The sequence below is a fragment of the Manacus vitellinus genome, unplaced genomic scaffold (genome assembly GCF_001715985.3).
Source record: "Manacus vitellinus isolate BGI_N305 unplaced genomic scaffold, ASM171598v3 scaffold_19_pilon, whole genome shotgun sequence".
Classification (NCBI taxonomy): domain Eukaryota; kingdom Metazoa; phylum Chordata; class Aves; order Passeriformes; family Pipridae; genus Manacus; species Manacus vitellinus.
This window is the reverse complement of record NW_021939395.1, coordinates 13,201,121-13,452,087: the sequence shown is the minus strand read 5'-3', so window position 1 is coordinate 13,452,087 and position 250,967 is coordinate 13,201,121. Positions and strand designations below refer to the sequence as shown.

The following is a 250,967-nucleotide window of genomic DNA, read 5'->3' as shown; positions in this document are numbered from 1 at the left end:
GCTCCACTGTGCTCTTATCAGTATGGTTTAACGTGTGAAATCTCATTAACGGAGAACAACATGCTTCCCAGGGAGAAAGAAGCACATTTAGTATTTACTACGGAGGACTAAAAAGAACACAAACAAGAACATTCCATTGCTGATATATCTTAACTTGCCTAACTGAAGAAAACAGGTACAAAAATGGTTGATGGAGCTATCATCAGGAGGCAGATGTTACCTTATTAGCAAATACAGAGTGGCATCTTAGCTCTCAGTTTCCAAGGCAGGTCAAGACCACAGAGCTGGGATTGGGCACCCTGAGCAGAACTAGGAAAGTAAATAGAAGCATAGATAAAGAGGAATGTGCTTATTGGTATGTTTTGTTCCTTTAAATCCGAGGAAATTATCTACATATATAGTAAGGACATAAACCAAAGAACATGTTCTCAGCAGAAGATTTAAATGTCTGTATTAAAGTAGTATTAAGCTGCATTTATGACCAACTCACTTTCATATATCTCCACATGATCCATTAAGAAACATTCTTTCAACAGAAAAAGTAAGTCACCACATACCAAGCCAAACACCAACAAAACAACTAGTAAGTACATGAAGTTGATTCATTGGAGTGATTCCTGAAATGTGATCATGTGGACAAAACCACACTGCAGGGCTGATGAAACACTGCTTGGTTAAGCAAGACCACTTCAGGAAGAGACTTTGCCTGTAACACTTTTATCAAAACATACGTACCCCTAGTAGATGATGCTTTTACTTGAACTGTTGAGGCAGCAGGTGCTGTATCTAAGAAATCCAAATAGACAACATGCAGTGTTAAGTTACTCATGTTATTGTCAGATTCAAACTAGTACAACCTGAACAACGGCATTTACCACCCATGACTCTCTCCATGGAAAAAGGTGTCTAATATATCAAGTTCACAGGAGTGACAACTGTACCTCCTGACCGTTTCCACCAGTGGACACACACTGTTTCACATCTTAAAATAATTAAAGTACACTACTCTGGATTCATTTTGGATGAAACTAAAGCAGGGGATGTGCTCAAGTAACACACCTGACATATCCTAATTACTATACTGTTTTTGAACCTATGGGACCAAATCAAAACTAGTTTTAAGTCAGTGTTGCCTTCCCACCCTAAATGCAGAGATGTCATCTGCAGTGTCTTTCTGCACAGAGCTGCTCCTACTTCACCACAATAGCTGCTAATGGTCACAGTCAAAGTTTGATTGTCTTCTGGAACATCTCCAGAATTGATCTTGGCACAATTTCTGCAAAAAAAGCAAGCCTGTTTCAGCAGGCACTAAGCACAGGCTTCAGCCATCTGGATGGACTTCATCAGTATATTGACAATAGATGCTAATATAGTTAAAAGTAATGAAAATGCTTGTGATTATTCGGCTTCATTCACTAATCTTGTGTTGCTAAGATTACTGTATTGTTCAATTGTTACTGCATTGTTCAACACTTACTGCATAGAAATGGCACTTGGATGAAAGGTCATCCCAAGAAGAGGAACTGGTTTGCACTTTGGTGCTAATATAGACTGCCTTTACAGCTGCACCTTTTCACATTTAACTGTCTCACAATATCATGAAAATTCAGGCCTTGGAATGACAAACACACCTTTGGTATTTCTGAAACAAGTAGCCACTGACTTGTCCCAGTGCTTTCAGTTGATTACATCATTTTCTTGACTTTAATTAGGTTAAATAAGCAGAGTAAGTTTCTTGTCCATTGTGACTAAAACAATTCAACATTTAAGTTTTAACCAAATTTGAAACTAGTCGTTTATTTCATCTGAGACTGAGCAGATCAACAAGTAAACAATTTGGGGTTTACAGTTGACTAAAGTACAAATCCTGAAAATTCACAGTTATCAACTGACCCTTTCATCCAAATAGACAACAATTAAGCAACCCTTATATTGCCATAAGAAAAAATGCACAGTCTTAAAAAATGCTTTCAATTTGAAAGCATTTTTATCAGTTCAGTGAACGTTAGTTACAGAGTTCTTGATATTTTTCTGGACCTTTATTTTGCACTGTTACTTCCTTAGCAAAACATGGCTGCTTCTTGTCACTTGAAAAAAAAGTTAGCTATCTCTTATCAGTAATGCAGGATTATTCATTCCTCTGGATTCAGTGTATTTGTTATGAGTTTCATCAAATGAACTTTTCGAAGATTCATCATAAGGATTTTTATTATGTTTACAGTTGCTGAAATAGTTCAGTTTATTACTAGTGCTTGCTGTTGAAAGGCTGATATTTCAGTTTAACAGGTCTATCAGTTCTCAAGTTTGTAACAAATATCAGAATATAATTTTAAGATTCATATTTTACTACTTATTGGCTTTGCATAGGATTGTACAGCTTAAAAGCAAGTGTGATATTTAAATCATAGATTGTGTATTCAGAATACACTCATAAAATATGAAAATGAAATAAAATGAATGGGACTGTAACACTGGGGTTTTTTCAGTGTGAATAATATACCTCTCTTTTACCCTAACCTCATTTATTATCTTGGGTAATATTACTTTACTCATGGGCAAAAAGATTTTCCACTTGACTCTGGTCACATACGCAAGTTTCACTGTCAGTCCTGTTGAAGATAGTTTTAAAAAAAAAATTAATCAAGATTTTTTGACACCAGAACTTAGAGGGAAACTAGACTATAACTGGAATTGTGAGTGCAGTAATCTACGTGATTACCATTCATGTTGTAGACTACTGCACACAGCTTGAACGCCTGTGTCCCCATTCCCCCCCTACTCCTACCTGACAAATTGGTTTTCTCTCTCCTTGTGTTAGTTCTTGTCCCCTCAGCCTGTTCTTGCTCACCTACCTATAAGGAAAAGAAAGATAACTGCAAAATATTACTGTATTTGCAGGTCTGGATATTGAATCGTAGAAAAATTTGGTTTGGAAGGGGCCTAAAAAATCATCATGTTCCACCCTCCTGCCATGGACATGGACAAATTCCACTATATCACATTGTTCAAAGTGCCATCCTATCTGTCCTTGAACACTTCCAGGGATGGGGAGCCTACAGCCTCTCTGGGCAACCTGTTCCAGTGCCTCATCACCCTTACAGTAAAGAATTTCTTCCTAATATGTAATCTAAATGTATCCTCCTTCAGCTTAAGGCCATTCCCCCTTGTCCTATCACTACGTGCCCTTGTCACAAGTCCCTCTCCAGCTGAACAGCCCCAACTCTCTCCATTTGCTTGATAAATCTGAAGTACTGTGCACACAATCGTACACATCATTTCTTTTAAATATATACACAGATATTTACATATTTTTTTTACTTGATCGTGACAGAGGTCTACACCTACAGCATTCTTAGACAGCACTTATCTAAACACAAACTCTCCCTTCCCCAAACCCCACTGCACAGGATTAGAATCAGAAAAAACCATACCCTACTTCAAAAATATTTCATCCCACACCTCTCCTGCCACCCACCTCTCCCGCCTCACTCCTTCCGACTGCTGGAAGCGCTGTTGTCACCGGGAGTGACGCTCTGCTATTCCCCAGGAGCAGTCCTCCAGCAGCTCCTGTCAGTCAGATGATAACTTAAAAGCCCCATTATGTTAGAAGAAGCAAATGCTTGAAGCTTCATTTTCTCAGAAGGAAACTTCTACAGGGTAAGAAAAACAAAGAGACATGTCAACTGAGCCTGTATTAATAACCATTTGTGTATAATTTTGATTCCTCTTGATTGCCCAATAATAGCAAGCACTGAAAAATACCTGCAAACAAATGACAGGAACTATGAGTTTCTATGAAGAAGAAAGAAGTGGCAATGTCTTAGTGGAACTAACATGTTCTAATGCTCCTGATGGTAAATTTTTTTTGGGGGGGAAGTCTGTTTCCAGTGGTAAAAAAATAAATAAATCTCTGTACACTGACATAAATGTCTTTATGTCTCAACAGTCCAATACTTTATTACTCTGGCTCTTAGTACTTTTTAAAAAAGTTTCCTCAAACATTGTATTCAAACTGAAGCATCTTCCTATAAAGTCTAACATTACCTGCCTGATGATAATGTATAATTTTATATCTTTCTAGTTTTACAACTCCACTGCTTAAATGCAGATAAGTTAATGGTTTCTATTTTACACAGCTTTTGAAAACAACATCCAATCTCAGCCAATACAGAACTTTTGTACTGCAGTTTTATTTCATTCTTCTCTATGTGGAGCATTGCTTAGTATTTTTCAAGGTAGTTTAGTATCTTGCCTCTGTCAACTTCTATTTTGTGGTTTAGAAAAAATTACGACAAAACTCAAGAAATGTGTAGGCTTTAAGAATGTTTAAAGTTTTGTGTTTCTGAATCACTCTCTCTTTGCACTAATCTTAAATCCTTTCAATGTCTTTAGCAGAGAAAAACAGAGAAACCATTTCCTTTATTTTGCTGGTTTTCCCGGCATAAAATTTTTATTATTGTATTTAAGATCTCCCTTACACCTAAATTAAACTCAAGGAAGACAATAATACTAATTATTCACACGTTATTTTTATAATACTTCTAGCATCAGTTGCTTTCTGATCTATGTTTGCTGAATTTAAATAATCAGACTGATTCCAAGCATTTTTTCTCTTCTCACATTGGTGCAGCTTTGTATCCCCTATAATACATGAAAAAATGCCCAGACTGCAGAACTTTGTAATTCAATCTCATGCATATAATGAATAAAACCATTAAACAAACCTACCCAAATATGTTGACCTCTTACACTGTTCCCCCTTAACAATATCCTCAGCAGGCTCCCACTGATGTTGCCTTCTCTCATTTTTGTTCAATTAATCTCCAACTCAAAGGGGTTGTTCCTCTCTCCTGATGTGCCCCACAAACTTAGTACTACCTTGTTCCATTTTGACATTCAATACTCTTATGCAAGTAGCCGCTTAAAAATCTCTTAATCCTACTTTCATAATCACACAAGAGGTGCCTCAAGGAGGCTGTAAGCATTTTAAATGTATTGAATCTTTCAGTGCGTGCTAGAACAAGTCTCTAGTTTACCAAACACCACTGCAGCCAGACAAGCATCAAGCAACATGTGAACTATTCTTGAGCATTTCTCCTGCAAAAATGCTGAGAAGACAAATCTAACCACTGATTTGTAATTTGGATTATTTCCTGACAGAGAGAGAGATTAATAAAAGGAAGTATATGATAACCTGCCTAACTACATAACTTTCTGCAAAAAGGAAACATGTGAATTTTTGACATTATAGAGAGCACTGGGTTAAACAGCAGCAGGGGATGTTCTCTGGAGACACTGGGAAATAGCTTCCAAGGTTAAGGATAATCCTTAAGGATTATCCTTAGAATAGTCCTACAAGCATGAAACTTGCATCAGATGTCTGCTTAGCCCCTAAAAAGAAAGGCTGACATTTGGGGGATTGTTCATTGAAATTCACTTTTGGATATATTTAACATGGTTCTAGGAACAGCAGCCCAAAATTTAGCCGTGAGCCCATAATCAGCAATGGAAATGTATTTTTAGAGGAATAGAAAAATGTAAGACACAGTAAAAAAAAAAAAAAAAAGAAAAAAAAGTGTAATGGTGTAAATACCTCATCTCAGTATAATAATAAAAACGAGAATACCAATTAACTTTCAATCCAAGCACAACTGGTTGTCCAGTTATGAGTCCTTCATCATTAAGAAAAGCACTGTTTCCTGAGTAAACAGCTTCAGTAATTTGCAAGGAATGGTTTAATTATGATATCTTGCTTGTCATGTATACTCTCAAATCACATTAATTATAATAAACACCACTCATGATGGTTCTCACTTTACTAAACTTGCTTTCTAACTCTGACGCTTTATTCCCACCAAAAACACTAAGTGCCACCAATCAGGACCAAAGGCACCAATGGAATTTACAGTAAGAACACTTAGGTAAAAATGCACTTAAGATAGAGTGAAGGCAATTTCCCAAGCTCACTGGAAGTCATTAACATCCAGAGCTGTATGCCTGAGAAGTCATTTGAAAAGCTTCTTTTTGGTAAATGCATTTTGAAGAGTATATATTTCATAATTTGTTGAAAAAACTGGAAAGGGGGGTGAGATTCTGTAGCTTATTTATTGGCTACACTCACTGACTTTTATTTTTTTTCTTTAACTGTATGAGTAATTCTTTGGCAATAAGCCTTCTAAGTTAAAAGGCTTATTCAATTATGCACAGAACAATTTAGCAAAGACTGCTCAAGCTGCACACAGGAATAAGAATCCACATTTAGAATTTTATTTGGTCTCAGGATTTTAAATTGTAGCAGATAACAATCTATTAGCTCCCAAATTTGTAGGTACTCTGCTGCTAAGTGTTTCATTTAATGCCTCTTCCACAGACACTCCCCATGTTCAGATTTCCATTTAACAGTTTAAATTAAATGCAGCTCTACAGGTTCTTGTCAGATGATTTTAAATTCTAGACAAAACCAGCTTCCCTATCAAGTACGTGGTGGTTTATTAAAAGTCCACAGAGGAAAAAACAAGTCTGGGTAGTTTTCTACTGCTGCCCCCATTCTATCACTGAAATACAAATCCACTTCAGGGCTTGCACTGAACAGGAATACCAATTAAACAGGAGGAAACATCTTAACAAAAAAGATACAGCATTATAAAACACAATCCTGGGTTTATATGTACTGGGTGACTGCAGGTTTTCTACATGATATCATGAGGCTCCTCAAAAATACTGAAATAAAGCCACCATCTAACTTGTGTTGTGTGCCTCAGCAAGATCTAAGTCACAGTAAATGACAGAGGGTTGGTCTTGGACAGGGGTTTGAGCAGCTGCTCACTCACAAAACACAGAACTGTGTTGCTTCAACACCACTACAGGAAAGCTGTGACAGGGCCAACATCAAACACAACCTTAACTGGACACACAGAACGATCTGATCACTGCCAGCCACAAAGGGTGAATTGGTTGAATAAGAAATAGACTTCTCACTAAGTTAAAAAGCCTGGAAAGGTATGCTAGGTCTCCCAACAGAGGTATAAGAGACAACGGCAGCTCTCAGGGACAGTCTCAGCAAAATTATTAAAAGAGAGGAAAAAAATAAGACTATATATTGAATAAGGAAAAGATTTTCCATTTTAAATCTTTGCAGAAAAGGCTGAGGAAAATGTACAATCATTTGAAGACCTGTTAAAAAAAAAAAGTGGAAAATTACAGTTTTACATATTTAGAGGCATGTCATTGATTATTAAACACTGTTTTAAGTGCCCAGATCTTGATGATCTTCAGACAGTAGAAGTCTTTTTGATTCAAACTTGGTCAGGGGTCATTATAATAATGTTCTAATGAGTCATCTGCAAACTTTCTGAAACTTTTCCTTTTCTAGAGATACTTACGAACCTATTAACTCCAAGGAACAAAAGAGCTGGAAAATTCAAGAAGATACCAGAATCACAGGGCTTTCCACTTCTATAAAACCAGTTGTACAGTCACACCATCACTACAAGTGACAGGAGGTCACTGCAAAGTCAGGATATTTCACTGATCTACACAGAACCCTTTGGTGGGCTCAGTTTAGTTGCTTGTACCATCTGTAGCACTAATTGGCACCTAACTTGGCAGATTCAAATGAAAAAAGGTAATGGAGACATTTTCTTCGTTTTGGAGGTAGAACATTTAAGCTTTTACAGCCGGCCTTGAAAATTCTTTTACGGTCCCCAATTTGAAGAATAAATCTGAAAAATCTAATGTTGATGAGTCATACAAGTTCATCTTATTAGTTCTTGCCTAAATTGATATCCACAGAGAAGAAAAATCCAAGCAAAATTTGGGTTTTTTTTCCTTTATTAGAGAAGTTATTGGAAGACTAAGTGGGATTCACCAAACTACCCTTGTGCCTGCAGAGCGAGGATGGGGTTGGGTGCTACAAGAGCAGCCAGAAAAGGGGCTACGTTCATACTCAGAGAACACACAAAACCAAGAGAGGCTTTGTGCTTTGAGAGAAAACAAGAGGAAGTCCACAGCAGTCCAAAGACACAAGGTACATCAGGACCTTGGCAACAGGTGAGGACAAGAGCTCCATCAGAGAAGGCATTCAGGTCAGTTCATCATCATGATTATGTCATTCTGTCACAAATAACCTAATTTACAGCAGTTTCACCCAAAGTTTAGGAACAAACCATTGCAAATGTCCTTGCAAGGAGCTTTGATGAGTAATCTGAGCAATATCTGAGTTTCAACTTCATTAGCTTTAGAAGGACAGCTGTGACAGTGACAATATGTACCAATACAAAAAATACTAAAAAATCCACACTTGCTTTAATGTATTTTTTTGCAAAACGTTCAGCTTTTGAGACCTGGAATTCTTCCATGTACAAGAGCACTAAAACAAATATATTAAACAGCAGATCTTCAAAGCAAACATTATGCAAAATAAAATTAAATAACACACTTACTGGCAGCATTTTGTGAGGTTCTTTCAATAGGAGAACACAGCAAACACTTTTGGATCATCAGAATAATCATGATGAAGACTTAAAATCTTCACAAGTTGACAAATTTAAGCCACTACATTCTAACAACTGACACAAAGAGACATTGAAGTTCCCTGCTCATCTCTTTTGCCATACAGCAATATGGAAAATTTTACTTGTGGCAAAATTCCAGTTTTTGTAGGGAGGAAATAAAATTAAAAAAAAAAATTAAACCAATCAAAGAAAGACTAATCATTTGATCAAGTTTGTTCCTTAGGCAGTAGGCTTAAAAGTATCTGAAAATCTATTACAACAGATCTAACAGTCACTTGAACTGCCATAAAAACTTCAACACAATTATAAATACAACTACTACCTCCAGAATTTCCTTAATTGTATGACAATCCAACACATTTTAAAAACCACAACAGTATTATAAGAGTGGTTGATGTTCATTAACTGCACTTTTCACTAAGCATAACTTTAAACCATTTCACTTGGAAGTTTTCAAAGAATTGATCCCGTTCTACACCTTTCCACAAGTCATTCACCTCATTCTCTGCACACTCGCTGTGACTTTTCCTCAACTGCTCCCTTTAAAGTGATCAACTTCTCACTGATTAAACACTTGTACATTTAACAGGATAAGCACCATTATTCCTTAATTTAAATTGCCTTTTCTGTTGAACACCTTGCCATTTAGCTACAGGGCATGATCTGTGACAGAATTACAGAGTCTTTTCATTTAACAGAAGTCACATTCAGAGACTGGATCCAAAAAATTATGTGTCCCTTCATTCAGGTCAACTGGGAGGAAATATTTGTTTCACCAGTGTATACATTGGAAGCAGAGGTGGGAAAACAGGAAAGAAATAAAAAAAAAAAGTAGGAGGTACCAGAGGCAAGAGTACATTACCACCTAACTGGGGGTTTGCAGCTAACCTAGCCAGTCCTAAATTGTTCCACATTGTCTGCATTTCCCAGAGGTTCATACTGTGCAGAATAACAGCTCCCACCTTCTCTAACACCCACTAAAGTTTGAAAATGAAAGAGAATGAATTTTTAAGAACTTGCTATTTTGATGTGTCATACTGTGCATCTACCTACTGTCAAGAAACAAATTTACTTTGTGATTGTGGTGGTTTAACCCGGCAGGGATCTAAACATCACAGAGCCACTCGCTCACTCACACCCCTCCCACAGTGAGAGGGGACAGACTTGCGGGAGAAAAAGCAGAATTCGTGGGTTGAGACAAAGACAGTTTAATACGACAGAAACAGAAGGGAAAATAATAATAATAACGATAAAATAATTACAAAACAAGTGATGCACCCTGCAATTGCACACCACACACTGGCAATGCCCAGCCAGTTTCCCAGCATCATTCCCCAGCCAGTTCTCCCCCCAGTTAATACACTGAGCATGATGCCAGAGGGTATGGAATATCCCTCTGGCCAGTGTGGATCAGTGTGTCTCTTGTGCACTCCCAGCCCACTTGCTGGTGGAGTGGGGGGAGAAGCTGAAAAGTCCTTGACTTAGTGTAAATACAGCTTATCAATACTCATTCCCAGTCAGGCTCACTCCAGCCTCCAGTGTTGTTACCTGCTGGGATAACTCTGTCACTCCAGAAGTCCAGGTGGGTTCTGCCCCTCTCTAGCTTGATGGCATTAGTGTGCACTGTTGAATCCACACAGCTCAGGAGACCCAGTTGTCCCCTTTTCCTTGACCTGGCTAGAGCCAGGGCCCCTCTAGTCCTCATCACAGTACTCTCTACTCACTCCTTGTAAATACAAACCAGAAGTTCCTTCATCAATAACAAAACTAGCCCTTCTACTCCATCTGCGGAACTGCCACTGGAACAGTGGTTTTCGTAGAACTCCCTATTTTGATTGTCTTTGCTTGCAACTCACATAACCATGCCCCCAGGATTGGTGTAGACTTCCATCCACATTCCTCCTGTTCTCATGAACATTTTTTCCTTGTGTATAGGGGTGACTGATACTGGCACGAGTCATCTCTTTGGTCAGCTGCAGTGCCTGTTGCCAGGGCTGGAGAAGCCACTGTGCCTGTCATTTTGTTGGCAGACTCAGAGCACTTCTCTCCCCTTTTGGAGTACTGAATAGTGTTGAACAAGGCTCAGTAGCCACAGGACAAGCCCCAGCACACTGCAGTCATCATTTGTCTCTCCCTGGAATTGTCAGAGCAAGAGCATATTTTTCAAAATATTTTACCAGGTTTTCGGGATTCTTCACTTGTTCAGGGCTGAAATTCCAAAACGTTGGAGGTGATCACTGTCCTAGACACTTGCCCATACTATCCCCCACACCCTGCCTCTCATAACTATCCAGCCTTGGGCAGATCTTTGGGTGGTATCCCTAAATAGCTGCTTCGCCCTAAAAAAAAAAAAGAACCAAAACACATTCAGGAATCATAGCAAGAGCGAGATGCTGGTTCGAACACCCAGAGGATATTGAACATTCTCAGGAGCTGTCGCAGTCAGCCTAGCGGAGGGGAAGAAGGCGGAGGAGGGTGTGTGTCCCCCCGGAGCGGCTCCGCGGGGAAGGCAAAGGCGCAGTTCCCGAGAGCTGCCCGCAGATGGCTCCCGCAGCCCGGGCACCGCCGAGAGCGGGCGAGCCTCGGGACCGGGGATTTTATCATCTCACAATCCAGGGTACAAAGTACAGCAAAACCATAACCTCCACCCAGCCCCCGGTGACGATCAGCAGCACAACAGGGAACGCGAACTGTGAGGTGTTACATACCGCACCTCTGAGGAGGTTGAGCAGTGACTAATAAATTAATACAATGAATGCTTATTAAAAACTTGGCCAACAGAAAGGACTGTCGTGGTTTAACCCCTTAGAGTGTTCAAGGTTGAATGGGGCCCTGAGCAACCTGGTCTAGTAAAAGATGCCCCTGCCTATGGCAGGGGGGCGGAATGACATCGTCTTGAAGGTCCTTTCCAACCCAAACAATTCTATCATTCCATGAGAAGTCTACCAATAAATATTAATCAAAACTGCTTTAAAGATGAAAGAAAATACCTAGTCAACTCCACCTTTTATCACAACTACTTCAAATAATGAGTTTAGCAGACCTATCTTAAAAAAAAATACCTGCCATCCTATGTACTTGTATACTCTTTTTTAAAAACTACGTTAAGCCTTTAAGGTTTTAGGGATTTAGGTTGAATTATGCCTCTAATGAAGAAAAGAAAGCAACATACCAGGTGTCCCAGATACCACTGAGGTATTTTTTTTGCCTCTCCCTACAAAAAAATCACAGAATTGTTTCTTTTGGAAGATGACCTCAGAAAGTCACCGGCTGATTTCCAGCCCCTTCCTACAGCATGCCTCAAAACTTGTCTGACTTCAATTTTGAAGCAGGTTAATCAGAAAAAGTCAGCCAGGTTCTGACTATCCCCAAACACACAGAATTCACATTGTGGACCCCTGTTCCGTTACCGATAGCCTTCATTGCAAAATTTCTTTTCTTAGCATCCTACTGGAATTTTGCTTTATGCAATCTGTATTCATTGTCCCTCATCTGTATCAGCTTAAATATTAGCAGTGGTATATGGGTTTAGACTTGAAGTAAATTAGTAGATGAACACATTTCTTTGGCTTGCTGGTTAATATCAACCAGAGGCTGTCTAACCAAAGGCCTTTGTTTTTTATCCAGGATGATTTTTGCACCTTAATAACTACATCCCAAAAATCCCTGACTGTTCCTGCACATGCTAGGTGCTGCAACAATTATTCCAAATTCTATCAAAATCATGATGTTGAGTATTGATGTCATTCATTTGACCTCAATTCTTTATTTAAATGCCAAGACGCCTGCTCTATATCTTAGGACAACATTTAGTTCTCAACATGGCAGAAATTTGATTTACGTTTCCATACAAGGAATTTTACCATTCAGATGAGAAAGTCGTTTTCAATTCTTAAGGCTTTCATTCCTCAAGGCAATATATACTGTTAAACAAAGAAACTAATTCCAATATATTTTGTCAGAGAGTGAGTGATTAACAAAATGAGTCATCAACATTGTTTGAATTATGGGACTTGTAACATCAGCTGTCTAAACTCAGATAAGTATCACTGCTGATGAATCAACATTTGTTTCCACTTATAGCCTCAAAACATACTATTTAAAGAAAATGTTTAGCTACAGCACAGCCCCCATGATACGTGATGTTATCAAAAAAAGTCAGATAACAGGAAATTTCAGTAAAGTACTCACCCTGAAAATTTATTTTTCTGCCCTTGTAATTTGTGCGATTCCATTGGTCCCAAAATAAACATATAAATAATATTCCACACGTTACATCAGAGGAACCTGATTCCATTAAGTACCTTGGAAAAAATGCAGCCATAGATAAATGCAGAAGGTAAGGATTCAGTAGAGTTTCACAGCTCTGTTTTTCAGTAATCAGTGTTTTCAGATTTACCTCATATTTAAGCACTTGCTTGTTTGATGCTTCTGATGTTCTCTGGAAGCTAGAGATACAAGGAGTCATATTATTACAAGATAAGTTTCTACAGGAAGGGGTGTATCTAAAAACATCTCTAACTGCAGTGACGGAAGGTGCATCACAAAGTTCTTACACTGGGAAGGAACAAGACTGGAAGTAGAATCACTACAACTCCAACTATGCAAAAATTAACTCAGCTTTTCAAATATGAGCACAACAGATCAACATAAAGCATTAATAATAAACAGACACCTTCTCATATTATAAGAATGTAAAAGACTGAAAACAAAAAAATAGTGAAATGTGTCATAATATGTTAGATCAAATAATTTCTTCTTTGATATCTATTGGAAATACAACAGCAAACTTGTTCCACCATAGGTTCCAGAGGATATTGTTTCTAGCTCCCCATAGAGTTTTTCATCATATTGAAACACAGTTAAAAATGTTTAATTATTAGGATATTTTTGCAGCCACTTTGTCTGATGCTCTAGTAACTGTAATAAGGAAAGTCGTTTATTGCTGGGCATTCCTAATTTTTACAGAAAAACAAGAGGCTGCCAAGTCCATCAGATACATTCAAGTGACCAAGCAAAAATTTACAAAAGGCAATTACCACAGAGAATTTTTCTGAGCAAGGAATAATATAGGAGTATATATATATTATACACATGGATTCAATACAACTTGTTGTTATATAGCTTATAACTTTGAGCAGTTTTATAAAGAGGATGAACAAAATTGCCAGAAACTTGCTGGAAAGGCATAAATTGAGGTCTGGCATCATTAGCCAGGAGCACAGAATTAAAATAAAATCAGGGTTGATAAATACCAAAGGCAACCAGGTAATCATGAGTATGGGAAATTGATTGCTGGGCTATAGCTCTGAGTTTACAGATTGTTTTTTACATTACATGCATCAGCCTCATTAAGCAAAGCTGGGGAAAGCAAGGAGTAACAACTTATAATTTGAAGTTTTAACTGTTCTCATTATGGCAGAACTTCTTACATCATCCCAAAAAAATGCAGTTATTCTTCACCAGTTCTAAATCCATAGGTTTCTTTGCCTCAGCTTAGCAGATCCATCACCTCTGGTTCAGTATTAGCTCTAATAGCATGGACCACATATCAGCCAGTGAAAAGCTGAGAAATTAATTTGGTGTTTAAAAAAATTATTTATTTTTTACCTGGACCACATTTTGTTTACCATACACAATTTTTTTTTTTAGTTTATTTAGTTCCATTTATCTGCAGTCTTTGATCATTTTGGAGGCATCCCTAGATGCAAAATTAATTGTTGCACAATATTATTTGTTATTTCATGAAGACCTTGGCATTCCTGTCTTGTTTTGCTTCCCTTGTTTCTTTGGATATGATTAAGTATCTAGAAAAATGGTTAACCCCAGGGTTGAAGTATTTAGTTCTGAGAAACTTTAATACAATCAATTATGTTTTGAACATAGGGAAGCAAGCAAAGGAGAAAGTTTTAATTACCATCAGTTAGCAAAACAGTCCTGATGCACAATTTGATTACCTTTTGCCTAACAGTCCCTTGATATTTCGAGTTCATTACAAAGATATTTGACTTGAAGTTTTTCTGCACAAGGATATTAACTATTTCAGAATGGCATTTCATTACAAGCCTTTAAAACTAATTTTGTTGTGTTTTCCATGAGAAAAGCAGGTAGAGAAGCAGACAGAGAAGCTGTCTGTTCTAAAACCATTAGATACAAAAACCTGATATTTTTATAATTAAAAGCTAAAGCTAATAAGTCTATATTTCATAGGCAAACCAGTTGGGTTAGAGCTGCCAAGAAAAATACAATCCTGAAACAAAGATTTCAGTAAATCAGTTCTGTTCTATAATGAACAGAAAAAAAGAAAAGTCTTGTTGTCCATTAGTGTTTAAAACAGAGAAACAAGAAAATGCCCCAGAAACCCAGAACCCAACAGAAGTCCTAAAAATCCTAAAATTCAAACCTCTTTAAAAATACCCTGGCTAAAGCATTCAAGTGAATTACAGCTGAGTTTCTCACAGTCCAAGACCTGTCCTCAGCACTCAGTTATTCTCCTGCTCACAAATTACCTTTCTGATCTAAAAGAAATTCCATCCCACATATTCAAAATATATATTTGCAACATTCAGCCAACTCCTACATATACAAAAGGCTACCATGACAACGTGGATGCTGCCAGTGAGTTAAGGAGATCATATTCTGCAGTGAGATGCACTGTTCTGACATGCAAGTTTGAGTATTTACACTCCTATCTGGTTACAAATTATAACTTTGAGCAGTTAAAGAAACCTATCAGCATAAGGATGTTCTCCTTGTTGCACATCAGACCTAGTCCTTGGCATGCCCATTATGTCACTTACTGGATTAACACTGACTCTACATTTCTTGGATATATGCATCTCTTCTTCATTAGCTCAATTCCCAACAACCTCAAAACATGTAACAATAAAACTTACCACTTGGTCTCTTGCAGGCAAGACTTGCACTTATGGATCAAATTTCATCCAAATTTATCTTAATTTCTGATCCAGTTTTGAAGCCAGAGTTTTCCAGTTCAAGAAATTAGATAAAAACCCAACACACTAAAGAGATTAACTCCTTGGACATTCTCTTTTAAGCTTTTCTAACATGAAATGTTAGATTTAAATATATTTAACAAAGTAAATAATGAATTGTTACAAGCAAAAGTAAACAGCCTGTATGTTAGAAAGACAACCCAGTTAGTTAACTCTTGGGAGTTGCATTGACAGTAACAAAAAAAGAAGGAGAAAAAAAAAAAACCTCAGTGGTATTTTCCAGTTTATGTACCTGCTATTTCCAAACATTACCATTATGAATAGAAAAAACAGTAAAAGTGGAAGTTGGAATACCATTCTTTTTCAGGACCTGGGGGCAGATTTGAGTAACAACTAAGCATATGAAGGACTTAGGGTTCCCTGACTCCCTGACTACTGATCAGCTACATTATCTCCCCATTGAAAAGTCAGTTTTTGGGGAGGGAGGATCTTGAACACAGCTGTCACTTTGATGGCTAAAGCCATCAGATTTCTCACATCCATACATTGATGGCCTTAATCTCTTTTTTCTAATATGGGTCAATCAAGAGAAGCTAAGTCCCTGTCCAAATTAATTTATAAACATAAGGTAAGTCAACCTTTAAGGGTAAAACTTTAATTTTGATTTACTGTAGCTCAATAAGGACTAACACTCAGATGAAGTTTACTTGGCTAACTAATAATTGCATCATTAAGCCATAAATGTGAACAGTTTGTGATTGCAAATAATTTCAACCAATTGGAAACCCATATTTAAGAGCATAGAACATAATTAATTCACATTTCTAAAAGTCTTTGCCATCTTAATCTGCAATATCAAAGTATCTGTTATGCTGGATTTCCAGAAAAGTTCAGTAGCTATTCTGGTAGCTGCTACCCAACAGAGATCAGTCAGGTTTTCAGAGATCACAGATGTGGAAGGCACCCTAAGGGGAAAGTTTAGTCCCATCTCTTTGCCTACAGGGGAGCTTTTCTGAGAGATAATTGTGTAACATTTTGAATTCCAGTGAGAGTGCTTTGGAATTTTTTAGGCCCTCATTGCAAAGAAACATTCTCTTGGCTACACTATGTAAAATATTTAGAATTATTTCCGATTCTCCAAAGAAAACCACCTACCCCCCTTTAATTATCCCTCATTAACTGTTGTTATTAAGCAAAGATCAGTCTTAACATCTGTGAAACCTGACTGACAGTGCCAACTATCACTGGGGCATTCTAGGACAAACTAAGTAATCATTTTAGTTTTTCTACAATCAGTGGGTTCCCATTTCTCCCAGACTGGCACTGTCACCAGCACAAAGGCTGCACTTGCCATCTCACAGCAAATGGCCCCAAACAATCATTGAGCAATGGTAAATAAGTGTAACCAACCCTCTATAAATTTCTCAAGTGCCTTGGGATTGCTGGATGAGTAACTGCAACAGTGAGGCAGTAATATGATTAAAATCTGAGCTACAAGGCCATCTGACTATGCTTTAGATCCTTATCAGTGTACACCCAGATTAACAGTAAGCATTATATCCATAACAAGGTCATGGTCCACAGCATGTAGGTATTAGAAATCTAAAAATGTAAGATTGGTCCCAGGTGTCAAAGGGGAAAAATAAAAAGAAAAAAAAGGCAAAAAAGCACAGCATTTTAACCAGTTTTGTTACATAGACTATCGATATGTAATAATACACATTTTCCTATTTATTACCAATTCAGAGAATAATAAGAGTAAGAACCTTTTGCTATTCAATTCTACAACAATTGGGAAACCACAAGATGCTTCAGTGAAATCTTGATAAATTTACAAGATCCTTTATTTTTACCTCTTTCAAAACTGATTAAGTTCCTTGATAACAATAACATGCAAGTAAGGAACTACAGCACCATATAGCATGTTAGTTCTTTTTAGTATAGCCTAATTCCTGTCAAAAGGAAGTGTTAAATTTGAAGAAACTTCAGTGTAGAGATGGCCAAAGCAGGAGGTTATCTTAAAAACCAGTGTTCCCTTCAGTTAGGGAAAATACAGCTACATAGAAAAAGCAAGCAAAGCATAAAATAAGTTAAAAGTCCACCTCTATGTTATCATCTTGTCTTTTGTGTATTCCACATATTCTGTTACTAGTTCAGAAAGTCACTTCAGTGCTTACTGCCTCTCTTCTTAGTTTGGATTAGCACATACACCGTATTCTGAAGCCATGGCTGGTAGTGAAATGAAGCACCACTGCAACACTTGCCATTTATCCTTAGAAAACATTTTTACCTCCTTGCCACTCCTGATTTCCATTGGAATGAGAAAAGCTGGACCCTCAGATATCATGCAGTATATTAAAATTTTCTTTGACACTATTGATGAAATGGGAGAATAAGCTCCATCCCGCTCAGAGACAGCCATTGATAATCAGCAGCTCTCATTTCAGCTTCTTGTTTGAGTACAACATGGGTGTAGTCAAAGAGTTAACAACCATAACACAACAGCCTTTGAACTTCATTCCATATGGCTACTCCCACCACAGCAGATGGTGCAGCTAGTTGTTTTCTGTTTACTTTTGATGTACTGTTTTCTGTCTTCTGACAAAATCACTGTGGCTAAACAGTAAAACTGACAGCTGCCCATTTCTGTTGTCCTTTCCTTGCAGCTTGCTGCCTTCAAGCTCAGGAGCAGTGGCGAAGGAGGAGATTGCTCATACACTGCAGCTTCCCAATTGCTGTTCCTCCTCCTTCCCACTCCTCCACATTGCAGCAGCTCCGCTTGGCTGAACAGACTCACTGCTAGGGAAGGAAAGGAGGAGATTCCAGAGAGGAGCCAGGGACTGACTTACAGCAGGGCCAGGGGCAGACCCAAAACCGAGCTGCAGAAGTGATAGGGATGAGATAAATACGTAAGTCAGCCTGAAGATTTTTGCACAGTTGTTCTTCTGCCAGAGAAAACTCCATGTATGTGAATGTGTACAGAGCTTTGGTGACTTTTCATCCTGTCATTCTTCTTCTCTCCATTGCCAAGGACACAACTTCTCTTTTTAGCATATAAAAAGTTCAGTTGCCATTTTTTAATAACACAGTTTTTTAAAAAAATCCAGTTAGGTTTGTTACACATAGTTTTCAAAACTTATCCACATATTTAAACTATTTAATTTTAACATTATTCAACGTAAGTGTTAATTTTGCTGCACTTCTCCATTATGTTTCTGTGCATGTGTCTGACTGAAGGACCACTAACTGAGATTGTCTTTTAAAACACCTGCATTTTGAGCTCTGTGTTGGGTAAGTCATGATTGTGAATGTTCATCTCAGTTACACCTGTCAGTAAATGCAAGAAAAACAAAACAAAACAAAAAAACCCCAAGTACAGGAATACCAATAACCACATTTTCCAAGAATGGCTTTTTTCCAAACTCTTTGAGGTTATTTGAGTTTGTTCTTTATCCACAAATCATATAAAAATACCTTTCACAACAATAATATATGGCTTAATACTATTGTATGTTTCACTTGGACTCTTCATATTACTTTCTCTATTAATTAGCTCATAAATAAAAAGCCAAAAATGATGATAGCTTTTAATTCTACACACAATGATGTGCTTGTCTTATCCTTCCTCATCCAGCTGCTTGTATTAGAGATTTCTTTAAGTATGAACAATAGAAAACAAAACAAGAAGTCTTAGCTTTCTGCTCACTCCACACAAAGATAAATGAAGATGCTGGTGCTAAAGAATTTATGACAATTATTCAAGGACTGACTTGTAATCATTTATCTGCATAGTTATCATGTTTTTTAATGTTTCCATCACCAAGATATCAATGCCCAGACCATAAGCACTGGTTAAAAGTAAAATGTTATTATGAAGCATCTTAAAACCCTCAGTTAAAAGTCCCAAATTATAGTATATTTTATCTTATATGCCAGTATAAAAACATCAAACCCCATATTGTTGCTTGACTGAAGTTAAACCCACTTGCATTCCATAACCTCAGAAAAGTCAGGGCTTTCCAAATAATTTAGTTCTAGATGGATTGTGTGCCTCAGGAAAGGCTTCAGACTATTCCAATCTCTTCCTGACTCCTCCTCCATAAAGATGAGGTTTATATTTAATTCAAGCTTTTCTCAGTCACTTCCTTCTCCATCTTAGAGAAGACATTGTGGCTGCCAAATATCCCAGTAAAATGGCAGTGAGCAAGAGCTGGGATCAATTGCCAAATTGTGCTTGGATAATGGATGCAGGCATATTCATGCAGATTACAGAACAGGGAGGTCTTCACTGAACTATCACTATGATTTATTTTGTAAAACAGAGATAAGCTTAGAAAGTGGGGCAACACCCCACAATCATCTATAAGATAATTACAACACACATTCATTTACAGTGTAAAAAGACATTTTTGGGGGTTATTTCAGCCACTGTTCAATTAAGTAATTAGCTTTCATTTCTTACTAAGACCCACTGAAAAATCATCAAAATGCCAACATCAAAATGAAATAAGAATTATGTACTGCTAAATTATAAAACAATCTCCTTAATGTAGAAAAATCAATTCTGCAGGCAAGGTGAAATTTGTGCAAATGCCTATTTGGCAAGAAATAGTCTTTTAAATATTTCTCAGGAGAGCTTAAATTTATATATTTACTTGAATTCATGTAATTCAGCCTGCAGACAAGTGACTTCTATAGCAGTGGACTACACATAGATTGATAACACCTGCTTAGCAGTAAGAGTGTCTTTCCTACTTAGAAGTAGCAACAAGGGCTCACCCTCACAGATCCCAAGATCCTGTGCAAATGCTCCACTCAAGCACTTCAAACAATGAATTTCACACCATATCAATGAGAATTTTTCTATCTTTCACTTCTTTTAGAGTTAAAATTACAGCAGCTTCACTGTGAAATTCAAGTTTTCGAAGACAAGTCTTCCTCAACTGTAACCTGTGTTCCAAACTGTTCATTGTCTCAACATGAGTCTCCTTAAAGAAGATTCAAGTATGTTGTGACTATTTATAAAAGTTTCTAATATCAGTCTGAGTCTAAAGCATTCATTTTGTCTAACAGATTTATGAGCAGATGAGATCACCTTTAATCATTTACAGTACTAAAAAAGATGTATTGTTGGGAATTCTTGTCTTTCTGATATTATTTTTTCCCCTTCTTTTAGACCTTACTTAAGCATTTCTAGGACCCAGGTCACTTATTTTGGCAGCTATGCTTAGACAGCTCTTAAATCTTCCATTATCACCTTGGCTACCGTTTATAACGTATAAATTCTTTATATTTCAAATGGATTGTGGTTATTCCCCAAGTTGATCACTAGACTTGTGCTATATCTGAACAGGGAATTCCTTCCTCTCAACAATTCCATTTCACCTACGGCAGGAAAAATAAATAAACAAGCGTAGCATTTGCTGCAGGACTTCAGAGAGTTCTGTCTGCCTAAGCTAAAGGACACTGAGCACTACAAAGTTTTCTACTGCTATTCTAGGTAGAATACAGTGTTTCTGTATTACATCAATTTGTACCATAAGCATAATCCTATTTTTGAATCTGTATTAACCTCTACGTTCTCCCATGGTTAATCCAGCCTGGCCAGCCAAGCACACACTCACTGTCTGCTTCACTGAGAAACAACACTTATTCAAATCAGGAAAACCTGATATCCTGCTTTTGTTTTCAATCTACTGGCAAAATCAAACGTGAAGTGCTAATGGTCCAGCTTGTGTAGTGAATATTAATGCAGCTGGATGCAGAGGCATTTGCAATTCTCGCAGAGGCAGGAGGAACAGGTACACTGAAGTGGATCAGTCATTGTCAGAATTACTTCAGTTACTTATTATGTGCAATGCATACTGTCACTGGGAAGGCTACGTTTCCATGGCAACTATCAAATACATTGTTAATGTCCCTGAAGGATTTCTAGTCAATAATGATTTCAGTCCTTTCAAGCTTATTTTTTAAACTAACTTTTTGGTTAGTTTAATCCTACCTCCAGTCTGTGCATTTAGTTTATTATTGTCAGGTAGCTGAACACTACTAAGGAGGAAAGGTTTTAACCTTGTTTGTCCGTAGACATTCAGTGCAGCACATCTCAAATTTCTTCAGATACCAATAAGAAATAAAAACATGCAAGGAACCTACTCCATCTTTCACAGTAGAAGTCTAGAATCAAACTGAATAAAGGTGAATGCTGAAATTACACGACAAACACCAACTCCCATTTGTGTGTTTCTCTGTCAGGAAACTACACTGAGAACATGAACAGCATATGCAGTTTTATTACAGAAGTAAGGACAAGGATTGCAAATGCTAAAGTAGGATGATAAAAACCAGCTTTAAATTGATCTGACCCCCAAGAAATTTTGAACCTCCCTAGGGCTACTATAGATGACATCCAACTGCAAATTAGGATGGACATGGGACACAGAATTTAAGAAGGAAGTTATTCTTAAATTCTGTGTCCCATGTTTAACTTAACAAAGTAAGAATAGGAAGGCAAACTATGTAATGGGTTTAATTTAATTAATTAATGATGTTTCTCAAGCATGAAACCCACAATCACACATGAGAAAGAAAAACATCGTTTCAGAAACATACAAATTTCCCTTGGAGCAGAACTGACTTTTTTTTTTCCATTTCCCATTTTCCTTATATGCTCATAAAGATGTATAAAACTTTATAAAAAGTCCCTAAACAACTGGGCTGCTAGTCATGTGGGCTACTGGCCAAGGTCTTAGTTTACATGTCTTTTCTTAAGATTAAAAACAAACAATGAAAAACATATGTGAATGGTACAGTCTGCCCTGTGGTTCTTAAAATGGAACTACCATAGAAGTGCACATATAATTGTTGAATATTAAGAAATATCTTGGGGGATATATTGAATTTGGAACGATATGATTCCCTTCAAGAGACAAGGGCTTTTTTTGAAGTAACAGGAATGATAACTAAAACCACTAGAAGGCAGCCCAGTTATTTTCTCCAGAGCTGGTATTTTTCCTCACAATTGAAGCTCTGCTGTTAACAATCTCAGCCAAAAAATAGTTTATGGGAGAGGAAAGTCAATTGGTTTTGTAAGCTATAAAGGTCAAAATACTTCTGAGAAATATTCCCTTTGGAAAGCTTAGAAGCAACCTTTTTCTCCAAAAGTTTATGACAGCTGGCAAAGCAAGAAGACATATGCTTTTTTGTATTGCCTAAATAAAAATGACTGATCTGACTTATTAACACTGATTCTCTCAAGATGCAAACAAGAGTTTCCATCAGCTTTATGCAGTTCTTATTATTCATTAGCAATATCTGCTTTTCAATGAGCAATATTTATCCTAAACATCTGTTCGCAGGATCAGTTAAAGAATTTAGAAGATATGCTTCAGATTTATTAGCTTTCATTGAAACTGTTTTTCAGTCTATTGAGAATGATTAACTGAGGCTTTTAAGGCTATGGAAACGAAAACAAGCAGTAAGGTCTGATAAAAGTCATGCTTGTAATTATCTGATTCATAAACCAGAGAAGTTCAGCTACTTATATTTTGAAAAAACATATCAGAGTTTTCTTTTCCATACACGTTAAAAAAAAAAGGGAAGAGGCTATACTATAGTCTGAAAACAGAATAATAAATTAATTGAAATAGATAAAATAAAAAAAATTAAGTAACAGACATTTAAAAACAATAATCTGGTAAAAATATCTAGCATAAAAGGGCATAGAGATTCCAGAATAGACAACAGGTAAGCACAGCTCTCCCTACAAAGACAGGCTGAGAGAGTTGGGGTTGCTCAGCCTGGAGAAGAGAAGGCTTCAGAGAGACCTTATAAGCTCATAAGAAAGGAAGGAGAAACCACTTACACAGACAGTGACTGGGCTAAGGGCAACAATTTTAAATTGAAAAAGGGCAGGTTTATATTAGAGATTAATAAGCAATGCTTTACTGTGAGGGTGGTGAGGCCCTGGCACAGGTTACCCAGAGAAGCTGTGGCTGCCCCATCCCTGGAAGTGTCCAAGGCCAGGTTGGATGGGGCTTGGAGCAACCTGGGATAGTGGAAGGTGTCCCTGCCCATGGTAGTGGGTTGGAACTGAATGGTCTTTAAGGTCCCTTCCAACCCAAACCATTTTATTATTCTATGATTTAAAAAAAACCAACCAAGAAAAATCTATGATTAGCTGTAAATCTTTTAAGAGAATGAGTCTAATAAATCCCACCCAGCTTCTCTAAAATAAAAGAATTCATAATATCTACATCTTCCCACGGGTAGAGTAATTATTGTGCTAGGCAGCAATTGAAAGCAGCACTAAAGAAGCAGAATTCCACCACATGACATTTGTTTATGGTGTAAATTTTCACTAATAAAAACGAGAACAAGAGTTACATGCTGGTTACATACAACAGTCTTTCTAAAGAGATACACATATGCAAGAGTATTGACCTGGAATATAGAAAGGTGTTCAGGAGCTCAACTATGTCACAGAGGGGGGTTTTTGCCATCAGCTTTACTCCTTGCTGAGCACAGACTTGCAAAAGAGTCCTGAGAAAATGCACTGGGCAGACACATTTTAACCAACACTTGCAAACTCCCTGTCAACATTCACAGAAAGTACTAAAATTTTGTGCATATAAAGGCTGCTTTGGCTTAAAACCTACAGTAAACAGGAACTGGAATGTTATCAATAGCTTCAAAAATAGAAGCTGTTGGACAGTCACGCTGTTTGTGTTCCTCATACAGACTGCCCCACTTTCTCATCGTTCTATGGAATGACTCTAATACACTATTCTCATTTACGTGGTTAAGCACATGATTTATTTTTTCATCCTCCAGGGAGATTTTTCTACTTCTTTAATATAATGCAGCTGCATAACACTGGGATGGCTGTCCTCATTGTGAAGCAGCACAACAGCACATTTCCAAGCTTATCCAATAAACTAACACTTTCATGCAACACAAATTTTATCCAGTTAATCTTAACCAAGGTGTGATATGCCTTTCTGTGTCAGCAGGCTCAGAGCCCACACACAACACAACGTAAACCAGAAGGTTTCAATTTTTTTACATTACAACAGTCCTTTGAAAGATTGCAAGTAACCACCAGCAAGTTCAGCAGCTTTAGCACTCAAGCTCCAATATTTATAAACTCTTCCAGCTACTCTCAAGGCAAAAATCGTGCTCTCAAAGGATCTGTTCTGTGTTAACAGTTGAACAGCCACTTTCCTATGTTACTTTTAGGTATCCCTTACTTCTTACTAAGGAATTTTCTGCCCTCCAAATGCTAACAGAGATCAAGTATTAAATTAAAATCAATGTTACTTTTCCACAGTTGCTCTGCTCTCCTTAGAGAGAGTGTCAAGCATCACAGCACAAGCTGCGTGAAACTGATAATTTTACACTTAGGCAGTTGGTAGAACTCTGTGCACAGCTTAATGTTAAATGGGACTAATGACCTAGGAGATTGTAGCATTCATGATACAGGAGAGAAATTAGGGTAGGTTAGAAGCGAAGGAACTGATTTACCAGCTTCAAAATTTAAGGGCACGTTTACTTGAGCAACACTGGTGAGTGTATTCACGACTGCAGGCTACTCCAAAACTCTCATTATTTATTTCAAAAATTCTGCCCAGAGCACAGTCTCATTGCTGCTTCCACTGCCCAGGCCTATAAAAAGCCCAGAAAAACCAATGGGACTTCAAGAAATGCATATCTGGTTTTCACATTGCACAGGAAGAAGGGAGTAACTGTTTTGCAGATTTTTGCTAGAAGTAGCAAAGTTAGGATTCCACTTCTGATGTTTTGGGATGGGATGAAAAATAAAGCTCCAGAAAACCAAGAGAACTGGATGGCCTGGACCAAAGGTGTCTGAACAGAACAATTAAGTCTCCAATATAATATCATCTGTTGGCATGTATTTTTACTTGGGAGGGGAAAAGGACAGTAGACAATGATTTAATCTTAAAAAGAGCTCTAAAGGAACTGAAGTTTTTAGCAGGAATTACCAATTGTACAACAAATAATCCCTCAATTTAATAGTTCCACAGCATAGAGCATTAGACAACCTGTATATGGTCAATACTGGTAGATTTCTGAATACTGGACAGGGGGAAGTGAAAGTAAACCATAATGCTTTATTTTCTAAAAAGATTCAGCATTGCAAACACCAAAATGTCACTGAACAAAAGAGAACACGACATTTTGAAGACAAGCCTTATTAGAGATTTTCAAGCAAAACTGTGAAGAGAACTAAACCTTTGCTGAACTCTCATCACACACTAAACAAAGAAATTTTCTAACCGTAGTAGGAAATAAAACAAAAACTCCCTTCCCTAATGGAACTGCTAGTTCACCACCAGCCACTGAGTGCCCCTCTACTTCAGAGGAACACAACAAGTGATTTTCCTCTTCTATCTTTATGAAAACAGGTTCTCATAAGTATTACAGGGCTACTAAATGAAGTCAGTCAAGTTAGGGGGTTGAGTTGACTTTGGTTTTACTTTACCTAATACATCTAAGCAATAAACTGATGAATTCATCTTGCAATGTTTGGGGTTTTTTTTCCCCAAATGCAAAATATTACAGCCACTGTGTTTTCATCACACTAGACATTACATCCTTCTTTCCTGAAGCCTTACAAAGCTTTGTGATAGCAAACATGACTTGCAGATGTCCTACAATCAACAGAGAGTTGCAGTGCAATGTTGGTCAGCCCAGCATTAGAAATTACCTACTCCAGACACTTTACCATCTGAATTTTGAAATCTGCTGTTGAGCATGCTGTTGCGCATGCTAATTTGTACAAAAGCACCCAAACAACCAATTTGGGGATATGCTTCTCAAATTACTCCAATAACCACATACATGAGAATTTAGAGCCAAGCCAAGAGATAGAAAAGGGATAATGATAGAACAAAAGGATAAAAGGAAAGCACTGAAGAAAATCAAGACAAAATACAGTCATTTAACCCACATTATAGTGTGATATCTAAGGTATAAAACTCCCTAGAAAAAAATCTTTATGACAGAAAGGCAGTTGAGGCTGCTGGTCTTTGAATTGTAACATGCCAAGGCAGCTCTTTAATCTCACAGCCTATCTATAGTAACATCCTGCAGTTCTTCAGAGTCAAGCTATTTTTTACTTTCCTCTCACTGTTCTTCCCATGCTATCCAATGCTAATGTGTAAAGTGAGTAATAGACTTTCAGCAAAAACCAAGTTTTCCAGCTATTCTTATTCCAATGCCTTTCTGGGGATCTCAGTAAGGGATGTCAGTGAAGGGTCAGACACTTTTTGCACCATCCAGCCTCCTATCCTCAGAGTCCTCCAAAAAGGAGAGGAAAGTTTAAAGATGACTTGAGCTGTATCTTCACACACACACTAATTGTAGCCAATGTTTTGTGTTTGAACAGATGCTTTCCCAGCCTCAGCAAAAACTGTATTAGAAAATACAGTGTATTATTGATATGGATTTATTCATTCACTAACCACATTCTGCACTAACTGCTATTTAATGCAGCTAACCAGGGAAGAGTTACATCAAACCAGAAAAACTTCAGTACAGTCAGAGTAAAAGCAAATTACTGTACTAAAAATTTACCCAAATAGAAGAAAAATCTTTAGGTTACCTGATACTACCAAATAAATTTGTGCAGCAACTCATTCAGTTACTAGAACTGAACTGATCAATACAATTCCCCTTTTTGGACCCTTTCCCATGAACAGAATGTAAACACAATGCCAGCTCAAGTCCCCACGGTCTTTAGCTCTAATATATTGTTTCACTGTTCTTTTTCATGAAATTCTGGATATTTCTCTGAAAAACCACGAGACCCCCAGTCCCGCAGAATTCTAGTAGACTACACTGACATTGAATATGGGCTTGTTGGTACCAAGCAGAAGAGTTACAGACCTTAAAATTATGTCTCACTGACATTTTACTTACAGGCACATCTCATGATTATTTGTAGCTGGACTAATCTGACAAGAACTTGGACAAAAAAAAAATATTTCCCCCACCATTAAAAAGGCCAATTAATGATCTGTATTTTCACAACTGGAAGTAATTTTTTCTTCTTTTGATTATTGCTAAACACAGGTCAAACTTCCTTTTGGACATGGTAATTTCACTTTTTTACTGGAAATTTATACAGAGAAGTTCAGCATTAATTTAGAAAGTGCAGGGACTATGTGCAATCTTACAGGCAGTCATAAAATTGATTAAAGAGACAGGAAAAAGTAGTATTCAGCACTTTTAAACTCAGACAAAGAGGAATTCTGAAGAATGGTTAAACAGGCACTTGTGAGGAGTCCCAGAAGCAACCCTGTATGGACAAAGAGTAAAGTAGAAACAGAAATTCCAGTTTCCTTATAAAAGTGTAACAGCTATTATAGATGCGGGTTTTCCTGCTTCACAGGTGCTACTACATTAAACTCTTGATCTTTTGATGAGAACAGTTATCCCTACCCTTATGACAGGCATTTCAGCAATTCCTCAGCACACTGAGCAGAATGAGTCTGCAATGCAGAGTTACACCTCCATGGATTGTCTTGCAGTAAGGAACTAAATCTAGTTTATAAAAAATCGGCAGAAATATCTAGAGTAAATTTAGGCTGGGATGTTCTGTTCTGCATTAGAAAGAGAAAATACAATAGAGTTAGACTGAATAAATTACTTTCAACATTTATTCACATAATAGTTTTTGTTAACATTTGTTTCCCTAAACTTCACTTCATTAGTTCAAGTACACAGTTTGAAGCCTAATTATTTTCCAGATTTACGGTAGCTGAACACCAGAACACCACACCATAACCCCATCTGCAAGACAAAAGAGTGTTTACCTCAGAAGTTCCAGAAAATTAAAAAGGACAGCTTGGAATGCAGTAAACAGACACACATATACACACATACATGTGAGCTCTAGCAGTACATACTCATATAGTTCCTTCCAAATCATCACATTTTGCTGCAAAAATCAGTCCTAGTGTAAGGCTGCTACTGCATCAAGCAGCCATATAAATGTAGAAAGCAAAGTCTTGCTCCAAGCCATGCAATTATAAGTAAATAAATAATCACAAAAGTATCTTTTCCTCTAATGCCTTCCCTCTCTTATGGAGATCTTTATTTAAAATTAAAGCATAATCAAGTCTCAATATTTAAAACCAAGTGCACTTTAGTAAAATTTCATAACCAAAACTGTTAGAAATAAGATGTATCATTACACACGAACTCACAGAGCTCTTATCACTCATTTTTAGACTCAAAATTCAGGGGGTTGGGGGGAATTTCCATTGCACAAGTCACTTCGAAGCGGTCACCAGCATCATTTTCAAACTCAACTATGTCACACCACCAATAATGTTATACTGTGCCTTACTCGTTGCCTCAGTAGTGATATAAACATCAGTTAAAATATATTCCCAACAGCCAATGCTTTTTCAGGTTGGAAAGCATTTAAAATTCACATGCCTACATTACTCTTTCCTTCTATTCATTATTGTCCTATTCCCAAGATCTTATTTCCATAACTATTCTTCACACACCTTGCTGACTTGCCCCCCATTTCCATCTTCCTTACTGATGGCACAGCTAGGAATTGATGCATAGAGCTTGTCATCCAGATGATGACAGAATCATTTCTTCAAAAATAAACAAAAGAACTCCGCCTTCTAAGGTTATTACTTTTATTGGATCTTATTTCAGAGAAAATCGGCAGAAAAGGGGAAGGTAAAGAAAAATCACCATGTGCTGGTGAGAGCTATAGCATTAAAATGTACTGAGTAGAAGGTAAATTGAGACAGGCTATTTAAAAAGAGGCACCTGTACAACAACCATCTTTTACAACATTAACCTATTTTGAGAGTGTGGGTGAGGACAGTGAATGTTTCCTCTATGGCTTTAAAACTCAAGCTCAGAAGAAGGAGGAATCTTTATTGAAAAAAATCTACAGAGAGTTTAAAATATATCCACATAAAAGGATTTATAATCAGGTAATTCCTCTGTATAAACAGTTCTGATAGGGCAAGTTATCTTCAGTGCATCAACTGATTATCCTTGTGTCTCATGGGCTGGCTTTCTTAAAATGAAAATTTGATACAATTCCCTGTCGAGAGACTGATCCATATCCAACAAATGCCATCCCTTTGTATGAATTTAAATCATCAAGCACACAATTTTTCCAAGTTCATGTCCTAACTACAGAAATTATTTGTTTCTTTAGGGAGCACACCTCTATACATTCAGGATGACGCATTTAATCTTTCTTACATAATGCTTATTTACACCCCATAAACTGTTTAAGTGATTATGTTCTTCTTTCTTTTTGATCTCTGTATCAGTAATTAATACCGAACTGTAAAATCACCTTTTGGGACCTTAATCTGTTGCCAAGGATACTAGGTATATAATTATGATTTCATTGTAGACTAATTGAAAGACTTCTCTTTGTTGAGAGTGCAATTCAGCCTCATCTAGTGCTAATTGCACCTACACACCCCCTTTCATCCTGCTATTGTGGAGTACTATGAAAATTATATACCAACACTCCTGAGACTCAAATTCTGTTTCTATTACATGGACAGGGAAGCTGCAGCACAAAGGCTCTGAATGACTTGTCGCAAGTCAAAACTTACCTGGAAATGAAATTCGAGTGTCACTCGAATTCAGGCTGGTAAAGTCCATATGTGCCTGGCCAAAGGCTGCTCCCGTTAAAATTCTGGCTTTGTCTGAGTTCAGGGATACAGCTGTGAAAGCTCATTGTATCCCTCAATGCTATCAACTGTTGCATCTGACCAGGCAAAACTACCACTCTAACACAAGTGTTGTCACTCCCCATCACCATGGTGCAGCTGTTACCTCTCTTACTAAAACTGCCAGCTCTCAAGAGGAAACATCAATTAACTAGGTTACACTTCTAAAAGCACAGAACTTTAAAGAAAACTAAAGGTAATGAATTGTTGCAATTGTAGTGATAAAAAATTTATATGGAGACCCAACACTGAGGGGAGGTAGGTGTCCCCCCTTGTTTTTTGGGGTTTTTTTGGTCTTTTTTTAAATAATGGATTTCACTATATTTCTATGAAATAATAGACTATTCCCATTCAAAAAGCTCTGAAGCTTGATATGAGTCCTATGGATTCACTCTTCTTCCCACTCTCATCTTTAAAGCAAAAGAAGGAAAATGGGAAAGGGGGGAAACAATTTAAAAAGCACCACTTACCAAAAGTGGAATTCAGCTCAAATTCATCCATCAAAAAGATTAAAACTATCATGTTACAAAGGGAGGAAAAAAAATACCAAAGGGTTAAAACTTGTTGAAGAATTTCAAACACATATTTGCAATTCAGAACTTAAATTTACTACTGCAGGAATTCTATGTCACAGTTCAGGAGCACACCTTCTGTAACTGCCCTTGCGTGTGTTTCCAGCCCACCAAGTTTCAGCAGTTCATTAGAACCAGGACAGTTTCTTTCCCATATTTCAATCTGTGCACATCCTGTTTTCTGTAGTTTGACATGTCTTGGTAGTCCCAAGATTGATTTGTATCAAGCAGGACTATAACATGTATTATGAAATAGCTTTAACCTCTTATGAACTGCTTCTAAAAAAACATCACAGCCAGCCATGTTTTCCACATGGAACTCAGAAAAAAAAATCAGTACTTTCAGATAATATCCACACATAATATCAACCGAACCTTCACAAACATCCACATTTTTCTTTTTTTTAACATATTACTTCTGAAACTGATCCATCTTCTCCTTCATGCCTTGAAAGGTTCGAGGAGTCATCAGTGCAGCACTCTCACATAAGAGCAAAAAAAACCCCCAAACTAGCCTGCTAATTCTGGGCAACAAAACCACCTCAATGCAGCATCATTTTCATTCCTGTTTAGGCCTTAGCACGGATTATTCCAAAGTTTCTCTAATTATCATTCAAGTGCAAAGTTTCTGCATCATCACAAATTTCAAATTCAGTATTACCAGCCTCCTGCTCCAAATTTTTTAATCTGAATGTTACTAGCACCTTTTATATATATGCAACTTTTTATGGGAAAGAGTTTAAATAGCAAAAAAACCTGTTGAATCAGACTTCTTAAAAATATTTGTTTCTTAGCAGTTGCCAGAGTAGAGCCTCAGGTCTAGATTCAAGAAGAGTTGCATGGCTAATGCCCAGTACCCAAAATAACACACCAGGGAAACACCTATATCTATTTTGCAGCCATATAGAACTGGGTTATCGAGTCCCAGAACATTCAGCAGACAATCAAATCAGAAGTTCATTTAATCATCAATTGTTAAAAATCTAACTCAGCAGGAAATATCATTCAGATCTTCCATGTGAAAACCAACATGAGGAATTTAAACTCAGCTGTTTAATCTGTCAATTTGCTGTTGGGAGTGGCAAAACCAGTGTCTTCAGAAGACACTGTATATCTTTGCCTATACCTTGTCCCAGCTAGTAACAAAGTGCAATTCCATGCACTTAAAAACAAGTCAAAACCCACCACACAGTCCTGAGTGAAGATGTGCAGCATCTGTGTCTCAGGAAAGCCAACCTGAGCAGCCCCTCAGTAGCTACAGCCAATTTAACATAAAGAACTTACATTTTAAAGGGAAGAAAAGGTCTCTCAGTTCATCTCTAGCTACAAAGGGGAAGAATCTGAAACATTACACAGTATAGAGGTAAAATGGCATCATTTAAGGAAGGCAGAAATTGTGGTACAGACATAGAAGTCTCTTGATCACTAAAAAGGGTGCCCTGTGAGATGCAAGTGCTCTGGCAGTGCCTCATACTATGAACTCTCAATACACTGAACAAAGTGTTTTGAATGCTTATGTTAATTAGAAAATTACCATCACTGGCAACTCATTTCACGGACAATACACTACCATCACAAGCTAAGCTTTTCTTCTTGTTATCTTAGAAACTGTGATTGACCATGAAATCTGTATGGGTTTTGCATCAACTCACAGACTGAGATTTATGCACAAATTCTCATCTGAAATTAAAGGAGCATTTAAACTCTTGAAATTAAAGTCAAAGATAAGCCCATTTTAAATATCAGTCAGAGGCTATATCATTCATGGGTTCCATTCTAGAGAAAAGTCTTGCAACACTCAAATACTTAATTGCATGCTCTTTGTAATGTACTGCAAAGACTTAGTGTTAGTGTTACTAGTAGACATGAAGTGGCTTAAAATATTAGTGTACTTATTCTTTCCCCAAATTGACAGATGTTAGTCACTTTACAACATAAAACTGTTTTGTAGCAGGTAAGGGATTTAATTTGCTATGTGTAAGAGACTTCAATGACAATCCTCTTACCTCAGTCCTAAGCACAGGCTGCTCTTTGTAAAATATTTTTGTTGCTTGTTTCACGAGACTATAAAATTTCCTGTCTGTGGGTCGACCAGCAGAGGGAAGCATCACATTCCCAAAGCTAACACAGCATGACGGTACCGCAACGCACCAGCACAAGTCTGAAGGTTTCGTGTTTAAGCTCAAAACAAGCGCTTTCCACCAAAAAGCTTTGTAAAGCTCTAACTGACTTGCACAGGACAGCAGAGGCGCTGAAACTACAAAGCAAGCTGCAGTTCTCTCATCAGATGACATTTCAAGTACAGCCATGTGAAGAAGGACACATATTAGGCAACATTCTGTGAGGGGCAGTTTAATTCTGGCTTGACTATTCTATTGGGATTCAGATTGGTTTGTGGGTTTTTTGTTGTTTTTCTTTTAAGATGTTATAAAACTTAGTTCTTCCTTGATCATAGTGGCAATTAGAAACCCTCAGTGAAGAAAATCTATAACTATTCCATGCTTCCCTGCTTTCATCTTAATTTTATTCCAAGTTGAAGATATCTAAATTCTTTTTACATTAAATGTAAGCAGGGAATTCTAAGGTAAGAACTACTAGAACGTGCCCTAGTGACACACTTGTTTTCATAACAACACCTGATATTTAACACTGAATTGACTACTATGATAGTACTTTTCTCAGATTTGTGAAAATCCTGTCTGTTCTGGGCATACTGATTTTTAGCTCCTTCCTGAGGCCAAACTTTTAAGGGTGGGTCCCCACAGGAAAAAAAAAAAAAAAAACAACCAACGAACCAAACAAAAAAAACCAAAACAAAAACCCATACCAAAACACCCAAACAAACCAACCAAAAAAAACCCCACACACCAAAACAGATTTCAGCCATCACAACTTGAAATTTTTGTTTTGTATTCGTTCCTCTCACTAACATCAGTACTCTCTGCAGTGTCTTGTTTGGGAACACTGGAAAAACCTGTGCCAATTTTAGCAATAACCTTTCTTCTCTTCAACCTACTCCTCTGTTCCAGTTCTTTTCCCTTCAAATAAAACAGTGCCTGCACAATCTACCATTTGGAATAAACACTTATGTGCCCTCCTTTATCAGGGCTCAAAAACACCAAAGGGAGATCAAGTTATCTGCAATTTTCTCTAAACTTATTTCTCACAAACTTCACCCATCAGACAGGTGAGTCCTTCTTTATTACTTCTTTATTACTCTGCTAATAGACAGTCTACAAACAGTATCTTTAGGGGTCATAGTGCCAACAACTTGCTGCAAACCTTCAATAACAAACAAGACCTGGATAAGTGAATCACATTTCAGTGACATTACAAGTTCAAATGCAATTCTGTGACAGGCATTCTCTGCTGAGCATGACCACTCAAGCTTGAATTGCTTCTGGTATATATGGAAGCTTAAACGGTTATTAATTGCTCCCTATATCTTTTGAAATACTTTGTCCCAGTGATTTCTCCTCCTACAGTTATTGCTGACAGTCCACAGTCATTTGTTAGCTTATATCAGACAGAAAGAAAAAAATGGGTTTAAATTAATAAAGCCCTAGTCTTCAATATGAAGAATTTATTACTAGTTTATAAAATAGTATATCTGAGTTAATCTCAAAAGTATTCTTCAGAAAACTTTCCTTAACAGAAGTTCCAAGAGGCAGTAAGACAGAGAAAGCCCTAAAAGTTCTTTCTCTGAAGCTACTCAAACAAGTTCCTGGACTCTTCCCTCCATATCTATCCGTTTATCTATTAAATAAGGGTTGCTGTAGTGCTCACTTACTTTTAGTTCATTGTACCTGTTCTTTAACCCTTTCAGTCTGTAAAGCAAACATTTATTTTCAGACAGCCTTAATGATTTTTGGTAAGGTCTAACCACTATTTCTCACTGCAAAAGTTTTCTTGGTGTATTTTTTCTGCCTAATTTCCCAAGGAAGAAAAAGCTATATATCAAAAATCAAAGTGGATATACATACCTGAGGACTTACTATGTCCCAGTGATCTCATTTAAACAGCAACTTTTCAACTCTTCACCCCCTTCTTTGGCCCTGATTACACCAAAACATTGCTATTTGTCAGTATCTGCAAACTCATTTTCTTCCTCCCCTGAGTCCCTACGTTCAATTAATAAGTCAGGTTTACATCTAGTTTCTTGCATAAATATCAACAATTACAATATCCAGCTGTGCACAATAATAAATATAATTTTATACAGAACATAAAGCAATATCTTCCATAAATTATTTTTGCAGCCTTTTCCTTTAGTTACATACTTATGGATGTTTTTATACAATGCCTGGTTTCCTGTTTCACCATCACTTCCTATCCAACAAAGCTCTAGAGGACACAGATCACAATGCAACCTGTGAATCAGTGTTAACACCAACGTCCTCTCTGTAGATTCAGGAAACAGAGGGGTAGTTTGATCCTACTAATATCCATTATAGAACATGGAGACTTGCAAAAATATACGCTGGATTTACACATGTAGAAGTAAAAACAACCATCCCATTTGTTGTATAATTTTATATTCCTGGAAAGTCTGGACAGTTTTTAAAACTGTGGAAAACTAAGGTCAGACATGAAACGATCATAAAACACATCATTTTATGCAAAATTCCTAATTCCTGCTGTTCTTTCTTTCTTTATGCAGTTCTGTGCTACAGAGGGCTCAGCTGCCTTGCAGGAACACCAGTATCACTTTCACAAGTCTGGTTCTAAGCCAGACTTTTACCATGGTCATGACACTATCCACTGTTCTGACCATGGTGTTTCCCTATCTAGGATTCACTGTCACCCTGATAACCAGCATTTCTATGATCTTAGTCTAAGTTACCTCTGCTAAGACCTTCTTTCATGCACTCCCATTTGAGACCTTTTCAGAACAGACTGTCTAAGCACACACCAAGACCTTTATTTTGCCCTCTAGGCACTCCACAACTTGAAGAAGCATCCATAATTAAGAGGAATTATGGAATCATGCAACTAGGATGGACTCAACAGATCTACTTCCAATTCCAAGTTTGGCCTCAGCAGTCTTGCTTCTACTCCCAGCCTAAATTATACTTTCAAACACATCAACAGCTCTATGCTGTGGCAGAGTTTGTAAAGAACTTGTAACACAAAGGAAGAGGAACTGTATGAAAAGAAGTTCAGCTGATGACTATAAAACTGTCTGCCTCTGTCACTTGGAAAAGTTGTTAGAGTGTATAGTACTGAATCCACATAGTCTGTACTGCCAGCTGATTTCAGCACCACAGACATTCTTCCTACTCACTGTGCCTATTTCCAAAACCTGCTACTTAGCAGTGTGTAGAAACTGGACTGCAGCTTTGTACTGATAAAAGTCAAAACCTCAATTTCTTCAGCAGAAGAAATTTCTCTGCATAGAGGATAAATGCATGTGGATAAACCATGAACACACTCCTGCTTCTTCAATACAAAGATGTTTTGATTATCCATATGTACCTCCCTTCAGAGACACACAGACTCTCCAAAATTGTACATTCTGTGTTTACTGAAGGTTAGTGACGTATATGTTACCTGTAATGACTTGATGGTCTTCAAGTGCCAAAAAAATAACCTATAGAAAGCTTTTATTGCAGTCTCAGCTCCATCTTCAGTTACCTTGGACTTACCTGCAGTTGACTTTTCAAATACCTAAAGAAGCAATATTGTCCCATACTATTAATTTGTGACTCCTTTCTACCATGGCCTTCAAGAAAAAAAAAGTGTCTTCACCTAATTACATGATGGCTCTATTACAGGCTGGAAGACAGGATTTCCTTACTACAGCAGTTTCTAGTAGAGCTTCAAAGTGAAGTCTCACAGAACAAAATAGAGCCCAAAATACAATTAGTACAAGAGCATTCAAGTAGAAGAGCAAATTTGTAAAACATTACCCATTGAAGTCCACATCTAAGTGTAGATCAGAGATTTTGGAGCTTCTGTGTAAAAAACTGAGGACCAAAATGATCTTCCATCACTAGCAAGAGTTTGACATGATAAAGCAACAGACTACTTAAACTGATGACAAAATAGTGTTTATCACATTTAATATTTAGGTAATTTCCTTATTTCTAGTGCAAAGTACTGTAAGAGTCTGGAAGCATTTGGTACTTTTCGGTATGGTTATGAAAAGGCAAGTTTATTTAAAATTGTATTTCACAGAATTACTAATGTACAGAACATTTCGTTTTAACGATTATTTCCAGAGCAACAAGTAACAATACTAAACACAACTGAAAATTCTGGCATGCAACAACGCTGAATGGAAATAATTAGCAAACACTAAACTGTGAATAGAATAAAATTATAATGACAGGGCTGTAGCCTCTAACTCCTGTTAAATCTTCAGGTAGCAACAGGTAACTTTAGAGAGCAGAGAAACTGAGGTATTTGAAAGCTTAAGAACATTATTTGGTTTGCTTTTCAGGAGCCACTTGAGTGGCCTTTTTAGAAGTCAGCCTTTTTCTGTGCTAAAATGAGCTTTCTGCACTGTTTTCTCCTTCCATTCCTGAAGGATTACCCTGTATGCAGTGGTCACAACTGTGGCCCTTGTTCCAGCCTGGAATGGGTGGGGAAGTGTTTCTTTCCCCATATCAGCCAAAAAAAAGCTTAGAAGCAAAGCTGGTTTATATCTAAGATAATGATTATGTTGACTAACACTGTTTCTGAGTCCTGGTTGTCTTCCCCTGGCAACAGCCATGGATGTTATCTCACATCGTCATTGTCCTAGGGAAACATAACAAAAACCTGTGTATATCAACAAGCTGGTCAGTAATCCACAGTTCATAAATGCAGAATTGTTTTTACTTGAAGTTAGTTATAAAGCTGTTTGGTCAGAAATTTAAGCATATTTAATCGTGGTTGCTCAATGTAATTGGTTGCTCTGTACCAGGGGATTACTTGGCTGGGCACTGAATATGCAATTCACATTTCCATATGTCTGAGAGATCTGTCTTGGAAAATTACAGCACCCGAGACTCTTTTTTCCTGTGCAGATTCTAAATGCATGATACATAAATATAAATCATCCACTTTATCTTCTTCAAGGTACTGAGCCAATGAGTGAGTACAATCGTAATGTTATTTTTTTTTTCAATTTTCCCCTCTGTCCATGTCATTAAAGTAATTTTATTCTATAAATCTACATGCAAATACCACCTAGCAGTAGAAATTATTTAATCAGCAGGCGAGGAAGAGAAATTGTTCCAAACAAAATGAGTGAGGCCACAAGTGCAACAAATCATTTAAGCAGAATCACATTACCCAGGTACTGCCACTGGGAAAGACTCACACTTGGAGTAGCCAACTGAGAAAGCAACTGCATCCAGTGTGCCTTGAAACACCTCAGAAACTACTACCCACAAGTGAGATATTAATCACTGCTACAGAAATCACATGAGGAACCCTGCAATAACTGGATGAGTTGGGCATTCACCACTTACAACATAAAGGAAGGATCTACACACAGCATCTGGCCTGCAAAATATATTTTTCCCCAGAATTAACTGTCTAGGTATACACTATTTTTTAGTAGCAAGATCTATCCTTGTTTCTTTACATCTCATTCTAACAGGCAATGGATGAGCAATCTTATTTTGGGGTGCAGTATAAAAGGCATCACAAACCAACCTTGCTCTTCAGAACATAATTATGTTCTTATCTGTATAACTTGCTTTCAGTAAGCAGATTTTAGTTTTTATCATGTGACTACTTGGCAGTTTAAAAGAACTAGATATAGTCCACTGGTGACTTGTATTCAGACCCAGAGCAAATAAGAAATACCTCTATTATTTTCAGGCATAATTACCGATATTTTTATTGCCAGGCAAATTAGTTATTCTAAATAAAAAGGATGTAATCAATATTGTTCAGGGATTTATTCAGTGTAGCAATTCTCATGTCTATGTATTAGACCCATGCAGTTCCCTCTTTTCTCCTTTTTAAAAAGCAGTGCACTGCACCCAGTGGGACAGTACCTCATGGCAACACTGTCGTACTTGAGGGCAAACAGAGTTGATTCCCTTTTTCTTTGGGTGATATGGTTTAGGACCCTGCCATATAAATTCTCTGAAAAGGTACCAAGTTATTTTGGGACTCTATCCCTAACTTTTCCCTTCCAAATCATAAGCAAAGGGCAGGAGGCAGGAAAGGAAAGATACTCCAAAGTTCGGAAAAGAGATTCAAAACAACTCTTACTGATGACTTGGTACATTCAGTCATGTTCATGAAAGATAACCAGAGAAAACAGAGTTCTTGGATCACTACAAGAAAAATAATTTTATGTAGAAAATCTGCTTCCAAGAGCAGCATGGAGAATGAAGAAGATCAGATGACTTTCATCACTCATTGTGACATGAGCTACACTGTTCCCACTGCTCATTTGCTGGTTCACCAGACACTTGGCAAAGTTATCCTTAATTATTTAGACAACATGGATATAAGCAGATGACAGAGGACAGTTAAAACCTTATCTGAGTCATGTTACAAACCCTTTGCTGTTTCTGACAAATCAGAAAGCCTTCAGATTACTATCAGAACATTCTTCCCAAAGTTTCTGAACTACCAGTGTTATAAATAAAGAACTTCTGTTATTTCTTTTTCCATCCCCATTCTAACTCAGTTTCACAAACAGATCTCAAAAGACAGTCTTTAAAACATGTTTGAAGACAGGTAGCAATACAGAGAAGAGATGTGTAGTACATTATGTATTGAAAGGAAAAAGCAACGACATATATTCATCCCTTATACACCTGTGTGGGAAAGAGGTAAGCGCCTCATCTGCTGGAAAAATATCAGAGATTATACTTTAGATATGAGAATTTGAGCAAGACAGTTAAGGAAGTCAGGCTTCATGAACTCTGCTGCTCATCAGATTAATTACTCTTTTACAGCCTCAGTTTTGTTTTTATTTTTATGATCTTTCATAATTCATAAACCATGAACTATTTGAATCTGAACTTGCTTATATTTGGATACCTGCAGTCCAAGACTGGAGAACTCAAGGCAAGTTTTGCAATATTATCTAAGCATTGTAACGACAACCTGGAATGGTATGGAATGGAAATCAAAATAAGAACTTAGAATGTGTGTAAATTAGATTGACATAACACAACCTGATTTTCACAAACACATTTTGCTGGAAGCTTTCTGCCTACTCATATTCTATTGAGGGTTAAATATCTTGAAATGGGGCACTTATTTTCACAAAAGGCTCAGATCCACTTAGATGGGGGGAATGGAAGATACAAAACCCAAAGTAGAAAACAAAACCCCTTATCTAATAACCCAGATCAACTCCATTAACAGGTAGGATATCACATCGCTATCATAAACATCTGAGTTATTTAATGCATTCAGTTGTAATATAAATAATACTGTGCAGTTAAGTACTCAGCATTCCAGTATCTCATAATCTTGTTGTACTTACATGGAGTAAGTATCCATTACCACTTGGAACACTCATTTAGCCTGCTCAACTGACTGCTTAATGAGGTCTGGAAAGTAAAAACCTTATCTGCAAAAAAAAAACCAGTGTAGAAGGAAGCATGCACGCAGTCCTTACTCCAAAGCAAAGTATTTGTTCAGACTTAATGTGAAAAGGAATTAGATTAAGGAGAGCATTCAGAAAAATGGAAATTAAATAAAAAATTAAATAGATATAAGTAGTATTTTCTAAGAATGAAAGCAATGCTTTTTCCCCATTCATTGAATAGTGTTTTGTGAGAATTTTGCCTTTATAAACACCATTAGGCTTTCCAAATCTCTCCCTCATCCCCACCAAACAAGTTCTCTAGGAATTCCATGCAGCAACAGGTCTAGTGCAGCTCCCTTTAACTGGACTGTGTTTCAGCTTCAGAAACACAGAGAGGGACATCATTAGCTGCATTCACTCAGGTTTTAACTAACATACTAGCCATCATTAAATGTTTAAAGGATACTGTCAGTAAATGCTGGGTACTTCCCCTTTCACTCACACCCCTTTGTAGCTACATGCAAGACACACAAAACAAACGTGTTACAGTTAATTACGGCTGTGCCACCGCTGCCAACGCGGCTTAAAACAAGATCCATCACTTTAGAGATGCTCAAATTGGATCAAATAGCAATTAAAAATTACTATTGAGATCACACAGACTGCTTCTCATCCTCTGCAGCATGACTCAGATACAAGTGCTGAGTCAAAGGACCTCAGCCACAAGTATTTGCTATTTAAAACATTTCAATTTGAAACTCAGACCCTACACAGCAAAAAATGTGTTGACTGAGTGCAGAAACCTACATTTCTTTTAAGAAGCATTCCATGAACTTTTTTCTGTCAACAGGAAAACACTGCTTTAAGCAGAGTTTAAGAGTCATTTCAATGCTTTAAATAAAGTTTATGCCTGTTTTGCTGCTTAAAAGCCCACATTTTTAAAATGTGTTTTATTTATATTTACTTTTTCATTAAATCAATAACCTCTTCACTGATCTTGCAGCAAATGGAGCATTTGAGCTTTGGTTATGAGACATCATTATTCAAAGATCTGCCACATAGCAACTCTTAATGTCTGTGGAAAGATCACTGGCACCACCAAAAGCTTCCTTTTAGCTCCTGTACATGCACAAGGAGAAACTGAATAATTGGTCAAAAAGCATTATTAGTTATTTTAACAACCCTGACTTGCTTGTACCCCCTTTCTCCAGGGTACAACACTGGGCGTGTCCCAGAGCTGCCAAATTACCGTTCCCTTCTGAGCAGTGCCGTGATGAAGCATCGCCCAAAGGAAGTATGACAAGAAGCTGTTTCCTGGTTTCTGCTCACTGTGTGGTCACATTAGTCATCCTGTAACTAACAACAGCTTAACTTTGTCTACAGACAAAGTATTTGTTTCCACATACTGATATTTCCCTGGGGTACATACTGACATATCTCACAAAAAAAAAAGAAAAAAAAAAACTTATGTAAAATCCATATGCCTTCTCTTTCTATAAATACTTGTTCATTATTGTTCCCATAGGTCTCTCCTATGCTGATGACATTTGTCATTCAAGGTAGTTTTTCCAAGATAACTCCCCTAAAAGTGATGTTATTATTGTGACACTACTCATAGGAACTGGTGTGACAGTTGTATGAAGTCTCCAAACCACCGTTGCCATTTCATGAAAAAACTGGTCTCATGAAAGACAGAAAACAGTGAATTCTTAATTAACTGTGCATGGGGAAAGGTAGGAGCAGCCAAAAACTGAAGAAGCTCTGAGGCAGTAAAACTGAACTGCAGCCAGGTTGTAAAGTGTAGGAGTGGGTGGGAAGTGCACATGTTCCCAGGATCCCGAATTCTCCAAAGATTAGGTTTTTCCCTTTCTCCTGTTATCCCTTCTCTCATCTTTCATCACTGTTCTCAAAGCTATGCAGCCACTGGGAACCAGGCACATGGTAGAACAGATCTGAAGGGCAAAGCAGTGCTGCCCCACAATGAGTCAGCACACACCTATTTCTGATGTGAAATAAGCTTTTACTTCACACTGGAGAAATAGAAATAGCCCATGAAAGAAACAGGTCAGTCTGTGTCAGGTGCAAATTCCAGCATAAACCCACCTCTGAAACAACATACCAACAGGATGGTAAAATGTTTGTTATCACTTATGACTCAGGCTAAATTCAGCTTATTCATGGCTACTGGCCACGTAGTACACAGGAAAAATAAGCACTAGAACATTCACTAGAACAGTCAGTGCTGCAATAGTATGTTAAAGTCAAGAACCACTAAGTTTATCCTTAGAAGTGTCTCTGCCCTAGCAACTCCTTATAGTTCCAACATAATCTGAGGATTTAGCAGCAATGCACCATTACTTAAGAGATTCCTAAATGAATTACTCAGGACATCTTAAATTGCATTTTTAAACAAAAAGTTGTCATTCTTTAGAACTCTCAAATTCATTAACAAAACCTACAGAGCTACAAAAGTAAGCTGATGCAGACAAATGATACTGCAAATTCAATACCTAAATATTGACATTTATAATAATTTATTTATTAAAATGCAACTACTTATAAATATTAAACAAAAAAAATTCCAATACAGTTTGGGCATCTGATTGAGAGTTTCATTAAATGGCATATTGTAGTACATAATCAGATGCATCTCACATAAATAAAGCATTGTCTCTTCTACTCAAAAGACATAGAATCATTAAGGTTGGAAAAGACCTCCAAGGCCATCAAGTCCAACTTTCCACTGAATACCACCATGTTCACTAAATCACATTTCAAAATGCCATGTCCACCTGTTTTTTGAACACTTAATGAACTTAGCAACTCCACTGATTTTCTTTCTGCAACCTACAAGCGGTTACTGCCACAAAAGTAAAATTCCTGAGGGTATGACTTACTTTGCCACAAGGTACACAACATTATGAAGTGGATTCAAAACAACCTAACATCTGCAACATATGATACCAACTTCCCAACAACTGTTACTGCTTTGGAATCACACCTTAACTTCCAAAGAGGACAACATACAAATACAATATAGTTGTTTATGAAGACACTTCTATAGGAAAAGGAAAAAAAAAAGTCCAAAGATGCTATGTGTGCTAACTGTCTGGACCAATTTTTTCTTCAAAATGATTCCATAATCAAAAAGCTTTTACATTTTTAATAATGTCTATGTTTTAGAAGCAGATGTTTCATTTCAAGCAATGCATATATTTTCTAAACAATCTTGTTATGAAAAAAAGGAACTGCCATATAGTAATGTGTTATAGGCAACTACTACTGCTCTTCATATATTTCATTTTAGAGAATCAAACCCCTCTATTCCTTTGTTCAGTTGTTGGAACAGGATACTTGAATTTTAAAAAGAAGCTCAAAATTCTCCTGTTCACATCCCTAAAACCAGATTAGCATAATCTCGGTTGCTGTGTATCACTTTAACACTTCATTAGCTTCAGTTCTAAATAAGTATATTAGCCCGGGACCTAATATTAAATTACTGCATTCTACTAGTTCCCATAGTTATTTAATTATGTTTCCTACATCTAATTAGTAAATAAATATTCAGGAACCGACAGCAAAATGCATTGAGTTCTGTATTTGAACTACAGATGTGGAACTAAACAGAGCAAATAATGAATTATCAACGAACAAGATTATTTACATCCTGCTTTATTGCTTTACAGTGGAAAGAAGTGTGGACACACTGAACTGTCTGTAGCTGGAGCAGGGCAGAGTGCAGGAAGTGCTCTGCTGAGTGCTCGTGTCTTCGTGCCAGGGTCTAATCAGGGGTGCTGACAGAGTGTCAACAGCAGCCTGAACTGGGAAGAGCTGCAGCCACAGCTCAGCCACACACACAGCCTGGAGCAGCAGGGGATGTGAGCAAGGGCTGACATGCTCTGGAGAGGATGTCTCAGTGTCAGAAAAACCTTCCCCATCTTCAGAATGAGGCATCTAGTACCTGCCACCCCTGTGATAGGAGCATCTTGTGCTGAAAGGCCTGTTCTGGAATTCTGCTTACTGGAACTGAACTGGGCATTCACTCTCTCACATAGTGCTCTGCACTAGAAATTTTTTATTTTTTGAAATATCCAAATCACTTCTGATTTTCTGGTTGTTTCTGTGAAAAGATTTGGTTAATATAACCCATCTGCCAGGGCAGTCACATTGTAAAAGCAGAGGTTCAAGTAACCGGTCAAGAACGAGCAAAGATTGTTTCCTCATCTCAGTCAAGTGTCCAGCTGCTTAGTCACTGAGTACTCTTGGTCTGCTAATCTGAGATAAACTTCTTATTATGCTACCTTATTTTAAATATAAAACTATTTATACAGAAATAAGTGTAAGCATTGGACATACTTGAGCAATTACTTGTCTTTCAAAGCTGGTATTAAATTTAGGAAATTCTAACAAGCTGCTAGCCAGTTAAGTTTTCACTGATATGCAGTAGAATTATCTGCCAGTCCTGACTCATAAACAGCTTGTTGCTATATTTAGCAACAGAGGAATGTACACTTGATTACCTCTCCTATAACAATAAATATTATTGAAGTCTGTGGACGTATTGCTGAGGATTTAAGAGTGTGACATAATGAATGTAAAGCCCAAGACCCCTAATTAACCAATTAACCATAATCATTATGAAAACTGAAATAATGTCTCAGTTGTTAAAAACTGGGAGTTGTTCACAATGACGTCATCTCCCTTATCTAAACATTCTTATGATCAAAATATTTTCCAGTCTACACAACCACAATGAAGTGACCATGTAATTACATTAAGTGATTAAGTGACTTACCTCACTTAAATGACTGGTCTCTCAAACACTACTCAAAAACCAGGAACTGAACTGTGAAGACCAGTTTTACCGAATTGTTTTTCGGTCATGAAGCTAATCTAGACAACAAGCTTTAAAAATAAATAAATAAATTATGTAGTAGAAGAAGTCCTCCAAAGGCAGCATTGCAAAAGGCCCTACACTGAACCAGGGCCGTGTTTGGTTGTTTAGGTGTGCCTGGATACCAAGGAGAGCCATGAAAACTCAGACTAATCAGTTCAGAGCCTGAGCCACACAGTGTCATGTGCTGATTAATGCTTTCCTCAGTTAACACAAAGGTAACACTGGACGCTGCTCTGCAGCAAGACGCTTATTCTGCCTTAGCCTGTTTGAGCACATTACAGCCAGTGCTTGTTTAACCAGCTTCCAAATAGAAATAAATATAGTTTTGTGCTGTTAGGAAAAAATCCAAGGAACATTGTCATTTACACAACCCAGAAAAGCCATGATGTTCTAGGATCCACCTACAGAATAAGCTTTAAGTAGATTTTTAACTATAGATACTGTCTTGGGACAGGCATTTGTTTATTAGAGATAGAGCTCTGTTAAAGGGCAGATTTACTTTGGAGAAGTAATTTCAAGAGTCAATTTAACAGGTTGAAATCATACTAAGATTAAATTAGTAGAGCACAAAGGATGAAAAGGAAAATTTGATTCATATTAAGACTGTAATATTTTATGAATTACTTAAAAGTTTCAAAAAATTAAGCATCTAACAGCTGCATTAGGTTCATTAAACAAGGGTAAAAAAAATAACTGACAAAACCACAAAAGCCATTTTGAACTCACAAGATGACCTGAAAACATCAGAATATTATTAAGTAAATATTTAAAGTATTACATTAAGATGCAAAAAGGACCAGAAACAAACAAATACATTTCTCTTTATTTAAACTGATTTGGCTAAAAGGAACTAATCCAGAAAAGCTCTTCTCTTGTCATGAAACTAGAAAAACTGCATCTTGATACTTCCAATATCAAGTCAAAGGAGTCAAAACACATCCCTCTCTATAATTAAATAGCTCAAACCAATAATAATACTAAAATACACCCACTGCTTGCGTCATATTTTTAGACATCTTCAGCTTTGAGGACACACTGCACAAACAAGATATGTAAGCACCTAGAAAACATAAAACAGTAACTGAAAAGGTAACACTCATAAAGCATAACTTGGGTTTAACAAGTTATTTCATTAAGAACAGCACACTCACCAGGCTAATAAAAGACACGAAAAATCCTCGCTAGCCACACAAGCAAACTCCTGGGAGACAAAAATGAGCTTTCCCTGGCTAGAGCTATACAACATTACAACTCCTGGGTGGATATCTTTCATTAACTTCCTAATATTTTCATTTAGGATTTCATGTTTCCGTGTTAATATTTTCCCTTTTTAATCCTTAAACTACCAAAAAGCCTATCTCAGCCTGTAAATTCATTTTTTCACCCCACACAGCTCTGTTTTACAGGCTCTCTCACAGCTGTTCCTCAAAATTTGGCAATTTCCTCAGCAGCCTGAGCCAAGATGACACAGCTGGGCCAGATCAGAGCAGGGAGATGGATTCCTGAAAAGGATTGTTGAATGATAAAGGGGCCTTCCACTGCTCTCTTACCTACCTTCCCTCTTGTACCAGTGCAGGCATTTCTGAGACCACATGATAGGCAAAATCAAGGAACTGAGCTAAAATCAGCCATTTAAAAAAATAAGGTAAATTTGAAGCCAGATCACTTTTGCAATCCACCTAACACCAGTCACAAGAACTTGTGGTGTACCAAGTAAGAGTAACAGGCAGAAGCAAAAAAAAATATTCCTTTTACAGCAGCCCTAATGTTTTGAAGTAATACCAAAGTTCAAATAAATTTTGAAGCAACTTCCCACTTACAACTTTCCACTAGTCAAACTAGAAGAATTACACATAGAAAAGGAAAACAGGAACTTTGCAGCAAAGACTTCAGAACTAACTGAATTGTTACCTGCACACAAGCAATCCCTCAACTGCTTCCCCAGGGGAACTCCCCGTGCCCTCAGGTTGCTTAAACTGCTTCCTTAATGAGGGGGTGGGAGGTTCAAATGCCCTTGGAAGAATTTAAAGAGACAAATCCCCCCAAGCAATCAACATGATTTAGACCACAGAACCCCAAATTTCAGCAGACAGACACCACAGAGCCTCATGCCAGTCCCACCCCTCCCTTAGACTGCAGTAAAACTGCTCTCAGTGAAGTCTGGAATGACCTTCTAACCAAACTAGGAAACCCTGACCTTTCTTGTGCTATTAGCCACCTTCCTACTGGAACTGTGCTAGATGACAAGGCTGCATATTAGCCTATGTTTTTCTCTCAGTAAAGCTAGACATACAGTTTATTTCAGTGGTAGTTATTATACATTCTTTTAAGTTAAACACAAATACCAAGTGAACCAAAAGTGAAATAGGGAGTACACCAAATACATTCCTGTTCAGGGTAATTTTTCTCATTCCTCAAAGTTGCAATGCCTGCTTTTCAAGATATTTAACCAAGTCAATCCTTTAAATAACAAGAAGAAATTATATAAGAAACGTAGTTTGCATATTAAATAAATGCATCATATAACTAGCTGTTAAATTAGCAGCTTTAAAGAAGCTGTTAAAAGAATTGTACTGTTAGTTCATGTAAAAGGACACAATTGTAAAATGTGTCACACCATTCTCCCCAAAAATGGGCTTTAGTGGAGTGAGCTTAACTATGGAAAAAACCTTGATGTAGACCTGGTGATGGGAGTCCCTCCATACACCACCAATAAATGATATGTGCTGCACACAAGGACAAGAACAGTTAAAAAACAATCCATCTCTTTCTAGCAAGGGAAACTATTATTAATATACTGGACAGGCAATTACCACGGGTGAAAACTCTACTAACAATTTGAACAAGGATTTCTTAACATGATCTTTAGCTTTAATCAGGCCTTTTTATGTCCATCTGTCTGGAAGCTCTTCATTAGCATTACTAATGCCTTAAACTATGTGTATTATTTCCATCAAAATGAACTTTATTTCCACCCAGAAATCTGCTTGTTGAAGTATGGGCTGTGGTGAGATACATTTAAAACTACTCCACTAAGTATTCATTCTCTGCACGGTAGAATTCTTATTTGCTGGGCTTTGTATCAAGCACAGAAATTATAAACACTATTTGCCCATGATACAGATTTAATTGTAGTCAAAATAAACAAAGTAGGAAAGTTCCCATGTAGAGCGATGTGGCCATTACACACCCAGTTCTGTTGTGTCCTGCTCCAACCAGCCCTGGGCATTTACAGGCCGGTGTGAGTGGTTTGTTCAGAGAATGCTTGTGGTATTTAGTTTTGTGAAAAGCTGTGAAGATGTAGAAAAACAAGATAGAAAAGTCTCTAGTGCGGAATGTGGTCAAGGGAACCCATGCGGTAAATACAAGGACCTTATATTGAACTACTTAATTATGTTTGAAAAGCGAATTGTACTATGAGACAGGAACATCAAAAGACATTTCCTAAACAATTTGGGGAAGAAACCACAGCGTGATAAGCGATGCAACTCAGCCATGGGGCTGTAGGGAGATGTGCAGAACACACAACAAAACACCAGTAGCCTTAGATGGGAAAAAATGGCACATTCTGAAGAAATATCTTTTCTGTTGCCTTCTGCAGTACCACAGAACATGCTCTCTGAATTACATCAAGTACAGATAATACAGAGGTGCTTGATGTCTAAAACACTAGAGATGACAGAAAAAGTGTAAAAAATTAGTAGCTTTTGCTGGCACCTTGAATACTCTATTTAAATCCACAATAACTATAGGGAGTGACTTTAAATAAAGAAAGATGTACTGTGTTGTTAAAAATTGTAAGGTAGATTAGCACATATGAGTAATAATAATTGCATGTTTGAAAACAGAGACATGGTATTTAGTGGCAATATTAACCTTTTTTTCTCTCTCAGTATAGATTATCTTCAGTTCTTTCGCTGGGAAGTAAACTTGTATTATGAGATGTAACTGTCTTTTATTCACATAGAGCAGCTGAAGAGTAGCAATTATTAACTAATTACCCTTACTTCCTATATCAGCTGTTTGTTTTGGTTAGTTTTTCCTATGGGAAAACCCAAAATCAAGGAAAATAATTTCTACTTATTTTTTTACATTGTCCTCTGAAGTAATTCTGTGCAAATTTTTCATGCATGCCTTGTTTCTAGAAAACATGAATGTGGCAAGAATTATGTTCTGCTTTCATGTTAAAACCTGAAAGCAGAAAATCTTTTGGAGAATATAAACATAGTTGTGATCTAGAATTACAGACTAAGTGGTCAAAATAGAAAAAAACACTGACAACAGAGTTCCACTAAATTAGATAATTGCTTCAAGAAGGGGAAATGCTTGTAACAAAGAAGCAATACTTAGGAAAATATAAACATAAAAAGCATATTGATGTTTTGCTTCCTAAGTACTAGGGGAGCCTAGACTGGAGTGAATTAAAATCACTAAAGATTTGTTCAGATTTAAACAATTATTCACTTTATTTCTGGATTATATAAGTCACTTTAATAAAGGAAGTGTCTTGACACAAGTAAATTTCATACTTTTAGCGTATCATTTAATAGTGGTATAACTCATCCAGCTCCAGTACTTTATGTTTTAAATTAGAGCTAGACTTAGTAAGTACAGCTGAACTGCAGGTCTGCTGTGAGCACAGAGATAACGACCTTGGTAACATATGCAGCATGAAAACTTTTCTAAACAATAGGTGGGAAGCTGGAAACTTCCTCTTCCTATTGACGAGTACAGGCAAAATGTGTAAGTTAACTTGGAACTGAAAAGTTTATAGCCCAATAAATGAATGGTTGTGCAGCCATCTCACAGCTGCTTAAAAACAAACTGGAGCTGTAGCTGGAAAATTAGCCTTGCTGCAGCTGTAATCCTTACCCATGTTCAGAATCAGATGTGGTTTTAATTAACATTTGTGATACTGTTCATGATTGTAATGTGAAACATCTCTTTGTTTTAGTGGTTAATACAGGATGTTTTAATGTACCTTCAAATCACTAACACATTTTATATAAATATGGTGGTAACTTCTTGTGACTTAATTTAGAGAAACATTATAGGATGTTCAATTATTGCCTCTGGCAGACCAGGAAATGATTGTTTTAGATTAAATAAAGCTTTAGCAAACAAGTATTTCTTAGAATTATCTTACTGGTGAGTGGATTTTTTTTTTTTTTGGATTTAGATTTGCAAATAAATAATATTTATTAAGTAGTCAGTATTTTTTAGAAAGTGAGGTTATTTTGTCAAAAGGGACTATCTATTCATATATATATAATGCACTTCATTTTTTAATTGCTTAGTAGTTAATACTTCTAATCCTATTTTCTATGTGTTACAGTAAGATATAGGCCCAGTGATTTTGTTATTTATCACATTCTCATGCACTCTAAACCATTTTAAACTAACTTCTTTCTAAAGATAAATATGGGAATTTTTTTAAAAATTCCTAAATGTAAATAGATTCCAACTAAAACTGCAGAAAGGAGGAGGAGGCAGGAGAGTAAAAATTGACTGCAGTGATGACACTGATCAGGAAGAGGGAAAAAAGCTTGAGGAAAGTTTACGGCTCAACAGGAGTAGTGGAAGGATTGTGGTATGTTTTCTGTGGTAGAATGGTTTTGCTAATGACATAGAATTTTTGGATGAAAAGCTGGGGAATGTACTACTGGTTGACTTAGCAACATGTTTCCTGCTTGTGGTTAAGTTAAATACCGTGTGTTTTCTCTTGTGGTAGTATACAGAGCAATTACTTTTCCATTTTTTTCCCTCCAGTGCAGTTAGGGCAAAGACATGGACAATGTTAACTTTCTTCTTTAATTCTAGAAACCTGGAGATTTGAACATTTCCCCAGGACTGAAATCTGAATAGCTGTTTGGTGACCTGTCAGCTACAGCTGGTTGAACAGCAGTTATTAAGTAGAAGCCTACGCTTTCTCTGGTAAATGGAAATTCTATCACTGAATTTATAAATTCTCATAAACCCAGAGTCCTTTTCCTTTTTAGATACATTTGGAGTGCATGTCTCCTGCAACCTTGCATGATTGTACTTTTGATCTGTTTAGAGAAAGGATGTTAGAGCTGTGAGGTCTTATATTGCTGGGTCAGTCAGTCATCTTCAAAGGCCTATTTTGTTCCAAGTCAGATATAAAATAACACATGTTTTGGAGAGGCTCAAAATATCATATGTTTATCAGTCTATGATCATTTTTCTTTAAGATAATTGTGTGACCTCTGTCTCTGTGAGCTGCTGTGGCTGTGTGACTAAATGGGACTGAGATTAGACACAAAACCACAAGGAGAAATGTCAGCATCTCCACAGCAGTGGCCTTTTGCAGTTACATGTTTTCAATGTTGTGAAATGATATTTGTAAAAGGCATAGTTTTAAAATCCATTTGCTTCAGAGATGAAGCCAAGTTAAGAACAGTTTGTACAACTACTCGTTTCCACCCTCAGGCCACACTATGTTTCTTTCGGAGTTGAGCCAAAATACTACACAGCAAAGTGTCTGCCAGAATGATCTGAGATTTGTTTGGTTGCCTTAAGCAGAGTTGTGGTTTTCTGGTTTTTTTTGTTTGTTTGTTTGTTTTCTTTTGGTGTTAGGGGCTTTTCCGTTTAAATTTTCCTAAGTGTGATAGCTACATTATTTCCCCTCACTCCTTTTGCTTAAAATTGCCTGCAGAGTTTATGTGCTCACATAAGTCCTTGATTCAGACACAAAATATTTGTTTCTTGGTCCTGAAAACTGGGTACGGGTGGAGGAAACAAAATACTGAAATAGAAGAGTATGACAAAAAACATTCTCAAAAAGAACACAGGAGGCTTTAAGTTCTGCTGAGAGGCTGTGAAGTAGATCTAATGACACTTGATTTATAGCAAGCTTTTCAAAAGCTGGTCTCCAGCAAATCCTGTAGCAATGCTCTGTACAATTCAAACAACAATTTTAAGCCACAGGTGAAAACTCTGTGTGGAGACTTGCAAAGTATTTGTAAATAAGAGTTTAAAAAAATGGCATAACTATGCTTAACCAAGCAGCCATCTGTCCCAGGAGAGCAGGCAAACAGCAAGAAGAGGAACTAAGAGCAGCTGTGGGGTGGCTCTTTCATCACATGGTGCAGCTACAGCCTCATGGTTTCACATCTTTTCTCCATCACTTAGACAAAGGTAGAGTTTTTACTGTATACCAGCACTAAAGATATGCATAGTCCCTCCACCTGACTTCTGTGTTTAAGTGCTTTTCCTTTTAAGATCATGAACATGATCTGAGTTTTACTCCATAAAAAACTAAATTAACTCAAGGCCTCAATTTTCTTGATTTCTGCCACGTGAACTTGTTTTCACTCATGCCACAAAGTATTTCTGTTATGTTGTGCTTGCTGCTCTTGAATCTTGGAGGTCAGTCTTAGATGTCAGTCCAACGTCCAGCAGTATGAGTGGTATTGTGGCAAATCTGAGGACAAAAAGTTCTTGAGCATTTAAGAGTTATGCTGAATAACCTGTGCTACAGGGTTTGGATTAAAAACTCTTAAATTTGTGCACAGAGATGTCAGGCAGTTGGAAATTATTCTCTATTTTCTCTGACTCTGGAATACTGAGGTTTGTGCTCCAGTTATAGGTGTTGCTTCATACAGACAGATAGAGGCAGCACAGAAAAAACCCCAAGATGTTCACTAAGGCTGACTGAAGAGAAGGGAAAAAACCAGACTTGAGCATTTCTTTTTTATTGAAATTGGGAAGCCATTGTTAAACTGTTGCTGCAGAATGATGTCCTGTAAATTACAAATAGATGCAGTTGAAAATAACATTACATTGACTGACACTGCAAACAAGTGATCAATTTTGTGATTAATTAATTAATTTCATAATTCCAAGTTGTATATGGCTATGATGGTATCATAAACTATGCCCAAATATTTACGGTTAAAGTCAACAAAATGAAACAAATGAAAACTAGTACTAAAAACAAGAGGTGCATCCCAAAGGAAAGTTTAGAACAGAACAGTCAGGCAGGGTTGGCCTATTTTATAACCTACTAACTTCTGCTGTGAAAACTGTACTTTGATTTTAAGACCTCTGCAAGTTTAAGAGCTGTCATTTTATTTGAAAGCTGGTATTGTCAGATTTTATCAGCTGGTTTTCATTGCTGGATTTAAAAGAGAAATATTTCATCCAGTACTCAGGTAAACCTCAGACAGTCCCAAGAAATGCAGAAAGCTACTTGAATCCCAGGCCTTATTTAACTTCATGTGTATTACACAGAGATTTGAAAATTTATTGTGCTGGTCTCACTTGCCTTTTTAACAGAACAAGCCCACTGTGGAAGCAGTGCTGAGTCAGGACCCTCTTCTAGAGGGCAATCAACTAATACATTTGTATCTAAATGTGAACTCTCAAGTTGTGGATTGCCCTTGTCCCACTGAAAAAACAAACCATGACCTTTTCCAGTTTTCTGTTTCTGTTTACTGTTTTCTCGGTATAATTTAGCAAGCACAGATTCAGTTATACCAACAAAATTTGTGTATTTTGCTTTTAAAAATGACAATTATATTAATATGAGGACATCTGTCAACATGATGCCTTGAATAACCAGACTTGTGATCCATGTTTCCACTTCCTGCACTGACACAGGCCATCCTGATAGACCTTCAGTTTACCCAGCGAGACTCAGCCAAAGGGATTCTGGAATCCACAGAAACAGTTTAAGCAATTTTTCATTGTTGTGAACCATGAGCACATGTACATGACTCAGATATTACGGACTGGAGTTCTCAATTTTGAGAGGAAAAAATAACTAACTTTTTTATTTTGTGGTAACAATAGTCAAAATTTAGTTAAAATACCACATTATCTAACCAAGGCTAGGCTGGATGGGGCCCTGAGAACCTGGTCTAGGTGAGGCTGGGAGGAGCCCTGGGAAGGAACAGGCTGGAAGCAGCCCTGCCCAGAAGGACGTGGGGGTGCTGGTGAGTGAGAGGCTGGACATGTCCCAGCCCTGAAACCCCCTGTCTGGGCTGATCTCACAGCCTGGGCAGCAGGAGAGGGGGGGAATTCTGCCCAGGTGAGACCCCACCTGCAGAGCTGCCTCCAGCTCCAGGGTCCCAGCACAGGGAGGACATGGAGCTGCTGGAGCGAGTCCAGAGGAGGCACCAAGGTGATCAGAGGGATGGAGCAGCTCTGCTGGGAGGAAAGGCTGGGAGAGTTGGGATTGTTCAGCCTGGAGAAGAGAAGGCTTCCACAGGCTGACTGAATTGTGGCCTTCCAGTACGCTGAAAGAGCGACAAGAAAAGGTGGAGAGAGAGACTATTTACAAGGCTGGAGTGCAGCACAAGTGGCAATGCTTCAAAACTGACAGAGTGGTTTTGTATATTAGCAAAAAATTGCTTCCCTGTGAGCAAGTGGTGAGGCCCTGGCACAGGTTGCCCAGAGAAGCTGTGGCTGCCCTGTCCCTGAAGTGTCCAAGACCAGGTTGGAGCAACCTCGCCTAGCGCAAGGTGTCCCTGCCCGCGGCAGCGGAGTGAAACGAGACGATCTGCAAGGTTCCAATGATCCTACTCAAACCCACTCTATCATTCCATGACAAACCCACCCACACGCCGCCCCAGGCCCTGCCCAGCTCTCCCTCTCGCTCCGCCTTCCCGGGGGTGGTATTTAGGTGGGACCCCCCCGCCCCGCGGAGCCTTTCGCCATTCACTCCCCTCCTCACCCCCCCCCGCCCTCCCAGTTGCTCCGCACGCGCCGGCCCGCTCACGCGCGGTGGCGCCGGGCGCCCCTCGCGCGTTGCGCGTCACCGCTCACAGCGGCCCGGCGGCGGTCGGGGGAGGCGCCGGGAGCGCGGGCGGGCGGGGGAGCGGGCGGGGGGGAATGGGCCGTGAGAGCGCGGGGCGGCGGCAGCGGCGGGCGAGCGCGCACCATGACGGCAGGCGGTCCGGGGCGGGCGCGTGGCGGCGAGGAGCCGCTGGCTCCCCAGACCCGAAAGGGGCGGGCGCGAGACCGCGAGGAAGACGCCGGGGGGCGGGAGGAGGAGGAGGCTCGAACCGCTCGGTGCCGCGCGTGCTTCCCGTGGGAATGCGGGGCGCGCGGAAGGATGGGGGTGCCCGCTCTGACCGAACCGCCGAATGTTCCGCGGGCGTTCAGGGGGCTCTTTGTGGAGGCAGGTGGCAGCCCCCGGGAGGGGCGGCGGCTGGAGCCGGGAATTCCCGTGTTCCCGGCGATGGCGGAGACGGGGGACAGCCCTGCGCTGCCCGGCGTAACCTCTGCTCTGCCCCAGTGAAAGATCACAGGGTGGGGTTGGCTCTGTGTGAACAATCCAGAACGCTTCTGATCGGGATGCCAACCACGTGCTTCCCAGTGGAACTTATCGGCTAACGCGAGCGTAATGTAAGGATTCGTGTGTTTCCCAGCCTATTTTTGGGAAGATCTTACGCAGGTTGGAGCACAAACCCTCTTTAGGACTGTAGAGTTTGTGGGTTATGCCTGTGCTTTTTAATTTTTAAGAAGATATTTTTACCTACAGACACAATAAGTTTAAGCACAGGTAGATTTCAAAGCCAACAGCAGTGGATTATATCACGCTTTATAAATTCCCCAGCAGCAAAAATAGTTAACGTGAAAGTGTTACCTTCGATTGTTTACTTCTGTTACTTCTTCTAACACCGAACCAGCCCATTTTAGCTCAGTTCTCTATTACGTTTCCAATTGCAACAGTGTAGCAGACACTTAAAACTTTGCTTCCCCTTTGTCCTGACTAGAGTACTAGTTACAAACTTTATTTAATCTGTTGCAAGCGTTTTTACAGCTACTGGTAAAACTTAAGTATCAAAGTGCTCTCATCTTGTGTTCCTTCTGTCGAGTGTAGAGCTTTGCGCTGATCAGCCTGGCAACTGCGGTGTGGGATATTTTTTGCCACTGAAAACGAAGTTAGAAACTGTGTGGGAAAGTTGTTAAATTTGTAACGAATGAGGCATAGAAAAGTTACTGAAAGTTACAATCGTTTCAGAGGAACTCCAATTGAAGTGGGCTTCGATTGAAAGTGACAATAAATATTTTGGCATAAGATACCTTAATGTGGTGTCTTGTTTTGTTCCACGGTGTTATTGGAAACAAACTCACGTTTCCTTGCATAGGGTAAACGTAAGTCAATTTCATATAAACATTCATTTTTGTTTCTATTCATATAAACAAACCTTTACTAGTTCCTGGCTAGAGCAGCTAAGAAGGCTTCTTGAAGGTTCCTGCAGGGAACTGATTTAAAAATCGCACAGGAAAGTGTTTCTTTTGGAAGCCGTGGACATGAATTTGAATTTTGCTGTAGCAGAAGAGAACACTCTGTTCTGAAAAAATTATATGATTTGAAAAGTCGAGGTAAAATGAGCTCAAAATTGGACTGAACAGGGCAAGTATTTCCATTGCATGCTCTATTCAGTTATTCTAGAGTCATTATAGTAGACTTTTATTATTACACTTAGGGGGAAAAAGGAACATTATGTTAATATTTGACTTCATTCGCAGTAGTATGATTTTGTTTCTTGAGAGGGTAGATTATTGCAGTCCAGCAGCCCATGGATCAGAGCAGTGATATGTTGCTTAAATCAGATCATTCTGAAAGATAGTTTAGCCCTGAGATAAGTGACTGGCCTCTGATGAGATAAATGAGTGAGTGGGTTGAATGGGAAAGCAGATTTTTGTCACTCTGGACAAGATGTGCACAAATGGGGCATGAAGCTGATGTGAAGAGTCATTCACTCCTGAGGAAAGGAAGGGGTGGGATGGAGCGTGTTTTAAATTGAGCAGGTGTGAGTGGACAGCCAGATTTAGCAATTATTGCCATGGGTTTGCAAGGGAAGAATAGGACTGTAATCAGGGAAAGGCTTCATACATTATATAGGAGAATAATCTTACCATATTTTGCTGGCTTTAATTTTGGATGAGGAATTGGCTCTACTGAGGCTGGTGATAACTTCAAGTACTCAGAGAGCAGCCTTACTGGTACCTCATCTCTGTTCTCTTCACTGAGCAAATAAGAAGAAGGTGTATTTGGGACTTTTGGTAGAGAAGCCACACTGTGCAAGTGCTGAGTGTCATTGGTTTCATATACAAAGTTCTCAGAGGTAGGTGTGGACATTTTCTTGGTTCATCTTCGTAACTTACAATTCATCAAGTTTCAGTAGAGTTATAGAGATGAATCAACCTGCACTCTGTCATGTGTTGTGTGTAATTCAAGGAGCTCCAAGTGCGCTGACAGGAGCGTGTCTCCTTCCCAGAACTTATTTCACACATCCAGGGGAGTGCTGAACAGGGGCTTGGTGGGAGAGGGTGTGCAGCTACATATAGCTGTACATATACATATATTTTTGGTTCCTGGCATAGGAGCTGAAATTAGGTAAAGCATTGGGAAGAAGTCTAGGGAAATGATTTTTACATGATAGACTAAAAATGGCTCTGGTTGACAGGGAGCTAGGAAGCTGAAGGCATTATGCTGAGGGAAGGGAAACTAAACTAGTAAGGTGGAAGTTTTTTGTGTTCCCCTGATCTTCATAAGAAACTAAGAGGTGGGCAGTGGTGCTTGGCCTGCAAAAATGTAGTGATTTGTTTGGTTGGGTGTTTTTAAGGACTGAAGCCTGATCGATGGCATTTATTCCTGATTGACAGGAAGTAAGGCTGGGCTATCAAGAGAAGATCATAGAATCCTAGAATCAACTGGGTTGGAAGGGACCTCTGAGATCATCAAGTCCAACCCTTGATCCACTACCACCGTGGTTACTAGACCATGGCACTAAGTGCCACATCCAGTCTCATCTTAAAAACCTCCAGGGATGGAGAATCCACCACTTCCCTGGGCAGCCCATTCCAATGCCTGATTGCCCTCTCTGTAAAGAATTTCTTCCTAATATCTAACCTAAACCTCCCCTGGCACAGCTTAAGACCATGCCCTCTTGTCTTACTGATAATTGCCTGGGAGAAGAGAACAACCTCCACCTGGCTACAATCTCCTTTCAGGGAGTTGTAGAGAGTGAGGAGGTCTCCCCTGAGCCTCCTCTTCTCCAGGCTGAAAAACTTCAGCTCCGTCAACCTCTCCTCACAGGACTTGTGTTCAAGTCCCTTCATCATCCTCATTCCTCTTCTCTGGACCTGCTCCAGCACCTCAATGTCCTTCCTGAACTGAGGGCCCCAGAACTGGACACAGCACTCCAGGTGTGGCCTCACCAGCACTGAGTACAGGGGAAGATCTGTGCTAGAGAAGAAAATAATAATTTCAAGTATTTCTCTGTAAGATAATTGATGGTTATACACATATGCAAGTAATTAAAGATGAGCTAAATCAGAACTACTAATTCAGTTATTTGCTGCTTTATGTCGGGAGGGACACTGAGGTTTCATACAATTTGTTGAACTTGTACAGGTATTCAGGTTTCATAAAATTTGTGACAGAACTGCACCATGAGAATTTAGTTCCAGTTTTTATCCTAGCAGTGTGTAAACTGGAGTATTTTAACCAAAGTTTAATCTCTGTCTAATGTTGTGGGGTTTTTGTTTTTTTCCCTCATTTTTAGCTGGCTCAAGGTCTGGAGGTGGGAATGAGAGCCTGGGTTATTTTGTCATTATCTTTGTTTACAATGAAATGGGCAGAAAATATGTAAATTGTTTTGGCAAACAGTCATCTGGTCTCGTGCCAGCCCTGGGAATAGGCTGGCATGAGGTGGCAGTGAGCAGTTACATGGGTTTGGCAATATGCTTGTTTTGCTTGTTTAAAAGTATGCTTGTTCTGTGAGGGGAAACAGACTAAATTAAGGTTGTCAGGGAGATTGCTGGGATTCCTGTGTTTGTTAATGCTTAACTTAGATGTTGTTTGCTTGCCTCAGTGTTTCACTGTCAGGTGTTTCAGTAATTCTGTTGGGTACCTGGGAAACGGGAAGTGTTTGAAAGCATCAGTTCTGATGTGATGTAGCTGCCATAGCTCACCAAGACCAAGGGCTTGGCAAGTTGATTGTTTTTTTGGTTGAGGAGTTGAAGTCAGAGTTTTTCAGAAGTTCCTGGGAGAAGAATGGGAGACAGAGACGATAAAAAGGAGCAGGAGAGGTCACTGGAGAGGAAACCAAGTATAAGGGGAAAAAATAATTTGAAGGATGGTTATGTATTTGTTGGCCAGAGATGTTGGAATCGCTGTTCTTGGAGGTTTGCAAGTCCTGAAAGTCTTTAGCAGGCTGGTTTGAATTCAGTGTTTTTTAGGCAGGACTTTGGCCTATGCTGAGAAAAGAATGAGGTCCTTACAAACATCTGTGATTCTGTGAGTCAGCACTTGAACAGAGGTGTTATAACAGGATTTGTGGTGCTTCAGGAGCATTAGAACACTGACTAACTAGAAATTACATGACCAATGGTTTTTGGTGGTGTATTTTAATTAAAGTTAATAATATATTGTGTCAGTTGATTATCAACAGAAGTGCATGTAGTACCAAGTGCCATGCTAAAGCTCCATTACCCCCAAGTTCCCTTCAGGTCTATGTGGTATCTGTTCAGTGATAGATACTACACTTAGCTACAACTTAAATATCTGAAGGGAGCTCTCTTTATGCGATATTGTGATCCTGTCTTTAAAAGTAGATTAGGAGAAAGATGTTGTGTAACATGAAAAACAAATTGTTAGGGGGAAAAAAGAGCTTGTTTAATTGCAGAACAAGTGGATTTGGTCATTCACCCAACAAGGAGCAACTCATATTTTGTTTTAAAAGCAAAACTTGTTTGTGCTTAATACTGAAGTCTTTTAAACCCTGTGAGCTTTGAGATTAATCAAAAGCTATGAAGATTCTGACTAATGTGCCATAACCTGGTGTCAAAACTGTAATAAAAGCTTTTATGAATTAGCTTCTAAACAGAATTTAGCTTGAGAAGAGATTTTCTATCTGTGTTGCTCCACCCATATGAGTGCAGGAGTTAAGGAGTGATTTGTGTGTATCAGTCCCTGTCAGACTGGGTGCTGCAGGTCCTGCAAAGAAAGCTGTGTGCTTTTTACACATGACTCAGATATCTTCACACTGCATATATGACCTATGAGTCAGGTTGAGCAGAGATTTTTGGCAAACAAGTCACATGTATAATGTTTGAGGTCATAGTGTCTCTGAGTGAAATCAGTACATGCCTGCAGAGGATTCTTGCTTCAAGTGTATGTTTGAAGAAAAAGTGCACTGAAATGCTTGTGTTTGAGGCGACTCTTGGTCTCATTAGATCAAAGTCAAGATATCTCAGCAAATGAAGTTAGTTAAGGTGCAAACAGTACTGAAAAATAAATTAGTGTCTTGGGAAACTCCTCTTGCTGAGAAGTGTTCTGACATGGTACAGTAGGGCATGCTTGGTGCTGATATTTAGGTGAATGCTTTAGATTTTAATGAGAATTGATATTGACACTGTTTAAATAAGGTGATAGAGACAGTGATAAGCCTATCTGCCTGTGGTAATTAAACTTCCTGAACTACTACTTGTAAAACAAAACTGTAGAGCTCTTCTGTACAATACAGGAAGCTTTGCAAACAAAGCAGATCCCACCTAGGCTGAGAGGCAATTGTGAGAACTGACAGTGTGCATATCAAATGGAAGTGATGATTTCTGAGATATTTAAGCAGTGTGGTGCTGAATATCCAAGTTTTGGAGGATGAACTTTTGTTTTTGTATCACAAAATAGCCTGTAAAGCTTGCCTATGACACTGGGATTCCTGATGACATGGTAGAAGGAAAAGCAAGGTTTAAAAACTTTGTGTGGGTTACAAGACTTCATATTTTCTGCATCAGTTGCAGTTCTTTGAGGTAATCAATAATGGCTGATAAGTTCCCTCTAATTCTTTTCATCCCTGTCCAAATTTAGGGTAGAACAAGCGGTGGTGGTTGCTGCTGAAGCAACTGGCAATTTCAGTTGGTTATTCATCAGTTTACTTGTTCAACCTTAAAACCACAAGAAGTTAGAAAATTACTAAAATGAATGTTTTTACAGAGTTCCTTACAACAATTCCTTTCAATTCAGGTTTTGGAGTTTTTTAATAATTTAGTAACTTTGTTTTGGAGGAAATAATTTTTTTTTGTTGGAAAGGGCTATGTTGGTAGAGCAGATAATTTTGGGAGATTAACAGGTAAAAGACTTTCTTTAGTATTTGTGTAACAGTTGATAAAGTTCCAGGTAAACAAAGCTGACTTGTCTTAAACTTGTGTATTATTTTTGTATCAAACCAATCTTTTACTTCAGGTCTTGTGAATCAAGTGACTTTTTTGCTACAGTATTAGTGGAGTGAGCACCTCAAGGATTCCCACTTTCAAGTGGAATTTCCTAACAAGTAGATAAATGAAATGTTTCATGACAAAAGTAGTACTAACACAATCTGAAAGGCACATATATTATACTTGTTAACTGTTAATTAATTGTATGGGAGAAAGGGGTGACAGTTAAAGAATTGGCTTTTTTGATGGAGCAATGTGGGTTTAAGGACTCTCCATACCCTCCTTGGTGCTCCACTGACAAAAGTTTTGTGTGGCAGTGGGACAGACACGATCATGAAAATGAACCAGTCAAAACCACTACTATTTGCTCTTCCTCGGTTACTTACTAGAACTAATAAGACCAGAGTTGTGGTACATTAAAACTCCTCCTTTTGTATTGATTTGTCTAAAGTTCATCCACCACTACTATGAAATTGTCTACTTTTCAGCCTTCTTCTCATGACAGCTGTTTAGCTGGACATGGTGTGAAAGGATCTGCTGTGGCAATTAAATGATATTGTAACATACATAGTGATACAAATCATGGACTCATCTGATTTATAGAAACTGAGAAATCCCTTGGAAGTTCAATTCTGGAACAGGTCACACATGGGAATTTTATGGTTTGATACAGCTCCTGAAGGTCTTCAGTCCAGCTGGGTGTGGTAATATTTGGCCTTAAGGTGTACTGCATTCTGTAATGTCACCACACCTTCTCTGTTATATAAGACAAAAATATTCTCAACAGTTTCTGATAGATATGGGTTCTTCCTGGGTAAACAGAAAACAATCTCCTGGGGAGAGTTGTGAGAAGAGGAATTTCAAGGTGATGCATGTGGCAGGTAGCATTTTTGTGAGGTTCCCTTCTTGGCCCTTTAAGTGATCCTCAGAGTAAAGCATTGGAGACAAGATAGTATTGGAGAAAGTATTAGGTGTGGTCAATGTGTGGTGCATGTTTGCTGACTGCCAGTGTTCTTTGCATGGTGTTACTGAAAATATTTTCAGTTTCTGCTTTATAACAGTTAAGTGCATTTAAACTTGTTTTGAACATATAAAAGACACTGATTAAAAAGATGTAATTGGAAAGAATCCTGCCTTCTATTCTTCAGTAATTTATGTATGTGGACAGATAGATAGATATTAACACACATACTCTTACTTCTCTGCTGCTTATAGTGGAGATATTAAGTTTTCCTTTTATAGCAAGACCCCATTAAAATATTTAGTTTGTCCTTTTATGTGAGAATAAATACAGGAGGACTTGCTTGAGGAATGTGAAACTTTGAGCACTACCTTGTAGTTTAGGACAAATTTCTAAATAAAGCAGTTTCAGTCAGCTGGGAATAGTGCTGTAGAATCCCAACACCTGGAGCTGTGGGACTGCAGCTCTGCAGGCAGTAAAGCTGCAGCAGTAGTTTTAGGTTTGTAGGCCCAGGGAACTGCAGCACTGCTCGGTGCAGGTTGGCTTGGAGGTGCCCAGGCCTCTTCTCTCCTCTTTCTTAGCTCAGGGGTTAGCGAGTCAAACATTAAAAACTTTGTCCTGGATGGAATCACATCAACAAAACTGCATCCAGCGATGTGTTTAGGCATGAAGAGAGGAAGTAACCAGAGACCTTCAATGTTCTTGCAGACACCTCTTTGTTGCAACTGGTTGGTTGCACGTTCACCAGTGACTTTGTATCAGTTCGTGTGGGTCTCAGGGGTAGTTGAACAAGATAAAATAAGTACTTTGGTCAGGAAAAATGTTAGTTCTGCAGTTCATTATTATTTCTTACTATGGTAAGAGCAAATGATGGTTTTTGTAATGACCTTTAAGATACCTGTGGGCTTATGTTTTTTAATGAGTGTGGCTTTGTGAGGAACAAACGTGAAGCCAACATGAGATTCATTAGATTCTAGACTCCTAATAACAGAATAACAGAAGTAGGTAGTTCTTATACAGTATAGATCCTGCTTTCCCATCTGCATTTTGGTTCTTCTTGTTCCTTCTCTTGCTCTGAATTATTTTTATATCTATTAAATATAAGTAACTTCTGAAATACTTCAGTTTCATAATGGAATTGTGCAGGGTGTTTGCATTTGTAATTGTGTGAGTGCATGAGTAGATGAGAACTTGACAGTTATTAGTTGTTGAAGTGGTTACATGTTCCAGTTGCATTAGAACAGGAAAATATTTACATAAAGAAGAAAAAAGATGACAGCATACCAGGCTAAGCATGTACACAGATGCCATATACATTTCATTTATTGTACCAGCCACATTTAAAGGGTAAATTAAGAAGAAAATGCTTGAGTGCAAAAAAACTCAAAGGGTAAACCTATGCTAGATGGCCCAATTCCAAAGCTGGCACATGAACATTAACTGAGATCCCTCAGTCTGTGCCTGTCCCTATTTGTAAGCTACGCAGTAGCATTGCTATCTGATTTTGTATACACTGAAATAAAAATATATATAGTAATGAATTCACAGTAGTGAATTTTTATTTTCATTCTTGAACTTGCTGGAGACATTCCCAAATTAGAAAGGTAAAGAGTACAGGAGAAGGCTTTGGTAAAATTTCTACCTGTAAACTAGATAAGCAATTTTCATATCTTACAAATATTCATTCACATTTTACTTCAGACAAAGGTTGGGTGGATAGGGCGGGCTTCCTAAATCCATTAAGGTTAGTTTATAGTTTGAATCACAGAACACTAATTCCTGAATGACTTATAAGATAAGCAATAATCCCATCAGTTAACATTTGATATTTCAAAACAATTGTTTTGGGAATTTATGGGAAAACCTTTATAAAATTCATGTGTGTGTTCTGCTGTAATCAAAGCACATATGACACTTAAGATAAACCATTTTTTTTCTTATCTCCTTTAACAGAATATAAGAGATTCTCCATAACCTATTACAAGATTCTGTAATCGTCCCGAATTCATCTTACTTCTTAACAGGGAATCTCACCTGTACTGAAGTCAAATGATACCATGGACTTCCTCAGTATTATGTACAATATAGTTCCTCTCTATTCACTTGCTGCTTCATTTCCTACTTCCCTGAAGGACAAATAATCTTTTCAGGAATCTGTTATAAACAGGAAAGAATAGGAAAGGAACAAAAAGCCTTTGTATGTAACACAGTAGCTATAAATTCAGTTTAACCCAGTATTCTTTGACTGTTGAGTTACATTATGGTCCATGCCTGTGGAAATTATTTAATCTTTAGTTTCTGTTCTTCGAGAAGAAGCCAAAGTTTCCCACTATGATAGCTGCACTGCTCATTTTTCCAAGTTTTAGTTTCACATCTATTATTATTAAGGGACAAAAAAGTGACTTTATCATCAACTTTTTGTAATGTAGGGATTAAATACTGCTCTGATAAAGTACTTGCTCTTTGCTTGTAAGTCTGTGTCTTGGAAGACAGACAATATTATTCTAAGAGGTTGTTGACATGATCCCTGTGACCATGTTCCAAGTCTGCTGGGTACAGACAAAATGAATAGTCTTCACAAGTAATTCCAGCTCCTTTGGCTCCCTGCATCCCTTCTGCTGCCAGTTTGTTTGTGTGCTGTGTTTTGGTTGGTTGGATTTTTGTGGGGGTTTTCTTACTACTTGCAAAACAACCCAAACAAAGCAAATACACGTTCTCACTTTCTCCAACTCTATCAGAAGTAAAATACTCTATTTTCGAGGAACTGCCCAGTGTCCAATGAAGCTCTGTGGCAACTTGCTGTGGGTGTCCTGCTTTATCTTCAGGTATATCAGGTCTCTCCCAACAGATATGTTCTGCCAGTTTTAACTTCTCAAATGGTAGCAGAGGAGAGTCCAAATGTGACACTTATTTCAGTGTTTACTGTACCCACAAGATCAAGAGGTGTTCTACAGAACTATCAGCATGTAGTTAAGAATCTTCCCAAAGCTATCTCCTCAAATAACAGCAGGAAAAGTGTACAGCAACTGAGCCTGTCCCTGGGCAGGGATATTAGGCTATACTTGCATTGTCATAGGGGAAGCAAGTAAAGCAGGAATAAAAACATATTGTGCACAAGTATTAAAGTGAAGAAATTCCTCAAAGCAGTTTGTGCTTCATTTTATCAGAATGATTTCAAACCATCTCTCTCACTCTCAAGTCAACTGGTCATTGCTTCTCTCGAGAGGAAAAAAAATTTAGGTTCCAATAAAAGATTAATCCCAGATTGAAAGCGTATAATTGTAGTTAAAAGGGTAAAAACTAAGATTGCACTTGAGTAAGAATGAAGGTGAATCTTATCACAGTAAAAAAAGTGTCTCTTGAGGAAGTGAGGTGTAAAAGGAGGAGGCCTATTCTCACTACTCTTAATTGACCAAACTCAGGAGCTTTGGAACAGCTGTCTCTTAGTCTCAGCAACTCCACAATGTGTCTGAATGAAAAGATCAGCCACTTGCGCTCAGGAGAGCCCAGAACAAGGGAGGCATGAACAGCAGTTTGGTGCACATCAAGTATTGCCATCCAGCCAAACTGGCTTTGTGCTGCTGCTACAATGAAAGCAAAGAGCTCAAACCCACTGCTTGTATCTGAGCATAAAATTGAGATAAAGTCTTCACTTACTATGTTAAGAATTGTTTTGACATCGTTTTTCCAGTTTAACTGTTCCAGAATGTTTCAAATGTACTTCTCAATAGTATTATACAAAAAAAAAAAAAAACGCTCAGAAGTTAAACAATTGGATTTTTGAAAAATAAGCAGCAGAGGTATAGGGCTGAATGTGGCACTGACAAGCACACTTGGCTAAAGAGCACCGGGCATGGAGGGAACAGTCAGCGTCCAACACTTCCACTGACTGCCCTGGGAGCTGCTCAGACTTCATTTTTAATTAAGTCCCAAAAGTTGATCCAATGACTGTTCAACTGACTAGCAAGTGGTCTCAGTCTATTTTCCTAGGAAAACCACTTTCTAATTTTCTTCCAAACCCACTGATTTGCTTGCTGTAGGTGCAGGAAACAGAATATGCTGACACTGCCAAGCAGTCCTGCCCAGTGCCAGTGCAGTAGCAGCCACTTGGACAGATGGCTCCTTCTCTGATAAAGTATATCTGACACTTTTTAAAGGCACCAAATATATGCACAGAAAGCTACAAAGGATTTTTGAAATTATTCCAATGCACTCCTAATCTAGCATTTTACTAAAGGAAGCTTAGGAGGTGCAGCTTTTGAAATAAGCTTTCTTATCAAATGAAGCATAAAACGTAATTGGCACTCAACTATCTGAATCCTATGGGTTTTTTTTTAAATACAGTGTTCTTCAAGAAAGACCATTAAGGGCTCCATTACTAAGATTATGAGGTTTAAGAGTGAAATTATTTAAGCTCAAAGTAAATGCAATGCTAGTCTGCAGATGACCCAAAATGTGTATGCCAACAGTGTATATGCTTAACCTGATGTTTCAAGTACATGAGGAAGTGTAGTTGCTGTCCTTATTTCCCCATTTACACTGACAGCTGGTGCAGTCCCATATGCTGTCTTCCTACTGTCAAATATAATTTTCTTTTTCTTGTGTCTTTATGCAAATCCTTACCTGTTCTAGTGCAGCTGAGACAGAGCCTGTAACACGTGAGGTCTCGGTGGAGGTACATGTTCTTATGGAGAAACTGTATCAATTTCTATTGCTACACTTATTTTATAGAGATTTGCTAGAATGTTTAAAGTGGAAGTTTCTTAATAAGACTCGTTTAGGCTGCTGTGGAGTTTTGTACCTACTTATTTTTGTGAGTTGTGGTTGGTGGGGTTGTTTTGATTTTGGTTTTTTTTTGAAGGGAGGGTGCAGAGTCTTGTTTGTTTTGGTTTATTTTGAAGATAGGTCCTGTAAAACCTTGTGTTGGTTAATGCCTATGCAATGCCACACACACTTCTGAGTTAAGTACTAAAATCCACAGGTAGAATTTCTCAATGGAAACGGCAGCATCAAACTAAAAGGGGTTTAAATCTTTCTTCAAAGGGCAAGGTTTGCCATGGCTCTTAAGCTTGTAAAGAACTTGATTAGTTAAATGTCTCAGATCATTAAACCTGCACATTGAGATTAATAAGCTGGTAGGCACATCATCAAAGCAGTATTGCAGACTGTTTGTTGTGAAATTTTTGAATGGAGTTGTGACTTGTCTCTTTCAAAAGTCAAATTTGTAAAAGTTTTAACTAACAAACCGTTGCTGGATACTTTTAAGTGAGGTATTTAAAAGCTGTAGAGTGTCCTGAAGAGAGACAGTGCATTTGTTTATAATGAAAAGCGTGCTGTACTGTCACAAGACATTGTTTCAAGATGCTCAAAGAAAAACCTGTCTTGCAGGATCACTAGATATCAAAATAGGAACCAGTTCCTGACTGTACCCAGTACTGTATGAAGGACTCACCAGTTCTGTAGCACAACTGTTATAAATACAAAACCTGCTGATCCTGGGCTGCGTTACTGGTAACTTCTCTGATCTGCTTGGGACAGAGACTTGATGGAAAATGTTTGGACTCCAGCAGTAGCTCTGGGAAATGCCAGAATGTACTTTATTTTCCTCTGCACTGGCTAATGTGAAACTACTTCTTCTAATAGGCTTCTTGAAAATGTTTCTGCAGCTGTCTGACCTGATCTCACTGTCCTGGTGACATCCTTACCCTGTGTCTCATAACCAGCAATTTTGTTGGCTTAGACTGGCATGGATCTGCAGCTTTTGAAAGAAGCTTTTAATTTTACTCTGATTTTTAAAGCTTATCAATGAATACCAATAAATTATTTTCTGAAAGAAACTTTTCAAAATACTAATGGCCACCTGAGATACAAATAAACAAACAATGTTAGTTGATTTGTCTTCGTCAACTCCTTTGTATCTTCAGTTACAAATGTGATGAAATTAAGGCTAATTTTTTTTTACAGTGATTTTTATTTTTTTTTCCAACTTCTGAATTGATTTACTTTTTGGTAAAGGCTTCTTTGAAGTAATCTGGGAGGATACAGTTTTTTGAGCAGTCCCTTTGTTTTTGGAGTGTGACAGTGATCTGCCAGTCAGACAAAAATGAGGAAGCTGGTTCAGTTTCCCGCAACCTCCATTTTCAGACCAGACCAGATTGCTGCTTAGGGTCTCTCTGTCCCCCTTGCACAGAGACACGGTGTGGAGGTGGGCTTTTTCTCATTGACTGAAGATCAGACAATGACGAGTGTCCAGTATGATTCCTGTTCCTCTGACATGTTCCCCCCTCCCTCCTGTTTGGGAGCAGTGCTGAGGCATCTCCAGCACTGCGATTAAAGAACTGATGCCCTCTGCTGTTAATGATTTACCAGCCGGGCTGACCCTTGGGCTTTATTTAGTACGAGGAATTGTCTAACTTATTTTCAGAACATTTTCTGGATAGTCAGTCTCCTGGAGGGGAAAAAGTAGATGAACTGGGAAAAGCAGGCAGCTTCCTGTTTGGGAGGTGGCTGCCACCCTCCAGTTGAACAGCACTGACTCAGTGCTGCCAACATGAACAATTTTCCAGCTGCCTTTTGGCAGCCTGATGTAAGGGTTTCACATGCTCCTTGTACAACCCCAGGGAACATGTTCAGGTTTGAGATAAAACCTTAGTTTAAACATTTAAATAATACATATTTAAGGAGTTTGTGAAGCAAACAATATTTTTCCATATGGTGTCATATAGGCCAAATGCAAATGTACAGCAATAGTAACAGAACCATCAGTATTGCTTGCTTCAAGTATCTTTGAGACAGCGTATGGATTACAACAGTCATTTCAAGTTGTTTGTGTTTGTTTGTTTGTTTTTAAGGAATACTGAATTGTCCTTGAAGTGGGAAAAATACTACACTAAAACAAACATGTTGTGAATTATGTTTTTTACTAATTTTATTAGTAATGTCAGATACTCTTTCTCATGGATAAAGATCTTGAAAGGCCTAAATGAGTGTGTAGTTCTGGTTTTTGCACATCAACTTCTATGAGTCGGGTATCTTTTAGTAATTTCCTAGGTACTTTTTTAGATTTAATTACAAAATTGAATATGTTAACAGACAGTTAAATTGTCTAATGGGAACATTATTCATTCTCTGAACTGCAGAACAGAGGTTGTAGGAGTGAATTATATTTTGTGACTAAGACCTAATTTCAAGTTGCAGACAACTTTTTGTACTTCAGATATTAAGCAGCTTTGGGTTTTGTCCCTTTAAACTCCCTTGGTTCAGGTACTCATGTGGGAAGTTATTCCCTTCCTGGTTTGTATGCAAATGTCTTTGCAGGCTGTTAAAAATCACTTGTCCTTGAGGGAAGCTTTACCATGGCTTTTGGAGGAGCTGAAGTCAAGCTAAATTTTAGAAAACAGTCATATCATCTCAGTTTAGGAAAAAAAAAAAAAAAGAAAAAAAAAAGAGTTAAGAGAAGATCAAGTTTCTGTTTGCTACCTCTAGAAAATGAGCATTGCTTGGAGCAGGTGGAGCTGCTTCCTGAGCTTGGAGCCCCTATTGCAGCACACCACAGTTTGCTTGGGCAGTGGGCACTGGAGTTAAAATTGCTGTTAAGTTTAGAAGTTATCCAGGTGATCATTGTTTCACTGTACATGTGGTGAACTGAAAGTTACTTCTGATTTTATTTTTGTGGTGGAAGTGAGTCTTTAGTGTAACAATTAAGAACATGGCAAAGTAATACTTAAATATAAGGGTAAGACCAATCCACACAAGTAAATTCACTTCATTTCAAAACTTGTGTCCAGCTCAAGTGATCTGGAAGATTTTATTAATACATAAGTTTGAGAAAGATGTAAAGAAAAGCAGGCTTGCTGTGAGTTTTGAATTAAAAGTTGATGTAATCGTCTCAAGTCATTAAATTCTGTGGATGTGACATTATTGCTGCTGTAGCCTGAACTGAGCTTGCATGAGGAAATAGTGGTTTCTATACCAAGAAATGTATGAACTATGAATATCTTTCTACTGCTTTCATGTGCATGATTTCCTGGCTGAGACCCACATTTTAAGATGAAAGAATTGTCTGGTGCAGTTACATTAGTATATGGTGTGATTTTTGTGTGCCTTACTGACATAATATGTCTGTACTAATGCAAGTAGCCAGATAAATAAACTAAAATCAGGAAGAGTAAATAGAAAATTATATTAACGATTGATAAACTGGAAATACAGTGTTTGAAAGGGAGAAGCTCTGTCACTTAAATCTTATAAGTAAAGAACTGAATAAATCAGCAGGAAATAGTTCTTTGGAATAGATGCTGAAGAAATTCCGGGGTTTGTGTTGATATTAAAGACAGAGATTATAGGCTGCTGTCTTAAATTGTGTGTATAATTATACATACAAATATTAATTTGATACCTCTTACCTGCAAATGCTTAATCATGGAGATTTTGCAAAACCTTTTCCTTTGGGCTGCTTCTTAACACAAGGAATTAGTGTCTTTAACAAGCTAGGAAAGGGTTGATTTCTTTTTGTCTTGTGTTACTCTGCTGTCTTATAGATGGCTGAAAGAATAATGCTAGAGGACTACAAAATCCACAATATCTTAAACTTCTTTTTAGGGAGGTAAACTACTTTTGGTTTATGTTCTGAAATCAGACTGGAAGTGTAGTTTCTTTGTTAGTATAAGAGATCGTCAAAATAGTGTGAGAATCTGCAGGTACATAACTGCCTCAGCTTTGCCTCCAGCTGCTTTCAGTTTCTCTCCTACCTGTTAAATGTGTTGCGTATCTTGAGTAGCTGCTGGCAGCAGTGTACCTTACACACCATAAGGATATCTGGGAAGAGTGCTTGAGGTGTCTGAAAAAATGGTGTGTGGTATCTTGTTTTAGTATTCCGTATTTTGCCCAGAGGAGTTTGAGTGACAAATGCAATATAAGTGTAGAGATGGGGTAGATTATCCTGTTCCAGGTTCAGGGAGAGATTGACAGTGCTTAAATGAGAAGGGGAAAAAAAATTCTGGTACAAGTAACTGCTAGAACAGGCAGTTTTAGAACTTCTTGCTTGCAGTTGTCTCTGTGTTGAAATCATGCTTAGGCTTTACTTCATTTTGCTCAGTAATCTCAATTAAAAAGAAAAGATCTATTTACCAGAGTATGGACATCTTAGTTTTGATTTCAAGACTATAAGCTCCATTCTAAGTCCAGGTAATGAAAATACAGGAGAGGCATAAGGAAGGGCATGGAGATGTGGCAGTTTGGAAGCTGAAGGTGTCAACATCTGGATGTACAGATGTCTGTACTGGGTCAGGCTGAGGTGGTTTGTTCACAGCAGCCCATATAGTGCTGTGTCCGAGATTTGTGATCAAAGCAGTGTTGATAGAACACCAGTGCTTCAGCTTTTGCTGAACATGCCTTTCCAGTGTCAAGGCTTACTGCTTCCCACCTGGGAACAGGGTGGGTGGTCTGGAGGTTGGGAGGGGGATACAGACAGCACAGCTCATCCACAGTGATGAAAGAGATATTCCAACCATATGACACCATGTTCAGAAATAAATCCAGGGCTGTGGAGTGGGGGGGAGGATGTTTTTCCAAATTAGCAGTTGCTCAGAAGCTGGGTAGGCATTGGTCTACTGGTGTTCCCTGATGGTTTTGCATAATTGGTTTCATTATTTTTTTTTTTATTTTTTTTTTTTTTTTTTGTATCTGAACCATTAAGTTTGTCTTGCTTTTTTACTTCTGATGGTCTACATAATCTTGCTGAGAGGGAATGAGCAAGTGGCTTTGTGGGGACTGACCTCTCAGCCAGGGTCAGTCCACCACACTGTCCCACGTACTTCTGAAAGCTTCTCCAATTCTGTCCCCCATAAGTTCTAGACCTTATTTCCTATTCATGACTTCATGTAAATTGAGCAAAGTTCATGAACTGAATGCTTCCTTGATAACCGTTATTGATATTGGTGTGCAATATAAGTAGTTTTGGCCATGAATAGAAATGTAATATCGGTGATTTTTGTCAGCAGGATTTTCCTGCTCTTAAGGGGAAAGTGAATGGGTAAAAGGAAGGGAGAGATGATAGTGAGTGGTTTGTGAATCACCAGTTCATCTACTAATGGACATTACTCAGTGTAGAAGTTGGCAGAAGGCTCCAGAAGCTTGGGCACAGGAAATTCTCGGCTCTGAGTCTCAAAAATGGTCCGAGCTGAGAATGTCACATAACTCTCTGCTGACGCAGTTTGAAGTCCAGGAGTCCATGTTTGTTTTGGAAAGCCTTCTAAGAGATCTTGCTGCATTTTTATGCAATACTGGGGGTACTAGAGCAATGCAGGTTTTAGATTCATGATTTAAGTAGTCAAAAGACAAGGTGCAATGGGATACAAGCTTGCTTTTTCATAGAAAATGCAGTATATTCCATGTTCATTTAGCTTTGTTAGAACACATAGTGAAATTTCAAATGCTCTTAAATGTTCAAATACATGAAATACAGACTTCTTTATTCTAAAACAGTAGGTAACGCTGTCTTTTTTCTTTGATTTGTGTGTGTTGTTTTTTTTTTTTTTAATAGAATATTCAAATAAAAACTTTGGCAGATGATGTGGTAAGGTCTTTGTAGCATCTTAATTTGCAATGGTAACTCCACGCTGCATGCTACTTTACATCAAATGTTGTGGACAAAATAACATGTTCTTATAAGGATATTAAGCAATAGATTTCAGAAAATTGAGTGACTATTCCTAAAGATCTTAAGTTGTAATTTCTGTTGAAGAAGATTAATTGTGATTTCTATTTGAAGAAACTTCCTTGACCACATTCTAAATACTTCAGTAATACCGTGGATGCGTTGAAACTGTTACTCAACAGTTCAAGTGTTATTTTTCTTGACCTTCTCTTTAACAGAAAAGGATCTGCAGTGGTTCTTCAAAGTTAGTTGCCACATGATTCAAATAAAACCATATTGGGTAATAAGTGTGTACTGAATTCCAAACAACAAGTTTGTATTCAGTAGCACTAACTTTATGGCACTGAATACTTTGAAACCTGTCACAAAGTGTTTTTGCAGAAAGTTTTATCGAAATTGATTTCATGAAAATTAAAAATTTGCATTATATATATAATAGTTAAGCCACGCTGGCTGTTTAGTTCCTGATATTCTACATGTCTGAAATGAGGAGATTGTACCTAGTAATCATGTAGAAGATTTATTTGTGGCTTCAAAGCAATCTCACTATTGCAATCTCATTAAACAAATTTGTTGTTAATAAGTTATATTTGAAACAGATCACAGTATGGTGTAATTGGATCTTAAATAGCTTTTTGTGACTGCTGAATGGACTTTTTAAAATAAGTGAACAGTTGCACTGCATTTGGTGTGTACTGGCTAAATTTGGATACTGCCTTTTCAGGCATTGTGTCCTATCCTTGGCCTTTTTACTGGGCTATGCCCTAATTTTACTTTCCAAAAACGTAATTTAAGCTATTCTAATAAGGTAAAAAAAAAAGGATTACAGTAATATTTTTGCCTTGTTAAAGACATCAGCTATATCCTTGTAGGTATTGTGTTTCTGTCCACAAATGTAAGATTTCTAAGGAAGAAGAAAACCTACCTACCCCCATTCAGAAAACATAAAACCCCCCCAGAAAAGCTCAAAAGAAATTCAAAGGGAATGCAGCTTATCTAGGGATACTTTACTTCAAAGCTTTAAGGTAGTCTTCTAGAATCTCAAAAAATAAAAACAAAAAAAATGAACAACAAAAAACAAGAAAAAGAAACAAAACAGTGACAGAAAAAAAAAAATCCTTCTTCCCTGTACTCCACAGCACTTGTTCAAATTTCTCCACTCTGGACTCACTAATCTAAAATGAATCAAAATTTTTGCAATTGAAATATTCCATTAAGCTTTTCACACCTCACAGAGGTTGTATAAGTGTAGCAAATATAAATTTTGGTTTCTGTGTTTTCATGGAGGTGAAAACTGCCATGAATGATCCTGGTAACCCTACATAAGCTGCTATTAGATGAAAGCACATCTTCATAAGGCTGTTCAGTGTCTGAAACAAATACAGGAGTATTTGTTGATGCAAACAGTTAATTGAGAAAAATTGCTATAGGCATAACATTCTCGAAATGAGCATATATATATATACACACATATTTATATATATATACATATCATTATAGCAGTTATTAAGTCAAAAAAATTGGAATCTATTCAGAATAGAATTATTTTTTTAAAAAATAAAGTAATAAATGGCCTTATGAGGAAGGTGCCCTTATTGGTTGTTTCCAGTATTAACAAAGTAACTGAGTAAGCATGCTTAAAAAACAAAGCTGGGGGTTTGGTGTAAGGGCTAAAGCAAGTCAGTGGCAGACTGTATGACATGCTTTCACTAATGTCTGTTATGTGTATTTAACTATGGGTGGCTGCTTCTGTGTCAGTAATCCATTACCTGGCTTTTTAAAATTTTGCACTAATTTCAGGAGTCTGTACTGAAAAACGCTTCAAGGAATTGTGAACTATGCTTGGAGCATTAATTCCTCTACAAACTTTATTTTACTTTAGCAGGATTTTTTTATAAGCCTGATGAACTTGTGAGTACCTCCCTCCCAACGCTGGCTTTTTCAGTTGTCCTCCAAAGACTTATAGCTCTTCAGGTGAAGGAACGCTTGGACATTACCTTTGTGGTACCATATTTATTCACTATCAGGATAATTAGGGAAAAATGTGAGAAGATGAGTTGAAGATTTTGAAATGCTAAAACTTTAACCTAAATGGTATAGTTTTGAAGCTGTGAGAAATATTTATATTGCTTTTGCATGTGACCTGTCATGAGTTTACCTTATATGTTATTGTCTTTCTGTGAAAAGTAATCTCTGAATATTAAGAGTATTTTTACTTACAGTTCAGTTTGAGTTTTAACTCTGCTGCTTGAATTAACTAAAAATGTGTGTATTGGCTGCTTTCCTATATTTCGATTTCTGCTTATTTTTGAATGGATGTCTTTGCAGCGTGACAGGATTACAAGCTTCAGGAGATCTGCAGTGAAAAAAGAGAAGCCTCTTATTCAGCACCCTATTGACTCCCAACCTTCCATTAGTGAGATCCCACATGCCCAGGCGCTTGTTGATGAGCGTTGCATGAACTTATCAGAAAAAGAAGTGATGGATCTCTTTGAAAAAATGATGGTAAGGTGATATTCCACATAGTTTTACAAGTTTTAATTTGATTCCAAGTTAGTATTTATTGTATAGCAGTTATTTTCAAATATTGTAATTTTGGGGAGTATCCCATGCCTTGTGAGGGTATGGGGTAATACAGGCCTAATAGACCAGTCTAAACTGGCACATAAACAACTGAGTAACTCAGAGAATGCCAGTATTAGAGATGTTTAAATGATCTACTTCTACAGGCAAAACAAAGGCAAAAAGCCTAAATTTAAAAAAATATAACTGTTGATTGCTTCGTTAAAACAACCCCTATAGATCTTAGTTGCAGTAGTTAGATACTGCTGTTGAAGGACTGTTTTTAATGAACTGAAGTTAATAAATACTGTTGGAAAATAGTATGTTCTATTAATAAAATATTAATGCCTAGAAACCTGAATTTTTGCATAGTCTTAAATATCCACTCTCATAGGATCATTTATTAAGGCTTCTGATTCTACTCACAAGGCAGCTTTTCTGTTCATAACACAGGAACTAACTGAAGTAGGTGTGTCCTGCCATGCACACTGGTATTGGTACGTGAAGTATCAAGAAATGAGGTTTTTTGAGTATTTTTAGAAATACGCTTCTCTGTATCATTCTTCAAAATTGTTGTGAACTTCCATGCAGTCAGGAACTGTCCTGTTCCACTGTGTGGTTCTGCTCTGGTCAATGAAGCTGTGAATCTCTTTTGAAGGATTGGATAAGTGTTAATTAACACTTCCTTGATTTACTTGTTAGGTAAAGGGATTAGTTTTTAACTTTTCCAGGTAATGTTAATTGAAGCAGACAATAGGTCTGTCTTTCAGAGACTCACAATTCTCTGACAAAGCTGTTCACTAGTAAGTTATTACAGTAGCATTTACTGGCTTTAGTTGTTAATCTGAAGTGACTTTGACTTTTAATGGCATGACTAGTAATGATTACATTGCATTTAATGAGTTATTAAGTTAAAACAGGCATCTTTGGGTTTAATCTAGCAGAATGTTTTGACTTCTAGGCTTGTTTTAAATACATCAGTTGGAACACTTTCACATCTGCCACTTCTACAAGCTAATAATCCATGTAATAACAGCCTTCTGATTAGATAATGCAGGAATGGTGCCTGTGGTGATAAGATTGTATTAAAAACACAGGAAACTTCATGGGAGTTAACACTTATGTATCAACTTGAGGTGTAGGATTTTTGTTTGTCCTCTAGTTCTATTTCTTGAGCCAAATTTCACCAACGTAAACTACCCTTTATTTTAATTAAGTAAATAAACTACTTTTTATTTAAATTAGTTTAATTAAAAATTAAATTAAATTTAAAAAAATCTGCAGATAAACTGGAAAAAGTTACTTCTTGTTCGTTTAACAAAAGTAGTGTAAAAAAAACAAAGACTAGTAAAAAGCATGAAATAGATTGTTGTGTGGGCTGTTTCTTTACAGGAAGACATGAACCTAAATGAGGAACGTAAAGCTCCTTTAAGAGATAAAGACTTGAGCACAAAACGGGAGATGGTTGTCCAATACATTTCTGCAACTGCCAAATCCGTAAGTACTCACCTCTCCAAGACAGAGGAAAGAAGCTTTATGAGTGTTATGCTTTTCAAGCTTGAAACTTTAAATTTTTGTTTTGTCTGAATTTATCTAAGAGTGGTAGGAACAAATAAATAAGTCTGTACTTACTAATATATTTTGAAATGCTTGCAGCTGCATCTGAAGGGTTAGTTTGTGTTTCAGTTGCTGGGCAATGTAAAAACTTGATCCTTTCTTGTAAAAAAAAATAGAGGAAATTGCAAATCGAATGATGTAGAGTCATGGATAAAAGCTGAGCATATTTCTGTGGAATTCATCTTAGGAATTTTTAGTACCAAAAGTTTTTGGAAGGGATAGCAGAACTTCGTGGTTTCAGCAGTGACGTGCATACTGGATTCCTTTAGTGAAAAGGAGTTTCAAATTACATTTTGAATAGGAAAAATATATTTGGACCTTCCATTTGTGTTGGTGATTTTCTGTTCTTTAATTGAATGATTAACACTTTGTTGGTTGATCCTTCATGTGGAATTTTTGAAATCTATCTTCTTCAAGGTGCCAAAATTTTAAGGAAATGACAGGATGCCCAAACATTTTTTGGGCTGCAGAAATACAATTTTAAATAGTGAAGAGCTACTATTTATTTTCTGCAGTTGGAATATTAGTCCCAATTGGTTATAACATACAACAGCAGTGCTTTTTGTGTGTTAAAAATTGACCATGGCATATATAGTTCTTATCATGTAAAAGGAGAATATGCCGCAAAAACTTGCAAATGTCGGATCTTGTGATTTCTTAGAAACAGATTTTGTCCTGATTTGTGCCCCTTTTTGTTGTATCAAGAATTTTAAGGAAGTTCCTAGTGGTATTCTAAGTTCTTGTATTTTAAGGGACCGGGTGAATTGAAGTGTTGGGAAGAAGTGGTGCTGAGGGGAAGCTCTGTGTTTCCAAGGGGCACTAGTGTGCTTCAAGTGACAAAATTTGCTATCAGTGTAGTTCTTCAATAAAATTAGGTAACGCATATGATTTTCTTTGGAAATGAGAATGAATCTAATGAATCTCATCTTTTTGTCATACTTAAGTTGCTGTGTGCAGTAAAAGCTTACTGGAAATGAAGACCACTTGTGGAGTAATTGTTCAAACGTAGCGGCAGCACTTCTGCGGAGCTGAGTCTGAGTGCTAAATATAGACAGCATTAAACAATCTGTTTTGTGGGGAAATAAACTGACAAATAAGATTATGTTGGTGTCTGCCTAATGAATCTACAAGCATGGACTGCAAGCAGTACAGCTGACTTGCCTCTTTTTAACCTTGACAATCAGCTCTGCAGAGTTAAATTTCAAAAAATTGAGACTACGATGACATGCAATTATTATGCAAATGCCTTTCATGAAACATAAACTTTGGTGAGGCAAATCTTGCATTATAATGGTGATGAAATGGTAATGAAAATGGTGATTTAGTTTCTGAGAGGAGTGATGTTCCTGCTTGAGTTCATTTTAAACAAAATCCACAGTCCTTAAGTCTGTGCTGGAAGGAATCCAGTGCTTAAAGCATAGTCTGACTAAACATACAAGTTATTGGAGAATTATTCAAGCTTATGCAGTAAATAGTATGAGCTTGCCTGTTAATGTACTTTGCCTAGACTATCTTTGGGAACTATTAATTATGCTGTGTAAGGTTTTTGACTTCACTTAGTGATCAATGCTAAATTTTTCTTGGTAAGTAAGAATATTTTATCGAAGCAGTAGAAAGGGAAAGCACAAAATAGAAGTGAAAGTACTTCCAGTTTTTTCCAACTAGTAGTTGAACAATGGTGATCTCTCTCGTTTATACTGATGCTGAAATGTACCATAATTTTGTGGCTGAGCAAGGAAAGCATGGCTCCCATTGCATGGCTAACTGCTGGAACTTTAACAGATTGCATTCCTGCCACCATATGTGCTGCAGCATGGGAAACTTAACAGAACTGGGAATATGTTTGTCAAAATGTACTAACAATTGAAAAAAAATAATCCTAGAAGGTCCTTGTATGTGAATGTGCACTCAGAGCTTAAGTCAGCACCACTATGGATGTTTTACACATATAGAAAATGTTTTTCCTACTGGAAAAACGTCTCGTATTGAAGTTTGTGTGCTTTGGTGTGTCCTTCTTGCAATTGAATCACAGCATTTGAATGGAATTGTGCAGAAATATAAACTACCTTTCCGTAGCATGTTACCTCAGTTTAATTTTCAAATAACTAGCATCTTAATTGATTAAAAAAAAAAGAAATATAGGCCTTAATTTTAAAATGATGATTGGACTCCTACAATGGAGCAAAGCTCATTTTCACTTTTTAATTCATCTTCTGTTTAGTGAAACTACAATTCTGCTCAAATGAATTCAAGCCCTAATTAATCTTTATTACATCATGAACTGTCAAACTTTCTTTTCTTCAGGATTGTCATCCATGAAAATGCTGGTTGCATTCAAAGTGATCTTAAAATGTCTTAAAATTTCTACCTTTTTCTTTGATCACAGATGTTCCTTTTTTACATTGAAAATACTTGGACTTTTTCTTCTGCTTAGAGCTCACGAAACACACTTAACAGTTGATACAGCTTTTCTCGTGGTTCATTTCATGTTTGTTTTAATTAGGCTTTTGAGTTCTCTCAACTGATGTGAAAGTATCACTTTCATTTCTGTTGTTGTCTTGACCAAATTGGTTTTGAATTTGGTGCTTGTTTCCTCTGCCTGTGTGCCATCTGCAGCATGTTGACCATGCTTTTCTGAAACACTTCTGTTTTTGGAGTTCTGAGTGAGAAAGGAAACTTGGGTTTCATGGATGAAGAAAGCTTTCCTTTTTCTTGGGGGTGGAGGACATGTAGAAGCTGATGAGCTGGATGCTTTCATTTGAAGTGATTTTCTGATTCCTTCTCTTGCTTGAAGAGAAAGATTGTTGACCAGGGAAATTACACTGGTGAAGGAATGAAATTCTGTTTCAGAACTGAACTTGGTGACATTTCATTCCATGTTGAATAGTTGAATGTTGGTGAGAGAAGAAGGTAGTAAATTAGGAAAAAAGATTGTCTGGTGATGACAGTTCATCTTGTACTTCTAGAGGAAGCTTCATCAGGAAGAGGAGAGAAGAGGTGATTGTGAAAGCCTTGCAGGGACTTCTGCTTCTGAAAGACTTCCTAAAGTAATAATAGAAGAGATAAGAGTAGAAAATGAAGCAGGTAGAGGCTGAACAGATACAGTCAAATTCAGATCTCAGGACAAAATCAGGCTCTTAATCAGACAGAAGTGGTTATTCAGTAAAGGGACTGCTGCCATGAGATTGCAGCAAACAGCTGACGAGGAAAGGCCAACGATGTTTGAGCAGAAGTCCATAGTCCTGGTGCTCCCAGGAACATGGCCATTTGTGCAAAGTGAGAGAACAGGGCACAGATGTGCTGCCTTCCTGTGGAGTTTCCTATGTGGAAAGTCAACCTTTTGTTCAGGAATAGGCAGAGATGCTGTTCAGTGGCAAAAAGAGAAGATGGCATTCTGAAAATCACTGTTTAATTATCCATGTAATTAAAAGCATCCATACCGAGCAGTTAAATAAAAATGCCATACAGGGTTTTTCTGAAATGCAAGTTAGAGTTATAACTGTAGGCTATGTTTTTGATTATGAAAACTTAATTAAATTCAGTGGTGACATCATCTAAATAGATCAAAAGCTCCATAATATGTAAAGTCGTTATACATCCAAGGAAGTGAGTATGCCATTAGTGTGTTCTGTAGTTTCTCAGTGTCATATATAAAATTTCTGACCTGATAATTTTAACCAAATGGCATACTTAATCTTTCAAGATGTAGCTGTCAAGCCAGGTATTTAGTTATCTGTTGGTAAATGTGTCAAATACTGATGATTCAGCAGTGGAACATAAGAATTTGAAATTGTTTCTCCTGCAGTAGAACTACTGTTTTCCTATTGAGAAGCTCTAACTCTTAGACAGTTTGATAAAGTAATCAAAGAATGCAACTACTACTAATGATTAAGCACTGAAAAATGTGTGTGATACTGCATCCTACTAAGTACTTTGCTGTGTTTATTTATGTATTATTATTATCTTTTTCACACAATAACCTCTCTTGGCTGACCACTGCATGCAGATAGTCGGAAGTAAAGTTCCGGTGAGTACGAACGTAATGGTTTTGTTTTTCCTTATGAATCAACTTCCATTTTTGAAGATTAGGCTGGAATATTTTGGACTTTTTTCTGGGATTTAAAAGTTCAATGGGCATAACTGAATCTTTGTTTTAATTATCAACCACCTCAGTCGTGTTTATCTTACCACCATAAGATCATTGCTTGCACTTTTGAGGGATTTGCTTTTAAATTTTCAGGAGTTTGTTTCCAAATACTTTGAACTCACTGAACTCATCCCTTCATTGTGAGCAACAATTATAATTCAATTATAATGTCTTTCTTTTTATTGAAGGCAGGTACTTGAAGCTTTAAATTGATAGTATTTGGCTTACTTCCTGCTGTTTAGATGTGGAGTTTTTCTATGTCCTAATTGTTATTATTCATAGTTGGTCTTGGAAATGCCAACTACTGCATATCAGTATGAGAAAAAGATTAATTTAGAGGATTCAAAAGGTCAGTTAATAAGCATAAGATGAAATCACTGACAGCATATCTTTTCTCTTATTAAGGACTCATCTACATTTTATATTGTCATGATTGAATGAAAATAATATAAACAAATAATTGGGAATTAATGTGTTTCCTGGAAAACAGGAATTTTGGGGAAATAATTGCAAATACATTTAAAATAGGGGCTGAAAGCCAAGATGTTCTTTTTAGTTACAGATGGACATTATTTTTTATTTCAGCCAAAACAGGCTTTTTCAGGTACTGCAAGGCTTTCTACTAAGGTCATATTCAGTAATTATTTTCTGTAGTAAAAATAATAGAGAATAGCTTAAGAATTAAAACTGTCTAATCATCACCTCAGATTTAGTTATATATAAAATATAGTGTATAGGACAAAGAACTTCCTGTTGGCTTTGTTTTATTCAGAGTGGTCTTTAAGCAGACTTTTTGTTTGGGTTCACCAGTACTTTTCAGTTTTGTACAGAGTACTGGTTCTTCCCCCATAGAGGAAAATACCTTGCTTGTGCTTGTGTATTTAAAGGTATTTGATTTTTGAGGGGACAGATTATTAATTTTCCAGTTCACTATGTTAAAACCAGTTTCAAATAATCCCTGCTGCCATGTAGTTTCCTTTTGATATGAATTAGCCTGAACAGCTGTTTTATGAAGAGATTATTTTATAAGGGAAGCTGATATTTGCAGAATGGGTAGGGGAGGAACTCTAATATCTGTTTATGTCCCCATGCCTTTTAATTCAGGGCCTGATGGAGATCGAGAATAGTTCTGCATTAAAAGTGCATTAAAATGTTTTGTACAAATTACTTGCTAAACAATAAAATAAGTGCTGGGTATGGCTTCTACATATTATTACTTCAAGAATGCTTGTACTTGGTGTGCTCCTTCACAGGGTATGTTTTCACAGGAGTCATCCTTCAGGAGTTCTTTGATCTGCCAGCATATGTAGCTATTTTCCTGAAGATTTACAGATTTACTGTGGTTGTGGAAAAGAATTTTGGGAGGTTGATGCTATTGGGTTGTAGTGACAATTGCAGAGAAGAGGTTTGCCTGTTCATGGCAACTTTGGAGCTTTGACTTATTTGAGTTTTCCATGGGATCCCAAGCACTGCAGTGGAAGGGCAGTAATGACAAGAAATAATCTCTTTGAAAAATCAATTATGTGTTGGATTCTTGCATTCTAGAGTGCTTTTTAGGGTCTAGCTTGATTGAAGTTGCCATTATCTCTTCTCTCTATACATTTTGTGGCTTACAGCAGTAGTTCTTTTATAGTTTGGAAAATGGCCAAAATGACAAAAATTCTGTCCAGTGTAGATCCACATTGTGTAGATGCTGTACTTTAGTTATACATAAAATCTCTCTTCTGGCTTCCATCCATTCAATGAGCAGCATAAAACTCTTCCTGTTCTTTACATTCTGGTCTTTTCTAGTTCTTTACATTCTGATCTCTCAGAATGATGGTTTTTCTGAACTATGATGATTTTTGATATATTTACCTGATTTACAGTCAGTCCCTCCTCTTGTAAAGATAATCCCCACCTGTTTATTTCTTTGTCTTTTGGTAGAAGACCATGTCTTGGTTTAGGAGGCCGATGGTGACTGATTGTACCTCCTTTATATCCTACTTACTCATCTTTGTCTGTCTTGGTCCTTTGATGTATAGCTGACATGTCCAGCTAAAGGTGCTGTGCATGTCAGCAAGAAATATCTTCAGAGTTGACACTGTTCAGACACTGTCTCAATACATTCACAGTCTGTCATGATTTTATTCTGAATTTGAAAATATGTTGTGAACTTACATTCAATGCACATAACAGGAATATATAGGTCAAAGTCATTAACTTAAATTTAGACAAGTCTTTTTGTCATCAGCCATACTTAGTGTCACTTTTGGAAAATGGATGATAAGAATTTTATTAGAGCAAACCGGAAACTTCATAAGAAGTGGAGCTTTGTGAAAGAGAGACAAATAGAATATTAGTAGTGGGAGTTCCTGATACAATTGAAACCACATACATATAAATCCTCTTCTAGGCCAGACCTGTCTCATGTTGCCTTTACACCCATGACATCCTTATCAGGTTCTCTTCAACAGACCCTTCTGAGCTAAGGAGCTTTAAGAACTGCGTATGAATCACAACCACTCTTCTGAGATAAGCCCACTGCAACTTGTCAGAGCTGTACAAAAGATTAGTTACACCCTTTGGTGAAATATTTTGTGTATTGGTCATGGTTTTGAATGTGACAGCTCTAAAAACTGATAATCAGTTATTTTAATACTGAAATACTTTGTAAGTAGTTATTCTTCTGTAGTGGCAGTTCAGCAGGGAGATGAGCTCTTTGTCAAATCTCCCATATGATTTTTTTGTAGCAAACAAGATCCTCTGGAGATCTCTATTAGGGGCCAAACACGGAATTGTGGCACAGCAAGAAATTGAGTCATGCAGTTGCATGAACTGTGGGCTTTTTTGTGTGTCTCTGTTTATAATTGTTTCTAATGCGGTTTTGTGAAATAGATGTTTGACTGCTGCACACTCATTTAACATGTTAATGCAATTGAATGATGGAATTAAATTTTTATATTCAATTTGTAGTGCATGCACTTTTACTCAAAGAAGTGAAAAAGATTCCAGAAAAAATATTTACCCTTATGATGCAAATCTGAAAGTATTAAACATTGATGACAAATCCAAGTCAAGTCAGGTGTCTTTAATACTTGTAGTGTGATTTAAAAATTCATGTGGAAATATTAGTCTTGTGTTTTATCATCTAAACACTACTGTGACGGATAGAACAATAAGCAGCATTCTACCTCCTGTGATAGGGTGGACTGAAAAACAGCAAGCATGAATGCACACTGTCCTCACAAGAATATATCCATGAACTGCGATCTGGAATTTCAGATGAAAAACTTCTTAATTGCCTGGAGTCTTTGAGAGTGTCTCTAACCAGCAATCCAGTCAGGTGAGTAGCAATTCCTGCACTAGTTTTCATCATGCTGTTTTTGCTAAGCAAGAAAGAGTTGTGGGGTTTGTGTTTTTGGTTTTTTTTTTTTGGAGCCAGAGAAATTATGCAAATACTTGTTGACATGAGAGCAGTTTTCTCAGCACACTGGAAAAGGATGAGTGAAATGTTTGCAACTGTCTGCAATATCCCCTCACCTCTCACAGCGCTTCTCAACAACTTGTAGTTGTTGGAACTGAGTGTTTGTCTTGGTGGTTGGTCGGGTCTTCTGGGAAGTGAGTGATATGGTTTGAAGCGGAGCCTATGAAGGGATGTACAGGCAGTAAGGGAGACACACCTTTGCAAGGTTTACATTAGATTAAGAAATATTTAAGAGCATTTCTTTTCCTTTTTTTTTTCCAGCTGGGTTAACAATTTTGGACATGAAGGTCTTGGGCTTCTGTTGGATGCATTGGAAAAGCTTCTGGACAAGAAACAGTAAGGACTTGGACTATTTGAAGGGAAGTGTGGGGAGGTTGTGAAGATTTTACTTATGTTATTTTCCTCATTCCTTTCAAGGCAAGAAAGCATTGATAAGAAGAATCAACATAAACTTATCCAGTGCCTCAGAGCATTTATGAACAATAAAGTAAGGATTATTTTAAATTCAAGTGACTGACTTTTGCTGAGTTCAAGATCTGTGTAGCATGTTGAATCTTGGAGAAGGAAGGAAAGTTTGTATGTCCAGGGTTAGTTAACTCTTTGGAAATGCAGGTCTAAAAACTTAGTGCAACTTCTGTTGAGAATCTTTTCTGTGAACTGTACTGAATATGCATTTTTCTTAGTTTAGTTAAGTACTATTGATTATTGGAAGTAAAATATTTGACAGAGGATGGTAATATAAATTTAAGGTAATTGAATTTGGAAATTCATTGCTAGGAAATTGAAAGAAAAATATATATTTCCAAATTCAGACTTGAGTATATGATTGTCTTTGATAGTATAGTGTACTTTTTGCCTGATTTTTAAATTGAGTATGATTTAATATCTTTTTAGATGCAGTTTTAAGTTGGTAGGCAGTGTGTAAAGGATTAGGTTAAATTGTATCTAAATTGTTTCTAACATGTGTTACTCATGTTCACAAACTATGAAAACTGTTTCTAGGTATGTTAGACTTGTAATTCTGATTTATGCATAGCAAAATCTGAAGTCTTGTATTTATTTTCCTCAGCAAATAAAACTTCATAAAAATTACTTTTAACTACATTTACTCAGTTTAGAAAAATGTTACAGGATAGTCTGTTTAACGAAGTGGGAAAAATGAATAAAATTTTCATACTGTTGAGGTGTTTCAGATATAGATAGAAAAACCCCCTAATTTTTCTTTGGTGGATATCTGATTTTATAAGATAAGTGTCTTCCTGAGGAACTGACACTCTCTCTCTCTCTCTCTCTCTCAGGAGAAAGCCTCAAATTTAAGACTGGGGAGACTGACTTTTTTCCCCAAGCAGTGATAAGCAGGAGGTTTTAGTAGAATGTTGCCAAACTTCATAAGGGAGGGAGGGTTTGATAGAGTTCCTAAGGATCTGAAGCCCAAAGATGGTGATGAGTATCCCAGGCAAATAAAATCTTTTCACTGTAAGCTTTCTGTTTCCTTAAGTACGGTTTGCAAAGGATTATAGGAGATCAAAGAGGTCTCTTACTGCTATCAAGAGCAATTGATCCAAAGCAGCCACACATGATGACTGAAACGGTGAAAATACTCTCTGCCATCTGCATTGTTGGAGAGGAAAGCATGTGAGTAAGATATTGAAGCAATTTTTTTTTTCTTTTTAAATGCTCATGAGTTGTCAGTTTGGACACAGGTGAGAAAACTTGTCAGTGAAACAAATGTAACCTATTAAGTTGTTATTAATGTAGTTCAAATGAAAAGAGACTTGCACCTGTTCTGGTGCTTTAATCCAAGATTAAATCAAACAAAAGCAAATGAGCAGAGATCCACAAACCGTGTCTGAAGCGGGAGGTCTGAAAGGATGAAGGTTGCTTACTAAAGAGAAGACTTAATGAGCCATAACTATTCATAAATATAAGTTATTTCATATTTCTCTGAGAATAATTAGCAATTGTGAACTTTAATCATGACAAAAAAGCTACCAGACTTAAAGACACTTTAGAACAATGTGCATGGGGCACTACTGAGCTTATTAGTGTAGGGAGGATTGTAATTGAGACTGGGACATCTCCCCTGAGGAGGGGAGAGGAACTGCCTGTGTCGAAAAATGGCACCACACCTTAAGATTTTTAATTAGTTTAGAAGAATAATATGGAAATAAATATATTTTGGTTTTTTTTATTAAAATATCACCTCTTTATCACAGGGACAAGAAGTTTACATTTATAGCTGGAGTTGGAAACAGTTCAAGTTATGGAGTATTTTGGCACTTGCCCAAGAGATTTTTACAATAAATATAATCAGTTGGCAAACATTTCTTTTAAATTCATCAGTGTATTTATTTACTGAAGGTTAAAATGGACAAACTCCAAACTTCTATTCAATAAATAGATTAAAACATTTTGATTTCTGAAAAGACAATTTATTGGAATTTTGGGATGATAAACATGTCAGCCGGTATCTAGTGCATGGTCTTGCAAAGGTAGTAATTTTTCCCCCCTCATTGGTTGTTTCTTAGCTGAATGTCACAATAATTTAGAGATTTATTCACCTTTTTTTCCTTAATTCAACATTAATTTTTTAGATAGTTTTAACACTTGGTTCTTGGTTTGTTTTCAACTTTATGTAGATAAATGTGTTCAAACTCTGTCAGTGCACTTGAGTTGTAGAAATAGTGAGCTGAGTATGTTCAAAATGAGAAAGCTGGCTGTGCTGTGCTTTTTGACAGTTTATCTTTCTTTTAGTCTGGACAAGCTTTTAACTGCTATAACAACTGCTGCTGAAAGAAACAATAGGGAAGAACGTTTTTCTCAGATTGTTGAAGGACTGGAGAACCATGAATTCATACAGCTGCAGGTGAGTTTACTTTTCTGAGTACTTAGCAACACTTGAAAAATCATCTAAAATACTAGAACTCTGTGTATTACTTCATGATTTTTAAATTAGTTACAAGCAAAATCTATTAGTGCTATTACTCCAGTGTGCAATAAAAGAGGAGAAATACATGCAAATGCCTGCTGGTATTAGATTTTCTAATTGCTAATGGTGTGAAACCAAGGAACTCACTTCCTTGCCCTTTGTCCCTAAAGTCTTGATCTTAGAAAAAGACAGTAATTAATGATATTCCTTTTCTTGGATGCCAGATGTAATGTTCAGGTAATAAGCCTGTTAGTAGTGCTGGGACTTTTGGCAGCAGTATATGTGTGCCTTTTACATATTCAGATATATGCTAATTATGACAGATGTGGAATTGGGTGTGCCCATTTTTGGCAGGGTACCTTTTGAGATGAGTACTGTGCAGCAGGATATCAGTGGTGCTTTTGTCAACAAGAACTCTGCATTCCTTAGTGCGTGTTCAACATGTGCCTTCCATCAGCCATTAGTGCATCTCTAAGGGTAATCTAGCGAGTTTTTTAAGTTATTTTTATAAAACAATGAAATAAACATTCTATACCAGTGGTCTTTGCTAAGTCATGTCCTACATCACATATGTTGCTGCTTATGTGTCAGTGGATAGTTTTTATTCTCTGTGAGCACCTGAATAGCCCAAATTTTGGTTGCTCTTAAAATACAAGCATAGAGACCACATGGCTGAATACCTTATTAAAGGATGGCTTTGACTTATGTTCTTCTCATAATACAGTATTAATACACATTTTGCATTGCTAAAATCTGTATTTCAGCTACCATGGCTGAAAGACAGGGAAAAGTACAATGCAGGCAGGGCAGGTACCCTGCCTGGAAGGGATGCCTTTTTGCAGTATTGGATCAAATATGTGTCAACTTTAGTTGTCTTAATGCTATGTTTACTATCAGTAGTTCTTTTTTCAGAGCTGATGAGTTAATGATGTTCAATAAGTTTCTGTAAATGACATTCTAATCTTAATAGCCTATCACCAAAGAATTCATTCTGAAGTTGTCTCCTACTTTATGACCTTGTTGATTTAAACTGAACAAAAGCAACTAGACACCATTTCTGCCAACTTCCCCCTCCCAAAACCTCACTGATACCTCAGTAAAGGTACAATTGCAAGACTCATTAACTTGTTTCTGACAAAATCGTTCTTTACTTGTAATGTATTAGCACAAGCCATTAAGCCAGAGTCTCTCCTGGCAGAAGCAATCATAGCAGATGGCACCTCTTCTCTCTATTAATTTCAGATTGGACATGTACTTTGGCTTGTTAAGTCATGTCATAGTAGTAAAATAACAAGAATCATTCAAGCAAGCCTGATGATACTGCATTATCTGAAGATGCAGCTATATAAAGGGATTGCCTTTGAAAGGGTGTTTTAATAGAAATTTGACACTCCATAAGGTGTTCCATTAAACCTAAATAGTGAATGTAATTATAACAGGAAGGGTGCTTTTTATCTGACTTTTTTTCCACTGCAGTTATTGATTTTTTTTTTTCTGTCCTACCCTAATGCTACTTCTATTTGCAGTTAACATCTTTTACCAAACTTGGTATTCCCCTGGAGTCCCATTTTACTCTTTTCATGTGAATCAGCACTTTTAGCATTATGCTATTGTCTACCTGTGTTCAAGTAAATCAATTTAAGTGCACAGCTGTTCAATTAAAGCTTTAGCCACTATCCTGAGACTTCAGGCATTTTGCAAAAGTCTGGTGCAAGAACAGACCACACACACCTGGTGATGTGACTTATTTTGGGTATGGGTGTTTTTTGGGTGGTTCTCTTGTTTTCTTTCAAAGTTTTTAATTCCTGTAGAAACTGTTTTCAAACTGGTGAATACTGAGGAGACAGAGAAGGAGCTGGGATGTGCCACTGTAGTTTGGGAATAACTAGTACGATTTAGATTAGATATTAGGAAGAAAGTCTTCCCTCTGAGGGTGGTGAGGCACTGGCAGAGGTTCCACGGAGAAAGTGTGGCTGCCCCATCCCTGGAGATGCTCAAGGCCAGGCTGGATGGGGCTTGGAGCAACCTGGTCTAGTGGAGGGTGTCCCTGCCCGTGGCAGGGGGTTGGAACGAGATGATCTTTAAGGTCCCTTCCAACACAAGCTATTCTCTGATGTAATTCTGTGATGATCCTTTATGTGATCTGATTTTGACATAGCAGAAGCATCACAATATGGAAACAGAGCAAAATTTGATGTTGCTAAAATGAACCCAAGTGTTGCATGTGTACCACATGATAAATAGTATCCATCTCTTGGTATTTACTTTTATAATTAAACTTAAATAGTGAAATGCAGTATTGATTTTCATTCCATACTTACTAAAGCTTTCTGCCTTTATTTCTCATAACAGATAGCTTGTATGCAGCTCATCAATGCCCTTGTTACATCTCCAGACGATCTGGATTTCAGGATACACTTGAGAAATGAGTTTTTACGTTGTGGCCTGAAGAAAATATTACCTGTAAGTTATTTATATATAGGAATTGATCGCAATCCACTGGGAATGTTCAAGATAACCAAACTGTTTTACTCAGGACAGCAGATGAGGTGAAGGACTGGGGGTGGGGAAGGTCAGACTATCAATCCAAATCTGCTTTTTGTCTGCATAGTTACAAATTTAGCTGTGTGAACCAGAATAGTAGCTTGAAACAAGTCAATGTATTAAGAATTAAATTTGGATAGTCAAATCTAGCATAATGTGCCCAAAGCACATGCAATAAATATGAATCTGGCTGTGGAACCAATCTTGGATTAACTTTCTTTGTATGTTCAGTTCCTGTTGTTTTCTGTGAAATCTGGTTTGCTTTAATCTGCTGCTGAAAATGCATTGGGAGTTTATAAGGAAAAATCAAATTTACACCTTTGTTTTCTTTGAGACTGCATGTCTTCTTGCAGTCATATGCACAGACGTATGAATATTTGTGACTTGATAGATTTGTAGCTCTTGACCAAGAAATCATTCTGATGCTTACATCAAAAATATGTACAATTAAGATACTCATCAGATGAGAGGAATTAAAGAGTACCTGCTTATATTTATCTGAAATGGAATTTATGCTGCTGTGACTCTTAAGATATGAAGTTTTGTCAAGAACATTTTTCAGGAACAAAAACCTTCACTTTTTAGCACATTCAGCCTTGAAATTGTGATTTTTTTTTTTTCTTAGGGTATGTATTTAGGTTTTATATCATACAGATACATTAATGTGATCATTGATGTGGCTTTATTTGCTATAGAACATGTGAAATCCTGAAGAAGTCCATAGGTTGTTTGTTTTTTTCAATCTCTTGAAAGTTAGAGAATCAATAAATGCTTAAAAACTTTAAGAACTGGAGATGGATTAGGTAGAAAATAAACTGAGTTGTAATAAATCATGATAGAAAACTTTGTAGAGTGTTCTGACATACAGCTATGAGTGTAAAAGCAATTAATATTTGGTGATAATCTTTTCTAAAAATCATGAACAGTTAATCTGTTTAAAAAGAGTCAGGAGGAGGATCCATATTTCTCTCTCTTAATCTGTCCAGATTCAGAGTAGCCTTCTCTGCTTATAAACATTAAATTGGCATGAATTTCTGCTTTATTGGAGAATACACATGGTTGCATCCAGTTATGACAAATCCAGGCCAATTTCCATTTAAAGCATGACTTGGGAAGTAATTTCTCTTTGTGATTTCCCTGGTAGGAAGCTAACTTTATTCTTATGTATGTTAGAACAATTGCTTGTATTTCTTCAAAGAAAAACACATTTTCCCCTGCTCCAAATGCTGTTTTGTTTTGGTTTTTTGCTTCTCTGTGTTTCTCAATGTACTATGTATGTTTTAAGGCTATGATTTAGATTAATTTTAAAAAAAGAAATTGTAAACATATCTTCTTTACACTACTTTAGGCTTCTTAAGTTCGCTTTAATTGATGTTTTGAAATATCCTTAAACTGGTTTTTTTTTATGAACTCTGACATTTACAAGCAGAAACTGCTGACTCTGTCCCATTAGGAGAACTTGATTCAGTTAGAAGGCTTCTTGTTTGTTCTGCAGCCCAGACCTGCTCTATTTGCTGATATTTTGCCTTTAGTTTTTCTCAGCTGTATCATTCTAATGAAAGGCACTGAGTTACAGCTCACTCCTGTTCCAAAGGTTAATGTCTTGTATTTTGCCATGATAGAGCCCTTCAAGAGGGGGGAGTTCTTGCTTTAAAAAAGGAAAAATTAAGATATACTTTGCCTTGAAAAACAGGCCTTGAAAGATAAGGAAAATGATGAGCTTGACATTCAGCTGAGAGTGTTTGATGAGAACAAAGATGAAGACCACTTTGAACTGTCACACCGTCTCAGTGATATCAAAGCTGAAATGGAATATCCTTTGTGGAAATGGTGTTAGAATTTGTTGCACCATTTAAGAACTATATTAAATGTAAGTTATAGTGCTCTACATGTGGTTTATTTGTTGCAGTTGTTTATCTGTCGCAGGGACTTTGTCAAGCAGATTTTCTTTCCAATTGCCTTTTTTGTTAAAAAATATTTAGAAAATATTTAGAAAATTCGGACTTCAATTTGCATGTGAAATTTAAGTTATTTGGAACTGAATTAATTTTTCATAAATAACATTTATTAAGCTAAACTGTCTCATAATACATCAAGATATAAAATTACACCTCTGGAAGAGCATAACTTTGAAGAAAAATGAGTTTTGAGAACTAGGCTGGAACAAAATTTCTAGTAGGTTCTGAAACACTTCAGATATGTGCCTTCTCTAACTGTGAAGGAGCAGTAATTTTAAAGTTAACTAAGTTCAGAATGACTGCTTGCAGTTTCTAGGAGGAAGCAGAAGGTGGTAGATAGAGTCAATGTGAGGATTATAAAATCCCATTTAATGCTGTTGCTTTGCACAACAGGTAATTACAGGGATTGGTCATCTTTAAGAAATCAAAATGATTGACTAGGGTATGTTTGCCAATAGCCTGGCTCACTTCAGGATGGAGATAAAACTTTGAAATATTTCTGTGGGGTTCTAGGACACTTAGTATGTGTCCTAGAATTTCACTAATAATGAAAGTGTCCTAGTTGTTAAACAGGGGACAAAGTTTCTGGGGATAATCTTAATGGAAAAATAATATTGACTGATAAGGATAGTAGCTCAGAGTGTGGAAAGATTTTACTTGAACAATATGGAAAATGTCCCGGGAGCTGTATTTGAGTAGGGTGGGTGTTTTGTTGTGTAGTGGTTTTCTTCTGTGTTTTGTTTGGTTGTTTTATTTTCTTAACAATGTTTGCACCGATGTGAGCGAAGTATTTCATCTGCTGTATAACTTGGTGAAAGATACTTCTTCTGAAAATTACTTCTTGTCAATCCTCCAACACTTCCTTCTCATCAGGAATGATTACTTTATCAGGTAAGTGTCAGCTCTCAGGTTGGATTTTTTGGAGGGAATAGGGACAAGAATAGAAATCAAGACCCTGGTAAACTGAGTAGCTCATAATTGTGCCTGAAAATTCACTCTGAGACTGATGTGTTTTTTGTCTTTCTGCTCAATGTTAGTATTGAAAAGATCTTATTAAATATAATAAGGTTGATTTCAAAGACTTTAACCTTAGTCTAACATCCTCATCCCAAGAATCTCTTAACTTATTGAGCACTTCTTCTTTCTTTGTTAGCTTCATGACTTCAAGGAACTTGACATTTAGTTGTAGAACCAATAATTGAAAATACTTCCACAGCTCCTTGTATCTTTTCTTTTTAATGTGAACTTCTCTTATGTGCATCTAAGTGTCTTTGCAGGTCCAGGGTATCACATGCAAAATCTTTGTTAATAAGAGTACAAAAAAGACTTTTAACCTGATACTTTTACTGATAATTGTATAATTCATATATTAGGAGTTACAGTTGCCCCCATTCAATAAATGCTTGTTCATGTTCTCGTTGTCTTGTACAATGTTTCCTGTTTTAGACCTCAGTATTACAAGATCATAGAAGAATGTGTGTCACAGATAGTGTTGCACTGCAGTGGCATGGACCCAGATTTTAAATATCGAGGACGGTTGGACGTGAATTTTACACATCTTGTTGGTTTGTACACTTTAAACAATTTTCCCTTGTTCTACCCAAGTGCATGTGTTTCTTTGTGTCCTTCTGTCTAGACTTTCATTGACTGTGAATTTTTTCAGTTTTCTGGAAATATTCCTGTAAGCTACTGGTGCACTTGTGGAGAAGGCCAGATCAAATACTACAACCTTTAATGAAATGAGAGTGTGAAAAGAAAATTTGTCTGTTGCTTTTGTGTCATGGGCTTGGAGGGTCATTATGGTTGGGAGGCAGCTCAGAGCTGTGATAGGTTTTATGTGACTTCTGTGTGGTATTTTATTTAAATTCTAGATGCATGTGTGGACAAAGCTAAAGTAGAAGAGAGTGAAAAGAAAGCAGCAGAATTTTCCAGAAAGGTAAGTCCCACTCATTGCTCTGTTTAAAGTATGGAACAGAAGGCTGACAGGAACACAGTAGGCTTATTTCACAGTGAGAACTGGGAAATAGGGTATCTCACAGGCACGATGTGCTTTCATATTTAAAGCTCAATGGGTTTTTGGTTTTTCTGTATGTGTGTGTGTATGTACTAGGCTTAGATTCAGTTGAGTCTGAATTCAAAAGCAGCTGAATAGTATTATCTGTACATATCTTCAGTTGTATTCCTCTGCTGTACATAACTGATGGAAAAATTCCACTTGTTGCTCTCTTGTCCTTAAATATTTAGTCACAATTAAATACCTAAAGTGTAGGTACATGTTTTTAAAAAACACATTGAGGGGAAAATGTTCATAACTGTTTATCTAGCTTTGTTTTAGAACCTGAAGAAATTACTGAAAAGTGGTGTCATTCACTGTTTGAAAAAACATTGACCCCTTCAGCACAGAGATGCTAACTTTGAAATACTGCATTATTTCCTTAAAATGCTCATGGTAAATTATTATCTTATGAGGGACAGTAATTTATTCCCCTATTAGCCATATTTAGCAATCCTATAGTTCCTTTAGGAAGTTGTTTTTCTAACAATTTTAATCTTCTGGTCCAGTTCTATTTTATTAGGAACTTGATAACTAAATCTCATTTCAGTACTGGGCAGTTCAGATTTATTACTAGATGCAGGAGAGACATTTAAAATTATTTCTGTAGGAGGAATTGCAGCTCAGTATATTTCTTGTAATAAACATTTTTTTTAATATATTTTTAAATAAATTGACAGGACCTTCTGCTTTATCACTATCGGTGTTTGTGCTGAAAATATTTTGATAGAACACGTTTTCTCAAGCTCCTTAAATTCTTATTTCCTAGATTGTGTTGATGTATTTGTTAGTCTCCTCTCATCACATCCTGTCTAAGCATATGAAGTGCTGAATGTACTATATTAGCAGCAATAATACTGAAGTTCATGTACTGTGGTGTCATGTATTAAAAGCATTCAAAGTTTTGATTTTTGTTGGTCTGGTCTTAGAAGACTTTTGCCAGCCAAGAGGCAGTACATGTTCTTGAACACGGTAACTGCAGGTTTCATTTCTAATGAATTTAAGGTAACTGCATGAGATGTAAACTCAAGTTTAGTTTGAGAAGTCTGCAATGTTCTGGTAGGGCTGGAAAACCTGTACTAAGCAGCTGGATCTGAGTGTCACTGACTTATTACTGATGGAAGAAATGATGTACTAAAGGAGGACATACTAGAAAAATGCTTCTAACAGAGGTTAGAAGTGCATCTATTGCTCTAGTTGTGATATTGCTCAAAGAATTCCTGAAAATATAGTATTTAGTGTGGACATAAATGGACAAACACTTCTGGTTAATCGTTACAGTTTGATGAAGAGTTCACAGCTCGACAGGAGGCCCAAGTGGAGCTTCAGAAACGAGAAGAGAAAATCAAAGAACTTGAAACAGAAATCAAACAGCTACGAACCCAGGTAATAAAACTATATCACATTAAGTTTCACAGCTGAGTTGGTTGGGTTTTTTTTGTTTTTCTTTAAGGAATTGAAAAGAAATTGCCCTGGAGTATCTTGCCTCTGTGGAGTTTAGAATGTTCTTGTAGTGATTTGGTTTTCAGCCAGCCAAGTTACTAAGGATAGTTAATGGAGGTAACATTTTTCAAATACCAGTATATTCAACACATGTCACAGGTACTTGCTTTATTGAGGAAAAAATTTTCCTTAGGCTATAAAAATTTTGAATTCAGCCTGATTTTTTTTTTTTTTCCCTCCAAGTATTTTTTTTGTGCTTTAACACTGCTACTTATGTATGTTCTGCAGAAAGTTTTTCTTTTGGAAGGCTTTATTTTTAAAGCCTTTTATTGTTATATTTATCTTTTACTCATATTTTTATATAAAACTTTTTTTCCTTTTATTTTTTTACCCCACCTTTGGGTTTTAGATTTGTTGTTTATACCCTTTAGGAACTAAATGATGTTATAGTTTGGTGCTTTTGCCTCAGCTTGGCTTTTTTTCTGTTCCTTCAATGCTAGATAAGGTCTGCCTGTTGTCTTTTTAATGCTTATGAACTCACTTCCTATTTGGATTGTAAGGTGGAGACAGACACTCCTGTTATCACTTCATTCTTACCAAATCTCATGTTTGTTAGAAATTTCTACAAGATAATGTTACACTAAAATTGGACATCTGTTTTAATGAGTTCTCCACCAATTGTTGCACTATAGCTTGTATATTAGTTTGTGGGCCAAAGAAATACATGCTTCACACAAAGTCAAAATGTTTTTTTTAGTCTAATTAATTATTAATCCTGTTTTATTGATTCTAACCAAGTTCAGATTATCTAGATGTTACAGCTCACTCACAGTAATAGTATAATTAAAATTTCTAGTATCTATGCCTTTCTCTTCTCTAGTGTTATGCTTCCCATACAATATGTGATGGCACTTGTTTTAGATGGTTTAACATGCTGCTGTTTCTCTTCCTTGTTGCTTTTGCAACTTATTAGAATTGATATTGCAATTGCTCTTTCTTTCTATTACCAAAGAAACATCTGCAGGCAGATTTAAAAGCAATCAGGATGGGTTGTTGCACGTCCTCCAGTCCCACAGGATGTCAGGATAGTTATGAACAACTATGTCCTTGTAACCTCTTGCACTGCAATAGCTGCTCCAGTGATTGCTGTGGAAAATTCTCCACCACCACATTAGTGCTGTTAAAATTCAGCATGGTTGTTCTCATCTCTGATACCCCAGCTTGCCAGGGTATTCTAAGTGGGATAAATGTTTTGTGCATTGGTAAGAAATAAAATGTTGTTCTGTTCACTTAAATGTTACTGCTACTATTAAATTTTCTTTAAAATTGAAACAATTTGTTTTTATAAAAATGCTAGGTTATTCAGTTTACTTGGCAGTTTTATGGTACATGGTACAATGTATTGTTATTATTTCTCATTTAAATAGGAGAACAGTTGCATTTCTCACTCTCTTGAGGTGCGGGTGACTAAAAGGCACCCTAGCTGGTTCAGCTTCATATGAAAGCGCCTCCTGTCCCCCATGAAAAGAATTCCTCTTTTGTATTCCAGGGTCCAGTCCTGACAGGTCAACTGACAGAAGGACCAACATTACCTCCCACCCTGCCAAGTGAGAATGCAGCACCACCTCCAGCGCCTCCACTACCTGGTGGAGCAATCCCACCTCCTCCTCCGCTGCCTGGGGGAGCAGTAATTCCTCCTCCTCCTCCACTTCCTGGGGGAGTAGTAATTCCTCCTCCTCCTCCTCTGCCTGGGGGAGCAGCAATTCCTCCTCCTCCTCCACTGCCTGGGGGAGCAGCAATTCCTCCTCCTCCTCCACTTCCTGGGGGAGCAGCAATTCCTCCTCCTCCTCCTCTACCTGGTGGAACAGTAATTCCTCCACCTCCTCCTTTGCCCGGTGGAGCAATACCTCCACCTCCTCCTCTGCCTGGTGGAGCAGTACCTCCACCTCCTCCTCTACCTGGTGGAGCAGTACCACCACCTCCTCCTCTGCCTGGTGGAGCAGGACCACCTCCGCCACCTCCGCTCCCTGGTGGAGGAGTCCCTCCTCCTCCTCCACCGCCTTTTGGTGGGCCTCCGATGCCCCCACCTCTTGGAGGTGTTCCCTTTGCTCCTTTTCCGGTCGCACCAGCGTTACCACATGGGATGAAGGAGAAGAAGAAGTATCAGCTGGAAGTTTCCATGAAGAGAATCAACTGGTCAAAGGTACGACAAGAACTGTGAAGCTTATGTTCCTCCCCCTCCTTACTTTACAGAAATAGTTAAGACTGTATATTACGAGGAATTTTTTCAGTGAGATTCATATTGACAAACTTGGTGTTTGACCAAGTATCCCAGGAAGCCAGTGCAGTTCCAATATGTTATATCAGGTGCAGTGAACATGAATTGCAGTTTTGCATTGTTGTGTATCACTCTCTCTCTTTCTCTCTCTCTATTTCTATCTATCCATCTATCTATCTGTCTATCTCCAAAATGTTTTAAAGCAGTTCTCACACATACCTAGCAGCATGCTATTTCAAGCAGAAACGTTCTAAGTTCATGATGTTTAGTGTAGTTGTAAGGTCAGAGAATGCTGGTGTCAGGCCTGTAATGGTACTTTTAGGTTATTTGTCTGAGATGCTTATTGGCTGTTCTCAATCAGTGATATGCTGGAGTAGGGCTGTGACCACAGGGAGGAGCCATGGGACTGCTCAAGGGAAAGGTTTGGGCACCATGAGCTTCCAGTATCATAATGTGGTTAAACTTAATCACATTTTTTTAGAAGAAAAAATGGCCTGTTTTGGGTAGCCTCATTGCATTATCTGGAGAGACCTTATTGTAGCCTTTCAATACTTGAAGGAGCCTGTAAGAAAACTAAGGACAAATTGTTTAGCAGGGCCTGTTGCTATGGGTACATGGGCTAAGGAGTTTCAGCTAAAAGAGGGTTGGTTTAGATTAGATACATTTATTTAGGCATCTCACTTAAGCAGGAAAGAATTTCTGCCAGACATAAATAACTTATGTTTACTAAACTCAGTTGTTCTTGCTAAGTAATATCTGATTTTGAGAGATAATTGCAGGAGCTTTGTAACTGTGAAGCACACTCAGAGTGCTGTCCAGTAAACACATAGAAAAATAAGCTCTTTAGTTTATAAGACATATTGGTAATTGCAGCCAATTTCATTGTAGTCATTTAGATTTGTGAGTTTATAGAAATAATTGACAAAGTGTACATCTGAACACTGGATATGACAATGGGAAGTAACTGCAGATGGACGCTTTGCTTAAGAGCTCTGGGAACAGTGCCAAAGATCTCCTGCCTGCTGAGAAAGTGGAAAGTCTATTTGTTCATCACTTTTAAGGAGCCACCATTTGAGGAATAAAATTCTTAGTCTTTAATTCAGTCTCTTTTGCTGTAACTGTCTTCCCCATTAGTGTTGGATTAAGGTAGTTTTTTTTAAATTATCTTACCTGGAGCTGGTGGTAAAGCAGCGGTAAAAGGTGGAGGACCAGTGTGTTGCAGTGAAAATGAAGTGAGACTGACAAATACAGTATTGCTGAATTTCTTGCATGTCATCTTGAAATTAAATAGCCCTTTGAAATTACTTGGCATTTAAACAAACTTGTAAACAAGAATTGATAATACGTTAAAAGCTGTTAGAGGAACATATTTTGAAAGCAAAATAGCAGTTCTGAGTCATACATGAAGAGTATAGTTGTCTTTCAGCTTCTATATTTCAGAGCACTTTCTTTTTTTAATATAGCCAGTACAGACTAAATACTGAGTCACTGAAGGGTCCACATTGACAGTCCATTTACAGATAAACTATTCCATACTCTGACAGTGTAAGAAAGAGCTCCTCCTACAGTTCTCAAGTGGCAGGGGTGCATAGCAATGGTGAAGAATTTGGCAACTCTCTATGAAGTAATCCAGAGAAAGCTGGAAGACTTGCAAACCCAGATGCTAATATGTTATCAGGCCTGCTTGGAGAACTTTGCAAATGGGAGAAACACAATAAAACCCATTTGTGGTTAGAGGGTGGTTCATGCCATTGTGTTTGTGCAGGAAGCATCATTATGAGAACATACTCGAAATGTGGATAAACTTCATTCAGTCCAATAATCACAAAAGTTCAGTGGCATTTGTTTTAACTTGGTGTTGAAAAAACTAGTTATTGACTTTGGAGATGCCATTTCCTTTCAGATTGAACCTCAAGAGATAGGAGAAAACAGCTTTTGGGTAAAAGCTGAAGAAGACAAATTCGAAAACCCGGAGCTGTTTGCGAAATTGGCGCTTACCTTTGGAACCCAAATGAAAGGTACAGTCTTATTTTACTTTTTATTATGCTTCTATTATGTTTAAAACCGTGCAATGACAATCTCTTTTATACTTTGTGCAATACCATGGAATTCTTACGATGGTTTTATAGCAGGGAGATGATGTAAAACCTTTGTTTTTATTAAGCATAAGAGTCTGTTACAAGAATTGCTCCTCCCTCACATTGCAACATGAGGAAAGGAATCTTTTTGCAATAATATTTCTTAAAAGCACAGGGTATATTGCAGACAGATGCAAATTCTGATCCTAAAATCATGCTTTATTTGCATTAATATTCCTAGCTGCAGGAACTGTAAGTTGCAGGGTTCTTGCAGATATTCCAGATGGGGAGGGTTTGTTGTGTAACAGAAATTTACTTGTTTGTATGATTCTGCTAAATCAGAATCCTCTACAAGTACAAGTAAGCCTTGAGATGTAGCAATTGCAACATGCAGTTGAATCACAAAATCACAGCTATGCTGTACCTGCTTGTCATGATTCTGGAATATGTGGTTGAAACTATCATGCTTTTCAAACTTACTGTGTTTATGTCCTTAGTATTTGCTTTCACTTTTTTTTTAATATTATATGTAGCTGTCGTTTAAGGAAAAAGTTTTTAAATATACTCTGTTAGTTAGTGTTTAAATTTCTATTGTGTAGTCTAGGAAGCATTTCCCCCAACCCCAAGTTCTCTGTAGTCAAATTGCATTGCTGCTGTCATTAGTGAATGATGTAAGTTAGTTTTCAAAGAGTTGAATGTGTGAGTACACACCTTTTAAAGTGTTTGCATAATACCATGGAAAAGCATCAGATAATATATGGATTTTTTTGTTGGAACAGTGTGAAACAGGTCTGTTTGAATACTGCAGAGAACACCACAATGAGAATAAAAACTATGCTGGAGCTTTGTTAGGTGTAACTGAGGCTGATTAGAATGTCATGCAAATACCTCTTCTGCTACTGGTTTCATATAAAAACCAAATTAATTTCTCAAGCACTTGATTCCTTCCATAGGAAATACAATGCTAATACTTTTATTTTGAGTTGGGAGTGCATTTACTAACAACTGAATATTGGTTATGATTTTGATACTTTAATACCATTCTCAGCTCCTCAAATGGTCTTTCAGATGTCTGAGACTGCACATAGTTTTTTCAAAAAGTCTTTTCATTACTATCTGTGGTTGATGGTCAATTGATCAGTATTTCATATGTGACCATTTACCAGTAATTTGCTTCAGGCAAAGAAAACAAGAAAGCACTGCTGAAGTAATTTGGTATATATTTTATATATATATATGTATATATATATATATATATATAAAATATGTATGTATATATAATTCAGTAATAACTTACTCAGGAACTCATGGGCAAGTCCAACAAATTAGAGTCCAAGAAGTGGTGAATAGTGAAAGAATGAATTCCTGATTTAGCAACAAATCTCTTGTGCATTCATCAACCAGTTATGATACTTTGGGGTTGTGTAGTTCTTAAAGGTGAATGGAATCAGATGTATCAAGTGGTCATAGGCCAAATAAGCAAACACACAGTTTTGAATATGCTGCTCTGTTTGGGGGGGGGTGTTCCTGCTGTTGTTGTTGGTTTGTTTGTTTGGGTTTTTTTTTGAGTAGCTTCCTTGAGTTATTTCTGACTGTGTCTTATTTCATGTTCTGTTAAAATCCCTCCAAAGAGTTGATCATAGCTGTGTTTTTGATAACACAGATACACAGTCCCTCCACTTGTGGCTCATATTCTTTTCAGTAGTCACTGAATTTGAGCCATTAGCATTCTGCTTCTACAATGCACTTTAGGCCACTTTCTGGTGTAAATGTTCAGATATTTCATGCAGTAATACAAAAGCATCATCTGCAGTAATTTAACACTTTCTTCCATATCAGAGTTTGATCAATTCTTGATTTATAGCGCTGCAGTTAAAATGATGTGGAGTTGGTCACTGGTTTTAGTATGTCAGGAAGACCTTTAAGAGAAACAATGCCTGGCAGCAGATGTCACTCACAATGGCATGAGCCCCTTCTTAAGGAAAATTACAAACTTCTGCCTGGAGCTGAATTTTTTCGTCAGAAATTGGAAGCAATGTTTCTGAATTCCTGAAAAGCTTCTTTGTTAAAAATACTGAAAAAACCTTCTTGAAATTTTGACATAGTTGTCATTTTCTTGTGAGAAGAAATTCTTGTTGACATAGTTGCACAGTTCTGAAACCAGGAACAACAGAAATTCTCTAAATAGCTTACTGTAGTGATAGCCTTACAGATATTTTTCCCGTTCTTCCTTGTGTTGTTCTCAGTTAATGGTTGTAGAGAATAAGATGCCATAACAAAAGCTGCAAATTAAAAATGTTACTGCATGTTACCCACGATATGAAAATCTTACTGGGCTGACTCATAGAGACAGACAGTGTTGTCTGTCTTTGAGTTCAAGTTTTTCTTGAAACTTGAAAACCTGCTAGAAGTCAAAAAGAATCTCGAGAGTGTTCAGTTGCAGTGCAGGCCCAAAAAATTGCATTCCAGAAGCAACTTTTTTCCTGCAACTGCTGTCTGCAAAGGGAAATATGGGATACTGTTCACTGTTCTTCTTCACCTTTTGCCTTAAGAGTCACAGGCAGCTCAGTAATCCCCCAGATACCTATTTCAAGCATGATCCAGGATCAAATTTCTCTTCTGCTTAATCCTATTTTTTGGTGTGCTCTCCTAATACATTACAGGAGAAGGATAGAAAGACAACTAGAAATGCATTTTATATTCTCAAGAGCACAGTCAGCATGTAAAACAAATAAATGAATGAGTGGAAGAAAACTGACAATTGCCAAAAGCAATTGTGATGACTTAGTGTTTACTCTCTTGTATTTCATGGCATTTTGGAATACCAGTGGGAATAGTCACTGAACTAAAAGGAATAGCAGACACACTTATTAAAAATTGGTAATTCCAGGTACATTGCAGCACTGAAATTTGATTAAAACTCTGGCTTCTATTAATGATTCTTTGGCACAATGAGAACAAAACTTTGTGGTTTTTTCTCATGTAAATAGTATTGTTTTAAGATACTCCAGAAATAACTTAATGTTGGTTATCTCTACACTGTGAGCTGTCTTGCTGTTTGAGTGCTGCCTGTGTTCAAGGAATGCAGCCAGAGCTGTAGGGAAATGGTACTTTTGGAGAGAAATATTCTAACGAAGTTGAACAAGAATTTATACTTAGTATCTTAATCCTATGTGGTTATACATCTCAGGAAGCTTGGGCTACTGCTTTCTGGTAGAGTTGGGGTGTGTATGCTTGCAGTTCTGTAGAATAACTTAAAAACCCCATCAACTAAAATTAACTGTTGAAAACATCATTGTTCTTGGCAAGAACCTATTTAAAGCAAGTCTTTAAAATAATTTAAGCAGGTCATGTTATGTTGTGCAGCTGAAGCATCCTTTTATCAGACTTTCCTTTTGTCCCTTAATTGACTTAAAATTTTATCTCTGGTCACCACTGTGAGGGATAAGAACAGCAGCAGCAGTGTCATGTCTGCGATGCTTTGTGGAATAAGATGTCAAAAAGCTCCCTATGTTGCTGTTTAATTTTTGGAATATTAAATACAAGTAGAATTGTGTGGTAAAGTGTTTGCTAAGGTAAAACTAAAGGACTGAAATGTTATGACTCTGTAGACAACTTGTGACACATCATATGCTTGGGGCCTGAGATAACTTTGCAGAGATGTGACAATACTTAATGTATGGGGCCTGCTGCAATCAAAATCACTTCTCACTGTTTGATTGATAGTCTAATTGCAGAACACTGCAAAGCAAGTTAATGCCTTCTCCCTAAAGGATCATGTTAATTTCTGGCTCTTGTAATTTAGGTTGTGTATTTTGCCAGTCAAGAATGATAGTAGTGCTCTGAAGAAATTAATTATGTGTACAGTAGATCTGTAAAGGTAGTAATTAGTACATAATAGTCTGTAACTACTGGGATTGTTCCAGTACAGAATTCATTATCCATCCAACTTGCCTCAAGGGAAAACTTCTCGATCAGGATTCTCTTGCTTCTTTATGATTAGACTTTTAAAATACAATTCAACAATAATTTTGATATGTTTTCCAAATTGAAGTAAGGTCTTAATAGCTGAGTTGTGTTTTTCACATTATGGGAGTCTGAGTGAGAAAGGATAATAGAAAAATACAAACTTTTATGTAAGCTATAATTGAACTAAACATGAACAAAATATTTTTTAAAAGGTATTGACAGTTTATTTCTGCTAGTAGATCATTGACTAGAAACTTCTGTTTGCATCTGTTGATTGGGGTATCTTATCAAGACTTCCTTCAGTTCTGGTAAAATTTCTACATGTTTTCCTTTCCTGCCTCAAAATGCTTGGATGTCTACATTCTAATTAAAGTGAATCATTAAGACTCAAGCTGCAGTAGTCTTTTGATTGCCACCTACTTTCTGTGGGTACATGGCATTTGAGGTCTAAATGCCAGCTTTCTTGGAGCAGTGAATTAAAGGCTGGTGTGTAGGTGGGCTGCTATTCCCACCCACTTCCAGCTTTTATTTGCCCTTGCTTGCAGCATCCGCAGGAACACCTTATTATACCTTACATTTTCCATTGTTAAGAAAACATGCCAGGAAGTTTGAACAACTTACCTGTTCAGTATTTGAAATTATTCTTCTTCCCCAAAGCCTTCTATAGTACAGCAAAATGCAAGGTATAATAGTGTATATTTTAGTTTCTTCACATGTGTTGAACAAATCCGTGTATTTTTGTTAGGGTTTAATTAAAACAACCCTTCTGGTTTGAACACACTTCGTTGATACTAATAACATGTTAATTCTGTAATATCCATGTGCGAGTTGATAGTGTAATCTTACTCATTAGCATCATGCAGATGTTAGTGTTACATTCACATGTGGAATACTCACCTTCAGCGTGTTTTCTTTGAGGCCCTGTTGCTGTTCCTCATTGAGCCACTAAATGTTCACTGCAGTTTGTCTTTGAACCTTATTGTGCCTTCTTATTTTAATTGTGCAAGGGACCTTTATATAAGAAGGGAATGTAGAACCTGGCTAGGAAGGGCATTTTACAGCAGTGTCTTGTGTCCTACGTTTGATATAAAGCAGGATGATTTTTTGAACTCCTGAAGAAAATAGTGTATAAATTTGTTCCTCCGTGAAAACACCCATTCTTAAAGGATAGTGTGTTATTTTGTGGTTAGTTGGTTAGTTTAGTGTTGGGGTTTTTTTTTAAATTTCTAGAGTAATGTGTTGTGGTTTAACACTTATACTATTTTAATCTATGCCTCTACCAGATAATGAGGAGTGCACAGAGTTAGAGAGGCTGGTTTTAAAGTGGTGATGCAGTTTCTTTCTGTTCCTTCCCTTGCCCTTCCTAATTAACAGGTATGTCTTTCTGGCATGAATTTTATTTTTAACCCCCTCTGTGACCAGTTAATCTGCTGAAGCAGATAATCCTCTTCCTGTGATCAGAATGAAGGTTTTATCTTCAAACATCTTATTGAAATAATTGTTTGCATGCATTAAGTGCAGCTTTCAAGTTTTTATTCTACCATTGCAGTGATGCAATATTTCAAGATTGATTCTACGTCTGTGCAGCGTTTCTCTGTGGATATTACAAAGCTTATATTCACTGTTATTCCTGACTGACAAATGACATTACAAAAGGTGCATCATTCTTCATCAGCCCTTCTTTCTAGCTTGGCATAATAACATTTTTAGCGTGGAGAAAAGTTCTGTTTCACTTACTTCAGGTATTTCAAAGTAATCACATAAGTAGCAGCCAAAGAATGAGGTCAGTGCACCATTAAACTTGAAGGAAAATTCTTTGCATTCACTTCCATTTGTTACTTTTTAACAAAAAGATCAGCAATTAGTACTTTTAAAAAATGGCTCTAATTTGGTATGCTGAGAAGCCCAGATCAAATTCATCAGAGAACTTAAATGTTAGCAGGCTTTTAAAGGTCTCAGAATTGGCCAAATTTCCTTTACCACAGCTCTATTTGTAGGTGTAAGGCACCAAGATTCAGTTTAATTACAGAAATCTCTACTGTTAAGCACAGATATATTGCACTACTTCAACTACCTACACTGCTTTGCCAACAAAAAAAAGACAAAAACCTATGAGCTCATTATGTATTTGCTTCTGGATTGCAAACTGCAGGTGGCTCCCTTGGTCTTCTGATTAATTCAGGCAGTGTGTGTTTGTTTGCTTTCCCTCCTCTCCCTCTCCTTTGCAAACATGTGGGAATCCAAAGCAGATGAAGATACAGCTTTGCAGTTTAGGCTCTCGAAGTTTTTGTGTGTCTTACAGGAATTTCACTCAGATTGCACACTTAGGTCATCAGTCTTCAGATCTGTTTGACACAGGCATGCAGCAGATTGGTTTGTTTTCATCTTTCAGTGTTTTTGAAATTGTTGTTTTTCAACAATGGAATAAATTCAAGTATCATAAAGAAGAAAGAGTGAGTTGTTAGTTTGCCATTTTTCACTCTTTCCTTTCCTTGTTCTTTGTATTTATCCAATATGTAAACTGTCAAACTCAGGGATGGAAAAAAACTTTGCATGGTTTAAATGAACTGATGCCCACAATTATTACCATCCAGTATAGATTTATATATGTCTCTGTATTTTCATATATTTTGTATGCACTTTTTGGTTTTTTTGATATCTTAGAGTTAATTAAACAAAGAATTTCAATAAGAATATATTTCTTGATTAATGAAAAAAAAAATTGTATATTATTACCAACTAAAGAAAAGCTTTTCTGCCCAGAAGTGTCAGGGGCAATTTGGACCTGATAATGGTACCCAGCCTTGATATGTTGAAAGTGTCAAGAAGAAAAAAAAAAAGAGGGGGAAGAAAGGCCACATATGTTCTTTGTGTTGGTTTTTGCATCTGGTAGTGATGTTTAACTACACCAGTTGATTCTTTAAGAGTTAAACTTTATAAATAAACTTTCAGCAGTGATGCAGAGCAGCAGAGTTCCCAAACTGATCCTGGGAAGGATTCCTGTAGTTCGGCTGCAGCTGGGCTATTGTTCAGGAGAATGGCAAATGAGGCCTCCCAAGAATTCCTTGCATGTATGTTCCTGTGTCATTTTTTTTCATATGAGGAAGCCTCTGTGCAACTGGTGGTTGTTCACGGCACCTGCTCCTGTTGAAGGGAGTGTGTGTCTTTTATTTCAGGATCATCAGTACCCATTTCATTCACCACATCACAAAAGGAATGAAATGGCATTCCAAAGGGGACAAAACCAAGGAAGATTTCCAATTGGGAGGCAAAATTTTTTAATTTTAGTTCTTAATATTTTATTTCAAATAACATTTTGGCACACTCACCTTTCACTAACTCAATTCCTTTTCTATATCAAAGGCAGTTTGTAACACTGAGTTACAAAGAATATGTATTTTATTTTGAAAAAGCATACTGTGTACAATAGATGTCCTGTTGGTATGACCTACTAGTGATCATACTACTTATTTGCTACAAGGACATCAGAAGCTAATTATTCACCCCCAAATTTGTGTTTAAAAACCACTGTAACAACAAAGTCTTTTACTTGCTTTGCTTGGGAGTGTCTGAGAGTTCTGTGTTGATTGCATTTGACACTAATTCTGTGTGATAAAGCACGGTGTTGTATGATGAAATGGGCAGATGGCATTGTTGTAAATATTACTGAGAATAAATGAAGACTTTCTTTTCATAAATTATTCTGATGATGCTGATATTTAGACCACAAGTTTTGTTTCTGGAGGTCTGATGTGAGGGAACAGTGATACTTTGTGAAGATTTGCCTTTTGAAACATACCAGAAGGATGAAACTTCTTTTTTCAAGTTTGACACTTGCTGGTTTGAGACTATAGAGTTGTTTTCATCATGTGACAGAGAATAAAGAATATCCCACATTAAAACAAATCTATTTAGACTTTCTCAGAAGTTAGGCTTAGTCTCAGTTGTGCAAGTTTTGACTTTTTACTGTCTTGTTTTACTCTCAAATCTTATATGCTTTCAGAGTGATTGTGCCATAGGGTTGGACAGATACAGGAATATCACTGGAGATCTCAGTCCACATTACACTTTCATTATGTTTCTTAGGACTTTGCTTTTCAAAGCTTTGTGGTATATTTATAAGTGGGAAAAAAAATGAGGGACAATTCTCCTAGATCTCCAATTTGTTATTCCTGGAGTTTGCTCTCTCTATGTGTGCAGCAGAGTTAGTATTTTTTCAGGGCGTTGTTGTTCTACCAGAGGGTTTGGATTGAGAAATGTGGATATTGTCTTAGTCAGCATTACGTAGAGAACTACAATAGTTGCAGTGTCAGAAAATCAAATACAAACAGTCTGTATGGAAATTAAATTATATTCAGATTAAGAGACAGATGGGAAATAGTTTGAGGTCTGAGATATTTGAAAGCTGCTGTCTTTATTCATTGATTGCTTTGAGGAATAGCATAATGTATTGCACACAATTCCTGTAGAAATGGAGTTCATTTTCAGAATCAGCATTTTGTCTATTCTGCATCCAGGTCAAATGCTCTAGTGTGGAGGTGATTCCTTCAGTTTTAGTTTAATTGGCAGTGCTTAACCCTTTTGGAACTTCACTAGGACAAGTTAGTCTTCCCCACTGGAGGAGCAAGGATATGAAATAAATCCTCTGGGTTACTTAGTGACTGTAGTGGTTCTGCAGAGACACACTGATTATCCACCTGCCTTTAGTGCCACTTTCAGTGCTGAGTTTGTAAAGGCTCTTCCAAATTTGTATGTGTTTGCTGCTGCAAAACCATTGTTTGTTTAAGACATCTCTGGAACCAAAAGTGTTTCTGAAAAATATTAATAATGAAGCCCCTGCTGATCAACTTTTCTGCAAGTTTAAATAAGTAATTTTGTCAAAAAGCTTCAGCAGTAGAATTTAAAGAGAATTTAAGTAGATTTGGAGTGAGAACAGCCACGTATTTTCTTAAAAGGGCTCTTTTAAGAGTCACAATGTTGTGATTGAGCTGTCTTAGTTGTAATGTCTTATATTTTAGGTGATAACTTACAGAATTCATGTATTAATTTGTTATAACTGACTTCTCAGAATTTGAAAAGGAAAATCTTGAGGAGGAAAGGTGGAAGAGTTAGTTGTGGCTATAAAGAAAAGTCATGGGGAGGTGAACTCTCAAAGGCACTGGGTTTTTCCAGTCTTTCCTACAAAGGAAATTGGTGCATTGTCTTGGGTTTTTTTTCTACATTTGGTGTCTCACAGATTCCCATTAAAGAAGAGTAAGAATCACTGCATGTCATACACACACAAATGTGTGTCACCCACATACACACACTCCAGAAGTTTGGAATTCAGTGTGATAACTCTGTTAGTACTTAGTAAATTCTGTACCTGCTGCTTACCTTGTTTCTCTAAGAGAGATGGAGCTTTTGTTGGTATCAGCTTGATAAAATACAGCAGAGGAAGAAAGGCAGTTTCGTATTCCAAAATGTCTCTTTGAGTCTCAGTGATACAGTGCTCAAATAAACTACAGCACATTTAACGAGGAGCTGAGGACAGAGACACATGTACTCGGCATACCAGGGAAAGGAATTGTGTACAAAGACTAATTAGCATGAAATATGAATACATTCATGAAGGAGTCTTGATCTATAATGCTATTACAGAGTGTATTTTTTCTACGAATTGGATAAAAAAGAAATTCAGAAGTTGAACTGAAAAAAGAATCTGTGTTGAACTGAAAAAAGAAGCTGGTTTTGTTTGTTTTTAAACAAATAAAGATCTATATTCCTGGAATAAAATCCCTTCTGTATGAATAAATAAAAATATTAGACTGAGAAGAATGCTTTCTCTATTGTCAGAAAAAAATAACCCATAAAAGGTACTCTACTTCAAGTATTTTCTTTTCTTTTTGCAACTGCATTTTTTAATGTAAATTTCAGTTAGATACTATAAAAATATATTTAATTTCAAGATCACAACATGAAATGTTCCAAACCAGGTTGAATAGGGCTTGGACCAGCCTGGTCTAGTAAAAGGTGTCCCTGCCCATGGCAGCAGGTTGGAGCCAGGGGATATTTAGTGTCCTTTCCAACCCAAACCATTCTATGGTTCCATTCCATGGTTTTTACAGTAATTTTTGTTATCTGAACTGTTAAATTTTGGCAGTTTTCCTAAACTGTGGCTTCTGTTTCACATGGAAGAATTTATATCTTTATATGTACATAAAGTACACTGATGATGCGTTGGAGGCGAATCACTTGTCACTTCTAGGCCTGTGTTCTATAGTTCTGTGCAAGATGGTTTTAAAACAATGTCTTTTACCTTTTCCTGTGTTGTTTGTAGCTGTAAATATGTTTTCTGGAAACTTGCTCAATATTGGTAAAGGAAATTCCATATGTGGTTACTACTGGAAAGCTGAGTGTGGTAGTGCAGGTTCTTCAGCTGAAGTTGGCCATGAATTTGTGACCCAAGTGAAGAAGGGGAAAAATAAAAAAGGCTAGAGGAAAGGATGGAGAACAGATCAGTTCCTTGCCAGGAGAGTTTGTACTCGTTATTAAATAGACTATGCACCTGTATTTCACTATCCTGAGAGCTTCCAGCAGAGTTCTAGGAATAACAGTGTATTTGTTTAAATAAATGAAACACCACCATAAAGAAAGATGTAGTTATAAGCAAAATTTATGATCTTACTTGTTAAATAGTTCTTCTAAGTCTGTATTAAAGGCATATTCTCTGCATCTTGCAGCAGAACCATAGTTAGCACATACTACACTTCTTCCTAAATTTACTTTCTATCAAATGAACTAGAATGTGGAATTTTTTCCTCTTGTAAAACTGACAAAATGTGTCGGAGTTGTGGTCTAGTTCCAGTTGTACACTGTGCTGACTTGCAATGATTCTGTATTTACAAAAAATGGTCCCCCTCCATGGGTTTTATGTTTTATGTGCAAAACTGTTTTTTCTTTCCTTGTTGCTGACCAAAAAAAAACTAAAAAATGTCATCTACTTTTTACATGGAACCTTTATGTGAGATGATAATTGTTTCAACTATAGTGCTCTTATAATGCTTTGAACAGAATACTCTGCCACTGCAATAATTTCTGCCATATGTACATAGAGTAAGGATAATTTTGTTACCTAAATGGATAAAGGTTCTTTGAAGAAAGAGACATTTTAAAGCTATCTAAAGGATTAAAAGTTAACAATCATGCTATTAAGTTACTGAATTCATTGAGAAATTACAAATAATAGGTACACAGGCATTAGCACAGATAAAAGCTGATAATTTTGTTGAGTTATTGAATTACTTGTTAATAACTTTAAAGGATGTAAAGTTGTAATTTCATCTCTCAATATTGTGTGACTGTTATGTGTCTTGTGCAATTGTGAGAAACTGAAACTTCTCTGAAACTTTATTCTTTCAGATACCTTTTTTTGTTCTCCAATGTGGGAATATAATTATTTTAGATTAGTACTGCAGAATAATTTCCCACAGTGAAAAGGCAGGTGACAAGAAATTTATGGCTTAAAGGCTTTCTAAAAGCAAAAAATCCCCATGATCAAAGTCAGTGTGGAATTATCATTAAGTTGGATATTCTGAGTGGTAGTAAAAGAATAAGTTTTGAGGTTTTCCTTTTGGTATTTTCATTGTTGCATTTAAGACACTTGGATCATTAGCACAGAGATGCTGCCTTTTTGGTCAATCATTTTAGCCAAATTTTGCTTATGCTGGTAACATAAAGGTAAGCAGGTTACACCTGCTAACTTTAGAATACAGTGTGGATTCTGTCTCTGTATATTCTCAGAATGTGCTGAGGTGAACAGTGGAACCTGACAGTGTTGGTGAAGGTGAGAGACTGGTCGCTGTTTCTGCACTATTTTTAGTTGCTGCAATGCAAGAGGCTTAATTTAGTAGTACTCTGGTAGGTCCCCTAAGACTAATCCTGTAATGTGGAAGTAATTTATCTTGTATGTCTTAAAGGCAGATAATCATTGCCCATGTGTTCCATGGGCACCTGGGTGTTTGCAAAACACTTTAGGATACTTGGACCCCAAGAAAGCTTTTTCAAGGTAAATCTCTTAAAGGTGATAGCAACATACACAGCTATGTAGGGCTGTCTTGAGGCTGGCTGAGCCCTGTGTTTTATCTTGAGCAGGTGACTGAGAACAGATGCTTAGTAAAAAGGGTGTTTACATGTTTACACGTGTTAAAAGTCTGTCTCTTGATGTACGTAAAATCAATTAAACAGGGATATTTCCAAGCTTCCAGCAGCTGACATTTTGTTTTTTATGCAGAGGTCACATCTTTACACATAGTCAAGTCTTCGTTGTATTTTGTCTTCAGTGAACTCATGATCTCTCAGCATTCATAACCTGTGCCATTGCTCTTCCCTTGTATTTCAAACAATTGTGTTGGTTTCCAGTGTTTTAACCCTACTGCTTCTCATCTTCCGGGTTTGTTGTTTCCTTTTTCTGTCCTTGCAAGTCTCATTAATTTATATATACTTTCTCTGTATCTTCAAAGACCACAGAGGGGCAGACCAAAACTGTACATGATACACAGAAGGCACACAGTAAGACATCAATGCTGGCCATTATCCAATAAGTGTCAGTGGATCTACACCAGTTACTGAGTGAAACCTCAGAGTTTTGGTTGTCACCAAATGTCCCCATTACTGTTTGTTTTTCAGAGAGTTACATTAGTATTCCAGAAAGGTTTCACTGTCACAGACTATTGAAACTATTGGGATGACCTTAGATAGAGTGATCATTAGTCAGAACGATGGTGACAATGGGCAATGAATCTTCCCTGTGACAGCGTGGGCTGTGCTGGGGCCTGTTCCAAATAAGCCACTGCCCTCTGATGTGTGTGGTTAAAACCAAGTAATTCTGCTCTAAAGGTTGCAGTAGCCTTGTCACCAACATAGAGCTAATACACTTGTGTTGGTGTACGGTTAGGTTGAAAGGGCTGCTTAGTATAGATTACATGCAACTAATTAGATTTGATACCATCTACCACAAGGCCACAGTTTTGAACATTTGTTTGCGGAAGACTTATTTCTCAATGTTTTACAAATAGGAACTTTCATCCTTATTTATATTTATCAACTATCAAAACGGTGATTACCATCAGCTTCACAGGGCACTGCATACTGGTTGTAGAAATTAATGGAAATCTATTAGGACACATAATTTCCCAATTATTTTTAATAAGATCCTTTTACCCTGTGAAGTTCTGCTTTGGACCTGATGCTTAGGAAGGCATCCTTTTCAATCCTCCTTGGTTAATAAAACAATAAATACAAACTAATTACCAATATTTTTTCATACTTTAAATCAGTAGGAGTATAGAATTCTTTTTACGAAACACTAAATCAAATTTCTTATGTACTAAGTCAATGGAAATTTAACATTGTGTGTTTTGCTGTAGGTCAGAGTGTATGGGTAGGATGTGCCACATAACACTCGAAAAACTACAGTAGATCTTGATGATGGTAAATGAGGAGTTTGGGAATTAGATATGTCCAAGTGAAAGAATTTTTCATGTATGTTTATTTAAAACCTTTATGGTAGAGAAATGCTTTAAGAAGGAAGAGGATACTGAAATATGCATTTGGAGATGTGTGTTTTACTTTAAGTTTAAATATTTTGTCAGGAGTTTTAAATGTCAAATATCACAGTGATAGACAAAATCAATTTACCATGTCATTTTTAGTAACATTTTAGTCTGCTCCATTAAACACTGATATCTATTTAACTTGACTGTGTAAAGGGATTTTTGGATCTTGGGATCTTTTTTTGGTTTCATTATTTGCAAAGTTCCTTTGGAAAATGTGATTCCCATAGATGTCTTTATTGGGGAAGATGAGCCTTTTACAGGCCTAATTAAGGCAAACAATAGGTGAACTCTTCATTTAAAAGATATTCATTTGTTAGACTTCTGATAGTAACAGCAGAAAATGAGTTTGTGGGAATCTTGATAAAATATGATAGCAGTTTTATGACTTGCAGTTTGATTTGTAATTTTTTTTTTGAGTCTTTTTTTTTTTTTTACCTTTGGAAGTTGTATGGATAAAAGGTGTATCAGTTAGAATCTGGGAAATCATGACAGCTGTCCTGTCTCACAGTTCCATGGTGATGGTGGCCTGATGTCAGAGGAAAAAATATAACTGGGACATGTGACTGTTTAAATTAGAAGTGCTATTACAGGCAACATTTTATTTTCATAGGCAAATGTCTTCTCTGACCCACATAAAAACTTACTGTATTCATTCTAAAATGCATTGACCGGTCTCATTAGTCAAGCACTAATATATGGGCTGGAATGACCTGTGATGCCTCAATGCCCACCAAACCCACCAGCCAGCATCTCTTGGGAGCTGATCCCAGCCCCTTCATGTGGAGGGTCACATGTGTTGAAGTGGTGGCAATGGCCAAGGGAGGAATGGGATTGCACAATCCTGAGGCTTTCTTCCATATCAGTATGCATGGAGAAAATGGGAGAGAAGAGCTCATGGAAAAGGCTACTGGCTTTTATTCCAGCTTCTTACAGCACATCTACAACACAGTAAATTAGGCCCATGGAGGATATTTTGAGTTTAATCCTTGTTTGCCTGCTGTTGTTTGATTTCTAATGTTCATCTGGGTTTCTGTGGCCGTTTGCATGTGATGAATTGTTAATATTTGCACTGTCTTACAGCAAAAGCAACCTCTTTTGGATTGGTCTTTAGCAATAAGTAGAAGGGTAGTTGTGGTTGTCTTTTGGATTTTTTTTGTGCCTTTTTAGTTTGTTTGTGTGTTTGGACTCTTTTGTTTTTGTTTTTTTTTTTTAATAAAGCATTTGTGGCCCAGACATCGACTTAATTTCAAGCTGTTGATAGAAAACTGAAAGCCACCACAATACAGTCAATTAAGTCCACTTTAACTTTACAACTGCTGCACGAGTTCTTGCTCCAGATCTTCAGAGTGTGCTTGAAAATTACACTAGTTACAACAATTTTTGGGCAATTTTAATAGAACAGAAATATTTCATGTTAAATTCATAGAAGTCATTAATTGTGGTGGTCAAATATAATAGCAATCAATTATAAGAATAAATAATAGGAGTGTAGATCCTCTACTATTTAAAAAAAAATCCCTAATTTGTAAAGCTAAGTTATGATCTTTTTTCTTCTTCCACAGAGCATAATCTGTTGGGTTGATGCCACTTCCTTCAGCTTGATTACATTAATTAGGCAAAAAACATACAAGATTGCAAGAGGTTCCATGTTTTTTCCTCCCTGTTAGTTTTATTTTTTTTATCTTAAGAGCTCAAACTAAGATTCAGATCAATTCCTTGCTTGCTTTGTAATAATTTTTTTTAATGCTGTACCAGATATTTAGCTCTTCTGATTGCAGAAAGGACAGAGTGACAGCAGGAGTGCTTAATTAATTTTACTTCAGGAATTGGTAACTGAGTGATTTTAGGTGAACTGAAAAATGCCAGGTGGCACTGGGAATAAACATGAGATCCCACAGCTGCTGCCTCAATTGACAAGAGGCGTGTCTGGCATCTGTTAATGCTCTTGCATTTATCTCGGCATATTTGGGGAAATGCTTTGCTCATTGTCAAAGTTAGACACCAAATGACAGTGTGGAGGCTATAAATGAATTTGGATACTAAACCACTTTAATCTCAGTTTATGCAGTTCATCAGTTGCATGACCCATGTGTACTGCAGGAAAGGTGATGTGATTGAGGAGAGAGTGGCTTCAGCTGTGTGAACTGTGGCACCTCCCAGAGCCCCCCCTCTGGGGTGCATTGGATATTTTCTGGTTTCATTGGATACAGGACTTCATAGAGAACACCTGCTTGGTCCCTACTCTGTTTAACCTGCACTGCTGTCTTCTGACTTGCTGCCAGTGTCAGGGCTCTGCTTGTTCAGGATGTTTCTTCCAGGTAACAAGTGACAGGACTAGAGGAAATGGCCTCAGGATGCACCAGGGGAGGGTTGGATTAGACATTAGGAAAATTTGCTTCACAAAAAGGGTAGTCAAGCATTGGAAAAAGCTGCTCCAGAAAGTAGTGGAGTCACCATCCCTGGAAGTGTTCAAAAAAACGTGGATATAGCACTTGAGCACGTGGTTTAGTGGTGAACATGGTGGTGGTGCTGGATTGATGATTGGATTTGATGATCTTAGAGGGTTTTTAAAAATTCTGTGATTGTATGAGCACTTCTGCACTTTTTGACAATCAACAGGTCATTTGCATAGTTTGGCTTGAGCACACAGGACTTTGTCAGAGTTCATTCTGCTGCCTGGAACAAGAGCTTGGACGTGTTTCATCTTCTTCACGGAAACAAGTGCTTAGTGGAAGCTCCCAGGCTAAACCTGAGAGCTGTGCTCCCTGCCCAGACCTTGGGCACTGCTGCAGCTCTCCATGTGAGTGGAAATGATGTGTCAGGGAGAGGGAAACACTCAGTGATGGTGTATTGGGGAGGAAAGAGAACAAGTGCAGATTAGACACTACTTTGTTTTACTTTTCTCCCTCTTCCCCCTTTGTTTGAATTTAATTTCCATTTTTGAGTGCCTCTAGAAATAACACGGAAATAAAAAACGATCAGTAGCATCCCAACATCGTCCATTTAGCCAGGCTTCAAGAAGTTTGATTATGTTGCAACAGAATTTACTGAATTTTTGTGCTACAAATTACTTTCTAAACCTTCAATGGCATTCGTAGACCATTATTCCATTTTTCTACTAAGTTCTATCACATAGGGTTTTTTTGAGTAAATTCAGTGTAATTATTACTTTCAGCTGTTAAGCTCCACTCTTATGGGTGTAGTTTACATCCCTTGCAACCATATGTACACTTAATTTTTTTATCCTGTACTTCTGTACTGGCTATAGTTCTTTTCTCAGGTAAAGGGAATAACTAAGCAATTAATTTCCTTTGTATATTTACTTTTGCTACCAAATACTAGTAAATGCAATTTGGAAACCCTTTGCCAGATGGAAATAAGATGAAATTATTCATTCATTTCCCATGACAATATAAGGATGTTTTTGTTCACTGTGTGTAGAGGGTTGACAGAAATTGGGGATTAAGGCTAAGGTGAAGGCAGGTTAAAGCTCAAGTTCACCTAAATCTCTCCTTTCTCCACACTGTAATTCAGTGTTCTCCTTTTTATCTCCCTTTAATTTTCATTCTTGTCGGATTCATGACTGACAGTTTTTGCTATTAATTCTTATTAAAATTATTAAAAAAAAAAAAGGAATTTTATGTGAACCGGCCATTTCAGCTCATAGTAAAATGCTTTAACAGCTTCAATAACATTAAATAAAATAATGTATATTTCTAAAAATTTGTCATGACCACTTTTAATGCCATTCAGGAGCTGAATTAATGAACAGGTGGGAAATGATAATTTTCAAGAACCATGTATCCTTACTCTTTTTGATGCAGAAGTACAAAAGTACTGATGGTAGAATATTTTTCTTAATTAAGTCTCTAAAGTATTTCAACATGTTTTCCTATGTTCTATGCCATGATTATCATTAGTCTTGCTTAATGTGTTTTAAACTTCTATAATGTTTTGTTTTGAACCCTAAATGGATTCTGAGGGTTTCAAGCTGAGCACGTTCAGTGGGATTAAATGAGTTCCCAGCTGAAGGTCTCACTGAAGGGACACCCTCAAGCTGCACATGTGCTGGATAATGTCAGATGAACAGCAAACAATCCCTTGCAGCACATTGCATCAGCTATTTCCTCCAACACTGATAAACAAATATGTTATTACTAACAAAATAGAACTCTAAGTTAGAAAAAAAAAGTTATGTAATGTAGGTGTTTAGATCTGTCTTTTCTGGTCTTCAGGAAGACTTCTGTGTATGCTAAAGCTGGCACATGCTCTCCTTTGGCTTTATCATGCTGGCTCTCCTTCCTTTTCCCTCTTTTGTCTGCTTGAGGTAAATTATAAAGAAAAGTAATCCCAGCCAAAACCTTCTACAGGCCTAACTGGTGTGAGATAATTACATATTAGTGGCTATTTTGCCATTTCAATGACTGCTAATTGTTGTTTGGGATTTTTTTTAATGTTCTCCTGCTTCTTACTTCCTCCCAACTGAACAGGGAAATCACTTTAAACAACCAAGAGAAGAATTTTCTCCATTTCTTGGAAACAAAAAATCCACACATGTATGTGTACCTGTTTGTGTGTGTGTACATATGTGTTCCAAATACATATGTGAGTCCAAATATTCATCTACATAACTTTGTATGAAATGGGATTAACCATCGTGGAGAAACGCAGAGATGTAGGGTAGGGGATTTAAAAATGCTTTGCATAAACACAGCAGATGTGCATGAGCTCTGTCTGTTATCCCAGACATGGTGATATGAGGACAACCTGAGAAGCTCTTTGGAGTCTGAACTCTTCTGATACACATGCTGCTTTCCTGTGGGGATGAGACACTTGGACTTCTGGAATTCTCTACTGAGAATTTGGAAGGAGATATTTGTCACTGTTGCAAAGAATGACTTGCTAGAGAACCTGACCACTTCTTGCAGGATTCTGCCATCCTTCCAGGTCTGTTAATGCATGGGAGGACTGATAGAGACTTGATTAGTATGTTCTGGGAGGTTAAACAGTTGACTATGGAAGGCTGAATTTGGATCAAGCCTTACCCAAGGTGGGGAAAAAGCTTGTCATGTTCTGAAAGAAGAAAAGCAGACTTCAGCAGGGCGCTTGGATGTGAATGGCTCAGCAGGGAGTTGGGGAGGAACTGGACTCTGTGGAATAAGGCTTCAGAGCTGGAGAGCTGAATTCTTTCTTTCAGTGTTTTATTACTTAGTCAGTTAGGGTCAGAAAGTAAGGAAGTTTCTCCTCTGCTACACCTTTGTTTATAAATATGACCATTTTTGTTATGGAAACTTGGGTATGATAGTCACCAGGTCTAGGTGCTGCCTGTAAAAACTTGGTTTAAAAAAAAAAAGCTGATTTAGAAGGAAGATCTAAACCAGTACCGTTATCAAAGTGCTGTGATGAATAATGACAGCACTAAACTCAAGGTCTGTATGAAGTAATAGAGCTGCTTGAGCTTCCAGATTGATTTTTCAACTTGCTTTCCTGAGCTACCTTGTGTTGTTTGCTGTAAAATCCTTCTTTCATCTCTCCCTCTGGTTCTGTGCTATCAAACCAAAATGTGTCTCATCTTTAAGCAGGAGATTGTGAATGGAGAACCTGACAAGGGTCAGGATGTTGGTCAGCAATAGTCTATTGATTCTGAAAAGTATCAAGTATCTTTTTAATTGATTTAATTATTTTCCATAATTCTGTAATCCATAGCTCTGTCACAGTTGAGTCACTGCTGAAATGAACTGTGTGATCAGAGGGAGAGAGCCTCTGATAGTAGAGGGAGGAGTGTGGCTTTGTATAGCTCTGATGCTTCATGTCAGCTCAAGTGTGGGTCAGTGGTGGGGAAATTCTAGTAGTTGTCTAATCTAGAAATTTTAATAATGTCTCTTTCTGTCTATGAGTTTTGGGTTGGTAAGATTGGTGTTCTTGCTGTATTGTGACTTTATGCGGTCACATAAGCACCTGGTTCTAGTGTTTCTATGTTTTTTGTGAATAGGCATGAAGTTAACTTTGAAATCTCATGCATGGAAAGATAGGAACCTTTGGAAGGAACATCTTCTCTGAGCTTTTTCAAATATAAAAAAATTATTTTAATCCAGACATTTAATATTTAGAAAATGAATTATTTATAACTGATGATGTTATAGCCCTTCAGGCTTAAGTAGGTAAGAGTAGCTGTAGTTTATTATATTACTTCTGAACAGGATGGTCTGTGTTCTGAGTGTGATTCCTAGTTTTACATCCGCTAGGGGAGTGCACCTGGATACAGGCGAGGAGAGGTAATAAGGACAACTGGTTCTTAGCCGTGTACAGGCAGAGTTCCTGTTGTGAATTGTGACTCAGCCCGTCCTCTGTGTGTGTATGAAATATCATGTGCTTAAACCCCAAACCACTTTTCCTCTTTTGATACTGTAGTAGCTGAATAATTTAAAGCCTGTTTTAGGTTGGGCTCGTGTAACACCTTTGCCCTTGAACTCTTGCTCACAGAGATGTTTCTCTCGCTGTTTCTAATCAGGTTACATGATTTACCACAGTAGGAAGAAGGTTTCCTTTGTGTGAGGTTGACATTTGGTAACGAAAACATTTGTTCCTCTTGTTTTCTTGTTAATTTTGTTACCTCTGCAGTTTTGCAAGCCACAAGACTGAGGTGATTACATGCTGAAATGTGTGTTTATTGTCATAGCTGGTTACACAGCAGGTTTGTCTTTGAGGTTCCCAACTACTGTGACAAGTCCAGTGCTTTTTGAGTGGGCTGTGGGGGTGTGCGTTGCTCAGCACTTTAAAGACTCAGTCATATATGGAGATCTGGAGCGTTTAATTCTTAAATGGATCGAGTTTGGAATAGGTCATTGATCTTCTTGTATCATTTCTCTCACCTGTCTCAGCAGACACAAATCCAGGCTTTGCAGTACCTCCTGTTGATATAACACAGCTCATAATGTTTGTTGCCTTCTCATGGGACAACTAATTTTTCACTCTCGGGTGGTTTTTTGTTTGTGTTGTTGAGTACCTGGTCTTATTTCCTTGTTTAATTGAGAACAATTAGTGATAAGGGTCTGATTACTTGATGTAGTGTCACTTTAGGATTTTAAATGGCAGCTCATTATAGTTAAAGGGTCAGTGCAGGTGGGAATTTCAAGGATTATCTGGTGATTTGTAGCTCTGCTTTTACAAATACCAAACCAGCTGGTCATGTTAGGATTGCAGAGAAATGGCAGGGCAAGAGGAGAGCAAGTGTTGTTTTCTTGTTGAATCATCTTTTCTGTTTAGCTTTCCCTGCTTTAAACTCTTCAGTGGTAGCTGGGAATGAGGGAACTATCTGGTACTGGCTTAGTTATCTCTGGTATGAAAATGCCCAAGGTAAATTGTTCAGTGGTATAAACCCAATAGAATTGCTTTGTGCCAGATGCTTTACAAGTAGTAACGTGTGTAAGGAGACAAATATCTGTTTTCGAAGTTCTACTTTTTTTTTATTATTAAAGAGGATGAAACAGGTTTTATGTTATTCTTCACTCTAAAAATGAACATCTTTTCTTAGGAGATCCCTGTAATGAAACACATGATAGCTCATTACAGTACAACAGAAAACAGTACTCAGAGAAGAAAACTGTGTTTAGTCTGCTTGAAACTTCATTTTAATTTGACTTTCCAATTTTTAGTTACTTTTGAATGACTTAAAATATTCATTAAGTTCAATTACTGTTAAGCGCATTTAGATTCTATTCCTTCAGTGCCAAATATGTTACGTGATATTGAAAAGGATATAAATCCTTGTAAATGGGTTTACTTAATTAATGCTTAAGAAAATTCTGTGAAAATTGACTAATTTAAATTATGCAAAAAATCAGCTTATATTTCAGGTACTTCAGTTCCACATTTCTATGTAATTTTAAGTGCTGAATATAAGGCTAGTGATCATTGCTAATTTAAAAGAAATCAATTGAAAGGTATGCTATTGTCTTAGTTGGTTTTGCTCTTTACCACTGACAGTATAAATAATTAGTCAAAACATACCTTTGTTTGGTGTGATAAATATCAAATTATTAATGTTGTTGGTTTGGGATGAAGAACTTATTAATATTATTAATATATCAACAGAGGGCACTCGTGTGCTTTGAAGTGACACCAAGTCCCTGCATTTTTAAAAGTGCTTGGAATAAATTGGAGCTGAAGTGAAATTTTGTGGGTTAAAGTATTTATATATTATTTGATAGTGCTTGAGAAAATTGGTCATTGTCATATTTTTATTTCATGCTCCTTCTACTTTTGGAAATTTACTTTGTGTCTTTTGGTGTTTTACAGTAGGTTGAGGGAGTACAGTCAGTTTGCCTTGAACTGATTCTAAAAGATGCTTTATTATGGCTTTCTAATGGAGTTTCTATTAGCTAAGATTGAACAGTTGTAATAATGAATCAGAATTTAATAAATACTTTTTTTCCAGCCAAAAAGCCAGTAGAAGAATCGGAAGAAAAGAAAGCAGCTCAGTCAAAGAAAAAGATCAAAGAATTAAGAGTTTTGGATGGAAAATCCGCACAAAATTTATGTAAGTGATGTGAAATGCGTTAGGTCAATATCTAATTAGCACATACACACATGATTGTTCCTAATTTTTCTTGTGCCATTGGTTTTTTCTAAAAACTACTGATTTAAAGTGAGTCTTAAATTCAGAAATGTTTAAACACATCTGTTTTGAATTCACTGTACAACTTGGGGAAAAATTAAAAAAAGTAAAATGGAAAAATGATTTAGACTTAAATGGTAATGAACTGTATTGTTTTTATAAATTGATTTTTTCGTTAATTGTTTTGGACTAAAAGTGTAATTAAATGATGATCACTAGTTTGGGAAAGGCACAGTGTTGATAGGTTTTTTTGGTTGGGGTGGAGAGGCCATTCCTATGTCCTTTCTGGTTAGAGTAATGGAGAAATAGAGCTTGGTGGAGGTTAGAATTTTAAAGAGAAAAATATTACCAAATAGGCTAACTTAGGTGCAAATACTACTACTATAAATTGTAAGGAAAAGAGCCACACCTCTTTCATTTAACTTACTTCTTCTCTCTTTAATTATGGAAGGAAATCAATCATTAAGAGTAGTAGATTCTTTTTGTTGGAATTAGAAATACCGTAACATGTCACTAGTCCAACTATGCCCGTGGCAAATAAGTGTGTAAAACCAAATCTGTGCATTTTTTTATTACCAAACCCATGAGCACATTTTCTTAAGCAGAAAATCAACTATGACACAACTGATATAAAACTTCAAGTTTTCAAAACATGGATGCAGGATAATTAGCCATAGCAGTTAGGCTGAATGTAGAGCACTTTAATAAAGTGTTAAGCTAATCTATCTGTGTTTAATACTTTGTAGTTCTTTGAATGGGGCTCTTTTGAGATTTCATAACATTCTGAGTTCAAATTGCTTTGAGAACTCCCCTTCTGAAGGCTTTGCACTATATGAGACTGGATGTGGCACTTAGTGCCATGGTCTAGTAACCACAGTGGTAGTGGATCAAGGGGTGGACTTGATCTCAGAGGTCCCTTCCAACCCTGCTGATTCTATGATTCTATGTTGTCTCTTGTATAAGTTGAGCTATCCTAAAAAGTGGTAGAGTTAGGGCATTTTTTCTTTCTTTGTCCAGCTCTTCATCAGCCTTTTGATGTGGAATTTTTTGTAGAATATCATAAATATCATTTATCCAATTGTAAATATAGTACAGCTATTCATACATGGTTATGAAAGCAAAAATAATAATAAATCAAGTCCTCTAGTGGCTGAATAGGTGTGTTTCAGTAGTAATGTCATTAATAAAGATCAGACTTTATTGCTAAGTAAGACTGCTAGTGAGCTATTGAGGCTGATTAAAAAGTTACAAGTGTTGTCATACTCTCATTTCTTAGAGAAGAAATTCATTATAAGTCAAATTGCAGTAGTGTGCTTCATCTAGCATTTGTTTGATATAGGACACTTCTTAATTGTGAAACCTAATTTAGATGAAGATATGATTTTTGAATTGCTAGAAATTAAGTTTGCTGTTTTATATCAATCTTTTTGACCTTTTTGATTCTAATTATGTATTACTGAATTTCAGCAATATTTTTGGGTTCTTTCCGTTTGCCTTATGAAGAAATAAAAAATATCATTTTAGAGGTTGATGAAGAGAAGCTGAGTGAATCCTTGATTCAGGTATGTGAAAATATGTCTGGTTTTGTTCATAGCTTGTTTTTTACATAAAAGTATGTGAAGGTATAGGAATTCAAGAGTAAGAATAATGTAGAAGGTTATCAGCTACAGGTGTATCAGTTGTGATTACTGCTTCATTTATTTCACTTCTACTGTTGAATATGGTCACATGTAGCTGTAAAACTGTCTTTAAAATACCATTAACAGAAGCACCTTGCAATCTCCCACTTGATGAAGCTTCCCTTTCAGAAGGAAATCTCTGAGAATTCTGTTTTTTCATCTTTGAAGACAAGCTGAAGAAGATTTAGGCTTCTTGTGGAAACAGCTCTGCAACAACTCTGCTTGTCTCTAGTGAGAGATGAAATTACCTGAATGTTTCAGGATACTGCTGCAACTCAAAAACCATCTGCAAATGAAACCTTCTCTCAAGCTTGTTTGGTATCATTGTGAGCTCTTAAGTCTCTCAGCTGGAGACAAGCAAGTGTGGAATACAGCTTCTTTACATCACTCTCTGATTTGCTCACTGTAGGAGGGTCACAGCCCTTCATGATCTCTGGGGAACAACAGTACAACAGAGAAGCACGTAAAGCTTAGAAGTTGTAAAGATTTAGCACACCAGTAATACTGGTGTTGAATTGTTTTATTTAATATCATACACAGATTCAGATTCTAGCTAACATACTGAGCTTCAGTTTATCCTTTCATCCTTCCCTATCTCCTTTTTGCACCTTTGTCCCATTGCCCCCGAGGTTTTTTTTCCATTAATTTTTTTCTTTCTTTCTTGAATGTGTAAATTTGTTATTCCAGGGACACGAGTCTAAACTGAGTTGTCTCAGTACAGAGTCCTAATTTTATTTAGGACTCTTTTATTAATCAGGAATGTCAGGTTATGTGATTAAGAAGCCTACAGGTTTAGGAAAATCAAAAATCAAGGGTGAGAAAACAACCCCGCCTTGGATAGCTGAAGTAGAGAGGCGATTCAGCTTGGTTATCTCTATGGCAAATGCAACTCAATAAAGTAGCTAAACCAGTGGTAAGTCAGTGCTGTTTTGGTCACAAGTCACAGTGACACCATATGGGCTGCTATGAAGTAAATTAACTTGGTCCCAGCCCAACCTCATACACTATAAAAATGGCAAATGTGATTGCAAGGTGTATCAGGTCAAGGATTTCCAGTCGAGAGGATAATTTTTATGCTTTTGAATAGGGTACTTCTGAGACCTTATCTAAAATACTTGGTACATTTCTCAAAAATGAATTTAAAATAGAGAAGCTGAACTTAAAAACTACTTAAGATGATTGAGGGATAGAGAAACAGTCTGCAGAAGGAAGCAGGAAAGATTGGCTTGATTAGATCAGCAATATAAATAGCTGTGAGGGATGTGACTATGTTATAACTGTATGGGGAGAGGAGTGATGTATGTAAGCACTGGGGAGAAAAATGAAGTTGCATAAGTAAAAGGTAATGTTATCACCAGAATAAATGTATGTGAGTTCATCATGAATGCAACTGTCTAGAAACTCAGCAGCCCATAATCTTCAGAAAATGAAGGCTTTGGAGATTGGTCCCTTTCTGAGGGGAATGGTGTGGCAGAGCCACTTTCAATAGCAGGGAGATGCAACTGATAACCTGGAAGAGATTCCTCTGTGTTTCAAGGGATATTCTTAGAAATATATTGGGGTAAATGGGCTGTATCATCTATTTCATGTTCTGTCTATTCTGGTTTATTTGTATTTTAATCTTCAACTGAGCTATTAACTAATTTACCAGTTTAACAGTTTTCAATAGTACTGATTGGAAAAACTGTACAAAGCAAACCTCGCTTTCTCCCATGCTTAGCAAAACTCCCACGTGCTAAAAATGCACGTGTAGAAACTGCTTTGTTTTAAGTATCAAAGTGGTGGAAGTGAAATGGGTATGGCGTAATTGAGCAAATAGCAAAGTGTTTTTTCAATTTTGCTTCTCAAGCCCTTGTTTCTTGCCACTTTTCTAAGTTACAGTGTAATACTTAGTAAAATAAATTGGATTCATGAGTTTAAGTAGCTGGTAGACTCTATACTGTTGTACCTCTTCCTTGAGGACAATGCTCTAGGGAAAAATGTTTTCAATTGCTTTGAGGAATTGTCTTTGAGGGAGTAAGTTTTTGTAACCATACAGTTGTCAAACACCATGTTTAGTGCAATTCAGGGCATTGGGACAGTAAGTAGTGACTGATAGTTTCAGCCTTTTAATGTCAACCTTAGATTCCTTTTCATGTTTATGTTAACCATTGTTATTTACCTTATTTTTATGTAAACCCATATCATCATGAATACATTATGAAATTGTTTCCTGAAGTGCTGACAAGGATTTGAATATGTGGTCACTGAAGGCTTTATCTTTTTTTTCAGTTATTCAACACATTTAATGAAAGTATATATATATATGTGTGTGTGTGTGTATCTATATATGTATCTAAAAAAGGAGATGCAGTGGTAGTAGAGTGGGACATGAGTTTGGGTTAATAGGAAAGGAAACATACTTAGGTTTAAGCACAAAGCTACAGCTCAATTGTGTGACATGGAGGTGAATCTCTCTGCCATGTATATTGAACTCTGCTTCCTGAGACATTCAGCAGCTTCTTAGTGTGAGTATAAAAATGTCTCTGTAACAGGGATGTTTTGTATGAGACTGCTTGTCATCTTTAGTTTTCTTTATGGAGGTGGATGAATGTTTGACTCTTTCAGCTTGGAGAATTACATTTGCTATCACTTGCAAATTTGACAAATTAGACTGATGCTTCTCCAAGTTGTACCTTGATTTCTCCTTCAAGCCTGGCAGAGTGATCAGTAATCAAATTCTCAACATGAATAAGGATATTGCAAGAGTGATGGCAAGATTGGTCTGTTCTAAAAATAAGACATCTGTACCTCTAATAGTGCAGATTTTCTCCAATTAGGATTTTTATATATGAAAAAAATATGCTTCTGCAGTGTTGGTTGCTTTTTTAACAGTCTCATAATTCTTTTCCTATTGATGCTTGCTTGAATCGAAATGGTTTTCTTTTAATTAAAGAATTACATTGTTTTGATTTCAATTGGTCTATATATGAAAGTTTAAATACAAACTAAACTTCTGCTGAGTATCTCTTAAAACAAAGTGTTCTTCAGTCTTAATATAAATACTTAATACATTTAGCATATCAGTATTGAGATCTTAAGATCATATACTAACTAATACAAATTTCTTTGGGGACATGGATAGGATTGCAAACAACTTCAGCTTTTTACTGAGTTCCAGTATTTTTGCCATCCAAAAGATCTGTACAATTTTGAGATGGTGACCTTTTTTTGTGTAAGGTATTTTGAAGTGTATTTTGTGCACAGCTACTTTGAATGTCTAAAAATTGTAATTTTTTTTTCTAGTTATGTCTTGTTTTACACAGACCAGTTATTTCTTGATTAATATTTAATGAGCAAGATGAAATCACTAGGGCAAAAAAGAATGTAGATAGACGAAACTCCTTGATCCTGTCAGGCCCTGAAAAATTATACTCTAACCTTTTAATACTGAGAAGGTATTCTTCAAATCAGAGACTGTAACAGAGGAGTTGATGTCTGTATTAAATAATTACTGATTTGATTTGATGTTTATACAGTGTTAAAGCTGTGTAAATAAAATAAGCTTCCCATAATTTCCTCATGCATTTCCATGTTGTGGTATTTTAAGCATGTTATTTTTAATATAGTTTAATATAACAAATTTGATATAATACCTTGTTTGTTTTAGAACCTAGTGAAGAATCTTCCTGAGCAGAAGGAACTCAATGCCTTAGCTGAATTAAAGGATGAATATAATGATCTTGCTGAGCCAGAACAGTTTGGAGTTGTGGTATGTATTGATGCAATGATCAACTGCAGAATTCCATTTTGTCATGTAAAAAGAAAAATTTTAGGGATAAAATATTTTGGTTAGTGTTTTTGGAAGACCTACAGCAGGAAAAAGTTACTATCTATTTCCTATTGAGTAACAATCAAAACATCTCTGAATACATATCAGGCCAGTTTGGGTGGGGCCCTGAACAACCTGATCTAGTGGGTGGTATCCTTGCCCATGGCAGGAGGGGTGAAACCAGATGATCTGTAAGGTCCCTTCCAACCCAAGGTGTTCTATGATTCCATGATTCTAGGTGTTTTCCTGGAAGGAATTATAGTATGCCATTAAAAGCAACAAGCACTCCTGTGCTAGACCAAGTCTTTTGTCTGTTTTGTCCTGAATGTTTATTAAACAGTTATGAAGAACACTGGAGCTTCAAGTATTTAAATTTCCAAGAGTCCATAAAAGACCCATTTACTCCATGGCATTGACAACTCCAATAAATTTTTTGTTTTGTATCAAAAACTGTAAACAGGTGGAAGAGTTAATATACCCATAAGTGTCTTGTGTTTGTGTACATATATTTATTATGTGTATATATACATATATATGTAAGTGTGCATATACATGTAAAATATTTGTGCATATGTACAAACATACAGACTTGCAAAATGGTTCTAGAAGAGGTGGATTCATATGGATTCATATCGAGGCTGAAATTTTAGATTGTGTTCTGTTTCTTTTACTAGCATTTAATACATACTTGTAATGCAAAAGTAGGGATATTGAGTGTTGTAATGGCTGGAACCTGTCTCTGAAGGAAATTATGGAATTTGCATAAATTGCCTTAATCCAGGCTGGGGGTGATGGTGTGATACCGAGGACTACCCAGGACTTGGAAATCACTTTAGGTCTTCCAAGGACTTGATAAGGCCTTAGGCAAATTAGTTCCTGTTTTCACTTCACTTTGCCAGTCCAAAAGATTAGGATGCTGATGATGCCTCTGTAATGTGCTCAGGATTTATCCCCAGCTCCACAGGAGCCAGGTTTGCTCTTGCTGGATTTTTAAGGCATTATGTGCATTAAAATGCATTAAAACAGGAATAGAGACCTCCTAAAAGGGAAGAGTAAAATCAGCTTTTTACTAAAAAGCTCCGATTTGAGCATAATTTGGCTTCAGAAGTGCCTTTTGAGTGATTTTTTTTTTCTTCTTCTTTTTTTACATTATTTTTTGGTTGGGGAAGTAACGGAATATGGTCTAATGAGATTTTTGTAGAGGATTTAGGAAATGAAGGATATCAATGACTTCTTTTGAAAAACTTTAGCCTACTGATTTTTTTTTTTCCCCAATAAATGGCATAAAGTTCCAAAAATCTTTTATTTCAAAACAAAGATGAGGAATTTTGGTAGAAGTCTGATACATTAGGTAGTCTTATGGCAAGAGCTGCAGTAGTAAAACATTATGATCTATTAATTGATCAGTAGCAATTTAAAACCCCTCCTTCTGCCACACATTCCCTTTTATAAACATCATCACTGTCTTGTCTGTTCTACTTCAGCCTGTCTCTACTGCATTGCTCTCTATAGCTTTTATATAGAGATATTTCTGGATTAGGATACTACTTATATACCTGGAGATCTCGCCTTTATCTGAGTTAGGATTACTGCTGGATTGAAACTAGGTGGTCCTTGTTTTTTCACTTGATTGTATTGAAATAGCCATGAAAGTATCCTTATTTCCCAACAGCACCAATATATAGTCAAGATCACTGTTTCATTGATTTATATTTTTGAGGAATGACTGCCTATGGAAAGTTGAGAGAGTTTTCAACCATTTAATTCAACATTAATTAACAAAAGCTGCTTAGTCAAACATCTCCAAATGGTGATGTTTGCCTTATGAAGGAACTAAGTTTCCTGAAGTTTGTTTGCTTATTCAGCTTTACCATCTGGTTTAATAAAAACCAGTATTTTCTTTATGGGTAGTGCTTCTGTCTTATTTTCAGAGGCCTCTAACTGTATTACTAGTACTAAAATGCTGATTTTGTTTCTGATTTTGGTTTAATTGAACTATCCATTGAAGTGGAAGAAATACAGCTGAACGTAAACTCTTTACCTGACTGAACTTCTTTTTTCCTATGTGTCCAATTAAGTTTGGAGTTTTGCATTAATAATAATTGTAACCTTGATGTTAGTCTGTCTGTCTTCTTTTATTCCTATCTTAAATAATATTTAAAATGTGTACCCTTATTTGTATGTAAATTTAGGCATGTTAATTATTAAGATATGTTAATTGAATAATCACTTTGCCCATCAAATTTAATAAAGATTGGAATAAGTTGCTTAAAATTTGTGTAGAAAACCCATACTTAGTAAATTATTAACTTATTAGAAGAGACCGATTAACTTAATATTCAGCTGATATGTAAATGAAAATTAGAACTGCATTTTCATTTAGATTAAATGTTAAAATCAATTATGTATTCTAATTAGTTATTGGAACTTTTTGAAGTTATATACTGGGATCAAAAAAGGCAACACAACTTCATATAAAAGAAAGTTTGCATTGATGTTGAAGTAGAGCAAGAAAAATAGATTAACTGAATCAGTTGTGTAACATGAAATAAGCTAGGCAGAATGTTATCTGATTTTTAAATGTAAAACTTCTGTTCAAGAGTTAAGTTTTTTATGATATGAGAACTGCTGCAGCTTAGTGAGGAAATGCAATTCCATTTCAGTGCCAGTTGAACATTTTTATTATTTTAAAAGCAAAAGTTTCACAACATAGTTGTATAGTGATTGCGTATTTTGTGACCTTTTTTCCTGTTTGACCAGGATTAGCTGTCCAGAACAGTCCTGACTGCAAGGTGGACTAAGTGGGGAGAACTATACAAGTTTATTATACCTGCATTGGTTGAGTCTTTCATTTTTTTTTTTTAATTGAATTTATTTGCCACTTGTTTGGCCTCATTGTAATTTCTGGAGCTGCTGAAGAATTAATCTTCCTAGGACATGGCTAGAGAAAAAAAAAAAGACAACTTTAATATAATATAGGTAAGAGGGTAAGTTGTCTTAGTAAGTTGACAAATTTGTATTAGAGGAATGTCAGCTTTTTCTTAGTAAGTGAGGCAAATTTAATTGTGCTTTTTGCCTTTCTCCAATAGCCTTTGATCCTAGTTTTAATACAGGACTTGAGAATTGAATGATGATAATAAAGCATAAAGAACTGAATAAAGAACTTGATTAGGTAGAGAGTTCAGTCAAGACCTTTATGAAAGCCCAGAAGGGGAAATAATGACATGCAGCCCAGCACTGACAGTGAGCTGGAAAAGAAATACCCATTTTCTTGCTTCTTTAACTATTTGTGGTGGAAGCCAATGTTTGCTGTTCCATGTCTTATTTCTTATATGCCTTGGACACTAATTTTGTGAAACCATAAAGAATTAGACTTTTTTCTAAGTGAATGTAGTCTTTACACCTTACCTATTCCAGCAGATCCCTCCAAGTTCAGTATGTTTGTCAGGCACTGAACACCTGGATTTAGAAACAGGCATATGAAAGGGAAACAAGGGAAGTGTGGGGAGGGAGGAACTAAAATGGCATTTGTGGTCATCATCTGATATATATGTGTATAAAAACGTTCTGAATTTTAAGGAAACAACCCACCTGAAACAGCTCTTGGGAAATTGTGAAGATACTTTTAAAAGATAATGCAAGTCAGCAAATGAAATTAAAACTTACTGCTGGTTTGGTGGTCAAACTACCTTGCAAAGCAAATAAATGCTCAGTGTTTCATGACACTTCAAACACAATATTAAAAGAAGAAAGTACAGTTGGCTGAAGTATTGTCAAGGATTATTCTTCACAAATCTTCTTCACACTGTTCTATTGGCTTATACATGTTTTGCTGCATTTTGTTTTCAGGATCTAAAGCTTTTGACAACTTTTTTTCTGTGTCATTTTGAGTAAAAACAGTAATTGGAGATTGTTCTACAAAACTTAAAGCAAATTATGTGATTAATTTTAATTTCTATCTACTGCAGATTAGTGTAAGTAGATCCTTTTAAGGCAGATGTTTTCAGTATGATATTTCTGAAATACAGAATGATTAGAAGAGTAATGTTGCAAGACTTTCAATGATTTGGGCTTATAGAGGCTCACAGAGAAATTTGTGACAATGGAGACTTATAAAAAAAGATCTCTGGTTATGCTGAAATGCTTCTTTTTTGATCCTTTCCTTTTCCTTGTTCCAGTCTGATCATAGGAATTGTTTGAGACCATCTGGAGCGCCTTCATATTTATGCTTATTTTAGAATGAATTAATTTTTATTCAGGCCACTCAAGTCTTTCCTGTGCAAGTTATTGCTGCTGTGTCTGGTAGATAATACCAGTGGAAAAATCCTGGTTCCTCCAAGAACCAGAGTAAAACTTTGGACAACAGAGACAGAGGCACACCAAAATCTTTGTTTTCATGGTCACGATCTGTGATTTGTCACATAACAAAGCTTTTCTTTCTAAGTGCTTCAGGAACACCACTGATAGTGAATGCACAGGGGGAGAAATCTTCCTGTATTCTGCTAAGTAAAATGAGGAGTTAGATTTGGAAGATAATCATTCTTACAATTAAATGGAAGTTTTTAAGTGGCTTAAATGAGCTCAATACGTATTTTTCTCTTAATTTAAATATGCCTTGTGAATTATAGTGTTCTAAGTAGGAGGAAATAACTGATCACTTGTGCAAAATATGACAGACCACCATATTTTGGTAGCTAGGCTAGTGAATTTGGTATTGGGGATTTAAACTAATGAATATTGTAGATACTTTTCAGTATCACTGTCATTACATGGCTACCACACCATGATTTATGACCTCCCACCTTTTTATCAGATCAGGAAGGAATTAGTCCTGTATTACCTTTTGCCAAATGTCTGAAACACAAAGGTGGTTGGGTCCTGGGCAGTAGTTTTACAAAATTTACTTAAAAGGTAGTAAAGTAGGCTGTATGTTATCTGTGAAGTCTAATGCCATGGGATCAGAACTGAGAGTATACCATTAGTATGTCCTTACTTTAGTCTCTCTAGGTATACTGTTTTTTATATAAAAGTTGTTATGAATTTCAGCCCAAAGCTCTTTATCCACCTCCAGAATATTTGCAGCCTGTACTTTCAGGCTGATCTTTGGTTCTTGTGAACTGGTAGAATTGTCTTTGCTGGGAACAAGGGGTTTGGCAGTGGGCATTTATTACCAGTGAGCTTGGAATTGACAAGTTAAATGGTTTGGAATCACAAAGCACTTTCTTGTTTTTACTGATTTTTTTCAGGCAAAGTGTATGGTTTGGGGAAAGATACCTGTGAGCAGTTTACAGATTCCTGGAAATGCCAGATAGGCAATGAAAACACACAGACTTCCTGGCTGCATGATGGTTTTTTTTTTTTTTTAGTGCAAACTATTTTGCTTAAATAAGCTTCTGGTTTTTTTATGTTCTGCTGCAATGTTTTGTCTTTTGCAGATGAGCTCAGTGAAGATGCTGCGGCCACGTCTCAACGGGATCCTGTTCCGGCTCATGTTTGAGGAGCACGTGAACAACATCAAACCTGACATCATGGCAGTGACAATGGCTTGTGAGGAGCTGAAGAAGAGTGAAAGCTTCAGTAAGCTGTTGGAGTTGGTGCTGTTCCTCGGAAACTACATGAACTCTGGCTCCAGAAACGCACAGTCCCTCGGCTTCAACATCAGTTTTCTTTGCAAGGTAGGCTGAAGCTGTAAAACTTTGAAGTGCAAATTCATGAAACTCAGGACACATGAGAAAGTATCCTAAGCAGGGGAAAACGTTCTGTCAATGTAATTTACCAACTGCACCTCTGTGGTTCATAATGGATTAAGAAAATACAGAGGAAATACAGAGTAAGCATTTCCAGGATGGTCCCTGCTATAGCTGGCTTGGTGCAATGGGGATTTAAGGCACTTGAATTGTAAGTCTGTTCTGAGTTTTCTGGAGTACACAAGTGGAACAATTTTTTTTCAATCTGAATTTGTTTACTTGTTTTATCAATAGAATATACACAGAGCTCTGAGTGTGTTAAGAGTAGCTCTGGTTACTCATCTTCTCATCTTCTACCCAGCTGTCCCTCAAGCACTGTCATAGAAATAAGTATTTGGATTTAAGATGGACGTTGTTAACCTTTAACCAAAGTTTAACTTCAGTTGTGGTGACAAAATATGGGATGCATCAAGAACTCCAGGATCTAAAGTAGTTGGAAATTCATGTGCGCTGCTTGCTTGTTTATATGGTAAAATGTGTGTAAGGCATTGATCCAAACTTGACTCAGTTTGAAGAGTACCTTTGAAAGTATCTTTATTTTAAAGACATGCAGGTTTTTAAACAGATTAAAAAAAATTAGTGTAAAACTTGCAGAGATTTTTATTTTTTTTTTTTTGTGTAATCAGAGGATCCAGATTTCAGGTCCCTTTTTTGGGCATTATGAGGAGACCTGATATATATCTCAAGGAGGTTTAACCCTGGGACAAAATCATACTTCATGTACCCAGCAAGTGTCATCTGACATATTTCAGCAGGGAAAGACTCTGCTTGCTGTGGTTTAATGCAAAGATGTTGCCAACTTCTGATAAAATAAAAATCATCATCTGAGGAGAAGCATATTTCTATTCTTTAATAACTATTAAAAGAGAAGCCAAGGTAAAGGATCTTCTTGAGATCTCATGCTGCATTTTCTTTCTGGTTGTAGTGGAATCTAAAGGGAAATTAATGTTTTAAGTGGAAAAATAGTTGTTACCAAGGAGGCAGGGAAATGACTTTGCAGGAATGGTACTGCAGCAGAGTGGAGGTCTGAGAAGTTCTTGCACTCCAGGTGATAGATTTATGAATTGCTGTCAATGCAAGTCTCATGTGTTGACACAGCTAATGTAGATTGACTAATCCTGCAAATTGTTCTCTGCTGAACTGAATAATTGCTGAAGCACAGCTACCTGTGCTTACAACTAAATTCTTCTGAAAATAACGGAGACAGAAATCTATGACTATTTAATTCACTTAATTCAGCATTGCCCTCAGAAACAAAATCCATTTGCTAACCTTTTAAAATTTGTTTTCAAAGTAGATATTTTTGAGGGAAGTGTTCTTTTCTGTTCTTCCCCCCCCCATGAGATTTAGAGAAAATACTTAAATATTCTGTGTAATATAATAAAATGTTGACTGTGCTGTTGTATTTAGGTACCAGGTATATTTTGTGATAAGGTCATGGCTAAAAATAATCACAGACAGTGATGGTGGTTGAAATATAGAAGAAGATCTTGCCAAGATCCAAACGTGAAATTATATCATTAATATCTCTACGTATTGATTGAACATTATGAATTATCACTCACAAGTTCCAAACTCAGAACAAGTCACTGAAGTTAATGGAAATGTAGATCAGTGTTCCTGGACAGTGTGACATATGCATTGTCTGCAATTGAAATTTATTTTTTATTACTTATGTTAATAGATAGTTTTTGCTTTTTAAAGCTCCCATTTTCATTGGTTTATGTATTTGCCATTCTAATTTGAATTAGATTTGTACAGTAATGTGCTTTTGCAAGACTAATTTTTTCCTCAAATGGTTTTGCTCCTGTACTCATGCTTTAATATCATTTTGAGAGAGGTAGCCTTCCACTTCATTGGTGTTTAATTTTAGAAATAAGAGTTGTTTACGTAGTATTTTCAACAGATTTTTTTTCTTAATTATTTTTAAGTATCCAGATTTTTATTTGGGTAATGACTTTGTTTGTGCATTGATTATTTTCAAATGATAATTGCAATTGGTTCCTTTGTTTAGTAGCTTTCAAATTCCACCCTCCCATTTTCCACCCAAAATAGTAGGATGACTTTATTGGCTTTGTTTATGAACTAAGACTATGGGTTTTAACTGTTGTGAACAGTATAAAATATATCAACTGGGCATATCTTTTACAAGCACCAGCTTTAGTATCTGCCTACAGCCACCTACCAGCTTTATTACATTATTCAAACAGTCTCAAAGTTTTATTGTTGGTCAATAATTGGTCTTCACCGAGGAAATGAAAACTTGTGTATGTGTGAGTATGGCAGGGGGAGTGTGTCATCCTGTTTAGTGAAATCTTGCTGTGAAATTAAATTTCTAATTTATATTTCTTGGCTGAAGAAGACAGTAATAGAAATAAGTGACACCTAACAGCAGGAGCAAGGGCTGTTTGGCAGTGTCCTGTGCCTTAAATGTGTGTGCTTCCTGGGGCATCTGGGTGCTACTGAATTTTGAAGGCTGTGTGAACATGGGAAGGTTTTTCCTCATTTTTTAATTATTTTTTTTTTTGATGTGTGGTGTCAATTTGAGAAGGCACTGCTACTATGTTAGAGGTTTTCCTTGAGTAATTTCAAGGTGTCTTCATTTCTGCTCCTGGGGAATTTCATCATTCAAGCTTATCCAGAGGAATTTGGGAGTCTTTATTCTGTATTTTGTTATAATACCTCCTTTTTTTTAGGCTAGTGGTTTATACTATTATTCAGTGGACTTTCTGCCCATGATAAGGGAACTTTTTAATTTTTATTTTTTTTGAGCCAGCTGTCAGCAAGGTAGGATATGTCTGTGTACACATTTCTATGTGCAGAATACACACACTTAAGATGCAGAATCCTAAAGTGATGAATTCACTTTTCAATAAAATCTGATTTTTTTATTGATTTTTTTTGTTTTTGTTTTTGTTTCTCGAACAATCTTAAATTAATTGTCCATTTAGTAGATGTGGTACTTACATTATATTATCTGGAAAAAAAAAAAAAGGAAAAAAGGCAACTATTGATCTGGGTCCAATGTTTGGTTTTGGAAAATAAATGTTTTTACAACAGAGCTGGTTATTTCATACACAGAAATGCGTTCTTGTGCAGCAACTTTTATTAAAACATGATAAAGAAAATAAAAGAAAGCACAAATTCCAACCTATCTGGTCTGAGCTAAAAAGCTAATGCCTGTATAGTAATTGCAAATCCTTAAAAACAGATTATCTTTCTGGATGTTATATTGCAGTGTATTATGTTATTGAAGATAGAAATGATTTGTAAACAACCTTTGGCAGAAAGCAGAGAACTTAATTTTGTTCAAATAAGATATCAGCATCAGAATTCAGGTGCTGCATCGAGACTGGCAAGCGAGAGGAGCTATTCCCATGTATGCACCAGGGCATCTTGATTGCCTAAGTATGAAGTGCCCTCTAAAAATACAAATACGGCAGAAAAAGTGCTGAAGTTGAAGGAGGCTGCTGTAGTAATTCACTCAAGGCATATCTTTCAACCTGTTGCTGTGTTTGTTTAATTTGTAAGAAGGAACCAGCTGCTCTCCTGAACCCCAGCTGCAGCAGGAGAACCCTCATGGAAATGGAACAGGAAGAAAAGAGGTTTGCTTTAGGCATGTGCAGGTACACCTTCTGTTCCTGTGGTGGTGACTTAATGTGAAGACTAACAGCAAACCTCCTTCAGTTTTAATAAAGCTCTTGTAGCATTCTAGGTGCATCAGTGTCTATTTTATGTGATAAGTAATATCATGTTACTTTTTGTTCATAGTGCAAATAGTACAAGACAAACTGTTTATCTGGTCTGAGTATTACTGATGAGTGTACATTTATTGTGTACCAGCCCTTGTTCTCTTAAGGTGGGAAAGATTTCTGGGTTATGAAAAGGTATATAATCTCATAAAAAATCAATGGAAAGCTTTTTTATAGCTATAATAAAGTGTCACTCTAGTGATGGCTCATACATAAATTTTTCCTCACATTGGCTGTCACGTTCAACCCTCACACCTGAAAGCTGCATCCAGAAGCATCTGTAAAAAGACCAAACCCATTCTGAAAGTGGGTTATGGTATGATTGGCATGGTTTGAATGCTTTACTTAGGGACTATATGTCAAGGGAGGTTTTTGTTAGGCTGATGTTTTTTTCTGGGTTACAGGACATCGTGCTCTGTGTATTACTTGGTTTGAACGGGAGCACCGAGTATTACCCTCTGTGTACATTAGTCTTTAATCCTTTCCCAAACAATGAATCTGCGAGTATTGACCCTCCAAGTGATGCTTCAACGTTCACTGGAGCTGCTTTCTGTAGCTGCCACTGATATAACAATTTATTTTATTTATTTTTAAACGAAATGTGTTATTCCCAAATTCTGTCTCTCAGGTAAAGAAAGACCATAGATTCAAAACCTCTATTTTTAAATTTTAACACGACAGTGTTAAAAATTTACCCTGAATTATAGCATTATAGAGTATCCTAAGTTGGAAGGGACCCATGAGTATCATCAAAGTCCACCTCCTGGTCTTGTAAGCAGAACTTAATAGGCTGTTTTTTTTTTTTTCTTTTGTCCACTTGGATGATGTCTAGAACAGCAGAAATTAGGCTTAATCATTAAGTGCTTACAAGTCAAGAAATATTATGTTTATTAAGCAAAATTGCTGTAAGTAAAGAAGTTGAATATAAAAACTATTGCATTTATATGAAAAGAAATAAAATAATGTGTGTTATTGAATACAAGTATATACTGAATACAAGTATAGTGCGTGAATACAGAGACTGTAAAGACACAACCTTGCTGTTGTTAACATACCAGTTCCTACCTTTAATTTCTATTTTTAATATTTAAATAGTATATGCTAAACTACACTCAAGCCCCACCTCTCTTCCTTTGTCATTATACTGGTGGGCTTAGAATTTGCTTTTTAAATTATATATTTGATTCTCAAGATCAAACAGAACTATCTGTATCCATTGTGGTGAAAATAAGGATGAACTAGCAGAGATGTGTTTATGATTAGACCAAAGAAGTGAATTTGACAGAGGTGTTTAAGATCTGAGTGAATGTTTACTCCAGGTTTAAACAACACAGCGGGTGCTAATACTGACTCTTGTTGATACAATGTTGCTGTTGGTGACAAAACATGTTTCTGTTGCAATTTGAAAGCAAAATAATTTTGTCCATTTAGAAAAAAAGTGCTTTATCCACTTGATGATGTCAGAGAGATCAAAGGCTGCAAATCCCACTACTGTTGTTCACAGACAAATTGAAATGCAATTTTTTTTTCCATGCAGATGTTTAGCCACTAAATCTATGATTTTTTTTTTCCAAGTCAGAAGAACTTCTGTGTATGTAACACATTAAAGCCCTTTAACTGCATACCATTACTGAGCATTGTTTACTCTCTAATCGCTGAATTGGTATGAATTAAATTGCTTTCTTAATTGCCTAAATACCTTATATTTTTAAAAGCCTGTTTTTCCACTGCACTCATTTATTCTTAACAGGGTAATCCTTAAAGCTGAAAGGCCTCTATTAAATTGAACATCGATGGCAAGCCTGTCATGAGGATTATAGAATTAGAACTTCAAGTGATTTAGAGAATGAGAAAACAAATAGGAGATTTTACACACGCATTTGTGTATTCTTCTTAAATAAATCCTTTATTTCATTTGTTGTGTATGTTGTAGCTTACTTCTGTATGAGAACTGCACTAGATGAGTTAGTGAAATGCGGTTAAAACAACTCTTTACAGATACACTTGTATTACTTAATTCTTCATGTCAAGTGAAATAAACTCATCTCAAACTCTTACATACACCTACTCCATTGCCGTTGTGAATAAGAGGAAGTCTCGACTTCCACTAAATCTTCAATCAACTCATACATTCATTCTTTATATCTGCATAAAAATGGGCAAACTAAGAAATTTGATTTTAAATTTGTTTTCTCATTCTCTGAAGTTCATGATGTTCCACTGTGTAGACACCTGCGCTCTGCCATGGGATTTAGCCATATGTTTACTTGGAAACTTGCCACTGGCCCTATATTTTAACAATTGTTTAAGACATATTTTTTTATGGATAAGAAACTGATTCCAGCAGTTAATACTCTCAAGACTCTCTGTTCTCCATTAGCCTATCACTTGCAAGAATAATGTTTTATTTTGGACCACTAAGAAGTGTCTCTGCAGTTGAGGGGACAGTGAAAATATGCAGTTACCTGTTACTTCGCCTTGTACACAGTTTTCCTGCAGCTTTTCATAAATAAACCTGGATGTATTAAGTTCCTTTTACCTGCAGTCGGGATTATCTTTGCTTTTTTATTGTCATTCTATATTTCAGTAAGGCGGGGTGCTTTTAATTCATGTGTCTGTATAGAATTTGTCTCAAAATCTTTAGGCTAAAGCAGCATGTTTTAGATTTTGCTTCAAGAAGGAATTGTGGATTTACAACAAGGAATTACTTTAACTTGACTAGTCAAAGTGCAAATTCTGACTATTAGCATGATGTCCAGCTATGCAGCATTTCAGAAGGATTCCTTTAGAGATTTGGCAGTTGCGGCACTGAAGGAATGAACTAAATTCTGTTCTCTTTAATCTTTGTTCACAGCTATTTTTTATCAAAGGGAGCATTCTGAACTGGCAATGCTAAAATCTCTGAACTTTATGGACTATCTTCAGGTTTTGTTCTCATCAAAATTAATTATTCTTTTAAAAAGTACTCCATAGGGTAGATTCCTTTTATAGCCTTAAATTATGAAGATTTCAAGAAATTTCTTTTTGAAATAATTTGTTTAATTTACAGGCGACCAGTGTAGGTAACTCATTAGTTTTGCTAATAAGTTACATCTTCAGTATTCACTTTATTTAAACATTTTATTAAAAAAAAAAATCTATATTTTTTTCTCTTTCCTTTCTCCTGTGTTTACTTCTTAGATTCGAGATACTAAATCATCAGATCAGAAAACAACCCTGTTGCATTTTCTGGCAGAAATCTGTGAGGAGAATTACAGGGACATCTTAAAATTTCCGGATGAATTGCAGCATGTTGAGAGTGCAAGTAAAGGTAAGCAAATAGATAAAGCACCTAAAGGTAATAGCTGTTTGCTTTGACATTAAATGCTTCCAACATTTCATTTGAGATTGTTGGATTATGTAACCTGTAAGCATCGATAATCCATGTGCATTGTGCCTTTCTGCTTTTTATTGACCTGAGAAGTAGTGAAGAGGGAAAAAACCAGTAATAAAACAACTCTTCTTCTGAAGTAGGTTGTGAAAATAATAGAGTGCATTTCAGTGGGGTACTTAGAAAAATCACGTCAGAAGTTTTGTCAGCAGTATAATCATGATGTTTAGTTTACTCTTAAGCCTTTGAAGTCTCGTTACTTGAGAATGAACACCATGTGTGTGCATGTGCATTCACACAGAGCATGGTTCTTGTTTTAACACTTGATAGAGAATAACAAATATGCTTTGTCAGAATCCCAGGCTTTATATGAAATTCATGTAGTTTAATTGTACTACACAGTCAGTATTTAATACTGACTATTTTTGGTCAGTCAGTAGCATAGGCTGGTGAATGTGATAGAAAGCTCAATTCATTTTTTGGAGATTTTTCATGTGGAGTAGACTGTACTACCTTGCACACTTGTTGCTGAGTTGTCAAAGGTGAAGGTAGGTAATAGTGCTTGATGAAGGTAACACAAACTTCTATTTTGACTGGGCATTAATGATTCATCAGAAGATAAATACTTGGGGGAGCACAAGAATATGAAGGAAAAGAGAGAAGAAGTTGGATACACATTTCCACTAGCTCTATCCAGGTTTGCAAATTTTTGTCTTTTTTTCAGTGTTATCAGTCAGTGTCTCTCTTCAGTGCAGTGATTAGCTGTTAGATAGACACTCTTCTAGTTAGCCCATCATTTGCTTTCAGTTTGTGTTCTTCTACCTCAAACTTCTGCTTACTAAGAGCAGAACTCTTGTTTCCCCAAGGACTTGGGGAATAGTTCATCAATCAACCAAACTTTGCTGTTGTTTCATCTCAGGCTTCTTCACAGTTTTGAGTGAGTGTCTTTATCATACCGTTTTTTTACTGTTTCTCAGACTTTTTGTGTCCTTTTCCAGGTTGGTTTTTTTCCTGCATATAAACCAAATTTTATTCCTATTGATTAAATGTCTCCATGCCTCGCTTTTTTCTTTGCTGCTGAATTCTTCATTGGCATGGACAAAATGGAACTGATCTTCCTGTACAGGGTTGAGGATGCTTTTGTGTTTTAATGCAGGATAGAGACTGAACAGAGAACTTGTACATCACAGCCCTGAATGTACCATGTATATGAGTAAAGGTGCATGTTTAAACAGCACCCAGCTGGCTGCTTCTGCCTGAGCACTGTTGTGGGGACAGTGTTGGACCTGGCCTTGAAGGCATGAAGCTGTCAGGGGGGTTTTGGTTGGATATTAGGCAAAAGTTCTTCCCCCAGAGGGTGGTTGGGCACTTAACAGGCTCCCTCCCCAGGGCAGTGGTCACAGCACCAAGCCTGACATAGTCCAAGAAGCATTTGGAGAACACTCTCAGACACATGGTGTGGTTCTTGGGGTTGTTCTGTGCAGAGATAGGAGTTGGACTCAATAATCCTTGTGGGTCACTTCCAACTCAGAATAATCTATTGTTCTATGGTGGAGTTACATATTCATTAGTTGTATTTATGCAAGTAGCAGTTAGGCATCTTATCTAAATTCCAAAAATATTTTCTAGTACTTGATAGTTCTTCTCTGGAGGTGACTTTTTAAAGTTTAATCTTTTTCTCCCTTTCTTTATAAAGTCTTATGGTTTACCAGCCGCTTTTGATGATCTTTCATGAATTTTCTTCTGTGGCTGACACTTGCCCTTGCAGCTTTGAGATTTTTATAGTTTGATTCAAAGCCTCTGATGTTCTGTAAGTTGACTTCAGGAATTAAACCAGAAGAGTCAGTAAAGTTAGGTTAAGCTGTAGCATCCTAAACAGAGAAAGCATATTAATGGGAGCAAATTTGCTAATAATCCTGATGCTTAGAATACATATGAAAAAGATTTTATTGCAGTTAGATTTGTTTCATTCCCTAAGATAAAAACTCATTACATTTCCTATAAACAGCACTGACTTCTAACAGAGCATAAATTACTGTTCAATTTTAATGACCAAAACTTCCCTTTCAGCCCTTCTTTGCTTTCTGTAGCAAAGCAGATTTTTGGCAGAATAAATGTGATTTGTGCATCTCGCTTCAACTGTTCCCCATGGTACTTCTTGGGGTTTGTTAATTGTAATGTTCATCTGCTCTCTCACATGTGGTGTTTTTTCTGTGTTGGAAGTTCACGTGCTTTGCGTGGAAGAGATTTTCACTTCCTATTTATTGTTTGGTGTTTTATAAACCAGTGGTTTCGGGGATGGACAGTTAGGTTTATTTTTCCTGTGGGAAGCCTCTTTTGGAATAAACTGGCTGGATGTGAGGGCACTGGCATCAGTTAGTTATATGTAAAATAGAAGGAAATCTACCAGCAAATATTAGCTCTGCATGAATTTTAAATAAAGAAATATGAGCTAAGCAGGTGGCAGTCTGATAACTTGAGAGGTATGCTTTTACTTTTTAGTCAGTAAGCAGCTTCGTGGTTTGAACAGTACCTAACATTCCAAATACAAAACTTAACGCATTCAACTTCTTTTAAATCTTGGATGCGTATTCTCAATTCCACTTAAATAAAAAGTAAGTCCTCTTTGGCTTTAATTTCATGTAAGAATAAAGAACCAGCATCTGAGCAACAGATGATTTATTTTTTTTTTTTAACAAAGAACAGATAAAGCATAAAACTGGATTTTAATATGAAAAGGTCAATGGGATTAGATGAACTGCCCATGCATGTACTAAAATCTTCAATAATCTGATATTAGGTATGATAAAATATTTTATCTTTTTAAAGATGGAAGATCAGCCTAGAGGTTTATGAAAAGGAAAAATAAATTAGGAAACAGTTTTATTGTGGAAGGTATAAGCAAAGGTCAAACTGATTAACTATCGAGATCATTGGAAAAGCATTTTATCTTACTTGTAGCTGACTGTGAAAGGAAAACCAATAAAAAATCACAACATTGTGAGGAACTGCAGTCTTTGATGGCAGTGCTCTTCCCCCAGTCTTCAGTGCTTTCTTCTTGTTCCCTTTGAGACTATGCAAAGCCTTTTTTTCATGTCTCTACCTTCTTCACTTGTTATTCCAGTTGCTGCTTTTCATGGTCTTTGCTCTTACCAGTTTATAATCTGTGATTTTTATTAAATACCTGACAAATTCCCATCCCTTTTTGGGATTCAGTAAAACAAAATTTCCAAACAAAACTAGGAGGTACCTTACAAGTCAGATAACATGTCTAGAATTCTAGACTAAGTCATGTTGTTAAAAGTATAGTTTGCAATTCCTTAGAAAAGAAACATTTTGACTTAATTTTGTGTTACCTATTTCATTTTTATGGTTTCTGAGGGGCTTGACACTCCAAAGGGTTTGAAGGTGATTAAAATAAATTAGCCATTTATTTTATAATAACAAATTCAGATTTTAAGAGCTACAGTTTTAAATCACAGTTCATGGTTTAAACATGGTGCCTGTAAATAATAAAACATAAAAATAAAACATAACTATGTCCTCATTGATTGAACATCATATCCAGCTCCTCCAAAATTTAATAGTTCTTGATGTCCTTTTTACCTTTGTTGCCAAGAATGGGAATTACTGGGCTGTGTGGAGTCATGTCAAGTTGGGCTTAATTGTGAATGTGGTATATATATAATATGATATATAATATATTATTAATAATAATATATAACATATATAATATAATACATAATAGTCTCTCTCAGAAATAATGAGGGCTTTTTTTCAGCACTTAACATACCAAATTCTGTAAGCGTTCCACTTCTTAATTCTTTTTAAGTGCCGTTAGCAGCAACAGAGGCCATTCTGAGTAAAATCATGTGAAAGATGCCTTGGGGGGATGAATTAGGTCTGTGTAGTGGACTAAAAAGTACTGATAACAGGAGCACAGATTTCTCACTCATGTTGACACTGAAATTTATTTCTTTAATTTGCAAGCATATGGTTCTGATGGTTGAGGCATCTCTCTAGAAAGGACATTAGCAGTCAGAAGCACTGTGGAATGCAAATATGTATGTACTGAATATATTATTACAAATAATGTAATAAAATATTAATTTTAAAATTTTATACAGGTAGTTCACTGTGATTTAATGGCACAAGTTTAGAATAGAATGAGGGCAGTATTTTAAATCTTTCTGTGCCATTGTCAGTTTGAGGTGTAGCAATTTAAAATATACAAGTAGTAGCTATTTTTTTTTTGTCTGACAAAAGTTTTATAGCTTGTTGCAGTAGAAGAAACAGTGTTTTAACAAAGAGGTCTGCAGCATTTTCCACCTTGCACAGTTTAAATTGCTGAAACAGATTTTGCCCAATCTGGCACATTAGTGGGTATAAAACAGACAATGCCTTCTGGCATGAGAAAGTTAATGCTGCATCTGTGATTTTTCTCCCCCTAATAATCTGAAGTTGGCATTTTACAGCATAATCATAAGTCAGTCCTGCACTGTACAGAGACTTCTGTCACTCTTTTCATTCACATAAACTGCAACTCTGGACTGTCAGGAACTCTCTGTCTGTTTTTCTGACTGTAGTAACCACACAGTCAGGTGGATCAAATACTTGAAGACTCTTTCCTCTTGTTACACTCCTGTGTTTGCATAGAGCATCACCATATTGGTGGTAGTTGTGCATCAGCTCATTAAAACTTTCCCGACAGACGTGTTCTCCTTCACTGACAGGTGTTGGGGAAGAGAGACAGGGAAGCAGAAACTTCACTGAGAGTTCTTGTGTTGTAGTTCCAAGGAGCAATTTTGGAAAGATAACTTGTTGGAGACTCAGTGGGATTCTGAATTGGCTTACACGCTGCAGAATTGCTTAGTGAGTTTTCCCAGTCTGTGAAGGTTTTGAGGATTTTTTTAGTTGCTGTCATCTAAAGTGTAATAAATGGTGTGCAGAGTCCTGGTAGTTCTGAATTCTGAAGCTACATTTTGAAGCTACAAGTTGGATTCTTCATTAAGCAACTTTTTGTATAGCTTGCATTTTAAGGCTCTGCTTCTCTCCCTGAAGTGTAAATATCAAGGGCAAAATGAAAGAATAGTCCAAATGACTCTCGTGGGCTGTTGCTTATTAAAGAAATGAAAGCATTTAAGAATTTCTGGCTGTAGTTAAACCAATTCAAAATTGAAGATAGCTTTAAATGTCTTCTTAAGTTCTGCAGTCCATTGAGAATGTCTTAATACAAGCCACTAGAGAGAGGTGAAAGCTATAAAATACCACTTTCTTCTTTCTTTTCCCCCTTATCTGTTGTTCAGTTTGCACTTCCATTGCTGTGGGGAAAGCTGTTGCACCTCTGCAAGTGGTTCAGTTCAGGTAATGTGAAAGGCCAAGCTCCTGACACAAATTGAGAATGTAAAGGGAAATCTGTTGGATGAAGTTGCTCAACTCCTTCTTTGAGATTTTAGTAACAACAGCAGGTTGTGTGACAACAGCTTTGCCCCTTTTTGTATTCCTTGCTTTCTGTTTACTTGTTCCCTTTGCCTCACTTGCAATTTCCTTTATACCATTGCCAGGAGTTTATGCTCAATTAATAGATACTGATTATAAGCTCTGTTTTCAAAATTAACTTTTAAGATCTTGAAAGACATTTGTAATTAAATTCACATCAAAGTACAGAGAGTTTCTTGATGCTCTGAAGGTAATATCCACATTGCGAGGAGAATGCTGCTGAATGCAGTGCTATTCTCACCCAACAGATCTAATGCTTCTGATTCTTTTTCTAGAATTGGGACATCTGTTTTCTAAAAGATTTTTATGTGTAATATGAAAAGTCAGTTCAACTGAAAAACTTATATTCTACAACATGCTATTTTTTACAATTTACTCAGTGAGGTAAAAGTGGGAAGTTGGGGGAAAGGCTGCTGTTCACAAGGGAAAGCAGGGGGTTGGCACACACAGTATTTATGCAGGACACAAAAATGAGTATAACAGTTGTCAGGATTCAAACAGAAGGAATCTTACAGGTTCAGATATTTTTTCTTTTTAGAAAACTGATCTTTTGATGGCAATAAATTTGACTTTAAATAAAACTATTTTGAGTCAATAATGAATTGGGTAATATGACCTATCCAAAGCAAGAGGGGGATTTGATATTCTAATGGATCACTCAGTAGGTCAATGGCTTTGTTCTGTGCTGTGCTTTGGAAAGGAAGTTTTACAACTGCCTTATTCTGATAATGATGCTGGCAATGCATTGGACACTCCTAGTGTGCTGCCTGTCATTTATAGGTGATTCTTAGCCCTAGTAGTTCATCAAAATTCCTTTTTTGTTCTTAAAAAATATACACGGGCACACAATTGCTGGAGCTGAGACAAGCGGATTGATTCTCTAAACCAGAGCCCAGTTCTGTGCCTACATTGATATTAAAATAAGTTTCCCACAGAAATTTCTTTTTGCTCTATGGATATATTGAGTGTTTCGGGATCATGAACACTGTTTGTGATTTCCCAGATGCAGAGGAGAGAAGACATGTTGCTTATGACATTTCTGGTTTTTGACCTAACAAGCAATGGTTTTGGTTGTTGGTTTGGGTTTGGTTTGTTGGTTTTTTTTTTAGATCTTCCCACTGTCTCGCTTGCCAAGGCAAACTTTTTAATGGCATTTGCACTTCAGTGTGTGTAATATTTAAATTAAATTTCCTCACTTTAGATGGCTGGTATCGTTGTTCTGGGAAGCTGAAAATCTGTTGATCATTTATACCCGAAATGTGGGTTTTAACATTTTAGCTTGTGTGGTGCAGTTCTTCACCAGATGTGTGTTTAAAATCTCTGTGCCATCCTTTTCTTGAATTGTATCAGATATATGTATTGTTTTCTGTGATAAGACATACAAAAATGTCATTTGTATGTCTTTTGTAAACATTTGTAATGTGTGTTTGTGATCATTACAAACTGTGATGATTTTAGGTTTTGATTGCAGTTGAGATTTTGTTTTGGGTAGGGATTGATACGTATCTTTCTCTCCTCTATAAAGATGGAGAAGAATATTGCAATGTAGAGCTGCTGCACATACATGGCTCGTTAAACATTATCTTGGACTGAGAGATAATTAATGCCCTAGACTGAATCTCTCATTAAACTTTAAACCAAGAGTTACTTGGGGCTGGACTTGTTACAAAGTGCTTTTACATTAAAATTGTGGTTCACCTCTACTTGCAAATGGACAGGACAATGAAATCAGTGTACAATTGCTTTATCTTTGTTTAACTAAGGTAATGAAGTTACTGTTGCAGTCTAAAAAAGTGAAGCATGGTGGTGTCTTGCCTTCCTTTACTGCTCCATAGCAGTGCTGTGAGAAGGCAACTAAAATGCAGAGAGACTGCTGGGGAAGGAAATCTTAACATGCAAATGAAGTGCAGGTGCACATCTGTGTGGGAAATCTATCTGTTAAAAATCCTATTTTGAAGCTTCTTCAAGTTACATTACAGGACATGGTCATAATATATAAACAAAACGTTGTCATTTGGGCAGATCTGCTCTTATTCCTAAACTTTAAAAGGTGCAGGGAAAATTCTGTTTAAGATGCACAAGGTAAAATAGCCTATTATGCATGATGTTTTGATTGTTAATCAGAGGTACCTGGTGTCAGAAAGCTTTCCCATTTTTTGAAAGAGAAAGATGGCCAGGTGCCCATGCTAGTTAAGCTACTCTTTGTTTTTTCCCTTTGACCCTGAGTTGTTTAAACCTCCACCCCAAAAGCATTTGTAACATTTCAGCTTATGAACTTAACAATAATTTCTTTTACTATAGTTGGTTTTCTGCTTTGAAATTTAGACACTGTTGGCCTAATTATGTGCTTTTCAATACTTCTTTACTTCTGCCCTAAGTTTTGTTTACAAACAGATGTTTAGCTCAAAATAGGAGTGTTTGCTTGTTATTAGTAATAAGTTTGGTTTGATCTCACCTGTCTTGTCTGTTCCTCTAGTTTCTTCTTTAGAAGTTCTAATTATTAAGTTCAGTGTCTTTCCTGGTGAAAGCATTTCAATATAGAATTCAATACTGTTGAAATTTGTTTAAGTCTGTCACACTAGCATGTAGCAAAAACTTTTTTTCTGATATAGGAAATAATGCTTGTGCTATCTCCAATTTATTTTTTTCCATTCTAATTACTTGAGAAATAACATGCTAAGCTGTACTGCTTTTGAATCTGGAAGCTGTTCAACCATGAAGCTTCAAATATGAGTTGTTTTGCATGATACAGGTATATCACAGTATCTATCACAGATGTGTGTGTGTGTGTGTGTATACACACACAAATGTATGTACTTACACATACATGTCAGAGTTACCACGGGCCACCTGTATCACTCAAAAGTACGTATATAAATGTATACCTGTGAGATGTATTTATTCCAGTACATGTACATATATCTGCACACACATATAATATAGAGGCATGCTCTGAGGTGCACATACACTGAGCTGCTTCCAGTCCTCAATTAGGCTGCAGCAGCACTGCTCACCCAACTCCAACAGAACATTTATTGTCTTAATAAATAGAAACTTACTTAGTATGAATTGAGTAATCAATGATTGTAATTCCTGAAGATTATGTACTTGCTCACCCATTTCCCCTCAAACTGCTTCTCAGTCTTTTGTGAAAGACTACTTCCATCTGCCCTCAGGCAGTAAGAAATAAATAGTCATTAGTATGCTCAGAATGCAGTTATGGTACAAACACTGTCTAGACTTAAAAATCCACGAGTTCATTTGCTTTGTACTGACTTGCTTTTGCTTACTGAAGTAATTTATATTGTTGGCTCTCACTTTAGAGTTTTTGCTAACCATGGACATGGCCATCCCAGTTCTGCATCATGATCAGAGACCCTCTAAATTTCTTATGAGAGAAATACTGCACCTAATCAAAACGTATCATTTCAGCTCTTTTTTGGGGAGGACTCTTAGTCTGATGCAATCTTATTTTAGAAAGGATTAGTCTGTCCTCTGGTACTGTTGCTGTATTATTGTAAATACAAAATGCTTAACTTGACTACAGGGACCAGCTAGTGTTCAACATCAACAGGAGATTAACTGCTTGGAGCATTTTTCTAGGACTAAAGCAGACGCTCTCTAAGCCTTCCTTAGCGTGCAGACTGTGCAACTGCTTTCTCCAAAATAAGTGGATAGAATTGGTTTTTTTTGTAGAGGAGGAATTAATATGGGGAAAATAATAAAGTGAAGGAAATTATTATCACCTTTCTTGTCAAAATAACATTGAGCCATCTCTTCAGTGACTGTGGATTTCTGTTATAAATAAATAATAATATACAAAATAATCTTTTAATCAGTCACAGATTTAATGATGCATGATTAACGGAGTTTCATCCAGTACTTGTGCAGAAAGAATATTGATAGATCTATGTGCCTATATTAGTCTTCCACTGACATGAAAAATAATCTGGACAATATATTAATACGCATCACTTGATCTTCACCTTATTCCTATTAGTTCTGTATGTTATAGTGATTCTGTGTGACAAGGAGTGAAGCTGAAACACATGTGTAACTTCTGGTATTGGATTTCTTTCTCTGTCTCATAAATCCTTTTTTTCACAGTGGTTTGAGGTACACACATTAAAGATGCTGTATTTCTTTCCACCTTAGAGCTGCAGGTGCTCTCTGCAAGTCAGCTTTTACACAGGGCTCAACTAGGGGCCACTTTGGCAGAGTTTGGTACAGACTGAGAAATCTTGCTGCCTTTTTTAACTCCCTTTGGCTCTGAAGATGGACCATATATAGATTTGGGGTTTATGTAGTTTTTTTTTAGACATGTGGTGTGGGGAGAACACTACATTTCCTCCAGGCTGTTTCCCCTACCTCCTGCACATGTTCTCAGAGACATATTAAGTGTTACATCCTTGCCTGTTTCTTTTGATATGTTTATGAACCTGTTGTGTAGGAATCCAAATAATCGTTTTCTGAACTCACTTATACCATCATTCTCCACTCTTCCCTGTGTCAGCTAATTTGACTGTCTTTTGACTTCTCAAACTTTCCCATTTCTTAAATGCTGACCTTTTCACTGTGGATGGGGGTGTTCATTTACCTGCAAAATTGTGAGGGTGATGAGGTGGGTTGTTCACAGCTATTTGTTTCTTTTACTTTTAAAATGTGTCTAATATTTTATCTCTTCTTCTAAAACAAGGAAATAAACGTCCAGGCATCCTCTAGGCTGCTTTCTTTTCTTTGGGTGTACTTATCCCAGAGTATCTGGGGGTTATGGACAGGTTTTTTTCTGGTTGTTGCTGCTGGGTTGGGTTTTTTCCTTCTTTTTCCTCATCTTCTGTGTTCACCTCATTGTTCCTACCTTGAAATCAGATATTTGTGTATTGGATTTAGTTAGTTGCTCTCTTCTGGTGCAGCATTAAATGAAATAATATTGGATTGGCTGCTAGAGAGAGGCTTTCCCAGTAATAGTCCTTGCACAGTATTTGCGTGCCACTGAAGACCAAATGCTACCTTTCATGTAGATTTTTTAGACTAGTTCTACTAAGATGCCTAATTTTCATGTGGAATGATGGGCAAATTGAAGTTGAACAAACCTTTTTCTTGTGAGACCCAGCTTACAGTGGGACAGGCTGTTTAGTATGTACTTTTTGAAATTATTTTAAAGGAATGGCTTTTGCTGCAAGTAGAATTTATGCTTTCATAAATTAAAACCTTGCAAGAGTTTTAAGAAATTTACATGATTTTCTCTGAAAGTAAAAGGAATTCATGTTACCTCTTCTACACATTACTGAAGTAGTAAATCTCTAATAAAAGGGTTTATGGGAGGAAATGCAGATATTTTATTATAGTCTATATATATGTTTCCTGTTCTGTCATCTTGTTAAGTTTGTCTTGCAGAACAACAACTTCATAAATTGTTTGAACAGAAACTTGTACATTTGCCTGGGCTAGGCAAAAAAAAAAGTGAACAAAATTGCATATTCTACATCTTTTTTGGCAATTGATTGTGAATATAGAAGTTACTTATGGGAAGCACAGCTATAGGATGCAACCCTCTTGCTTGGGTAGAATTCCCTTCTACTTTCCTAGTCAGTGTGCACCTAATCTAATGTTTTCTGAACTTAATTTTATAGAACAGAGTTACTGAAAACTTTTCCCACCCATGTTAATCACAGAGGTTAAGACTTCTCATTTGTCATTGTGTGCTGAATTTCACTGCACTTTTAAATTTCAGACAAAACATAACTTTTACTTTATTTTCAAATTGCTGAAAGCAGTTAAACTTCATGTTATGTTGCCTATTTTCTTACCATTTTTTTCTTTTTACGAACAAAATGACCATTTGCATTCTCCTCGTTTACTTTGCACTTCTAGCATTTCCTTCAGTGTTGTTTGTGTCCCCATCCAACTTCATAGAAATATTACAGTAATTCAAGTTCTTAATTTCAAGCAAAAATGTGTTCTCCTTTCTGACCATAATATCAAATGATTAAACTAATGCAACCATAACCTAAAATATTTGCTAATGTTTATTATTCAGACTGTTTTAGTGGTTGATTTCCAGTTTAACTCTTGAATGTGAAGTTAATAACTGTAAGGATACTGGGGTCAGTATAGGTTGCACCCCTCCCTCCCTGGTTGAATTAAGCTTAAAAACTGTTTCACTATAATTTCAAGATTACAAGATTAATAGTCCCTTTGGTACCCAGTATAAAACCGATAAAATTGAAAATAAAATTGAGATAATGGCTGTGATAAAGGCAGCTGTATTGGTGCCTTAAGGATTTGAATGTGCTCATGAAATCGATGTTATGGCTGATGCGAGTCGTTACTTGCAAAGAATAGAGAATTGATTTTGTTCTGGGAACAGCTTCCTTATTTGCCAGATTTTTATTTCCTATATACTGTTTTTCAAACCATCTTGACTCAAATTCCTCCTCCTGCTTAATCTCACATAGTCACAGCACAATTTTTTTTTTTTTTTTTTAAACTACAAGAAAGCAGAAAAATCAACAGTTCTTTAGAAAACACTTGGTGGAACTTCTGGACAAATCACTTGCCATAAAAAGATAGTAAAAAGCAGAAAGCCCTTAAAAAATGAAGTTATGTGCTGATCTTGGCTGCACTAAGAATGCCTGGGTTAGCTGGATGCAGCCCTTCAGCTTTGGCTCTGGAGGGCAGGTGCCTGCAGTCGATCGAAGCGTTGACTGGGCCATTACTGAGGAGCAGGGAACGTGCTGGATGTTCTCACCTCTGGTGCCACACATCAAAAGTTGTTTGTGACACTGTCTTTGCAAGAATTGACCTGATTATATGAGCTGTCACTAAAGATTGAGTAGTTTGTGGAGTATAAATTCTCTCTGAAGCAAAGGATACTTGAAGCATTCGATTTAGAGGAAGGAGGTGAAATGGTGCAAGTGTTACAGTGCTCTTGGGGAAAGGGCTGTTGGGATTGTCTGCTTGTGCTGGGAAGCATGGATTTGTAAACTGTGCAGGAGGAAACAAGGGAAGACAGACTTTGGTTTTGAAACGTGTCTTTTAATTAAGAGGAAGCATTTGTCAAATTGCTCTTTATGATAAAACTGAGAATAAGTGAACCTCATGGATTATGGCACAAAACTCAATATTAGGCATTCAATTAATTTTAGTATTACAATTTAATTGTAACTAAATTACACCAGGAGCTTCTCTGCAGAGACTCTGTCACTTTTGCTTCTGTTCTGGAATTTCTTTGTGCGTGGTATTGCTTTACCTTCAACACTGTGTTGCCATGATTTCTCAGATGCTGTCTCAATTAGTGGTTGTTTATTACAAATCACAGAACTAATGGCTTACATTAGAACAGCTTGTCACATAGTAAGCAGGGTTTCTTTAGAGTAGCCTCTTTGGTTTTTTTTTTTTGTGTGCTGCACTCTGAGTCCTTCTGTTTGATTATCAGGAGCTTTTATTATTCAGACATACCTTTGCTTATTAACACAGGGTTTCACAGCTCTGGCTTCTAGAAATCAGTTTAATTTCAATGTAAGAAAAATAATAATTTTTTTTCCGTGTCTATTCCTTAAATCATTCCTGTAACAGAAATACATATTAATAATAATTTAACCAAGTACATGCATTAATAAGGTAAAATCTCTTTGAACTCTAGTTTTTAATCTTTGAATTAGATTTAAAAGAATGAAATATTAGAATTTTTACCATACACTCAAATAGAAATTGAATAATTAGAACTAATGGTAGAATTAAATGGTGACATTTTAACGTTAAATATGATGATCTGGTATATTACAGTAGATATTTTCACTTAATTTTTATGAAGGGTAGGATTTTTATGAGCAATAATTCAGGAAAATATGGGTCTACTTAATGGAATAATTCTCTTTAAGACTATTTATACTGACATTGTTTTTTTTCCCCTTCTGATACCCTTTCTGGAATCTGGGAACTTTTTACTCATTGTTCTTTTTTTTTTCTTAGTTTCAGCCCAGACTCTGAAGAGCAACCTTGATTCCATGAACCAGCAGATCCAGCGGCTAGAAAATGATATTCAGAATTTCCCTAAGACGCAAGATGAACACGATAAGTTTGTAGAGAAGATGAGCATATCCTTTTTGCACGTCCTCATTGGTGAACTGAACATTCTGATCATCTGGTTGAGTATTTACAGCACTTGAAAACATGTTTTAAGTGTCTTCTTTCATACCTTTATTCTAGAGCAGAGAAAAAAAGCATCAGAGAACGTGCTGAATGTAAGAAAAGTGAGAAAGAAAGTGAAAGAACTGAGTAGAACTTAAAGCATCTATAATCACACTTCCAAGGGGGAAACCAGAGAGCTTTCTGAAAGAAAGTGGTTATAGTGACCAGTCACAGAGATAGTAATATGGAGATTTTTTTTTTTTTTGCCTTAAGGAATCGTTTTAATAATATTTATTTAATCACTTTTAGAAAAATATCAGCAGTAAAGTTGATATTTTTATTATTTTAGCTTCACATGTGTTTTTTTGAAGGGCAGAGTATGTATATAATTTTGTTAATGGTTCTAATGTCATTTTTAACAGATAATTTTAGAGAAATATTTACATTTTTTGCACTCAAAAGTGTTTTGTCCTTTTTAAAATCTGTGGGAGAATACGATATGATGTTGGTCTAACTTGCTTTGTCTCCAAAATTTTCCTATAACCAGCTTTAGTTTTGCTCCAAAGTATAAAGTAACAAGTAAAGTGTGCTATGGCTACAAGAAGCTCACCAAACTGCAACAAAGACTAGACAGAAGCCCTTTTTTTCTTAGAAGAAAAATTCATAGCTATTTTTTTTTTTTGCCCAAAGCACCTTTCTGTGTACGTGTATGGAAGCATTTGGAATGTGGTGAAGTCCAAGGCATTTTGTGCATTTATAAAAGCTCAGATAGTTCTTTTGACATCTCTTCTTTCTTACTGCAACCAGACAGAATCTTGGTTTTGTGGGTTTTTCAAAGGAGGTTAAAAAAAAGGAGCCATTTGCAGCTGCTCATCACATTTAGCAGGTGGATGTATCGAAGAGCTTCTCCCAACTCCCATGCATTTGAAAAGTCAGTTTTAGGAGGATTTACCATCTGAATGGAGTCAGTGACAGAATTTCACTAGAAGTTATTTAATATTTTCTCTGTATGGATTTATTTTAAGTTTCTGACAAGACTGCAGCAAAGTAGCTTAGGGGAGACAACTCCTGACTAAGTGGAAAATTGTTTCTTATTCCTTACATATTCTCTTCCACCTTGTCTTACTTGCAAGGTTAAGAGACTTACTACTAGTAATCACAGTTATCAGCTCTGCTATTAGAAAAAAAGCTCATTTCCCTGAGATACATTCACATCAGAACAACTTATAATGTTACCTCGTAATTGTCCTTTGCCTTGTCACCCCGTGTGTGGGCTGAACTCTGTCACCTCAGCCCCACTTCTGTTCAGAAATTAAATCAACATTCTGAAATGCACCTTCACAGTTGTATTTTCTTGTTAAGCTTGATGGCTCTGGTTTACAGGCTATAGAAATGATTTTTCAGTTGTGCTGATTAAATGTTTTGCCATTTGTTGTTTTGCTACCTGTATATTTATTTATAAAAACAATGGGCATCACTCTAATAGTTTAATGAAGAAAAAGAGTCAAAGAGGTAATATTTAACTTTTTCCTTTTCGCAGTTTATCACCTGAATTTCTTATAGAAGGAAGATTGTCTGACAAAGCAAAAGAGTTTAAAAAAAAATTAATGTACTAATGCTTCTTTGTATTGGCAAAAATAGGAGGGTCCTATGAAATTTCTAAAAATTATTGTTGCAAGTCTCCTGGGCAACTTAACTTCACTGCATGTACCTTGATGTCACAGGTAGATTACCAACACTAGGTAATTAAAATAGGCACATGGAACTGTGAGTGCCTGACAGCTTTTATCAAACTAGTAAATTTGGTGGCTTGACAAAAGAGATAAGCCTGTAAGAAATGAACTGATTCTACCTGAGGATTTATGTTTGCATAATTAATAGATGACCTGATAAGTGGTGGGTTTCTTTTTTAGAAAGTCATCTCTCTTTATATCGAATGTTCAAATTTGTTTCTGCTTATCATCGAGTATTTCAAAGTTTTCTACACTCCTGTGTTTTTTATTAGGTTGAAGAATAGTTCTTAAGGGTGAAAAAATACACCCTGGTCTTCAGTATGTCTTTGTTTTGTTTCATCAGATGGTTAAAGATTTGTTGGTGGTGGCACATACTGAGATTAGAAGGTTAAAGACTTTCAGGCTGAGCATCTCTCCTGGTGCTTGAGTGTTTCAGGGTTACAGCTCTGCTGTAATACAAAGTAGAAAGTAGTATGGTTAAGCAAAAAAAAAAAAAGGGAGATTAAAATACTCTGTGATTTTCTTGCTATATTGAATAACTTATGTGTGATTCCTGAGACAACTTTTTTATGATCCATGGCTGGAACTGTACTTTACTTGAAGAACAGTTTGTAAATAATTCAACTTTAACTGTGAGAGGTTTCTTTTATAATTAGCCCTGCTCATGCAGCACTGGGGAGTCTGATTCAACAGTTTAGAAAAGTAATTACAGACTAAGCCAGGTCTGGCTTTCCCTTCTTATTTCAATTCAGTGTTTGTGCCTCTAATTGAAGATTTTTTTTTTTTTTTAAACTGCAGAGCTCTGAATTTTAGCTTTACTTGCTGTAGGTGTATACACTATTTTCTTTTTAGTGATGTAAGTTTCTAGTTGGAGATTGAGAAAGATATTCAGATTAATGGAGTTTAAATGTAAATGTTATTAACAAAGATTAAAGACAACAGAATGAAAAGCAATTTCAGAGGGAATAAATGGGAAGTTGTACAGAGTTAACTTTTTAATTAATCTTGACATAGAACTATAAATACATAAATAATAAATACCACTTCTTTCTTCCTTCCAATGTACACACACTCAGTGACAAAAGTTTATTCCTCTAGAAAATAGACAGGAGTTCTGAATATTGTTCCAAGGAGAAGGGAAAAGAGGCAGATCCAGCAGTCAGGAAGGCATGTGTTTGGCCATTGGAGTCATGCTTTTTGTTATCCTACTGCCTGGAGAGCATGATTTTGGCTGTATTGCTTTTGGATCATTATATATTTTATAAACAATCTTACATTAATTTATTTATATAATGTGTCCTAGATCTACTAGTTTATCTTTAAAGGAAGAGTTTATGTGGCTTTTTTGGTTTTCAGCTGTATCATTTACCCTATTAAGAGATACTAAATGCCTAATCTTATTAAAATCTTTTTGCCTACCAGAGCAATAAATGCTGCCATTTCGAACTAGCATTTCTTCTAACTGATTGCATACATGTGAAGAATTAAAAGCTTATTTTTAAAGAATTTCAAAATTAGAGGAATGATGAATGAAAGAGCAAAAATTGATGCAGATAAAAAAATTCAAAGCACTGTGCATTCATCTTATCATTAAATGGAACAGCAGCAATTTGTGAACTAATTTTAATTTTCTGTAAGGAACACCATTCATTAAAACAGAATCCTTTTTATGAAATAAAAAAGCTGCCTTCCTGAAAGGCATGTATTCTCACTTGATATGTATTTATGCTCACAGTTCCATCTAATAATGATTACTGCTTCACAACTGAATGTGAGGGGGTTTATTTCTTTACTTGATGTACTTCAATTGTACAGAAATGATCTGGAGAGAAGTCTGCTTTGTGTGTGGGGGACTTTTGTGCAGTGAGAATCTTAGATATTTAATGTGCATTAAACATCAACTGATGATTCTCTTGTAGGAGCTGCACTGCAGCATCTCTTAGAGCAGGCCACTGGGGAAGGAACAAATGTACTCCAGACCAGGATCTCAGCATCTGGAAATGGCTGGGAACCTTTTTCCCCCTTTCTGAGTGACTGAGCAGCAGGACATCAATTACACACTGACATGCAGTGCTGAAAGGATGTTAATGGCATTAACACTCTTGTCATCTCCTAACACTTGGGATTTCCTCCTGCCTTGTTATTGAAAAATAATTCACTTAAAGTGTTTCGAGATGTCATTTTTAGGAAAGCCTGTTTTTGTTTTTCAGACAGCTTGACATGTACTGGTGTCTTAATTTCTACGTGAAAATGTACATTAATATCTGAATTTGTTCATAAATAGGGACTTCTCACAGATAACCCCAGAAGGGAGAAACTTCCAGGAGCTTTTGTATATGTCCCTACATCTGAAGAACTGTCTTTTGTCTGAATGTATTTGAATGTGTTTTTAAATATAGAGGCATTTCTCAGTACTTTGGGAACTGGAAGGAGAACCATTCAATGGTTTTTCAAATTCTAGGTCATGTATAATCTTTGAAACAATTTTATACATGTGCCTTTTCTTACAATATTTATATAAAGTTTTATGTTCTTGCTATCCACAAATATGACATTTGAAAACACTTTCATTTGCAAGTGCAGCTCTTGACTAAAGTAGGTATTTGGGGGAAATTATGATTATTTATCCAGATAAAATACTTTTCCTAAATAGTGTGTAGAGATAGAAATCTACCTTACTGCTTCTAGATGGAGCATGGCTTTTATTTTTTATATTTTAAGTTGCGGTTACATTATACAAATCATTAGCCTTAGTGTTGAGCATTTCTTTCAAGTTAATCTTTCTGCTTACAGTTCAAAACAAACTCTAAGGAGCAGTGAGCAGAAAGCCTAGGTGTGTACCAGGGAAAGGCTTGGTTTAGATCACTGAGTGTATACAGGGAAAGGAAATAAAATTAAAACTTCATTAAATGCTTAGCCAAGGAATTTTTTTGTTGTTTTCAATGATTAATTGAAAATAATTAATTGTTAGTCTTTCTTGCTAATGTAGAGAAAACAGAACAAAACCCACTAAATTCATATTATTGGTACTCTTTGTAAATGAAGAAAGGTCAGAAACAATGAAACTTTAAATCCTTTTTTTTATTCCAGTGAGGAAAAATTTTAAGCTTTAAGCTTCACTCAACTTCACTACTTTAAGCTTCACTCAACTCTTTTGAACTTTAATTTACTCAATTCTTAAGATCAGCTGAGGTCATCATATGGTCTATTTTGTTACCATCCATGAAATAATGATGAACTTGTTGAAACTTTAGGATTTGCAAATGTCAATAAATTACAATGAGCATCCAGCAGTAGGAGGAGACTTTTATGAATTATTTAAGATTTTGTAGTTTTTGTAGTTTGTATTTAAGTATGAGAAATTATTTCTTCAAAAATAAACTTGTGATAAATTTAACTTTTTAATAGCAGCATACAAGAAAAATCCTATTTTTTGCTGAAGTAAAATAGTAAGTGGAAGAAAAAGACTTTACTCTGCCTACTGAAGGTACAGCACAAAGAAGTAACCATTTATTTACTGTTGAATCTTTAGTTTAAGGAATTTTATGTTTAAATGGAAAATGCTTTAAGAAGTAATTACAAGTCCTATAATGCTGTACATTTTCTGCTTTACTGTTAATTTTAGTATATAAATTGTTCATGTTTCAAGGAACTTTTTGAAGTAGAACATGTATTTAAATATCAGGAATACCATTTTTTCCCCTACTACAGACTTGTGTCAATTTGAACTTATTGGTAATGAGACAATAAAATGCTCCTAAGAACTTCCAACTTGTACTATCTGTTCTAGAGGGTTTTTTTATGCAAATTGATCAACATGAGTAAAGAAAAAATATCATGCGGTTGGTGTACATTTAATTTTGCATCTAGGACTCTCTGTTCTAAGTTTTTGTGTCTCTAAGACAGCTAAATTTGTGATTTGAGTATTAGATTTGAGATTTCAGTGATTTGCTTGGCTGTTTGACAGCCAGCATGTCTGCATGCCCCAGATTTGCATTATTTTGTGTTGCCCCAAATGCGAGAAAAGAATCACTAAAATGCACTTTTGAAAAGGAAATTGACAGTGTATCATTTTCTGAGAGGTTACATTTAAAAACCTTTTATCTCTGAACACTCGCCTCATATTTAAATGGGTTTGCTAAAGCAACCAAGACACACTTGATTAAACTGATCGTGCTTGTAATTCTCAGAAGTACATCTGAGGGGCTGACGTGTTTCATCAGCATTGGCAGAAAATCCCACTTCTGAAAGCACTGTGATAGAAGATAGGAAGAATTAGTTTGTACATATAATCTGCTTTACTTTCCCAAACTAGAGGCTTTTTTAGAAAATTCAGGGCATTGGTGAATAAACAGTGGTTTTTTCTTCTTCCATTTTTGCATTGCTAATTGTTTAAGCTCATGGCATCTCAGCATTTTGAATCCTATTGAACAACTGACCGTGCCAAGTTCAAAATCAGATTACAAGCAATTTGGGCTATATTTAGTTTTGTGTATTCAATGGGCATTATTAAGCTATGGGGAAAAAAAACCTCCACTATTTGATGTTGTTGAGCTCACATGTACTAAAGTTGTTTACTTAGTCTTTAGAGAGTATGTGTTCCCAGCATATGAAATGATCTGCTTGGGCAGAGTTACCATTTTGTAGGTACCAGTTTAAAAATAAGATAATCAGCAGATCAGAAATATGACCAGGATCTATTGCAAATAGAAGGCACAGCATCAGAAACATGTTCTGAAGATGTTTGTGCTGAGCAGCACAGCAGCACTCACACACAGCCCCAGAAACTGTAATCTGTTTGTTTATTTATTTATTTTTAGGAGATCCTGTTGTTTGCTGACAGCCATGATATAACTTGCTATTCAATTTGATTTCCAGTAAAAAATGTCACAATGGCCTTGTGGCATTTACTAATCCTTTTGCTTACCTAATTTTTCACCCTGGAATAATAATAAAAAAAATCCTCCCACTAAAGTTGCTTTGAAATGTTTGCATGACTGATGTCACATTTTTTGTGACTGGATATTTGTCATGAGGGTTAATGGACATAATTGAATTAATGTAAGATTAAAGGTACCATTTCTGCTGCCTGTAAATATTCTAGACCTGCAGTGCATTATCCAGTTGTGTTTTCTGTGATGTGCAGCAGGTGAATGCTGTGTATCTTAGGACAAAGTTAACTTATAAAATTCTATTGTTGAAAAAAGGCAAATTATTTTACTGTCTTAATAGAATGAATCTCCTTTTCTAGTCGTGACTGAAAACAGTTGCCTATGGTTTGTTATTTAATACAGTAAATGGCAATGGTCTTTCTAAATTTCTAAATGTCTTCTTTCTAAATTAGTGAGGAAAAAATCAATCAGTTTGTCATGATCCTGTTACAAACCTAATTTCAGAATTGCTTTGCAGGTTTTTACACTGGTCATTTAAAGGGAGACTATTTTCCTTTATTCACTCCTGTGCTTTGAACATCCATGGTTACTAAGCTGCAACCCTTGTAGAGTTAGATATTTCCCAATTAAGATGAGTTTAACCTTGTGGAAAAACAACTTTGATATCTTCCTGCTTGGTCAAGTCCAGTTTTTCTACTGAGACACAGTATAAAATGAAATACATTTTCCTTAAGCTGCCTCTTTGACAGAAGAGGATTGAGGAATGAAAGCTTGAGCATAGTTTTAGCCTTAATTTTTATCCCCTCTGCTTTGTTCCTTCTGAGTAAATACTAAGAAATATGTGAGAAATAGAGATGGAGGAGACTGTCAGTCTGTCTTCCATGTTAAATCTGTAAATTTTAAAAGCCAGTGTGGAATTACAAGGGCTTTTGTAGGGTGTGTGGAGTAGCAGGTTTATCTTGAACCAGAGAACACACTATCATTTGCAAATCTCAAGCCATCTCTTCTGTTTTACCGCCTCTCGTTCTCAGCTTTAATGAGGCATACTGAAGATTTCTGGAATAAATGTGGGTGATTTTCTGTATGTGTGGTTTTTTTAATCACCCAAAGTATGGAATTTTCCTCAAGGTGTACTGAAATTCTATATTTTCCTCTGTGGTACACTATGCATCAAAAGAATTGTTAGTCTGTTTTTATTACAAACCATCAAGTAACAGAGATGCTGTTCAGATATTTCATGTTAATTGTTTAATTTGATGCAGTCTGTGTGTTGCTCAGTGAAATGGAATTTGGAAAACTTAAAATTGGTCAGGTCTAATCTGGCAAGGTTCCAGATGTTTATTTTTATCCTAATATCAGTTTTTTACAGTACTTTGCTGTGCTTTTGCTGAGTACCTGGCTTTATTCCTTTTTTATATTATTCTGTTTTAATATCTTTATATTCATTGTTGGGGAAGGAATTCTACGAAGACCTGCATAATTGGTCAGGAGATATTCCATTCTTTTATGAGCAAAACATGTTATAAGACAACAGAGAGATATTAGTAAATCATTGTTTCAGTGCTTGACCAGTTATGTGAAAATTGTTGATTTGCTTTGAGACAAGATCAGCCTCAGACTACAGGCTTTAAGTGCATAAAAACACAGGATGATGAGAAATAACAATATGTTTAGTAGAATAAGGAATTTCTGAGGTTCTTCAGGGACTGCTGGAAAGTCCATTTTTGTATACTTGCTTCAGAGAGAGTCTGTAACAAAAGGCAAACAGTGTATCAGTTAAATTATCAGATAAAAAAAATCAGTAAATACTGCAGATACAAGGGAGGGAAGCACTGAAGGGTCTCGGATCAGGAATCAGGACCTAATAGTGTGAGAATAACTTTGGAGAGGTGTGGGATGCTATAATGGAGAACAACTGTAATGGACATGTGCATTTTGTGATGATATAGTTTGTTGGCAAGATAAATTGTGCACTATCTCCTCTTTTTTATGAGGTAAAAACCCGAGAAGCAAACACAGTTGGAAGTGCAGTATAGACAATATGTTCCTCATAAAGGAAAATTAATTAATTTGAATTTTGCTAAGGGTGTCTTCTTTATTTTGTTGTGTAGAGATGGCTTTGTGAGTGTCTTGATTTCAGGGGTTTTGTTATGTTTGTACAGATACCATACCAAAGAAATCAGGCAAGTTTGCAAATTGTTTTACACAGAATTGAAAGTAGGACTGGCAGGTTGAGGGGGGCTCTCACAGAAATACATGTGACTGGGCCTGGCGGGGAGGAAAAGTTAGAGCAGAAGTACATAAAGACAAAGAAATATGAAAGAAAAGTGCCAGTAACTCATCTTCATGAAAAATTGTATGATTTTTCATAGAAATATTGAATCTGTGAACTAAATTAAAACTCTGTACTTATATACCCTCAGTTATGTCTAATAGAAGTTTTTTAAAAGAACTTTCCCAGATGGTGATCTTACCCAGTTCATCTGGATTTTCAGGGTCAGCTGGCACTCATTATTTGTTACTTTAATGTTGCTTTTTAAAGGGTTCTTTTCTTCCCTTCTTATTTTCCCCTCAATTCAGATGTATACAGAAAGAATTGTAAATGTGTCTTCTTGCCAAATTCAACACACGGTGCTTTTTAAAGAGCTTTCCGCTTCCTTTATTATCATACATTATTTCTTTTCTTTATTTTTTTCCTGTTTGATTTATCTTTTTTAAAGCAAACTGAAAATGCTTGCTGTGTTCCAGGTGACAACTATAGGATTATATAGGTATAATCTTTACTTGGATTGAATTTGAAAAGCACCTAATAATGTGTCATGTTTTAGTGCATAGTGTTCATTTCTCTTGGAACTACCTGATGTCAGTAAAAAAAAAAATTACAAATGCCTTTGGAAAATGATCCTTTGAATTTTTACTGGTCTGGACTAAGGCGCAGTTTTCCTGAAGTGAATAGTTTAAAATACAAGAACTATGGAGCATTATAAATGAAAAATGTGTTATACAAAGCAGATTATCAATTTTCTTTGACAGTTTATTTCTACCTTCAGATTTGCATTCCTTTTAAGAAGGAAAGGCCTGATGTGAGGGGACAGAAGATTATACTGATTTCTTTTGTATTGGGTCATACTATGAGTCCTGTGAACAGGAGTGTACAGATAATCTGTACATTCCACTGTAGTAGAAATAAAGCAAGAAATTGGTAAATGTCACAAATGGGGAGACAGTGATATGCAGCAATAACTGAGTGGCAATCAAGAACTTCAAATAGCTTCTAATTTTTATTTATTGAAAACATATATTCTGTAAGTTATGTAGTATGAACTTTTGTACATTTAACTGCAAAAGTTTGATTAGAAATTGGTGTTGGATTTTTCGTTTAATCCCTAAGATTATGTGGATTTGCCACATGAGGGAGCTCCATTCTGTTTTGCACCTGGAAGACTGCACCTAAAATTGGGCTTCAAAGCTGATACTGAGTAAGATTGAGAAAGGATCATATACAAGAAAGGAAGAGAGTATAAAAAGAGTCTACGTTGGCTAGCTAATGAGAGGGAACTTTTTGACAGTTATCTACACAGGCACAAGAAAAATTATTTAGGAGAAAAAAGCCTGCTCATTTACAAGATTCTAAAGAATAAAATTCCATGGACAGAATTGTACTTCTATACATCTAATGGAAATCTAACAGCTCCCTGATTGTGAATAATTGCCTGAGGGAAACTGTACCTTCATCCTTGAATTTATATTAAACCAACTTGTCTAGATCACTGAAAGATATTTTTGTAAAGAATTGTGCGCTATTAGGGTGATAATCCATTAGAGATCCATTCTCTAATTGTTGTGTGCTTATTTTAAAATCAGGAATTGAAGGGAGAGTGCATTCTGTAAATCCCTGGAGCTGCAGCTTTAGATATCAAAATCAAACTGTCGTGAGATGCTGCTTTAGCAAAAATGTTGTTGCTGTTCATGGAACTGCTTTTTGCCCTCCACACTTCTCCACTCCTCCAAAAAAATTATTTTTTAAAAACCTAAGTTTTTTGGAGGGGAAAAATGTCACCGAGAAATAAGTGGTGCCTGTGAATAAAGGAAACTTTGATTTCAGATCCTGGCTGCCTTGTGATCATTCTCTTTGCTTTTCTCTCTGACCAGAACAGTTGTTTAAGAAAGAGTGTCTGCTGTCCGAGATAGCTGTACCCCAAACAACTGGGAGTAAAACACAGAAAAGTCAGGAAAGTGAAGTAATCCCTCAAAATTCTAATTGTGTGCAAGCAGTGGTGAGCTTCTAGCAAATAATTGCCCAATAACTTAGTAATACCAAAAATATGGAACCATTTCTGAACAGAAAAGAGAAGGGAAAGGACATGCACCATTTTACTCAAATCATTTATGATGTGGGGTTTTACATAGGCAACTGGTATTCAAAATACTGCTTAGGTGCAAAGTAGTCTCTCATTTTTAGTGTAGTCTTTCATTTTCTCCTCTACTTGAATTTGTGTTTGCTGTGTTTGTGCTTAACAAATCTCAATTTGAATAAATTTATTCTGTGCTTTTGTCTCAGGCAACACAGAATAATTCCCTTTCCTCCTTGATTCGGGCTCTTGAAACATTACACAATCAGAAGTTTTTCAGATTTCTCAAAACAAGAAATTGAGGATTCTGACATTGCAGCATTAAAGAAATATGGGGAGGCGTTTCTCTTTTCCTTCCCCATACTTCACCAACAAAACTTTATCTAGATGAGGTGCCCATCAATCTCCTGATTGAAGCTTGTTAAAACTGGAGGCACCTGACAGCTCAAACATCCCTCGCTTAATTAAATCCACATAAAGTGAGGGAAAACTGCATGATCAAAGAGAAAGGCAATGTGGTTGCAGTTTCTATGAAAGATTTAGGGCACCAAAAGCTGTAATTCTTGTTTCAGGTATCTGATTGTGTGATACAAAGCTAATATAATATTTCTGGGAGTGGCTCCCTTACCAGGCTTTTGCTGAAATACGTATCAACAACTACTTTTTTTTAATTGTTGTTAGAACATGTTTGTCAATGTTTTGTGTTATTTGAAACAGTCACAATTAATTTGAATATGATATGCAAAACAAATTTTACAGCATCATTTTGTTTGTAATTGCTGCATTTTTGTTGTTTTCTTTCTTGTTTTTATTCATCTAAAGAGATTTTTATCTAGTTGTTCTCCAGGGAAGAGATGCTCTAAATCCATTATTCTTGCAATGTTTTCTGTTTGATATGTGCTTGACTATCATGTGTTTGTTGTTGCTTTCTAATTAATACACAAATAGGGATTGTTTGTCACCACAAAAAATGAGAGATTTGTTTTTCAAAAAGCTACAGTACCACTCTTCATACTGTTTCAAATTATTTGAAAATCAAAATATTATAAATGAGAATTGAGTTAAGCACTAGATGATTTCTGTTGTAAAAGCTGCTGGAAAAGCACCTACGAGAAGTACTCAGGGAGTGACTCCTTTGCAGTCTTCTTAGTATGGGATTCCAGCCAGAAATGTGATCCATGACTTTGAAGGATCTGAGCAAAGATCTATGAGTTTTGTACAAGTATAGGAAGATGACCTGTAAAGCGTTCACAGGCTGGAACAATAAACTGGAGAACTATTGATATTCTTTTGTAATTTTAAAGATTCTTTGCCTTTCTTCTGTGCTGTCATCTCACATCCATTGTTGTAGTACTTCCATAGGTTACCTGCTCTGCAGGTCATGGGGATGTTGAAGTACCTGCTGCAGGTCTAAGATTGGGAGGGTGAGATAGTGAAATACGTAACCAATACAGGCCGGGTGTGAAGTTATCTCTACACCTGTATCTATTTCATTCTTCTTCTGGTGTAATCTTCTTATTCCTCATTTTTAACAACTCTCACAGCTTCCATTCAGAACAAATGAAGCTAAATTATCGACCTCTTTTTATCCTGAACGGAATTTTGATGTTCTCCTAAAAGGATGTTTTTCAACTGTCAGGCAACTCAGTTCCTCTCAGCGTGTTTTTACAAAAGGACTTTCAAAATTCTGGTGACTTAATCAGTGGAAATAAAGCTTTGTTTTTGCCAGGATGAAAGGTTTGGTTTGCTTTCAGGGGTACTAGAGCTTTTAAAAACTGTTTTGATCTTTCTGTCTTCTATTAAAAATGGGGAAATGGACTTTGGGGATTATTCCCCTGTTACAATTACAGGAAAAAAAATCTTAACTTGTGAGGTCATCAACTTTCTTTTTCTTTGAATAATGAAACCCCAAAAGTGTTTTAGGTTAATTTAGGTTAATACCTAGCTCTATTTTTGGAGTTTTTAGATTTTTTTTTAAGTATTTTTATTTAAGATAGACATGATCTTGTCTTCTCTCTACCCTATGGCTTTAGAAGTGTCACCTTTTGTATTCTTTTTGAAGAGTCAAGTGCTCTTATTTACTTTTAAAATTTTCTTCTTAGTGCTAACACGGGAAATTCTCAATTTGGCATCCTAAGTCTTTGAGCAGACTTTTCCAGTATAAACCAGTTCAGGAAACAGCCTTTGGAGCTTTGTTCCTTGGTTCGAGTATCGTATGAAATAGACCCTTGTTTATCAGTTTTTGCCTAGAGAGTTTCTATGAGACTTTTCAAGCAATGAGCACTGATCTTTGTGTTCTCATTAACAGAAGTATAAATAAAAAAGCAGTATTGAAATGATGTTGACATAAACTTGCTCTTGTGCACAGTGACGTGGTAGAATCAATGGAAATTGTCTTTTCATTTTTGAGGAGTTTGAATGCAGAAAAGTTGGGAATTGCTACGATTGCTTAGAGCTGGGATTAAGTAAACATTGACATATTTTTCTAGTGTTTACCAAGATGAAAGTTTTATGCCATTTAGGGACAAGTCAGAAGCCTCATCTTAATTAACACAAACTTAAATATGATTCTGCAGTTTTGGGAGAAGGGGCAGGTCACAGCCAGCATTGTTCCTGGATGGATATGATCTTTTAGTGCTTCATTTCCATGAACACAGACCTGAAATCTTGTCTGTGCACAGTGAATGCAGTTGTGTTAAATAGTTCTGATAGTTAAGGATAACTTCAGGTACTAATGGAATGAAGGGAGAGGAACAGACCTCTTTAAGATAGCTGAGAAGCAACTGTTCTTCTGTGTTTTGTTTTGGTTTGGTTGTTTTTCCTGAGCAATTCTGTTAAATGCTGAATGATGAGGTAATTTGCTTTGTAATGAGAAAGAAATTCTCACACTGAGCTGTTTATGGATATTTTATTAAGGAATCTTTAAGCTCTACAGAAGTACACGATTTTGTATACACTGATTAAGTGGGGCTCCTGCTCTGGGTCTCGGTTTCTTCGAGTTCTAATTTGGGCAGAGTGAAGTGTCTTGTAATGAAGATTTCTGCAAATTTTTCTTTTTTGCAAAGGCTTTCAACAGGAAGAAAAGATTTAGGGATATAATTGTGATTCATAATTATCTGTGTACGCTCCAGAAGTCTTGTCTTCTGTGTAGTCACAGAGATCCATTATGTATGTAGTGTGAATGATAAAATTGTTACCATCTGTTTACATACTGATAGCAGGTGAAAATAAAGCTATCAGTGTAAATGACTTACTGTTATTAAAGCTGAATTTCTGTCTTCGGCTAATAAGTTCTGTTTGTGTTTCTCCAGTTCGATTCAAAGAATGCTCTATTATGAATGAGCTTAGAGATTAGAAACTAAGAGCACTGGTACATCCTTCATTAAAGATGACACTATTGAATCAAACTTTCCCTTCTAGCTAAACAAAAAATATCTTAAGCCTAGTTTGGTGGTACCTCAATCCAGAATCCTGCTCTGAAATGGTATGTAAGAGTTCTGAAATGACAGGATGCAACTGATATGCTCAAAATATTTGTAGTAAATTTTCACACTTACTGGTAGTTGTCATTAAAAATCATTCAGCAAGTATTCGAGTTCTCATTGAGGTGTATTGCTTTAATACTGGTTGAGGATAACTGTACTTTATCTACTAGATCTATGTATTTTTACACTGTTTCTGTCTGTAACAAGTATTAACACCAGTGTGTATAGTAGAATAAGAAACCTTGATATATTCAGTAAAACTGAAGTTAACTGAAAACTAAATAGATCAGATGTTGAAATAAATGGAGTTTAGGTGGTTTTGCTTTCCAGACTCCTAGGCTGATTATTTTTTACCCCTTTGTTATAGTGCCAATTTATAGAATATGCTAAATACCTTGATTCCTTCTCTTTAGGTTGACTGGGTTTATTAATGAGAACATCTTACACCTCTAGTCCCAGTGGACCTTTGTTTTCTTTTGCCCTTGTGTTTTTGCTCTATATTAGGAGGTAATCCATCCATAGCACAATGCCAGCTGCCTCTTTCTTAAATGGTCTTTTTTGTGTCAACATAAACTTTTGAGAATCAAGCATTACATGAAAAACTCTCTCAGTGGAATGTAGCTCTCTCCTGTTTTCAGCTTCCTGTAACCAGTAGCTGGAAGGACATGTCAAAAAGAACTTGTAGTCAGTCTTTGAAGGGCTTGTGGAAAGTGTTAGGAAGCTTCTGGCAGGTCTCTCCTTTGTGTTTGCTCTGCAATCTTTCATCTTCAGGAAGTATCAAAGGCATCAACTGAGTGGCCTGGTTTTTTGTCTGCTGTTGCAGATTCTGTGGTGAACATCCCTTAAACTCCTTTTTTATAGTGACTATGGCCCTGGAGAGGGGCCTCCTTAGCTGCTGGAACAGTGGTGCATTCTTTATAATCATGTGAAATGACTGATGTTCTTTCTGCTGTGGCACATATATTGTTGATGCCAAGTGCTGCCTTTGGTTTGCTTTGTCCGTACTGGCAGCAATGGGTGTTGCCTCGGGGCAAGTGAGTGTTTGGTGTGTTCTGGTACTTTATTAGCTTTTATTCGAGTTATTGATATATTGATCTGAAATCCATAGCAGATGTTATGGTAGAAGTAATGCCTTGTCTTCCAGCTCATTGAGATCTTCAACCTTGATTTCTCTGATCATATTTTTCATCTGTTTACATGGAAGATACCAGTAGAAATCATGGAAGCGTAATGGTAGTGGTCCTCAAAGCTAAAATATGTGGTTATGTGGAAAAAACAAGCTTGTGAATAAAGTAATTTCTCTTAGTGGAGCAAGCACCCTTTAGACTTAATAGTGGAAAAATCTCTGATTTTTGCTTGGGTTCAGAATATTGAGAATGAAACCTTGTTTACAGTTTTTGGGTAAACACTCATTAAAGCTTCAATCTGTATTAAGGAAAACCGTTGGAATTAAATATTGCTATTACACAAATTTTATACAGTTTAGATTACTGACTAATGTGTTTTCCTGAAATACTGTAGGCACATATGGCTCTGCTTCCCTGGAATTACTGCACTGGCTAAGTCACTACATTTCAAGGTGATGTTTTAAGTTACTAATATTTTATAAGTAGGAAGATTATATGAAACATATGACAGTAACTTTTTTAATATTACATGGTGTATGACTGGAAACTATTGTCTCCACAGCTCTGACTTGTCTTCTTCAAAATTAAGCATAGTTAAAACACTATTCTCTCTTTGCTTATCCTATTCATCTTTCTTACTGATATTCTTTTGTCTTGCAAACCCTCTGTTAATGATATTTTTTATTTGCAGTTTGGTACTTCATAGATAAAAAATAATAATGTTGAGATTACAGTGTATGTTTCTGCAGGGTTACTTTAAAACATCTCATAATTTCAGTAAGAGTATTGAGGTTTTTTTAGTGCTTACTATGTTATTTCTCATGTGAATGTGCAACTGGAATGGAGAATCTGACTCTGGTAGCTTTGTCTCCAAGAATTAATTGCAAATCTGGAATAGCCAAAGTATTTTTCTAATTCAGTTTTTTATTATATAAGATTGTATTTAAAGGATCCACAGATACAATTTGTACATTTATATACCTTTGTATTTCTTTTTCCTAGTATTTTTGGTGAGTTGTTCATGGCAGCAGTCTGCTGACTCTAAGGCAATACATGTTTTTCTACAATTTTTAGACTGTGCTCAATAATTCAGTAATGTGCCATTATTACCTATTTAATGTATTCTTGCCATTAAACTTTCATTTGCTTTTGTACAGTTAAATGTCATTGAATACTGAACTGTACCAGGTTTGTCTTGTGTTAAGATGAGCAATTCAACAGTCCAAGCTTGAAATTCTAACCAAGGAGGTTAAACTTCTTTTCAATACACTGAGAATACAGATATTGCTGCTGTGCTTGCACTGGTGTGGCACTTTATAGGCAGATGGTAGTTTCAAAATCTTGATATTTATATATTAATATCCATCACATTGTTGGTTTCTCTTTCTAAATGAACATTATAAGCAAACAGCTTTTCTCTTGTAATACTGAGGTTTTAATTGAGAGGAGAGAATTGCTGGGGGAAATTTATATTAGATAAAGCTTTCGATCATACTTTTAAGAACCAATTTTTAAATTACTGTTTACCTACTCTCCCATTTGTTAGGGCAGGAAAATCCGGATGGGATATTAGACCTCTTTCCAGTGGAAGGTATTTTCAGCTTTCTTTCATGCTTGTGCAGTGACAGCCTTTTAGGTACTCAGCAGTATCCAAATGCTACAGAAATGTTATTAATAGAATATCCACCTGAATTTCCATTCCTTGTTATACAATTTGTTGACTATTTTCTGAAGGATCACTTTTGGGTTTAGTCTAATCTCAAAAAGAAAATTTTTTTTATGATTTCTCTGTATATCTCTGTCCCCTGTTTAGTTTCCAGTTTCTTTGTTGTTTTTCAGAGACTGGGATCTCAAAAATGTTGTGTAATTAGAAATGTGATACTAGGCAGCCTCTCAAATTAGAGTCTCAGGTCTGGGGAAAGGCTGAAGCGTGAGCTCTGCTCTATTAACGATCAGAATCCGCATGGAAGAGAGTCGTTACAAGGAAAAGCCACAGGGAGCCAGGCTGAATGATTTCTGTAGTTCAGGGAATAACTTGTCTTTTGTTCTTGGGGTTTGATATGTGCAGCACAACACTTTCATCAGCTACAATTGGGTATCAGCAGAACTAGTTTAATCCTGTACCAGCTGTGGTTTTTCCCAGTGATTTGTGACTTTGTGGATATAAACAACCACACAGAACAAAACAGCAGAGTGAAACGTACTTGCTTTGAGGCAAACTAATATTTCTCTTAATAGGTTGCATTGCACCCTTCTTGTATTTGCAAAATAATTGTTAAAAAATATTTTTCTTAATATAGGGGGGAAAAAAGCCACATTTTTTCCATTTAAAAGCATTATTATTAAAACTTTTAATGATGACTGCTGAGATGAAAGTCAATCTCAGTCTCATTTCTAGACTTCCATACTTCCTAAGGAAAAGAAAAAAGACTTGTGTCGTTCCATGGTGTTTTTCTCACTAATAATTTTTCAAAACTGTTTGTCAGTTTACTGGGGTGGGTGGATATTTCATTTTTGTAAGTTCTGTGAAATTACACAGTTGAGAGCAGCTCAAAAAAGTGTACCTAGGACAGGATGCCTGGGGCATGAGCTGTGTGGCTGGGCAGGAAAGAATCCACAGAGAAGACTTTTGTAATAAAAGGCAAAGAAAATTAGATGTTGTACTATATAATTTTACCATTGATAGTTATGCATGTTTAGCATATAAAATGTATGTCCATAATGTGGGGAACATGACATCACCTGAACGCAGTGAGAGATCATAGAGTCTCACAGCCAACTAATTTTTACTGTCATTTCATAGAATGTATTTTATAAAATTAGTCATTACTTCAAAGAGAAACGTCCAAGTTATTTATAGATTTTATAAAGTTGTATATTCTGTTAGTGTCAAATCTTCACCATTGGAAAGGGGTCATCTAATGGAAATGTTAGTATGAACTTGCAGACATGTTAATACGTAAAAGTGTCATATTTGAAAGCAGAACAGCACTTGCACGTTTTCCAGTTTTAACGTTTGTACTCACTTGTCTTTACTTTGTTACTTTGTTTACTTTATTTACTGTTAGATTGCACTGCATTTGAATCGTTTTCCTTAACAAAACCTTACAGCTTTGCTGAGAGTGCCCGAGAGCAATATGAAAAATTGTCCAACATGCACAACAACATGACTAAATTGTATGAAAATTTGGGAGAATACTTTACCTTTGATCCCAAAGCAATAAGCATAGAAGAATTCTTTGGCGATCTGAGCAACTTCAGAACTCTATTTTTGGTGAGTAATGTCTTCAAAATGTTACATATCTTCTGATATCTTTTTTTCCCAACTTTAATTCTTTCCTCATTTCTCTATTTTTGCTATCATAGTTAGCTTTATGTTTTGTCCTGTGGCAGGAAATTGGGTGAATGTTTCCAGAATTATTTAGATTTTGATCACAGATAGCTCTTGTCCTCCGGTTGACAACTCAACTGTGAATAAGGTTGAGACATATGGATAGTTAGTTAGAAAATATTTTTCCTCTTTTAACTAAAATTGCCTGTTGGCTGACACACAAGAAATAGACATGATCTGAAAAGCATGTTAAAATCCAGACCTGAATGGAAGTGCCTACATTCATATTGTGTTAGAATCTGGCTGGTGCCTTGGTGATACTGAAACCTTGGAGATGAGCTCTGTGTTGCTGACACAAGTTCACTCAGGTGTTTGTATCACCATTTCCAGTCATCCACAGTGATCAGGGTATGTCTTTTTTTTTTTTTTTTTTAAGAAATTCAAGAATTTAATTTTTAACAGTTAAGATTTTAATGGGTTTAATGTCATCTTTCCTAGTGGCTTTCTGGAAGCCATAATTAGCTGCACCATAGGAAGTGTACAGGGAAAACAGATGCCTGGAATGTCACATTGTGTCTCTGGAGAATACAAACATCACTTGGAAATACCACTGTTTGCCATACAGCTGGGGCTCACTGCTCTGCCTGTTGCAATGAATTTATCATGCAGTCATAAGAGTTTCAGTGTGATGGAGGAATAACTGCTTTTAAACATCATTAGTGGAAGAGGCTGTTGTGAAAGGTTTGGTGCAGTTAAACCACCCTCTATAGTTGAATCCTTTTCTTCTGCTAGCTTTGATTTGAAGCAAGTACCTTTTGTACATTTTCAGCTTTTTTTTCAAAAGTAACCCAACTCTTGTATTTCAGTTGCATACTGAATCAATTTTAATGGTCTTTCTTTTTAAAATTTGGATACATGTACTAGCAATGGACAAATCAAGTGTAAGATCTCTTTCTGGTAGGCAAAGGTTTTTCTAGATAGAAGAGACATACCCCAAATAGTCTTTCTGAGTTTCCTGAAAAGTATGGCTAATTTCTTGCATTGTTTTATAATTTTAGAAAGTGGACAAAATAATTTCCTAGGATACTATTCAAATGCTCATGTTGGTCTAAATAGTTAATTATATCCATCTGATTCTATGGTCTTTAACATTTTATCTGTCCTTTTATCTTCAAAGCCTATTTTTAACAAAGTTATTCACTAATGAAATGAACTTGGACCATATGTATGATGCATACTAATTTAAATAGGAATGTTCCAATATAAAATAGTGAAATCCAAGGCCTATGTAGCTCGAGGAGACACTTTCTTTTCCACAGCATCACTTCTGCTTCAGTCAATTCACTTGTTCAGATACATACAGTAGTAGTAGTAATTGTAATTAGGTCTTTTGAGAATTTCTTGACTTATTTTATCCACTAGAGCAGAACTTTGTAGACTTTAGTGGCATAAAGATTGTTGTTTAGGGATTTAATTTTTTCCAGACGCTTGAGCAAGGCCTAGGGCAAACATTAGAAGTTCACAGTACAGCAATTTATTTTTTTTTCTATAAAGAAAAAAATTACTGAAAAGAATTAAGATTTTCTGCAATATTTTGATGTTTGCAAGAAGGTTTCCTGAAAGAAAGGAAAAAGATACAGAAACTGCTTTAATCTGTAGGATTTACTGTAAGAAAGTAATAGCTACTGATAAGAATTCAGGAGCAATCAGATAAGACTGAGGATATACAGCATCTCCAAACGTTCCCTAGAGCATGAATTGTTATTAAATTTGTCCAGTTCAGACTGATGTAATGCCTGCATTCTTTCTCTAAGTGGTCCCATTAACTTTTAGTATTTTGGTAAATGACTTAAGTATAATTTCAAATATTTTTGAAATATTGATGACTGGTTTCTTCCTGTTTATCATTCTCCTATATTTTTGCTAGTGGCTGACTATTGATAAAAGCTTGTTTCTTCTGCCACTAGCCATTTTAATGGCATTCCTTGAGTCCCACAACTTTGATGAAATAGAGGCCTTGCAATGACACCAGGCAGCTGCCTGGCCTGCCAGGTGGCAAAGGTTGAGATGGAGGTGGCACAAGTATTTCAGCCTCTTCTTTGATGTGGGGTTCCATCCTCCATTCAACTGCTGGCCTTTGTTTTTCTTCATCCTCCTTTGAGTGTCCTCGTAGCTATAAAAACCTTTCTTGTTCCTTTTCTCATTGACAGTTTATCTCCATCTGAGCTTTGGCTTAATTGCTTCCCTCCCTGGGCAGTATTCCTCCTGGATAGTATAGCTGGTCTTCCACTTCTCCATATTTCTGACTCGTGTCAGAGCTCCATCAGGAATGCCTTGTTCAGCCAAGATGGCCCCTGTCCCACCTGCTCAGCTTCCCACATGGCAGGACAGGTGTTGCTTGTGCTTTAACAATGTTTTCCTTGAAGGTTAGTTGGGAATAATGAACACTTTACATATACATTGCATTTTAATTGAAACCACAGTGTATATAGTTGGAGATAATTGGCCTTTGTGAGCGCTTAAATTCAACATAGCCCTTCAGAAAAGCTTCACTTGGCTTCTGTTACATTTGTACAACAGATGTTTCCCTTTGCTTAACCTATGATTTTGCTATGGAAAAGCAAGAATACTGACTAAATAGGTTGATTGGAATGTCAATTTTTCTTTGTTTCATTTACAACTAAAAAATGTGTTATAGCATCATGCAACTTACGTAGTGTATTTAGAAAGGTGGAATATGTATATAAATGTTTCTAAAGATGAATCTAAAAATTAAATTAGAAATATATTCTGAATGATACATTCCCAGGTCACAGAGAAAATTATCTCTGTGGTTTTGTATGTACAGATACATATAAAAGTATATATATATATGTTCGTCTTATAACACTCACATCAAGCTATTTTAATGGTAAGAAAGCAGCTGCCCTTTTGAAAATTCATGTTAGAGACTTTTGACAATTGTTGAAGGAAATGCCATATTTAATGGAAAATAATGCTTATTTTATTACTTGAAATGTAAAAGTAGATGCATGCATCATCTTTTCTGATTGCTTGCCTTTTGCAAGTTGGACAAAACCAGTATTTAGCAAATGCACCTCCACAAGGTCTAAGCATTCAGCAGTTGTTGGGCTGAACGAAAAGATGTAGAGTTTACAAGAAAAACATTTTCTGGAAGTCAGTGTTGTTTTTCATCCTTCCTTCTTCTGATCAAAACGTAACAGCAATATAGTGATATTCCTTTGGACCCTGTAGGTTCTCCTCAAGTTATTTTCCAACAAAATTTTTCACACAAATAATTTGTTGTTCTGTTATCCCTAAACAACGGGAGGAAAAGCAATTCTAAGTAGGCAGTGTAGGCTCTTACAGGAACTGACCTTTCTCAATTTCTTCATGAGACATATTGATTAGGGTTGGAACACTTCCTATGCTTTCCCAGCAACAGACAATTACCCCAAAAGATTGATTCTTTTGTGGGCATTTTGTTGTTCTTTTTTTTGTTCTAAAAACTGTACAAAGTCTCGAAACAAGTACCAAAATTAAGTGCAGTCTTTTGTACTTAGGTTTTATCAACATCTGTCTACCTTTGTGTGAGAGAGAATAAGAATTTTTTGGGCTGTTCTGATATGTCAGGAGCAGGAAGAAAGTGTTGTGTAGGGAGTCAACAGTCTAAGTGACACCATAGAAACTGCCCTTTGTACAATTGCAAATTCCCAAATAAACTTAGAGCCCCTCTGCCCAAACCTCTGACCAAACACTACTTGTGAGCCTGTTCAGTTCACTGAGCTGCAATACAGGGAATTGGCCTAGAGATGCAGAGAGAAGAAACAGAGTTTATTTATTTATTATTCTATATCTGCTCCCATTTTATCCCCAGGCTTCTCTAACCATTTTTGCAGGAAATGTAATTAGAGCCAGGGGTGCAGTGAGACAAGGAAATAAAGTGTGCATCACGTTCCCCCTCTTCCAGTCAGACGTCGTGTCCCTCACAGGCCACTCATGGCTGTGCTGATCCTTGCTCAATCCCTTTTTTTTTATTTTGTTTTAAGATTAGGTAGAATATTTAAAACTTTGAAGTGAGCATTTAAACAGATTTGTCCTGGTGCTTGTGTCACCTCTCTCTTCATTTACTTCTCTGATTTTGTGCTGAAGTATGTCCTGATAACCTCACCATAATTAGGGAGGTGAATCTCAGGTTGTAAGTAAAGCACTTCAGCAGGACTTTCCTCTGCCAATGGAACATGAGTCAAAATTCAACCCAGAAGGAGGAAAAGAAAAAAACATGCAGTTAAAATAGTAAGTCCACTGGATAATATCATCTCTTTTATATTTAGGACTTTCTAAAGAAGAAATATTTTTCAGATTTTTACTGATTTAATCCTTTATGCCATTGAAAGTAAACACAAATTTCGATTGTCCTTGAGGACAATTGCAACCTGATACATTTTGGCTTGATATCGTTTCAGGCTCTTATCAAATAATGATTAATCAGTTGCCTGAAGCAAGATGCCAGTTTGTTCTTTTCTGTTTGGGTTCTTTACTTTAACTTGCTGTCTCACAGTTTATATCAAGTGACCTGTAATATTTTTAAGCTCTCACTTTCTGAATGTTTGATTCTGTTGGTGGTAGAATATTGAAAAACATCCACCAAATCTGTCATGCCTACATTTGCAAATGGACATAAACATTCTTTTAATCAGATTGTGTGCTTCATGGAAGTTGTATGAAATACGTACTTTAGCACTAGATAGGAAAAGTTCTTTTTTGTTATACAGTTTTTAAAGGTGAATTTTGAGTCTAAAAATTAAAGCTGTTTTTGAAGCAGTAAGAGGCATTTTTGTTCAGTGAAGTGATTTTTTTTTTTCTTATATCTAGTAGATAGTTTTATCAGTGGTGGCTGCTTCCCTCACATTTGTGTAAATTCAACTCTTTGAATAAGGAATTAAATCTTTAAATTACGTTATAAATGTACTAGGAACAAAAGGGTTGTATTCTAGTATAAGTAAATATTTAAGCAGATGTGAGTAACTCATCAGGTGGCAGCATGAGAGATGGGTTTTTGGTAAAAGACCAGTGAAATAAACTGCCCTTTTGTATCAACACTGACTGTTGATTGATGGGCACTGTGTGGCCAGGATCTGTTACAGTAACCCTGTAACACAGGAGCCAGAAAGTGGAAATCTCCCCAAAATGATAAGATATATTAAATGATCAGTAAACTGAACAATTTTTATTGGTGAGCACTACTCTGGTCTTTCAAGATTTTATAAGATTGATACCCTGTACCAACCAGGAAACAAAACATCTGTTATGTTGCCTTCATAAGAAACAACTTTCCCCACAGAGGATTCAGCATCTTGAGTATAAATGTACCTGTAAGACCTTTTCTTCTTTCTAATATTTGTTTGCTTGTAAGTTACTTCAAAGTAAGTTTCAAGCTGCATGACTCAGGAATGGTTTTTTGTCTTTTTCATGTGGCTTGTTTGAAATGTCCCTTGAATACAGCAGGTCATTGGCTACAGTAATATAAATCAATGAATATACAATACATAAATACATAATAAGCATCTGATCTACTATGAAATACGATGCATAGTCAGGCTAAATTCCCAGCTTTCAAACTTGTAAATTGAGTTTGTAATTCAGGAGTGGTTTAAAAGAAAGGCTCTATTTATTCATTGTTCTCCCTGGTTATTTGTCTGGGAATACAGTTTGTCCCTTCTGCCTAAAAAGTAACAGTTCTTTAATGCAGTCTGAAAGATAACAGTTTCCAGCTAGCAGGAAGCTATGAAAAAATAAAGAATAATGAGCAAGAAGTATTTTCTTCAGCGAAATTTCCCAAGAGGTAGTATCAAAAGTGAAACATTGTCCTTATTAACAGGCAGTATATAGCAAGCCCTTCCTCCCATCTGTCCCAAAAAATGAAACACAAACCTTTTTGTAAGCTCTCTAAATTCTCATCTGAATGTATACATCCAGCTAGTGCTGAGAAGAATTATTTTTAATCATTATACTGAAAAAAAACAGGAATTAGGTGTAGGCTATGAAAGTTTACAAGGAGTGGAATGGGAAGCAAAAGGATTCACGTAGGAGCAGTAACTCAACTTTATTTACAAAAGGTTAGTGCTGCTGCATAAGCACTTACTCTGTTCATGATATAAAACACAAGGATGACATTTCTCTTGGAAGCTCTCTAAAAGATGTAAAAATAAATAATAATAAAAGAAATTAAACTGAATCAAAGTACACCAAGTTGGCAAGCACTTTAAGATTGGCAAGTGTAGAAATAACAGGCAGCATAGATGGGCTTGGGATTTTGTTCTGGCCTGTCTAATTTGTTTATTTGGTGATATGGGTGCCTTTCAGGATCGGGTAAAACCACTAGATGTCATATTTCATGGTAGTGATGCCACTGATTAAGTAATATATTCAAAAGTTGTATGGGAAAACATAGTCTAGAGAAAATCATGAAGTTAAATTTCCTGATCTTGAAAAGGAACAGGATTAAAAGCCTTCCTTCAGAATTTTTTGTTTGATATTCAGCTGATAGCAGTGAGTTCAACTGAGTAACATCAGTATTTCCAGACATTATCTTGGAAGTTTATAGTATTTAAATGAGGATTTTGAATCCTCATTTCACTCTGAAAACAAGGCATAGTTTGGGATTTTGACTGTTGTAATACTTAAGCTGTTGAAAAGCTCTTGTAAACCAGTGACTTTTTTATTTGCTCTGACTCCCTTTGGCATGGCTTTAAGTCCAGAAGAGACCCTTCCATAGAAGACATTTGCAGGCTACAGATGTCAATATCTCTGCACCTCACATATTTCTGAAAAGCTGTCATGTGTTAGAAGGAGTCTGACTTCTCTCTAAAATCTCCACAGTTTCATTTCACATATATAGTCTTAACCTTATCATTCTGTTTGTTCATGTATTTTATTAAGATAATTTGATAATTGGAATCCATGTTTGTCTTAATTGTGATTTCAGATAGATCACTGCATTATTGCAGCTTCAATTAGCTTGCTGATGTTGTGGTAAATTATAGCTCATTCACTTCCTTAAGTTCATATTTGCTTGCTTATCACGTTTAGGGAAATCCAAAGCAAGCTAATAGAATTGGATAATCCTGTCAAAGCACAATGTGAAGCACAAAGTGGAAGGTGTAAGAAACCTCAAGAAAGAAATTGCAGCTGTATAAGTGCATCCCTTCAGTGCTGGGTTTTCTCACATTTGTTATTTCTTTGGAGTGTAATGCCACACAACCACTACAATGCTTCCTTCCAGTAGTCCACCAGCCAGGACTGTAAGGAAGCCTGCAATATCTTTCTAACACAGGCAGCTTTATTTTCTTGTTTAAATACTTTGTCTTTATACACTACATTGCATGTAATTCTCACAGCCTCTATTAAAATCTGTCAAGAATTTCTAGCCAGCAACTTGGAAACCTTACACACATATTCAAGGTCCTGCTATTTAAAAGAATAATTGACTTTTTCTACTGGATTTAGGCTTTTGTATGAACAGTTCTTGCAGATTTACCTTAGAGTGAGTTTTTGTTAAACAGTCTAAATGACTGTGCTCACATGATGATGCAAGGCTTCATGTACCAAAATATTGATTTGTCTCCTCCTTGATCTAGAAAGATTGCTTTGGAACATAATGGTAATTCCTCTGCTCTGGACCTTGGTTTCTCTTTTCAGATTGCATCCAAACAGCCAACATTGGTGATTTTAAGTTGTTGTTTGTTTTTTTTTTTTTTAATGAAGACAGTTATACAGTTTTGTTAATGTTTGTTTTTCAGCTCTGTGTCTCTTTCAGGAATAACCAGAATTAGGCACTCCTGTTTATTCTGCTATCCAAATATTGATTGAAAGGAGCTGGTAAAACAGTCCCAAATCTGTCCACTTGTGGGCTGTTTAGTAATCATTCAAACACATGCAGTTGAGTAATTAAGTCATACAATACAGCTTTTCCTTGCAAGTCTTAAACTTGGACCAGTAAACACTGCAAACCTCTTCTACCTTACATCACTAGACAGTTTGAAGTGCTTTTGCAACCCAGCTGATGAGCCAGCAGCAAACCCCTTCTCCCTACCTGAGCAGACAGCAGAGCTACACTTGCCAAGCCCTTAATCTGTGCTGGCATGTCAAAGACATTCCCTGTCATATGTGATGGCCCTGATGCACAAAGCACAGGGCAGTGTCCCAAACGTAATCTTTCCTACTTACCATTTCATGGCCACCCATCAGGAAATTCAATTTGTCTGCTCTTCTTTAATACCAGCTCATTACATCTCTTTTCCATTGTTTTCATAAGGATAGCAATGTATTTAGATGTGTTATCCTCCAAGGAATACCAAAAGATCTTTCTTTTACATGTAAACTGATTGCACAATCTGCTGTATTTTAACTCTCTCTATTTCTGTAGATTAACTTCCAGTTAATCTGAGTTTGTTGTTTCTAACGACTTACGGCTGAAAAAGATTATTTTCCTGGAACTTCAGCTGACATATTTTGCAGTTGCAAGGCAAATTTAGGGAAGGCCTGAGGGATCACAGGCAGCCTTCATTATTGGTGCATGACCGCTTTGTAGCCAACTGCATCTTTAATATCCGGGGAGATTTGTGCACTGCAGTTTGTTTTCTTTCTTCTTGTTTTTAATAATTTACCTTTGAGAGTCTATTTACAACCATGTCGATGTGTGAATATGTTTGTCTGTCAAAACTTAAGATATGTACAGAATGCAAGAGTTGCATTAATTTTTTATTTGCTTCTTAAGGAAGCCAAGCTGTAAACTGGCAGTCCTGAGTGCAAGAGCTGTACTTCAGTGAATCCTAATAAACACAAGGGGGAACATCAAACTATGTGCCTCTTCAACTAACTCATTTAAAAAGAGATAATATTCCTTGCTGAATCTATTTTTCTGCTAGGAGAGACAATAATTTGGTTTTGTTTTTATTATAACAAAACAAACCCACAATCAAACTTTCTTTAACTTTTAATTTGCTATTGAATTAGCAAAACTGCATGGCCTTCTGCACCAACCAAGAAAACAGAGGGTTGTGAACAGCACATCAAAAAAAGGAGTTGTATACATTTAAATATTTCTATCTGTTGAGATTCACTTGAAAATTATTTTTTGCATACACTTACATGTTTTGAAAAGACAGTATCTGGATAAATGCTTTTCAAATGTTTTCCAAAGCTGTTGGGAGGGCTTTTATTCTTACCCATGGATGGTCTCTTGCTCTGTGACATTTGTCTGATTTGTAACTGCTAGATTGGTTTAGTTTTATCCTTTAATTAGGGAATAAATCTAGTTGTGTAGTAAGTACCTATGAACACTAGTAAGTACTTTGTCACTGTTGAGCTACATTGCAGTAACAAAACTGCTGATTTTTTTCCCATCTTTTAAAAGCAATGTGGGTTACAGAGCTATTTTTTTCGGTATTCAAACTGATCTCTATCTTTTGAGGTAATTTAGCCTACAAACCTACACAAAAAGGGTACCACTGACATTTGATACTGAAAAAATAATCTGATAATGGCAATGTTCTATATTAAAAGAAATCCACTGAAACTCAGGAGTTTGGAAGAGAAAAGGTATAGAGGAGTAAAAAACCATGCCAAAAGAAAAACAGGTGAAAGCATGAGATGATGTCCAGATCTCTTTTGACTTTACTTAATGCTTAACTTCAGATTGGTGGGGCCCAAATAACACTGTTGTGAGGCAGGTGCAGGATGATGTCCCATTTGTATTAAATATTGTTTGACTTATCCAGTCCTGAGGTCTAAAGAAAGAGGAAATACTTAATAATAAAGTATTCAAAGCCACATGAGAGAGAAAAATAACCCTTTGCAGTGAAACTGTAGAAAATCAAACTTAAAGGATTGGTGGTATAATCCAGGCAGAGCAAATGCTGTAGAAACCACTCTACATATGAGTCAAAATTCTCTTCACATTTATTTACAGTCATCTTCAATCAACTTTGAGAAGTTATGATCAAATCTGTTAGCAATATTAATTCAGATATAAAGTATGTTTATAAATATAGATGAATATAGATTTTATTTTGCTTTCAGCACATAACTTGAAAACCAGTGGGAGTATGTTTTTGCCAATTATTTTTTTCCAGCTTTCGGTACAGTAGTAAATGATGTAAGAAATAAGCAATGGTCAAGAGTCCAACTGCTTGGTGGAGAGTAATAACAAACAAGTACATTCCAGGTGGTAGATGGGTGTATGTAGATAAAGATAAGCACTCTCACACAGAGTTATCAGTATGTTGTTATCTTACTATTCTTCAAGATTGAACCTTTATTTTGAATAACTTTTTTTTTTAATCATCCTTGGTATCCGTTGTATTTTATGAACTGCAGTCTGAATTTCCACAGAATCTCCCTTCAGCTGGAACTTGTACAGCCTGGCTCAGAGTGAATTTCCAGATACAATAACTTTAGAGCTTGTTGAGTTCAGCCTGCTGTAGTCTTCCTGTTAAAAAATGTGACAGAATCTATGATCTAATCATAGTCTGTCAATGGCTAGTGGGCTACTAGTGCAGCCATGACATTTCATATTTGCTTTCTCTCATAAGATTGTGGGCATTTACTTCTATTACAGCCTGTGCAGTTGCAGTAAAATGAAATCTCTGTCAAGTGTGATTGAATGTCCAGAGACAGAATGTCCAAAATCAAAAGGGATAAAACATTGATTTTGCCCTTTAATTCTCTTTTCTCTTTTCTGAAAGAAAAGGTGTTTCTCAATGCAGTTGGTTCTCTCATAGTGCAGTGAATGCAGTTCTTAGTCCAGTTTTAAAGCTGGGCCACGAGTACCATCACTGCTAACTGTAGTACCAGCATCTTTAGAACAGTGTCAGCTGTGAAAGAAGGGGTGAAATGTAGGATTTTACCTCAGTAAACTCTAGAAATGGCATATGCACACTAAAACATGGTGTCCCTTGCTTGAATGAATATTCTTTATTTGGAAGCATTTGGGAGTCTTGGATTACCAAGTGCTGATATAATTTGTATGTCATAACATGTAAAGGTGCTTTAGGTAGGACTGATGATTGATGTCGCTGTCCATCATTTCTTCCTGGCGTGTGCACAGTAAGGTGAAAGTTTAGGTTGGATATTAGGAAAAATTTCTTCACTGAAAGGGTGGTCAGGCATTGGAACAGGTTGTCCAGGTAAGTGGTGGAATCACCATCCCTGGAAGTGTTCAGAAAACATGCAGATGTGGCACTTGAGGACATGATTTAGTGGTGAGTGGGACAGTGCTGATTTAAGAGTTGGACTAATGATCTTAGAGGTCTTTTCAAACCTAAATGATTCTGTTTCATTTATAAATACTTGAAATGTCATTTCTGAAGACTGAGTAGAACTATGTAATTAATGCCTGCCCCAAACTTAAGGAAACTTTATTTGTGAAATAATAAATTATATATTGTCTTGGATATTTACAAAAACATCCCCAAGGAAATCATCTTCATTGTTTGTGTTTGGGATCATATATGTTTTTTATGGTTTTTAGAGCATGATCACATTGTGTAGGAAACAAAGCAAACATTGACCTCCTTTGGAAAAGGAGGATATTTTCCAGACCAGATGCAGGCAAGATCATGGGAAGTAGTTGGTTGCTTTCTGGTTTTTGGTTTTGGTGGGGTTTTTTTTCAATCTAGCAACATTATACATTGTAGTTTATAATTTTCTAGTTTGTATAACCTTTTGACTCAGAGACTTTAGAGTTGTAATCTACAAATTCAACTGTTTTCCATTTCTTTGGGTGTGTTTTATATGTTTAAGTGATCCAGACTGGCTATTTAAACAAAAGTTTTTGATGAATTCTAACTTAAATTCTAGCAACTGAGTCTCAGTTACTTGTAATTGAAGTACAATACAGTGGAAACTTGGCTTAATCCCTACTCATCCCTCCTAGCATCAGGATACAGGTTTAAGCTAGACTTCCAACCTTCATAGGAAAAAAGTACAGACATGCTGGTGCTGAAAAACTTGAAATTTTTTCATTCACCATGATGCAAAGCTATTTCAATATTCTTTTTTTCTGATTAATAATGCTAAAGTGTACAGATAATATGGTACCTCAAAGATTTCTGAAGATGCTTGAAGTATTGGGTTGCCAGTCCCTGTTTTTTTCCCCTCGTTGGATGTAAATACATCCAATAAATAGCACAGTAAATCTGTGCTAACAAGGTTATTTTTATTTTCCTCAGTATATATATGCTCATGTTCATTTTATCCTAATGCAGGAGGCATTAAAAGAGAACAACAAAAGAAGAGAATTGGAGGAGAAAACAAAGAGAGCCAAACTGGCAAAGGAGAAGGCTGAGCGAGAGAGGCTGGAGAGACAGAAGAAGAAGCAGCAGTTGATTGATATGAACAAAGGTGAGGCATCCTTTTTAACAGGGAGGTTTGTTAAAAGAAAAACGAAGTCAGCAGTAACAAACCGAAGGCTCTTTCTGATCAATGTGAGAAATGCTTGCTGAAAGTTTGGAAAGCTGAAAAAAGGTTAATTTTTTCAAAATTGAAAATTCTGTTTTGTTTCAGCCTACCTGATCCTGTAATTCCATATCTGTCACTTATTATGTGTCACGTTCCTTTCAAGGTGTTTTGTTGTGAGTTATTGGCTTTTTTTCATTTGTAGCAGATAATTGACTTTCTTTTTTCATATGGGTTTACTTCCAAGAAGGAGGATCTTACTGCTTTGTTGTTCATTTCATTCTGTAAACAACTCTGTAATCAAGGTATTGTGGCAACTAATGTCTTTCTTTTTGGGCTTGGGGGCTCTGTGTTATAATGAATGTTCTCCCAATAGTCCTATTAGGAGCTGGAAAATCTGGTTGAGCTTAGAGTCTAAGTTCAGAGTGACATTTCAGCATGATAAAAAGCAATGTGTTTAAACTTGTCAGCTGTGAGAATATTGTATTTCGCATGGGGCCACCCTAAGAGAGGAGAAAGTGAAAAAGAAGGAATGGAATGGGCTTGATATTGATGTTGTGCATATTTCCAGAAGGTTGTAGAACACAGGCTTTGGTTTTTACCTGTCTGACTCTACAAGGCAAGTAGAGGTGGCAAAACTTGCATTTGTGCGAGAGATTCCTTGCAGTTTTTTGTTCAGTTTCTGTGAGTTTGCTAATCTGACCCAGCTGTAAAACACTTATCTTTATTATTCACTTAACGTGCCCATACTCATGGAAAAATGCTGTTTGGTTTTTGGAGGGTTTCTGCAATGGCACCACTAATCCTGTTATTTTTGGCCTTGCTTGAACTGACAGTGGCACTGCATGGAATATACTTCGGGATAAGTTTTAGTGAATTACTCTGTTGCTTTGTATAGGTGACAAACTTTAATATCAGAGCATATAAAGATTAGTCCAGTTTCAGTTTAACTATAAAGAAAATATAAAATTTAAATGCACATTGTCTTTTTTTTAAACACATTGTCTTTTTTTTTTTGTGAAGTCAAGTCTGTGGAGATTTCTAATGAGACTTTTCTAATGCATTCTATGGGCATTTGACTAATCTTTAATATCTCTCACCTCACCCACTGGAAAAAAAGTCCATAGTAATATGGACAGGCCCTTTTCTGTGAGTGGGAAAGAACCACCTAAATGTCCCCTCATCACCCTTCCCTCTGCCAGTGTGCTTCAAGCTACAGTGAGAGAGGCTATTTAAACTACCACTTAAGACAATGTGAGCCAATATGTTTTATTAGCTGTTACAAAGTGTGAAAAGCTCACTTAGATTCTGTTGTCAGTGAACTGGTCTGTGTTTAAGGGCTGTAGCTCTCCCTTTGAAATTACAACTTGTTTAATTGCCTTAGCCCAGTAGATTAGAACATACGTGTCTCCATCCCTTAACTTTTTAAGCAGGTGAGGAGCAGACCACAGCTGACAGTGGCACAGATACCTCAGTACACTTGATAGCATTTTTTCATCATGAAAGACTTTTCTTATCAACAGATAAAACTAAAGTTTAGTTTTGCATTGTAGCCTCTTTCACTGAAAATGCAAATATGTGAATAACTGTACAAGGCCCAGTGCACCAAAACTGCCATTTAAATGAGTGGTTTCTAAACCTGGGACACCAAATTAGTAAATTAGTTTAATATTTCTAAATTTTTTTTACACTTTCTAAATATATTGAATTATCCATTTCACATCTTACAACTCTAGTGCCATGGTAGTAGGAGGGAGATATGTCCATCCCCACTGGATTCTATGACATTGATATTCAACTGACTTTTTTGCCAAGTAACTAATTTTTTTCTTAATGCATCTTCTTCTGTGTGCTCATTCCTCCTTATATAAATAGTTTGTAAATTTGTCTAAGTGAATGTGACACAGAAGACTTAGAGGAAGGAGGCAGATGTCCTCTCAAGCTGTCATTTTGACAAGGTGATTTTCACCCAAAGGGATGTTTTAACCTAACCCTCTTTCAGCTATTTCTCTAGCTGTGTCTTCAAGAATAACATTTTAACATATTGCTACAGCCTTTGAGGTCAGAGCATTAGGGTTCCTACATTTTCCAACCTTTTAGTGTGTAGTTCTGTAATAAGTTTTTGTGGTTTTTTTGTTACCTGGCCATTCAGTGACAACTTATTTTGAGGCCACTGGATAATCCAGATTCGATTAGATTAGTTATAATTAAATGTTAGAATTAATACCAGTTTCTTGATGTAACTGCAAGAAATTCAGTGTGACCAGAATCAAGAATTGCCCTGAATAATAGCCAGTGATGAAGTAATCTCAGAGCTGCCACCATTTTGAAGACTGGTTTACTTAATTTGGTGGTTTTGTGCTTTGTATAACTGAGATGCCGCATAAATACTACATGTAAACTGATAAGTATTCCAAAATATGTAAAGATTAATGTAAAAATCTTGAAAAACTCTGTAAAAAACACAGTTCAGAAAAGTTATCAAAATTGTCAGCATTAGGTGAGTTTCGCCAAGAAGTAAATTGTTAAATTTTAAATTATTTATTTATATATATATAACATTTGGTGTTCTTTTCAGTCTGCTTTTATTGACACATCTTTGTTATATTTCCCAGACTAGTAAAGTATTTCTGTGTGCCAGGATTCCTGGTGAAGTATTGGAGGCATAGAAAGATTTAAGTTCCTTACCCACACTCCTTAAGTTTCACAGTTCAAATCAAGAACTATTCTTTCTCATTGTGGGAGATGAATTCTGAGGAAAAGTCCTTTATGACTTCTGCCTGATTAAACATCTGCAAAATCCTTGCAGCATTGCTTCCCTGTGCATATCTGAACCACAGAGAGAAAAGAAGAACGGGGGAGAGCTTTCTGGGAGCTGAAAAGTGTCAAACAGCAATTCTGATGCAAATGTTATTTAATCAGAAACAGTTTTGCTCTTCATTATATCTGATTACTATGCCAATTAAAATCACCTTTTAACTACCAGTATTAGGATAAAAGATAGAATGAGCTTCCTCAGTCCCAATTAGTATTGAATTAATTGTTTTGAAGACATATTAACATTCTTTCCTAATGAGATGAAGATAATGGAAGTGAAGTTCTGTGCTAGTGGTTGATGGATATTCCTACTCTCCCTTTTCAAGTGCCCTTATATAAGAATTCATATGCTATTTATTCAGACTGGTATGTTCTAGTATGAGCAGTAATTCTGCTGGTTTTCCTTCAAGTGTTGTTCCACTTGAACTGAGTGGTGCAGGATATAATTCCAGAGATTACTTTTGCTACACTTTCCTAATGATTCTGTGCTTTTCTGGTTGGTTTGTTTTCCTTCCAAGTCCTTTAGCACAAACAGAAATCCATACTAAGTTTATTATGAGTTACATAACATTTTGCAAGTGTCTCAGCCTTGATCATTTGGATTTACATATTGGCTGGTGATTGCATGGGGTACCTGGTGTGGTACAACCTGGGGCTTATGTACCTTTTAAAGATTATTAGTTTATGGAGCTGGATGTCAATGAGGCAAGTGTTACAATTCCTTTGGGGAAGTCATTGTTTTTCATATTGATGTCAATGGTCTGTTTGAATTCACTGCACACTTCCTGAAAGCTAATGCTGACAGAAGACCTTGGGTGGAACTTGATTACAGGTATTGTACCTTGTCCTTAGGTATCATATGGCCATTTTTCTTTCCCTTTTTTTTTTTTTTTTTTTGAGCTGCACGATCTTTCCCTTCCCACATAGAGGCAATCTCTTCCCATTTGTTCCTCAGTAATGCATGTTGCAGCCTATTTTAAGTGTAGTGCATGTCATCCTTGTGAGGGGCAGCAGCCTGGGCAGGATGAGGCCCCAGGGACGATGCGGAGGAGTTTCAATTAAGCCCGTTCCTGCCAAAGCAGACCTTGACCACCCTGATATTTTCTGAAAATGAAAAGGTGTATGCATTTCAAAAATTGTTTTCAATAACCTGCCAGTGCAACAAAGTACGTTTTTTTTTTTCCTTCTATTAACTTCATGTAAGCCTGAGATCAGGTTATCATAAACAATATGCTTAATTGGTCCATAAGCAAGGATTTGCCTTGTTTTTGCAAACTGACGTGAGACAGAGGTTCACTTATCAGTCATCCTGTCCTAACTTCTTCTTCTTTAATTAAGAAGTAAATAAGAGTCATGAGACACCACTCTAGTGCAAACTGCTGAGGAAGACTGCTTCCTGGAGATATTTATTATGCATGCAAAATGAATTTAACAAATGAATAAAATGCAAATAGATGAGGCGAACACAAAAACACGCTTTCTGGAAAGGCACTGAAAGCTGACCTTTTTAAGTGAATATATTGCAATTAAAAATTCTGGTGCTGGTTATGAATAAAAAGTCTTGTTTAAAAGTTTCTGCAGGACACACACTGGACTTTGAAAAGTGCTTAAAAGTTTAAAGCAAAACAGGGTAGTGCAAGGTGTGAATAGATTTGAAACCCTTTGGAGAAACAGGCAGACAGTGCGTGTTACTTAAAATGGTGTTTGACTGGACTCTTTCAGTAAAGGCACAAGTTTATGAAAAATATCCTGTAAAGTTCCTGTAAACTTTTGATGAAATAGCTGTGCAATACTGACACTGTCTATTAACTTAGATTAGTTTGCAATTAGTGTATCTGTAATAATGAGTAGATGATGTTTTGCAAGTGCATATGGAAAATACTAGAAAATAAAAGTGCACCAACAAAATATGTGGGTATTCCTGTAGTAATCAGTGCAGACAATAAAAAGGGAGGGCAGCAAAGCAGTCCAGAAACAAGAGCATGTTGCCAGGGCCTGACATAGCTGGGAATCTGCACTGAGGAAACCAAATATCTAGGAGATGGATGATTTTTTGGATGCATGGGCTGAGCTCTGTGGCTTCAAGTGAAGTACCATTTCTGTAGTTCTAAGTTATTCAAGTAACTTAAAAAACCCAAGCTCTTTTAGTGTTTCCTTTTGCCATCAATAGTGCTACCCCAGTCCTTATATTTCATTTAAGAACAGTATTTATTGGGAATTTTTAATGTTCTAGTTTCCTCTAATCTCCTTTCTAGTGCAAACTGAAAAAGCAGTCCTGAGAAAGTCTGCTAGAAGACCTTTTTTCCTATGTTTTTAGAGAAGATAATATGCTAAAGGCTGAGGTAAAGCTTTGTGCTATGGAGGTCACAAAAAAACTGGAATTGATCTCTCCAAGTTTCTATTTCTATAATTTCAATCTATATCAGAAAGTTGTGGTTCTGAATCCCTTCTCTAGAGTGCTGTTGAAGAAGGTTAAGGGCCTATTTTTAGGACAATTTGATGTAGTTGTTTAGAGGAGAGAAACTCCTGTGATATTGAAATCATCAGTTGACCACTCCCACAGAAGCAAGTTCAAGAATTCTTACTGAATTAAACCAGAAGTTCAGTATTCCCATCTTTATGTAAAGTCTATGGGAGAGCTCTGATTCTATGAATATTTATCATCCATGGTTCAGGTTAGTCCCTAATCAGAGCATCAGCACATGTTTTCTGGGGTGAACTGTCAGTGCTGCTCCTTTAACTGCAGGAATGGTTCTTAAAGCCTCACAGACTACAAGTGACTGAATGTATTTCCATTTTCAACATGAACTTTTTGTAATAGTTATTTTTAAAAAATTAAGACTTGTCTTGACTCAGCTGTAGCTTTTGTTGCTCCTGAGGTTAACAAAAGAATGATCCTTTACCTGTGCATTTTTTGTCAACTTCAATTTTCATTTTAATCATATAGATTATAAATAGATCAGAACATTATTTTGCATTTAATATCAGGAGGTGGGAATGTTGGGGCCTCTTTTTGAGGTTTAGATGAGATTTGTCAGAAAGTGATAAAGGAATGTAATACTGACAAAAAAGGATTCTAAATCTAACTTAAGGGTCATATTTCATAAGGAGCCAGCAGTGACAACCAAGGGAAATATTTTATCTTCATCTCCATGTTGAAATGGTTCCTCTGTTTCAGGGAAACTCTTGAAACAGAAAATGGCTACAGAAGCAGGTGAAAGATTGTGTTTGCTCTGTGAAAAATAAGATAAAGTAAACATTCTTCATCATTTGCTGGTGTTTGTTTTCTCCCTTTAACAACACTGTCCTCATGGTTAATTTAGCAATGTACAGATTGTGCTAAAATAAATTGCCTACCTTTGCTGCAGAATCTTAGTTCTACATCTATGTCAGGTATAGTCATGATGCAGTCCAGGGGCAGGCTGTTGAAATAATTATTTTTTAAAAATGGAGATACTTTAATCCCTCTGCTGTGTTCCAGAGGCAGGTTAAATATATACTCTATATACTTATTTGTGTTGGGTAAAAGACTTGATGTGCTTTATCTCTGGACTGTGGTAACTGCCTGAGTTGGTTTAATGTGAATTCTCCTACAGTGGATACAAGTTATCACACCAGTCAGATGGTAATTCAGCCTTGTTTCTTTGGTCACCTCTTTATATTGGAGCTCTTGGTCATTCCCTGTTGAAGAGCTCCTGGCTTGCCCCTAAGTTACACATATTTGTTGTATTATTTCAATTGATTTTGTTCTTCCAAATCTTATGCATGTTCTGATCTTATCCTCCAAAATGTTAGTATTTCCTATTTGTATGTTGTGATGGCCAAGGCACTGATTAGGTTTTCAGAAAAAAGATCTGATAAGCTCTCAGTTGTTCAAGCTTCGTATCTATAAACAGCCCTTTGTTGTTACTTAGCCAGATATTTTGCTAATGACCATCTTCTCACCTTCCACTAATAAATTAAGCAGCCATTATATCAAATACTGAACACCAGATAAATGAGAGAGAAATTTTCTAGAAATTTTCTGCCAAATGAAGTGCAGGATATTGTGTTAACAGAAATTATAAACTGTAAATTTAGTCTAGTATCTGTGGCAGAACTATAGTGTCATAGTCTTGTGTTCTGCTGTATTCAAAACTTGTTTGAAGCATCTTTTATGCTACTGGCCAAAGACTATCATACTGATTTGTTCTCCAGCTGAGGTTTTGGTATTTTTCTTACAAACAAATTCTACATTTGCTGTTCTCAAATAGTAGCAGTAGGTATTTGGTCATTTCAATGGCCTGTTAATCTCTATAATTAAAAATAGAGATTTGCCATTTGCTTCCACATCAGCTGAGAGGACTTTATATAAGCTGATTTGTCATTACTCATCTGTGGTCATGTATCTATCTTGTCTTTGTTCCAAGGGGTTGTGCTGCTGACGTGCATTAATGTTGAAGTGAAAAGTTCAGCCAGTATCCATCTCTAGCAGTAGTCACTGTTCTGTTTGTAATCACTCCCCACCCTTTTACATATCCAGATCTTCAGTTTCTGATTTATTTTCCTATGGTTTATCAGGGGTCTCTTTTTTGAAATTGGCAGTCCAGTTCTAGAGCACTAATGTTTAGAGTCATATTTAACACAAAACTCTGACCACAAATACTAAACACTTAATAAGACCAATTCATCTAAAGTCTGTTGTTATTTATAAAAGTCAAGTGTAAAATCCAGAGTATTGCCCTTATGCACAGCAAATTTGTTTATAGACTGACTATATGACTGTTCCTCAGCATTTATAAGCAGATGGACTTTATGCCAATTTTTTCCATATACACTTTCACCTTAATGCACACTAAGTCCTATTTCTTGTTCCCGTCTTCTGTTCTGTTTCCTACAACTGGTCAAAAATTATGAAAAGCTGAGGTATCTTGATATTAAGGTTCCCTGCTCATCTCAAATAAGCCTTTATTTGTTCATTGCATCATATTTTTTTTTTGTCTGTGCCTCAGCTTGCTTGGGGCTCTCCAGCAGTGTAAGAAGCAATAATAATGTTCTTTGGAAGAAGAAAAAATATTTTTGTCTTTATCATTAAAAGTGACCAAAACCTGTTGACTAACACTGGTCTAAATTATGGGACCTGCAAGAGGACAAGTATTTCTGTAATCTCCCAAAAACTCACCCATTTTCAAAACAGACTAAACCAAATCTGCAGTAGAATATTAGTGTAAAATCCAAATTAAAACAAATGGGGCTTGTAGTTAACATGTCAATTAATGATTAAGAATTCTTTTGCCTTTTCAACCCTGTTTAATACCTATAGTGAATCTGGCTCTTTGCTAAGGCTAATCAAAGCAAATTGCCAATTTTTTTGCTTGTGTGCACACATATGCTCTCTCTTAATTGCTTGGGGCTTACTTGAAAAGACACAAGGAGGAAGAAAATTACTTGTTCCAGGTGAAACTCCTGTCCTCGTGTACAATGAAAGATATCTAAAAGAGGAATAATGATTATGTATTTTATTTCTGCTGACAGGAATGTTGGAAATAAGTTTTTTCATTTTGAAACTTCTGGCAGTTTTTATCTTTGTTTCTGGTTTGTGTCTACAAGTTGCTGCAGGTAGTATAAAAATAGGCAAATAGGAGATGGTAATATGCAAAGTACAGCAGAAAGAATTGTGGGGGAAAGACTGAAATTTCTGTTGAATTTTATTTATGAATTTTAATGAAGGCTCACTGAAAATGCAGTTCTTTGTCCAGTTCCCATTTAATCATCTGACAACTTTGATTAAGACGCAGTGCTGTGATCAGACCTAATGTGAATTTTACTTTGAGAAGTTAAAAATCCCATCACTGTGTTCTACAGCTTCCTTAATACATGTGCCTTTATAATGTGTATTTTGGTATCCCAAAAATAGGGTGGGTTTTGGCAGTTGCAGTAATTAGCAGGTAGAGCAGCAGACTCAGCAAAAAAGAAGTGGAAGACTGCATAAACATTCATGAAGTATTGAAGGATTTTTGTCTTTTTTAATAAACTGCCAACTCTTAACTTTTAATGAGGATCGAACAATATTGTTTTTCTACACATAAAATATTCGAACATATTAACTAGTTCTGTGCTTTGCAGTCACATTCATTAAATGTTTCAGACCAACTTGATGTGTATTAGTTTGGACAAAGTGTATTCACAGACCTTTGATTTTGAAAATAAATTTAATACAAGGACAACAGCAAATCAATGAATAAGCATGTGTAGGATAAGAAGCACAAAGCAAAATAATTATATTGTACAGTTTAAATAAAATTTTGGCTTTGTATGTGAGTGTGAATCGAGAGAAGCTAATTTACTTATTTATTTTGCAGGAGCATAGTTGTTCAAGACTTTTAGATGGAATGCAATTAAAACTGGTATTTCAGAGTCTTTTGCTGGTTACTGCACTTGCACTGCTCCCTTTCATCTTACTCTGGGGAGAATTTTATGTATGTGTTCTATAGTATATATAATGGTTTAAGTTACATTGATGTATAATTTAAGTTCATCATGTACTTATACTGATGATCACCATGTAGAAATTTGAACCAAGTACTGTTTTAGGATTGGCATGCTCTTTTATCAGCTCTGGATTTAGTCTAATAAACCTAAATGTAATAGAGAACCAGGACAAAATAGCTTATTCATTAATAAGCTGCTTTTAAACTTGAACATTTGAGAGCTTGAATGTGCATTTAACCTCCTACACTTTGTGTGAGTCAGAAGTTTTCTGCCATAATGTAATTTTTTTGCATAAAGTAATGATCTTCCCACTCTGTGATGGGGAAATTTATATTAACTTGAAGTCTGAGAGATGTGAATAAAATGTCCACCTACCTGCTGAGTCTAGCCTATATTTTAGTTCTGGGTTATAACATAGATACGAGAACAGAAAGAGACATTCATCAATAGTTTTGTAACATTGCAGTTCTTTGACCTCTATTTCTCAAGCTGCTGAATGCTGCTATCAACTGTTATTAGCAGATTGAAATGCAAAGGAATTTTAAGGCTGAAATATATAAAAAGAAGTAATTTTTCTACTCAGATTTCTGTAATGCACCATAAAGTCCAGCAATTTAAAGGCTGCAGGTTGGCTTGGCTATGAAAAAAAGTAGAAGAAAAAATTTAGCAGAAGTGAAATTCAGCTTTTAAGAAATTTTACACTGCATGATTCTTCCCTCTTTGTTCTTGAATATTACTTGAACATCATCCGTGGTTTGAGGTTAGATGTGTAGTATATGGCATACATTGTATAGGTAATTTTTTTTCCAAGGATTTAGTGAATCATGAGGTTGGGAGGCAGCATATAAAATATTCACCGTGCTACGATATTGAACTTCCTGCCATTCAGTGTCATCAGATTTTCCATGTGCATTGATTAAATCAAAAAGAGATGACCTGTTTCCACTTCAGAAAAGTCTTAAAATATTTTAGCAGTGAAGCAGCAGTCATTCACCAGCAGCTGTCTATCTACAAGCTGAAGATGTCATCAATAATGCAGAAGATAACATCTCCAAGTTGAAAGAACAGTAGGATTGGCATCAATTTTGCTTAATAGAGCATCATACACCAACTAGACAGTGATACCTGAAGCACTGACAGCATCCATTACCTTAAAATGTGTATGTCTCTTACTCGGAAGCGTTATGTAAACTTGACAACATTTCTACTTTTTTTTTTCTTTCTCAAGTGTCTGATTTCAGTTGCACTGAGATTAATATGATTTTTCTGCTCTTCTCAGAGGGTGATGAGACAGGAGTGATGGACAGTCTGCTGGAGGCCTTGCAGTCAGGAGCAGCGTTCAGAGATCGCAGGAAACGAACGCCAAGACCACAAGGTAAGAGGATGCTTTCTGTAAACTTTTACTTATAAACCAAGTGGGCTAAAGTTGCTTTGCAAAGTTTTACCTACAGTTTTCACTGAAACCCATGGGGCTGCTGTTGGCCATTGAGCTACTGTGAAAACTCAGCGTGCCCTTTGTGATCGTGGATTGTTAACTTGTAGCTCTATCTTCAGGCAACTGTGTGCTCTAAGGTATGACAAGCACTCCTGTTGTGATTGAAATGGTAATTAAATACTACTGCACAAAGTATGTTTGTCTTAATTTTTCAAACTGTAAGTATAATTAATTTATTGTAGGTGGTGCCATGAAAAATATCAGCTTCTTAACGAATTCTTAAAAAATTCGGGTGTTTAGCTGATCATCATTTTCAAGCCCTGGTCTTAGATATGTTCTGGTTTGGTAGGAAGTTACAGTATTTTTAGTCTTAAAAGTAAAATTACATTAAGATAGCTTCACTTTCCTGTGGAAGACAATTGTATTGTACTGAATTTAGTTTGGTTTACTGAGCAATTGCTTCTTCCTGCAAAGTTGATTTTGAGAAAATTTGAGAGGAAGTTAAGCAATTGCAGAATTTCCTCTGTTCACTTCTCTGCTTATGATATGACAGTGGCACAGTTTGTGAAATGCATTTTGTCTACACTTACTTTTCACCGAAGCTCATGATAGTATACAGTCTTTTGCAATTTTTCTTTTAAAATATGTCTTACAGTAAAAAAATACAGTCTTAAAAATCTACATTTGAAGTTATTTGGCATAAAATCAAAAGCTTGTGTTGTATATGTGTTTCCAAATGTTTGGCAAAAGGGAGTTATCTTATAAATAAGCTGTGTTTATCCATCTAATCCTGAGTGAGCTGGGGTTAGATTCCTGTTGGCTGATGATTTTTTTTTTTTTTTAGAGGAACAGAAGAGTAAAGGCAAATTCTCCTACCCTCTTTAGGTAGCCAAGATAGTGCATAATTATTTTTAATTTGCCATATGCATGATCTTATGAAAAAAAAAAGGAAAAAAAAGCTACTTAATTTGTTCATACTAAGAAGTGAATTCTGCTACAGTTCCAATATAATTCTTAATTCAGAGCTTGTTTCTGCTCTCAGATCAGACGTGAAACAACTCCTCGATCAAAATATGGTTTTTTCCATATCTTGAGAAATATCATTGTGAGAGATGGTTTGTCTGTGCTGGGACATGAGGAGAGATTTGTCACCAAGTGGTGAAAGAGAAAAGCTTCCCAGGGACCAGAGGAGATTGCACAAAATCTGCTGCAGCTGAGAAAACCAAGAAGATGATTGAACCTGAGTCCAAAACCAGTGACTCCTGCAAGGATAGGGGACAGAGCTAATTAAAAATCCCTTTCATTACCCTTCTGGTTTATGTAGTTACTTTGACTTCTGTGTTTGAAATTTCATTGATATTCAGTTGATATTCCAGTGGGGTCTGACTTTCAATTTTAAGGAGCTGATTGACTTTGGGGAATTTACTGTGAGAGAAGGATGAGGTCATCCATTTCCCAGCTCTGGCCACCCGTAAGTCTCCTATAAGTGAAGAAGACCATTATGTAAAATTTTCAAGAGTAGCTTAAAATTTAGCAAAGAGGCAATAAATGTGAGTCCTAGTCAAGTATCTGATTTAAATTTTTATATAAATCTTCTCATGTGCTTTAGGCACATACATGACATCTAATCAGTAACTTGTTTACATACCAGAAGATGTTTGAAAATGTGGCTTTTCTTCAGATTTCTAAGCAGTGAACTATAGCATTAAACAGCAGGGACCATTTTTACAAATTTCCACATCTCTCCTTCCAAAATGGAAGGATCAATGACAGTTTCCTCATTGTGCCATCAGTAGAGTCTGAATATTCAACAGAGTTTCATCCAGTGAGATTTTAGTAAACAGCTCACTCCAAACCTCCTTGGGTTCAATAGAAGAAAGAAAAAGCAAATAAAAGCTATGGAAAGAAGAGGATGGGGGATTTCTGGGCTTGCTGGGTCACATGGTTGCAAATGGTATGGTACTGACTATAAGTAGTGCACAAGGTAGGAGTTTTCTGTAAGTTATTGAGAGCTTTCAGCACTCCCTCTGTGGTCAGCCTGAATTCAGAGCACACATGGGGGCGAAAATAAGAGAAAAGAAAGGTGCTGCTGTTTCCAAAGTTACACTTGTCCAGTAATATTTTGAGCTTTAACTTGTCTTGGTTTAGCCATCATAGTCTGAGAAGAAAAATTCTTGTTTTCTGCCTGTTTGGACACTGATCTATTTTTTCTGTGTCAGCTATGGCTAGTAGTTTAGATATGATCAAAAACAACTTCTGCTTGCTTAATTTGGAAGTTTTGTTCATTACTTGGTAACAGGTGGCCCCCACAGAAAGACAAAAAACCCCAATCAAACAAACCCCAAAACCCTAAAAACACCCCACAAACAAGAAAACTACCCCCAAAAATTAAAATTTGGCTTTTGTTGTGTTTTCTTCCAGTGTTGTCACTAAGTAGATTTCAAGGAGCAAACTGTAGTATCACTCCTAATGGCATTTTTTATCAGTTTAGGTCAAAAACCATGACCCTCCAGAAAAACTCCTTGTGCAATGGCATATTTTCCCTGCTAGCTTTAGGTGAGTGGGTTGGACCTAGGAGGGATTAATTAATTTGAATAACAGAGCTCCAAGTACTATAGATTGACAACTAGTCCAGAAGAATGTCATTCTACCAGACACCTGCTCAATTAGCCTGTTTTACAGAGGTCAGTGCTGGACCTTATAGAATATATTTGTGCCATGTCTTTAAAATGTTTTAATATTCAGAGACTGACTGGGTGAGAGGTGGAGACAGGGAGTGGTGCTCTGTTCATGTGGACTGGCCACACTGCACAGGGGGGACTACTCAATGTTACAGTTTTCCTGCTGGGTAAAAAAAAAAAGAAATGGTTAGTTTGGAAAAATAAATCTCCTCTGAAATATGTTTAGCTGCATTATGTTTGTTTGCGAAGCCTGTAAATGAAAAACTACACTTTATTGAGTTGCATTGCAACCATGGATTTTTCCAGTAAAAATTGTTTTGTTATCAGGTCGTGGAAGTAAAAATAAAAATATTCCTGTCCCCCTCCCCCAGTTTTTCATTTCATTGTACTCCTGTGCATTCTTTCTCATGTAGATTTTTCAATGCGCTAAAAGTTTGTGTGGTTTCTCTCTCCTAAACTTATTCCTGTATCTTTATTATTTCTAGCTACTGGATTTTAAGTAGAGAGATTGTCCTTTCAGTAGATTGCTTTGCTTGTAGAGGCTCTACAATAATAATTAGAAATAAATTTCTAGAAGTGTTTCCTTTTCTTCCAAAAATATACTTGGGTTTTGCAAGTTTGCCAATATTGGCATAATAAAGAACAGTATTAGGTGGCATTTATCACAGGGTATCTCTTTAAAATGTGCATCCAGCATTACTGTTGCACAATTATCCCTGCCCTTTTCTCTGGCCTTGGGATATGGAATTATTAAAAGAAGACCAATTCAGGAATATTTTCTCTCTAAATTAGTTTAAACAAATTTCTGCATGGAGCTAACTATTCTGTTAGGGTTCTTTCTGTTAAGCTTCTAAGTTTTTTGCCATGGAATTTAATTTCTTTAAGCAATGTTAATAACTAGTGCCCTCTCCCATATATCCAAACTATCACAACCACAGTGATACCATGTACAATGATTTCTGCAGGTTTTCATTACTGAGAATGCTTTTAAAAAGTAGATACATATTACAGTGAAGTTCATCAGAATTCTAATAAAAAGGTTATATTTTTATAGACAGGGCTATTCTTAAAATCAAGGCTTTCTCATCTACCTTGCTAAACTAATTTTACCTTTGCCTTGGTTATATTAAATAAAATCTTTAGAGTTAGTTAGGTTTCTAAGTGCACAATCCTTGTTTTCTAAACCACATTCACATATAAATGTTCAAAGAGTTTCTGCTTTACTGAAAGCATTGTGAGTCATTTTGTGACAGTTGTGTAAATAAGTTGATTTTTCACACTACCTCTGAATTGATGAGAATATTATCAGTGTTAAAATGCAAAAATGTGGTAGGTGCACTTGATTTGTGCTCAGTTAAAATGGTGTGAGTGACCTTGTTTGCTGTCTTTCAGATTAACAGTGTCATCACCTTTAGCATTAAGTATCTGTTATGAAGTTAGAAATATCCATAATGGACTATAAAAATGTTAGACTCAAGTTTAAAAATCAGTATGTATGTTAAAGTATTTCTTCATCTTTTCAGATATTTTTGCTTTGAGAAGCTGAGTATTTAAAAGCATGTTGGCTACTTCAGTTGTGCAGTGAAGGGGTTTTGCTTACAGTCAAGTATTGTGGACTAATGAGACTTACACATGTGATCCCAAGTGCTTCAAAATTACCACATCTCTAATAGCAAGAGCTAAACAAGGATCACCAATAATAAACTTACTCATTTTGCCATCACAGCATTATTGTGAGATTTAAGTTTGCTTTTATTTCTAAATATAAATATGGGTACCATTCAAATCAAGTTTCAGCAAATTACCTTGGTCCAGAGAGCTCCATAAACAGTCCCAAAGCTATTTAAAAATAGGTATTTGTGGTATAATCTATTTTTACTGTGTATGCATTTTGGCTTATGGTTTTTGTAATTAAAGGAGTAGTGTTAGATAGTATATTTTTGGTAGCTCAGCGTGAAAGAAACAGCTGTAGAATGTGGAGGTTTTGCTTGACACTGGAAGGTGTCTCTCCCCATGACAGGGGGGATTGGAACTAGATGATTTTTAAGGTCTCTTTCAACCCAAACCATTCTATGATTCTATGACATTCCAGAGGAATTCCACTTACAGGCAGGATGAAGGAGAAGTGGTAAAAAAAGAACTAAAATAAACTTTAGCCTCCAACCTGGATTCTCCAGGTTTTTCAATGGACAACACCTCTGAGCATGCAAGGAATGAAGAGGCTCTGGAAACACCTCATGAGCCAATAACAGGATGAACATAAAGACAGAAATTCAAGAATTCCATGCATTTGCATAATTGCTTTCACCTCTATTGGTTTGTTGCCCTTCTCTGAAGCAAGTGCTGAAGATTGACTAGTTGTCTTTAAAATTGATTTTCTGAACTTGGTATGCTGGAGATTGTTCACATGTTGACACAGAGCATGTAAAGTGTTTATGAATGTTTAGTAAACAAGACAGATAAGTGAGATTGAGAACTCTGGACTTTATATATATTGCTGCTGCTTTGTCTGACAAATTCTAAGTTTTTATTTGCAATTTATTTTTTTTTCCAAGACTTTCCAAGAATTTTACTTGACTAAATGAAAATATGCCATTAAATGACAAAACCATATGCACATTCTGGGAAAAAAAATAAGTTGGTGCTAGGTAAATGTGACTATCTACCTCTGAGTTTGTCATTCATCTAAAGCTTTTAATAACTTACATAAGCTAAAGAGAGTTATGTACCCCTTGCTTTTATTAGCTCAAGTGCTTCAAAATGCATTTTAGCATTTCAGTGTAGTATGAAAAGTTTTCCTTGTAAGTTCTTCCAGAACAGTGTTATGTAGAATTGTACACTGAAATTATCGAAACATTTTTCAAGTTTTAGCATTTTAAAAAATCAACACTGGTGTTACTTTGGTCATCAAATTGTCCTAATGTCCAAAAATAGAAAGTTCTAAATTTTGTGCACATTTTGTGTACATTGTCCATTAATGATGATAAGAATTACATGGAAGTACTGAGGATTGTTCTGCAGCCTCATGGCATTTGGAAGGTACATCGTGTAACATCTGACCATGTGCCAACCAGGTGCAGGACTGTGCCAGGTGCTTCAGACCTTGAAACTGAGTGTTGTATTTATTTATTTAGAGTTGGTTTTGTTTCATCACAGGACCCTGCAGGTACCCAGGGCAGCTGTAGAGGTCATACAGATTATCTATTATGGAGTTTCTTTTTCTGAGAAGAGTTGACTTGGCACAGTTTCTTCTGAACCTGCTGAAATGCCTTAGAATTCCAAAAGCCTTTTTGAATGTCCTATGCTGTGAAATGGAGTTTTGGAAATAAAACCAAGGTTTTCTGAGAATCAGGGAATTCTTCATCAGCCTCTGGAAAAGACTAATCCAGGAGGAGGCTGCCAAGGTCACCTGGTAGAATTTTGTATGAGTTGGAAGTCACCCACCATTCTGAATTTATTTATTTTTTAATTCACACTGAATCTGAAAACTGTTCTATTTTAATGAGGTATGTCCTGCTAGATGGTAAGGCCTACCTTTCCAGAGATTGATAGCTGAGTTTGGGCTGCATTTTTATGCAGTAGCTGAAGTTAGAGAAACTTCTTTTGCGCACAGAGAAAGGATATTCATGCATTAATTTACCAACTACATGAGTAGTAATGAACGATATGCAAGGCTAACTTAATTTGCATTTGGCCATTTGAATTTTCTTTGTCAGTGCTGACACTGTTATCATGCAATTATTGAGAAACACTTCTATTGGAAAAATTTTCTCCCACAGTACTGTTTACTGAGGTAAAGCACATTGGCTTTAATATTTTAATATATATACATAATGAATGGAAAGGAAAGAGATGAAAATCACTGTTGCAGTGTATGACTTGGCAGAGGATTAATTTAGCTGACATTAGGTCCAAATGGTTATTTTGTAGATAGGGAGGCTTTCTCTTCCATCGTGTTCTGGGCACACAGTGTAGAATTGACAGTCCTCTGACCTCAGCACGGAGAGACCATCCCAGGGTTCTTGTGAAGGGTTGTCATCTGAACTGTAAGAACTTAATTAGTTTTCTTCCTGCAAAGACAATATTTACCCTCTGGGTTATGATGTAACAGAGCAAATCATGAAAATTCTAATTTTCCTATTGCATTAGCAGGAGAAAATAAGATTCTCTGTTCAACACACCCAAAGTAATAGTGTTTAGTTACAAAGTAGTGATATCATCTTAGCAGTAGATACATATTAATGGTCAGGCAGTTATGTGCATGTAATTTCATGTGTTTGTGAGAAGCCAGAATCTCGGTTGGTGTATGTTGCATTAACTCATTTTACTTTCCTGATGTTTTTAGTTTAATAATCTGTGACAGGATAAATTAAAGATCTAAGACAGCACTCCCTATTGGAGAAAGTGGCTAAAAAAATTTCTAAATGTAAAAGAAAAACTCTGCAATGAGAAATTAATTAAGAAGACACTGCACAGTGTAACCTGCTAACCTTACTTTTTATATTTTTATTTTTAATACTCTCCTCTCTTTTTACTTTTACATTTTAAGTTCATGATTCTAAAAAAAAAAACAAACTTAAAAAGTCAAGGTGACTTGCAAGTGCTTTACCATCTTTGTCTTAAACACTCTCTCCAGCAACTTGTTTGTGCACTTTTACAGTTCTTTATCTGAAGTGCTTTTGCCCTGAAATCAGTCTTATTTTTCTACTGCAGTCGGATCTCAATGTTTTAAATTTCTTGCCTGGGGGCGAGTTTGTTAACAGCAGCCTAATGGATTCCTGCCCCACCCCTCCATGTTTTATTTTGCAGTCGAACAAGGGGGAAAATTGATGGTATTAGTCTGTATTTATTGTGTTGTCTTTCTGCAGATCTGAAAGCTCTGTACAGAAGCGGCACTGCTCCCCCTTCCACCCGTTAACAGCTGAGAAAACCAGTGCCACAGTTCTGCCCTCTTTCAGAACCAGCAATGATGCTGAAAAGGCAATCTTGCCCTGGCAGTACTTTTTATTTTACAGCTGTAATAAATTCAGTGATTCAGTTTTGCTTTGTGGCTGGCCCAAACCTTTATTTGACTCCAGAGGGTCTGTCCTTCATGGCCCAAGCTGTACCTAGGTCCAGACAGCATAAGTGCAGGCAGGAGTGTGTGAGCAGCCAGCCAGGCTGAGGCCGGGCAGTGACCAGTGAGTTTGCTGAACACTCTTCAGATCTGGCTGAGGCACAGCTGATCCCAACCCACTGGGGATCTTTGGAGACTCTGAAACACTCCACTAACTGTGTTGGCTTCTGAGTGACCTGCAGTGTAGCAAAAGCAAGTCCATCTGTCTGCAGAAGACCCAATAGAAATTTATTTCATTTTCCTTTCTGAAGGAGTAAAAAAAAAAAAGGGCATTCAGTGGTGTCCTTTTTAATTTCTCTTCTAGGAATCCTGAAGTTTGCTCGTAAGTCTTCTCAGAGCTTAGTGTGAAATGATGCATTGTAATTACAGTGGGACTAGAAAAATGTCTCTGCAGTATTCCTAGTTTAATGCATTTTGTGTACAGAAATACCTGGAAAGAGAAAAGTTGAAATAGTCAAACCAGATAGAAGTGTGTCGTTCTCAGCTCTCCAGGGTAACATTCAAACTATGACTTGTGTTGAGGGACAGATTTTTTTAACTAGGACAAGGGGTAATGGTTTGAAACTAAAAGAGGGTGGATTCAGGGTTATAAACACTTGTCTGTCAATATTTTATTCCATTCACTAACTCCTGTAATTCTCATTTAGCTTATTTTTTTCAGAAGAACGTTTCTAGACAAACATGAGTAATTTCTGATGGAAATACACTGTAAGTTTTACACTGGTCAAATTTCAATATTCCTATTAAGATTTTCATGCAAAAGAGCAATTTCTAATGTATTTTTAGTATACTGTGGTGAATGATTGCAAATACAAGATCAAAGAATGGAAGTCAATGATGAGCAACAGAAAATATTATGAAACATAAAAATTCCCTGTGAAAAGTAGAATAGTTTAGCTGAGGAAGGAAACTAGCCTTAATTAGAGTTATAGATAAGATTTTATATGATCTGTGTTATTTTTTCTATGCTTAAACTTCTGCTGTTATTATGATGTTCATTAGAGGCATGCTACCCAAAACCATAGTTTGATCTTCAGAGCCTATTACAAGTGGAAAATTTTACCAATTTTGTGGTATAGATTTTGTAATATCAACTCGTCCTGTGTTCGATTACTTTTATGCTTGTAGGAATCTTGGAGGAGATAATTTTAGGAAGGTATTTTGTGTATTGGCAGGTTGTTGGCTGGTTTTACACTATGTTTTTTTGCATCTTTCTGCGAAGGATCTCTGGCCACTTATTCATAATATATTGGGCTTAAAAGACTGCAGGTCTGACTTTGCATGGCAATGCACTTTGTCAGGTTACATTTCCCACTGTCGTGCTGCAGGCAATTTTCAATTTCAGGAACCATAGTGAGACCTGGTCAATCATCATTTTAAACACAATTTCATGTTGGTATCTCCATTACATTCCTGAAATTGCAGCACAGGTGGTTCATCTAATTATTGCACCTTATTGCCTCAATGTAATGTAGCTGAGCTGTTACATTTGTAATGTATGTAGTTCCAAAATTGCTCTCACATCCTAAAAACTACCCATGCTGGTTAATTATAGGACATTGGTATTACTAGATTGCTTCAGTTTGAATGCTATTATATTTTAAAGAGTGCTACAATTAGGGTGAAGTTATTTTTCATGATGACTAAAAGCAGATGTGAGATATTTATCATCTACGTTAATAATTCTAATATAATAATTCTAATAGTCATCAATTTTGATTAACTAATTTCAAATCCTAGAATTACCTTTATTCTGTAAAAACAAGACAAGGACCTTGAAAGAGTTAGTTTTATTTAGTTGTCTTCAAAACATGCTGCAGAAGCTAACCTGTGATAGGATTTGTTGTGTTTGTCTCAGTGGATCTCTGCACTTTGCACACCTGATTTCTTTTTTTGAGGAAAAAGCAACATAGTCTGTAAGACTTTGTGACAACATTATAACTAATATATCTATCAGTGTGTGCATTAGCTCATCCTCTTTTACCCTCTCATGGAAGTATATAACATCATAATATTGTTATTTAAAACCCATATACATGCTGTACAGTGTCTTCCAGATGGATGTCTAAATATAACAGATACTGGGGTTCTTCATTAGATCTACACTATATTCACTTTTCATTTTCTCTGCGATTTCTGTGTTTTTTCTTCCATATTTTGTTACATTAGGTATTTCTTCTCTTGTTGAAGAGGGTTCTACTTAAGTAATTTTAAGTTGGGTATATAAAGTTGTACAACAGTGTCTATGTGCTTGTATTTCCATGGATATATTACTTGAGCGGGATGTCAACCTTCCTGCATTTTTTCCTACAAATTTAAGTTGCAAATTGAAATGGACATATTACACTGAAATAGGGAAAATGTTCAATTATTGTGAGGATGTTTTGGTTGGTTTTTTTTTCATTTTAAAGGGAACAGATTTCTAAAATAACGTAATAGAAAAAAAACCCTGTATGTTATTGGCAGCATTCCTGCAGGAGTTAAATCTCCCTCAGGTGTTTACAGGGAGGTTTTTTTGGAGGCCTTGGAACTACAGGGAGATCATTGGCTTACAAGACAATGCCCAAGGTAAAACTTCAGCTCCCCACTTACCGGGGACATGTGAAGGCTCCTGGGCTGGCAGTTGCCTGGGTCAGTGGTGGGAGCTGTCAGTCACACTGAGCTGCCAAGAGAATGGATTGGCCTTGTTTGTTTCCTTGGTAAAAGAGAGAGGGAGAAATAATTGAGGGGATACAGAATTTTTTTGTTCCATGATCAAATTATATTGTCAGCTTGTGTAGCTTTAAGTTCTGTAAGAATTATGGGCAAAATAGAATTGGTTGGAGGATTTTAAAGGGCTTTATGACTTCTTAGAGCATAATTTGTGTTTGAGAATGAAACCAAATTTCATCATTACTGGGGGGTGATTAAAATCCAGCAAGATGTTGGATCAACAATTTGGAAATTAATTAATTATTTCCTTACAAAAAACCAAACCAAAACAAACCTAGATCTGATGATTCACTCCTGAAAAATATTTTATCACTTGTCAGGCATTCCAAATATGCTTTACAATTTTTTTACTTGTAAAATCTGTTCATTACAAAATGAATTTGACAAAAACATATTTTTAAGTCTTCTTTATTAGACTGAAAACCTTAAAGGGAGATTTACCAGAAGTTTCATCTTTCCTCCTAATGAATAACCACTCTGAAGGAAGCTAGAATTATGTTTATGGAGTCTTTTGAATATTTATTTACTGTTGAAATAATATGAAGACTATTGCTAAGGAATATACATCTCAAAAAAAGATATCTCTTCACTGAAGGCAATAATGATTTTGTTTTAAAGCAGTAGCAGCTTATTACGTAAGTGAACAGAGTTTGAATCTATTTCTGAGTTGTGCTTAAACTTCTTAGGAAAATCTTTTAAAATTTGTCGTTAAAGAATTGGAAAGTTTTGTAGCACTGAGGGGAGAAAATTTAGGAGTATGTATGAGCTTTTAAAAAGCTGGTTTAGCAGTTTTCTGGAATTGCATTTATGCTAAATCTCTCATTGTTAGAAAAGTAGTTGAAAGGATGAAACATTCAAAGACAAAGCAATGGAACATAAAACCTGAAGAGAAATTGTTTTTCAGTGTATGGAGATGCAGTCCAAGGTCTGCAAAAACTTCTGTAATTCCAACTACACAGAGTAAAATGGAGGATAAAATCATACTGTGAGAGAGAAAAGCATAAATACCTTTTGTCCTTTACTGAGTATCACTTGGCAGGTATTGAAGCCACGGTGCCCAACCCGGGGCAGGTCTGGGTGAGCCTGGAGGGAGGGACTGATGGGAATGCAGAGCTGCCTCATGCACAGACTCAGATTTGCTGGTGAAAATATCCTGAACAGCTTCAATCCGCTGTGGTCTATTGGGTTTTCTGTTTGTCTTCCAGAATAGCATAAATGATGTGGGTTTTTGCTTTGCTGGCATATCACAGGAACATTTAGTGATCAGACAGCTTTCTGAAATTGTCTGTACAACTCCTTCGCACTGAAGCTTCACGTAATATCAAGATTGTTTTTGAATTATCACTGATGGTTTTCTGGATACAGGTCATTACTTGCCATCCTTTGTAGGTTTTGTTCTCCTGTGGAACTTCAGCAATAACAGTCAGTAATTTCCTGTGGTTGTTTCAGACTTGCTTTGGCTGCATACCTGCAGTATTATTTTCTTTCAGGATGAATACAATAAGCTGTCATAAATAAAAGTAAGACTTAACATTAAACCAGTTATTACAGGGCAGGGGAAATGACTAACAGAACATAAAGCACCTTGTGTTTCTTACTAAGCAATTGCTCTTGTTCTGTTTGAAACCTCTTAGAGCACCACATTTTTTGTATTGACTTCCAGACAATTCTTCTCTTTCTTGTAGTCCAACTGGTGCCTGATTTTGGAGTGTGTTCTGCCCTCCATGTCAGTAGTGACATCGTCAAGGTGCAAGAGGATTCTGAAAAGGATCACTAAAAATGTCAGTCCAAGAGAAAATTTTCTGCAAAACAGTGATAATAAGGCAGTGTTATGCTGAGAATTACATACATAGAAGTGTATCTCTGTAAAAGTATCCGTGGATTTTAATGGCAAATTGGCATCTTTAAATAAGTTGACCATAACTTTAGATTACTGAGGACTTTTAAAAAAGTTACTTATAAATGAACCTATCAAGGATATTAGGTAGAGTACATTTGGAAAATACTGTTGGAACAGTTTGTGCTTTCTAGCATAAAAGACTTTTGTAGGGCTTTGGAGTTGGAATATGACATGGCTTGTTTTAATTGAAAGTATGAGCTTTCCTTAAAATGTGGGGGAGGTCTTGTTGGTTTTGTTTGATTGTTTGTTTGTTTTTAACATGGATTAAGGAGGAATACAATAGAATGAATATCAAAAAGCAGAATTAGAAACTTCTAATTAGACTTCTTCAGAAGTCACAACTATACAACATTTTTAGACAGGTCTTTTAAATTTAGGCCGCAACATGCTACCAGGTTCTTGTGTATAGCTTCACTGATATTCCAAGGAATGCCATGAATCCAGATGCAAACTGGGAAAAAGGTCTGCTTCTACTTCAGGGATGTTTTTAATGTTCCATTATTCTAGTTATAGAATATGAAGATGTATTCCTTTGTAAAACAGGAATAGAAGCCATCTGAATACAAGAAAGAAAGAAATTGCAGCTCCAGCTATTAATAAGTTACATTTAATACAGAAACAAGAACCACATGCAGGAATGTTTAGGATTGAACTCAATTATTTCATTACAAAAGTGACAAATAGGGGCTGAATCTGAACAGAAGTTCTGTTTCAAAAAAAAAGCTAATCTTTTATCTACAAATCAAATTAACAGCTGGTGTGCTGTTTGGATTGTATCAGAAATAGAAATGCAGAGAGTGCTCTGGTTCATCTTGCTAAAAATTGGCTCAGGAATGTGGTTGTATTGATGTAGGTGGTGAAGTTATGTGAACTCAGCGATAGAAACAGAACTAGAGATTAGAACTGGGTACTTGAGAGACAAGTGAGTGTTGTCAAGCAAGTACCTCATTATCTGTTAAGGATGGGTATGTGTGTGCAAATCATGATCCTTTGTGCTCCTGACCCTCACACTCCCAACCACAATTCACATTTAGAGTTGTTGTGGGTAATAGGAGAAATATTCTCCATAGGTTGGTTTTGTTTTTCTCTGAAGTACAGGGGGAAGTGGAGGATGTATATTCTTTCTCCTCCTGTGAGCTTTCAGAAGAAACAAATATTGATCAATAAGGGGCAGATACAAAGCTCTTAAACTGGACAAATACTCTCCCATCATATATTTTGTTTCAAGTACCTTTTTGAAGCTGTTTGGCAAAAAGCAGCTCCACCTCTGCTGCATTTTATTTCCTGTTCTTTTCTCAGAGCTCATTTCCTAAGTCAGTGCAAAGAAAGGAGAACATTCCAAGAAGTCCAAGGCAGAGTTGTATCCACAACTTTCCAAGCACTGAAGATTTCTCCTTCTTCTTTAACATCCTTGCATTTATTGTGTATAGTCTATTCCAACAAGAAACTTCCACACCACTGCAAACTGAAAAATAAACATGTTTTTGCTTCTTTAAAATTATTTTTTGTTTTCCAATAGTCTTTCTGTGATTCCGATTTTAGATGTTTTGGGATTTTTTAACCAGATTTATCTTACAGATATAAATATCTTTATAATGTACTTATCTTTAAGTGAAATTCCTGTTCCCCTGTAATTTTTCATTAATTTAAAATGTGATATAAAATACAAAAGTACTGGAAAATAAGATGTGCATAAGACTGTGTAGCCTTTTAATTTCCACTTCCAACTCTAGCAGAGTAAGCACTTTTTTTTTGTACATAGGTATATTTTTTGGTTGTTTTTTAAAATGAGTTTTTTAGAAGAGGTTTTATCTGGAACAATGAGCATTAAGAGGTTGTATTTTCTAATTTTTCAGGGATTTTTTTAAGAAGAAATCTCACATAATAGCTTTTTACTATCAGTATTTCAAGTTAAGTGTAAGTACTAAAGGCTCTGGATTTAGTCTTTTGAAAACTATTCAATACGAATTTACTGTAATGATGGGCTAATTAGTTAAAGTTCACTGAGTTTAGCTAAACATGCAGTGTTTGATTTAGGGAGATAAATCTGTGGTCTGTCAACCTTTTCAGACATAATCCTACTTCCAACATTATCTGACAGGTAGTCAGCCCATCAGGCCCGAGGATGTGCTCGGGAGCAGCTCATCTCTTCACTCTTGACTAGTTATTTATCTTATGAAGCATAATTCACAACTGGCATATGGGAAGTGGGGAGGGCCAAAGCAAATGTTTCAAACCCTCCTCTCCTTCTCTCATGCAGCATGAATTGGTTTGTAGATGTGGCTGTAACTCGCGTTTCTGTGTTTTGGGTTTTTCATTTCCCTGGCAAAACCCACCCAAGCATGGCATCTTTTCATTATTGTAAACTGTCTCTTGGGCCTGTGTATCCTGAAATATGGATATTTAGGAATGCTCTGTTATAAAAAATATTCTGCAAGAAATTTTTATTACAAGCATTTTTTAACATTTTGCCTTTTCAGGATATTTTATAATTCCAAAAGAAAATTTCAGAAATGTCTTCGCACTTTTTAGCTAAATAATTTTTTTTTATTATTTAATTCAGCTGGTAATCTAAGGTAGATTTTTTTTCTTTGGAAGGAAAATGATGAGTTGTTTTTAAATATCTGTTGTTGCTGCAGGTGTACAGAAGGATGAGTTTAAATCAGTGATTTACTAAAGACTGTGTCCCTGTCAGTGGGTAGATAAGTCAGCAAAACCATGGTACATGGTCTTCAAATCCAAGTGCTGATGGGTGCAGAATGGTCACTTGATAAAAGCAGCTTTCTTGAGAGAGTATCAAAGCCCCCAGCAGCAAACCCTTTTTTCACTCAGCTGCTCAAGCAGTTTGATCCAGAAAGAACTTGCTCCTTGGCAGTAGACAAGAACTAAGTGTTTAAAAAAAACAACAACAGAGGTACCTACAAATATTATCTTGTACACAGAATTTTCTGACAATGTCTGCAAATGTTTTAATCCATGTTTGTATTTACTGTGCACTTGAAGAAGTCCCATCTTTTCCCAGTGCATGTGCCATGAATTTGTCTGTCACCTGTTCCACTCATGGCCAGTCTTTTTGCCTGCTACAGAAAAGCTTTCAATTGCAATTGCATTCTCCTTGGGTTTACATTTCTATGGACTAAGCAGGAGCAATGGAAACCTTTTTATGTAAACCTCAGTCACAATAAAACACTGTTTTATACCAGAAACATAAAAGGAAAGGTATTGCGCACACACAAAAAAAATAAAAAATTAACCTCACTTTTCAAAAGTCTCCAAACCAGTAGTTTTCTTACAACTGTAGAGTATACAGGTGAATGGTAGTGTGGACCATTCTTGTATAATCCCATTTTTTGTCACAAAAGTATAAAACTATATTTTAAACTACTATACATATTTGTAGTTTTACTGAGTCTGAGAGACTGATACTGCAGGTATTTATGTACAGATGAAGTTACTTCTTAGTTATCTGTTCTGTTAATTAGAGTATAAAGTGTTCTTTTTTTAAGTGTGTTTTGATATAGGAGATAAAATCTAATCCCATTTCCAGAACTAATCTTCTGGTTCAGTTTAGTTTGACTATGATGGGGCATTGTACAGTTCTGGGTGTGCCTGCAGGTGTGCAGTCTTTATACATAGAAAAGCTCAAACTACTTAGTAATAATATGCCTGGGGGCAGGTGGGTGTCATAGCAATCACTTGATACACCTTTTGCCTCCCCTGCTGGGACTCTGTCCTCCTGGAAGGGTCTTAGTCTTCCGTGAAGTTCTTTCAAGGTGAATGAAATAGTGTAAAGTTTCATATTGCTGTAACCTCGTGCCTTTTAACAGCACAGCCTTCAAAATGCCAAGCTAATGGCATGTGTATTAAAAATAAATCTTTCTAAATAGAATTGCCTGTTGCAAGCCTGTTCAAGTCTGTTTTACCTAGTAAGATTTTAATACTCTGTAGCAAAAAGGCGTGATTGCCATCCTTGGGTAAAATCTTTCCAAGTCCTAAGCAGCAAAGGCCTCTGTGGTCAGGACTCCAGTTTTGTCATTAACTGCTCTGGGGCTTGGCAGGAGGGCCCAGGAAACTTTCCCAGTTCTTGTCCATATGATGCCCACTTGGTCTCCATGTGTCCATGGATACCACTAGGTGGTACCATTAAACCTCCCTTCTTGAGAATATTAAAACTGACTCACAACGGAAGAGTGTTTTAAAAGGATCTAAGTAAAGAATTTTTTTGTTATTATTTTTTGTGTGTCTGTCAGTGAAGAAATAAATTGCTGCCTCCTTGGCTGAAATTGTTTTGACTAAAATAGGCAATGCAATCTTTTCTATAGTACCACTGTTATTATATATACTGGCAATAATGCAAAATTTTGGGTGTTCTCACTAAGAAGTTCTGGGATATGTGTCCCAGTAACTGTCTAAAATCCTCTTTCATAATATGTAATCATCAGCTCTCCAAAGACTAAGTCAGGCTTTTAATATAAATTGCAGGCTTTGTATGTTTTTGAACCAGTAGTATCAGTGAAGGAGAACACTAGAAATACAGTTTTCAAAATCACTTTTTATATTTATATAGCTTAATTCTCTTCTTAGCAAAATAATAAATGGTTCTTCATTAGAGAAACCATTAATTTCAAACTATGATTGTGAGTAAGGGATAAGCCCTCTTTTTTTCTAATTTACTGTATTTGCTTGCATTGTCCTATATTGTAGCTCTTATACACGAATCCTTTTATAAAGTAATTAATCTTTTACTGCTGTCATAAGGCTGTGCTCACTCTAACTGCAAAAACCTGACACGTTGCTGTAAATGGGGATCTGTTGTGAAATGATACAAGAGCAGTAAAAATAATTGCACCTTGACATTGTGAAACACCCACTGATGGAAACAGGTAGTTTGTGCATTTGTTTCATTCGCAGAAGTGATTGTAGGAAAAGATTAGCAGAAAAAAGAACTTTTATAGTCATAATAGTTCCCTATAGCTAATTTTCTGTTGTGTCTTTGACTTAGCAAAGGTGAAGCTTTTAATCTCAGGACCTACAGAATGCAACTGCAGACAGCAGGGGGAAGAGTTTGGTCAAATTGCCACTATAACAAACATCTATAAAAGAAAACAAAAAAAATTTACATTACCAATGACAAATCAAAGCTGAAAGTTTGCCTTGCCTGTTGTCATTCATTGCCATTCATATTTAGAAAGCAGACTGCTGTGATAATTGATTTGATGGTCCAGCTTGAGTGGAAGCACTTCTGGGCATAGCAGGCCTCAGAGATGCCAAAAAAGAAGAAAAGGTGGGAATGAAATAATGCACTACTTTCTCCTCAGAGGCATGTGGCCCAGTTTTTGAGAACAGAAAAACATGCCTTAGAAGAAGGAAGAAAAAAACTTAGTAACTCAGTAATAAGTACAAAAATGACCATATAGCCTTAGTCAGATAAAAATAGGCATTCAAACAGAGACAATGAGTGTACATATTTTACTGGCAGGTGAATAATAGGAGAATGCTGTGGAAATAATCTGATTTTTAACGGACTCTGTCCAAGGGAGTACCTTTTTTGCTGCTTTTTTTTATGTAACAACAAAAGAGGCTCCCTTTCTAAAAACAGAAAAAAAAACACCCAAAAAACAATGTTTTAATTTTTTTAAGCTTTCCAAAGAGGAATTGATAGTTCGGAAGAAGGAAAAGAAAGCAATTATTGAATTTGAAAGGCAATTTATGTGCTTGGATTATGTGAACTCCTATCGAGTTTATTTACTTCAAGCAATAGGTGATAATGAGGCTTGGTCTCTATTTCTGACCACGGGGCAGTGTTCCCCCTTAGCCTCCTGCTGATATGAATTACTTGGGACACTGACGTGCTAGTCGAGGAAAAAAGTAGATTAAAAAACTTTTGAATTCAGTGCTTGACCTCTTAATCACAACTGCCAGCAGCCTTTCATCGATTTAAAGACCCGAACAAAACCAGATAAGATGGGAACTATTGAAACACAAAACTGTAATCAGGACTGGTTTGTCTTTTGGGTGATGCTTATTTACTTGCAAAACCAGTGTGGTCCTTCAACTTTGCTGAACTCTTTGTATTCATAGTCTTAAATCTTTTGTATGTGGCAAAGCAGAAGCAACTGAAATTTACCAGTAAAGATTAAAAAAGAGGAGCCTGATGAAGTAGCAGGAGGTTGTAAGTGTGCTCTTCCAGGTCATACATGAATATTACTATGTCTAATTTTCAGGCTTTGGAAGTACCTTTCCTGCTTTAATGAGATAATAGTTGGTGTAAGCATTCAATGTATTCTACACTTATAAAAGAAAGTCTGTTAAAGACATACTAATTTTTTAGGAGAATATATCGAATTTTCTTGTTTATTCGTTATGACTTTTTAAGTTTCTCTTTTATATATTGGAAGCAGAAGCTCAAAGTTTCATAAGCCATTAAACATCTGAAAGTGGGATAACCCATATGTCATTATTCCTCTGAATTCTTCTGGCTTTCTGTGTACTTATCTGTAAAATTTCTTTTTAAGTATCAAAACACTCCGTTACATTTATGGATAAGAGACATCACATGTGGCATCTGCTTGCTTATGTTTAAAGGAAATGCTGTTTGTGTATTATCAAAAGAAAAGTTCTCTGAGAAATCTTAGTTTGAAGGTGATGCTGAAGTTCAGTGGTGGTGGGATGCTTGTCTTGTTCACAGGGAGTTCATGTGATGTAGCAAGAAAGGTGGGACGAGTGGGAATTGAGGAGTTTTGGTTTAGTGATGAAAAATTCATACAGAAGGTGACGGCAGGAAGGATGGTGGTGAGGAGAATTGCCTGGATTAACCTGACTCTGGATGATTTGTATCTCACTGCTCAATTAGTCTGGATCTGACCCCCAGATGAATTTTGCGTTACTCTGAAATGTGGAAATTCTCCTTCTTGTTTGTTGGAATGTGTGTATTTACTTTTGTTGGAATGTGTGTATTTACTTTCAGTGGTTTTTGGAGATGTTTGTGGCAAATTACTGTATTTTCTAAGCACACACATCTTGATCAGTTTATTATAGCCGAAACTAGGAAGGTTCTTCCTGCTGAGCACACTAATAAATATTAGCAGACCTTGATTGAAATATAATTTGAGTAATTTAGTTTTTTACTGCAAATTCCGTGTGAGCTGTTGTACTAGTAATGATTTCTAGGCCAGGGTTTGTAGGCATTTCTAAGGATTTTTATTCTATTTTTAAATTGCTCAGTATCACAACCCTTCACTAATTGCATGTGCCTACCTCAGGCATATCTAGTCAACCCATGACCTGCACGAGGCCTAAGGCCAGAGGAAATCCATGAAATGGCCCATGGTCAGTGTTCCAGCTGGAGAACACTGTCTGAAAATGAAAGATTGTAGGAGCTCTTGCATTACTTAGCTTGTGTCATATGTGCTTATGCCAGCCTTGGAATGAGGAACCCTGCACACTGGCATAAGTGATCTTTTCACAAAGCAGTACATTTCCATGGAGCTGCTCCCTAACTTTATTCATGCAGTCAGGGTAGCTGGAATTACGTAGGTAAAATTCCCATCGTCTTTTTAAATACTCTCCTTCTGGCCATATTCCTCCAAATGGTGGTAGTTTATGTAGCCAGATGCCTGTGTTCCCAGGATCTTGGAAAAGTCTAGTCTGGAAGGAAGTCCAAAGATCAAAGTATTTGATCCAACCTGCTGACAGAAGGCCCACAAGTTAGGGTGTGTTCCTCTGTCAAGCTGGCTTGAGTATTGCTCTTAAAAAAGTTCCCAGTACTTCTCTGGGAAGCCTGTTACACTTAATTGTTGTCACCATAGAGTTGGGTTGTTTTTCCTTTCATGAAGAAGGAATTGACCCTGAAGGAACTCTTGCCTCTTGTGCTGCCCCTGTGCAGCCTTGTCATAGTGCCATGGTCTTCTCTATAACCACCCTTTAGGTGTTCAGATAATTCTTTATCAGTGTTGGGCAAAGCTTGAGCTGATTGCCAGATGTCATAACATTTCAGAAAAGAGCTGGAACTGGTTAGAAGTGCTTTCCATACTGTCACATAATTTTTAATAGTTATATGGAGTTGCTAAATCATAAAAACAACCTGTCCAAAGCTCTTCTCAAAGCGAAGGAGAGATCAGCACAAAAGCATCTTATTTAAAAAGGAAGAAAGCTATTGGAAGGTGTCAGCTGGAATTCCACTGCTTAATCTATGTAATTAAAACTTTTCTAAGGAGCAGGAAAAGCAGGTTGGACTTGAGGTAGTTTTAGGAGTTAATTAGCAAGGTCTTTTTGAATATTAAGAATGCCTTTGAAGGATAAAGTTTTGAAAACTAGTTCAGGGCTTTCAAACAGCATAAATTAAGGCAGAAACTTTCTTTTTACACATCCTCAAGATGCAGACAGAATCATCTTCCCTAACCATGCCATTTCCTTCCATCAGAAATATAATCATCCATCCTCCTCAATGTCTGATCTTCATAAGGATTTATTAGCCTGCTAACAGTACAGTGGTAATTTAACTGGAAATAATATTTTTCAAGGATTTTGTGCACATTCACTATTGCAAATACTAAAGTCAGTAGCTCTTGAGTCATAAACTGAGTTTCTTCCTGAGCTGGATACTGTGATATATTCCATATATTGAAAACAGCAACCTGCATATTTCAAGGTACAGCCAGAGAATCATAGAATGGTTTGGATTGTAAGGGACCTTAAATATTGTCTAGTTCCAATCTCCCTGCCCCACCTTCCAGTAGACCAGTTTGCTCAAAGCCTCTTTGAACCTGGTTATGAACACTTCCAGGGAGGGAGGGGAGCACCTACTACCTTTTATTTAAAACAAAACAAAACAAAACAAGCACCTACTACCTTTTATTTAAAACAAAACAAAACAAACAAACAAAAAAAAACCCACCAAACAAAAAAAGGCAAAACCCAATAGATTGCCTATAGTTTGCTAATGGATTACCATAGTTTGGAGTCATTCTGAGAAACTGTTCTTCCCACTGTACTCTCAAAACATGGACTTTTTATGAGCTATAGCTACGTGTGTGAGAAAGGGTTATGAGTTTCTTTGTACAAACTTGGTGATTGTGAATCCCTGGGTTCGGCTGAACAGTGATAGTATCTTATAGTTTTAGACATTGCCAAATGGCACAAATAAACACTGAAGATTTCACACTGGATGTATGTGTTCAAGATGTTTGAAAGTTATAACATTTTGTAGGACTCAGTCATTCACAAGGCATTCTTTATAAGTCATTATTTAAGTACATTTTAGTAGCATATTTTAGCATTTGGGAAGCATTTAGCTTCCCAGACTTCAAGTTACAAAAAAATTCAAGAGACTTCTAAATCCCTTGGTACAGAATCAGGAAATCCAGCCCACATGTCAGCACTGAAAAGGAGGATGAGGTGTAAGTGGACATATCAAGTTTTACCTCTCACCATTCGTGAATTATTTAGAAGTGTTACAGTGATTGCTTCCTAAATCAGTACTTACTTATCTTGGTCTTTATAAATGCATTGTTCTAGACACTGTAGAAATTTATAAACAGAATTATCCAGAAACAAATAACAAGAAAACCCAACCCTGAAGTTCATTATAAAACATTATAAAATTTAATGCTTGCATTAACCATTGGTCTTATACTGGAGTAATTTTCACAAACATGTATTAAATGTTGCTGTTGAAAAGGCATGTTACAACTGTGATCTCATCTCTGCTCAAACACCACAGTTCAAGGGTGAGAATTTGTTCACCATGAGAACTGCAGTGCCAGCCCAGTTTAACCCCATAGCTGTGCAGATAGATTTATCAATTAAAATGATACTTGGAATGTAATGAAGACCTTCATGGTTTGTGGTTGCAGTATATTAAAGAAATAGTGTCAAGCCTAAAATAATTTATTCATTTGTTCAGTGTTGTGAGGTTTATGTTAATCCAAAAGAAAGCTAGTGGAGCATGTCATGTTATTTCTGTATTATAGTTTAGTTTCATTATTTAGGATTTTTTGGATGCCTTTTCTTTTGTAACATCTACCTCAGAATCATCGAGAGTGACTATGATCCTTGTGATGTTTGTCACTGTGCCCTTGCCCTGATTCTAACAATTTTCAGCAGGAATTTTAAAGAAATGCTTCATGTCATGTTACACATAGGAGTAACTCAGACAGTGTTTGAATGTAGCAGACAAATCTCCGAGTAAAATGCTCCATGAGCAGGACTGATATATTTAAGACAACCTGTCTGTGGTGCAAATTACAGATGTGAGAGGTAAAACACTTGTAAAGTAAAAGTAAAAACATTTTATCATTCAAAAACTACCATCTCTTTTTTGTCATTCACTTCTTGATGCTGTATGGGGGGAATGTGCAGGTCTTAAGGGTGAAACTATTGCATGTTGCACATATGTAAATCTATGTTTGATTCTACATAGACACACACATACATGTATAAAAGAATCTGTGCTGGCACAAATATTTCATGAAGCTATAAAATTTTATATTGGCTCGAAGCAGACAGTGCTTCAAAACTGACTATGCATGCAGAAATAACCCAAAATGTCAAATAATTTGTGTCAGAAAGCTGATATGTAGTTTCAATTTATAAAGTTACTCTTAAAGACTTATGATAATTCTTGGTGCCTTTAGGTTTAGTGTCCCTTCACCATTTATCTCTGATTCTCATCATGCTTTGAAGAAAATGTTTAAATTACAAAATAATTGTCATTATGTCTTTATTAGTTCAATTTGCCTTTATCCCTCATTTTCTATACAAAAGGGTCTTGCTGCTACTTCTTTTTTTTCTTTCCTGTAAAATTTATTAAGCAGAAATGTTGTATATATATACTTTGTCCTTGTTAAGGTTCTGTACATTAACTGTACCATTTTCATTCCTTATGACATCAGTTTTTTCCTGTAACAGTAGCCAGTACTGAAGTAAAAATATAACTTGTTTCTATGTAATTTATAGAATCCATTGCCACAAATAATCTGTGATTACTGGCGAGCTGTTTTCCCACTTTGCACTAAGTTTATCATTATTTTTCTAAAGAATTTTTAAACATAAGGTGACTAGTTTAGCCAGATTGCCTCCCAGATTTATTTCTTCTTTTCCAAACTTGCTGTATTACCCATTCATATCTTTATTGGGGCTACTCAATCAAACTCCATGCTCCAAATTCTAAAGCAAGTTTTTAAAGAAAGGCTTTTGGCAATGATAGCAACCCTTTCATTGATTAGGTTTAGTTTTCCTATGATGAGCTTCCAGGTGACAAACTGCTTTAAAATAGGTGAGATTGTGCTGAGAGGAGTGTGATCAGGTAAACAACAGTTGAATATGAAAGTAACGAGGTTATTTATTTTTACAGCATGGGGAAAAACAAATACCACTGAAGTAACAAAATTCTTTTATCATGAAAATTGCTTGGTTCTATTTCACACAGCTTTAATTACTGAACTTTCTTGAATAATTTGTTACGCCTACTTGTTTAAGGATGGCAGAGCATTCTAAATTTCAATTTATTTTCAGTTTTTTTGTTGATGAGGTAAAGGATATGAGAGTTCACAAAACACAATCGGTATTTATGTGTGGAATGGGGTTTCCTCAGCAGTAAGCCGTCCTTTTCCCTATTTTCAGGGTCAGAAGTTGCAGTCTGTAATGTTTTCACTTTTTAATATCCTCTGATACTTTGTTGTCAAATTTTTTTGCTGAATAATACACATATTAAATGCTAAGAAGAAGTAAATTAATGAAAAGGAATCAAATTAGACAACTTGAAACTAATGATAATTTTTAGTACAGATGGTTAGAAAATCACTTTTGTATTTTGTGTTTGTTTCTAGTGCTGATATAGCTCAAAGAAACTTTTCTTGTCATAACCCTGTATATTCCAAGGATGAGTTTTTCTCAGGTGCAAATAAACCTTACAACTTTAAATTTTTGCAGTTCCAGACACTTTTCCACATCTATCAAGCATAGCTCTGCTCCTTTTAATTCTGCTACTTGAATTCCTGTACAACTATCAAGGTTGGCAGGAGAGAACTGTTGGCCCTTTGTATTGTTTGTTAGTTTTTGCAGATTTTTTACTTGCTGTTGACTATCTGGTGTTTACAGTCACATCTTTGTATCTGAAAAACATTTTTATCCCTTTAAGTCAGAAGCTTTTTTGTCGAGAATAATTAATAATAGTTGCTCATATCTCTAATCCCTAAATTGTTATTATCGCCTACAAACATAGCTAAGACAGGGATTTTATAAATAACAAAGGATCATTTTAAGTGACTTCACTCTTCTGATACCTTTATTTGTCTCTTTCCATCTTTCTTCAAAGTTTAGAAATAGCCAAAATAACATTATACTGCTTCATCCTTTCATATGTTTTGTTCTGAAATAGTGTGTGTGCAGTGGTATTGGATAATGTGTTTTGGAACACTGTATTTCCATTGGACTGTAAATCTGTAAAGAAGAAATACCTTACATAATACTTTGCAGTAGTAAAGTGGAGTTTATTATAGCAACCAAAGAAAAATACTCACATCTTAAGAGTTTTTGTTGTTTTCAAAGAAAAGTATGTGAAACTACATTTTTCTTGGGTCTGCAGGGTATGTTGATAAAGTGGTGTCCAGTTTCCCAGCTGGTTGCATAATTCATAACACAAATATAGAACAAATTAGTGTAGATTTTAGGCACTTTTAGAGGAAGTTCAGTATGGAAGGGACTTCCATGCAGATAAAGCTATAGTGGTCTTGTGATATGTGGCGTTTTATTCTAAGAGAATTCCTATTTTGTTAAGGGCAACAAGGGCATAACCTCTAAAATAGGTAATTGAAATGCATTAAGTTGACATTTTTCATGCAGCTTCAAATATAGTCTGATTCTTTAAATAGTTATTTTAAAGCAAAGTATTGTATGACCATAATGAAAGGCATATTGAAGCTCCAAAATAAAAGTATTTAAGGCTTTTGGGAGAGAGAGAGAGGTGAAAAGGAGCAATTTGACTGTGAAGAGACACAGCCCTGGTGATATGGCTGTTGTGTTGCTCAGTGCCTGCTCCTGCTTCCAGCAGAAATGTGGTGGTAGAGTCAAGGTGACTTATGAGAGCAAAACCCATGGGCAGCCTGACTTTCCCATCTCCTCACTGGGTTATGTACAAATGAAAATAGACAGGAACATGATATTTATGTTTTATAAAGCGAAGTATTTAAAGACGTCCTAATAAACCGATCTTGAAAGCGCTGCTGTGCGCTAGTCCTGCTGTGGTGACAGTGGCCACAAATGTTTCTGATACTGTGCCTGAGTGTTGTGATACCTCTGATATTATGCTGACATTTGCAGCCTTGGCACTGAGCATTATTGGCCAATATTTGTGATACGTGACATTCTTGCTAAGTACTGTCAGGTGTAATCTATCATGGCCCAGTCCTTTAGAGTGTACACAGAGACAGATCTTCCACAGGGACAGACATCCTTGGGAAGATGATATTCTGAGTTTAAAATTATCTGTTCCCTAGAGAATTAAAATTATTAGGAAAATCCATATTTTAGGCCAGAGTAAGACATCTTGCATTACCAAAATAAACAATTTACCTTCAGGTGCAATGCCAGCAATTTAAAATTAGCCACGGACCTCAGCACAGCAAATTTCTTATATGGTTCATGAAAGAACAGACAATTCTTTTCTACTCATCGATAGTAAAACCACTTAAATTATTCTAAAGGTCTTCATACAGAAATGTTCAGAAAGCTGTAATGGCATGTACCTACTCCTGACCTTCCAATCTGCAGAAACTACACAGAGAAAAGATACAGACTTTGGGGACTGCTGCAGAAATTTTTAGGTCAAATCAAGACTTCTCGTTTTCAGGAATATGGGCAAGCAGTTCATTTAGCTTAAGTGCCCTTTATGAAAAAGGAATGAGGTCAGAGATTCTTCTGCTGCTAAATAGCTGCAGGTGGATTGGAGACAGTCACTGCAAAAGAATTTTCTTTACCTTTTTAAATGAGGTATTTTGGTTAAACACATGACCTCTATTTTCCTTTTGAAGAAAGAAGTGCAGAGTTTGTGTAGAATGGAGATAAAGCCTTGGCTTCATTGTGGCCTGTGGGTGATGAGGTCAGGAAATAAATACGTCCTCCTCAGCTTTAGAAGAGTTGTGGACTAATTGCACAGTCATAATTGAATAAAACCTGACGATGAATTAAGGATCTAAGAACCACCTGTTGGAAGTTTTGTAGACTTGTCTGGGTGGTTCGGTTTTATAAATTAAGACATCATTGTAGGTGTAATGCCTAAGCATCAAAACTGGGTTACACATTGGTATGCACTTAATGTTTTCAACCTAATTCAAATATTCATATTAATTTGCATTTTATTATTTTATTTACTCTGGTTTCAGAAAAGAATTATTACTTTATTGGATCATCATTATCTTTTGGAACTGTTCTGCTGTAATTAACCACAGAAAGTAATGAGTTCTGAATTGCATTTTCAATTACTTGTGACTAAAATTATCTTGAATTTTTAAAAAAATTGGGTTTGTCTATGGAAAGATTCATTGCTTTATCAGTGTTGTTGTAGCAGAGCTCTAGATTAGGGTAACTTGGTTTTTAAATGTCAAATATAATTTACTGTTAGAAACATAAAGGGTATACCTGTATTCTGAAGGAGAAAAAAGCCACTTCAGCATCACATACAATAGTGGAGTGTATTTAAAATCAGCTTTTTACCAATTGGATTATGTCTGACAGAACAAAAGAAGTTTATATATACACACAACCCTACTTTTGCACATATGGATTTGTGTTTGTATACATGCAGACAAGGCTGTATAGGAATCTGCAGTTTGGTCATAGATCTTCTAGAAATAATAGATTTAGTACTTCTCATAAAATATTAATGGCTTTTAAAATGTACAATTCCTGCTCTGGTGGTCGTTGACATCTGGGGTGATGTTATGAGTGTGAGTGGATGTATTTAGTAAAGAGTGATGTGAGGGTCTGAATAAACTGTGAGCACACAAAACAGCCACCACAGCACAAGTGAGGGGAAAGGCAAGAGGAAACAGAAGGGAAACTGTGGGTAGGAATTTAAATTTAATGAAGACATTCTAGGGAATATATTAAGGGACAGTACTGTAGGTAACACTTCGTATGAGTTAGTTTTAATTGACAATCTTCAAAATGAAAAGTTTTCATTGACAGTCTTCAAAACAAAGAATTTTATCTACTCTACTGAGGTTTGAAAAGACGTTAAATTTTTTTCTCATCATGTGGAAAAATATGTTTTGAAAACGTTGATCTCAGCCTTTGCCCTTGGAGTAGGTGCCTTTCCTAGGAAGTTAAAATAGGAGAGTAAGCATTTTAATTAAAATATGCAAGATCTTAGGATTTTTCTGACCAGTCAAATATAAAAAGTTCTAGGGAGTGTTAATTTAAAGGGAAATTTTGTGCAAGTTGTTCATTTAAAACCATAACAGCAAATTGTTAGCATCATTTATCATTATCACTTCTATTTACTGCATGGAAGACAGCAATTACGTCAATTCCACAAATGCCAGCATCTGTAATTTTTTATGTTACAACTTTGCCATTTAAATTTCCAGACAACATCTTTTTCAGAGGGAGGGAGGGGAGTAAGTGCTGGGCCTGCAAAGTGTGAAGCTCCTGAGGAGCAGCACTGTGCTTGTCCTGGGAAGAGCTCTAAGGGAGGCTGTTTCTCCAGAAAAGTGGCAATGCTTGTCCTCTTAGTGCTTTATGCAGGAAAAAGATTGTTCTGTCATCACCCCATGAGATGCACAGGGGTGGATTAAGCACTGCTCTCCTGAGCAGCTGCCAAATTGCACAATAAATATCAAAACTTATTTCCTGCTCATTTTCTAGTACTCTTGACATGAACTGGTAGCAATTTCAAGTTAAAGCACATAAAGATTTATATGCTGAAACAGGAAAGGTGGTAGCAAAGAATTTTAGAGCATCTTTTATCTGATGTTTCTGATCCAAACACTTACCAGAGTAAGAGGTTTCATGAATCTATGCTGAACAATTTCTGCATAAAAGCTTAGATTTAATACATAAAGTTTTCAACATGTGAACTCTGTATATTTCTACATTTAAGAAAAAAAGTAAATAAATACCTGAAAACAACTTGCAGGCAAAACAACGTCGTTCAGTACTTAAGGTTGGCCTAAACTTGAGCCTTATTCAAAGTTCAAAATATAGAAGATGGCCATGTGTCGCCAGCTAAAAATATTTTTCATAATTGATATAGATTGATATTTGCATATAGAAGCAGTTTAGGGGGGAAATGGCATTTTTTGAAAACACTTGAAGAAAATGTCTGCTTTTCCTTTTCAGTAAATATTAAATTGTTTTTAAGTTTGTATATTTGGTTAAATTTCTCCAATTTCTTCTATAACTGTTAGTTATTTACCCTTTTTGAGGGGAAAATGTCACCTGAGCAAGTTATTTGGAGCACATTGATAACAAAATGATGCCTGTGTTGCTGTTAAGTAGCAGGGGTTACTGCATTCTCTTAAAGAAATCCTTGTGCTTATTTCATTTGTTTTCTCCATGTTCACTCTGACCTATATTTTCAGATTTTTTTTGTATGCATTGCCACTTCCCATCTTTATATTTTTACCTGTCTTCCCTCACTCATGGGGATGGCATAAGAAGCTGTATGAAAAATGTCAGAAAGATCTTAAATCTTACAACTGATGTTGTTTTCCTGGGAACTCAGGTTGCCGTTCAGTTGCATTGCTGAAATCAAGTTTTCTCTCTGCAGAGGGTTATAAATTTGGTTGATTTTATAGGCTGAGTTCACTGCATGTTTGAGCTTCCCTGTGGTTTTATATTCCTCCCTAAACTTCCCAGGTACTTCCTTGTTATTTCTACTTCACATATTTAGTGCAACGGGCGTCTCAGATCTGGACTAGACAGTGGTTAATAGAATATGGATTTCAATTCAGGTATCCTAGATGAAAGTTTTTCAGGTAAAATAATTACCTTGCGTTTTGTAGATCTATTGAACAAATAAAATACTTTGGAGAGACTGAGGAATTAATAGAGAAAAATATCAAGAACTTCACTGCTGAAATGACAGAGCAAATTCATAGCTAAATGCAGATATGCAAAGTGATTGTTTTTGCTGGAAGCTGTCCTATGACACAGGCACTGAAACTTATTTTTGTATTATTTTGGAGCAAAATTGCACTCCTTTCAAAAGTTCACCTTTCTATCTAAAACATGTCTCATGGGATTTGTCTCCTTAATCATTGTTAACACAGTAGACACAGTAATAGGGAACTTTATTATAAATATATGTGAATCTATGCTTTTTTGGTAGTAATTGTTGAAGGGGTACTTCATTAGTATGCAAATTTGTTCAGATTATCAGTCTAACACATTTTCTGCTGGGAGTGTGCTGATTGACATTTCGTTATATGAGCTTTCATAAGAATTTCTTACCCAAATTCTGTTTGTGTTTCAATCCACTGCTCAGTGGATTGACATCCAGGTCTGAACGTTTGGGGATGGAGGCTGGAAGAGGAAGATTCAGGGGAAACCTTTAGGATTAGATCAAGTGCACGGAATCCTTAAGATTCATACTCATTGAGGAACCTACCAAAAAGCCTAAATAAAAGAAAAATAACAATTGGGTTTTAAAAACAGCTTTTATGTTGCTTTTCTTGCTTTTATTGCAAGCCGCTAAGTGAAGAAAAAAGGCACTGACACATTCAACAATAAATTATTTTGGCCATTGTCTTCTGGGGCAGGTTCTGGGTGACTGTGTGTGGTTTATCATTACTATGGCTGCTTTTAAAGCTTCCCTCTTCCACTCTCTTTAATAGCAAGATGGTATCTCAAAATACTTTTTCAAACTGATGAAACAGAATGGGAAGATGGAGTAAGGAAGGGGTTTAAAGGCAAAAGAGAGTTAATTACTTCCTGCAAGTCCCAAGTTCCTTGTATAGCACTGAAGATATTCAGCACTTTTCACTGCACCTTCTAAGTTTTATGTTGAAAATATCTATAAAATCTATTTCTTTGCTAAGAATGGCATCATTAGGAAACCCAGAAGTCGTATAAAGTTGGCAAATCAAAGAAGTTTTCACCTTTAACTCAGTGTGTATTCTCCAATCCACATAATAGTAGTGATGTAAACAATTCAAGAACTGCATACAGACCCAAAAATTACATGGATTAAATGCAAAATGTAAATGTGTGGAGAATTTCATAGAAATATATGGAACCCCTTCACCAATGGCAGATGTGTACTGTTAAAAATAAAACTACTTTTAGGTGAAATACATGATGACAGGGCAAAAATGCTGAAGGAGTTAGAATTGCAATAAGAAAGGAAATGCTGTTCTTATCTTTCATCTTCACCATCATTTCTGCAGATCTAAAAAAGGTCTGCAGATCTTTTGTCAATTGCTGTGCAGACAAAAAAAAAAAAAGTCGTCAAACTGTGCTTTATAAAAGTTTCTTTTTGTATTCCACAATGATAGGTCTTGAGATTTTATGGAAGGCAAAAATTTGCTATTTTGCTGTGGCTTTTGGTCAAGCAATTAACATTTCTTATCCCCTTATGTGCTGGTACCTGAGATCAGGGGAGGTTTCTCAGCTGTTTTGGTCTCCTTCCCTGAAACAGAACTCAGTGTTCCAGAGCAGGGCGTGTCCCCACCCCTATTTCTTCCCTTGGACGAGCATTGCTGAAATAGTCGTGGTGAAACAAATACATTTGGCAACAGGAATTTTTTTCGGAGGTCAGATTAGTAGGAACCTCTAAATCCTATTTCAAGTTTGTACAATTACAGGATGTCAGAGAAGCATCTGCCAGGATTTTCCTTTATAGCCAGAATGCCCTGGAACTGCATTTGGAGCTTACTTTGGCTTTTAAATTTTTTTGTGTGATCTTTTACTCAGTGCTAGACAGAATGTTGATTTTTTTTGTTGTGTGTGTCCTTGTGTAAATAGTAACTTTGCATCCTATGTATGTTCATCCTATCAATGTACATACATGGGAGAGAGACAATTTTAATTGTTTTGACATATAAATATAATTAAATAATATACAAAATAAAAGATGAGCAGTCAGATTGCACATTAGGCAAGGTTGTTCATCCAGAGGGTGGAACAGGCTCCACAGGGAAGTGGTCACAGCCCCAAGCCTGACAGAGCTCAAGGAGCATCTGGACAATGCTCTCAGTCCTATGGTTTAGTGTTAAGTAGTCCTGCAAGGAGCAGGGAGTCAGATTCAATGATGCTTGTGGGTCCCTTCCAACTTGAAATATTGTATGATTCTATATATAAATAGATTGTCATTGGCTTGTACTTGCTTTTACAGTGTTCCTGCTGGCAGAGAGAGCTCTGGGGCAAAAAAAGGAAAAAAAAAAATCAATGCACAGACTGTACAGTTTCTGCATCCCCATTTTTCACACCACTGTTAGTTCTAATGTTACTTCCCTGCAGACATGACCTGAAAGCTAAAAATTTACCTAAAAATCATTTACAGAATCATTTTTACTAAGCTGAAATCAGTTTCTCTATAAAATTGTGCAAAGCACATTATTTTAACCATTTTGACCTGATGTGCCTTGGTGAATAGACAGCTTGATCTTGAGAGCAATGTTGTCTTAAAGTGAGCAGCATTATTGCCACAAGGTCATTGAGTTAAAATTCATCCATACATTTCTCTATTCCAGGCTCTTTTAAAAGTGTGCTTGAGGGGTTCAGTTTGTCTGTTTTATCCAACTAGAGGGTAACATGGTTAAAGGTCTGCAAATATTATTGAAGGTCCACTTTTTGCTTCTAAGCTTTTTACTGTACATATCAAGACATACTTTTTTACTCTATGTTTTCTTAAAAATTAGTCACTGCCCCATAGGAAATGCCTAAATGGATATTCTGCATGATGTTTTTCTTATATATATAAAATCTTTTTATTTTTTCTGAATTATCATCTAAGTTTACTTTGTAATTCCTAAGGGTTATCAGATGATCATTAAATCTTGATTTTCTGTCAGGAAGAATTAATAATCTTGACTTCTGAGTGAATTTAGAAGCAATAGGGGATTGGAGTCAAATATTTGAATACCATTTCAGTGTTAAATCAGTTATTCATGTTCCAACTTAGGCTTACTGGTAGATAAAAAATAAATTCAATTCATAAATCCTTCTTTGCATTCTAATGTTTTCTTTTTTTCTCCCTCAGCTGGGTTAGAAGTGTACATGATTTTGGGTGGGAGTTGCTGCTTGGGTGTCCTGTGTTTACAGCATCTCTTCATACAAGTTCTACAAAAGAACTTGTTTTGCCATGTGCATGGATCATGTATAATGCCATCTTAAAAGTTAAAAGTAAACTGTGTAGAATAAAATAAGAATTGGTTTCTGGTTGAATTGGTCAAGTTTAAGACAAAGGAAAGCCTAATTTAAAGGCAAGACTTTCACATTGTGTTACTACCTTAGGAGAAACTGCCACTTGAGAGCCTGTTTTTGTGGTTAATATCTATTTTGTATTACTTTAAATGGCTGTGGTTTTATTAATTAGTTATAGTTTCACTCCTCAATCACAAGGACCTCTGAAAGAGAAATCAATTAAGCTGTAAACATCTAAAAGATTTTTGTAGTCTGTTTCTTGCTTTCTGTATTTTTACGCCTGAGGCATCAGTGAATGTAGAGCCATATTGTCCCCACACCCTAAATTCTCCCATGACAGACTGCTCTTCTGGACACAGTATGTTCATCCACCACATAATTGGCTTTATATTTACAAGATATGGGCGATAGTTTTATTCTCTGCTTTCTTTATTCTGTTTCTTTATTTAACTTGTGCGTGCTGCTGCACAATATTTAATGTCTTCTCTGAAGCTCTATGGAAATGTTTTCCTGAGCTATATTATTTCCAATTAAATAGCTTCTCTACCTAGTTTTTCTAGTGTGACAGCTTTTCTGAATCCCATATATTTATCCCATATATATTTGTATACATATGTACATAAAGTGCATACATCATAAATGTATGTATATGCTACATATTATGTGTGTGTTCATAGCTTTAGGCTTGGAGTCTTTACAGTATTTTGAACCCATATGTCATCCCGTCTGTCCTTTTAAAATAAATGAAATTACTTGCCTGTATTTTGTTGTTCCTTCTGTGTTTAGCCTGAGCTTGAGGATACAATATTCAGCTCTCAGTGATCCTGAGTTTTCCAAATCTAAATCGTGTTTTAGTTTCTGTAGTTCAGCTTCAAAAAACCATGAACTACAAACAAAGGTGTGTTCAGAATTAAATCTGAATAAGTATTTTAAATTCTGGATCTAATGGCAGTGGCTATTAACCTTTTTTGGGATAACAAGCAGGTTTACTAGAAGCTACAGGAAAGTATTTAGTCAGAAGGTTGAAATTGGTCTGTTTTGCTATTGTGAAAGTTAGTTTATCTTACTCTGCTTTCCTGTTGATTATACATAGTCTTTCTATAAAAATTAATGTTTATACTTTCTAGAATAAAAGCTATTTTTATTAGTTTGCAGACTTTTTTCCCATTATATCTTTAAGACAAAGAACACAAAGTCTCACTAGGCAGACATTTATATATGTGGGAGCACGAGAATTTGATGCACTTTCACCTGAAATGGGTTTGTTTGCATTCCAGGCAGGACTCAGGAGAGTTTTGACTTCAGCACCCATGTGTATTCAAAATTTTTGTGGTCATATAAAATGACAGCGTATTATTCTTTTGTACCTTTTCATAATTCTTTGTTCAGGTCCTGTTTGGACTGTAATTCTACCCTGAACAAGGGTTTTCTTGGCAGATGCAGTTTTCAGTGATGGCTGGAAGTTATACCACAACTCAAAGCAGAAGCAAAAAGATTATTAGGGCAGTTTTAGACCAACTAATTTGCTATTTCCTTGAAGTTGCCTGTAATTTATATTTTTTCAAGTTTAGCAAATGTCATAAAAAGCGAAGCTGAAGTTGCTTGTGCTTCACGTTGTCAGACCGTGCACACTGGAGAGACATCTGTCAATCACTCCTGTCCTTGCAGACACAATCTTTGCTATAATAAGGCCACAAAAAGTAACACACAGAAAAAAAGCCACCACATCACAAAACAGTCTGTGCTGTGGTTTGGTTTTTTTTCCTTTAGTTTCTTTTAGCTTCTTAATTTCCTTCTGTTTTCCATGCTGACTTTTTCTCAGTTACATGTCGTTTTCCTCCGGTACACAACATTCCCAAATCACAGTGACATCTCAAGAATTTGTCAAAACTTGCTGCTTTTCTTGGAATGTTCTTATTTGCTGTTAGAGAGCAGATTCTGTCAGCGTTGTGTTCTTTGGTGAGATCCATCACCAACCTAGTCATAATCAAATTAAGGAAGGATAACTAAGTTTTCTCAGTTTTCCACTTTCCCCCCTGCTCCTTCATTATCCTTGCACAACTTCCTTTCTGGGAGTTTCGCTGAAGATGATGGGAGAGGACCCTGAGAGCTGATTATTTATTTACTTCTGCACGATCCAGGGAAGCCATTCCCCATCACAGTCCTTACTAAAGTCCCCTTGGCTGTGTCTGTGGCATGGGCAGATGTTTGATGGCGTATTCAGGAGTCTTGGCCCATGTGTTCACTGCATCTGCATCCTGATGCATTCCTGATTGCTCCTCGGGGCAATTTGGAAGGAAATCCAGATACACAGACCACAAGTGACCTGGCTTATTCTACTGGGTGCCTCCAATAAAGTGAGTAGGGCCTCACTGAGGAATGCACCTGCTCCACAACTAGGATATGGTCAGCATGTGTAGGATTATAACATACTGGAATATAAAGAGCCAAAGCCACAGAACTCCTGCACCATATCCATAGAAGCACTTCTTAAATTCCTGTGTTATGGGTTCTATCATACCTGTGGCTGTTGTAGTTGTGAATATATTAGTAATAATATTTTACACCTGTTAAATTCTGGACTGTTACTGGTAATTTTGGGCAATCAGGAATTTATCAATCCTAGTTCTACCATATCTTCTGAGTCCCCAGAAAGGGGTGAAGATCTGTTATCTTTAACTTTGGTTTATTTTTTCAATATATGCCTTATCCTGTGGGCATATGTTAACTATTTTAAGAATGAAGCTAAATAATAGATGGTTAATTTATTTTAATTTTGTACAGTTATTTATGAAGAAGCCTTACTGAAGAGTTCTGGCTTAAGCTTTGAACAGATTAGAAATGATAAATTGGCAAACCCCTCCTCCCCTTTCCTATTTGAAAAATATCACTGAAACTGAAGCCTTGGCATTTAAAACTGCTGAGAGTATGGATGTAAATACTAATGACAAGCCAAAAATAACTAGTGTTAATACTTATTATTTCTGAATCCCTGACATGTGCTTGCCAAGAATCGGTGAATTGATAGGGTGTGAGAAATGTTTGGAAGGGCTCTTGGAATTCATCTAGTACAGCCTCCTGCTTGAAGCGGGATTATCACCACACTAGATGGAGTCAGCTGGGACTTGTCAAACCAGCTCCTGAAAACCTGCACAGCCTCCTGGGTAACCCATTCTTCTGCATTCCTTCTGCAGAACATTTCTTTTCCTAACATTTAAGCTGCAGTTTTGGATTGCTTGTTTTACCTTCTGGCTGTGACCAAGAAGCACTTGACTCAAGGTTTTGTGATTCACCTCCAGGCAGGTGAAGGTTGCTGCTAGATCCTTTCTCAACCCTTCTCTTCACAAGAACCAAGCCCAAGTCCTTTGACCTCTTTGTAGTTCACAGAAACAGTCATCTCATAGGTCATCTGAAAGAAAAAGCAAAACAAAACATATTAAGAAACTGAATTTTCTTCCTCTCTTACAGCAGAAATATAAAAACTGTATGATAGGAATTAATTTGGGCTTTTGGTGCAGCAAGTAGATTTTGCAAAGGCAGGGGATTGGAGACATCAGGATCAATGAGTTTAGTGTATTATCTGAATATGGGCAATATTAGTATTATAGATTAAATATAAATTCTGTAGGATAAGAATTAATGTTTAGTTACATCAGTTGTCAATTACAGGCAGGGAGCTTTTTAATTACATAAAGCCAGACTGGATGATTAAGCCATTTTCAGAGAGAAAGAGGGAAAGGCAGCTTAACTGCTGGCTAAACTACTAGGATTAGACCCAGGATATCCAGGGCTAAGTGGTTTGCTTAAATGCTGACTCTGTATTTGACCTTGGATTTTTTAAAGATACTTAGTGAGATTTTCAACACCACTGAGATGTATAGGAAATAATTCTACTAAACATCAATCATTGGGGGCGAGGGGAGGTGGTGGTGAAAAACCTTTATGCTCTTATCCATACTCATATGCTGTAGGGGGAATAGTAATGGAAATAACACTACTGTTTCTTATCAGGATTTGGTTTGTCTTTACAAATTTTTTGCTCTTGTCCTGTTGCACAAGTAAGACCTAATACTAGAGTCAGGATTCAAAGATCATACTGCTTTGTTTCATTAATTTAGATCCAATCTGAGCCTTTAGAAGGGTGCCTGCTTGTTTAGAACAGCCTTCTCTATCCCACTGCATAATCACATTTGGGGTTTTTTTCCTGCCTCTTAAACCTATCACTGTTATTTGGTATGTCTTTGCTGTGTGTTTCTAAATAAGGGTGTGTTGTAGCATTCCTCATGCCGTCTGTAAAAGGTAAATAATCTATTCCTTAACTTTTTAAACAACTTTTTAATTATTATTTTATTTTGTTTGGAGGTGGGTTTTTTGTTTGTTTTAATATAGGCCTCTTTTTTCAAGTCGAACAGAACCAGTCAATATTTGTTGTGGTTTTGCTCCTGCAGAGATGTTAAGTCATGGTGCCAAGTGGTTACGTGGTGGACTGTAAAATAGATCCTCTAAAAGCTGTTGTGGATCAGCCTAAAGGTTGTCTTTCCACTTTTGGGCTGCTCCATGGGATGGTCCCCAGTAATGTTGACAAAATTGATGTCTCTGTAACAGTCCAATGTGATATTTCCCCAATGTACCTGGGGGAGGTGAAGGCTGTTCTGTTGCTGCTCTGTTCTGTGACTGCCCCCTCCAGCCACAACTCTGTTTACTCAGACTGTCAGCAGTATAGACCCAAATATTTTCCCACTGCTGTTATTTTATACTCCTACCAGCCTTACATATAGCACAGAACTCAATTTATTTCTCCCATTCATCACTCTTCCATAAAATCACCTTTCTTTTCCGGAGTGGCTGGATTGTCTTGTTAAACAGCTTTGGTAAAATTATATTGTAAATGTGTATTTTACAGCTCTACAAGTTAAGTAATGTGTCATTTTCAAAAGTGTGAATGTTATGCATTCATTAGAGGCTTCAAAATGTAATATTGGGAGGAAATATTCGGTGGGGTGTAATTTCTTTCTCTGTGATAAATTGGTGTGAAGATCCTCCCTCTTTTCTTTGTTTTTTTTTAGAAACCTGGGGGGTTGTTGGTGACAGAATTTAATATGCAAAACAGTCTTATCTCTGTCATGAATCTTATCCCTTAGCCCTTGGCAAAATGCAGTTAAAATCTACCTTTTAAGTATCCTCATTTACCCACAAAAATCATGAAACCCTCAAGGTTACTGTTGCTTTGTTTTGGTTTCAGCAAAGACTCTGAAACTGTCCCATCTCCTTATTATTCTGTGGAGAGATGGACGTTTTGCAGCGGATTTAACCTTCTGTACCTTGTCTTATGAAGCAGAAAGAAAATAATAGAAGTAAAAGTATTTGAAAAAATACTTTGTTTGCAAGCAAAATCTCTCTCTTCTGAGGAGAGACTCAGAAATAACACAGGAGTGTACAAAGTTAATGCAAATGCACATAGATATTTCCTAATAAAATATTGCAGTATGCTGTTAACCCCTTCATTAAAGTTGAGAGATCTAGTGAAGGCAAATGAGAATGAAACTCATGTTCTCAGCAGCTGTTGCACAAAATACTCTCCTGCTATCACCTGCCTCATCTGCAAAGCTGACAGGGATGCCCCTGAATGGGGAGCATCCAAGAAAAAAATGAAAATTATGTTAGGTCTTAAGAATCTTTTTAAGGAGTAAGAATTTTTATTTTGTGTAGTAATGTATTTAAAGACAAATTAGAATTTGCTGGAGCCGTATTGCTTACAAAAAATCTATAGGTGCCCTAAGCAGGTTTCAAAAACATTTTGGGAAAAGTGTTGAAAATTGTTCAATATTCCATTTCAGTGGGATTTTTTTAAGGGAAAGGTTCTGTTTCTTCACTTAGTTTATCAGAATTTCATTTATTATTAATTTTATGACTTTTTGAGAACATTTTTAGACCTTTATCTTTTTATTCAGATTTCAGGTGGCAAAGATTTTTTAAATGCTCTGAGACTGTCTTTGAAGCTTAAATATTTACTAGATTTAGTAATGTCTTTAGGTTTAGTAATGTCTTTAAACTGCAAAATTATAATTGTTTTCAGATGCAACCAGTAGTAGGATGAGTAGGGCACAGTCTTAAGCCCTGCCAGGGGAGGTTTAGGTTGGATATTAGGAAGAAATTTTTTACAGAGAGAGTGGTCAGAGATTGGAATGGGCTGCCCAGGGAAGTGGTGGATTCACTGTCCCTGGAGGTGTTTGAGATGTGGCATCAGTGCCATGGTCTGGTAACCACAGCAGTGTTGGATAAAGGGTTGGACTTGATGATCTCGGAGGTCTTTTCCAACCCAGTTGATTCTATGATTCTGTGATTCTAATCAGTGTTCAAAGGACCACACGTGATAGTTGGTAACCATTTTGACTGGATTATTACAAAGCTTATGAATTTCCAGACATCATACAGGTAGTCATTACCTGTGTTAAATAAAAATCAGAAGTCATGGATATCAGCTATTGAGAAAAACTACTGTGTCATTTTTTTTTCCAGTGAAACTTTGCATGTTAAAAGGCATAAGTGATTGTTTCTCTAAAATATGCATTTATGTACACATATATAACCGTGAAAACTTATTTTTAAGCCTATAAGGCATTTTTATTTAATTTTTGGAAGGTCCCTTCCATGAGCAGATTTGTTCATACGTGTGTGATAAGGTAGAAGAAAAGGGATGATCTTTTTAAAGAGGCGCCATGTGACTCAAACTGTTTTAATAGTTCTTTTTCTGGGCAGAGAAATTATTTTATCAGTCACATCAAACCACTGCCACTGAACACCCACCAGTGCACAGTGACCTTTTAGTTTGCTCATCATTAAGCTTAAGTTTATAGACCTTTCAGCCTGATGCAGATTTTTTTTTGCAAGGCACCCCGCTGTACTTTTCCTGTTTAAACTCTTGAATCATTACCTATTTTAAGGATCTACTGTGCCCTAAAGGTATCGTGACATTTGCTAATCCTTCCCACTGGACTTTGCAGACATTATGGCTGTCTCATGCTGTGCTGGGCTTGAAGAACATAAGGCTTGGTTTTGAACTATAAATCAAAACAAATACAATAAATCAAATGGCAGTTAGCACTTTGACTCTTTTTTTATTGCTCATGCATCTGTCATTCCAAAAGTATTTCACTGTATTCTTGTAAAAAAAAATTAAAAAGGCATATGAAAATACTTTGCATACTTCAGAGTATTTCTCTTCCTTGGGTTTTTTCCCTTCTGTACTGTAGATATCATTTTCAGCCCTTTGCAAGAAGCTGTTTTATGAAATAGTTATTTGCCTTAAACTGAGTCAGTAGAACTCTTGGAATATAAGTAGCAAGATTTGCATACTTTATGAAAAAAGATCTCTTTAACAAACTTTGTAGTAAAGCTTTGGAAAATTTTTCATCTACAGTTTGCTTTTCTGTTACTGCTGAATAGGAAATTCCAAAATCACAGATGTGAATTTCATACTTCTAAAAAAAAATTTACTTTAAAAAGTCCCCATCCTCACAAAAAAAAAAAGTCTCTAGAGAGGTTTTTGTGTATCCAAAGCCCAGCAAACTTGCACGTCAAGTTGTTAGGCTGTAATAGAGGCTCTCTTTTATTTACTTGTTGGGGTTTTTTGCTATTTTCTATTGAACTATTTGGTTGGAATATTGGAGAAAATTGCTAATAGCGTTTTGGGGGGGAGTTTTTTACATTCACGACAAACAGCTGATGAAATAGCCTCAAAAATGTCTGGTTTTTTTCCTCTAAGTTTACATCGTTTTCTTGAGTATCTAAGGCAAGGGAAGTACTTGGACATCAGCAGGAATTAACATCAATGTGCAGCAAAGTCTCAGTTCTGTTTCATTGAAAACTCTGTCTAGAAAATCTAATTAAAGAGAATACAAACAAAAAGGATAAATATCCTTTGATCAAGTGTTTAATTCAACAAAACATTGTGAGCTCTGAAATCTGAGTCACTCTGCTCCTGGTGCACAGTGGACAAACTGGTCATGATTTTCTTTTGTTTGGCTTTAAAACAAACAGAATTCCTTGGCTTTGGGAGTTATAAGACAGTACAGGGAAAAGGTGGGTGATAGTTAAAAGGTCACAGTGCCCGGTGAATCACAAATGGGTGTAAACTGTTAACACACTGACTTAGTTATTTCTGAAGATGGAACTAGTTCGAGCATGAAAAAATATTCCCTCAGATGAAATAGAAGGAGCTTGTAGTTGAAACAGTTTACACACAGCAAAACATAATTCTAAAGGACATTGCCAGCTTTAGGCAAAAAATATCTGATGGATTAATGTTATTTTAGTGGCACTAAGGATGTATTTTCCTAATCATTTTATCTGGCAGCAAAATCTGTGTAAGTTCCTACTTCTCTCCCACCCCAGAGAGAAACTCCTGACTTTGTTTTCTTTCACCCAAATTCATAATTTCTTTGTTTGTATGGCAAATCTAGTTTTGGAATGGTACTGTAAACTAGATTTCTAAATGGAAAAAAAATAGAAAGAAAAATAATGTTTATTTTGCAATACAAAACATTGTTTTTAAGGCCAAAGACATCTAAGAGGTGACTTGGGATTCTAAAGTCTCTTCCATGTAACAGTGAAAAAGATCACCCAGCAACCCTCATCCTTATTAGCAAATCAGGACCTCTGTGTTTGGGAGATGCTTAAGGCCAAGATTTGTCCTCAAATGACTTGCTCATTTTTCTGCACTCTCAGCATTGATCTTTTCTGAGCCTGTTCTGCTCCCTCATACACAGCCAAGCTCCCCTTGCCTTATCCTTCCCCCCTGTCGCTTCAGTCTGAAGGAGGGTGAAGAGCTGAATTTAAATTCCAAAATCTTCCTGAGCTTCTTTGTGTAAGGTGTTGTTACTGCTTCCTATCCAGCCCAAGTGAAGGTGAATATATTTCTTCAAGTGGGCTGGTTTAGTCCCAGTGCATCAGGAAAGAGAAAGACAGAGTGATTGTCTCATTGTTGTCCAGGATTTGGGAGCACACGGGGCAGGGTGGGATGCTGACCTAGTGCTGTGGATGCCCAACAAAACTTTTGGAAGAAAGGCTCTATAGCCATCTTCTGAAAATGCTGAGAGGGAAGAGCAGGTAAAAATGAGGCTGATTCACCTACACAGCAAAGCAAAACCAGGTGTATAAGTAGACTGGGTTCAGTGTGGAGAAAAAGTTGTTGGAGGACTCAAAAAATATTTGAAGGGTCTGTGTAGTAGTTATGTGTTATGTTCTGTAACGAAAAAGACTGAGAACGGGAGAGAAGGTTTAAACAAACACTAAGAGCAATGAGGTTGACCTGGTTATTCCCACTAAGGAACTAAAGGAAAGCATTTGGGGTTTTTTTGTTGTTTTTTTTTTTCCTTTCTGTCTTCATCAGGTATTTAACCAGTCCTTTGCTGTATGTTGTCCTTCAAGTTCTTGCTGACAGGAGCATAAATAAGTGACAAAAGCATCTAGTGACTGTTTATTAGCTAAACAAAAGGGTGAAATACAGGATTCCCTATGGCTGTCTTTCTTACTTAGAATTTTTGTTATCTGGCTTGCACAAGAGTTGGGAAAATACAGATGATTTTGTATTCCTGCTCAGAGTAGGATCTGCTCAATAATTCTCAGTTCCCCTGTTCACAGTTATTTATGCAGCTCATTTTCAATTATCAGTGAGGAAGCTGGAATGTGGTATCAGTGTCATCTTAAAGAGAATTTTAGCGTAGTGTAAGTTCAGTGTGTCTGGGAAGAATAACTGATAGATAATGTACTAAGGAAATTAATAACTAACAAAGAGGTCAGAAAACACAGGAGGATTGTGGGCAATTATTATGCAGTAGTTTAACTTTCAGAAACAATGCAGTGACCAAGGGAGACTTAAAAGCATAGAAGAGCCATTCTCACTGCTCAGCAGAGCTGTAGGAGTATATTTTTCCAACACAGTGTAGCTGGATTTCTTCAACAAGCAAGAGGGTCAGCGAAGCTGCAGGGAAGCCAGACTGCCCTGGCAACAGTCAGCAAACAGGTGAGTGTCCATAAGCAGCATCTGTTTATTTAAGATTTCCAGGAGAAAAGACTATAGGATATTGCCAGAAACTTTTTGGATGAGCTTGTTATTTAAGAGGAGGTGATACCTGAAGTTCTGAAGGAAGGACTAATTTTCTGGTGTAACCAACACATTTTGCTTTCTTAGCATTCATCTTTGTAAAAATATGTTTATTCTTATTAACAATGCCAGCATTAGCATTTGGATAGAATTCTTATTGAATCAATTATAATTAAAAACTCATGTAAAATACTTCTACTCATTCATCTGTTACCTACCTTTGAGTTGTGGTCTAAGTTAATTTCAATTAAAAGTGCTTAAAAGTCAACATGCAGGTATTTTAACAAAATATTTTTTCAAATGTGTAAGCAATATTAAGATTGTCTCATACCTGACAAAACCAGGGATAATCAACCTTGTCTTTGCTCACCCTGGAGCTCCTTTTGCAAATGACAATTTCATAAAAGTTTATAACTCTGGTGTTGAGCAGCTGAAATGCTCCAATTAGTCTTCTAGTTTTGACATTTGTCCAGAGCGCAACACTTTTGAGTTGTAATAATGTATCATCAGTTAATTGGTGACCTCAAGAGCATTTTTGGTACAAATAGTGGGATGATGAAATTTTGGGCAGTTAGAAGAGCTTAACGTCTTTTTAGCTCTATATTAAAGTGAAATTGTTATTTAAAACTTTTGGAACTCACACTGAGAACTTGCTACTTTTTTTGTCACTAACAGGCCGTGTTCTTTCATGTCTATCAAACTAGACCTTGCCTTGCTTTTAATACAGATAATACTTTTTAGGGTTTATTTATAATACAGGCTATCAGCACTGTCACAGCTCATTGTTGAGTAAAGGAAAGGTTTGTAGTTATGCATCTGCAGAAAAGTTTGACCTCAGAAAGAAGTTACAGTGTATATAGGTATTTTGCTTCTGAAAAGTTTTGTCCATATTTATATAACTGTATTTTTTTTTCTAAGTAGGAATTCATTTATGCAGTCACTCGTTTGCAGGAAATATTTTGATGTATGCTTATAAAAAGCCCTGGAGTTTTTAAACTAGTTTTAAAAAGCAGACAGCAATAGTACACCTGAACATCATCGTCCTTTAGTCTTTACAAAAAGGCTCTTAAGGCAACCCTAAAATACTTGTGGGTTCTTAGGAAGTGTCTGAGTAACAGCTGCATTTGTGAAATCTGGAGGCACCTGCCCTTCCTCTTCTGAGCTCCTTGCTGGTGTGGCAGAAGGAGCTGTTTGATGGGGAAGGGATACAGTGAAAGATGTTTTTCAAGCAATAGAGATTAGGATTTTGGAGTGATCTGGTATTAATTTTTGTGATCCACTAATCTGAGAGACTTGTTGCTGAAATAGCACAGGAAGCCTTAGAAAAAGGCATTCCTCAAATACAAGTACTAACAAATAGAAACTATCTTGAGCTATTTAGTGAAAACTTGTTGCCCTCTCCCAGCATTAACTGCTTCTGTAATTTTATTCTTTATATGAATATAAAGGGTCAAATTCGGCTTTATGTGAGCACCAGGGTCTCACATTGAATCATAATGAAGTTGTCTGTGCTCAGCCAAGAAAGAAATTAGACTCCCAAGTCCCTAAAAGTTATTATATTTTACTTCAGAGCCTGCCATATATAGTCTCAATTACTTCCTTGTATGAATTATTTTAATAAGCAACAGTTTCACATTCACATGCCTTTGGTGCAAATAATTTATAGTAAAAGTCACATGCAGGATCTAGTTATTGTCAGTTGGAGTGTGTAAAGAAGTAACAGGTAGTGATGAGATCATCTTGCCAGGCTCAAACAGGAGCTTTTCTTTAATTTCTGCAGTGAAGGTGCAGGTGGGCACAGAAGGCTATAGCCTGTGCCAGCTGGTCATACAGGAGTGATGTAGTTTTAAGTTTTCTCGTAGCATATTCAATGCCATTTAAATATTGCAAAATGCTGAATTGTAAATGTTAACTCAGCCATGAATAAAAAATGCTGATATTTTATTTAATCAAAAAATAATTATGGATATTCTGCCTTTAGTGTATTATTTAAAATATTTCATTTTACATGTAGACTACAAGTTATCGCAGAGTGGGGTTTTTTTATATATGTATATATAAAGAGAATTTTTTTTCTAATGCATAAAAAATATAGGAGACTGACTTTTGCAGGCTACATTATCTGGATATGGAGAAAAACTATGGTAGCCAGTTTACATGAAACACCAGGAAATACTTGGCTTTTCAGGAGTGTTACCCAACTCCTGTTTTGAAAGAATTTCCTTTGGAGAAAAGAGAGCTTTCTCATTTTCCACTGTCTCTGAGTTCATTACTTTCATGTCCTATGCAGAGAATAAAGCAGCTGTACATGGGAGATGTAACTGCAGTATTTGAACTGCTAACTGATAAAAACGGGAAGTGGAGGTGGGGTGATCCTGGCGAGGCAAACACGTCCTTACGCCGCTCTTTAATAAAATATTGTAAGGAATAGCTAGAAAGCTTCCCCTTTGACTTTCATCTGTCAGCTTTTGATTGTAACTTTGTAAAGGGATTGGTATTGACTTCTATCAGGCAGTTTCGGAGAAGAGGTGAAGAGCCTTCTCTCTTGACTTTCTGTACATTTTGTCAAATCGAATCCTTCCATTTGAAGTGCGAAGTGAAGGCTGATGTCAAGAAGTGCCTTCAGCACAAGCTGGTGCTGGTCTCTCGCGACTTCCTTCTTTCTTAAAAGTATCAGATTAGATTGTAAAATGATGGCAATGTGGCTGGACATAAACACGTTTATTGCAGGCTCAGCAGCCATTACATATCATTAGTGAGAGGAGGCGAGGGGCAAGGGGACCACTTGGATGTCAGTTTGATTCTTTTTAAGGACAAATGCAGTGGGATGAGAAGATGTAAACTTCATGGCTGCTTGTGTGCTTGGAGTTCAGAACCTATTACTGTCTTTATTTCTTTGTCCTGTTTGTAAACTTACAGTCAACTTACTTTCAAGGCAAATACAAATTGTGAGAGCGATAGTGTTAATAGGGGAGCTGGGAATAGGACATTTTGGAAGCCATTTTAAATTCCATTATTTATGAAGAACATCATGGATTAGCATCAGGCCAAGTCTGTTTAAAATGTGAATACATATTTTTTGCAATGTCACATACTTTTCCTTAGCATTGAAGTAGTAGGTACAATTAAAATAGGGAAACAACCTCTTTTACGTCAGCAAATCTATCCTCTCTGACATGAAGTGTTTTTTAGTAGAGGCTCTAATTTTACTTTTGGACAACTGCTAAAAGTGTATATGTAGTCATGAAAGGAGAGACACAATCTCTGTGTTTTCAGTACTTTCAAGTACTGAAGGAGACATAGGTTATTTACTCTCTGAAATCTGTTTCACCTCTCTGATTTTCACCGTACAGGAGATACAGTAAAGGTTACAAATTAGAATTTCAAGGGAGAAATATGTGAATAAATGTGGTTTTATTGCAGTGGATCTTTTTGTCTGTTTCTTTGTTACTGTTACTTGGTCCTGACCTTCTTCCAGGATTTGACACATCACATCACGTGTCTTGTTCCTTTTTTTATGCTATTTTATAAAGTACTTTCATTTGTCTCATTTGGTTTAAAGCAAATCATACGTTCATGTCCTAAATGTTTCACTAGTCAGAATAATTAAGTTGATCAGGTCTGGGAGCATTGGAAGGAAAATAATAGGGTCATTGAAGCATTCAGGCTCTAATGGGAACCTGAGTTCATTCAGATATCAAATCTAATAATTGCTTTACACCTGTATACACGCTCCCAGTGAGCAAGTTCACATTAAAGGTTTAGTGGTTTCAAGACTCTGTTTCAAGAGAATATTAGTACTGTTTTTAAAATACTAAGTTGTTTTGACTATTTTCAACTTTGTTGTTGTTTTTATATATCAATTATAGTTTAGCTGATTGCTCGTCTTTATGCACTGGGAAATACTTTCACATGACAATTACTTATTAAAAGTATTAAATTAGTAATGTGTTGCAAATCAGATTTCATGGCAGTCAGAAAACTATGAAGGTTATCATCTGAGTTTCACTGCTATAAAACAATTTATTAGGCAAGTTAAAATTTACTTTATACAATTTAACAGTATTCAGAGTCTGAAACTGTATTTATACGTGATTATGTGTGTAGCACACTAGAAGGATTGTAGCGATATTCATAGCCATGATTGCTCCTTGAAAAAGGCAATTTCATAAGAATGAGGTAAAAATCAGTATTACTTTGCGAGATTTTTATGGAAAATGAAGCAATAATTAGAACTTCGCATAACTAAATTCTGTGACAAATCTCCATGAATGCCGGTGGTACAGCCTGTCGCAAAAATTCAAGCAAATTTTATCACAATCAAGAGTAAAAATATACTGGCAGCTTTTCATAGCAGGTTTCAGTAAATTCCAGACTCAAATGCTGGTCACAGTGCTGCTTGTTATTGGAGGGGATTTGAACTGATGCAATCGTTCCTCTTCATCTTCTTTTTATTTTCCCACCTTTATAAGTTTAGTTCTCAGCTGAGAATTCAAACTGAAAAAGAAATGGAAAATGGTTGTATATGTGCCTGCATTGTACTGACATGAGGGCCTATTTTTCTCTGTAATTTTAAAGGCCAATTACCCTTGGAGCAAAGGAGAAAAATAGATTGATTTGTCTTGTAACCCCTGAGGCAGGCATGTGTTGTCTCCAGCTAAGGCTTTTCTGCTGCAACTCTTGTGGAAGAGCTTTCACTGCATATCCCAAGTGGTACTATTAACAAAGAAAGCAAAGTCAAATTAAAATATTAAATAGATCACTTAAAGGTTTAAGGAATCTTATCTTATTGGGCCAATTTTTTTTTTTTAAATCTTTAAGGCCTGAAATAAGCAGTAGTAAAATTTATTTTAAACTGATTACTTGAAAATGGGGTTTATAAATCCATTTTTATCCTATAAATACCAAACTTCAGCTCTAAAGAGGGTAAGCATTTATTTATTTTTTGGAATTATGATACAGAAGGCCAATACCCTCAATTTTGATTGCAAAAGTGTTCCTTTTATTGTGTCCCCACACTGTATAGACTGTGGTCACAGCTGGATTGCTCTGAGCTGGTAAATGTCATCACACATGCCATTTAGCATTATAACTTCTCACATTATTCCTTTTTAAAGCATTTTTATGTCTAGCACATAGAACGTAAATAAATGGGTTTTCTACTGATGTTCTGCATTTTTCTACGACTCAAAGGCTACAATTAACAGTGCCCAGCAAGCTGGGTCTGAGTGGCAGCAGAAAGATTAGACATGTCTTTGTTCCCTTTTAATCTGAGTAAAACTCCTTTGTGTCAGGGCTTAACTTCTTTAACTTTCCATATTTTAGACCTGGCTCTGTACTGCAGTGCTTCTGGATATTAACAAATTTATTTGGCAAGTTAAAGAGAATCCACACAGCCACATACCCTTTCAAAGAGGAACTGTTCACAAAGAATAGTACGGAAACTTTCTTAAAATAAAGGTGCTTTGTGTTACCTAAATGACAAACAGCTTTGAAGCAAATATTTTTGAACAGAACACCACGCTCCAGACTTGTGGAAATAACTCAGGAGATGCATGTTTCTGCTTTTTTCTGAGGAGGAACCATCCAGTCTTTAGAGAGATCCTTCTAGGTTTTACAGTTCTCCTTAAAGCTTTTTCTTCCTCCTTGTTTCTTCTAAAACTTTTTCTTACCCTTCAACACCTTACAGATCAATATACTGGTAAACATCCCACTAACCAGATCAGGGATATTATTATTATCATCATCATCATCATCATCATCATCTTATATCAACACATGATGCCTTTATAATTAATGTTTTAGCTGCACTATCTTGATTTTGGAGCTTAAAAAAAAAACACATAAAAAACACATACCAAAAAACTGCTTATTTTTTGGCCTAAGGTTAAGTTTCTTTTTCTCCATCATAACATTTATAAGCTCAGGTTATCACTCATCTTTGACATGAAAGTCTTGGGTTGGACCTAAACCAAAATAAAACAGGATTTATAGAATTTGACCTCACAGCTACAAGGTTTGCTTGAAAACTCAATGTTTTCTTTGAAATTGATGCTAAAATAACCTTTTTAGCTGTCATTTAAGTTTGATTGTCATGAATTCAAGATTCTGTTTAGGAAAAACAAAGCTGAGAACAGGGATGTGATATCACTTGATCTGTTCTCATTTTTGGTTTCAAAAATATAAAATCAAAATGAATGTAAGGTAACCCAATGTGATTGTTATAAAGGGTCTAGTTCAGAATTTGCCAGGCATGTGTAGGGTGCCTGTTGAGGTTGAAATAAGAGTGTTTTAAATGCTAAAAGATTAAAAGAAACCATATTAACAGTACCGTTTCCCTGAACTGTTAGAAAACTATTTTATTTGCTTGTTTCATCTCTTTGCAATAAAGATCTTTTGAAAAGTGCTATTTCAGAGTCCTTTCTGAGGTGTTATTTTGGCTGTATTTCTCCCATAACTGATTTTTACCTTATTGCTGTATTTTTTTATATATAGGCCATACATTTTGAAAGATCAATTTGAAATCAAATCTCACGGAGATGGGTTGAATCTCAACAGAATTGAGGTTAGGAGAGCCATTTTCTCACAAGGCGTTGTTTCTCAAAAGGATTTTGCTCTGGACAGCAACGACAGTTTTGAAGCTCTTAATTTCCTTGCCTGGCTTATTTCTCAGTTGGTGTCTCTAATAATGGCAGAGGGACAGGCCAGGCAGTGCAGGGAACAGTGCTCAGCTGTGGCTGCTAAAGAGGTGCTGAGCTGGAAGGACTTCCCTGCTGTTTTACACTGTGTCAGTTCTGCTTCTGCCTTACATTCTGTAAATTCCATTTTCCAAATGGAACCTTTCGTTGTTAAGCTAAAGCTGATGAAGGTGCATGCAGTCCATAAAGGAAAATAATAAAGTTAATTCTTGTCATAGGTTGTTCCTTAAAGCAGTTGATGATAGGCTGTTACATCAAACGATATTGTACGTTGGCTTCAGTTTTCCCTATGCTTAGATGGCTCAAGGAGGAAACCAGAGGCTGCCCAGGCTGAAGTGATTTGAGTTTAACCTAACTTGTCACAATTTTAATCAATGACACTCTGTAGAAAATATTTAGTTATTTCAATCAGAAAAAAATGTTACTTGTAAAGTGACAATCAAATTTTCACCTTTTTCTGAAGAATAAATGTCAGTGTCCTCATTATCACAGATGCAGTGTTTGCTCCTTGGAATTGTCATTTGCTGTGACAGTTTATCCTTTTAAAACATACTGAAATAACCAGGTTACTCATTTTTTGTGTAATCATTCCGTACCTATAGGAAATTATCTTGCTTTTCTGACTGTTTTCCATGTTATGTTTGTGGTACTTTGTGAAGTGCTTGGGACTGCATGAGTATTTTTCCTTTGGTTGCTCATGAAAACAAGATGTGTTTCAGTAGGATTTCCTAGTGAACAAAATTTTACATGAATGAAGAAATAAATGTTTGATGTAAAGGCTTTCATTGATTCCCAAAGGCACAGGCCATACAAATTCCCTTACAGAATGCATTTCTGCATCTTTTGCACAGTCAAAACCATTCCAAAAAGATGAAATTTTAAATATTTTATTCATCGCTAAAAGTTCTAACTTCTTCATATGATCATTTTCAAGGCAACTCAAACTGGTACCTTCTTTCTCTGAGTTTTTATTATTGTCAGCTGTGGGAAGGTCAGTTCTTTCACCTTGGGGAGGTTATTCAGGAAGGGAAAAAAGGAGATTTAGTCAACTAAGGTGCCAAGCCTAAGATACCAGTTTATAATTTATTATAATTTAACTATAAGGGCTGTCAATGAGAGAACTTTTTTGTTACAAGATAATGCAAATTCCAATCAAGTACCTTTGAGGTATGGTTTTATAGACTCTGTCTTTTTCCATTATCAGATATCTCAGTGTCATGACCAATCCATTTGACTGCACAACATCTATATTATTACTAGCATTGATTGCTCATAAAAAATAAGGTTTATAATTAGGAGAGCATAAAGTTACTACCTGGAAGAGTGGATAAGGAGAAAATGAAATGAAAAAGTCACTTAATCTTAGTATTGCAGTTCTGCAAAGTACCATTTATTTTCCTCCTAATATAACTGAGCTCTATGTTGATAACAAGCTACTGAGTTAATAAATCTATTGCAGCTATTGAGACTTCTCTTTTAATAACAGAAGTAAGGATGGAGCATTAAGGAAAGGAAAAATACATTTTTCAAAGTATAGTTTTTGCTAAAGTATTTCCCTCTCCCCTACTACTGTGGTTTTTATTGGTTGTGATTTCTTATGCTTACAGGAATGGATTTAAATTGGAAGAGAGCAGGTTTTGATTAGATATTAGGAAGAAATTCTTTGTTGTGAGGGTGATGAGGCACTGGCACAGGTTGCCCAGAAAAGCTGTGGATACCCCATCCCTTGAAGTATTGAAGGCCAGTTTTGACAGTGCTTGGAGCAACCTGATCTAGGGGAAGGTTTGCAGTTACAGGAGAATTTGAACTGTCACTTGCAGAAAATGTTTGCCTCTACCATGATGAAAAAAAAACCTGAAAAGACAAAATCTTAAAAAAAACAGTAAAACAAATCAACAGTTCTTAGAATCTCTTAATCTGTTTTTAACCTGTACAGTTGAAAGTGTTGAAATTATATCAAGAAATAGTCTAGTGGTGAAGGCACTTCTCCCCACTGAGAGCAAGTATCACTAGACTCTTTATGAATCACTGTCTTGGAGGAGCAGCAGCACATTTCAGTTGATAACTTTTCTTCTTGGGTTTTAGCATTTTTGTGCTTTAATTTCCAGTGCCTAGTGACACTGCAACCAGTGTAGAGATTTATTCCCGTGCAAAACAGATTGACTTAGGGTAATTTGAATAGTTTATGCATGGATAGATTCATTAGGAAAAGGAGGCAAGGCAGAACTATAAAAAGAACTAATAATCTTGCTAAAGGAGCCGTTAATTCCCTATAGCATTGGAGACACTTTCACTGAACAGGGAGAGGGAAGGCTGATTTTGCAGAGCCCTTTCAGTCTCCACGGGCAGCCTCTGTTTTTTGTCCAGAAACAGATCACAGAGATGACTTTCTTTTTCTTCTCCGGATCCTTATTAATGTACTTGGGCCATCTCTGCCTTTGTTAGTTTGCAACAGAATCATGGGATGGTTGAGGTTGGAAAGGACCTCTGGAGGTCTTCTTGGCCACCCACTACTCAGGCAGGGTTACAGCCAATTGTCCAGGACCGTGTCTAGACAAGGATTGAAAATTAAAGGATGGAGACTCCACAACCTTCTGGGACAATCTGTTCCAGTGCCTACTCACCTTCACAATAAGAAAGTGTTTCTTCTAGTTCAGAGGAACCTCCTGCGTTTCAGTTTGTGCCCATTGCCTTTGGTCCTCCAGCTGGGCAGCACTGGGAAGGGCCTGGCTCCAGCCTCTTGGCACCCTCCCTGCAGGTGTTTACATTCACTGCTGGGATCCCAGATTGCTGTGATTTTGTGCTTTGTGCTGAACCCTCAGCTTGACCCAAGCTCAGCCTCCTCCAACAGCACAAGTGGCACAGGCTGTTCTAGTCTGGGCAAGCAGAGAGAGTAAATCAGCTCCTTTGGAAAAAAGCTGAGAAAAACTGCTTGCCTGCAGTGTGTGTGTCAGACTTTTTGCTTCTGAAGTTTTTGTTTTGTTATACTCCAGTCCTGCATAGAAGTTCCAGCCATATATTGGGACATCCTAATGCTGTAGCAATCTAGACACTGTACTGATGCAGAGCAGCAACCTGAATGTGACATAAGAGAATAGAAAAGTCAATGTCAAAAGAAACAGTCCCTCCCTCCAAAAAAAAAAAAAAATTCACATGGAAGGACCACATTTAAAAAAAAAAAGATCCAAACCTCCAGAAAACTAAGTGGGGGTTAATCTTCTGCCCCTTGTTGTGTCTGTGCATGTGTATATTCATTGCTTTAAAATTTTATTTTAAAGGCATTTAGGAGTGTGTCTGGTACTTGGTGATTGTTTTCCTGTGATAGAGACATATTTATTATTCATTGCAATAATTACTGTGTAATATTTTATACTAAAAGTTGTTCTCATTGCACAATCAGGAAATGCTTAGGAAGTGGCTGATTTAACTGTTCTATTTTTAACTCTGCACCAAATTACAGTGAATGGTGTTCAGGCTTTTGTACTTGTAGCATCTTGTGTGGCTTCTCACCACCACACTGGTCACTGCATTCTCATGAAACTTGAAATGTATTTTTCCAGAGCTTCTGTGCATAAATTGTTGATAAAATTTTACAGATTTTTACCTAGCAATTTTAGTTATTGTGTGCTGTTTCCAAGGGGACTGTGTTTCAGGATTCTCCTAATGCTTTTATCACCCAGCTTCTCTGATCAAGAAAGTAATTTATTGCTGATTGCAGAACTCTTGAACTCAGTCTGGCAGCTGCAGTATGAAACTTCTCTGATCCAGTCTCCTAGTTACTTATTTACATATCATTCGAAATGATTTTCAGGGCTGTTTGAAAACCTCTTGACATTGCATTATCCGTGTTGCAAATCTTATGGTGATTTGTTTTTTCCTCTCTTTGTGTTACAGATAACAAACGAGTAACTTTGGAAAGGTCTCGTTCTCGCCACAATGGAACAATTGCAGCTGTATGATTCTTCTGATGCCAAAGAATTAATGAATTGTTTTATTTACAATTAAATGGATATACTTTGGAAAGAGTTTATCATATGAATTGGCAACGATCATAAAGGAATACTGGTATTGATTAAATGAGATGGTGTAAAAATATGTAATTTTAAAGCTGTTGCTAAATAATCCACATACTGTATCTTATTACCCCAACTACCAAGATCTGTAAACAGTGTTAAACAGTAGGATATATATCTTATTTTCTTATGTTCTTTCTTTTATTTTTGTTTTTACACCCCTTTTTTTTTAAGCTGGCAACTCACATGAAAGGAGTTGGGGATTTCTAGGTTTTGTTTTATATGGGTAAGAAAATACAGTTCTGTTGAAAGAGTACAGCTGTGGATTCCATTTGCAGTTCTGATTTGAACATGAAAGGAAAAAATAATAAAATTGTATGTTAATAAATTCAGAGATGAGCTGGTCTACATTATCAGAATCTTTTTTGTAACCATAAAAAAAGCAACACATAGCCCCAGTCAGGTTGCTAAAAACCTTATCTCAATGTAAAGCTTGGTGGATTCAGCTGTTTTAGCTGCAAGTAGGATATACCACATATCTACACTTTTGGTGATATGATGATGTATAGTTACTTATCACTGCTAAAAAAAAAAAAAGAAAATAAAACAGAGCATAGGATTTTACCAAAATTAAATGATGTCAAGGGCAGGATATGTTTTTAACTGTATCTAAGGAAGAATTTTTCTAATTATGCACTTCTATATTCTTTATAAAGATATTTGGGGGAAAATATGATTGTCCTATTTTAATTATGCTAAAAATACCTTTGTGTAGGTTTTTAGAGACAAGCTACATTACGAAGTTATTCAAAACTGCCTCTGAGTTTTTCCTCTGTTTCTCAGGTAAAATATGTAGCGGGATCTCTACTGGTGGATTTCAGTGCTGAGAGTTTAGCAGCTAAGAACAAATTTCCTACCTGGAGCACTCTCTAGCAGTGATCAATGATTGCAGCAGTTTGATTTTTTGGGAGGCTCCTCTCATTCTACTTTGTATACAGACCCCTTGCACTGCAGTACCTCAGGTGAGCAGTCAGTTCAGTAGCTGAC

General features: G+C 36.4%; 1 protein-coding gene across 1 annotated transcript; it reads left to right on the top strand.

The window, feature by feature from the left end:
• The first annotated feature begins 75,318 nt into the window (after nt 1–75,318).
• DIAPH2 (diaphanous related formin 2) lies at nt 75,319–197,817 on the top strand. Its single transcript, XM_018070707.2, has 26 exons — nt 75,319–75,486; nt 76,936–77,040; nt 81,167–81,187; nt 84,493–84,632; nt 85,035–85,109; nt 85,191–85,260; nt 86,272–86,408; nt 87,528–87,639; nt 90,055–90,165; nt 91,940–92,058; nt 92,979–93,095; nt 93,651–93,769; nt 94,076–94,140; nt 95,539–95,643; nt 97,250–97,903; nt 99,882–99,996; nt 122,059–122,160; nt 123,706–123,800; nt 127,567–127,668; nt 133,164–133,403; nt 140,408–140,537; nt 154,071–154,195; nt 172,928–173,092; nt 185,419–185,554; nt 196,176–196,271; nt 197,374–197,817. Exons 1-26 carry the CDS (start codon nt 75,439–75,441, stop codon nt 197,382–197,384), a joined length of 3,315 nt encoding a protein of 1,104 aa, XP_017926196.1. The 5' UTR covers nt 75,319–75,438; the 3' UTR covers nt 197,385–197,817.
• The last annotated feature ends 53,150 nt before the right edge of the window (nt 197,818–250,967 follow it).

Coding starts and splice junctions, on each gene's coding strand:
- DIAPH2 (XM_018070707.2), top strand. CDS start 75,439: ATGAACTTATCAGAAAAAGAAGTGATGGATCTCTTTGAAAAAATGATG. Junction 97,904..99,881: donor AGAGAATCAACTGGTCAAAG/GTACGACAAGAA, acceptor ATTTCCTTTCAG/ATTGAACCTCAAGAGATAGG. Junction 99,997..122,058: donor CTTTGGAACCCAAATGAAAG/GTACAGTCTTAT, acceptor CTTTTTTTCCAG/CCAAAAAGCCAGTAGAAGAA.